The 232418-nt window shown below is 39.2% G+C and overlaps 1 protein-coding gene and 1 pseudogene across 2 annotated transcripts; both read right to left on the reverse strand.

The window, feature by feature from the left end:
* Window positions 1–26956: 26956 nt before the first annotated feature.
* Window positions 26957–221709, reverse strand: UBE3D (ubiquitin protein ligase E3D). 2 transcript variants are annotated; one of them, XM_044005282.1, is made up of 10 exons: window positions 221532–221709; window positions 216418–216614; window positions 212509–212599; window positions 199155–199380; window positions 174103–174172; window positions 166120–166189; window positions 163130–163238; window positions 160864–161033; window positions 113538–113676; window positions 26957–27622 (listed from the first exon to the last, which is right to left on the reverse strand). In XM_044005282.1, exons 1-10 carry the CDS (start codon window positions 221585–221587, stop codon window positions 27602–27604), a joined length of 1149 nt encoding a protein of 382 aa, XP_043861217.1. In that variant the 5' UTR covers window positions 221588–221709; the 3' UTR covers window positions 26957–27601. The 2 variants fall into 2 exon arrangements, with proteins under 2 accessions (XP_043861217.1, XP_043861216.1); XM_044005281.1 differs by lacking the exon at window positions 26957–27622 and having other exon boundaries at window positions 113433–113676.
* On the reverse strand, window positions 61988–82718 carry LOC122753475 (annotated as a pseudogene).
* Window positions 221710–232418: the final 10709 nt, after the last annotated feature.

Genomic DNA, 232418 nt, shown 5'->3' on the forward strand with positions numbered 1-232418 from the left:
AGACACTTACTAGCTGTGTGACCCTGGGCAAGTCACTTAATGCTGTTTGCCTCAGTTTCCCATCTGGAAAATGAACTGGAGAATAAAATAGCAAACCACTCCAGTTTCTTTGCCAAGAAAACCCCAAAATGGGATTACAAAGAACCAGACATGACTCAAATGACTGAACAACAAAGAGAGAACCAGCATTAACAATTGGGAAGAGAAAGCATTGAGCTGAAAGAAGAACTTCAGCCAAACCTTGAAAAAGATAAGGGTAAGGAAGGAGACAATACATTCTAGACATTGGGTACAGCTTGTACAAATGCAGCTACAGTGGATGAAATGACTAGTTTGGAGGAATAGTATGAAGGGGAGTAATGTGAAACAAATCTGGAAAGATAGATTGGTGTCAGATTGTGAAGGATCTTAAAAATCAGTCTGAGGAGTTTGTGTTTTGTCATTTCAGACTTTTGAGCAAGGCAGTGGCATGGTCAGACCTGGGCACATTTCTAGTTAGCAGGGAAAGAAACAGGTCCTAATGAGAAACTGAATGTGAAAAAGAGAAAGAAGGAATAATCTTTGGGGCAAACTTCTATGGAGAAGACAGAAGGGAATGGGATCCAGGATACATGCAGAAAGATTGCCACATTATGGAGAAGGCCCACCTCTCCCTCAGCGACCCCCTAGAGTAAAGAGAGAGAGAAGGCAAATGAAGATCTAGTGGTATTTTGAGGTGCTGAACAAGAGAGATAAGAGAGCTCAGGACATATTTCCTGAAAGTAGGAGGCGATGTTGTCTGCTGAGAGAGAAGTTGAGGATAATGTTGGAGGCTTAGGTAAGGAGGTGAAGATTTGAAACAACCACTATGAATAGCATACTAAAGAGTCAATCAGGGTGGAACAAAATGATTGTTTTGAGGCAGTGGTAGTCCAGTTGAGATTGAATGACAGAAAGAAAATCATAATGTCACTAAGTGGAAACCATTGAATGACTTTCAAGGGAATCAAAGTAGAAAAGGCTGATGGCGAGGGTAATACAGGGTGATAAGTATGGTATGAATAGTAGTAGGACAAAGAGGAGAGGGATTCAAGGGTGAGACAGTTTACAGTTGATCTGGTTAACTATATGGTTAAGTCTATAAATTTAAGAGAATAAGGCCAGGGTAGGGGTGGTAAATGGGAAAAACAGAGATGGATGGAGTGAGTAACTAGAACTCACAGTAAGGACAAAGAATAAGTTTAGAGCAGAAGACAAGGAAATTTCATAATCCAATGTCATGGAGGTGGTAGAGTTGGGAGTGATGGTGAAAGTTAAGTCATGACCAACTCTGTAGTAACTGATAGTGAAGACGTAGGTCATGGGAGCCAAAAATGTTGATGGAAAGCTGTGCTTGAGATGAATGCATCGGCAAGTATTTTAAAGTCAAGTCACCATGCTTACTCACTTCTGGCTAAACTTAATTGTACCACCTTCTCACCAACAGCCACTTCCCAACCCAGTTTCTATGATTACCAGTTCCCTTTTACATTGTGTCTTCCACTATTAGAACTTAAGTTCTGGGGCAGCTAAGTGGTGCAGTGGATAAAGCACCGGCCCTGGATTCAGGAGGACCTGAGTTCAAATCCAACCTCAGACACTTGACACTTACTAGCTGTGCAACCCTGGGCAAGTCATTTAACTTCAATTGCCTCACCAAAAAAAAAAAGTAAGCTCCTTGAGAATAGAGGCTATCTCTTTTTCTTATATTTGTATCCCTAGTGCTTAACTTCCCATCCATATTTTCCAGTTCCCTTTTATGTTTTGTCTTCCTCTATTAAAAGGTAGACTACATTAGGGAACCTTGTTTTCTTGTATTTGTATGCCCACTGCCTAGCACAGTACCTGTTATTTAATAATTCTATCTGTCTATCTATCTTTCCATCCATCCACCTATACATCTATCCATCCTTTCATCCATCTGTCTATATATCTATCATCCATCTATCATCTATCATCTCTCTATCTCTCTATCTCTCTCTACCTGCCTACCTTTTCATTCATCCATTCATCTATGTATCTATCTATCCATCTATCATCTATCTCAAGTAAAAAGGGAGCAGTACAGATTTTTGTGAGGTACATCTATATTTATCCATTTTTAAATGTGTACATTCTATGAGATCCTCAAATTTTACATCCATATATTCAAAGAAACAGGAGAAACTGCTTTTGACCTTTATTGTTGCCTCTGTCATCTTTGTTCATACACTAATCAACAAATACTTCCTGAAGGACGGAGTTTCTGGTATTTGCCCAGCTCAGAAAAAAAAAAAAACATACATACATCAATGCACTCATAGGGGATCACCCCTTCACTAAAGTAAGCACAAGAGAAGGGAGCAAAATCTTACTAATCTCAAAGAGCTTGACCCTACAAAAGAAAGAACCCAATGAGAACTCATCTTTCAGAAGCAGAGTTACTCATCCTGGTAACCTTGCCAGAAACCTTTCTATAGTTTGTGAACAAATAGTTACACAATGCAAAGAAAGGTGACATTTTCTTATATTGGGGTTGTTATTTACACAAGCAATTGGTTCAATTATTTTGAAAGAATCCAAGCATATGACTAATATTTTGACTAAACTGGACTAATCAGGTTTGTCAAGATGGTCTGGACATTAGATTTCATTGGAGTAAGGCTCTCCTCGTGTGGAAGTTTCCTCCACTGATATAGATAAAATACTTTTCTGAACTTAGAGCCTTAGAACAGTACTTTCTAGACTTTTTGATAGCATATTCCTATCGGTAAAAGATTTTTTATCATAAACCTCTAATATGTGTAGATTTACTTATTTTTTTAATTATGTAAGGTATATGGAGAGTAATGTACTAATAACATACAATAACTTGTCCAATAGGTAGCAATTTTTATAGCTAAATATGAAATAATATTTAATCTTAGAGTCAATATGAAGTCACTGGAATTTATTCTGTAGGGGAGTGACATGTTCATGCTTGTGCTTTAGGGAAATCACTTTGAAACATAGGAATACATGAATTTTTACTTAATATGAGAAGTAGTATCTTTCTAAAACCAAGAACCAACATTATATTTAATGGAGATAAAATAAAGTCTTTTCCAGTAATATCAGGGTAAAATAAGGATGTCCATTATCACCAAGAAAAGCCAGCTACAGCAATAAAATGAGAAAAAAGAAACTGAGGTTAATAATCTTAGACAAAGAACAAATGAAAATATGTTTTTTGCAGATGATATGATGCTTACTTGAAGAACCTTGAAGAGTTAAATAAATAATAATTGAAATATCTGCAAAGTTGTAGAATATAAATTTAATCTAAACAAATTATCAGTATTTCTGTAATTACCAACAAAACCCAGCAAGAAGAGGTAAAAAGAGGAATTCCATTGAAAATAACTAGAGAATACTTGGAAGAATACCTACCAAGATAAATGCAAGAACTATATGAATACAAATATAAAATGCTATTTACTGAAATAAAGACCAACCTGGGGGCAGCTAGGTGGCACAGTGGATAAAGCACTGGCCCTGAATTCAGGAGTACCTGAGTTCAAATCCGGCCTCAGACACTTGACACTTACTAGCTGTGTGACCCTGGGCAAGTCACCTAACCCCTCATTGCCTTGCAAAAAAAAGAAAGAGAGAGAGAGAGAGAGAGAGAGAGAGAGAGAGAGAGAGAGAGAGAGAGAAGGAAGGAAGGAAGGAAGGAAGGAAGGAAGGAAGGAAGGAAGGAAGGAAGGAAGGGAGGAGGGAGGGAGGGAGGGAGGGAGGGAGGGAGGGAGGGAGGGAGGGAGGAAGGAAGGAAAGGAAGGAAGGAAGGAAGGAAGGAAGGAAGGAAGGAAGGAAGGAAGGAAGGAAGGAAGGAAGGAAGGAAGGAAAGAAAGAAAGAAAGAAAGAAAGAAAGAAAGAAAGAAAGAAAGAAAGAAAGAAAGAAAGAAAGAAAGAAAGAAAGAAAGAAAGAAAGAACAACCAAAATAATTGGAAGAAATATTAATTACTCATGAGTAAGCCAACCCAATATGATAAAATGTCAATACTACTTAAATTTATTGATTCAGTGTCAAATTACCTGTCAACTTACCACAGGATTATTTTATAGAGCTAGAAAACATAACAAAATTCATCTAGAGGAACAAAAGATAAAGAATCTCAAGGAAAGTGATAGGAAAAAAAGGAAAGAAGAGGGCCTAGCAATAACAAATCTCAAACAGTAATTCAATGAAACAATTTTATACTGGTTAAAAAAAATAGAGATGCCCATCAGTGGAACAGGTGCAACATACAGAGGGAAAAAATCTTATTAATCTAGAGTTCAAAAGACTTCAACTACTGGTGTAAAGACTCCCAAGTTAACAAAAACTTTATCCCAAATAATAAGATTGGCTTCATCTACCAATTCCATAGCATCTTTACTAGATGTTTCCTATGGCAGAAATAATCTCTTTACTTCTACCTTCTACCTTCTATCACCTTCTATCTGCTACCTACCACCTTCTACCACCTGGGAGCAGCTAGGTGGTGCAGTGGAGAGTAGTGGCTCTGAAGTTGAGAGGATCTGAGTTCAAATCTCAGCTCAAATACTTACTAGCTGTGCGACTTTGGAAAAGTCACTTAACCCCAATTGCCTTTAACATTTCTATCTCCAGTTGTCCCGATAATCTATCTTGCCACTGGACCCAGGTGGCTCTGGAGGAGAGAATAAAGCTGGTGACGTTACACAGGCCTCCCTCACTTAAATCCAATTCAGTGCAACTCATGACATCACCTGATATTATGGTACTCTTTAAGAACAGAAGTACAAACAACAACCTTCTACCCTGTATCTTCTACTTTCTTTTACATTCTACTTTCTATCATCTTCTACCTTCCACCTTCCCTTTAGGCTTCCCTGGCCTCCTTCAAGTCTCAACAAATCCTACCTTCCACCTTTCCCAGTCTCCTACAGTAACACTCTATACCTCCCTTCCCTCTCTACTGTCCAGCCAATGCTTTCCCTATGATATTAGCATCTTTTTGCATTGTAAATATGCATGTGCATATTTGTTTGCATGTTGTATCCTCCATTATGCTGCAGTCACGGAGTCCTTGAGGTCAGGAACTATTTTTTTTTTTTTTGCTTTTTTTGTATCCCCACTCAGTTGTGGGTGGGGGAGGAACATGGTAAGAACTTGATAAATTACCACTAACTGAATGGATGCAGTACTTAGATATAAAATATTATGTCATTAAAAAAAATTAAAAGAACAAGGAAGACATTTTCTGTTAGATCTATGCCTAGGAAAAGAGCTCATGACGAAACAAGAGCTAGAGATCACAGAAGTTAAAATCGACAATCTTGATTGCAAAAAGATTTTGCAAACCAGGGTAGGGCAGCTATATAGTGCAGTGATTAAGTGCCAGGCCTGGAGTCAGGAAGACTCATCTTCCTGGGTTCAAATCACATTCTTTGTCTTTGTAGGTCCAATATCTGTAAAGGCAGCAAAGTCTGGTGAAATGGGAAACTGAGATTGGAGTAAGGAAGATACAAGTTCAAATCCCACTAACACTAGCTGTGTGATCTATGTGCCTCAAGCAAGCAGTGCCCTAGGACTTATCTCGAAGGAAGGAAAAGGAAAGGAAATAATCATTTATTAAGCCCCTACTATGTGTTAAGCACTGTGCTAAGCACTTTACAGATATTATTTCATTTGATTTTGTACAATGATCCTAGGAAGTAGGTACAATTATCTCTATTTACAGTTGATTAAAAAAAAAACAGTTCACTAAAGCAAACTGAGGTTGTGACTTACCCAGGGTAACAGAGCTAGTAAGTATCTAAAGTCAGATTTGAACTCAGGTAGTAATAATATTTATATAATGTTCACTATGTGCTAGGCAGTCAGCTAGGTGGTGCCATAGTGCACAGACCAGAGGGCCTGGAGTCAGGAAGATTCATTTTCCTGAGTTCAAATCTGGCCTCAGACACCATCTAGTTGTGTGACCCTGGATGAGTCACTCAACTTTGTCTCAGTTTCCTCGTTTGTAAAATGAGCTGTAGAAAAAAAAGGCAAACCACTCCAATACCTCTGCCAAGAAAACCCCAAAACAGAGTCACACATGACTCAACAATAACAACGATATGCTAGGCACTGTGCTAAGTGCTTTACAATTATTATTTCATTTGATCCTTGAAGCAACCCTGGGAGGTAGATACAAGTAGAATTTAATTCTGAGGGACTGAACTAGGCAAATCCCAAAGACTCTTCTAGCTCTCAAGTCTGTGCTATTAAGTCAGAATGGTGGTCCACTAGTTACTTAGTAAGACAAGATTGAATTATATATGGATCAGCCTTCCTCACCTATCTCTCATTGGTGGTAAATACTAGAGGTAGTGTCACCTTGGTTCTCCTAGAGGCATAATCTGGGTGTGGGATAATTCAAAGAGTGTTGGATTCAAAGTCAGAAAAATCTGGGTTCGAATCTTGCCTTTGCCTCTCAATACCTGGCAAAATCTTGAACCAGTCACTTAACCTCATCTATAAGATGAAGGGGATAGAAAACCTCAAATATTCCTTCTGAATTTAAGTCTATTATCCTATAGGTGTATCCTGGAATAAAGGGGAAATATTGATTCTACCAGACCTGGAACAAGATTCATTGAGGTTGATGAGCTAGCCCTTAGTCATACCTATATTAATTTCAGGCCAGGGGTCACTTTCACTCACTCTCACTATGAAGATGAACCAGCTAACATAGACCTAAACAATAAAAGGAAATCCAGAGATAACATCCTTTTATGGAGAACTTGGAGTTTGTGGATTTTTCCAACGGTTTTAAAGATAGCAATCACACAACCGGACACTTTGCCTTAGTGTATTGACCTTAGAACATTAACCTTAACATCATGGGAAAAGAGTGAGACAGAGACAGAAAGACAGACACAGAGAGACACAGAGACACAGAGAAAGAGACAGAGAGAGACAGACAGAGGGGGAAAGGGGAGAGAGGGAGGAGAGGGAGAAAAGAGAGGGGGAGGAGGAAAGAAGTGAGGGAGAGACAGAAAGGGAGAGACAAAGAGAAAGAAAGAGACAGAGAGGGAGACAAAAGAAGAGGGAGGAGAGAGGGAGAGAAGTAGGAAAGGAAGGAGAGAGAAGATGAGAATTTCAGGAAATCTAGAAAGGCAATGTCTCACAATTTCTACTTCTTTTTGTTAATGCTTAGTAATGTAGTTTTCCCTTTGTTCCTATGCTTTTGTTGTTGTTTTCCTGGTGAAAAGCCTATTGGCCAACCCTCCTCTGTCCACTCCTGCCATCTTGTTCTGGCAACAGAGCTTGGCCAGAAACTGCTGAAATGTTGCTCTCACCCAGATATGCTTGCCAGAAAGACACAATGCTCTTTGTTAAATGAAGATAAAAGAGTTTAGAAGAGGCAGTCCCTGTTTGCCCAGCACCGGCTCTTAATATGATGTTAGCCATTACTCTAGGTTACCAGAAACAATAGGCTTCATAACCTTCTTTCGCTTTTCACTTATTAGAGAGAGGCTTTGTTTTCAGCTGTTCCTCCTGTCTTGGTACATTTGCTCCAGCGATTTAGTGAAATTAGCATTGCTTTTCCGGCAACCAGAGAGAAGTGTAAATTATTCTCTGCCCTGGTTTTCTTTCTGTGCACACAAAAGCCAGTGCATGCTCTGCCCAAATAAATCAAAGCCAGGCAAAGGGCAAAACTGCTAATCGGAGTACGCAGCCTCCACTAACGAGACAATGAGGTCCTTTCGCTTGTCATTTTCCATATTAGGGATAGATAAAGTGCCACTTTACAGGAGGTGCCCAAGCAGGTCAGGAAAGAGTCATGACAGAGAGCAGACTTATAAACTGGCCCATCCTGCTCAACCACTGTTTTGTTATCAGATAAAAATTGCATTCTCTCCTCCACTTGCACAGTTACACTTAAAATGCTTTTAAAAGAATTTCCAAAGGAAAATAGAGATCTTGAAAATATTTTCACTTGGTTCAGAGCAGGGAGGGAGAACAACAACATTCTCAGCATAATTATAGGAGCCCAGATCTAGAACAGTGAGGGACCTCAGTCTATCTGATCCATCACCCCTCCCCACCTCATATTTTACAGATTTAGAAACTGAGGCCCAGAGGTGGAACAACTTCACCAAGATCTTAATGGTAGCAAGAAGCAAAGCCAGAATTCTAACTCAGGTCTTCTGACTCCAAATCCAGTCTTCTTTCCACTCTACCAAATTTTGGGCTGGATTTTTAAATGGCGCTTAAAGAGAAAAGTATTATAAAGAGGACTTGACCAGGAAGTTGAATTTCCAAGCAATTTCTTCTGTGTGGTCCATAGTTAAGACAGTAAAGTCAATCACATATACAAAATCATAGATATTATAGGTGGCAAAGACTATCAGGCCTGGAGTCAAGAAGACCTGCGTTCATATCTGGCCTCAGACAGCAACTGTGTGACCCTGTACAAGTCACTGGACCCCATTTTGCCTCAGTTTCCTCATGTGGAAAATAGGGATAACAGTAACACCTACCTCCCAGGGTTGTTGTGAAAATCGAATGAGAGATTAATGGTAGAGTATTTAGCACAAAGAAAGCACTATATAAATGTTAGCTACTATTATTATTGTTTATCTCAGCAAAGCTTTAAGTGACTGCTATATTCAGGGCACTGTGTTAGGCACTAGACAACATACAAAATTTGGGTGAAGTACAATTTCTCTCAGGGGTGTTGTGAGGCTTAAATGAGATAATGCATATATGTAAAGCACTTTGTAAACTTTATAGTGTTGTATAAGTGCTAGTTATTATTATTGTTTATTAGCTTATAGCACCAGGCCTCCAGTTTGATGTTAGCTCCATTCCCTGAGCCTTCTACTGCATTCCTGCTGATCTCAAGCAGTATTTATAGAGTATTACAGGAGTATGCCAATAAATGGTAAACAGCAAGGTAGGGGAGGGGATGAGTGGAGAATGTATGCAGTTTAATCTCCATTATTAACATTTTCTTAAATCAAAACTATCGATGAAACAATAAAGCAATGAAGCTTGTGTTCTACATGGGGTGAAAGACTTCAACACAGATAACCACAATCCAACTGACATATATATATATATGTATGTATGTATGCATGACATATATGCATACCTATGTATGTGTGTATATATACTTATATTACTTTAAAGTTTGCAAATTGCTCTCTGTGGTGGCAAAGAATTAGAAATTGAGGCAAGGTCCATGAATTGGGGAATGGCAGAACAAGGTGTGGTATATGAATGTAATGGAATACTATTGTGCTGTAAGAAATGATGAGCAGGCAGATTTCAGAAAAACCTGGAAAGACTTAAGTGGACTGAAGCTGAGTGAAGTGAGAAGAACCAGAAGAACATTGTACCCAGTAACAGCAACATTGTATGATGATCAACTGTGATAGACTTGGCTCTTCTCAGCAGTGCAATGATCCAAGACAGTTCCAAAGAACTTATGATGGAAAATGTTCTCCACATCCAGAAAAAAAAGAACTGTGGGTTCTGAATGCAGATTGAACCATACTGTGTCTACTTTTGTTTTTGTTTTTTCTTTTTTGAGGTTTTTCCCCTTTGTTCTGATTCTTCTTTCACAGCATGACTAATGCAGAAATGTTTGATGTGATTGTACATATATAACCTACATCAGATTGCTTTCTGTCTTGGGGAGGGGGAAGGGAAGGCAGGGAGGGAGAAAAATTTGCAACTAAAAATCTTATGAAAATAAATGTTGAAAACTATCTTTACATGTAAATGGAAAATAATAAAATACTTTTATGATTAAAAAAACTTGCAAATCACCTTATACAAAGAGCCTGGATAGTCATTATCATCACCCCCATTTTACAAAGGGTAAAACAAAGGCTCAGATAGCCAGTTACCCTTGGCCACACAGCTAGGAAGTGTCAGGGGTAGGATTTGAAACCAGGTTTTCATGAATATAGGTCCAGCTTTCTAGTTCCTATGCCACAATATATTATTAGATATAATAATATGTGATACATAAAATAAAATGTTGTAGTTTGAAGGAAGTGGAGCTGGAACAGTTCTTGAAGAATTAGAATGTAAGCTCTTTGAGGGCAGTGACTATTGTTTGCTTTTGTCTTTGTATCCTCGGTGCCTAGCAAAATACCTAGAAAATAAACATTTTATAAATGCATGTTGAATGGAATTGAATGATCTAATTCCACTTTCTAATTTTTCAGCTGAGGAAACTAGCCATTCAATGAGGTCAAGGCAGAATTGTGTTCAAACTTGGGTCTTGTCATTGCATTGCCCTGATAAACTTACACTCTTTTAACATTCAAGGTTTAGGAGTGCATTTTTGTCAAAGCAGAACAAATAAATATGAAACTGGTGTTTTAGCTCATTGTGAAAAATAAAGGAACTAAATCATTACAAAATTGATCTTGAAATGGAAGGGAACAGAACTTTCACAGAGTAAGTCTTCCATAAAAAAGGTTTACCTCACAGCAATATCCTCAGTGAAATCAGATCCCATTGACTAAGCAAAGATGGATGGAGATGTCCTTTTCAGTATTGAACAGACTTGAAAAGGCCAAGAGAATCCAAAGTAACTTTCCCCTAAACTCAAGTCATAAACTTCCAATATTATTAGTTGAGTATTTTTACATAACCTGACTTACAATTCCCAATTTACCAGTAAAGGTGAATGGAATATATATAAACATCGTCTTATAATAGGCTCAAAGTTTAATTACCTTTCTCCCATAAGAACTGATGTTGTTTGTCCTTTGTTTTTGAAGAGGACCAGTGACATCATGGGAGAAGACTTGTGTGTGAATTAGATTTAAGTGAGGCAGAGTTGCACAAAGTCATAAGTCTCACTTTCTTCCAATCATCAAAGTCCAGTGCAAGACAAAAGTTAAGATAACTGGTGATGGCCTCAGGATACAGAGTGACCTTGGCAAACTCTAAGCACTCCACAGTGCCTGCTTCAACCACCTTCATGGTCATTGGAACAAATTGTTCTCATCTACCCATCCTGTGGGGGGAAGTCTTCACAAGTTTGGAGTAGACATCTCCCTAACTCACAAACCAGTTTGAGGCCTATTGGTTACCCTCAACCTAGTTTAACCCTTCTACTGAAATGATTTACCCAGATGTGGCCACTGCACATTTTAAAATTCCTGAAGTACATAACTTTTATTCATCCATTGAATGATTTTATCCCCAAGTTAAGAATGTAAGGCTAAGAGCTAGACTGGGTAGGTGTACCAGGTTGCAATGACTTTAAAGGAAGCGGGACTATGACAAGCTGACTATTATCCCCTGACCCTTTCCCTATTAAATAAAATATGTTGAATCTCAGTCAATAGATTATGAGCTCTTTAAGGGCAAGGATTGTTTTCACCTTTCTTTGTATCTCCTGTGGTCTTAGTATAGAGCCTGGCACATAGTAGGGATTTAATAAAAATTTGTTGACTTGTAAGTACTATCAGGCTGAGTGTTAACCATCTATGCCCAGGCATAAGTAAATAACTTATTTTCTAGAAGTCTGATGGATGATTGGAGGATAGATCTCTACTGGGATAACCATCTAACAGGGAAAAGACTGATACCGTAATAACTGAGACATCTGGTACTTATATTGATCTCTTCCCCACAATGAGTGAATATTGAATCTAACTTCTCCCCCTGAATCTCATAAATTTGGCTGATCCAAAACCTACTCTGAGCCACTTGACATTAAAATTGGCCTTTTATATGTTTGTTCAAAATGAAGGTGGGCTCTTGGAGGATTTAATCATCAACTAAATGCCAGAATTAAATTTCCAATACTTGCCTTTCTTGTCTCCTCATCCCCGCTGTCCATGGACACTAAGGCAGATCAGGAATAAGCACCATGTTCTTGGTCAAATCTCTACAACTATAAGGTAAGCTCTTTGAGGATAGATATAACCCTTAATACATATGTATTCCTGAAACACTAAGCTGATTGCTGAGCTCATAAAATCTCAATCATAAAATTTTAGAGTTGGAAAGAGACTCAGTGGATATCTACTACAATCCATATACTATTCAAAAAAGAAACCACTGAGGCAACAGGGAGACAGTGTGGTCCAGTGGAAAAAGCAATGGCTCTGGAGTCAGAGGACCTGGGTTCTAAACCCACTTCTGATGCTAACTACCTTAGGCAAGGGACTTAACCTCTCTGGGCCTCTTTTCCCATGTGTAAAATAAGGGGGTTGAGGGGGGCAGCTAGGTGGCTCAGTGGATAAAGCACTGGACCTGGATTCAGGAGGACCTGAGTTCAAATCTGGCCTCAGACACTTGACACTTATTAGCTGTGTGACCCTGGGCAAGTCACTTAACCTTCATTGCCCACCCCCCAAATAAATAAGGGGGTTGAGTGAGATGGCTAATGAGGTTCCACCTAGGCCTAGATTTTTTTTATTGTATACTTGGCAAATGGTTATCCAAGTTTTTTCTGGAGCCTTGCAATGAGGGGGCAGTTTCTATCTGCTAAGGGAGCCATGTCACATTTGGACGGCTCCAATTTTGAGACTTTCTCTTGGCATCTAGCTTAAATTGCCTCTTTTCAACTTCCACCTGTTGTTCCTGGTTCTGTTCCCTGGGATTAAGTAGAACAAAACTAATCTCTATTTCATGTGGAAGCCCTTCAAATATGTAAAGGCAGAGGCAACTAGGTGGCACATTGGATAAAGCATCGGCCCTGGATTCAGGAGAACCTGAGTTCAAATCCAGCCTCAGACACTTGACACTTACTAGCTGTGTGACCCTGGGCAAGTCACTTAACCCTCATGCCCCCCCCCCCCAAATTGTAAAGACAGCTATTTTGTTCTCCAAGTCTTCTTTTCTTCAGGCTGAACATTCCTGGTTCTTTCAAACAATTCTACATGGCATGAACTAGAAGCCCTTAACCATTCTGATTAGCCTCCTCCAGACACTCTCCATCTAGTCAATGTCCTTCTTAAACCATGGTTCCCAGAACTGAACATAATACTGCAGATAAGATCTGTCAGGATAAAGTATAGTGAGACTATCATCCCCTTTATCCTTGACGCTATTGTAGGTTTCTCTTTTTTTTTTTTTTTTTTTGCGGGGCAATGGGGGTTAAGTGACTTGCCCAGGGTCACACAGCTAGTAAGTGTTAAGTGTCTGAGGCCAGCTTTGAACTCAGGTACTCCTGAATCCAGGGCTGGTGCTTTAACCTATTGTAGGTTTCTCTTAATGTGACCCAAGTTCATATTGGCTTGCCACGTCACACTGATTACTGATATTGCACTTGCAGCCCACTAAAATTCACAGATCTTTTTTCCAGCAAACTCATCCCAAGTATAAGAATTTATATTTATCCATACTAGACATCAATTACAAGATTCAGATGGATGTTTTAGCTTGTCAGGATTTTGTTGGATCCTGAATCATTCCATGTGTCAGCCATCTCTCCCAGCTTTGTCATCTGCGAATTTGAGAAACATACTGTCTATACCTTTATCCGAGTCATTTGATTAAAAAATATTGTAAATTGGGTATTCATACTTGTTAGTACTGATTCTATTTGGAAATCTTTGAACTGAATTCCCTAGGAGAAAGGGGGGGAAACCCACCATTTAACTATAAATTCTGGGATTTGTAATTGAAAGGGAAAGTATTTCACACTTCTCTGAAAGAGACTGGGACTATCCCGAGCTCTAAGCTGAGGAGTAGACTTGAATAAGCAAAGGGAATTTGAACAAATCAATGGAAGGGGGGAGAGTAGAGGACAGAAGCCAAAGCAACCACAAGGGGTGATCAAAGAAGGAAGAACCTCCAGTGTCCTGTTTTTGTTTGTTTGTTTGTTTGTTTGTTTGTTTTTTAGTGAGGCGATTGGGGTTGACTTGCCCAGGGTCACAGAACTAGTAAGTGTTAAGTGTCTGAGGCCAGATTTGAACTCAGGTACTCCTGACTCCAGGACCAGTGCTCTATCCACTGTGCCACCTAGCTGCCCCCATCCTGTTTTTTGTTTTTTTTAAAAAGGTTATTTGCCTTCAGTTTTCCTCTGATTCCTATTTGCTGGCATATATTTGCATACGATTTTAAGCACCGGCCCTGGATTCAGGAGTACCTGAGTTCAAATCCAGCCTCGGACACTTGACACTTACTAGCTATGTGACCCTGGGCAAGTCTCTTAACCCTCATTGCCCTGCAAAAAAAAAAAAGAAAGAAAGAAAGAAATTCATTAAACTATTTCTAGTTCCTGATTTTTATTTCATGCACAAATCTCAGACTGATCCTAACAGTTTCTTGCTCTGTGTGTGTGTGTGTGTGTGTGTGTGTGTGTGTGTGTGTGTGTGTGTGTGTGTGGTGTGCCCGCACACCCATGCGAACTGGGGGGATATTGCAAATGAAGGATGCTAACAATTATCCTTGTTTTTTCAGGGTTAAAATATGATGGAGGTCTGACCCTTGGTCTAAGATAGTGAGGAATTTAGCCTGACTTCAGGACTGGGCCTATTAGGAGAGGATTCTTACAGTAATGACTTTATGAATAATTTTATTAGTTTCTAAATGGCAGAGGAAGAGAGAAAGTTGATTAACAAGAACCAGGACCAGTTCATCCCTAGAGTAATGGAGTTGTGATTTGAACCACATTCAGATTGCTAGAACATAGGTTCCCTGTTCAAAACAAAGAGTAGGACAGAGACATTGACCAAGCACAGGGTTAGAGTTAGCGAGCACGTGTGTGCGCACGCACACGTGCGCATGTCACACACACACACACACACACACACACACACACACACACTGACATCTGCCAAACCTTGCTGCACAGTGACACCTGCTGGTTACAATATGAAATAGCAGAGGACCAACTACAGAAGCCTATAGCATTCCTCTGGAGAATTCCTGCTAAGTTGTCATTGGACCATTAACCATTAGCAATTATTTTGAGTATTATCTTTCAATCATTTTCTTTTTTCTTTTTTTTTTGTGGGGCAATGAGGGTTAAGTGACTTGCCTAGGGTCACACAGCTAGTGAGTGTCAAGTGTCTGAGGCCAAATTTGAACTCAGGTCCTCCTGAATCCAGGGCCTGTGCATTATCCACTGCACCACCTAGCTGCCCCTCAACCATTTTCAAATATATCAAATTATACCATCACCTGGGTGGCATTATTCTATCTTTTATAAAAGAATAGCATATGAATTTTTATGAAATGCCTTACTAAAATCTAGGTATACTCTATCTACAGCAATCTCCTGGTCTACCAGTTTAGGTTCCCTCCAAAAAAGGAAAGATTAGTATTGCATGATAATGTTTTTGATGAAGCCAAGGTCAACAGGCACAATGAAAGGTTTCCAAACCCCAAACCCCTCCCCTCCCCCCCACACACACAGAGAAAAAAGTTGACCTGTCAGAAAGTAATGAATGTCACACAGAGGAAAAAGGAAATGAAAAGGATGCACACTTGGAGCTAAAAATAAATTTGAGACTTTTGCTGAAGAAGAGGAAGCTGGATTGTCTAAGGAATGAATGGCTTCTTATCATTTAAGGAATGATAATGTAGATCTATAAGTGATGTCAAGTGAGAGGTTATCCAATAAGGATCAGAGAAAGAGTAGTGGTGGTTGATAATTCCCTCCCTGTTCAAAGGTAGCAGGACAGCTTTTTCTCCCCTCGATAATGTATTAGAGAAAGCTATCTTCTCAAATCATGTAACCTCTTAAGACTTGTTGTAATGGATAATTACTACCCGCTTTTGTGATTCTTAAAGACATAAATGACACTTCAATAAGGACCCTAGAAAATATTGCCAGAGATTATGAAGTCTTGGATTAAAAAACAGAAATAAAAGGAGCATGCGTAGTGTTTTTCTCGTTGCTCCCTTTTGAATGCAAAAGAAAAAAAAATCATATTTAGAAAGTGAACATCTGGCTGAGAAAGTGGTATCTAAGGGAAAAAGGTATCTCAGAGAGCCATGCCTTCTCCCCATGAAAAGAAGTCCAAGGACTTCTCTCTTGGTTTCCTTTCCCTAGCACCTAAATAAACTATTAGTTTACTCTAAAAAAAGAAAAGAAAAAGAAAATGGTATCTAAGATTGGGGTTGGGATTTCTGGACCATGATTCAAAATATAGGAATGACAGTCTACTGTCCAGAAAAGAAATGTACCTCACAAAGGTTGCTTAGACTATATTTACTCAGTGGTTTATAAATCTAATAAATACGGATTTACACTAAAAAGCATGAAAGGAGAGGGCTACCAATATATATCCACCAAACTAGATACCAAAGAAAGTAGATATAAGGATGGAAGAAAAATATCAGTCAGAATACCCAGAAATTCTCAGGAGGAAAAAAATGTAAGAAAGAAACTAGTGAGTGAGCTCCCGAACTCATGACATGATTGCTCCAAAAAACATCCAAATAAGGTCATAGGAAAATACCTGGGGCAGCAAAACTCACAGAAGAATGTACTGAAATCATCTTCTAACCAAGAACAGCTTGGAAGGTCAGAAGGAGGGAGCTGCTGTGCTGATACAAGAGTTGGGCCCAACCCCACAGTCACCCTGACACAGATCCAGTCTCAGGAAGGCCTCACCAGAGAAGGAAACCCCCAGAGCCTCTGAATCAGCTGAAGCACCAGTGTTGTCTGGAACTAAGCTCACAGTCTGGTGAGATGGCTGAGCCCTGGGCAGGGGAGAGACTACAGGGGTCTATGCTGGTGCTAAGGCAGAACTTGGATTCTACACCCCTACTGAGAACCAGGTGGTAGGCTCGAGTAGAAGTGGCCCAGGTGGGGGAGGGGCACAGGCTGGTCGGAGCTAAGAACCACAACACACAAACCTGGTTGATTGGCAAGTTGGTCTGGGGTCATCTAGGACCAGGAAACAGGCCGGGTGAGGGAAGAACCTGATTCTCCTTAAATCATACCACCTGGGATTTCTTAAGCTTGGGATACTGCAGCCTGGAAACAGTGCCCCACTTTAAGGAGTTAAAAGTCTAGTTAAAAAAAAAGGCAAGATGAGCCGACAGAGAAAGGTGAAGACCATAGAAAGTTTCTTCAGTAACAAGGAAGACCAAGGGGCACCCTCAGAGGAAGATGTCAACATCAGGGCCCCTATATCTAAAGCTTCCAAGAAAAATACGAATTGGTCTCAGGCCATAAAAAAGATGCTCAAAAAGGACTTTGGAGATAAAATTAGAGAGGTAGAGGAAAAAATGGAAAGAGAAATGAGGGTGATGTAGGAAAGGCATGAGAAAAAAGTCAACAGCTTGAAAAGTCAAATGGAAAAGGAGGTACAAAAGCTCTCTGATGAAAATAATTGCCTAAGAATGAGGATTGAACAAATGGAAGCCAGTGACTTTATGAGAAACCAAGACACAATAAAGCAAATCCAAATGAATAAAAAAATAGAGGGCAATGTGAAATATCTTCTGAGAAAAACTGCCAACCTGGAAAATAGGTCCAGAAGAGATAATTTGAAAATTATTGGTCTACCTGAAAACCATGATCAAGGAAAGAGCTTAGACACCATCTTCCAAGATATTCTCAGGGAAAATTGCCCTGAAATTCTAGAAGAAGAAGCTAAAATAGAAATTGAAAGAATCCACTGATCACCTCCAGAAAGAGATCCCCAAAAGGAAAACTCCTAGAAATATTATAGCCAAATTCCAGAGCTCTCAGGTCAAGGAGAAAATATTTCAAGCTGCCAAAAAGAAAGAATTCAAGTACTGTGGAGCCCCAGTCAGGATAGCACAAGATCTAGCAGCTTCTACATTAAAGGACCAGAGGGCATGGAATATGATATTCCAAAGAGCAAAGGAAATGGGATTACAACCAAGAATCACCTACCCAGCAAAACTCAGCATTATCTTTCAGTGGAAAAAATGGGACTTTAATGAAAAAGAAGACTTTCAGATATTTGTGATGAAAAGACCTGAACTGAATGGCAAATTTGATTTTCAAATACAAGACCTTAGAGAACCATAAAAAAAAAAAATTGGAGCTGGGGGACATACCTGGGGTCGTACAGTGGGTGACTCTCTTGTGTCTGAGGCCAGGTTTTGGCTGGGATCCCCCTGGGTCCAGGGGTGATGATTTGTCCACTGTGTCACTTAGCTAGATGATAACATCTTTAGGGTTAAATTGAGGGGTGAAGGGAATTCATTGGGGGAGGGGGAAGGGCAGAAGCAAAATCCTACATGAAAGTAACAGGAAAAGGCTTATGGAGTGGGGGAAGAGATGGGAGAGGAGCAGGGCAGTAAATGAATTTTACACTCATCAGAAAAGGCTCAAAGATCTTAAACTCATCAGAGCTGCCTCTAGGAGGGACTAACAGACACACCCAACTGGGTGGAGTAATCTATTTAATCTGGGCAGTAAATGAGCCTAACACTCATTAAAATTGGCTCAAAGACCTCAATCTCATTAGAATTGGCTCAAGGAGGGACTAATGTACACACTGAATTGGGTAGAGTAATCTCTATTACCCTGAGGGAAAATAGGAGGGAAAGGGGATAAAGAGAGTCTTTTGCCCCTAAAAGAAGGAAGGGCAGAGTGAGGGAGGGGACAGACAGAAGCAAATCCCTTTTGAAGAGTGATAGGATGAAAGAAGATAGATAATAGAATAAATATCACGGGGAAGGGAATAGGATGGAAGGTAAACAGTTAACAATAATAATCATGAAAAAGAGAAAAGGGGGGAAAATTGTACAAAAAATATTTATAGCAACTCTTGGTGGAGGCTAATAATTGAGAATCAAGGGAATGTCCATCAATTGAGGAATTATGAGAAAAGCTGTGTTATATGATTATAGTGGAATGGTCTTGTGCTACAGGAAATGACAAACAGGATGATCCCCGAAAAACCTTGAAAGACTAATGAACATCAATGTATAGTGAAGTGAGCAGAGCTGAGAGGACATTGTGCATAGTGACAGCAGTATTGCTCAAAGAGCAACTGTGAATGACTTAACTACTCTCAGCAGTGCAATGATCCAAGACAATCCCCCAAGGAACTAATGAGGAAGCTTACTATGCACCCCCATAGAAAAAACTGATAAAAAGAACACTTGTGGATTGTACATATATAACCTGATTGTGATCTTGTGGAGGGGGGAGGAAAGGGAGGGAGGAAGGGAGAAAAATTTGGAACTCTAAATCTTATGAAAATGAATGTTGAAAACTACCCTTACATGCAACTGGAAAATAAAATAAATGTTTGTTGAGAAAAAAAAAAGAAACTAGTAGCAAAAATCCATGGCATCAAATGTATAGGCAAAAAATAAATCCATCCCACTCAAGGAGAGAAATTTGACCTCCTTAGTTTGAACTATCACTAAAAATTGATGGGATGAGATCAATGACAACAATGTGGCTCTGGATTAGTATATTTATTTTAAAAATAGGCAAAAGTGGGGAATGGGATAGCTCTGTATGTGTGGGGTGTGTGTGTGTGTGTGTGTGTGTAGGCTGTCTTCCTTGGTATAGGGATGTCCTGTTTAGGAACCCCATCTATCAGTACGGATCAGCACCTATTCTGAAATCTGTAGTCTTAGAGTTTCTTGGTGCACTGAGAGATTAAGTGACTTATTCAGGGTCACAGAGCCAGTAAATGCTATTTACCATAATATGTTGCCTTTTGTTGTATATTAAGAAGATATACTCAAGAAGAAATCCTGAAGTGAGGAAGCATCTTGTAGGGCATTTGGATGAAGATAAATAAAAGCCATTTTATCATTAGACCAGCTGAACAGAAATAGATGAGGAGTTCAGGAAATAGATCACAAGTGACACAGAATCATGATATAGAAAAAATGGGGGTTGGGGCTTCAATTATCTGGACATATGCTAGAATATTCTTTCTGCTCAAAGCCAAGCAACTAATAACTTTTGACCTGACAGTGATGACTTTATCCTTTAAAAGTTAGAAGAAAACACAAGGGAAAATTCAATTCTGAATCCATTCCTCATTAACTGGAAAGAGCTGGTGACTGGGGTAGAAATAATGAGAACTTTGGGAGAAAGTAACCATTTCCTCCAAGAGTTTGTGATATAAAGGAGAACTGGGCATTGTGTCATGAGCACACTAGACTTTAAAGGGTTAAGAGGAAAAACAGAATCTCATGGAATAAAAATCTACTAGGGAGGGCAGCTAGGTGGCACAGTGGATAGAGCACTGGCCCTGGAGTCAGGAGTACCTGAGTTCAAATGTGGCCTCAGGCACTTAACACTTACTAGCTGTGTGACCCTGGGTAAGTCACTTAACCCCAATTGCCTCACTTAAAAAAAAAAATCTACTAGGGAGACTAAGGCTAGGAGGGATGGGAAACACAATAATAAAATTCTGAAGATACAAAGGGAAACAATTCCAAAGATTAGAAAAGAAAGGAGTTGTCTGAAAAGAACACTACCTAGCATAGAGAATTCACCAACTACTTAGATTTTTAAAAGACATATACAGTACAGAAGATGGAAATAAGCACAGGTAAAGAAAATAAATATCATGGTCTAAGAATAGCGTCAACAATGATAAAAGCTCAATATGGGCTGAGGCTAATGAGGAAAACTAAGAAAAAACAAAAGAGATTTTTCGTTAAATTGGGAAAAAGAGGAGGCTCACAGAAGGCATAGGACCTCCATTCAGCATGGTACTTAATAAATGCTTTTTGATTTATTGATGGGGATGATGACAACAGGGAGAAGGTAAGGCTATTCAATTGTTACTTTGATTCTGTTTTTGTTGCCTTTATACTAAAATGTGCAGAACAAAAATTATAAGTATGGAGCTGATATCTTCTTGGCTCAGATGAACTATATCCTAAAGTAATGGAAGAACAGGTAGGTGTGATTACTACTTCACTGACAGTGATATTCAAATGAGAGCAATATGAGATTGGAGAAGGTAACATCTCCCAATTTTCAAAAAAGAGATAAGAATAGAGACTAAGTTATAGGCCAGGGAACCTGACTTTGGTTCCTGGGCAAATCCTAGAATGAATTATTAAAGTAGTATTATATTGTATTGTATTGTGTTGTGTTGTGTTGTGTTGTACTGTACTGAATTGTATTGTATTGTATTGTATTGTATCATATCATATCATATCATATCATATCATATCATATCATATCATATCATATCATATCATATCATATTATATTGAACATTCAGAAAATGAAACAAGATTGCAAAGAGTATGAATGGAAAATGAATGCTATGACATTATAACGACCAAGCTCAGCACCAGAGATATGAGAAAGCTCCTTCCCCCCACTTCTTTGCAATGGTGTAGGACTGCATAGAATATCAGGATTTTTGTGTTTTTTGGTTTGTTTTTTTTTAATATGCTGCTTCGTTTCCCTGAGCTGTTTAATTTTCCCCCTTTTAATTCTGTTATAAGAAATGGCTCTTGGGGACTGGAGGGAAATGCATTAAGAAATGTAGTGGGACAGCTAGGTGGCACAGTGGCTAAGGCACGGGCCCTGGATTCAGGAGGACCTGAGTTCAAATGTGACCTCAGACGCTTGACACTTACTAGCTGCATGACCCTGGGCAAGTCATTTAACCCTCATTGCCCCATCAAAAACAAAACAAAACAAAACAAAAAAAATAAAGTGTTGGACACAACTAAGAAAATTGAATATCCATTGCTGTATGACCCTGGGCAAGCCACTTAACCCTCAGTGCCTTGCAAAAACAAACAAACAAAAAATACTGGAATCTGGAGAAGTTATCTTCAAATCCCTTCACCTATTCTTTCAGGACAGCTAGGTGGCAAAATGGATAGATTATCAGGCCTGAAGTCAGGATGATCCATCTTCCTGAGTTCAAATCTTGCCTCAGACACTTAGTAGCTGTGTGAACCTGGGCAAATCACTTAATCCTGTATGCCTCAGTTTACTTATCTGTAAAATGAATTGGAGAAGGAAATAGCAAACAACTCCAGTATCTCCACCAAGAAAACCCCAAATGGGATCATGAAGAGTTGGGCACAACTGAAAAACAACAGAACAAAAAAATTCTTTGAAGAGAGAGATCAATCTAAGTTTTGAACCTAGCAGTCCTTTGGCTGTTAATGACTACTGCTTGATTCTAAGGAGTTGAATTGTATAGAATTAAATCATGAAGAGTAAAATATTTAATTCAACTTCCTTCATAGGATGGGCTAGTCAAATGGTTAAAACAATGAGTGGTAGGTAGATAGTTCCAAGTATTCCACTGGTCTTCCTGTGATGTCAGAAGACATTAAAGAAGGTCCCTAGAACAATGGAGGGACCCCCTTTCTGCAATCTATGGGAGGACTTACACGAGTGTTCTACAGGATAGGCAGATAGAGATGAGATACACTCTACATCATTAGAAAGAAAACCCAAACACATAAAATGGCAGACCCCTTTGAGCACTCTTCATTTCACCAAAATCCTCCTTTGATGCTTCTTTAAGTTACTTGGGTTACCCTGGGTTCTTGAAGGTTGTCCCAGGAAGGCAGTATCTCTGGCAAGTCCCACTAAACTAGGAAGGCTTTGGGCATAGGATGCACCATAGGTCTGCTCTCTGAGGGCCAGCTTAGCTAAATTCTCAGCTCATTATTAGGTTGGCCATAAGGTGAGCTTTTGGTTCACAGCAACTCTTGAAAACCCTCAAATAAGATGGGGTGGATGAGTTCCTATGGGGATAAAATTATGGAGCCTTGAAGTGCTTCACTTCAGGGGTAGAAGTACTGCCTTCTTCATTTGAAGGAAACCAGGTTTCTAGTCTGGCTCTCTCACTCAAAATGAGCTTAGACAAATGATTTAGCCACTCTGGCCTTCAGTTTCCTCATCTGTAAAATGAAGGGGTCCAGCTAAATGATTCCTTTCTAAATCTACAATCTTCAGATTCCTCGATCATGAGATCATAGATTTAAAGCTGGAAAAGACCTTAGAAGTCATATAGTCAGGGCAGCTAGGTGACACAGTGGATAGAACACTGGCCCTGGATTCAGGAGGACAGCCAGCCCCAGACACTTGATACTTCCTAGCTGTGTGACCCTTGGCAAGTCACTTAACCCCAATTGCCTCACCAAAAAAAAAAATTTTTTTAAAGTCATGTAGTCAAACTCTTTTTTCTACAGCTGAGGAAACTGAGGCAGATAGGGGTGACATGATTTGACCATGATCCCAGGGATAACTGCATAGCCAGGATTTAAACTTGGGTCCTCTGACTCAAAATCCGGCCCCTAATGCCCCATACCATGCTTGAATTTATATAGTGCTATGAGGTTATAAAGCATACCTGTAACACAACTATCCTAAGGAGAAGAAAGTATAAACCAGTTAAGGGATACTATGGTCTTCCCTACTTAAATCCTATTCTAATTTTGGGGATCTGGCTGTATGACAAACTATTTATCCACTACCTGAAAACCAGCCAATCTAAGTTTAAAAAGATGTTGAGTATAGGTCATTGCTAGATGATTAATTTTCTTAGCTACCACAATTTATGAAACATTGTACTTAGGCATGGAGGGGGAATACGAGTCACATCAGTAGAAGGAGGCCTGTGGTACAGTGAAAAGAGCTGGCTCTCAGTCAAGAAGACATGGGTCACAATCTTGCCCCTGATACGTACTACCTTTATGACCTTTCGTAATCTGCATAACGTATCTGGGCTTCAGTTTCTTTATCTGTAAAACAAGGGGGTTGGACTAGATAGCCTAGTAAGGCAGTCCGTAAGCAGGTAGTAAGCACCTACTGTGCTCAGCACTGGTAATACAGAAAGGTAAGAAGGCAATCCCTCCTCTCCAGGAGCTCATAATTGAATGGGGGAAGACAACAGACAAACAACTATGTATGAACGAGAGATATACGGGATAAACTGAAGACAATCAATTGGAGGGAAGGCACTAGAATTAGGGAGGATAAAGAAATGTGGGTTTCAGCTGAGACCTGAAGACTAGTGGTAGGGACAAGTCAGTAGATGGAGATTCTGGGCATGGGGGACAATCAGGGAAAACAGTCTGGAGATGGAGTATCTCATGTGGAATAGCAAAAAGGCCAGTGTTACAGAGAACAGAACCAGGGCCAATAAAGGGAAGGCAGGATAAGGTGTAAGAAGACTAGAAAGATAAGAAGGGGTCAGGTCATGAACGTCTTTGAATGCTAAAGAGAACTGTTTATTTGATCCTGGACATGACAGGGAACTACTTATGTTAGTTGAATGGGAGGAATGAATTGATGGTGACCTGATCAGATGTATGCTTTAGTAAGATTCATTTGTCAGCTGAGCGGAGAATAGACTGGACTAAGAAGAGACTTGAGACAGAGACACTGACAAAAGGGTTCTTGCAATAGTGCAGGCATGAGGTGATAAGAGCCTGTGCTGGGGTGCTGGCCGAGCCAGAAGAGAAAAGGGGACGCATGCTAGAGATGTTAAGAAAGTAAAATAGACAGAACTTGACAATAGATTGGCAATGGGGAGTAAGAGTAAGGGGGTAAGAGACACTTAGTTTGAGAGCCTAGGTAACTGGAAGGATGATGCTCCACCCTTAACAACAATATAAAAGTTGGGAAGAGGGGAAGGTTTATGGGGTAAGATAATGAGTTCAGATTTGGACATGTTGAGTTTAAAATGGGACATCCAGTTGAAGATGTCCAATAAGTGGTTGGAGATATGAGACCAAAGACCAGCAGAAAGGTTAGGACTGGATAAGTCAATGTGAGAATTATCAGCATAGAGATAATCATTGACTCCAGGAGAGACAATGAGACCAGCTGGTGAAACAGTATAGATGGAGAAGAAGGTCCAATATAGAGCCCTGGGGGACATCCACCTTTAGTGGGTGTGACCTGGATGAAGATACAGGAAAGGAGACTGAGGAATGGCCAATCAGAAAGGTTGGGGGGCAGCTAGGTGGCGCAGGGGGCAGCTAGGTGGTGCAGTGGATAGAGTACTGGCCCTGGATTCAGGAGTACCTGAGTTCAAATCCAGCCTCAGACACTTAACACTTACTAGCTGTGTGACCCTGGGCAAGTCACTTAACCCCAATTGCCTCACCTAAAAAAAAAAAAAAAGAAAGAAAGGTTGGAAAAGAATCAGAGAACTGTTATGGAAACTTAGGGAGTGGGGCAGCTAAGTAGTGCAGTGGATAGACTGCCAACCATGGAATCCATTAGACCCATTTTTGTGTTAGACCCATCTTTCAAATCCAGCTTTAGACACTTACCAGCTGTGTGACCCTAGGCAAGTCACTTAACTCTTTCTGCCTTGGCTCCTCATCTGTAAAATGAGATGGAAAAGGGAATGGCAAACTACTTCAATATCTTTGCCAAGAAAACCCCAAATGGGGTCACGAAAAGTAGGACACAACTGAAATGACTCAGCAACAACAAAGAGAATGAAAGCAAAAGTAGTAGAAACATAGATCATAAAGAGTCTTTGCAAGGTCCTTAACCATGAAAGACAGAAGAGATATGAGACCACAGCTAGTGGATATGGATGGTTCAAGTGAGAGTTTTTGAGGATGGTACTTAATAATAACAAGAATAGCTAGCATTTATATAGTACCTACTATGCCAGGCACTGTGCTAAGTGCTTAACAATTATTATTTCATTTGATCTTCACAACAACCCTAAGAGGTAGATGCTATTACTATTTCCATTTTATAGTTGAGGAAACAGACAGGTAAATGACTTGCCCAAGGTCACACAGCTGGTGAGAGTTTTAGGCCAGATTTAAACTCAGCTCTTCCTGACTCTAGTCAGCGCTCTATCCACTGACCTACCTAGTTACCTCTCAAGGCAGTAGGGAATCAGCCAGTAGACAAGGAGAGGGTGAAGCTAAGTGAGAGCAGAGGTGGTAGAGGAGCCAATCTGCTGGAGAAGATGGGATAGGATGGGTTGGGATCACTTGTGCATGTAGAGGAGTTCTTGGCAAGAAGAGCCACCTCATCATGAAAAACAAAGATGAAAGAAAGTGACATGAAGCATTGGGAAGTTATGATGAGATGAGGAGAGGAGAAAAGGGAGCTCTTGGCAAATATCCTCAATATGTTCAATAAAATTTAAGGCAAAGCTCTCGGGAGGTTTAAAGAGGGAAAAAAATGTGTGAGTTACAAGAGTGGCGAGTGGGATAGTGAGTTAATTAGGGAGATGGAAAAGGATTGCCTTGCCATATTGTGGTAAATTCTAGATCTAGGATCCATATGGATGAATTTACGCATCCTAGAGAATTGAAATAAGATCCTGTCACTTGCCCTGGAACACTCGAATAACAATTATTTTTATATAGGAAGAAGGATGAAACACAAACATATGAATATATTGGGTCATTTGGACCACGCTGTTGCTAGAGGCAACAGGAGGCAACACTTCAGCTAATATCATTAAGTGGTTCAACAAAAACGTGTTGTTGAGAGAACCAACATTTCCAGGGGCAGTTAGTTCCATAATAATAGAAAATGAGTAGGGCCACACAGGACTGTCCTGGAACAAAAGTTAAAGGACCGGGGAAAAGAAACAGGGGCTGATCTTGTCACAACATTGCTGTGGCTTTTGTAGACTTTAGTTATAAGGTTTTAACAAGAGTATGGTGAAATTACAGGAGTATGGATGTGTGATTTGTTTTGCTCAATTACTCAAGTATAGTTATTCTTCAGTTATACTTAAATATTTACAATTATTGCATAAAACATAATTATTGCTCGGTAATGCTGAGAGAAGAGAGTTTCAATGTATGGAGAAAGTGAGTAGTAACAGATGTAAAAATAAAAAAGGAAGAAAAGCAGGTGATAAACCTTTTTAAAAATACACAGAGAGGGTAAATTTTTTTCCTACTTCATTCCTGTGTTAAATTGAAAATTCATTTTAAAAACCAAACTGTACATAACAGAAGTTAACAGTTTCCTATATGATCCTTGTTTTTATTCTTCATTGCATATCATAATTTTTTTTAAAAATATTTTTAAATTAAGGCAGTAGGGGTAACATTATAAAGGTTATTGCAATAATACAAAAAAAGTAATATAGGAAGGAAACAAACAGGTTAGACATCATGAAAAATGGCTTAATAAAACAGTTTATTTTTTAATCTGATGGTGATAGCTAGAAATAATCTATTTTCTTTTTTCCTTTCAAAACAAGACTACATCTAAGATGCTCTTTAGAAGTTCACTTCTCAGGAATTGTGGCACTCAGCACCCCCGATTGATGTTCTCACTGGCTGTCTCTTAAGCTTCCATACAGGACAGATGGGTCCCCATTAGCTAATATCCCAGCAACCAGCCCTGTTCCTTCCAGGTGGTGCTGACGCAGCACAGAGCCAAACGTCCTTCTTTCTCTGCAGGGGTTAGGGAGGTCACTTCTGTATCCATCTCCTACTTCTGACAACCCACAATTGTGAGTTTCTTCAGAGCCTCGGCATTTCAAAGGGCCCGACTGAGAACTATTCCCATGGGAGGCATATTGCCAAATGCAAACAAATATACAAAAAGAATTAAATGGGATGCTCTCCTTTGGTAGCTTAGCCTCTTTCTTCAAAATAGCCGCCTGCCACAGAGACACCTGGCCCCTTTGAAATGCATTATGTTGGAAAGTTGTTGTGCAGAGAGGGGAATGCCCAGGCTCCAACAATCACATCTTCAAAAAGGCCACCTGTAAAAGATAGAAACAAACCACAAAGTGTTTTACTTTTAAATTTGACAATGTTTGAATGAATGTTCAATAAGAGTCAGCTCCATCTGGTCAGCAAGGGTACACACTAATCTAAAGAAGAATAAAAAAAAAAACCCTACAATTTCAGCTCAGCTAAATATTGCAGTTTTACAGTAGCATCCAATTAGGTAGAGCTAATTAATGAACCATGAAATAATTAAAATGATTAATACATCCTTTAACGAAAAGATGGAGTTTTTATTGCTGTTAAAATTGTGCTCCCACAAAATCAAATTTTTCTACTGACTCATATGATTCTTCTGAATCTTTTGGAAATATCCAGAGCTGTAGAAATGCACAAGGCAATTTCTGGCCCTCCTCACCAGTAAATTATATCCACCTAACTCAGGTCACCCTAATGTTTTTAATCATGTTTATTGTGCTTGTCAACAAGAACATCTTAAAATCAAGTGTTTATTAAATTTTTATTTCATTTAAGGTCTCTACAGAGGGCCATTTTCAAGCTACTTAACAAGGATCAGGTAGGATACTTTCTGAATTTCTAATGGTGTTAACAACCTGCCATAGCGCAGAAACAGAATTGTAAATATAATCTATTCAGCCACACAGATTTATGGGAAAACATGAATTAGGTTGTAAATCCAGATAAGGCTGGAACCTGGAACTATGGCTATAGGAAACTTACAGTGAGGAAACTACTTTTACCAATTCAGGCCAGTGCCTTCTTTACAAAATACAGCAGTAGAGAGCTGCCTAGAACACTGAGAGGTTAAGTTACTTGCCCAGGGTCACACAGCCAATATGTATTGAGACAGGACTTAAATCTAGGCCTTCCTGACTCCAAGGTTATCTCTTTAACCATGATGCCATGCTGTAAATTCAGAAAGTATGTCAATGAAATAGATACAGAAATGTGGATTTAAGGCATGGATCAATCAACCAACCAATAAAGAAGCATTCATTAAGTGCCTAGTACATGCCAGACATTGTGCCAAGCATACAGGATCCAAAGGCAAAAAATGAAACAATGAGTAAATAGTCCTTGCTCTCAAGGAGCATACGTTCTATTGAAAGGGACAACTTATATGTAGAAAGAATATCAAATAGTTATATAAAAGTAATTAGGGAAAGCAAGTACTAGAATTAGGGCAATCAGGAAAGGCATGGTGTAAAAGGTGGAGCCTGAGCTGCATCCTAAAGAAAGAGAGAGATTATATTAAGGAAAGGTGATGAAGGAGTACATTCTAGGCATGGCAAACAACCAGACATGTACGATGTGGGGGGAGGTGGGGAAAGAAACAATTCTATTGGTGAAGAAATTTAGAAAACCTATTAGAGTCAAAAATAAACTCAGGAGGGGGCAACTAGGTGGCACAGTGGATAAAGCACTGGCCCTGGATTCAGGAGGGCCTGAGTTCAAATCTGGCCTCAGACACTTGACACTTACTAGCTGTGTGACCCTGAGCAAGTCACTTAACCCTCACTGTCCCTCAAATAACAGAAAAAAAAAAACAGTAAAAAGAAACTCAGGAAAAAGTGACAGCTGTCAGCTCAGCTCTATCCCAGTTGGTAAATCAATAAGCACTTATTAAGGGATTCATTATGTGTGATGACCTGTGCTAAGGATATAAAGAAAAGCAAAAACAGTCCCTACCCTCAAGGAGCTTACATTCTAATAATATAAGACAACAGGAAAACAACCTGCTATTAGCAATGGGTTGTTGTTGTTTGTCCTTTATTCTGGAAGAGGACCATGACATCAGGAGGTGATGTCATGACTTCCAGTGAACTGGATTTAAATGAGCAAAGGCTGTCCAAAGTTACCACCCTCACTCTTTCCTTGGGGGCCATCTGGGTCAAGCAGCAAGATATACACTAGGACCACTGGAGATGGCCCCAGTCTTGTCCAGGGTCACAGAGCTAGTAAGTGTCAAGTGTCTGAGGCCTGATTTGAACCCAGGTTCTTCTGAGTCTAGGGCCAGTGCTCTATCCACTGCACCACTTAGCTGCCCCTACTAGGGGTGGTAGAGAACTGGGCAAGGCATCTAGCAGGAAGGAGAGATTTCGATTAAATCTTGAAGAAAGCCAGGGAATCCAGGAGGAAGAGAAGAGGAAGAAGTGCATTCCATGTTACAAAAATTTCTAAATCCGACGAAGGAAAGAAACAACAAAGTCTCCAAGCTAAAGAAAATAGGATTATTGAGAGAGGGCTGGTCTCACAATAAAGCCGGTCATAAGCAGGGGTAGGTCCTGAGAGACCCTGAACTTGGGTCTCACCAGGGTTTTATACCCTCACAGGGCTTTCAAATTCTAGACAAACTTCTTCTCAAACTTTTAATCATTGGTTGATCAGCTAAAATTTGCTTTCTAGCTACTAGCTTTGCCAGTAGTGGGGAATACCATGATCTGTAAACTGTGATGTAATAGATGTTAGCTAGAAGCTACTCAGGATTGCTAATCAGAATCACAATCTACCAACTAGAATTATTAGACACCAAATGCTGAGGTGGAGAGGATGATGTATAGAAGCAACAGATGATGGCTAGGGATAATTTCTAGCAAGACTTAATGATCATACAGCCTTGCTAATCGTCCAACATTGAGATTAGCTCTTTTATTCACTTAATCTACAAATAAAATAGAATAAAATATCTAAATATAGTAAGTCATAATTTTCAGTTGATATACTGATTATTATCATAATTAAATCTCTTATAACTAAGGGGTGGGGAAAATCTCACTCACATCCAGACATGGTAGCAAGCTACTGAAAAGGCAAAGAATCAGAAAGTGGAGTATTGTGGCCGAGGGCCAGCAAGCAAGAAGGTCAGTGACACTGGATGGTAGAATGCACAGAAGGGAATAAGGTAAAAAAAAATGGGAAAGGTAGGAAGGGGACAGGTTATGAAGGATTTTAAAAGTGGGGGGGGGCAGCTAGGTGGCGCAGTGGATAAAGCACCGGCCCTGGATTCAGGAGTACCTGAGTTCAAATCTGGCCTCAGACACTTAACACTTACTAGCTGTGTGACCCTGGGCAAGTCACTTAACCCCAATTGCCTTACCAAAAAAAAAAAAGCCAGGGGGATTATATTTGATCATGGAGGTAATAGGGAGTCAAAGAAAGTTATAGAGTAATAGAATGACAGTTGAACCTGTGGCAGCTAAGAGGAAGATGCACTGGAATGGGGGAAACCAACCAGCTGGCTGTTATAATAGTCCCAGTGTGATGAGGGATGACTATACCAGGGTGCTGGCAGGGTCAGAGAAGAAAAGACTGCTTATACAAAAGATGATACTAAGGTAAAAATCAATAGGACATGGGGCAGCTAGGTGGCGCAGTGGATAGAGCACCGGCCCTGGAGTCAGGAGTACCTGAGTTCAAATCCGGCCTCAGACACTTAACACTTACTAGCTGTGTGACCCTGGGCAAGTTACTCAACCCCAATTGCCTCACTTAAAAAAAAAAATCAATAGGACTCTTCAACAGAATAGATATGGGGGACTGAGAGAGAGTGAAGAGTCTAGGATGACACCCAGGGAAGGAGTCTGGGTGACTGGGAAGATGGTGGTGCTCTAGACAACTTTTTAAAAAAGGGACATTTTAGTTGGTTGTTGTTCAGTTGTGTCTGACTCTATGACCCCATTTAGGGTTTTCTTGGCAAAGATACTGGAGTGGTTGGCCATTTCCTTCTCTAGCTCATTTTACAGATGAGGAAACTGAGGCAAACAGGGTTAAGTGGCTTGCCCAGGGTCACACAACTAGTAAGAGTCTGACTCAGGTCTTCCTGACTCCAGGCCTAGCATTCTATCCACTATGTTACCTAGATGCCCAAACAGCTTTTTTTTTTTTTTTGGGGGGGGGCCGCAGGAGGAGGAAGAAGAGGGCCAGGAAGATAATGAGTTCTGTTTTGGACATGTTGAATATAAGATATCCAAGAGATAGCTGGTGACACAAAATGAACAAGAAATAGTATCTGCATAGAGATGACTAAATCCATGGAAGCAGCTAAGATCACCAAGTAGAATATGGAGATACCCACTGTAAGTGGCATAACTTGGATAAAGATTCTTTTTTTCTATTCTTTAAAAGTTTTATTACTATTTGCCTTATAAACATTTATAGATCACTCCCACTTTATGAGAGGTCTGTTTTTAACAAAGTAAAATAGTTAAGTAAAAGTAAGACTAATAATATAACAATCTTCTCTGAAAGGGCACATAACTTTTCAACACTCCCATTTCTCCCTCTCTCTCTCTAACATGCACAAACACAGACACACACGTTAACAGGATTTAAATTAACAGGAATGTATTTTCTCTGTCTTCTACCACCCCACCTCATTTTTTAAAAAAAGGAAAAGGAAAAAACAAAATTTCTTGTAACAAATATTCATAGCTGAGTGAAACAAATTCCTCAATGAATAGAAGATGACATATCCATCAATCTGTATCTTAAATCCATGACCTCACTGTAATGGATAGCATGTTTTGTCACCAATCCTCTGGAATCATGAACGGCCAGTACATAGATTAGGGTTTTTACAGTTTTTACAGTTGTTTGGTTTTTAGTGTTATTGTCATTGGATAAATTGTTTTCTTGTTCTGTCCATTTAATTTGTCCATTTATAAAAGTTCTCAAAATTGTTCATTTTAATAATATGGATGTTATAGATAGAAATTGTTCTTCTGGTTCTGTTTATTTCATGCTGCATTAATTCATCTAAGTCTTTCAATGTCTTTTCAAAACCATCTATTTCTTCATATTTTTCTATACAATAGTTCTCTATCACCTTGATATAATTTGTTTATCTATTCCTCAGTTTATGTACTTCCTGGTTTTGCCACCATGAACAGAGCTGTGATGTATGTATGTATGTATATAGACACAAAAGACCTTTTGCTCTTTCTTTTCTCTCTTCTGCTAGGTCAAAGGGCACACAGTGTTAATAACTTTTTGTACATAATTTCAAATTGTTTTCCAGAATAGCCATTCACAGGCTCACCCAAAATGCATCAATGTGCTTGTTTCCTTATAGCCTCCCCATCATTGAGCATTTCCCTTTTTTGTCATTTTTTTCCACTTTGGTGGTTATATGGTTAAATACCCTAGAAAACACAGGAATAATTTCCTTAAAATGATAAATACTACGTTTCAAAAAACAAGAGTTATCATTATTGATAATGGAGATAAATTAGATTCCTTTCTAACAAACTCAGGGGTGAAATAGAGATGTCCATTGTTACCACTTGTGTTTGTACTAGAAATAGTACTAGAAATGATGGCCATATAGCAAAAAACAAGAAGGAAATTGAAAGAATAACCATGAGCAGAGAGTGAACTAAAAATTAATTGAAACAATAATTTTAGCAAAACTTTCAGGACATAAAATAAATGATCAACATTTCTGAATAATACCAGTAAAACTCAGTCGGAAGGGATAAAAAAAAATCCACTTAAAATGATTACAGAATGTATAAAATACTTGGGATCCTTTAACCTCAAAAGGGGAACAGCAATACCTATAATACTTACCTCAAAGGATTTCTGTGAAAGACAGTCTCTTGTAAATTGTAAAATGCTATATAAATGTGAGCTCTTAGTGTTGCTGTTATTGTCAGGATTTTAGTACTGTTATAGCATTAAGGTCAGTTTTCCTTTGGGAATTTCTATAATTCTGGGGTGGAATTCTGGTGGAGGTGGAAGGATATACTCACAAGTAGGGAGAAGGAAAATCATGTAGCACTTGAGCTGAGCCTTAAAAGAAGCCAGAGATTCAGGAGGTAGAGGCGAGGCAGGAAGGAGAGCATTTCAAGCATGGAGTTCATAGCTCCCAAGGAATGCAGAAAATCATTACATTACAGAAGAATAACACCTTACACTGATATCATGCTTTGAAATTGCCTGAGTATTTCTTACCTAATTTGAGTCTTATAGCCACTTTGAGGAAGGGAGAGAGAAAAAAGCAGGAGGGAGGGAGGAAAAGAGGGAGGGAGGGAGGGAGGGAAGGAAGGAAGGAAGGAAGGGAGGGAGGGAGGGAGGGAGGGAGGGAGGGAGGGAGGGAGGGAGGAGGAGGAAGGAAGGAAGGAAGGAAGGAAGGAAGGAAGGAAGGAAGGAAGGAAGGAAGGAAGGAAGGAAGGAAGGAAGGAAGGAAGGAAGGAAGGAAGGAAGGAAGGAAGGAAGGAAGGAAGGAAGGAAGGAAGGGAGGAAGGGAGGAAAGGAGGAAGGAAGGGAGGAAAGGAGGGAGGGAGGAAGGGAGGGAGGGAAGGAGGGAGGGAGGGAGGGAGGAAGGGAGGAAGGGAGGGAGGGAGGGAGGGAGGGAGGGAGGGAGGGAGGGAGGGAGGAAGGAAGGAAGGAAGGAAGGAAGGAAGGAAGGAAGGAAGGAAGGAAGGAAGGAAGGAAGGAAGGAAGGAAGGAAGGAAGGAAGGAAGGAAGGAAGGAAGGAAGGAAGGGAAGGAGGGAGGGAGGGAGGGAGGAAGGAAGGAAGGAAGGAAGGAAGGAAGGAAGGAAGGAAGGAAGGAAGGAAGGAAGGAAGGAAGGAAGGAAGGAAGGAAGGAAGGGAAGGAGGGAGGAAGGAAGGGAGGAAGAAAAGAAGGATGGAAAAGAGGATGGATGGATGGATGGAGAGATGGAAGGATGGAAGGATGGATGGAAGGAAGGAATCCGCAAATGGGAGCTGAAAAGGGAGAGGTGCTAGGGGGATATAATAGAATTTCTATTTCTAAGAGAAAAGTTAGACAAAGCAGATAATGGTCTAGGAAGTGAGGGATCTTTGGTGTCAGTGTGTGACCTACCATGAGAACTTTTTTTTTCTTTTTAACAGACCTTGCTGTGAGCTCGACCCTAGAGGTGAATATAGCCAGTCTCCATTCCAAAGCTGCAATAGGTTGGCTGTGATTTAATTACATAACTATGATAAGAAGGAAAAAAGAATGCAGGCCCCAGAAAGAACTCATTGAAAAGTTTGTCCTAATAAGTCTTTTCTCGCTTCTAATTTCTATGATTCAGCAATCCCAGTACATTGTGTATGTGTGTATGTTATTTTAGGACATAATAACAAGAGACTGTAATCATCCCTGAGAACAGGTAACCATCTATCGCATTTGGGTTTCTTTTATTTAAAACACTAGGAGTTAACACATTTTAAATGCTGATTTTGTATTCTCTAGCTCTTACCCATGACAGGAAAAATTGCCTTCCCTGACTGCCATTTATTTTAAGGAAGGATAATTTGATTTTGTTCCACTGCACTGAGAAAAATCTCTGCATTTCATCTTTCCAGTTTTACCCTCAAAAGTAAATGTTTCAAGGCACTTGAAAATGTAAGAATATGGCTGTAGATTTTCAGGCTCTGTTGCTGCTGAAATATATGGTCGCCAAGGTTTGCAGAGACTTCACATGAAGCAACCCTGGCATGGCAGCTGAAGGGCCAAAGTGAATAGTCAGAAATATCTGAGTTCTGATTCCCCCTCAGATACCACATGACCTTGGGTAAGTCATTCTTTCAGCCTCTCTGGGCCTCAGTTTCTTAATCTGTGCCGTAGGAATAATGGCACCACCCACTAGATAACACTGTTTGTGAGGATCAGATGAGACAGTATGTGTGTATATGTGTGTGTGTATATATACCTATACCTACACCTACATACACACATACATACACACACATGTGTCAAGTGGCGGCTGGTAAACCTTAAGGCACTATATAAGACAAGCTCTATTAGGATTATTCTTGTTTCTTCCCATCTAATAATCAGGGGAGTTCAGATAGAAACAGTCTGCCCTGGGGTACAGGTGGATAATAGGTGGATAACTGCTCTTTATAACTGAATGGAAATGATGAGATGTGGAACTCAACCTCTATAGGTTCCCAGAAAGCATATTCAGGACAAACCCAGAAGCAGAAAAGACAAGAAGGATATGTACAGAATGAGCTGCATCTCATTCCTACGTTGTTTTGATTTAAGCTAGGTCTATATTTTGAGACCTTTTCAGTTCTGCACAGTCCAAAGGTTATTATTAAACATCTATTATAACTATTAGAATCAGCATCATATTATTCTTTTGTTTGTTTGTTTTTGGTGAGGCAATTGGGGTTAAGTGACTTGCCCAGGGTCACACAGCTAGTAAGTGCCAAGTGTCTGAGGCCGGATTTGAACTTAGGTCCTTCTAACTCCAGGGCCAGTACTCTATCCACTGTGCCACCTAGCTGCCCCAGCATCATATTATTCTTATCACTTTAATGGGATAAGAACAGACCTGAGATTGGTTATCTGTCCAACATTTTTAATGTTCTATGGACTGGGGGACAGCTAGGTGGCACAGTGGATAAAGCACCGGCCTTGGATTCAGGAGGACTGGAGTTCAAATCCAGACTCAGACACTTGACACTTACTAGTTGTGTGACCCTGGGCAAGTCACTTACCCCTCATTGCCCCACAAAAACAACAACAACAACAACAAAAATGTTCTATGGACTGTTTAGGGGACAGTTAGGTGATCCAGTGGATAGAGTGCTGTGCCTAGAGTCAGGAAGATTCATCTTCCTGAGTTCAAATCTGGCCTCAGGCACTTCCTAGCTGTGCAACCTTGGACAAGTCACTTAAATCTGTTGGCCTCAGTTCCTCATCTGTAAAATAAACCAGAGAAAACAAAACATTCCAAAATCTGTGCCAAGAAAATCCCAAATGGGATCACAAAGAATTGAACATGACTGAAAAACAACTTAACAACAGTAATGGACTATTTGCATAGATGAATAAAATAACTGCTTTTTGTGAATTACTAATTCTGTGAATTGCTAAAAAGAATAACTAATAATAATTATCAGCATTTATGTGCTGCTTTAAAACAGGGCTTTTTATTATTGATTTTTATGTATAATCAATGTATATACTTTGGGGGGGGGGGCATTGAGGGTTAAGTGACTTGCCCAGGGTCACACAGCTAAGAAGTGTCATGTGTCTGAGGTTGGATTTGAACTCAGGTCCTCCTGAATGCAGGGCTGGTGCCTTATCCACTGCACCACCTAGCTTCCCCAAAACAGGGCTTTTTAAACTTTTTCTACTCTTGATCCCTTTTATATATATATATATATACATATATAAAACCTTTTACTGCTGCCAAATTTTTCATGGACCCCCCTATATTCAGCCTACAGTTTAAGAAGCTTTGCTTTAAAGTTCTGCAAAGTGCTGTGATTTCATTTGATCCTCACAATAACTTTATTTATTTATTTAGTATCTGCATTTTACGGATGAGGAAACTGAATATAAGAGAAGTTAAATGACTTGCCCAGGGTCCCACAGTTAGTAAGTCTCTAAGGTACTGAGTCTAAGTCCAATGGGTTGCACACTACCCCAAAGTTGACTAAATGTAAAGTATCCAGCTTAAATCATCATTAAAAGCAGCCCTCTTCCAACAAAGCATATAAAGATAATAATAGCAATAATGGTGATGATGGTGTTGATATGTTCGGACCTAATATTCTACAAAATGCTTTATTTTTTTTACCTTCTCTCATTTGGCATACAATAATAAGCTGATAGATGGTTGAACTAAAAGCTAGGCTTAGAAAATTCCAGTACGTATGTTCAACATTTGAAATACCCTGAAAATCCTTTAATATCAGTAGTCATAAACTTGCATGATTAACTTCTACTTAATAATCTTTTGAAATTTCAATAGAAAGAACTACTTTGCTGCCAAAGTTGACTGCACCAGATAACATTAGCATCTTCTGCAAAGGCACAGAAACACCTCAATATGTGCTATGCAAACCAGATAAAATTATAATGCATTGGAAAAATATGAGTTTCATAAGTATCAAGAGTGGGTGGAAAGGGCGTTTTAGAGATAAACAGCAAACCTGCTTTATAATGGCATTATGTACTTAACATCTTTTTTTAAAAAACTACCACACTGTGATATTTATATTCATCTATTGAAGGCAATTCCAAATTATGTATGAAGATTGATCTGACTTGGAATCAGATTGCCTTTTTCTAAGAAAAAAACCGCAGTGCCCCTGCCTGAAAAGTCAGTTGGGCTGCCAAGATTTCACATCCAAAACAGTCCTCTCTGTTTTGTCTTTTTTAAAAATAACTTTGTAGGTGTCAGCTATGGAATGAATGCTGTGACAATATTGGTATTTAAAAGTATTGGAAGCAGAGTGAAAGAGAAACCTGAGGGATGGCATAGTACGGTCTAAAGAGTGTTAGACTTGGAGACAGGAGAGACAAATCCCACCCTTGACACTTAATTGTGTGATGAAGGGAAGTAATTTAATCTTTTGGAGCCTCTGTTTTCACATCTGTTAAACAGGGACAATAATACCTGTACTGGGGGCAGCTAGGTGGCGGGGGGGCAGCTAGGTGGCGCAGTGGATAAAGCACCGGCCCTGGATTCAGGAGTACCTGAGTTCAAATCCAGCCTCAGACACTTACTAGCTGTGTGACCCTGGGCAAGTCACTTAACCCCCATTGCCCTGCAAAAATTAAAATAATAATAATAATAATAATAATAATACCTGTACTTCAAAATTCTAGTCCCCCAGTTCCAGAGAGGAAAGGCAAGGCATAGTGAACAGAAGGCCATCTTCAGAGTGATGAGACCCTGAGTTCAAATCCTGTCAGGGACAGGGAGTGACTGTAAAGCTGGGTAAGTCATTTAAACTCTCAATGCCCTGAGGAAAACAGGCACTAATCTATGTTGGAGTTTCCCCATTGAGATTTCTGGGGTTTTTTGCTAATGAAATCACATGCCTGGTCTTGCCCAAAGAACTGTATACTTCACAGAATAGTAGTGAGGACCAAGAGAGAGAATGTATGTAAAGTGCTTTGGTGCTATAAAAAATATCAGATATTTTCATTACTATCACAAAAACTGTCAATTTAATTCAACAAGCATTTATTAAGTGATTTATGTGTGTCTGACACTGTGCTAGGCACTAGTATTTGAAGACAAAATCAAACCAGGTTCTTGCATTTATTATCTCCTTATTCTTGGTAGAAATATTAGGGGCCTAACTATAGAATAAAGCACATGCGTATACAACACAGTCACTGTGTTAATTCTGTTTAACTATACTTTGTTATGAGAGAATTCCACTGGGGTGGAGGGGTTCAAGAGGAGGAACACTTGAAAATAACAGTGATGAAAAAAAAATTACCCAAAATTACATGGAATGCAAAGGCAGAGAGGCACAAGATGGGAATGATGAGTAAGACAGTCTGGCAGAAACAAGAGTGTGTAAATTGGACTAAAATATAAGAAGTCAACTTCTGGCCAAGATGGTTGCCTGAATGAAAGGCAGATCATCAAGCTCCCATAAACCTATTCCAGTAAAGCCTTGAAGTTCATACCAGACCTATTAATGATTAAAAAAAAAAATCTGATGAGCAACCATAGTAAATTATTTCTTCCACCCTAGAACTACACAAAAAGTCAGCCAGTAGTCCAAAATCAATAGGAAAGGGAGTTTTATTTGTCAATAAAATGAGTACTGATTGATGCTGAGGTTTCCCATTGTGAACAGATGTGGCCAGCAATACATGTAGCCTGCAAGGCTCTGTTGTCCAGAGACATACCCCAACAAAGCTACAGGGTGACCAAAAATTCCTCAGGGCAGTCAGAGAGCAACAGGATGAGGACCTTGGAAGCCCCAGGAAGCAAGAGATGATGGCGACTAGCTGGCTCAGATCAGGACATCCCAGGCCCAGAGGCACTAAGTTATTAACTCTTAAAGACAGGAATGAGTAAGTGTAACAACTCAAAGCAGAGAATAAAAGGGGGGAAAAAAATGGATTTTTCACAAGGGCTACATAGGAATACTTAAAAGAAATTATGCTATATAAAAAAAAGAAAGAATTGCTGTAGTATTTTTCAAAATGCACAGAAGAGAATAGGACATTCAGAAGGAACACAAATGGGACAGTTTTGAAAGTAACATAGAATTAATTAAATAACCAAAAAACCCACTAAAAAGTATGAAATGAAAATTCATGGTTTCATATAGAATGTTCTTTTTTGTTTTCTGCTGTGTATATGAAAATAATTTTGGAGTGTTTAATGTTAGAATAAATTTTTAAGTGTCATTTAGCATTCATCATACTTTAAAAAATCAAACCATGACATAGAAACTCATGATTTCATATAGAGTCCTATTTTGTTTTTTCTTTTGCTATATATGTGAAAATGTTCTTTTTTGGTGATTAAGTTCATCATAAAGCAATAAACTTTCCAAAGCAAAAAAGGACTAATGCATGGTAAAAGAGCAAATATGCATATACAATGACAATGATGTAAATGAAAAAGCACTATGAGGTAGCCAGACTCAACACAATATCCAATCCTGGTTTGGAGTACAGTTAACAGAACACATCTCCCTCCTTTTCATGGATGGAAGGAAGGGAGGGAGAGTTATAACGTGACACACATTGTTAGCTGCAATAGTTTCGTCACGTTTCTTTGCTAGAAGGGAGGGTTTAATGTGTGGGGTTGTGGGTCTATGGTGGTTTAGATAAGGAAATGACTACATGTGAAAAAGAATTAAAAGTCATAAATAAAAATGAAAGAAGTCTGCAAAGTACATGGGATCAAGCATGCACATAGAGTAAGGAGTTTATATTTTATCCTAAAGTCAATAGGGGACCTCCTCCACTTTTGGTGGGGCTCTCTCCTCTTGTGTCACAAAGCAGAGACCCTCCTCCACAAGGAATTCCATTCATTAGTGGAAGATATGTTGGACTCGGGAGTTAGAACATGCTAGGACCACCAGACTTGGCTTCTAATTCCAAATGTGACACCTACTAGCTGTATGACCCCGGGCAAATCACTTCTCATCTCGAAGCTGGAGTTTCTCATCTTAATCACGGGCTGTTGTAAGGAAAGCACCCTGCAAAACTCAAGACATTATAGAAACAGGAGTTATGAAAGGCCTTTTATTCTGTTGAGAAGAGATCGAATACTTCCTGTGGCTAGGGAAGGAAAAAATAGTTTACTAGGCCATCATGAGCCCACTATCCTTGGCTTCCTTCAAATCCATACTAAAATCCCACCCTCTGCAAGAAGTCCTTTCTGATCCCCCTTAATGCTAGTGCCTTTCCTCTGTTAATTATCTCTAACTTATCCTGTAAATATCTTGTCTGTACATAGTTGTTTACATGTTCTCCCATTATACTGTGAGCTCCTTGAGGGCAAATTCCTAGTCTTTATGTAAATTCCCAGTGTTTAGCATAGTGCCTAGCACAGAATAGGCACTTAATAACTGTTTCTTGACTGATTAAGGAGTAATATCTGATGTTGTTATCATTATTATAACATTTGTAGGGGGAAGGCAGTAGACTCTAATATAGTATAGGCTACTGGAGGCAGTTTGTACCCAATAAAGATGGCTAGTCTATGGAAAATTACTACCTATAAAAGGAAAGGACAAGGAAAGGGATAAAAGGAGACAACTGAGGTGGGATATTCTGCTAAGAAAAATAGGAAAAAATATGAATACCATAAAGACGATGAGAAGCAGCTCTCTGGAGTGTTGACTGCCCTCCCTCTCCTTCCAATTCTGAGAAAAAAAGTGGCCTAAAGGAACATCAAATATTCACCCCTAATGGAATATATAGTTTTACCATGAATTCTAGGGGAGATTAAGAGAAAGTAGAGAAAAAAATAAGGGGGGGGGGACAGGAGGCAGGGAGGGAGGAAGAGAGGGAGGGAGGGAGGGAGGGAGGGAGGGAGGGAGGAAGGAAGGAAGGAAGGAAGGAAGGAAGGAAGGAAGGAAGGAAGGAAGGAAGGAAGGAAGGAAGGAAGGAAGGAAGGAAGGAAGGAAGGAAGGAAGGAAGGAAGGAAGGAAGGAAGGAAGGAAGGAAGGAAGGAAGAATGAAGGAGAGAGAGGAGAGTAAAAGAGAAAAGAAAGGAAGGAGGGAGGGAGGGAGGGAGGGAGGGAGGGAGGGAAGATAGGTTAAATGTTATTGACAGGAGGCTATGGCTATAATCTATCCCATCTATGAAGAGAAAGTTGCTGGATGCTATATGAGGAAGACCTAGGTTCATATTCCATTTTTGACACTGATCAGCTGTGTGATCCCATGTAAATGAATATAGGTAAGTCATCTAATGTCACTCTAATTCTGGCTCCTCATCTGTAAGTCTTCAAGGAAAGGCTAGAGGACCACTTTTTGGGGGTACCTTCCTCAGGCAAGGGAGGCCTTGATCAAAAGATCATAGATTTAGCGCTAGAATGGAATTTAGAGGCCGTCTAGTCCAGTCTCTATCATTTTACAGATAAGTAAACTAAGGCCCAGAGATGTGTAGTGACTTGCCCACAATCATACAGGTAATAAGTAAAAGAACTAACATTTGAACTCAGGTCCTCTGGCTTCATATTCAGTCGGTCAGTAAACAAGCATTTATTAAACACTTATTATACCCCAGGCATTATGGGAGACAAAGAGAAGTTAAAACAGAGTGGCGCAGTGGATAAAAGCACCGGCCCTGGAGTCAGGAGTACCTGAGTTCAAATGCGGTCTCAGACACTTAACACTTACTAGCTGTGTGACCCTGGGCAAGTCACTTGGCCCCAATTGCCTCACTAAAAACAAACAAACAAACAAACAAACAAAAAAACAACAGAGTCCAGCCCTCTTTATGCAGTATGACATGATATTGATGAGACCCTTCCCAAAATGGAAATGTTGTGATTCTAAGATAATGATACCTATGGAGTTCCTCGTACTTCATCGGGTTATTGTGAAGCTTAAATTAGTTCATTTATGTAAAGGAATATTAGTTATTACTCTAATTTCATTTTATCTGTCTTCCTGATTTCCTATAAGCTATGTTTTGCATGCTTTTTGTGTTTGTTTAGCTGTTTTCAATTGTGTCTGACTTTTTTGTGACCTCATTTGGAGTGTCCTTGGCAAAGATACTGGAATGGTTTGCCATTTCCTTCTCTTTTTCTTTTTTTCTTTTCTTTTTGTTTTGTTTTGTTTTTTTTGCCGTTTCCTTCTCCAGCTCATTTGACAGATGAGAAAACTGAGGCAAACAAGGTGAAATGACTTGCTCAGGGTCACACAGCCAGTAGCTCTTGTCAGAGGCCAGATTTTGAATTCAGGAAGATTAATCTTCCTGACTCCAGGCCCAGCACTTTAACTACTGCATCACTAGTTGCCCTAAGATGTATGCTAATTTACACAAAAAGCATAATTTTTTTAAACTTTTTTGTCTTCTCCCTGGGACATAGTCCAGGTAAATGTAGCTGTAAGAGCCAAGCTAGTTATGTCAGTCACTGTGTGTGGAACACATATGATGCTTGGGGGAGGGGAAAATACAATGGAACTGGGTATCTTCTGACAGCCTGCTTAGGAAGAGATAGCATATACATAAGGCAGGTTCACAGACATGAATGGAAATAATTCTTGAACATATTCTCACCATCCATCTTTCCCAGCAATGCTAGTTTTTAAATTAAATTTTCCAAGCTTTCATACCCACAAGATCAAAGACTTATATGGTGGTAAGTTTGGAAGGAGCAGGAATACCTCAAAATATATTGCCTTTTAGATAAAACTTGCTTGCATGGGAATACTCTTATAAAACAAGAACGGATGGTGAAAATTACAGTGTAAGATTTAATATATTCCAGAACAAAGTCTATATCACCACTTATGACTCAAGAGATTCTTTTAATTTAGTATTTTTTAGGCACATGTGGAGCTTTTGCTTAAGATAGAACAGTAATAAACATATAAGAAATACCTCTCTTCTCTTGGATTATCTTGTATGTTATTTCTAAAGTAGCTATTTGCTTCTTTACTAGTGGTATGCTTCTGCCTAAGCAAAGTTTAGAAGGAAATTATCAAGACAGGCACTAATGGATATGGGGTTGGGAGTGGGGGTGGGGGGGAATGTTCTGGCATAGCTACATCATCAGATAAATTAAATCTTTTTATTTCTTTGGAAAGATGCATTTCGCATAGAAAAAGTTATAATAAATGGTTTGGGGAAGGCATTTAGCATTTGATTTGGTAACTCTAAAAATGTAGTTTTATATAGCTACATTTTTACTTAAGTCTTTTGCTCAGGAGCACACATACAGGAAAAAATGGAAATTCAGAAGTTACTTTTTAAAGACTTGAGCAGAGGTATAAATTCCAGGGTCAATGGAATAATGTAAGAGATAGGAGTCCCACTAGGGCACAAGGCAGTTTTCTGATATTTTGGTTGATTTTTCTTGCCAATAGCCTCATTATCAAACTCTAATTTGGGGTGCTTGACAGAAAAGCAACCAAGAGCAAAACCTGCTTCAACTAGGTAAAATAGTTTCTGAACTTGTGTCATAAAATAGAATAGTAGTTTTCAAGGTAGAAGCTGAGGGTCTGTACTCAAAAAGGAAAGGGAAAAGCTGGTTTTGGAAGTATACCCCTGGTTAGGAGTGCTTAGATGGGATCTGCATTTCTGAACCACTCCTTAAGAGAGCAGACCTAATGAGGACTAGTAAAAAATACATTTGCCGGAAATTTTAAAGATTTGGTCATGGGAGTTTTTAAGCTAAAAATGGAGAGAAAAGGAGAAAACAACACACACACACACATACACAAATCAGATGCTAGAGTATCAGATAATAGCATATAAAACGTAGGAAGAAGAAAATTCATGAAAAGGACTAACAATTCATGGGAGACAATCTGAGAAGAGGGACAGTGATATCACTTGTGGTCTCCTATGTTCAAATGCAAATAGAGGGTAAACTAGAAATCTTATGCAAGAACATAAACTCAACCTCATAGATATTCATTGAGACCTGATGAGATGTTAACACATGACTGGAACAAGACTGGGAGAGGGTATATCTTATTCAAAAGTAATAAATTATATATATATGTGTGTGTGTGTGTGTGTGTGTATATATATATATATATATATAACCTATGTCAGATTACCTGCTGTCTAGGGGAGGGGGGAGGGAGAAAAATCTGAAATTGGAAAGCTTGTATAAACAAAAGTTGAGAACTATCTTTACATGTAACAGGAAAAAAAATGAAATACTTTATTAATTAAAAAAAAAGAATTATTTTCTACAGGGACCTTGTATACTTCCTTTTCCATTTGGCTAAATCTGTTTTTAGGGAGTTGTTTTCCTCAGTAAATTTTTGTATTTCCTTTAAAAAAAAATAATAAATTCACTGAAAAGGGGGAGGCAGACTATAATTATATATCAAAAGCAGAGAGATAATCCATGAACCTGAAGAAAGATGCACAGTGGACAGCATTCATATGAGAATCAATCAAAAAAGAAAAGTGATATGGTCAGAGTATACTATAGCCCACCAGGCCAAAAAAAAGAAATGGATGATAACTAAACAAATTGGTCACAAATCTGGCACAATGACAAGATATGGTATGGATCAGGGACTTCATGTGTCTGTATATCTGCTGGTATTTTCTCTTCTGAAAGCAGAAAAGGAATTGTTTCTCTTCGTCCTGAGAGCTTAGCACAGAGCTGGGTCACAGGAAGCAATTGATAAATGCTTATTGATCACTGATTGATTAAATGATCTAAGACGTAGTGACCACGGAATTAACTTTAGAGCAGCTGAAACGTGTGGGAGGTTAGCCTGGAGAAAAGAGGACATATCGTTGAAATGCTTGAGACTATAACTTTTTAAAGAATTCAGAGAAAGGGCAGATAATGCCCTAGGTTGATCTCAGGAAGATCTGGGTTCAAATCTTGCCTTAAACAGTGACTATGTGATGCTAGGAATAACTCCCTTAATCTTCCTAAGCCTCAAGTTCCTCATCTATAAAATTATAGGGTTATATTTGATGACCTCTATGGTCCTTCCCAGCTCTAAATCTATGCCTTTATTATCTGAAGGCTATTTTATTGAAGAAAGATGGCATGTGGGAAAGATGACACTGAATTTTAATTCAATGCAACAAACATTTCTCCAGTACCTATTCAGTGAAAGGCACTAGTATTAATGATGGCGGTGGAGGAAGAGTAGACTACAGGGTTTCAGCACAAAAAAAAAAAAAAAAAAACCCTCTGTCACAACCTGAACTGTCCAAAAGTGAAACGGGCTTTTTCTGGAGTTAGTGAGAGGCCAGATATGAGAGATCATCAAAAGAGAGGCCATATAAACAATTTCCAGGAATAAAGTAGAGAAGACTCCTATCCAGGTAGAAATCAGATGAGAAGAGCACAGAGGTCTTGCCAACTAAGCTTCTGTAAAGGGTGGTAGAGCTCTCGGAAAATGTTAAGTACATAATAGCATGCTAACTCTAGTGATTCAGAGGCCACTGCAATTTAACCAAGGAAGAACAGAACTCTTTGAAGTAAGAAGAATGACACAAGGCATACAGCCAACGTGTGACTCACCACCCTCTTTCAGGAAGAAATGCAGGGAAGGTCACAGCTGTCTTCAAAATCTGAACTGGATAAATTTATCTCAGATGTCAGTTGCCTCACTTTTTGCTGGTAGATGTCCAGCGAGCTAAGTTTTGGTTTTTTTTAAATGTAATCCTTGAAACTCCAGAAATCACAAATGGCATTGCCTACTGAAAAGTATCACACTAACTTTTCAACTATAGCTCACTCCCACTCGAAGGAAAGCAAGGAAGTTAGATCAATAGAGAATAGGACCCGCAAAAAAAAAAGAAAAAAAAAAGAAAATAGGAGCTTAGGAATCTAGTGTTACCTAAAACACAGGCTGACTGACCCGGGTACATCCTAGTTGGAATCTTAGCCAAGTATAACTCTCATTTTCAATGTAAAATCTGACTCAGGGAAAATTAAGCCCCCATTAGAGAAGTAGATTCCCGCCCCCCTCCCCAAGACAAATCAGGCATTGTGAAGGTAAATGAACAATGAAATTGAATCTTCTAATTCTAATAACTGTCCAGAAGGCTCTTAATAAAATATTGTGCTCCCAGGAAATATGAAGAGCAGGTGTCTGCCTTTCTCTCCTAAAACTAATCTCAGGGGCAGCTAGATGGCGCAGTGGTTAAAGTGCTGGCCCTGGATTCAGGAGTACCTGAGTTCAAATCCGGCCTCAAGTGTTGGTTTTGGAATCAGGAAGACCTGGATTTGAATCCTGCCTAACATAATTACTAGCTTTGTGACCCTGCACAAGCCATTTAACCTCTCAGCCTCAGTTTCCTCATGTGTAAAAAGAGGGTAACAGGTGTGAACTGTTTTTTCCAAACCTTAAAGTGCTAACAGGCATTAATGGCCCCATTAATGTGTCTTGAGGGAAGGGCCTATTTCTGCCTTCCTTTGCAAACCTAGCCCGCACAAGATTAAATTAAGCACAACGCCAAACATAGAGTCAGGAAGACTCATCTTCCTGAGTTCAAATTTGGCCTCAAATACTAGCTGGGTGACCCTAGGCAAGTCACTTTACCCTGTTTGCCTCAGTTTCCTCATATGTCAAATGAGCTAGAGATGGAAATGGCAAACTACTCCAGTATCTCCACCAAGAAATGGGGTCACAAGTTAGACATGCCTGAAAATACTTGTTGACTGGCTGAATAACAGTATCTGCTACACATAAGTACTTAATAAACTATTAATAAATTAATAATTGTTAGCTGGGTACTTAATTGATCATATAAATCTGACTCTATTTAGGCTTCTAAAAGTAAATTACCTGGGTAGTTCAGAGAAGGATAAAGGCAGGGTGATTCAAGAACTAATCCTACAAAAGGCAACTCTGAAAAATAACAAAGTGCCTCCCAATTCAAATGAACCAAGATATACTGAGTACCAGCTCTGTAGAAAGCTCTCCACAAAAGTCCCTCAGTGACTAACTTCCTACCCTGATACCCCTTGGTCACAAGGAATGAATGAAGGAATGATGAATGATAAAGTATTTAAGTGCTTTCTTTGGTCCAGGCTAAAATGCTCAGGATACAAATACAACCAACCAAGGTAGTTCTGCCCCACAAGGAAATTTCATTCTAATGGAAAACCACATAACCCCGAGGTGGGGCAGCAGATAGAGTGCTGGGCCTGGAGTGAGGAAGACTCATCTTCACTTAGGCCTCAGACACTCAGTAGCTATGTGACCCTGGCCAAGTCACTTCACCCTATTTCCTTCAGTTTTCTCATCTGTAAAATGAACTGAAGAAGGAAATGGCCAACCACTCCAGTATCTCTGCCAAGAAAACCCCAAATGGAGTCACAAAAAGTCAGACACAACTGAAATGACTGAACAACAATGGGAACAACAGTAGCAAGTTCAAGAAATGAGATGGAGATTATGCAGGCTCCTTCTGGGCAAGATAAGGAGAGAGCCCAGGGACTCAGGGGTATAGAATGCAGGGGTTCTATAGGAAGGGGTTGAGGAGACTTTGGGTTCTAGAATCAATACAAGCAGAACTCGAGGTTTTGAAGGTCCTACCAAGCTGAAGAGAAACACATATCTTGATAATAAAAAAACTGAACAAGGTAAGTGCACAAAGAAGGCACTAAGTGCTATGTGAGGTCTAAAGGAGGATTATTTCTGATTAGGAGATCAAAGAAAGCAGAGCTTTGACGGCTGAGGAGAAATTCAACAAAACAGGGATGGGGGCAGCTAGATGGCGCAGTGGATAGAGCACCGGCCCTGGAGTCAGGAGTACCTGAGTTCAAATCCGATCTCAGACACTTAACACTTACTAGCTGTGTGACCCTGGGCAAGTCACTTAACCCCAATTGCCTCACTAAAAAAAATAAATAAAATAAAATAAAAAAATAAAAAAATAAAAAACAGGGATGGGGAGAAGAAATTTTGGGCAAAAGAAATAATGTAAGTAGAGGCTTAGAGTACAGAAAAGTGTGCTGCATCCTCATCTCCTTTCTTCACCACCAAATTCCCCACCTAAACCAGGTACTCTGCCCTGGGATCACCTGGCTCTAATAGGTGAGCCCATGCTCTGCTTTATCTGTCTAGAGAGCAGGCCTCCTTCCACTTCCCTTCCATTTCAACACCATGCCACTGTAGGAATTCAGCCTTCCTCCCCCTTTCCAGCTCCCCTTCAAGTGTTGTCTTAATACCTCTCAAGATCTCAGATGTTGGTATTTGTTTTGTGTTTTGGCAGCCAGACCACATCAAGGACCCCTCTTAAACTTGCAGTCCACTAAGACCCCTCAGATCTTTTTCAGTCTAGCTACTGAGAGTGTTCTTTGAAAGTACAAATTATTATATTTGCTTGTATTTGTATCCCTAGTACCTAGCACAGTTCTTGGCACTTAAAAAAATCCTTTATCTAGCATTAACTACAATGGCTCCTCATCTTAGCCTAGAGAGATTACAGATCATTTAGTTCAACCCTCCTAATTTTACAAATGGTAAAACTGAGGCCCAGAGAAGTTAAACAGTTGGCCCAAGGCTGAAAAATTAATAAATATCAGATCTGGCTCTTCCGACTCCACATCCGCCACAGCCTTTCCAAGACTCTCGTTCGGTGTTAGTTTTGGGCATTTTCATTTGTATGAAGGTTCTATTTGACATTCCCTGTGACCCTACTGACTACCTGCATTTAGACCTGTGTTTGAGTTTTCAGATACTAGGGTTAATAACAATAATGGCTAGCATTTCTAGAACCCTTTAAATTAAATTCTTTACAAATATTACTCAGTCTATCCTCACAACAATCCCAGGAGGCAGGAGCTATTATTATCCCTATTTTACAGTTCAGGAAACTAAGGCAGATAGCAGTTAAGTTATTATATTCCCATGATGACAAAGCTAGTAAGTGCCTGAAGTAGGATTCAAACTCAGGTCTTCCTGACTCCAATTCCCACACTCTAACTCCACTTAACCTTGGCTGTTGAGCCAAGGAAACTGGCAAGTTAGTTTTTTAACAACTGGTAAAGCAGCTGGTTACAGTAAGAAGAACTACAACTGTCTTCACAATACATTTTGAGCAATGTAGGGTTGGATGCTCCAAGGACATAGAGTTCTCATTCGAAATAGTCCACTTAACACCATCCTTTGCTGCATATCTCTATGGAATGAGTAATGCAGAAAGGACTGTCACACCCTTTACTTGCCCATATTACCCATCATAAGAAATGCTCTAATTTAAACCCAATAAGAAACACTTCCTTCACATGTTCCTGTACTGTCTTTCTTAGTCTCATCTGTGGATGCCTTATCTGAATCAGTGGTGCCTAGTGGCACTCCTATTAGTTACCAGAGAAGATTACTAGCCCTGTATAACTACAAAGCTATTTGTTTTCTACAGCTAATTCCTACTAAAAAAAAAAAAAAAAGTTCGGAAATAAACATCATTGGTAAAAATATTGACAAGGACAAGTACAGATACCCATGAGAACCAGGGAGTTCTCAAGGCTGATCAGAATCCATTAACCAACTCTGTAAATAGCTGTTCAGTTGGTGTTGAAGTCACACAACTATGACATCATTCCAGCCATATTGTTCCATCTTATCCATAAAGATATTGTAAGAAATCAGGGGAGCAGCATGGTACATGGAAAGTGTGCCGGGTTTGCAGCCAGAGGCAATCTATGTTCTAATTATGGCTCTGTCACTTATTACCTGTATGAGCCTGGGCAAGCCACTTTAACATTTTATCATTTCTTTAATCAATGACTTTCATAAAAGCTGAGATATCATGTCCATCAAATTTTCAGGTGAGAAGCCTAGAAGCTGGATGATAGAGTTAGGATCCTAAAAAGATCAAGCCAGAAGACTGGAGTGAAACTAGTAAGATGAAATGAAGTACGGATTGATGTGAAATGTTATACTTGGAAACCAAAAAAGTCAACAAGTACAAAATAGGGGAGGCATGGCTATACAGAAAAAGATCTGGGGGTTCTTGGTAGACTGCAAGTTTAAGAGCAGTAATTGACATGGTGTGGCTGCCAAAACACAAACCAAATACCAACACCTGAGATCTTGAGAGGAGTTAAGAGGTATAGCTTCCAGAAATAAGGAGATGATAGTAAAACTGCACCCTGCTTTGATCAGATCTCCTCTGGAGTACTGATTGTGTCCAGTTCTCTAGGTATCCCAGTTTATGGATATTGAGAATCTGGAAAATGTCTAGAGTGGAACAAACAGTGAAGGCCCTTGATTTATATCACATGATGATCGGTTGAATAAACTAGGGATGCTTTACCCTGAAGAAGAGAAGACTCAAGGAGAATATGCTGACTACATTCAAGTATTTAAAGCACTGTCATGTGGGAGAGGTCTTACGCTTGTTCTGTGTGGCCCCAGAACCAACAGTAATGGGTAGAAGAGCTAAAGAGGCAAAGTTACGTTCCTGAGGTTGGGGGGGGGGGCAGTGACAGGGGGAGGAAGAAAGAAAGAAAAGCTCTTAACAATTGGAGCTGTCCAAAGATGGAAATCTTCAAGCAGAGGCTGGACAACCACTTGTCAGGTGTGTTAAAGTGGTGATCCTCATTGGGTATGGTTTGGACAAGATGACTGTCCAGATCCATTTTAATTCTCAAATTCTTTGATTGCTTGAGTCTCAGTTTCCTAATCTGAAAAATATGGAGACTGACTTAGATGATCTCTAAGGTCCCTCCTGGGGACAGTTAGATGGATAGAGTGAATGGGCCTGGAGTCAGAAAGACATGAGTTCAAATCCAGCCTCAGATACTTATTTGCTGTGTGATCTTGGGAAAGTCACTTAACCTCTGTGTGACTTAACTTACTGTAGAAGGATATGGCAAACCATATCTTTGCCAAGAAAACACCATGGATAGTATGGTCCATGAGGTCATGAAGAGTTACTCACAACTGAACAATAAGATTCCTTCAACCTATAAATTTAGGATCCAATATCATTACCTTGATCTATAACCATGAGAAGAATGCAGAGGCAAGTAACAATAGGAAAACATGAACTTGCTCACTGGAGGAGGTGAAATGATTCTTTCCTAGGGCATATCTCACTGTCTTCTTCAACACTCTATACCTTCAGCTTGGGCTGGGATTCAGGCTCTAAGGAGCCAGCCTAAAAGTGCCAGCTTACTTCTGGCCTCAGACTGATTAGAGATATCTGCCTTCCCCCTCAACCAATTTTGGACATAGAAAGTATTTAGACTCCAGGCTGTTCAACGGATGAGTCATTCTCACTCATTTTCTCCCACTCTTTGCCTAACTTTTTAAAGCAGCCATTCCCTCAGCTGCAAAGGCTGGAAATCCAAACAACTATGGGGGATCCCCTGGCTCAGTTAGTCAACAAGCATTTATTAGGCACTTATTATGTGTCAGGAACTGGCCTAAGCATTGGGAATGGGAGGAGGAAGAAGTAGGAAAAAAGGGAAGGGAAGGGAAGGGAAGGGAAGGGAAGGGAAGGGAAGGGAAGGGAAGGGAAGGGAAGGGAAGGGAAGGGAAGGGAAGGGAAGGGAAGGGAAGGGAAGGGAAGGGAAGGGAAGGGAAGGGAAGGGAAGGGAAGGGAAGGGAAGGGAAGGGAAGGGAAGGGAAGGGAAGGGAAGGGAAGGGAAGGGAAGGGAAGGGAAGGGAAGGGAAGGGAAGGGAAGGGAAGGGAAGGAAGGGAAGGGAAGGGAAGGGAAGGGAAGGGAAGGGAAGGGAAGGGAAGGGAAGGGAAGGGAAGGGAAGGGAAGGGAAGGGAAGGGAAGGGAAGGGAAGGGAAGGGAAGGGAAGGGAAGGGAAGGGAAGGGAAGGGAAGGGAAGGGAAGGGAAGGGAAGGGAAGGGAAGGGAAGGGAAGGGAAGGGAAGGGAAGGGAAGGGAAGGGAAGGGAAGGGAAGGGAAGGGAAGGGAATCATTCTATGCCTCCAAGGACCAAATATTCTAATGAACTCCCTAACTTTTGTGCACTGCGTCTGCAGCCTACAGAAGTAATTTTGGGTTTACCTATCTACGTGTTAGAAGCAGAGATAAAGGTCAAATCCGAAACCCTTTACAGAGAAAGACCCTAAGGGAATGACAACAGTCCATCCTCAAGTTTGATACGAATCCAATAGGGGTGGGTTGGAGATAAAGTCACATTCTATGTCCTCTCTGTCATCTTAATATTAAACCCTGGTCAAAGGCTTCTCCATTATACTTTTCATCCTAAAGGGGGAAATGTTTTAGTCCAAACCATTTATTTTATAGATGAGGAAACTGAAAATTTAAGTGCTTATCTCCACAATCAATTCATGATAAAGCCAGAACTAAAACTCAGGCCTCTCTTCCCCTCTGTACCATGCTGTCACCTATCAGCTACTTGGTACTGTGGATATAAAGCTAGACTTAGAATCAAGAAGACAGGAAGATCTGAGTTTGAATCCTGCCTCAAACTTTTTTTTTGGTCACTCAAGGAAAGTCACATAAGCTCTTCCTTATCCATAAAATGGGGATAATAATAACATCCATGAACCACAGGGGCTATTGGAAGGATCAAATAAAATAACATATGCAAAACACTTGGTAAACTTTGAAGTGCTGTATAAAATGTTAGATATAATTATTATATGGAGGTAGCTTCAAGTTAACAGCCATAGGATCTCGGGAGGAAATAACCAGCCCGTGTCTTTTTTTTTTTTTTTAATGTTTTTATTTTATTTTATTTTTGAGGCAATTGGGGTTAAGTGACTTGCCCAGGGTCACACAGCTAGTTAAGTGTTAAGTGTCTGAGGCCGGATTTGAACTCAGGTCCTCCTGAATCCAGGGCCGGTGCTCTATCCACTGTGCTACCTAGCTGCCCCAGCCCGTGTCTTACACAAACATTTTAGTGAAAAAATATTTCATTGGCCTTGTGATATTATCACCAAGGCACCATTCCCACCTAGTGGCGGCTTACCCTAATTGCAAGCAAAACAATTCAGGGGAATAAAATATCCCTGATTGCAGGGATAGTGAACTTATAAAAGTAACTGCGTGAAATTTCACCCAAGCAAATTCAGCTGCTGCAAGTGTGTCCTTTGCCTCCAAATTCAGCTGGTTTTGATAGACAGGTTGTAGAGAGGCAGCCAGAAGAATGGTGTCCAAGATCAGGAAGCTGATGTGACATTCCTGATGTACATTTTTGTTTGTTTGTTTGTTTTGTGGGGCAATGGGGGTTAAGTGACTTGCCCAGGGTCACACAGCTAGTAATTGTCAAGTGTCTGAGGTCACATTTGAACTCAGGTCCTCCTGACTCCAGGGTAGGTGCTTTATCAACTGTACCACCTAGCTGCCCCACTCCCCTTACTTTTTACTCTGAGTCTGACCACAAAGGTTTGGCTATCACATACATGACAAGGACACAGATTTAAATCTGGCCTCAGACACTTAATACTTACTAGCTGTGTGACCCTGGGCAAGTCACTTAACCCCAATTGCCTCACCAAAAAAAAAAAAAAAATCCCAAATAACTTCAACTGTGCTTCTCATGCTGTGACAGCAAGGCCCTTAAACAGAGGAGGTCTGGATGCTATGAAGTGCCACAGTGTCCTTGTCATGTATGTGAAAAAGTATTCCTTCTTCAACCTACTCATCAGGAAAGATGGGGAGGAACCCACATTCATTCTAGAACACTGGAGCAAGAGCAGGACCTGGGCTCAAAGCCAGAAGATTGGGGAAAAGCAGAGAGGAGGCCTGCTCTAGTGGATTTGGGGGTCCTGGGAGGCTTTGGCAAGGTCACAACAGGACGTTCTGATGGGTTCTAAATGGAATGTCAGAGTATGGTCAGACACCAACGACGCCAAGATCATTGACTGAATCCCAGGTCTTGCCATTGGATTTCGATGACTCAGGAAGAGAGAGTGAGGCTAGCAACTTTGTGCAACTCTACCTCACTTAAATCCAATTTGTGAACAAGTCAAGACATCACCCATCATCTACTATTTTACCCCACCATCACGATGTCATTGGTCCTCTTCAAAAATGAAGGAAGAATAACCAACCAATCAACTCAACAAATGATCTGTCAGCCTTTGTCTCAAGATCTCTAGTGAGAGGAAATGCACTACCTCCTGAAGCAGTCCATTCGACAATCTGAGCAGGCCCAAAGTAGAATGGGCTTCCCAGTAGCTCCTCTGCTCTAGAGAGAGGTCTTCTAAGAAAGGTAGGATGACCACTCACTGGTATGCTGTAGGAATTCCTAGACAGCTACAGCTTAGACTAGATGCCATCTGAGCTCTCATCTAGCACTTGGGATTCTGTAAGGGTGATTCTAACAAGGTCTATCGATCATAAATTTAGAGCTGGAAGAGACCTTAGAGGTGATCAAATCCAACTCCTTCATTTTACAGATGAGGAAACTGAGGCACAGAGAGATTAAATGTCTTGTCCACAGCCAAATAGCTACTTAGCGTATGACATTTCAGTTGTTCCACACAAGAAAAATTATGTTCTATGGCTATAAATGTAGAGCAAGGTTTAAAATTAAGGTACACGGTATTGTGAGATTGGAAACTAGAGGTTTAGGTAAAAACATTCCATTAAAACGTAAGCTCTTTGAAAGCAAGAACTTTGTCTTCTTGTTCCCTGCACCTAGCATAGCACAATGTTAGGCATATTTGTCATTCATTTGCTTCAGTCATGTCCAACTCTTTGTGACCCCATTTGGAATTTTCCTGACAAAGATACTGGAATGGTTTGTCTTTTCCATCTCCAGCTCATTTGACATATTAAGAACCTAAGGCGGGCAGCTAGGTGGCACAGTGGATAGAGCACCAGCCCTGGAGTCAGGAGTACCTGGGTTCAAATCCGGCCTCAGACACTTAACACTTACTAGCTGTGTGACCCTGGGCAAGTCACTTAACCCCAACTGCCTCACTAAAAAAAAAAAAAAAAAAAGAAAAGAAAAAAAAAAAAAGAACCTAAGGCAAACAGGGTGAAGGGACTACTTGCCCAGGGTCATACAGCTAGTAAGTGTGTGAGGCCAGATTTGAACTCAGGTAGGTCTTGTAGACTCCAGGTTGAGTGCTCTATCCACTATTCCACCTAACTGCCCTTATCAGGCACACAACAGGCAATTTGTATCTCCAGTGCCTAGGGACAGCTAGGTAGTGCAGTGAATAGAATGCAGATCGCGAGTCAGGCAGCCCTGACTTCAAATCCAGCCTCAGACTATTAGTTTTGTGACACAGAGCAAATCACTTATCCTGCTTGTCTTAGTTTCCTCATTTGTAAAATGGGGATAACAGTAGCACCTACCACTCAGGGTTGTTGCGAGGATCAAATAACTGTAAAGCATTTAGCACTGTGCATGGCACATAGCTAACTCTATATAAATGTTAGCTATTATTGTTGGTAGCATAGTGCCTGGCATCTAGTAGGCACTTAATAAATGCCTGTTAATTAACAGATTTATTGGTGTAAAACCATGACTGCTATTTGAGAAAGTATCTGGCCTCTCAATGTGGCTTCAACAATGTCATACTCACATACAGAGGTTAGGATTTTGTCACTAGAAAGTGACCATAAAGACAACCCCAAACTGAGGGGATGAGCCTCACTCTTGAGCACGGGATAACTTACTATGCTCCGGGCCTTTACCAGAAAGCCTTTTTGTTAGTTTCACGCAAAAGTTACGCCCTCCCCAACTAAACCAAATACACATCAAAATAGCAACTAGCTAACAGTCTTGAGGATTAAGTATCCAGAACACTTTAGAAAAGGGTGGAATTGGATATAAACAAGGCCTAAAATTATAAATCCATAATCATTAGACTATTGTACTGTGAATTCTTCTGGTGACTGGGGCATGAAGTACTTGGGGATGACCTGTGTCCAATTAAATTTTCCTGGGAAACAACAGAGTGATCAAGGCCAGCAATCTGTGCTGCAAACTGCCGGCCTATGACTCTCAAGGGAAGCCCCTGGTTAGACCTGGTTCTTCCCCAAAAGGAACTGAAGCTACACAGGACATCATTCATACTCTGTAATTAAGCTCCTTGGCATCATACATTAATAGACAGAGACAGTCTTTTTACATTGGTAAGGCAGGTAGCTGCTTCTATGGTATAATTTGAAAGGATACCACTATGTCTCATCTGCATCTCTCCCCACCATGCCTCCAATTTTTCTCCCAAATGACTGTCAGTGTATCAGAAACTCATTCCCTTGATTATGGTAGTTCTCTAGGAGTCTTCTTTAAAAAAAAAAAAAAGTAAGGATAGGCTAGCATGCTAAGCTATTACCAAGATAAGTCAATAATCATTTTTAATTATAATTATTTATAAGGTGGCTAGGTGGTGCAATGTAGAGTGCTAGGCCTGGAGTCAGGAAGACTCATATTCCAGACACTTACAAGCTGTGTGACCCTTAGAGCAAGTCACTTAACCCAATTTGCCTCAGTTTCCTCTTCTGTAAACTGAGCTGGAGAAGGAAGTGGCAAACCACTCTAGTATCTGCCAATAAGACCCCAAATGGGGACACAAAGAGTCAGATGTGACTAAAACACCTGAGCAACACCACCACCACAATGTGCCAGGGCAGTGTACTAAGTGCTAGGAATACAAATAAAATCCAAAAGAGAGTTCCAGCTCTTAAAGAGGATGACAACAAGCAAATAATTCTGTAAATACAGAATAATCAGCAGAGGGAAGGTACTAGCATTAAGGTGGGTCTGGACAGTTGCCTATACAAGGTGGTATTTTCCCTGGGACTTCATTAACAAGAATGTGGTGAATAGAGAGAGCTGGTTCAAGAACCAGAAAGACCTGGGTTTGAGGCCCACCGATGACACACACTGGCTTTGTGACCTTGCACTAGTCATTCTCAATGCCCAAGGAAACTTTCTAAGACTATTTCACAGAATGTGCTAATGTGCATTTCCTCACCTGGGAGTTCCCCATAATAATGAAATCACATGTCTGGGCCTTATTCTGTTTTATCCTTTCCCAGTCATTAACACATTAGGATTCTTTCGTTTACCATGGATTAGCAATTCAGTCACAGAATCACAGAATTTGAGAGGTGGAAGGGAACTGGAATCTAGTCCATACCCAGTGGAATCCTCACTAACAGAACCAAGAAGTAATTGTCCTCACTCCATTTGAAGGCCCTGAAGAAGAAGGAACCAGCCGCCTCTTGAAGCTGCCAGTTCCACTTCCAGACAACTCTAATTGTTAGGAAACTGGTGCTGGTTCCCTTCACATCAAGCTTGATTTTTTTTCTCTGTGCCTTTGCACCTGGTTCTACCCTCTGAGGCCAAACAGAACAAACCAAAAGACCACCTTTTAAATACTCAGCAGAAGCTACCCCGTGCCCGTGCCCTACGAATCTTCTCTTGTCTATGATAAACACTGGCTCCTTCAACCAAGAGTCATGTGGCACCAATTCGAGTGGCTGCCCTCCTCTAGACACTCCACAGCTCATCAATGTCGTGGGTAGTGGTCTATGAAAATGACTGCAAATGGGCTAGATATAGTAAGACTTCATCTTTCAGGAAGGCCTGGAAGGAAGTGATGGGCTCTCTGTGTTCTCCCCTAGTCACACCACAACTGGAGTATTGTGTTCAGTTCTGATTGTTCCAGTTTTAGGCACGACATTGATGAGCTGTGATATATGGAGTAAGATGTTGTTCTGAACCTAATTTCTACCAAATTTTAGTTCTCTCAGGTGTTCTTGTTAAAACAGAATTCTTCCCCAAATAATTTATGTTCTCCAGTTTTTTAAACACTGGGTTACTGAGTTTGATTGTTTCTATTTTTTCCTTATTTAGCCTGTTTGTTCTGTTTTGTTTTTGTTTTTGTTTTTTAGTGAGGCAACTGGGGTTAAGTGACTTGCCCAGGGTCACACAGCTAGTAAGTGTTAAGTGTCTGAGGCCAGATTTGAACTCAGGTACTCCTGACTCCAGGGCTGGTGCTCTATCCACTGCGCCACCTAGCTGCCCCTAGCCTGTTCTGTTTTTAAACAGTACCAAATATTTTGGATTATTACTTTCTAATATAATTTGAGATTGGAAAGTATCATTCCCCTTTTATTTCTACTTTTAAAAAAAAAGTTATTTTCCCTTGAAATTTTGTTCCTTCATAATTAGGTGCGAAGTATATTGGAGAATGGCTAAATAAGTTTGCCTGGTACATAAATAACATGGAAAATTATTGATCCCTAAAATGATAGATATTAAGAAGATACAGAGGGGGCAGTTAGGTGGTGCAGTGGATAAAGCGCTGGCCCTGGATTCAGAGGACCTGAGTTCAAATCTGGTCTCAGGCACTTGACACTTACTAGCTCTGTGACCCTGGGCAAGTCACTTAACCCTCATTGCCCCAGGGGGAAAAAAGAAGAAGAAGATACAGGTAATTTATGCAAAAGTGAAGTAAAGGGGGGCAGCTAGGTGGCGCAGTGGATAGAGCATTGGTCCTGGAGTCAGGAGGACCTGAGTTCAAACCCAGCCTCAGACACTTAACAATTACTAGCTGTGTGACCCTATGTAAGTCACTTAACCCCAATTGCCTCACCAAAAAAACCAAACCAAAACAAAAAATCAGTGAAGTAAAGAAAACCAGGACAAAAATAAATACAATAACAATGTAAACACATGTATCCAAAAAAAGGAAACAAAGTGCTACATAAATAAGACCAAGTTAGGCTCTGGAGAAGAGATGGAAAACTCTCTCCTCTTCCATCTTTGCAAAGGTGAGGAATTATGGGTATGACTTTAATATGTTGGTTAGTTTTGTTAAACTGCTTCTTTTATTGATTTAAAAAACTGTCACAAGGGATGACTCACTGAACAAGAAAAAACAGGAAAAAGACATTTAGAAATGAAAGGCATATAAAAATGGGGAGGGGGGAAAATCAATTATAAAAGCATTATCATGCCAGCCTAACTTTGTTTCTTTTCTTTTTTTTTTTTTTAATTTTACAGGACTAATAAACCAGTAGGTCAGGGAAGTGCTATAAATATTGGTCACCTATATTTTAGCAAAGCATCTGATAAAATATCTCATACTGTTCTTATGGAAAAGATGTTGAGATATGAATAGGACAATAACACAGTAAGATGGATTCAGAGCTGGTTTGATGTCTGGATTCCTAGAGCAGTTGTTAACTCAATAATACATGGTAAGCACAATATCAAAGGCAAAAACTGAAACTGAACACTGTAATTATAACAAGTAACTTTGGTCCCAGGGATTTTTTTTTTAATGCACTCTCCCCCCCACACACACACCTTATTTATAGAAGGAGGAAAGAAACAAGTGTTTATTAAGTACCTACTATGTACCTCTTTGATCCTTACAATAACCCTGGGGGGTAGATGCTATCATTATCCCCATTATACAGTTGAGGAAACTGAAGCTTCCAGAAGCTAAGTGACTTCTCCAGGGTAAAAAAGTTAGCAAGTATCTGAGGCCAGTTTTGAACTCAGAACTTCCTGACTCCAAGCACAATACTCTTACCTACTGCACCACCTAACTGACTCTTAAAGGTATAGTACATTGCATATATATCTGTCAAATGAAAGTTTATCATGGATTAGCATTTCAGTCATCTGGTAATGTTCAAGGAGAGGACAGAGAAATTATAAAGTTTTAATGGGACAGGGTAAGAGATCTATTATTCCAGTAAATTATAGCCAAAGAACAAAACCTGAATTAATTTGTGTTCCTGTTGGGAGTAGAGAAGAATTGGGAGGGGGTTGAAATAAACACAATATATTTTAAATATATACACACAATTTTACCCATTTTGGAAGAATAACAAAAGTCTTAGGGGAAAAAAATAAAGATTTTTATTTTGAATGTTCCCAACTTATTGAGGGGAGAAGGCGAAGGTGAGATCCATTCTAGCTTTACAAGGCAAGGAATGGGCAATGGAAAGAATGACCCGAAGCAAAGGGAATTTGGGGAGGCCATATTGGAGATGCTGTGGCAGACTTGCAGTGACTCCCTACAAAGTCAAAAGGCCTTTGGGTAGGGTTATTAGCCTCTGTTGATTCTGGTGTGTTTTGCCCTCAAGCCTACCTTAGCAATGTCAGTATAATAATGCTATTATATGTGGAATATGTAGAAATATATATACATATACACATGTATATATGCATATGAACACACATACACATATATACATTTATTTTATATGTGTGTGTATATGTATATATATATATAAAAATAGAACACCCCAGGTGAAAGGGCAGGTCAGTACTTCCCAAATTTTTGTTTGTTTGGGGTTTTTTTCCTCCATGAACATCTATAACTTTGTTAAGGCATAGAGAGGGAGGGAATGGGATGGAGAGGGGAGTAGGAGGAGCAGTGGTTCCACCTTACTCCTGTTAAGTGATCCTTCCATTTTCAATTAAATGCCTACCACAAGAAAAGCATATGCTAAGCATGAGTGGAAAACAATGATCAATAACTTATAACCATTAAGCTCCAGGAGCTTATGAGCTATGTGTAGCCCTGCCTCCCTACCACATTAATAGTATATATCTATATCTATTGTCTATCACAGGTATGCATATAATATTAGTAATAACAATAGCTAGCATTTATACAACATCTTTCTTTTGCAAAGTGCTTTAATTCATCTTATCTTAACAACAACCTTGAGAGATGGGTGTTAACATTATCCCCATTTTACAGATAAGGAAGCTGAGGAAGACTTCATCTAAATGATTTGCCTAGAATCACACAGCTAATAAATCTCTGAAACTCAGTTTGTGTGTGTGGTTTTTTTTTCCCAAGCTCTCTTCTTAAGTCTTTTTATTAGATACATTGTCACTGGCAACACAGCCAACAAAATGACTCCAAAGGAGACTCAAATGTCAACCATCACAGAGTAAATGCAAAAGGAGTGCCCCCCAAGGAACAGAAGCCTTTGAAAGAGGAGACATTGGGTTTCTATACAAGTACCACATTAAAATGGGATTTCATATGATAGAATGCCCTATGATCAATGCATTTTTCTGGGTGGGGAAATGAGGGTTAAGTGACTTGCCCAGGGTTACAGAGCTAGTAAGTGTCAAGTATCTGAGGCCAGATTTGAACTCAGGTCCCCCCTGAATCCAGGGCCAGTGCTTTATCCACTGTGCCACCTAGCTGCCCCTAAATCAATGCATTTTTTAAAACATTTCAGATTCTGGCTCTCAAGAAGTTAATAACAAGGTCCACCTCCTATTTTCAGGTTAACTCTGTTCTGTAATATGACTGTTGTCCTTGGAAGTTTAAGAAATGGGGGTTCTGGAAGGTGGAAAAGGAGAAATGCTACAAACTGACTCAATTTTTCTCCCCTCTCTCAAAAGTAGAACCCCTCTGAGTTGAGTATTTGTGATGTGACCTACGTGAAGTATAGTCTTTTCATGAATCATGAGTTTATGCAGTGATTTGTATTGGGCTCTCTAGTACAGAACTGCAGCACTTTCTGGGAATACCTTAGTCCTTGAGCCAGGCAGAGCCAGACACAAAATAAGCACACTATCCCTCTGAGCTTTCTTATTTCACCTATAGCAGGCTGGCTTGCACATGCTCCATCTTATTCAGGAAGCTACAAAACTGAGGTAGGGTTAATTTTATATATATGCTTTCTGTATGATTTCCTTTTTTAACCAGGAACCTCAATTGTAAAAAACCAAACAAACCAACAAAAAAGACTCTCCCAATTTCTACAGTTCTCTGCTCCCTGGTACCATTCCAAATCTTCATTCTATATCTATAAGCTGATTAATCATCAATGTCTGTCTTACTGACCACCACGCAAGAGACTTCTGCTCCCAATTCTCAGAAAAATAAGTGGCTTTCTTTTCACTGAGACCCAGAGTAATGAAATCTGCTCTGACCTGCTCTGCAATCATATTCTTCCTCAAGAAACCACTTGGCACTAGAAGACTCCTTACCATAATCTTTAAGGGCCCAAAGTTGAACTGATGCAAAATTAGGCAGTTTTTAGCCAGGAATGTTTCAACCTCTTTGGGTTGAACTAAGAAGTAGAAAATCACTTTAGTCGGCACTGAAAACTGCTTGAACTCTTAGAATCCTAGGTTTTCTTCAAGATTCAACTCTAAAATCACCTTCTGTGAAGGTCCAATTTGAACTCAGGTCTTCCTGAATCAAGGTCCAGATCTTTGTCCTCTATGCCCCCTGGTTGCCCCACATAGATACACATACATATCTTCTTCTCATTAATCTCCAGCATTATCACCTAGGTGGCACCATGGTGCACAGAGTTCTAGGTCTGGAGTCAAGAAGACTCATGTTCCTGAGTTCAAATATGGCCTCAAACATTTACTAGCTATGTGACCCTGAACAAGTCACTTAACACGTTTTTCTTCAGTATCCTCATCTGTAAAATGAGCTGGAGAAAGGAAATGGCAAACCACTTTGGTGTCTTTGCCAAGAAAACCCGAAGAGCCAGCCATGACTGAAAATGAATGAACACAAAGAGTTTAGTTCGCAGCTCTAGCACTAACTTAGCAGTATGATTTGGGGCAAGAAATTCAATTGTAAAATCAGGGCAGTTGCACTAGATCAGGGGTTCTCAAGCTGGGATCCATGAACTTATAAAAAGTATTCTGATAATTTAAAAATATTTTCAATATTTAATATTTGTATTAACTGGCTTTCTTTGTAATTCTCTGTGTCTTATTTTATGCATTTAAAAACATCATTCTGAGAAAGGGTCTTGAAATTTCCCCAGAATGCCAAAAGATCTGGTCTGTGACACTAGAAAAGATTAAGAACCCCTGGGATAGATGATCTTGAAGCTCCCTCCTGTTCTAACTCCTACAATACTAGGATTTCTGCTTTCCAGCCATGTCAGAAACTGGCCAATGAGAATGAGGCAATTAGGCTGTCCCAGCATATATACCTTAGTAAGTCAAAGTGATTTCTTAACTATTAACTTTTTTAAAAAATAGTACCCTAAACTTTCCCCAGATGAGCCTTTTTGTCTTCTAGAGACAGGGAGATAAAGCCAAGAGATAAATCCTGAAGCAGCAGCTCAGTATGTCCTTTTCTTTTCTACTGGAGTTCAAAGGAAAAAAGCTAAAATCTGCTACCAGCAAATAAGGATGGGAAAAGTGATCTTTTCAGTGAGCAAACTTTTTTAATCAGGTAAGAACAATTCTCTGTTAGTAAGGGGAAAACAAAAAGGGGGAGAGAGAAGTGTCTGCTTCAGAATAAAGGTCCAAGAAACTCCCCTGGGCATGGAATGATACAGGTGACTCATACTGCCTTGTGTTGTGACAACCAATTCTTGCTGCTAATGCGCACATCTCACCATGGCAGGAGGAGGATGCAGGGCTACATGTTGTTAGGAGGCTGTGGGGGTTCCAAGTCGCCTCAAAAAGAATCGAAGTGGTTTTGTACCCTTGTCGAGTTAATTAGGTAGAGTTATTTCTGGTCTCTCTGGGGGAAAACACTCTATAGGCTTCGTAGTGTTTTTGGAAATGAGAAGAAAACAAAAGAACCTATTTGCCTAACCTTTTTATCATTCAGAACCAAATTTCTTCATGAGACAAAGACATTTGTCTCTGAGAAATGTAGTTATGTCAAGGGAGAAAATAAAAGTTATTTGGAATAAAAATGTTTTTTAAAAAAATTTAAATACCATGCTCTTCTTTCTAAAAATCATTCTGTCCCTATCCTTTTCTCTTAGAATTCAACTTTAGTTTACTATGTTTTAATTTTGCCCTAGAAGTTTAACCTTGGCTTCAGGGTAGCATTCAAACAACCACTTCAAAAAAAAAAAAAACAAAAAGAAAAACAGGGATGAGTCTGATGAAGTGGGTATGGAACACAGTATACTAGGGAAAGGAAAACGGAAAGACTCATTCTTGTCTTACAGCACACAACAACAGTCACTGAACACTAGCTGGAGAATATCCCCACCTTGGCTCCTCTGATCCATGGAGGAGGGGGACTGGCCCAGCCACAGGTTTAGCTAGCATAGAACCAGGCATTTACTCTTTACCCCTTTTCCCTCAGTTACTCTGGCAGGCAATAGCAAGCCAGCAACTATATCCCTAATATAGAAATAAAAATTGCACCAAGGTAGTGGTAGTGGTGATAATAGTACCAGTAGTAGTGGTGGTGGTAGAAGAAGAAGGTGAAGGAGATGGTATTATTTATATATCATTTTAAGTTTGCAAAATGCTTTATTTGATCCTCAAAACAACCCTATAAGTTATATGCCATTATTATCCCCATTTTATACAAAAGGAAACTGAGGCTGAGAGAGCTTAAATGATTTGCACAGCTAATAAGTACCTGAGGCAAGATTCAAACTCAACAAAATGACTAATTACATAATTGTACATGTGTGACCTATATCTGATTGCTTACCACTTCAGGGAGGGGGAAGGGGAAGGAAGGAAGGAGGGATAAAATATGGAACTCAAAATTTCAAATAAATAAGTATTTACTGAGGGAAAAAAGACTCAAATTCAGGACTTCCTAACCCCAAGTCCAACACTCTATCCACTGGACCACCTTATTGCAAAGCAGAAACCTGCTAACAAATTTAGGGTGGTTTTTTTTTATTTAAAAAAATACATATTTATTAATAACTTTTGATTTTATTTCATCTACATTTCTATTTCCTTCTCCCTGTCTCATAACACATATAATGTTTTTTAAAAAGAAAAAACTAGCAAAACCACCCAATACATTCAAAAAATGTGAAATCTTCCACACCTGTGGCCTCCTACCTCTGCCGAGGAGCCAGTGGGGAATGGGGGAAGGAATGTTTTCTCATGTCTTCTTTAGGGTAGTGCTTATTCTTTGTAATTTCATGATATTCACTTCTCTGTTGTTTTGTAGTAGTTCTCTCCATTTACATGCCTGTTAGTCACTATGAATGCTGTTTCTTGGTTCTACTTACTTTACCCTGCAACAGTTCATATAAATCTTCCCATGATGCTCTGCATTCATCATTTTTATCATTTCTTACAGCACACTAATATTCATTACATTCATGTACCACAATTTACTTAAGCATTTCACAATCAATGGGTATCCACTTTAACTTTACTAACTAGGAAGTTGGACAAAAACAAGTAAATTCCCTCTGTAATGATCTCTAATTTACTCTGTATCTACCTGATTTGTACATAGTTATTTGCACGTTGTCTCCCCCAATAGACTGTGAGATCCCTGAAAGTGGAGGGTGTCTTTTTAACTTTCTTTTTGTCCCAGGGCTTAGCACAGTGCCTGACACATAGTAGATGCCTAATAAATGTGTTGCCTCAACTTGTAACACATTAATTTAATTGAATTAATTCAACATTTCTTCCTTTTGGGGAATTTGAGCCACCATCATATCATACCACAGTGGGGAGAGATCACAAATCTAGAGTTGGAAGGGACATCAGAGGTCATTTTCTAGATGAGGAAATTGTGGCCCACAGAGGTGTCTTCCTCAAGGTCACAAAGACAGAGTCTTCCACATAGACAGAGCCTTTCTACAAATGGCTTGTGGTCCACTTCTAACATTTACTGGCTTGTCCAGAAGCAAAATGTCTCAGCTGAACCTTGAGTTGCCCTTTTAAGGAGGCTCTGCATTGATAGCACCTAAGAGATATGGCTGTTATTAGTCTATTGTGAAAATTCACCAGAGAACGAAAAACTATTTCCTCCTTCCATACTCCCTGCTACTCTCCAAACCAGCCATGAACTTTTTTCTAGCAGTTGTTGTTGAGTCATTTTTCAGTCACTTCCAACTCTTCATAAACCCCTTTGGGATTTTGTTGGCAAAGATAATGACATGGTTTGCCATTTCCTTCTCCAGCTCATTTTACAGATGAAGAAACTGAGGCAAACAGGGTTAAGTGACTTGCCCAGGGTCCCACAGCTAGGAAGTACCTGAGGCCAGATTTGAACTCTGGAAGATGAGTCCAGGCCCAGCACTCTATCCACTGTGCCACCTAGCTGCCCATGAAAATTCTTCCATATGTCTAAATCATAGCTATGCTGTTAAGTTCATTTTTTCTTGTTCTTTTCACTACCATTCTTTTTCATTTATAATGGGACAAACTAGAAACCTCAGTCCCCCAAAATATTATTGCTATTACATCAAGCATTGGATAAATATCTACTTCTCTCCCTTAACCTCGAACTTGTATTCCTGCCTCTCCCCTTTAAGTAGCTTCTCTAGGACTTCAGGACTAAGAGCAATGAAGCCCATTAGTGAAACTCTATTTAGAAACTCAGCAACACCAGACTGTGCAGTTGTACCTTTGGGAAAACATCTGCTACACAGTAGGGTGTGTGTTTGTAGAGGTTGGGGGGAGAGAGGGGATGGTGGAGATTTAATGCATTCTACCAACTTGTAAAAGATTTTTTTAAATGGTCATTTAAAATTTTAAATGGCATTTTAAAAACAGTAGTAAAATGGTACTGAGGTTTAGGAATGGCATACAGTACACATTAAAATAGGCTATCTAGTTATGGACTAATGCAAATGAGACACTTTTTGAGACATGGCCAATATGGGAATTTTGCTTGTTGTTGTTTTGCTTGACTATGCTCATATGTTAGAAGTGCAGCTAGGTGGCGCAGTGGATAAAGCACTGGCCCTGGATTCAGGAGGGCCTGAGGTCAAATCCGACCTCAGACACTTGACACTTACTAACTGTGTGACCCTGGGCAAGTCACTTAACCCTTATTGCCCTACCCCTCCCCCCAAAAAAGTGGTTTGTTTTGGTTTTTAAATTGTGTGTGTGTGTGTGTGTGTGTGAGAGAGAGACAGAGAGACAGAGACAGAGAGACAGAGACAGAGACAGAGAGAACAGGGAATGGAAAAATATTAATACTTGATCATTGAAAAAAATAGAATGTAATTAAAAAAAAGAAATCTATTACCTAGGAAGAAGTAACTCAACACTTTATCAATATGGTATAAAGAACAGAATCCTGGCAATAGAGTCAGAAGGGCCGATTTCTTAGTCCTTGCTTAGACACCCATCAGCTATATGAATCTAAGCAAAGCATTTAAACTCTCTGTCCTTCAGTTTCCTCATATGTAAAATAAGGAGTAGAATCCTTATGTGATGTTCTTCATGGGGTCACCCTGTTTGTATATGTAAATATAAACGTGTGTTTGTGTATATGTGTATGTATGAATGTAAAATTTCCTATATTCTCCTCTAGCATATAAAGTCCTTTAAAACCTAGTTCTAACCCACTTTTCCAACATTTGATGCACTTCTTGCTCCAAACAAAATGTCCTTCTTGCTGCTTCTCTCTCCATTATCCCATCTCCTCACCCTTACACTGGCTGTCCCCCAATCCTAGAATGCATGTTCTCTTCACTTCCACTTCCTATAATCCTTAGTTTCTTTCAAAGCTCAAGTCAAGTATTACCTTATACAAGAAGTGTGATTGGGATCATACTGCTAGTGTCCTTCCCCTCAAATAACACTCTCAACAGACAGGCAGGCAGGCAGAGATATGAACATACACACACACACACACACACACACACACACACACGTGTCATCACCCATAATAGAGTGTAAACTACATGACAATGGGTACTGTTTCTTTTTTTCTCTTTACATCTCCAATCAATCAATAAGCATTGATTAAGTGCCTCTTATGGTCCAGGCACTTTGCTAAAGCACTAGGAATATAAAGAGGCAAAAGACTGTGCCATCTCTCAAGGAGCTCACAATATAATGGGGGAGACAACAAGCAAGCAAATATATACCCCCCAAAAGGTATATACAGGATAAACAGTAAATAATTAACAGAGGGATGGCACTAGAATGAAAAAAAAAGTTGGCAAGGGGTTTTTGTAGAAGGGGTTTTAGCTGGGACTTAACAGAAGCCAGTAGGGGACAGAGAAAATGTCCAGAGCCTAGAGATGTCTTGTTTGTGAAACAGTCAGGAAGCCTGTATCACTGGATGAAAAAAGTACACATTGGAGAGTAAGGTATAAGGAGACAGGAAAGGTAGGGGGCGGGGTTGGTTTGATCCCAAACAGAAGATTTTGTATTTGATCCTGGAGGTGATAGGGAGCCTGACATTTATTGAGTAAAAGGGTGACATGGTCAAATCAGTGCCTAGCAGTGTCTAGCACATGGTACTGTAAATAAATATCATGGTCCCATTTTACAGATGAAGAAACTAAGGTTCCAGAGAGATTAAGCAATGGACTGGCCCATGTTTCCACAGGAAGCAGCTCAGTCAAAACTCAAACCAGTTTCTTCAGACTCCAACTTTGGCACCATAGTATATTATGTTACTTTGGTTACACCAGGCTAGAAGATGGTCTGATCTCTAATACCTTTATTCCCAGAGTTCAGGGGGAAAGTTCTACTTTGATCTCCCATTACCTCTCAGTGTACAAAGTATGGAGTCTTTCTCACTCATGTGCTTGTTTCACTCTGCATAATCCGTTACAGCAAAAAGCTCCTGTCACAAGAAGACAGGAGTCAAGAGGGTGGATCCCCAGAGCCACAGACATCTCAGAGCCCTTCAAAATCCAACACAGCTTTTTCTAACCTACGTTTTTCTGGTGCAGAGTATGTTTGGGTGACAAAGCACGACCCATGAGTTCCAGTAATTTCTTTTTTTTTTTTTAAGGATTTATTGGTACCTTTTTTTTTCAGCACTATGTTCACTTTCCAATAAATCATCCCTCCCTGCCAGAACTTTCCCTCATAACATTACACATTTCTAGTCCTTCCACTCTTGGTAGAGATTGTGTTTCATCATGTGCCCACTAGAACCAAGACTGGTTGCTACATTTAAACTGAATTCATAGGCTTATAGTGCCATTTTCATTTATATTATTGGAGTCGTTGTATATATTTTTCTTTGGATTCTATTTCTTTGCTCTGCATCATTTTATAGAAATCTTCCATATTTTTTTTCTGAATTCCTAATACTGGTCATTTCTTAAGGCTCAATAATATTGCCTTTATACTCATATACCACAACTTGTTCAGTCATCCCCCAATCACGGGCACCCAATTTATTTCTTGGTTTTTGCTACAGTGGGCTGCTATAAATATTTTTGGTATATGAGACTTTTCTTTTTCAATTTGCCTATTAAGTGGAATCAGTCAAATGATATCCAATCTATCCAATCTATGTATCAAATAATATCCAATCAACAAGCATTTATTAAGAACAACTGTGTGTCAGGTAATGTGATAATCATTAGATCAACAAATATGAACAATTTACTAACTAATCCCAAATAACTTCAAATTGTTTTCCAGAAAAACTGGACCAAGTTCCAATTCCACCAACAAAATGTGTGCCTGACTTCCCACAGCTCCTCCAACAATGCATATTTTATTTGTGACTCTTATTTCTATGGAAAAGGACCTAAGTGAAATAATGTTGGGAAAAAAAATCACAAAATTACAGACAGGTCCCAATAACAATTTTCAAACTCAAATATTAGTTGATAAAGGGCCTTCCAGGGATCTAGCATTAACACACAAGAGTCAAAAAGAGTGGCAGCAAGTACAATACAGTAAGAAAAACACCCAGAAGAGTAACACCACTGAGGCACAGTTTGGGTCTGATGAAGGCCATGGCTCACTTACATTCTTCAATTGTATCCCTCCATGTATGTCGCATGTCATCCTGGTTTGTTTAACTCAGAAAAATCTAATCCCACAAGATCACCTATAATTAGAGAGCAATGATGCACACTTGGAAGACAAATATAGACCCCCGCAGAGGTGATGCATCAGCAGTCTGAAAATAATTAATGCTTATCCCAGTAATGTCACCTACACCAAGAGACTTGGGAACAGTTTACTACAGCCATAATGTCACAGAAGGATGGCAAAATCATTTTTCACATCCATAGAAGTAGGTCACAGCAAGAACATTTGGCAAAAAAAAAAAAATCAGAAGCACAAATGGATTTTGTGACACTATCTATTCATTTATCACTGTGGTGTTAAGACTTGATCATTGACTCATTTGGTGCTCCCTACTCATCCTTCTCTCTGTATGATGACACCCACAGTCTGAACGTAGGAGATGGCCGAAAAGTAAATTATCTCGTGGCTTATAAACCACAGTCCATCTGAAAGAATACAAAATAGAAGGAAAAAAAGCTCTATTTCCAAATTCCAATAATGCAAGACTTTGAGATAACAATGGTGAATAAATAGCTGACATTTACAGAACACATTAAACTTTTCATAAGAGTCAGCATGGCCTAGTGGCAGAGAGCTGGTCTCAGACCTGGGTTCTAGTCTTGCCTCTGACCCACGCTTGGTATTCACTCTGGGTACTAAGTCTCTCAGTGCCCCAGGCAATTCTGTAGTTCTAGAAGTTACAGAGAAAGCTCTGATCTGCATTGGTAGAGAGAGTTTTCTCTTGGAGGAATTCCCTATATGAATGAAATTCTAGAACCGGGTTCTTTCCCCGCTCCCTCCAGTTTGCAAAGCAATTAACATAGTAATTACCACATTTTTTCCTTCATAATAACCCAATTAAGGTAAATGCTACAGCTGTTATCACCCCAATTTTACAGATGGGGACAGATGTTTAGTTTTTTTTTTGGGGGGGGGGGTTGCTTTTTTTTTTTAAACCATATACTTGATGTGACCCTGGGCAAGTCACTTAACCCCAATTGCCTCACAAAAAAACAAAACAAAACAAAACAAAACCCCATATACTTGAAATGTTCTCTCTCCTTATAGTTCTTCCTTTAAGATGAAGTTCAGATACTATCTTCTACATGCAACTTTTCCTGGGCCCCACAACTGCAAGTATGCTAGTTTCCATTCACATTATTCCCCCCAAATACTTGGTATGTATGTGTATATATTTATGTTTATATTTATTTGTATATAAACTTGTCTCTGCCATTAGAATATAAGCTCCCTGCAAGCAGGAATAGTTTCATTTTATGCATTTGTATGCACAATCCCTGAAACACAGTAGGTATTTCATAAATATTTGTTGAATTGGTAACTATGTTTACTTAGTGCTGCTAGAATAAACTGTTACAGTTTTGGTTTGGTTATGCCCAGTGCCTACCACAGTGCCTGGCACACAGCAGGTATATAATAAATGCTTCTCAACAGAACAAGCTCTTTGAGGGCAGAGATCATGTCCTCTATCTCCTGGAGCACCAACTGTATGCTTGCACAGTTGCTTTTGCATTGAACAGCTGTTAGGTATTTTTTTACTGAGCTGAATTCATATTAGTAATAATCTAACTTTTAAACAATCTGCAGAATAAAGAAAAAGTCCATAAAAAATTTTTCTTCCTTTTCCTTCCTCTTCTTTCTCCTTCTTCCCCTCCTCCTCCTCCTTCACAAAACTATTCTTTTCCCAATCCATTTCTCCAATTAATGCTCTAACTCTGAAAACCCAGATGCTTGGATTCATTAGAGAAACCATCTCCTTTCCTTGAGACAGGCAAAATGTCTCCAAGAAATGATGTTTCTAGTGTAACTCCCTGTTCTCATTGCCCTACATTTTTTTTTTCTTCTTTGCTCTGACATTCTGATAAGGGCTAGAATCCATTCTTCAGTTTCCAGACCCAAGTTATTCACCCTCCACCTCCTCAACTGTGTTCAGAAGATTTCCACCCTCCTACCATTTTTTTCCCCTTAAACTACCCCCCTTTTATTCTATCTAGCTTTCACATTCAAGGTTTATGTCTCACTGTTTGGCAACCATTTTTCACCCTGCACCTCGATGCCTAGTTAAGGTGCTACAAAAATGCAGTGGTTTTTTTTTTAAAAAAGGATTTTCTGTGTCTACTTTATTATCTTTATTCCTTGTAGTGTCATTAATGACCTTCAGGCTCCGTCAGCCCTGCTGGGCTCTTCCCTTCCACATTCATTCTTATTTTCTATTTTTCCTTTTCCACTCAAGTACCGAAGGACAATTGTACAACAGGTAAATTGTTATGCCATTGCACTGGTTCTCCTGGGACAGCCAAAATGGTTAACACGTGCTCATACATGCACACGCATACATACATACACACACACACACATACACACACACACACACACACACACACACACACACACACACACACACATAAGGCCTTGTCACAAAGCAGGTAAAATGATGATGATATAAAATTAGCCTTTTTCCTATGAAGAAAACATAATGTTTCACCTGTAACTTCACAAAAGGATTCAGCAATTAGGACACAAAGTATCTTATCAGGGATGTCAAAACCAGAGTTATAGGCAGGGGAGAAGGAATATTGTATCTCTTGAGTGTTGAGACATTGAAGCCATACTCTTCTGAAATGCTTCGGTTTTCTTATTCCATTTGCTACATCAGTTCACTGAAATGCTCAAGGAGAGACTTTTGAAAAACTTAAACTGTATGTACAAATAATAACCCCTCCACAAAATTAAACTTAGAATCACAGACTTTCAGACCTGTAAGCAAGCTTGCAGATCATATAGCCCAAATCCCCCACCCCACCCCCCATTTTAGAGGTAAAGAAACTGTATCTGAGCCACTTGACAGAAAGCATGCTGCTAATTAATATAAGGGCCTGGACTAGAACTCAAACCTTGACTGCTTGTCCAGCCAATCAATAAGCATTTACTAAGCACTTGCTAAGTGCCAGATATTGTGTCCATTGGTTTTGTAATAGCTCATGTTGTCTCTTTTTGGATTTAAAGTGTAGAAGTAATACTCAAAAACTGACTTTCTTCATTCCAGCTATCCTAACACCTACTCATGCCATAGATTTCCAAGAGAGTACCAATTTCTTTTTTTTTGTTTTTGGCAGGGCAATGAGGGGTAAGTGACTTGCCCAAGGTCACACAGCTAGCAAGTGTCAAGTGTCTAAGGCCAGATTTGAACCCAGGTCCTCCTGAATCCTGGGCTGATGTTTTATCCACTTCGCACCTAGAGTACCAATTTCAATAAAATAAAGTGTTCTTTTACTAAGACTGCAAAAATAAGAATATCCTTCATGAGACCATGTGTTCTGAGTTTGAAAAATATGGCCATCAAACCTACAACCTTGGTCGAGTCATAAGCTAATTTAAAAAAAACAGTTTCATTGGTATCTTTTGGGTTTTTTACATTTTTCATGCCCAAATAAATTGCAGTTTTCCCCCAGCCACCCACCAGAGGAAAGAATAAAAAAAAGTAAACAAAACGTAGTCCAATCAATACATCAACAGATGTACTAGGCACGAGGTATACAAGTTCCAGAAAAAGAAATAATTCCTATTCTCAAGAAGCTTATATTTTAATGAGGAAGGGAGCAAGGTGGGGTCATTATAATTGTACAGCATTCAATTTTTGGTTTTGTTCGTTCCATTTACATTGTAGGAGTCACTATGCATATCATTTTCTGGATCCGCTTACTTATTTTGGTGTTAGTTCATAAAAGTCTTCCCATTGTAGCCCAGGGTTTGGGGGGGGGTGTTATATGCAAAATGTGAATGAATATATGCTCTTTGAGGGAACAGATTTTGCATTCCCAGTCCCTACAAGGCCTGGCTCATAGTAGGTACTCAATAAATACTGGTTGGATTTGGCTGCATTGGTTGAAGCTAAGATTGGTGGAAAAGCAAAGATGCAGGAACACTAAAATGAAACCCACTATAAGAGCTTATTCACTGGACAACCATGGGATATAACACCACTGGATCTTATCTTTCCTAATAGCAACCAAACCAAATTAATAGAAGTGAAGGTATTAGATCATTTGTTTCTCAAACTAGGGGTGACAGGTGAATTCTAAGAAAGCACTGAGATTCACCATTAAGAGATGTTCGGGTTTTTTCATTATTAACTCCTTTCTGATCAGTCCTTATCATCTGCTGCCCTTCTTTTCTTTTTTATATTTAACATTTAATTTTTTCTCAATTATGTAAAAACAAAAATTTTAACATTCCTTCTTTTAAAAATTTGAGTTCGGGGGCAGCTAGGTGGTACAGTGGATAAAGCACTGGTCTTGGATTCAGGAGTATCTGAGTTCAAATCCAGCCTCAGACCCTGGGCAAGTCACTTAACCCCCATTGCCCTACAAAAAAACAAAACAAAAAAACAAAAACAAAATAAAATTTTGAGTTCCAAATGCTCTTCCTTCCTCCCTACTTCTCCCCTCATCCTTGAGAAGGTGAGCAATTTGATATAGATTATATACATGTAGTCATGCAAAACATTTCTGTTAGCCATGTTGCAAGAGAAAATTCAGACATAAAAACCAAGAATAATAAAGGAAAAAAGTATGCTCCAATCTGCATCAGATGCCATCAGTTCTTTCTCTGAAAGCGGAGAGCATTTTTCATGATAAATCTATCAGAATTATTTTGGATCATTGAATTCCTGAGAATAGCTAAGTCATTCACAATTATCATACAATATTGCTGTTACTGTGTACAGTGCTCTCCTGGTTCTGCTCATTTCACTTTGTATCAGTTCACATAAGTCTTCCCAGGTTTTTTTGAAACCACCACCCCCCCAGTAATTTTTTTAATAACACAATAGCATCCCATCACAATCATATACTACAGCTTGTTTAGCCATTTCCTAATTTTGATGGGCATCCCCTCAATTACAAATTTTTTGCCACATATAGGTCCTTTTCCTACCTGTCTTTTCTAAAGTGAATGTCAAACCATATCATTCACCTCCTTACCTTCCCACTGCCATTAGGATCAAATACAAATTATTGTATTTGGTATTGAAAGCTCTTCAACAACTGTCTCTAGCCTAGTCTGTCTTTTAAAACATAACCACAGGGGGCAGTTAGGTGGCGCAGTGGATGGAGCACCGGTCCTGGAGTCAGGAATACCTGAGTTCAAATCCGGCCTCAGACACTGAACACTTACTAGCTGTGTGACCCTGGGCAAATCACTTAACCCCAATTGCCTCACTAAAAAAAAAACAAAACATAACCACACATTGCCTTCATGCACTCTATAGTCCAGCCAAACTGGCCTAAACTAACATCCCATTTCCTTTGTATGGCCTGTCCCCAGTGCCTGGCATGCATTCCCTTCTCACTGACTGTCACCTCTTAGAATCCCTAACCTCCTTTGAGGCTCAGGTCAAATGAAATCATACATGAGGTCTTTCCCGATCATCCCAGCTGCTAATTCCTTCCCCCTAAAATCACCCTGTATTTATTTTGTATCTATTATGTATCAATAAGTACATATATATTATATTCTCTGATAGAATGAATGTAAGCTCCTTGAGGCCAAGGATTGCTTCTTTTTTTTTTCTTTGAATCTCTAGCATCTAGAACAGAGCCTGGTAGTTAATAAATGCTAGTTGATTAATTGGTTGATTTTTAGTTGTACCCTGGTATACCCCATCTCAATAATGCTGTCCATTCATATGCCCTCTCCTTTCTATTAGGACCTCACCCTATATCTCCTTCTTAAGATTATGGAAACATAGATTTGAAGCTAGAAAGGAGCTCAGAGTGGGCAGCTAGGTGGCACAGTGGATAGAGCACCCGCCCTGGAGTCAGGAGTACCTGAGTTCAAATCTGGCCTCAGACACTTAACACTTACTAGCTGTGTGACCCTGGGAAAGTCACTTAACCCCAATTGCCTCACTAAAATTAAAAAAAAAAAAAAAAGGAACTCAGAGATGTCATTTTGTCTAGTCTCCTCATTCACAGATGAGAAAACTGAGGCCCAAGGAGGTTGAAGTCATTTACCCAAGCTAACAGTGGTAGTAAGTGGCCAATTTGGGATTTGAGTTTGGGTCTTCTGACTGCAAATCCAAAAGTCTCTTCCAATTACCACACTGTCTTTTTTCTTTCCTCCATAGTCCTGAGGTGAATTTGGATCATTTTTGCTATGTACTGGGTTGAGGGTGGGAAAGAAAGGTGTTACAGATACTTTTGAAATGCCAGAAATTCTGTCATTTTTAAAGGGGAGCATAGGAATATGGGGAATGTAAAGGGATATAATAAAGTTGTTCCCCCAATATGAAAAACTGACAACAACCAACCTAAACTGAATTGAATCCCCTCTCTTAATCTATAGCACAATAACTTGACCCTCATCATACAAAATCTAAAATATCTATACAGCAGCCTTAGAAAAAGACATTCAGTCACGAGTGGCATTAATGGATGAGTGGGCAAGTTACAAGTTATATTGGTCAAGTAGAAAATAATATCGATTTCACTTATTCCCTGCAATTCAGTTTAGTTTGTAATGCATTTATTTTTGTTGTTGTTTAGTCGTTTTTGTTCATGTCCAAGGCTTCATAACCCCTTTGGGGGTTTTCTTGGTAAAGATACTGGAGTGGTTTGCCATTTCCTTCTCTAGTTCATTTTACAGGTAAGTAAACTGAATTAAACTGGGTTAAGTGACTTGCCTAGGGTCACATAGCTAATGTCTGAGGTCAGATTTTAACTCAGATTTTCTGATTCCAGGCCTCACCTTCCATCCACTGTGCCATGTAGTGGTCCCTATTTAAGATAGAAAAATTTTAAAGCACTTTCTTAGCCACTATTAAATGTCCTGTTTTAGACATTATGAAACCAAAACTATAAAGAATATGGTCTCTGCCTTGAGGTAGCTGAAATCTAGTTGTGAAATACGATTACTCATTTTGGCTTTTAATAGTAATCCTGAGGCAGGATTTGAACAATGATCTTCTTAGCTCCAAGTCCAAGACTATCTACTACGCCAAGCTGCTTCTCATCACATGATGCCTTTTAATGCTGCTTTCTAAGCTCCACACCTGCTCTCCCTAATGAGATTATAAATTCCCTAAAGATAGAGACCAAGCCTTATTCTACACCTGTGTTCTCAATAGAATCTCTACTTCAGTCTTGGGTCTGTGAGTGGTGATGAATGCATACATGTGTGTTTGTATGCAGAACTAAGTTTTTATATGATTGCATATTAATTGAATTAAAAGCATAGGGGCAGCTAGATGGTGCAGTGGATAAAGCACCAGCCCTGGATTCAGGAGTACCTGAGTTCAAATCCGGTCTCAGACACTTAACACTTACTAGCTGTGTGACCCTGGGCAAGTCACTTAACACCAATTGCCTCACCAAAAAAAAAAAAAAAAGAAAGAAAAAAAAGCATAAAACAAGTAGGCAATAATTCTAAGACAATAAGTCTATGATAGATTTTATATATGAATATATTTAATATATTGTTAACAATATAATATATAATAATATACAATATATAATACCAAATGATATATTTAACATATAAATATATACATATATATATAAAATCTGAAGAAAGCTTAAAACAATAAAAGCATTTACATATGCTTTAAGTTTTGCAAAGGGGAAAGAAATAAACATTTATTTGAGCACTTACTAAGTGCCAGGCATTGTACTATGCACTTTACAGATATTATCTCAATTTTGATACAAGAATTCTATAAGGTGGATGCTATTACTATGACTTTTATACAGATGAATAAACAGAGGCAGATAGTTTAAGTGACTTGCCTAGGGTTACACAGCTGCTAAGTGTCGTAGGTGCTTTCCATATGTTATTTCTTAGGATCATAATAGAAAGCTCAAGCCAGAAAGACATAAACTTGTTGTAGCCTGGTCATTTTTGAGAATTTTCTTCTTTTAACAAATCTGCTATTATTTGTATACATTTAACCTTCAGGACCCCAATGAAGTACATCTATCTAGACTTGAGTTTCTCAACAGAAATCTGTAAGAGTGATTACTCACCAAACTATTCCTGCTAGCTGCTTCTAATGTTATAACTGCTCTTTGTGATCTCTTATAATCCACTTTTACCATATTATTGCTCTAGGTTAATGCAACACAAACAACATTATTTAGGCTTGTGTCTTCCGGGCATGAAGTCTTACTTCTGGGTAAAAATGACCAAATATATTGCTTTCTACACTTTATTGCTTTTTTTTTTTGGCTAGTTCTCATTTTTGCCCCATCCCAAGTTATATATAACATTTCATAAAACTTAAAATTTCTAGCTTCTAAAAATACAATCAATTCTCAACTGTCTGAGCTAAGTAAGGGGGTGGGAGGGAGCAATGAAGCATTTGCAAAGAAAATGCAAAATGGTGGTAATGCACCTGGGGCCCTCTTGGTTGCCACAGCAGCACACAAATCATTGGGGCAAAGAGATTAAAGGAGGGGTATAGCATGAACTTGAAAAGGTAAATTCCAGGAAGCATCTGGGGGGTGGAAGGGTGTGAACTCAAGCATTCCAACTGCCCCTCTTTGACAGTCTCTTTATACTATGCCACTGAGAAATAATGAATCTGGGGGCATGTCAATAGGATCCCTTTGTCTGTGAAATAAAAAACCATGTCGCCACAAAAAAGACATAGACTCTCAAGTTTAGTAGACATCGGTAGCCATCTAGTCTAATTCATACGTGAGTAAGAAGCCCCTATGTACCTAACAAGTGGTCTCTCAGTCTTTGAAGATCTCCAATGAATTGTTGCTGAGTTTAAATCTAGCCTCAGGGGGCAGCTTGCCTCAGTTTCCTTATCTGTAAAACGAGCTGGAGAATGAAATGGTGAAGCACTCCAGTATCTTTACCAAGAAAACCCCAAGAGTTGGACACAACTGAAAAACAACTATGTACAAACAAGATATATAGAGGATAAATTTGAGAAAACCTCAGCAAGAAGGCGCTAAAGTTGAGGGCTACTGAGAAAGGCTTCTTAAAGAGGACAGGACTCAAACTGAGACTTGAAAATAGCCAGAGAATACTAGCTGTGTGACCCTGGGCAAGTCACTTAACCCCCATTGCCCCGCAAAAAAAAAAAAAAAAAAAAGAAAGAAAATAGCCAGAGAAGTTGGAGGGAGGGAGGGAAGGAAGGAGAGAGAGGGAGAGAGAAACAAAGAAACAAAGAGTACACATTTAATAAAGAAACACAATGACACAGCATTACGAAAAATACCATTTTGGTTATGAAATACAGAAAACCTATAAAATTCAGAATTGACTTTCCTGAGAGGATCTTCTTATAATCTTTTATTTTTTATACTATATTTACCCTGACAACTCCCTCAGTGATGAAATCATAGATGTTTCAAAGTAGCCAAGTAATGCAAATACTCCAATACTCTGATTTCACTAATGTGGGTACTTCAGTCCTCTAACCTTTCATAGACTTTTTTAAAATGAATTACAAAGATCGAAAAATGTATCACCTGCCTGTCCATCTCCACCCTAGACTGGTTTTCAGGGAGACATGAAGTCTCTTGCTGGAGTCATGCCATAATTAAATCTTGGCAGAATCATCCAGGGCTTGAAGTCGGATGGAAAAAACCTTTGAGAACCTGGATTCACCTCCATGCCAAGGTGAGGTATCAGAAGATGACTGAGATGAAGACCCTTTATCACTAACTATGACTCATTTGCTGGCAGAGAAAGCTTGGCCTCAGAGGGACCCAGCTGAAATCCTGCAGAGAGATGAAACAACATTAAGATGGATCCATGATTCCCTAGATTCAGGAGTTCCCTCCAAGAATGTACATCCCTGCCCATCCTGAGTGATTTTTGTCTTTGCTCTCTCAAAATTTCCCGACAGAAGGTCCACCTAAAATGCTTCCTTACTTTCTCCTGGCATCAAGCAGGTAAGCAAGTAAAGCATTCTGGAGGAGCACCTATCCTCTCTCTTTTGTGCCGTGTATATAACTAATCCATCTTCTTTTCCTACCATACAGTTCCTTGATGAAGTCCTTTATTACTTACTGATCTTCCCCTTTGTTGGATATGTTATAGCCTGCTCACACCAACCATGCACTTCTCCATCCTTAAGGTTCAGCTTCTGAATATACATGTCATGGGCTAGCCCACCTGAAAATCCTGCAGTGAATGGAATGCTAAGGATTTTTACTTTGTTTTCCTAGATTTCAGAGTCCCAAGTCAAACAAAGAATTTTGTGTGGGAGTCAAACAGGCAAATAAGCACACAGGTTTAGGGGGGAAATCTAGGCTAAACAGCACCTGGTAAAATCTTGGCAATACTGTGATACAAAAATCCTTGCAGATAGCATCTGGGTCCATTTCAAGCGTCACCTTTAAATAGGAAAAACAGCTACCAATGGAAAATATCCCCAGGACACTCATAAGGATTGTGCGCTTGTGATTAATCTAGCTCAGTGCTTGTAACCGCTCTATAAAAAGAAGCTAAGCATGCATTTACTGTGGGGTATGGCAGTGGAAAAGGTAATTCTTAAATGGGAAGTTGGCACATCACATTTGAGTATATTCAGCAGCTCCCTGATGCCAGCCAGCCTCATTTATTTATCTATTATTTACTTGCTTATTTATTTAGTTTTAAATAATGTTGATTGCTACATTTGAGAGGGTACCATTTCTTCCATCTCCTTGGCTAGTCTCGCTTTCTTTTTGCAGACAGGATGGGGACTCAAATGGGCACCACCAATATTAAAGGTAAGCTTCAACCTACTGAGTCAGGAAGGCAGGCCAAGGTGACTCTAAAAGATATAAGATTTGTGGGAGAAGGGGCAGGCACATGAAAAAAGAGAAAAGCTCTAGCGTTCTCTTCACACATTCCTCATCTTTTTCACAGGATACAAAATCAAACAATGAGTTTGAAATGAAATGGAAAGATAAATTCCTTTAAAGAAATGTCCTTTCCTTCTTTTTCCTGAGCTAATCAACAGAGATCACAGAAGTTATACCAGAAGAGAAAACAAAACAAACAAAAAACAAACACTTGAATTATTTTTAAACACTTCCACTAGTATAAACAGTAATGAAAGGGGCAGGGGAAGGAAATAGGCCATTTTTTTAATGAAAGGATAGATTTATATTTTCTTTTCCATTATCTCTTTTCATCCTTGAACAAAGGATACCCATTTACACTTTCCACATAAAAAGAAAGAAGAAATTACACCCTGTACAGCTTCCTGAATCATGGACATTATCTAACCAAGCCTTGCATCTTCACAGTGAATTGGCCATATGGCATGCATTTTTAAATACCCAGCTTACAGATGGGAAAGCAAAGGCACTGGAGATGCTAAGAAATAAATATACCAATGTGACACAATGGCAGAGCTGTAGAAGAGTACTAAAGAACATTCCAGATCATCTGCTGGGTTTTGTCTGGATAATTAAATTATCCTACTGAAACTGACAGAGATAGGGACTAGAACTGCTTTCCTTGATATAAAGACCTCTTAGTGAGGAAACCATACCAATGCAGGTAAGCACTTTCTCTGCTATTTATAGCATTCAGAGGTTAAGGAATTTGCCCAGGATCACACAGTTAGTATGTGAAAAAAGGTTAGGACTTAACCTACTTTGTGGGCAGTTAGGTGGCGCAGAGAATAAAGCACCAGCCATGGATTCAGGAGGACCTGAGTTCAAATCCGGCCTTAGACACTTAATACTTACTAGCTATGTGACCCTGGGCAAGTCACTTAACCCTCATTGCCGGAACGAAGGAAGGAAGGAAGGAAGGAAGGAAGGAAGGAAGGAAGGAAGGAAGGAAGGAAGGAAGGAAGGAAGGAAGGAAGGAAGGAAGGAAGGAAGGAAGGAAGGAAGGAAGGAAGGAAGGAAGCTTAATCTACATCTTACTGGCTTCACAACCTGCTCTCTACCCACTATGGCTTGCTCCCTCTCATCCTGCAATCTATAGTTCAGGAAATGCATTTATAGTCCAGAGAATCATGAAACAAAAAATGGTAGTCCAAAGTTGTCCAAGCAAGATGGTGGTACAGATGACTGAAGGAGGTTTTCTGATGACTGCTTGAAAGAGATGATCACAAGTACATCAAGCTCTATGAGAGAAGGGACTATTTTATTCTAGCACATGGCAGGCACTCAGTCAATGCTTGATGACTGCCTGATTGACCCAGATATATCACTACTGCATATATAACCCAAGAGGTCAAAGACAGAAAGAAGGTAATCATGTATAACTAAATATTTATAGCAGAACTCTTTGTGGTAGCAAGAAAGTAGAAGCAAGGTTGAGTGTTCATCAACTAAGGAATGAATTAATAAAATGAGGTGTTGGTTGGTTGTTGTCCTTCTTTCTTGAAGAGGACCAAAATGACATCACTATGTTGGGGTCAAGGTACAATGTGTCCAACTGTGACTGATCAGACCAATACGAATTCGGAAGGCTCTACCACATGTTGGACATGAATTGTCCATGTGAACATTCAGAGTGGAGATGTCTCTAAATCTGTGAATCTCACCTTTCTTTTGAGACACTGTAATTCCGCTTTGCTCACAGAATACAGCACCTTCTTTGATGTGGGCACTCCATGCTGAGTGGTCCTTTCCTAGAGTCTCCCATGTCATGCAATCAATTCCAAAGTTCCAAAAATTAAAAAAAATTTTTAATTCCAAAATGAAGCATAGTAATAGAGGGCAGTGTATTTGGAATGGCGAAGACTTGGGTTCAAATCCCACCTCATATACTTACTAGGTGTGTGACCCTGAGCAAGTCATTTAACCTCTGGGGGGGGGGTAGCTAAGTGGTGCAGTGGATAAAGCACTGGCCCTAGATTCAGGAGGACCTCAGTTCAAATCTGGCCTCAGACACTTACTAGCTGTGTGACCTTGGGCAAGTCACACAACCCTCATTGCCCCACCAAAAAACAAACAAACAAACAAAAAAACTCAGATGCCCTAAAACCTAAAACAAAATGCCGACATAACCTCTCTGTTGCTTCAGTTTCTTCATCAGTAAAATGAAGGGGTTATGTTCAGTAGCTTTCAAGGTTGCTTCCATCTCTAAATCTACACTCCTACAATCCTATGAGTGTAGGTGGCAGCAAAAAAGGTAACTCTTAAAAAGGAAGTTGGCACATCGTATTTGAGTGTATTTAGCAGCTCCCTGATGCTTTACTTGCTTACTTTATTTACTTGCTTACTGATTTATTTCTAAGTAATGTTGACTGCTATATTTGAGTGGTACAAGAAATGATAGATATGATGAATTCAGAGAAACACGAGAAGATTTATATGAACTGATGCAAGGGAAAGTAAGAACAATGACCAAAATAATATAAAGGGCAGGAGGAACCACTGAAAATCATTAGAACTCAAGACAATCTTTACCCAACAGGGCTGATGATAAAATATACTTCCTTGTTCTCAGTACTCAGAGGTGGTGGATTAGTGCATATGCTGTCAGAAATGGCCAATGGGACTATTGTTTTTTTAATTTTTATTTTTTTGGTGAGGCAATTGGGGTTAAGTGACTTGCCCAGGGTCACACAGCTAGTAAATGTCATAATGACATAAATAATGACATAAATGCCTTTAAATATTATTGTTGTTGTTAACCCATAGTCACCAGGCCTTCAGTCTAATTATGATTTCATTTCTTTAACTTTTCATTGTGGTCCTATTGAGTCTCCTGCCAAGCTGAAGCAGTGTTTATATATAAATATATAGATATGCTGGTAAATGTTTAACCGGGGGTGGGGGAGAGAGGGAAGATGATGGAATGTATGTACATATACTTTTTTTTTTTTTGCGGGGCAATGGGGGTTAAGTGACTTGCCCAGGGTCACACAGTAAGTGTCAAGTGTCTGAGGCTGGATTTGAACTCAGGTCCTCCTGAATCCAGGGCCGGTGCTTAATCCACTGCACCACCTAGCCGCCCCCTGTACATATACTTTTAAATTTAATCTGCATTTTTAACATTTTTAGAAATTTAGACAATGAACAAAACAATAAATCAAGCCCTGGCTTGTAGCATTGAGGTGTAAATACACTGAAAATTTAACAATCAACTTTATAGCTGGCTCAGACATACACACACTTAGAAATCATATAGTTCAACTCCCTCATTTTAAAATAAGGAAACCAAGAATCATAAAGATAAAGAAAGTGATCTGCCCAAGGTCTGATTATTGTTGTTGAGTCATTTCAGTTATGTCTGACTTTTTGTGACCCTATTTGGGGTTTTCTAGGCAAAGATGCTGAAGCAGCTTGCCACTTCCTTCTGTATTTTACAGATGAAGAAACTGAGGCCAACAGGGTGGAGTGACTTGCCTGGGGTCACAGAGAAAGTGTATTTGAACTCCAGTGTTCCTGACTCCAGGCCTGGCATTCTATTCACAGTCCCATAGGCAGACATCATAAAGCCCAGACTTTAAGGGAGGCCTTTTGGAAGTTCTTTCTATATCATGATGCCTCAAAAAGGTGAGTTTTGTGATGTTTTCAAGCAGCCTCACACTACAGAGATCATGGATCCATTGATGCATTAAACTATAAAAATTTCAACACAATGTTGGTCATTTCAACTCTGCTGGAACCTAGGCAGCACTGTGAATAAAGTGCTAGGCCTGGATTCAGGAAGACCTGAGTTTAAAATCAGGCTCAGATACTTACTATCTATGTGACCTTGGGCAAATCACTTAACCTGTTTGCCTCAGTTTCCTCAACTGTAAGTTGGGGCTGATAATAATAGTACCCAACTCCCAGGGTTATTGTAAGAACCAAATGAGATAATATTTATAAAAGTGCATGGCACAATGCCTGGCACATGGAAGGCCTTAAATAAATTCTTGTTCCCTTCCCCCATTCTCCTTGGAAGCAATTATGAAGTCACAAAGAACCAAACTCTTGCTTTTCTCTTAAGAGAAAACAGTACCATAAGTCACATTTACAAAGTTCTTTACAATTTACATAACACTTTCCTCACACAACAAGCCCGTGAAGTTGGCCATTAGCCACAGTAAACAGAGAAAAAAGAAAAAGAAAAAAGATGGCTAAAGGCTAACTGATTTGCCCACATTCATATGACTAATTAGGGGACAGGAGTGAGGCTCAGAACCAGTTCTTCTCCCTCCAAGTCCAGCGTATATTTCCACTATAATACGTGATCTTTTCATAGAAAAAGGATGGGTAGTTCATTCAGGGTGAAAGAGTATAAAAATGAAAGCTCCCCCAGGGAAAATATTGGAGGGGAAAGCATCTAGATATTCATGCTATTCTACCTCCTCCCTCTTCATATATGGTACCCCCAGCGGCCATGTTAAATCATCTTCCATGGAAATAGATTTAGTATTAGAGGACATAGGATTGAAATCTGGGTCTTCCACTAGGGAACTTTGGGAAAGTAACTTTCTCTTTCTAGGCCTCAGTTTCCTCACCTATAAAATGAGTAGATTGGACTAAATGACCCCTTAAGGATCAGTTGTTGTTAGTAGTTTTTCAGTCATGTCCAACTCTTCAGGATTCCATTTTGGGGTTTTCTTGGCAAAGATACTAGAGTGGTGTGCCATTTTCTCCAGCACATTTTACAGATGAGGAAACTGAGACAAACAGGGGTAAGTGACAGGGTCACACAGCTAATAAGTGTCTATAGCCATATTCGAACTCAGAAAGATGAGTCTTCCTGATTCCCAGCCCAGTGCTCTATCTACTGTGCCACCTAGCTGCCCTTCTTACAGATCATACCAGCTCAAAATCTATGATCTCACGTGTAAATCATGTAAGTACATTCCTAAGATAACATCTCTTCTTTTTATCATCACCATCTCCTATTGGACATTTTGAACTAGCTTTTCTCATATACTTCAAAATCCACACGTCTAAAACTGAACTCATTATCTCTTCCCTGTTCTACCCGCCTCTGATTTTTCTGTTTCACGTAACATCACCCTTCAAGTTCCTCAGGTTTTCAACTTCGGTCTTATTTTCAACTCTTCATTCTCCATCATCACTCCCATCCAATCAGTTGCTAGCTCTTGTCAAAACCACCTTCATGGCATCTTGCATGTCTTGTCTCTACTCATACAAACACCAGCCCAGTTCAAGCCTTTATCATTTCCTGCCTAGACTATCACAAAGACCTCCTAATTGGACTCCCTGCCTCTCTTCCCTCTCTGATCTATCCTTTACACAGCTGCCAAAATGATTTTTGTATAGTAGAAGTTTGACCATGTTATTCCCCTACTCAAGAAACTCCAGCAGGTAGGTACCCCATTACTTCCAGAATCAAATTGAAATGCCAATATTTGGCTTGTAAAGCACTTTCCAGCCTGGCTTATACATGACTCCCCTTCGTGAATTTTAAGTCAAATCCAATTAGCTTTCTTGCTATTCATGACTCTCCATAAGAAATTATTATTAATAACCAATATCTTGGGGAGGGAGCTTCCCTAGCTTCTTCCAAAGCCTTGACTCTTAGAAATAAGACTGACTTCTTGCAATAAGATTGCATTGAATCTCTTTATCTTAGTCAGATCCATGCCAAGCTTGCAAGGAATCTAGGCTGGAGAAGCTCATTGTGCTCTACTCAAGCTTGGGTAGAGACAGATCTTTTTGTCTAAATATAGAAGGTCTCTTCTCCAGGGAGGGGTCAATATACATTCTTTGAACTGATAGCCCAAGGCTGGGGGTGTTCTGGTATCGCCCTTCATTTTAATATAGCCTACCTCCAAATTACGTCAACCAATTAGATTTGATTGCTGTCTGATGAACCACCTACTGTTTCAAGGATATATAAGCTGTGAACCCCATGTCATGATTGTCTTTGGTCTGAGAGAAACAACCACTGACCTTTCTTTTATTAATAACCTGATGGCTTTATTAATAAAAATTATTAAATTACCCAGAAACTCTGTCTCCCCAATTTTTAATCATCACACTCTCTATCTCCCATCTCCTTGCCTTTAGAGAGACTGTCCCATGTTCGGAATACCCTCCTTCATCTCTTCCACCTCTCAGAAGTATTAGTTTCTTTCAAAGCTTATCACTTATTTACATGAGTTTTTTCATGATATGCTTGTGCCATTCTCCCTAAAATTATCCCTTTTTTTGTGGGTATACATACATATATGTAAATATCTGAGTATATATAACAATATTACTCAAGAAACTATATATTTAGCAGCTTAGTATTATTATCAGGTTTTAAACCCGACTTGTGAGTAATGTAATCCCAGGCCTCAGGTCCTTCTGATTGTTGTTTTCTGAATTCTGTCCAGAATCTTCAGTTTCATGTGCAATCATCTTTTTTATTGTACTATGTTATGAAAATACATATTTCAGGGGCAGCTAAGTGGTGCAGTAGATAGAGCACTGGCCCTGGAGTCAGGAGGACCCGAGTTCAAATCTAGCCTCAGACACTTAACACTTACTAGCTGTGTGACCCTGGGCAAGTCACTTAAGCCCAATTGCCTCACCAAAAAAGTAAAACAAAAAGAAAATACATATTTCAGAAGTTGAAAATCAATAAAATTTTAAAAGAAACTATAGAACATGATATATACAATATGATATATCCATATGTGTATGTATATGTGCATATATATACACACATACATATGCTTGTAAATGTGTGTATATATTATCTTTTCTGAAGGAATATAAGCTCCCAAAAGACAGGGGTACTTTTATATCTGTCTTTGTATCTCTAGTAATTAACAGTACCTGGCAAGCAATAAATAGTTAAGGAATACTTGTTGATGAACTGAAGACATTAAGTGAAAAAATAAGAAGGTGCTTAGCCTGATGATGTGAAATACAACCAAGTATAAAGTTTGTTGGACCAGGGCCCTTATACCTTCTCCTTTGCTGCTACTCTGCTTATTGGGGGAAATAAAGGAAGCCACAAGAGGAAGAAAAACAGAATTTTGAAAGAGAAACTATTTTTAAAAACAGTAAATAAGTGAATAAAAAAGACTCATCTCTCACTCTAAGTGGGAAAACAGCACTGTTATCATCAAATGTGGCTAGCTACAAGAAGTTGGCAAAACAACATTCCCTACTCAATTCAGACTCATGTAATTATCAAGATTCAACTGGAAAAAAATACACACAGGGGCAGCTAGGTGGTGCAGTGGATAGAGCACCGGCCCTAGAATCAGGAGTACCTGAGTTCAAATCCGGCCTCAGACACTGAACACTTACTAGCTGTGTGACCCTGGGCAAGTCACTTAACCCCAATTGCCTCACCTAAAAACACACACACACACACACACACACACACACACACACACACACACACACAGAACTAGTGAGTGTCTACGGCCAAATTTGAACTCATGAATTAGAGTCTTCCTGACTCCAGGCCTGGCACTCTATCCATTATGCCACCTAGCTGCCCTTATTCTATCCCAGGAGAGCTCTAATTGTCAAGAAGTGGGATACTGCTGTTCTTAGGCAGAGCAGGATTGGGGGTGGGGTGGGGAAGGGAACAAGCATTTAATTTATTAAGTGCCTACTATGTGCCCTATATTAAACGCTTTATGAATATCTCATTTGAGATCATAACAGTAGTTATACAACAAAAAGATTAAAAGCACTTGGGCAGTGATTGGATAAGCACTATCATGGGCTGTGTAAGTTTAAATAATTATTACTAGAAATTAGAGTTTGCTAAATGAAAAATTATACCATAGAAATTAGCCTGGTAAAATGTCTCTCAGAGAAACCTTGGAGTCAACTAAACCCTTTGAATAGACAAAGTATCCTTATTAAATATTTATGTCCTGTGAGAGCCTGCGGCCAAATGTACAAATTTAAATTTAAGCTTTATAACATTCTCTGTTGGACGACATCCCCACAAGATATAATCAAATTCACACGGATATGCCAGCCTCAGCATACCTGGTATTTTAAAATAGGAAAAATGAAGAAAAAAAGTCTTCATTTCCATTCTCAAAAGGAAACTTGCATGTACAAAACTCCATATAAAGGAGGGGAGGGAGAGGATAGAAAGTTCTTTAGGGGTCACTGATCAAATTCTCTTTCAGAAAAGAAAACTTAAAACAATGAGCACTACACATCTTGTAGGACCATAACCTTTTATGGATGTTTATGAAATAACAATCACTAGCATTCCTGTGGTCTTTCTTAGGCATTGTACATATATTATGTCTTTTGATTCTCACAATAACCCCGGTGAGGTGGGTGGTACTATGATTATCCCCTTTTTTAGAAGAGGAAACTGAGGCACACGGAGGCTAAATTATTTTGCCCAGAGTCACACAAGGGAAGGGAACAAGCATTTACTAAGCACCTGGTATGTGCCAGGCACTGAGCTAAGTGTTTTTCAAATATATATATTATCTCATTTGACCCTCACAACAATCCTAGAAGATAAGTGCTTTTATTATCCCTATTTTATAGTTGAGGAAACTATGGCAAACAAAGACTTGGAACTCACCCAAGGTCATACAGCTTAGTGTCTGGGGCAGGATTCAACTTAGTTCTTCCTGACTCCTAGAATTCTAGGCTTCTATCCACCACCCAACCTGGCTACCTAAATAAGATCATGAGGGTTTAAGGATGCTGCCTAGAACATGGAAACTCTTAAAAATACGGTTCTAATACATCCTGATTTCTGCAATCAGTTCTATATCCCAAATTGCCACTTCATCATGAAAAATTTACGACTGCCACTGGTAAGGTTATTAAAAATCCTTAACACCTGTTTTTAGGCAGGTCCAACCACCTGACACTAGCCCTTTAGCATCCTAGAAAGTTCAAATCATTTACCACATCTTCTTCAAATGTTAAAAAATAAATGCATTCAGTAACAACTTTATTTTAAAGAAGCACACAGAAGTTTCTAAATGTAAGCTCTCATCCTGCTTCCAATTATTTTGATTCTCTAGGAGAAGGTTGGAGTACAAATAGAACAAGGACCAGATTTGTAATCAAAGGTCCTCAGTCCAACACTGTATGACCTTGAGCCAATCACTTCACCCCGCTGAGTCTCAGTTTCCTCATCTTTCCAATGTGGATAACAATATTAGTTAAACCACCTTCTTTACAGGTCTGGAAGCAATAAATCATTATATAAATGGCAGCTCTCATTACTGATATCATCATCTTCCAATTATGCATAAAGACATCCTTTTCCTCCTCTAACTGAATACTAGATAAAAGGATCTATGGAACACAGTCAATGCTCTGACAGGAGATTTTCCTGGAAAAGGAATTATAAATTGAGAATGATATAAATTGGATCTAAATAAACAATAGTTAAAATAGTGGGATGACATTACTGATGGAGGGACGGATGCCCACTAAAAATTTATGCATACATGTATATTTATTTGTATGTGTGTACACATGTGTGTACGTGTGTGTATAGGTAGGCAGAGAGACGAACTACAGGGGATAAAGTGTCTGGGCTAGAATCATGAAGCCTCATCTTCCTGAGCTCAAATCTGACCTCAGGCACTAGCTGTGTGACCCTGGGCAAGTCACTTAGCCCTATCTACCTTAGTTTCCTCATTTGTACCATGAGTTAGAGAAGAAAATGGCAAACCACTCCAGTATCTTTGCCAAGACAACCCCAAATGGGGTCACGAAGAGTTGAACATGACTAAAAAAAGGACTAAACAATAACAATAAAATACATACATACCTATATGTATATATTTACATATATAAAACCAGAAACATTACACTGAATCTAATATAAAGAATTACTGGGGCAGCTAGATGGCGCAGTGGATAGAGCACCAGCCCTGGAGTCAGGAGTACCTGAGTTCAAATCTGGCCTCAGACACTTAACACTTACTAGCTGTGTGGCCCTGGGCAAGTCACTTAACCCCAATTGCCTCACTTTAAAAAAAAAAAAAAAGAATTACTAAGGTCTCTGTCCAGCTCAGAAAATCTCTGGTCTCTCTGATTTTTCTAAAGCTGTGTAGTATATGATAGAATGCTTTTTGGAGTATATAAAGATCATACAATATAAAACAGTAACAAGTCACATATAGCTACATGTAATGGTATACGGAACAATTTCTTGCTTTACTTCTCATAAGTAGGAGTAGAAATAGTCTGGATCTGTGATTTCATTGGTATGAGGAAGTCCCAGGTGAGAAAACAGCAATGCAGGCTGGTACCTCCTCATCAATTTGCAGTGTCACAACCTCATATGGGGTTGCATAACTGAATGTGGGGGTTGTGAAAAATTTGCAACACTAAAAGGTGATGTATAACTATTTTATATATCTATATACCCAGGTAGTATAAAAATTTCTCAAGAGAAAAAGGGGACATGAGTGGAAAAAGTTGAAGAAGCCCTGGCCTAGAGCACCTAGAGGTTAAGTGACTTGCCCAGGGTCACAGTCAGCACGGGTCAGAAGTCAGACTTGAACCCAGGTATTCCTGACTTTGAGATCAGTTTTCTATCAACCACGCCACCGTGCCTCATGTTTCTCATGATTCCAACTTAATTTGGGGGAGAGAGGGAGGAGAAGACCTGGGATTTCATTGGTGTAGGGAATTCTGGCAACTCAACAACCTCACTGGGCCTCAGTTTCCACATTTGTCAAATGTGGGGCTTGGTTTAGATGACCTCAAGTTTCTTCCATCTCTAAATTTTATGAATTCATCTGTACTTTATAGTCTCTATCTACTATATTACACTGCCTGTCCACCTTAGCTTTTACTATAACCCTTCTTAATTCTAGTACCCTCCCTCTGTTAATTATTTCCTATTTATTCTGTATATAGCTTGTCTGTACATAATTGTATGCTTATCATCTCCCCCCACTGGACTGTGAGCTCCTTTAGGCCAGGGATTATCTTTTTCTTCTTTTTGTAGCCCCAGCACTTAGCACAGTGTCTGGCACATAGTAGGCACCTTAAAAGGTTTTCTTGGCTGACCTCTAAATCAGAAAATGAGGGCAAGGATCATTTAGATTTTGTCTTTGTATCCCCTATACATAGCACAGAACCTCAGACAAAGGTGAGAGGTTAGTTGAAATGCAGAGGACACAGCATTCAGAAAGTTTCTTTGGAAGGATTTTGGACAGATATCTTTAGGGAGATTTCAAGCTCTTTTGTGCTACTAGTGTAATTTGGTGTAATGGGAAGAACAGAGGAATTAAAGTGGAAAAAAAAAAGAGAGGTAGGTTTCCTTCTCACTTCATTTTTTTTTTTTTGTGGGGCAATGAGGGTTAAGTGACTTGCTCAGGGTCACACAGCTAGTAAGTGTCAAGTGTCTGAGGCAGGATTTGAACTCAAGTCCTTCTGAATCCAGGGCTGGTGCTTTATCCACTGCACCACCTAGCTGCCCCACCTCCCCTTCTCACTTCTGAAACATGTCACATGTCTCAATTTCCTGCTCTGTAAAATGGGGAAAAAATTATCTGTAAAATACTACTCTGTGAGGATTTTATGAGAATAAAATAAGATAATGTGTGAAAAGCACTTTAAAAACTTTAAAGTGCTACATAAAAATCTTTAAATTCTTCTATAATGTAGATGATGTTGATAATTTGTTCCAAAGATACCTGCTTTGTTGTCCTCTTTTTCTGACTGTACATTTCTCTGTATAAACATAGAGGAAGGAAGGGAGGGAGGGAGGGAGAAAGGAAGAGAAGAAGGGAGGGAGGGAAGAAAGGAAGACAGGGAGGGAGGAAAGGAAAAGGAAGGAAAAAAGGAATTAAGGAAAAGAGGACAGGAGGAAGGGAAGGAGGGGAAGAAGAAAAAGGGGAAGGGAAAGGAAAGGGGGCAGCTAGGTGGCACAATGGATAAAGCACCAGCCCTGGATTCAGGAGGACCTGAGTTCAAATCCAGCCTTAGACACTTGACACTTACTAGCTGTGTGACCCTGAGCAAGTCACTTTAACCCTCATTTCCCCACAAAAAAGAAAGAAAGAAAGAAAGGAAAGGAAAAGGAGAAGGGGAAGGGATTTATAAATATAATCTCATATAATCTCATTTGATCCCCACAACAACCTTGGGAGGTAGGGGCTATTATTATCCTCATTTTATAATTCAAGAAATTGAGGCTGTTAAGGCTATGTGACAGCTAGTCTGTCTGAGGTAGGATTTGAACTTAAGTCTTCCTGACTCCCAGCCCAGGGGTTCTATCTACTTCCACACCAAAAGAGAAAGTATATTTACTCCATAGTAAAAGTAAGTCCTGGAACCTAGGTGTTCATCTAGGTGAACTCACCTTCCTCAGTTCAAATCTAGCCTCGAACACTTATTAGATGTATGACCCTGGGTAAGCCACTGAACCCTGTTTGCCTCCATTTTCTGATCTGTAAAATAAACTGTAGAAGGAAATGGCAAGCATCTTTGCCAAGAAAACCCTAAATGGAGTCATGAAAAGTCCGACACAACTGAAAAAAGACTCAACAAAAAGTACTTTCTTTCACCTTGTACCCTGATGTTATATAAGTTGATTAGACCAGACCTTGGCCCTGATTAATATTTTTCTGAGGGGGAGGGATATTTCATTAATGTATCCCCTTTGTTTAAGGATTTCTTTTCCAATTGTAAGCTTGGATGGTGAGGGAGCACAATCTTTTGATCCTGTGGGGTTGGGAGCAGATTACAAACTCAATCAATCAACAAATGTATTAAGCACCTACTACGTGCCAGGCACCGTGCTAGGAACACAAACACAAAAAATTTAACTGTTCCTGCTCCAAGGAGGCTATACTTTTTCAGGGGAGATATGTAAATAGATATAGGCAACAAAACATACGAATATTCAAAATATACATTAAATATAAGGTAATTTGGGGGAGGAGGTACTAGTAGCTGGGGGGAGGCTGTGACAACAGGGGATCAAGAAAAGCCTCGAGGGGCAGCTAGGTGGCAGAGTTGATAGGTCCTACTGACTCCAGGGCCGGTGCTCTAAGTTCAAATCCAGCCTCAGACACTTGACGCTAACTAGCCGTGTGACCTAGGCAAGTCACTTAACCCCAATTGCCTCACCCCCCCCCAAAAAAAAAAAGCCTCAGCTAGAGACTTTTAAAGGAAACTAAGGATTCTGAGGCAGAGGGAAGAAGGAAGTACAAACCAGGCAAGGAGAACAGACAGTACAAGGGTATAGACATTGGAAATGGACTGTTGTATGTGTGAACAACAGCAAAAGAACTGGCCCAGCTGGACCATAGGGCACATGAAGGGAAGCAATACATAAGGTAAGCCGGGGCCACATTATGAATGTTTTAAATGCCAAGTAGAGATGCTTATATTTGACCTTACAGGTAACAGGGAGCCACTAAAGTTTATTGAGTATGGGAGTAACTTGGTCAGTCAAAATTAAAAGCATTTATTAAGTATCTGTGTGCCAAGCACTCTGATAGATACAAAGGTAACAAGGACAAAGATGCAAACAATCCCTACTTTAAGGAGAATACATATTCAGCAGTTTGGGAAAATCACTTTGGCAACTATGTGGAGGATGAGTTAGAAGAGGGGAGAGACTTAAGTTTGGGAAGTCAATTAGGCTGAGATAAATTCAGGACCCTTAGATCATGGACAATATTTAGATAGACAGACAGACAAAGATGGATGAATGGAGAAGAGATGGACAAAAATATCTGACAGCAGGGAAAGTTGTCCAGCCTCCAAGAGCTAATAACCTATTATTTTATTCTAATTGGATTTGTGTGGAAGATGGTGTCATTCTTTAAAGAGGAATACCTAAGAACCCCTACCCCAAACGCCCCACACAATTTCCCCACAACATTTTCTATCTTCCTTCCCCTTCTTCCTTCCTTTCCTTTTCCTTCCTTCCCTTCCCTTTCTTCCTTCCTTCCTTCCTTGCATTCTTTCTTTCCTTCCTTCTTTCCTCCCTCCCTCCCTCCCTTCCTTCCTGCCAGCTAGCAGTTGGATCACAGGTGAAAGAGAATGACTAAGACTAAAGTGGAGGCAGGTTGCAAACTGACAGATCAATACTGTGGAGGTCAGCAGCAAAACAGCAGCAAAGGCCAGTGCCTACTGAGTTCATTCATCAATCGGAGTTGGTTTTCCCTCAACCACTGACTGAATAAGTCGCTCTTTGGAACTACCATTCTTGGGGCTAGCCAGAGACTCCTTCTCCTTTGTCTCCCTCCTTCCACTCTAACCCCATGACTCATAGTTACTATTTTGGTCTATAGGAGACTTATAGCATCATGTTATTTAGTGACAATTTACTAGCTGTAAAAGAAAATTGGTCTCATTTAAAGGAATCAATCAGCAAGTATTTATTAAGCACCTATTATATGCCTGGCACTGTGAATACAAACCCCCCCACACAAAAATCATCAGATGCCCTCTCTTAGTTGGCTACCCTTTTCTTTGATCTCCTGGTTTTGTTTTGCTCCTGTTTCCCCTGGGGAGGTCTACCTTTGAAACTCGAAGAGCCCCAGAGAGGGGAGACTATGGCTGGGGCTGGGGCTGAAGCTGGGACTGGACCAGGCCCAAATGCAGAGATAAGGAAGAAGGGCTGGCTAAGAGGTCTGACTGAAGCTCGGAGCAGAGGGAGCGATGCTTAGTACAGAGTATGTCAAGGAACAAGACTGATGTGAGTTCATTTACCTGCGAGGCCTGCAGTAAGTGGCTGAGCCCAGCAGATGCAAATCACCTTAAGTGGAGAATTGACTGCATTATTATTTACTACATCGCTAAGGCAACAAAAACAAAAAAACAAAAACAAAAGCAAACATAATGGGCAAAACACTATTAGTTGGCTTTGCAGGACCACTAAAGTAGAGCCTTCGCAAGCTGGTAATGATGCTATCCTTCATCTTCATGGAACTAAAGTAATCAACTAGGGAAAGCCAAAGAAAGTCAATCTGTTGTACCCCAAGCAAATCCATGGTTCTGGCCCAGAAGAGAGTTTGCATGGGACAGTAGATAGGGCACCTGATTGGGAGTCTGGAGGCCCTGGTTTCTTGTTTTTTTGTCTTTTTTTTTTTTTGGTTTTTTTGGAGGGGCAATGAGGGTTAAGTGACTTGCCCAGGGTCTGAGGCTGGATTTGAACTCAGGTACTCCTGAATCGAGGACCAGTGCTTTATCCACTGTGCCACCTAGCTGCCCCAAGGCCCTGGTTTCTAATGATGCTTCAGATATTTATTAACTATAGAATGCTGAACTGATCAGTGTGCCTCAGTTTCCTCATTTGTGAAATGAGGGGAGTAGATCTGCTGGCCTCTAAGGCCCCTTCTAGCTCTAGATCTCTGAATCTATCCATGTAGTAAGCCTGGAAATTAAAAGGCAACAAAACAATATGAATATTTCCAGCAAAACATTACAGGAGCTATGCTTTCATTGAACCCAATTTCCTTTCCATTTCATGCAGCTCTAAAAGCAAAAATAAAACCACAATCCATTTATTTCTAGAAACCACTGTGCTGTTTGTGACCTCAACAGCTAACATCTTGACAGTCGAGTTAAAAAAAGAAATCTTGGGTGTTTCCATGAGGGAACAATATGGGGGAATGTGTTAAGTGGCTCATGGATATTGAATTTTTATGACCACTGAAAACACTGTGTCTACCACATGTTTGGATTCTAAGACAGACATGGATGGCAAAACATGACAGAGATAACTTGATGCCTTAAAACATTTGCCCCCATTAGCTCCCCTGTGCTAAGAATACCTTCAGTTAAAAAGCAGCAGAGGAATGGGGCAGTCATACTACAAAATCTATCTTGAAAGGACACCCACCATGAATCTTTACAACTTTTATAAATGATAAATGGAGGGAGGTTCTAGCTGAGAGTAGTAAATAAAAGAAGGAGCAGAGAGAAAACAGGACTGAGAGACCAGGGTAGTTCTATATAGACCCAAAAGTACTAAGACCCAAAGAATAGCTAATTATTGTAACTAGGTCTGAATTTGGGTTTTACCTTTTCAGATGGGCCATCATCCACATCCTTTGGGTGCCACAAATACTCTACATCAATCAATCTTAAGTTGTTAAAAACTTAACCAGAGGAGGTGGGATTTTTTTCATGAAAATCCATAAACCAATATATCATGATGACAGAAATAGCACACAAAGAAGAAGTGGGAAGAGTTGAGTTCAAATCCATAGCCATTACCCTTGGTCATTCAAATGAACTTTTCCAGACTCAGTTTCTTCATTTGTTAAATGAGAATAAAATCACTAAAGGACAAAACACACAAAAACCCCTTTTGTTACCCTTAGTTTTCCTCCTGTGTCTCAATTCATTTTCAGTTCACAAGGTTGTTATGAAGATCAAATGAGATAATATATGTAAAGCACTCTGCAACACTTTAAGCCTATATAAATGTTAGCTACTGTTATCACCATTAGGTATTAGACATGCAGCTCTGATCAGCTATCACCAGAGTGTTTGACTGTAATCCTCCTTTAGTGTCCTCATTTCTTGCCTCGGCTACTGCTTAGTCATGATTAACTTTGAAAACAACAATGAGAAAGCCATTATGATCATCCATAGAGATTGCCTAAGAAACCTCTCTGGGCCAATACGTAAGCTAAGACTCAGGGAAAGTCTTTGCTAGCACGTGGCCCACCAAACCCCTCAGATTCCCTCACCAACTCTTCAAGGCTTTGAACCTTCCCTCATTTTCCTCAGCTGCAAAATAAGAATAATAAAAGCCTCTATCTCCCAAGGTTGCTGTGAGGATCAAATGAGAGAATATTCTTTAAGCACTTAGTGCAATGGCTGGCACATAGTAGGTGCTTAATAAGTACTTGTTCCCTTCCTTCCTTTCCTTGTCCTGGAATTTTGCTATAGGTTTACCAGAGACTTTGAAGAGTGTGACTCCAGGCCTTGCTCTATCCACTGGACCACCACATTCTGCCTCTAGGCTGAGCACTTTCTCCTCCTTCTGTCAAAATCTATACACTCCCATAACCAAAGCTCTGAACTCCAACTGGAAGAGAATGTTCCACACCCAAGTATGAGGAAATGATAGCAACTTAGATGCTACCCTATCTTCTGTTCAAGTCGATTAGTAATCCATGAAGAAGCAGGGTAGAATGACAATCAGCCTGGGCTGAAGAAGATCTGGGTTTAATTCTCCCACCACTGGCACTTAATTAGGTATATGACTTTTAGGGAAGACGACGATGGCTAAGTCTCAGTATCTTCATCTGCAAAATGGGCATAATATGATCCATACTACTTGACAGAGCTATTGTGAGGTTCTGATGAAATCATGGAGATGAAGGAGATAAGTGAAAAGAATTCCATGAAAAGATGGCTAGATTTCAAGTCAAAAGATCTAGCTTAAAGCCCTAACTCTGCCACTTTATGATGCTGGACAAGTCCCTTAACTCAGTTTCCTCATCTGTAAAATGGGGAGCTTGGATTAGATGGTCCCTGGGCAGGTAAGTGGATAGAGTAGATAGTAGGCCCTACCTTGAGTCAGAAAAACATGAGTTCAAATCAAGCCTCAGACAATAGACGTGTGACCCTGGGCAAGTCACTTAACCCTGTTTGCCTCAGTTTCTTCATCTGTAAAATGAGCTAGAGAAGGAAATGGCAAACCACTCTGGTAACTTTACCAAGAAAACTTCAGATAAGATTACGAAGGGTCTGAAATGACTGAAAAAAAAAAAAATGACTAAACAACAGATATTCCTTTCAGTTCTAAATCTATGAACAATTAAAGAAAATAAAGCTGTAATGCATTATACAAATATGAGACACTTTTATAATTTTTAATCCTTACCAAACTACTAGCTCTTGATAGCTGATATTTCATATTATGCCATCAAAATTTAGAACTGAGCTGATAAGAAGATGAAATTATTTCACCATTGTCCCTCAAAGTTCGATTACCCATGGTCTTCAAATGCCCTTTCCATTCTCTACCTAATTACTCTTTTTGCAGCTACAAGTAATCCTGGGGAAGAGATGCAGGACCATTATTACTTCTTACCTTATCTCTTATTTGAAGGTTGGTTTTATTCCTAAGAGGTTGCTTTCTACACTAAGCAAGAGAAGCTCTCTTTATTATCTCAAACATGATAAGTCCTTCTTTTCCCCAAAAAGAAGCAATAGAAAGCTCTCCTTTACAAATAAAAGACCTCTAGCTGTGTGACCCTGGGCAAGTCATTTGACCCTCATTGCCCCACCAAAAAAAAAAAAAAAAAAAAGACCTCAAGTTGGAACCTGGACTTGGACTAAACACATTCAAATCTGCATTCAATTTGCATAAGGTGGGGGCAGCTAGATGGCGCAGTGGTTAAAGCACCGGCCCTGGATTCAGGAGTACCTGAGTTCAAATCCAACCTCAGACACTTGACACTTACTAGCTGTGTGACCCTGGGCAAGTCACTTAACCCCCATTGCCTAAAACAAACAAACAAACAAACAAAACAATTTGCATAAGGTTATCTCTTACTTTGTAGCCCCAGGCAATAAAAGATGCTCAATTTCTTTTTCTTTTTTTTTGACTTTTTGGGGAAGCACACATATTATAGAAACAGGTATCAACATTTAGACAACCTGAATGAAATCTTATAACCTATTAGGCTGGTGTGGTCATCCAGAAATATTAAAAAAGATTGAGAAGCTAAAAGTAAACCAAAAAGGGTACAGAAAGAAGATTGAGGTGGTAGAGAATAAGGCATCGTGAAGTAAGGATTGTTGTTTGTCCTTCATTTTACCAAGAGGACCATGACATCAGGGTGATATCATGACTTGCACTGAATTGGATTTAAGTAAGGCAGGGCTGTGCAAAGTTGCCAGTCTCACTCCCTCCTCCAGAGCCATGTGGGTCCAGCGGCAAGAAATAGATCAGGACAACTGGAGATGGCCCATGCTCAGAAGGAGATCTTGGCCTTTTCCAGGAGCTCAGGTCTTTGCCCGGTCTCAGTTGGCCTGAGGCAACATCCATTCAGTGATTTAGGCTGGTAAAAAAAATGAGGCGAAGGAAGGAAGGAAGGAAGGGAGGGAGGGAGGGAGGGAGGGAGGGAGGGAGGAAGGAAGGAAGGAAGGAAGGAAGGAAGGAAGGAAGGAAGGAAGGAAGGAAGGAAGGAAGGAAGGAAGGAAGGAAGGAAGGAAGGAAGGAAGGAAGGAAGGAAGGAAGGAAGGAAGGAAGGAAGGAAACCTGGGAGAATGAGACCTTCAGAGTTTCTGGCCAAAACAGAAACAATCGCTATTTATACTCTGAGCCATTAAGAGGCCAAAAAAGGGCCAAATGAGGCTTGAGCTGGCATCTGTTGTTGGCCAATCAATGAGAACCAGAGTAATTTGGTTTTAAGGGTTAGTCCTTAAAAGAAATCTAGCCTGTAAAGCCCAAGAAATCTTGTGAGGATTCAGCAATCAAAACTTATATTCCTTTGGGCAGAGCACCCTATGATTCTCTATATGGATAGAGAGAGAGGAGAGAAGGAAGGATTATAGGAAAAACAAAACACCTTTATATTCCCCCTCTCCTGGTCCCCATTCCTAGCTCTGGGTTTGTTTACTGCAACTTTCTCTTCCAGCTTTAGCCCCCAGTCCATGGCCAAAAGGAACAAGAGGATCAGAAACTCTGGGGCAGCTAGGTGGCTCAGTGGATAAAGCACCGGCCCTGGATTCGGGAGGACCTGAGTTCAAATCTAACTTTGCACACTTGACACTTACTAGCTGTGTGACCCTGGGCGAGTCACTTAACCCTCATTGCCACGTTTAAAAAAAATAAGAAAAAGAAAAAAGAACAGAAGCTCCAATTAACCGGTCCTATAGCACCTCTCAAATTCTCCAAGATCTCTCCAGGATCACTGAAAAGTAGCAACATCCACCAATTCTTCCAGGATCTTCATACTGTAAGCCTAGATCTGTTAACTAGAACTCAACAAGGGCAGGTGGGAGGCAGTGTGTTACAGTAGAAAGAATAGCTCTAGAACCTAAGGTTTTGTTGTTCAGTTGTATCTGATTCTTTGTAATCCCATTTGGGGTTTTCTTGGAAAAGATACTGGAGTATCTTTCCTTCATTTCCTTCTCCAGTTCATTTTATGGATGAGAAAACTGAGGCAAACAGGTTTAAGTGACTTGCCTAAGGTAACACAGCTAGTAAGTGTCTGAGGCCAAATTTGAACTCAGGAAGATGAGTCTCCTTGACACCAAGTCCAGTACTCCATCCACTAGACACCTAGCTGCACCTGGATTCAAATCCTGCTTCTGATGGTTATTACCTTTCTGGCTTTGGGCAAGTCTCTTAACTTCCCTGGGCCTCAAGTTTCCTCACCTGTTAAATCAGGGGGTTGGTGACCTCTAAAGTCTTAGGTCTACATCTAAAATTCTAAGACATTCTTTTAATATCTTGAGAACCAACTCCCTATTAGCCATTCTTGTTCTCTCTTTTCTAATATTAACTTTTTGATAAAGAAACAGAAGCAGCAAATTAAGAGTTGAGTAGTTCTTAGAAATCTTATAAAAACAAATGTTGAAAACTATCTCTACATGTAACTAGAAAATAATAAAATACTTTTATGATTAACAAAATAAAATAAAATGTTACCCATCAAAAAAAAAAAAGCTGAGTAGTTCTAACTCTGAGATACCACATATCAAACTAGCTAACATGAAAAGAAAAATGATAATGCTGGAGGGGATATGGAAAAATTGGGATCCTAATCCAATGTTGATGGATTTATAAACTGGTTCCACCATTCTGGAGAACTATTTGAAATTATGCCCAAAGGGCTATAAAACTGTGCATACCCCTTTACTCAGCAATACCACTACTAGGTCTGTATCCCGGAAATTAAAAAAAAAAAAGTAAAAGAACATTTGTACAAAAAATGTTTACAGAAGCTCTTTTTGTGATGGCAAAGAATTAGAAATTGAAGAGATGCCCATCAACTGGGGAATGGCTGAATAAGGCACTTCGTTTTGGATAACAGATTTAGAAGGAGTGTGAAAAGGAGAAAGAGAGGAAAGATTTACTCTCTGTATCCCAAAGAGATCAAAGAAAAAAAAATAGCAGTTCATTCTGTGGTGGAAAAGAACTAGAAAGTGACAGGATGCCCATCAAATCAGATATGATTGAACAAGTTTTGTTATATAACTGTGATGCAATATTATTGTGCTTTAAGAAATGATGAGCAGGATGGTGTCAGAGAAACCTTGGAAGACTTACATGAACTGATGCAACGTGAAGTGAGCAGAACCAGAACACTGTACAGTAACAGCAATATTGTTTCAATGATCAACTGTAAAAGACTGAGCTATTCTGATCAAGACAAATGATCTAAGACAATTCCAAAGGACCCATGATTAAAAATGCTATCCACCTCCAGAGAGAAAACTAATGAACTCTGAGTACAAACTGACACATACTTTTTTTACTTTATTTTTCTTGGGTTTGTGTCTGCTTTTTCAACATGTCCAATATAAAATATGTTTTGCATGACTTCATATGTATAATTGATATTATATTGCTTGCCTCCTCAAGAAGTACGGAAGGGGCAGGAGGGAAGGAGAAAATTTGGAAAATTTATTTTAAAAAATGAATGGTCAGAGAAAGCTTTTGACAAAATACAACACCCATTCCTAATAAAAATACTAGAGAGTTTAGGAATAGGTGGAGCTTTCCTTAAAATAATAAACAGTATCTACCTAAAACCATCAGCAAGTATTATATGCAATGGAGATAAATTAGAGGCCCTCCCAATAAGATCAGGGGTAAAACAGGGATGTCCATTATCACCCCTATTATTTAATATTGTGGAGTATAGATTCTGAATGAACCATACTATTTCTTTTGTTTTTGGTGCTGTTGTTTTTTCTATCTTGAGGTTTTTCATCATTGCTCTGATTTTTCTCTTATAACATGACTAATGCAGAAATAGGATTAATGTTATTATGTGTGTGTGTGTATATATATATATATATAAAAAACACCTATATCATATATATATAACCTACATATGCTGTCTAGGGGAGGGGGGAGGGAGGGAGAAAAATCTGAAATTGGAAAGCTTATATAAACAAAAGTTGAGAACTATCTTTACATGTAACGGGAAAAAAATAAAATACTTTATTAATTTTTTAAAAATAAATATGTAAAAAAGTTTAAAAAATGAATGTTAAAAAAATTTTAAGTAATTGGGAAAAAATTTAATAAAATAAAAAATATTTTTAAAAAAGAGTTGAGTAGTTCTGCCCTCTTTCCTTATTTAGTTATTGTCATTCTACCTGTGGCAAAAGGAAAATCTACCATGGTCCCCTACCATGTGGAGAGGGTAGTTCTTTTCCATAAAAAATAATTAAAACTGGGGCAGCTAGATGGCGCAGTGGATAGAGCACCGGCCCTGGATTCAGGAGGACCTGAGTTCAAATTCGGCCTCAGACACTTAACACTTACTGTATGACCCTGGGCAAGTCATTTAATCCCAACTGCCTCACCAAAAAAAAAAAAAGTAATTAGAACTAATTATCTCAGGGGACTGAATGCCAGGTAAATGATAAAGCATCCTGGTAACTGAAGCACAAAGAAGTCTGGACACAATGAACTTCAGCTGCTCCCTCAGTCAGATCAACTTGGGCAACACAGTGGGAGGGCAGCTGTGCTCAACTGAATGAAGGTTGTATCCTTGTTGAATATTTTCTCCTTGCTCTGAATTTTTTTTCCCTTGCTACAGCTAAGTAAACTTCCTTCCAGGACAAATATTGACAATATTTGTATATTGGTAATGCATAAAACTTAATTGATGAATATTCCACCAACATCTCATTTCATCCCAGTCTCAAAACCATCTGAAACCCGACCAAGTGAGGTCAAGTCTGGCCTCCCCTTCCTCCCACACTGTGAGCACCAGCCTTATCCCTTCTTTCATCCTCTCCTCTTTTCTCCCATACAGCTAATAACAAAATAAAACAAATAAAAAACTTTTCATTGTCCTTAGCTTTCTTCCTGTGCCAATGCTCATTCTAAGCTTTAGCAAACCTGACACTGTTTTAACAGGAACCTGACACATTTTTATATTCATCCCATTCACTAACCTTGTTGCCATCTTCTGTACCTGTTTTTCAAAAGCATGATAAGCTGATGAATTCCCTGAACATTCGCATTGGTCTCTTTAGAAAATGCTCCCTTTTCCTCTTCCCCAGAGCTCCTTTTCTTTATGTTTTCCAAATGTCATTCTTGTGAACTATCCATCTCTCCTCAGCTGCCTCTCCCCTATAGAACTTTAGGTCTTGGTCCTCATCTATCCTTTCTCTGAACAAAGCATACCATAGAAGAAATGCAGATTATATGGTGGTGAACTCAGTCAAAGGAAGCTGCCCTGTGGATAATCATGTATGTAGGAAACAAAAACAAAAAATGGCTTTCATTTCACTTTCCTCGTTTGTAAAAGGAGGGGGCCAGAGAGATGATTTCTAGATTTCTACAATCTCTTTTTTTTTTTTTTTAAGGCAATGGGGGTTAAGTGACTTGCCCAGGATCACACAGCTAGTAAGTGTCAAGTGTCTGAGGCCACATTTGAACTCAGGTCCTCCTGAATCCAGGGCCGGTGCTTTAACCACTGCGCCATCTAGCTGCCCCTCTACAATCTCTTTTAATGGTTGCACTTATGATTTATGCCAGGCTCTCTGAGTCTGCATAATTTTCTACATCCTCTTCAGAGAATAGAGGAGAAAAATGGAACTAGAGATGCAGGGTTATACTGGCCTGTGTGGCAGGGCTTCCAGCCACAAGCATTTTGTCTGATAGAGGACAGAGAATGAAGAGAGAACTATGTAAGACTCCAAGGAAAACTACTTATTTGGCAAAAATATAAACATCTGGATTCTAAAACTGGATATTATCCTTTTCATACCCAAACTGTCCAAGACTGGAATAAGCCCTTGAAACCCTTATTGAAGAAAGGAATTTAACATGACGAGACCCAGCCATAATAGAAAGCCATTTGGAACTATATCCTAAAAGTCATTAAAGTGTGCAAACTACTTGACCCAGCAATATCACTACTAGGCTTATATCTCTAATAGAGATTAAAGAAAGAGTAAAAGGACCCATATGTACAAACTACAGGTTAATATATGGCAGCTTCAATTAGACGGTGGGCATAGGTGTGGCTAGTGAAAAATGCTGGAAAACATGGTTTTGCATTAGGAAAGCAAAAAGGCCAGACTCTTGTTGATTAGCCACACTCTGTCAGAAATACTTTTTTTTATTAAAAGTGTACCAAGAGGGGCAGCTAGGTGGTGCAGTGGATAGAGAACTGGCCTTGGATTCAGGAGGACCTGAGTTCAAATTCCAGCTCAGACACTTGACACTTACTAGCTGTGTGACCCTGGGCAAGTCACTTAACCCCTCACAAAAAAAAAAAAAGTGTACCAAGACATTGCCAGTGTCAAGCAATGAACAGCACAAAAAATAAAACTGACTCAGAATCAGCAATATCTGTAGCTTCAGGGAAAAGTGACCATCCAGACTCTACCAAATATAAATAAAGGAAATCCATGCTGGAGGTGATGCAATGACTTGTCCAAGGTCACATGGGGAGTAAGTTGTAGAGCCAGGATCTGAATCTAGGTCCTCAAAAACAAAATCTAGTACTCTGTGTCTCAATTGCAGCATGCTGTTTTCCTTTGGAGAAGCCCATACACAATGGAAGCTGACTAATCATAGAATCATAAGTCCGGAACTGAAAGGGACCTCAGAAGTCATCAGATCCAACCTCCTCATTTTAAAGATAAGAAAACTGAGTCCAGAGAGGCAGTGACTTGCCTAAGGTCACAATGGTAAGGTAGAATTTGAATCCAGGTCCTCTGACTGAAAATCTAGCACTCTTTCCACTACAGTACTTTATTCTCCTTTGGAGGATTCCTTACACTCTGGGTGGCACCATGAATCTAAATGTGATCAGAAACAGCAGAAACTTGAAAGGTTTCTTAATCTGAGTGGCCCAGATCATGGAATACTCGATTCCTACATTGTTATTGCAAAGAAGTTTCCAAGGAAGGTTCCTGTTGGGCGCTGTCAGCGGGAGTTAAGCCACGAGTTAGGAGAAGGGATATTACACAGATGGAGCAACCTACTAATGGACCTCTTTGCCATGCTAATACCAAATTACAAAATGCACAATTGAGAGTTTCAATTTAAAGAGCAATGGAAACAGATGCCCTTAAAGAGAAAACAAAACAAAAATCTGTGCCTGAGATCCCTCAGAGCTCTTCTCCCAGTTCTGCATGTTCTCAAGGCCAAAAATGGTGGCTAGCCCTACTGCACCATTTTTACCAAGATGGCCTTAAGTTAGGGGTGCAAAATGAGTCTGTGATTCCATCCATGTAGGGTACTCCTAAATGAGTCCCTCCATCAATGAGGGTCAGCACTTTCTCAGCAAAATATCAATCTTAAAGAGTTTCCTGGGACACTAAGAGGTTAAATCACTTGCCCCAGATTACATAGCCCAGTTGGTGACATTTTAAAAGTTCAAAAGACACAGTTTCTGGGTAATTAATTATTTTATTAATAATGCTAACACAGAGGGCAGCTAGGTGGTGCAGTGGATAAAGCACCAGTCCTGGATTCAGGAGGACCTGAGTTCAAATCCGACCTTAGACACTTGACACTTACTAGCTGTGTGACCCAGGGCAAGTCACTTAACCCTCATTGCCCTGCAAAAATAATAATAATAATAATGTTAGCAAAAAAGGGATGGTCATTTGGCTCTCTCTCCCTCACAGACCTAGACGAATCATGACATAAGTTCACAGTTTATGTGCCCTTGGAAGAGTAGGTATTCCTGAGAGTGGCAATAAACTCTGATTGGTTAACAATTAATGAGAATGAATATTATAATGAGAAGTGGACCTATTCTAATGAGAGGCTAGGCACTGTGACTATGATCATGTAAATTAATTCCAAATCACCCCCAGTCTCAAATCTAGACAAAGGATCTATATCCCCAAGCCTGAGTATAACACAGTGGGCCTGAATTTCACCTTAGATTAAATTCCCTGTAAGGTTGGGTGGGATAGCAATACCTACATTGAGGAGAATGTTTGTCCCATCTACTAATATCAGTCCTGTGCTTCAAAGGCTGAGCCTTGAAATTAGGACTTTAGAAAAAGGGGGAAAACTCTGGGTCTCCCCAAATTGTTGGTTATTAATAATCATTTCTCTCACCAGTTAATAATGAAGGTGAGGCTTGGATCCAGTTTTTTTCTGACTCCTGTGCTAGGTTTGTACTCACTATACCATACTGCCTCTCTCTAGCTAAAGTTAAAATGTTAAATATTGAAGACTTGTATAACTCTGACTCCAAAAAATTATAAAACCAAAACCACCCTTCCTTTTGGGCTTTGTCAGCAATGTCAACAGATCCAACAGAAGCAACATTCAAATTGGAAGAAACCTAGAATAATCAGCTTTGCAGAAAAAGAAACATTCCTCACTGGTATTAGCCAGAGAACTGGAGATGTAGAAATGGTATACAAATCAAGTTTTTTTTCTTCTGGTCCCACTGAAACAACAGTCTTTACAAATGCTGTTCATTATTATTAACACCAAGCACTGTGCTAAGTGCTTTACAATTATTGTCTCATTTAATCCTCAACCCTGGAAAGTAGCTTATAATCATTATCCCCATTTTATAGATGAGGAAACTGAGGCTAACAGGGATTAAATGACTTACCCAAGATCACACAGCTAGTAAGTGTCTCTGAGGTCACATTGGAACTCGGGCCTTCCTTACTGATGTGACCTATGAAAAACCCTATAAATTTCTAAAATTTAGTAACACTTTCTCATTCAAGTTACAAACAATAAAGAATTATTCAGAAAATGAATGAGAGAGACAACTCTGATACATGCAAAGAGACATTCTCTCTTTTCTTTTATCCTTTATCTAGAATGAAAAGTGACCTGGCACTTTCTCTAATAAAGATGCCTCCCACCCTCCACCTTAACCAAAGAGGGACAAAATGCCTTGGGCAGGAACTACCAGAGAGCTTCTGTGAAGGTCTGCAGCAGTACCTTACAAACCATGAAACAATCTGCATATGATATGATTTGGCAAATGGACTGAAATGAGAGTACATACATACACTCTCTATCATGCTGTTCTTTCTTGAATAAAATAGCCATTTCTGCAATTACTCACTAGGCAGCACTAAGAGCTTCTTTGATTAAAGGTGGTAAGCGGATGCACCATTACCCAGGCTTAACAAGCAGAGTTTTTATTCACAAACATTTAGATGACAATAAGTTGAGATTAATGCAAGCATTAAATTCTATGTTTGGCAAAATCTTTAGGATTTATATGAATTGATCCAAAAGAACAACAATGTAAATGACAAGATCACTAAGTGCCCCACTCTTCATGACCCCATCTGTGGTATTCTTATCAAAGATACTGGAGTGGTTTGCCATTTCCTTCTCCTGCTAATTTTACAGATAAGGAAATTGAGGCAAACAAAGTAAAGTGACTTGCTCAGAGCCTGAGGCTGGATTTGAACTCAGGTCTTTCTGACTCCAGGCTGTGTGCTCTATCCACTGGGCCACCTGTCTACCCAATAAAAGAAAGCTAAACTTCCCAAACTGTACCTGGAAAACCAGAGAAATACTAGATAACAAATCCCTTTTTAACAGCAGAGAGGTGGGGAACTACTAGGGAAGAACACCATCTAGTAGGATCAACATATGAGATGTGTTTGCTCAATTGTTTTTCTTGATCACAAGAAAGGATTTAATCTAAGAGGAGTAAGAGAGTTTTTCTTTTTCCTTAAGAAATGACTACAGGGGACAGCTAGGTGGCACAGTGGATAAAGCACTAGCCCTGTATTCAGGAGGACCTGAGTTCAAATCTGGCCTAAGACACTTGACACTAGCTGTATGACCCTGGGCAAGTCACTTAACCCTCATTTCCCTAGGGGGAAAAAAAAGAAAAGAAGAAAAGAGAGAGAGCGAGAGTGAGCGAGAGCGAGAGAGAGCGAGAGAGAGAGGACTACAAAAGAATGCTGAAAGGCATCAATAAAACCATTTTTTAAAAGAAAATAACTTTAAAGAGGACAAATCCTCTTCTACATCTCAAGGGAAACAAATGAAGCAACCCTCCTTGGTTAATTCTTCATTCCCTTAACATCAATCAGAAAGCATTTATAAGGGGCAGCTAGGTGGCATAGTGGATAAAGCACTGGCCCTGGATTCAGAAGGACCTGAGTTCAAATCCAGCCTTAGACATTTGACACTTACTAGCTGTGTGATCCTGGGCAAGTCACTTAACCCCAATTGCCTCACTAAAAAATAAAAAAATTTAAAAAAAGATAAGACAAAAAGCATTTATAAAAAGTACCTACTACTCCATGTCAAGCACCACAACAGCTCCTGAGCATACAAATAAAAGAGCAGTCAGGCGACACAGTGGATAGAGCACCAGCCCTGGAGTCTGGAGCACCTGAATTCAAATCTGGCTTAGTTGCTGGCACATTTACTGGATGTGTGACCCTGGGCAAGTCATTTAACCCTGTTTTCATGAGTCTCATCTGTAAAATGAGCTGGAAAAGGAAATGGCAGATTACTCTAGTATCTCTACCAAGAAAACCCCAAAATGGGGTCACAATGAGTAGGACACTACTGAACGACAAAAGTACAAATAAAAAGAATAAAAATAAATACTACTCTCAAGAGGTTCATATTATAATTGTAACTCAAGAGACATTTATAAGTATATATAGAATAAATGTATTATAAATTTGCTTTGTTTTTAACTTGTTTCCTACGTGCCTGTCAATTTGTATTTATTAAATGCCTACTATATACTATGAACTATGCCAAATGCTGGGGATACAAAGAAAGAAAAAGACAGTCCCTGCTCTTTAGGCACTCATATTCTAAGGTTTTTTTGTTTGTTTGTTTGTTTGTTTGTTTTGGTGGGGCAATGAGGGTTAAGTGACTTGCCTAGGGTCACACAGCTAGCTGGTAAGTGTCAAGTGTCTAAGGCCAGATTTGAACTCAGGTCCTCCTGCATCCAGGGCCCGTGCTTTATCCACTGCACTACCTAGCTGCCCCAGGTACTCATATTCTAAAGGAGATTCTGATATATAAACAATATATATTCAGGTTATATTATAGATAATCTCAGGGGGAAGACTATAAGATTAAGGAGTACTAAAAAGGTGAGAGACCTAAGGACACATAGCTTCAATTTCTTCTGTAAAATACCAGACATAGTTATTGTTTAAAAGAGTAAGGGCTAAATTTGTACTGGAGGTGAGAGGGAAGGAAGGAAGGGGAAAAGGAGGTTAAGAAGAGGAAAAAAGATTTGTAAGAGTGGCTGTCAGGAATCTGTTAGGGAGTCAAAAATGAAATTAGGAAAAGGATCAACTGATGCAAAAAGGCCCCTGTGGAATTATCATGAATTTGTAGTGAAGCCAGTTGGTATGCTTTTGTTACTTACTCCCAGTGGGTAGAATCAGGAAGGAAGAAAGAAGACAGTGAGTATTGGGGAAAAAGGGGGTAACAAAGCAGAATTTCATGGCAAATTAGCAACAATTAACTGAGCCAGATGGCAGCAAACATGGAATGAGGAATAGGTTGGAAGATAGAGGAATTAGAGGAGGGGAATACCCAAGGAAGGGTATTCAAGGGTGCTGAAAACAGAGGTAGTGGGGGAAAAGACAATCTTTGACTACATCATGGTTTTGTCCAGGATCACTCTTAACTGTGCATGAAAATTGGCCACCCATTTCTATTCTAGGAATTCTGTTCAGGACAAAGGAAAAAAAAGGCTGGAGGGGCAGCTAGGTGGCGCAGTGGATAAAGCACTGGCCCTGGATTCAGGATGACCTGAGTTCAAATCCGACCTCTGACATTTGACACTTACTAGCTGGGTGACCCTGGGCAAGTCACTTAACCCCCATTGCCCTGCCCCCCCCCCAAAAAAATAGGCTGGAAACTCTCAACATGAAAGACAGATGCTCAAGACAACTGCCCATGGCTTTCCCTTGAAGACTGCAAAAGGAACTAAGGTGGTGGGAAATGCTTAATGCTAGGGGGCCCTCACTCAGAGGGCCCTTTGGTAATGGTAGTGGTGGTGGTGGTAGTAGTAACAATGATAATAACAACAGTAGTAACAAAAGGTAGTAATAATAATACTTCAAGTGCTTTACAGGGGTAGTGACACCAATACAAATAAAAAGGAGGAAAAAAAGAGTTTCAATGAATTAGAAAGGGACACAGAAAAGAAGGGTAGTATTAGATCTAGCATGTTAAATTTGATATAAAAAACCCTATTTCAGATATAAAATCCCCCTTTTTATTTCTCTCCAGGTATTAAAATGTTCACATTTGTTGATATGTATTAAGTTTATAATACAATTAAAAACAACAACAAAATACTTTATGTACATTAATTTCACTGAGCCTCACAACTACCCTGTAAAAAAGTGCTTTTACTATCTCCATTTCATAGGTTAAATGATTTGTCCAAGGTAACAGAGTTCTTCAGCATGTGAGGCAAGATTTGAACCTATATTCTAAATGTCTATAAGTCCAACACGTTGTACACTACCCTATGGTACTTTTTTTTTAAGTAATAAACATTTTTATTTATAGTTTTGGGTTCCAATTCTTATCCCTCATTCCCTCCCTCTGCTCCCCCTTCCCTGAGGTCATAAGCAATCAGATAGAGACTATACATGTACAATTAAGTAAAACATTACCATATTAGTCATTTTTTATAAGAAAATTTGAATAACAGAAAAAAAGATGAAACAAAGGGAAAGATAGCATGCTTCAGTCTGTGTTCCATCAACATCAGTTCTTTCTTTGGAAGTGGATAGTATGTTTTGTCAATAGTCCTTTTGGAATTGTTTTGGATCATTGTATTGTTGAGAAGAGTTAAGTCTTTTATAGTTCTTCATCAAACATTATTACTGTCTCTATGCACAATGTTCTCTTGGTTCTGCTCACTTCACTTCGCATCAGTTCATGAAAGTCTTTCCAGGCCTTTCTGAAATCATCCTTCTTGTCATTTCTTTTTTTTTTTTTTTTTTTTTTTTTTTTTGCGGGGGAATGGGGGTTAAGTGACTTGCCCAGGGTCACACAGCTAGTAAGTGTTAAGTGTCTGAGGCCGGATTTGAACTCAGGTACGCCTGAATCCAGGGCCGGTGCTTTAACCACTGCGCCATCTAGCTGCCCCCTTGTCATTTCTTATAGCACAATAATATTCCATCACCATCATATACCATAGTTTGTTTAGCTATTCCCCAATTGATGGACATTCCCTTGATTTCCAATTCTAAGCCACCACAAAAAGAACTGCTATAAATACTTTTGTACAAATAGGTCTTTTTCTCTTTTGAGAAATGTCTTTGGGATATAAACCTGGCAGAGATATTGCTGGATCAAAGGGTATGCACAGTTCTATAGCTCTTTGGGCCTAGTTCCAAATTGCTCTCCAGAATGGTTGGATCTTTTAAGAACTCCACCAACAGTGGATTAGCGTCCCAGGTTTCTCACATCCCCTCCTATATCCAATATTTTCTGTTTTTGTTATATTTACCACTCTGATTGGCGTGAAGTGATACCTCAGAGTTGTTTTAATTTGCATTTCTCTGATCAATAGTGATCTAGAGCATTTTTTCATATGATTATAGATAGCCGTGATTTCTTTGTCTGAAAACTTCTTGTTCATATCATTTGATCATTTATCAATTGGGGAATAACTTGTATTTTTATAAAATTGACTCTGTTCTCTATATATTTGAGAAATGAGGCCTTTATCAGAGATACCTGTTTCAAAAATTCTTTCCTACTTTTCTGCTTCCCTTGTAATCTTGGTTATATTAATTTTGTTTGTGCAAAAACTTCTTAATTTTATATAATCAAAATGATCTATTTTACATTTTGTTCTACTCTCTATATCTTCTTTGGTAACAAATTCTTCCTCTGCTCATAAATCTGACAGATTCCATACTCTTTTAATTGGCTTATGGTATCATCCTATGGTGTTTTGCAAGTACACATGGGCGAGAGAATGAGCCTAGCTATGAATCTAGCCATAACCCTTTCATAGTAATCTACCAAATAATAACAACAACAATACTTCAATATCTTTACAGAGGTAGTGACGCTAATACAAAAAAAAAAAAAAGGGAAAAAAAAGAAAGGAGTAAGGGGGCATCTAGGTGGCAAAGTGGATAAAGCACCAGCTCTGGATTCAGGAGGACCTGAGTTCAAATTCTACCTCAGATACTTGACACTTACTAGCTGTGTGACCCTGGGCAAGTCACTTAACCCTCATTTCCCCACCAAAAAAAAAAGGAAAGAAAAAAGCATCAATGAATCATTTAAAAAACAGAACAGAGTAGAAGGAAGTTCACAAAAGAACACAGAAAATACACATGCACAAATGAACACACACACACACACACACATACATACATACATACATGCCCAAATCATTCTCCCCATTAACACACACACAAAAACAAAAAACCAAATATATTATTGGTAAGACAGTTTCTTACATGAAAGGAGTTCATATATTGAAGCGAAGGTGGCAGAGAATCATTACTCCTTGATAATATCAATAGCAGCTCCAAGCAGGTTTTCGAAGGCAGGACAAGGGAATGAACTCCAATATCATTTTCCCATGAACTGGCAAGCCTGGAACACACCAAAATGCACATTTTCATGACTGCTTTTTGATTAGGGAAACTCACAATCTAATAGGCAAGAAGAAAAGGGTCAAAGCTAAATAAGTGTCAAAATCTTCAAAGAAAGGGAAGAACTCAATGGTAAGCTGAAAAAAAAAAATCCATAGACATGAGTACAATGGAGGAAACAGCTGTCCAAGGCACACTCCCTGTACTGCTAGTAGAGGACAAGGTTTAAGCAATTTTTTCCAAGTCATCAGTTCGTTTTCAAAAGCATATGAAGTGTGACTATAAAGTAATATGAGTGATTCTATGTGCTGCTGGTGGAAATAGCCTCATTACTTCTAGTTACACTTCACATATGTGACACAGAGAGAAAGAAACCAGGCTAAAGTCTAAGCAGGTAATACCTACCCCCAAATTTCATTTATTAGAGTAATATTTACTCTATATTGTCAAGGATCATATTTACTCAATATTGTCTTCACAACCAGTACCTACCCTATAGCTCCCTCTTCACTACTCCCCTAAATTCTAAAATAAAAATATAAGATTTTCTTCCTTCCTTCCTTCCTTCCTTCCTTCCTTCCTTCCTTCCTTCCACCTCTGGGCTGCTCTTGTGGCTTTAATATAAGGGTTCTTAACTAGAAGTCTATGTGGGGGCAGCTAGGTGGCACAGTGGACAAAGCACTGGCCCTGGATTCAAGAAGACCTGAGTTCAAATCCGGCCTCAGACATTTGACACTTACTACCTCTGTGACCCTGGGCAAGTCACATAATCCTCAATACCCCACCAAACAACAAAAAAAGAAAGAAAAAAGGGAAAAAAAACTTAAAACAAAAGAAAAAAAAAGAGACAGCTAGGTGTCGCAGTGGATAGAGAACTGGCCCTGGAGTCAGGAGGACCTGAGTTCAAATCTGGCCTCAGACACTTTACACATACTAGCTGTGTGACCCTGGACAAGTCACTTAACCCCAACTGCCTCACCAAAAAAAAAGTAATAATAAGCCTATGAACTGTATTTCATTTTTTTTGTGTGGATAACTGTATTTCAATAGGGTTATTTTCTATTCTAATCCACAGGCAGCTAAGTGATACAATGAATAGAGACAGCTGGACCTAAACTCAGGAAGAACTGAGTTCAAGTCTTGCCTTAGATTTTTACTACCTATATAACCTAGGGCAAGTAATTTGACCTGCATCATTTTAATCAATTTAATCTGCATCGTTTTTCTCCTATGAAAAATAGGGATAAAAATAGCACCTATATCTCAGGGTTGTTGGAAGGTTAAAATGAGAATAATTAGAAAGTGTTTCACAAGTATCAAAGTGACATATAAATGCTATTTATTATTATGATTAAATCTGAGTATTTTTATATTATTCACTTAAAACCATTATTCCAAGGCAGGGTCCATAGGTGTCACCAGATTCCCAAATGGGTCCATGGCACAAAAGAGGTTAAGAACTCCTGACCTAAAGAGATTTTTGAAGGACTTTTTTTGCGTGTTTCTCTATGTTTGGGTTTTTTGTTTGTTTTTGGCTTTTTTAAAAAGTTCACATTGCAATAAAAACATAGCTGGGGGGTGGTCTGCTGTGCACTTGTTACTTGGAAAGAATCTTCTCTCTGAGACTGAAAATAAAATCTTTACTGAATGATAGAATTCTGGACAAGAGGAATGAAGTGGCTTGAATGCTTTTCCCACAACAGTTTAAATAGAATAGAAAAATACAATCCTTTTGCATTTAAATGATGATCACCATAATCTGAAACTGTGATGAGAACCTCTAATCATCATTGACCTGATAGCTAAAAATCAATTAAACTTAATTTTGGCAGATGACTGCTGATACTAATAAATAAGAAAGAAAGGAAGGGAGGAGGAGAATTCTTTAGAAAATTTTACTGCATAAACCTCCTTTGTCCGCATCTAAGGGTGATGGCAAAAGAAATATGTAGAAGGAGGTATCTTCAGCAAACTTCATTTCCCACAGTACCTGGGCCAGAAATGATAAAATAACACAGCTTGAAAAGCAAGAACACACGGGCTGAGAGAATGGCAGAGGTAAAACATGGATCGGTGTTTGGGGGAATGCAGAAGAGACTTGGGACAAGGCTCATGGCATCCTGAGGCAAACCAGGACCCACTACACCCTGTGCACTCCCCTCTCAGATGATGTACAAAGTGATATGCCTCTTGCTATGTTAAGGATTTATGGGGACTAAGGGGGAATTCAATTATGCTTCTCCTGAAGGTATAGCAGATTTATATCTTTGTCTAAGGGTATAGAGAATATTTCACTGCTTGATTCATTTCTTGTTATTTTCCACATCATGTCTAACTTAATTAAATGTTTTTACAACTGGATTTATATGTTTCAGGCAAGTCTGGCAATAAAATGACACATTAGTTGGGGGCTTAGGCCATGATTGAAATAATTATCACCCCAAAACAGTTATTTTAAGATTGGAGGATCTAAGTGGGGTCCTATATATGCAAGTAAATTTCAATTACAACAACCAGTATGGTATAAAAATCACTGCTACATCCTGTAGCAGACACAAAAACTGAAAAGAGGCACGGTCCTTCCCTTTGGATGGCTTACAATATAGTGGCCCCCTCCCTCTTCCCCCAATATAGCAAGTCACTATAATACAGAATGAATGTGTTGATATACTTACTTCCTGTGTGTGGGTGTGTGTTGTTCAATAGGCTCTCAAGGATTTTACACTGTCTGCAGTTATTTTAAGTTGAATTCTCTATTTCTTCCTACTGGGTTTTGTTCAAATCACTCTGGCTTTCATTGAACGGCCAATAATAAGCCCCAGCCCCAGCCTCTGTTGCTCATAGTTGGGGCTCTGATGGCTTAGAGTGAGTGCAAATAGCAATTATTTTCTGTTCTGGTCAGAAACTCTGAGGGTCCCTCCCAGATTGATACTTTTGTGATTCTGAACTGGGCCATCTTTTGTCTCAATTCTTACCTAGCCTTTAGTCACTGAATGAGCCTTGCCACAGACAAACTAAGACCTTAATTTAAAAAGGCCAAAGTCATCTACTGCATCCTGGGCCATCACCTAACAGAGGCACCAGAGGGGAAAAAAGGCCATTTCCAATTTGGGAGGGGAAAGTGTAAAAAACAAGAAGTTTAATGAATTTGCTAATAGCTGCTGCATGTTTATGTTTAGTCTTGAGCTGTGATATGAGCCTTCTGTTCTGGAGTTTGGGGGGGTTTTTTGGATGCTATAAATTCTTTTGTACACTTTCCACTATAACTTAAAAATAACAACACTGAAAAGTGGGATAAGAAAGGTGGGAAGGAAAAATCAAACAGCACTTTTTAAAACAGGTGGTGTTAATGGTAGAAGGAGAATGATGTAGAAGAGAAAGGTGAGATTGAAAGGCAAGTACTTAACTTCTCTCTCCATGAATAGAGATCTGGGGGGGTTCAAGGTAAAGGAAAGGCTATTTTAAAAATAGCTGCGCTTAAATTCTTTTTCAGTGGGGCTTAACAGAAATAGCCCTAGAGTTGGGAATCAAAAGACCTAGGTGTGAGTTGCTGACCTGACACTTATTCATTGTAATCTTGGGTAAGTCAGGCCTCAGTTTTCATCTATAAAATGAGAGGGTTGGACTAGTTAATGACCAAGCTCCCTGCCAGTTCTAACTTCCAGAGTTCTATTTTCTTTATATTTCATGGCTTCCTTTTTCTCAAACTTTAAATACTAGTCAATCATTAGCTTATTAGCATAAATCCCAGAAGCTTTTTACACTCCTATGATAAGCTTTCTTTCTTTTTTTATTCAATTTTATTTTATTTTCATTTCCAAATTTTCTCCTTCCCTGACCCCTCCTGCATCCATCGAGAAAGCAAGGAATACAAAACTCATTACAAATATGAAGTCATACAAAACAAATTTACACATTAGCTATGTCCCCTTAAAAAAATAAGCTTCCACGTACACTCTGAAGGCTTTCTTTTTCAAATAGATTTTTATTGATATCTTTTGTTTTTACAATACCTAGATTTTCCCCTATATCCTTCCCCTTGTCTTTCCCAGAGAACTATCCTTTATAACTAAAGTTTTTATGAGAGGGAAAAATTCAGTAAAACCAATCAATATATCAAAAAAGTACAAAATTATATGCAATGTTTCATACCTATGGACCCCAACCAAAGGGACAGAAGTGTCTTCACATATCTCTTCCTTGGGATCAAGCCTACTCTTTGTAATGTCATCATATTAAGTTTTTCTTATTTTATGGTAGTTGTTCTTCATATTTACATCATTGGAGTCACTGTGCATATTATTTTCCTGGCTCTTGTTTACTCTGATTTTAATCAATTCATGTAAATCTTTCCATGCTTCTCTGTATTAATCATACTTGTTGTTTCCTACAACAGAGTAACAGTCCATTACATTCATGTGCCACAGTGTTTTTAGCCAGTTCCCAATGAATGAGCATCACCTTTGTCCCGATTAGCTTTCTACCATATTCCCCAAATCTCTTTTCAAAGCTACCATTCAAGATATGAGGAGATGGAGGCCATTTGTTATTGTTAGAACCTTTTTTCTCCCAAATGCTATTCCTCTAATCCCATCAACATTTCCCATTTTCTCCTCCTGGCTCTGGTATTAGGGGGAGGGAGAGGGAGAAGGTGGCTTACCTTCACCAAAACTAATCTCTATTTTTGCCCTGGATTTCTCTAAGCAATTTGATCTTTGGACTTTCTCTCTCCTCCCATCTCTCCCCTCCTTTCTCCTCTATTCTCCCCCTCCATGATGACTATTTCTTGATAGTCTATAGACAGATGTTGTCTTGTTTATGTGTATAGTTGCTACAATGCAACTTAGCCTGAATGACATTTAGCATCAGTATCCTAAAATTTTACAAGATGGAAATGTTTCTACAAGAAGTTAATAAAAATGAATTATGAGAGTAGAGCTAAGCCTGACTGGGAAGGTAGTATCACTAGTGAAGTTGAAATAACAGAATGCTTGGAAAATTGCTGAAAGGTCAACCTTCACTGATAAATACAGGCATCTTAGCATTTTGCAAAGCACTGAAAAAGGAGTGAAAAGACCTGGGTTCTAGTTGGAGCTCTGTCACTGACTAGTCATATGATTTGGAACAAGTCATTTAACCTCCCTAAACCCAGTTCTCTCACGTGGGATAGTGGAAGAGAACTCCTTCTCAGCCTATCACACCGGCTGTTTCTTAGAAACACAGGCTTATAAAGCTGAAGGCAGTCCTCAAGTCCAATGCCATCATTTCTAATGAGGTAACTCAGGCTCAGGGAGATGAAGAGAACTGTGCATTATCACTCAGCTGGTTGGTGCCATAGCTAGGATAGGAAACTAGATTTCCTGACTCCCACTTCTTTCCACTACATCATGCTACCATTGTTATGAGACTCAGATGAAGATCAGATGAGTGTAATTGTTTTGAAAATCATAAAACGACATAGAAATGTAAGGTGGTCCTTGGAGTCAGAACTAGGTTTGAGTTACTGCACTAGAACTTACTTGTTGTGATGCTGGACAAACACCTTTATCCATATGTTTACAATGGATGTTTACATTCATTGTTTACAATGAAGACAACTATATTATTAAAATTAAAAATAACAACATAATAAGAGGAGGCTGCTTCAGTCTTAGTAAGATGGGCTGTCTGAGTGACAGCCCATCAGACTATAACCTCCTTCAGGGCAAGAATTGTTTCTCAATTTATCTTATACATAGTAGGCATTTAAATGCTTGCTGAATGAATAAATGTCTTATTCTAAAAGGCATACAGTTGCAAAATTCATTAAAATTCATAAAAAATTCATTTAGGTGCCTACAATGTGAAAGGCGCTGAATCTGTACAACATTTCTTTGGGAAGCTCTCCAAGTCTATAAATAGCAGATAAAATGCTGAGCAATACTGATATAGGGAATGCTCAGATAAAGAAATTCTTTCTACCAATATTGGTCAGCATTTTATCTGCTATTTATTGACTTAGAGATTTCCTAATACACAAAGATTTTAAGTGACATCCAGAGTCACCTGACCTATATGTGTGAGAAGTGAGACTTGAACCCAGGTCTTTCTGGTTTCAAGGCCAACTCTTAATCCATCATACTGTCTCTGCAGCATATTTTAACTGAGCATATTTTAAAATAAATTATGTTTTGTGACTCTCATGCATGTTATGGACCAGTGATGTATCTCTGCTATGCATTCCCACTGCCCCATGCTCATCTGGGCTGTGAATAACACAAACTCTGCTAATGACCCTAACACTTATGAAAACCTAGGGGGAAGATCCAAAGTATCTTCTAGAATGATCTATATGGAAAAATAATGAGAGACTGCTAGAGTTGAATCACTACCTTTTTTGAGAGGAAAAAAGGAAAGTGTTATAAAAGGAGGAAAGAGCCAAACATTGCTTAAGACCTGTTTCAATGATTTTCAAGTCTTAAAATGAAAATACTCTTAGATGAGACCAGTATTCAAAGATCAAAATATAGACAAAGGACCACTGTTTTACACCACTTCTTAAAAGTTATCAATCTCTATCTATTCTGATGCCTCATAATGGTATAGAGGTGACCCTGAACTGCTGTACTAAGGTCTTCATTAATAAAGCAAAATTTGGGTGGGCTCTCCCAAAATGAAAAGTCTTCTAATATGGGCCCAGAAATGGACAGTATTGTATTAAGAAATAGCTTTGCTAAGTATAGAGGTTCACCATCAGAAGACTAGCCACCACGTGATGAAGGTTTTTGGAGACAGCAACTCATTAAACATATAAAATAGTCTTCAGTCCTATGTGGTCCACTTCTGCTCTTGCAATGATGGAGCAGCAGACAAGGGTGGCAGAAAGTACCAAGCATCATGCAGGTTTTATTCTGCCAATTAATATTAATGTGGGTGTTGATACTTTCAATATGCCATCCCTATCCAGCAATCAAGGGATTGATGCAAACTGGAGAAACTGAGCCATATCCATATTGGCATTCTCATTATAAATGAAACCAAGTCAGCTAAATGAAAGACCAACTCCCAGGCTCTTGTTAGAGATATTAATAACAGAGTTTGTAGGATTGGTTTCGCTACACATGGTAAAGTAAACAAACAAAATTTTATGGAATGCTTGGTCAACTTGCCCTTCCTCTCTTCAAGATAAAAATAAGCAAACGGGCTACCAAGAAGAAAATTACAGTTTACATGATAAGTGAGAAAAATTCTAAGAAAGAAGGATCTGATAGATCCTTCCAATTAAGTTTGCCTATACTTTAGGACACTGTAACTTCAATAAGAAGGTTAGCACAAGAGAGTACAATAAAAACTATGCTGCAAAACTGAGGACTTAAAGTGGTTAAAGGTATATAAAGCAGATAGAGGCCTCCATTCTATATTTCTTTAAGATTTAAGATTCTAGAAATACTTTCTTTAAAAAAAAAAAAGAAAAAGAAAAATTTGTAACTGCTGGACATGAGGAGTACCAACCATCACTATAAAAACTAAATCAAACCTATTTTAACAATTAGAATAGTTATAGACAGTGGTTATTCCAGAATTGTTTGCTTTTAGACCATGGGCTGGTTAGAGAGGTGGTCAAAGTTTGCTACCTAATACTTGTACGATCTTGGACAACTGCCTAACCAATCTGAACTTCATTTTCTTCATCTATTAAAATAAGGACAAAATGACCTGTGAGGTTGCTTCCGGTTCTAAATCAATGAACTCAATTAATAAACATGATATTAGAATCTATTCTCATTAAGAATAATAATACCACCATCTCATTTAGCCTCTACTACCTCTGTACCCACTATCCTATCTTTAGAGGCAGTTAAGTGGTACAGCGGATAGAGTACTGGACCTGAAGTCAGGAAGGTCTGAGTTCAAATCCAGCCTCAGATACATACTAGCTGAATGATTCTAGGCAAATCACTTAAACTCTGTTTGCCTCAGTTTCCCCAACTGTAAAATGGGAATAATAACAGCACCTACCTTTGAGGATCAAATGAGATAATATTTGTAAAAGTCACTTAGTAAAAAGCCTGGCACATACTAGGAACTTAATAAAGGCTGATTCCTGTCCCTTTCACTTCCCTATATGAAAAATGGATAAATGGCCACTTAAGAAGATGAAGTGAAGCAGAGTGACTAGAAATACTCACAGACAGAAGGAACTCTGTGCTGGTCACTGTTTTAAGGCTATTCAGATTGCTTCTCAAGATCTCCAATACAAAAAGAATCCAAGAGAATGGAAAACAATAATGGATGGTGCTTCTAGATAAAAGGAGACTAAATAGACATTGACAACTATATATTCACACAGTACTGGCTTTCTCATCCTTCAAGATCCAGTTTAAATCCTACTACTTTTTCCATGAGGGTATCAAGGTGGTACAGTGGATAGAGCATCAGGCCTGGATTCAGGAAGTTGTTTTTCAGTTGTTTTCAGTCGTGTCTAACTCTTCATGACCCCCTTCTGAGGTATTTTACAAAGATATTAGAGTGATCTGCCATTTCCTTCTCTGGCTAATTTTACAGATGAGGAAACTGAGGCAAATTGGGTTAAGTGACTTGCCCAGGGTCACGTAGATAGGAAGTATCTGAGGCTGGATTTGAACTCAGGAAGGTGAGTTTTCTACTATAGGTCTGGCACTCTATCAACTGTACCACCTGGCTGCCCGAGTCAGGAAAACCTGAGCTCAAACCCTGATTGCCTCAGTTTCCTCATCTGTAAAATGAGATGGAGAAGGAAATGGCAAACCACTTCAGTATCTCTGTCAACAAGATCCCAAAAGGAGTCAAGAAGAATCCGACATGTCTGAAAATGACTAAACAACTTTCTCCATAAAGCTCTGCCCAATGCCTCTAAATGAAAGCAATAGCTCCCTCCTATGAACTCTGATGGCACTTTGCAAGGCATGTGTCATATCCTATTTAGTATTACATTTATTTGTAAACACACTTTATTTCACCCAAAATACTCTAAGCTCCTTCTGTAAGGGTAGGAGTCATGCATTCTGTATCACTGCAGCCCATCCAGCCTATCATAATTGCCTTTCATAGAACAATAATAATAATAATAATTCTTGTAACATAATAATTGACATATGCAGTTCCTTAAGGTTTACAAAGAACTTCACATACATCATCTCCTGTATGCCTCATAACACCCTATGAAGTAGGAACTCTAAGTATTATTGGCATCATTTTACAGATGAAGAAACAGAAGCTGAGAAGAGATCTGGTAACTTGCCTACAATCACACAGCCAGTAAGAATCAGGACTAGCCGGGGCAGCCAGGTGGCGTAGTGGATAAAGCACTGGCCCTAGATTCAGGAGAACCTGAGTTCAAATCTGGGCTCAGACACTCGACACTTACTAGCTGTGTGACCCTGGGCAAGTCCCTTAACTGCCCCACAAAAAAATAAAATAAAAAAGGATCAGGAACAGGATTTGATGCTTGCCTTCTCATGGCAGGGGGGAGTGGGGGGAGAAAGAGAAGGAGGGAGAGAATTTGGAACTCAAAATTTTTTAAAATGAATGTTAAAGATTGTTTTTACATGTAATTAGGGAAACAATAAGGTACTAAAAACATTCGTTAAATAAATGTTTGTGTTTTGTTTTTTTTAAAAAAAAGGAATAGGGGCAGCTAGGTGGCACAGTAGATAGAGCACCGGCCCTGGAGTCAGGAGTACCTGGGTTCAAATCCGGCCTCAGACACTCAACACTTACTAGCTGTGTGACCCTGGGCAAGTCCCTTAACTGCCCCACAAAAAAATAAAATAAAAAAGGATCAGGAACAGGATTTGATGCTTGCCTTCTCATGGCAGGGGGGAGTGGGGGGAGAAAGAGAAGGAGGGAGAGAATTTGGAACTCAAAATTTTTTAAAATGAATGTTAAAGATTGTTTTTACATGTAATTAGGGAAACAATAAGGTACTAAAAACATTCGTTAAATAAATGTTTGTGTTTTGTTTTTTTTTAAAAAAAGGAATAGGGGCAGCTAGGTGGCACAGTAGATAGAGCACCGGCCCTGGAGTCAGGAGTACCTGGGTTCAAATCCGGCCTCAGACACTCAACACTTACTAGCTGTGTGACCCTGGGCAAGTCACTTAACCCCAATTGCCTCACTAAAAAATAAATAAATAAATAAACAGTCTACCTTTAAAAAAAAAAAGGAATAGGATCTGAATCCAGGACTTCCCATTTCTGAGCCCAGTATTCTACCTACTGTGTAAGAGGGCACAACACTTGCTGAATATGAATAAATCAATGAATGAATGAATAAGGGAAGAAAGTAAGCAAGCTCAATGTATATAGGTGGAGGGAGGTAAAGAGAAGTATTCTTTAATGACTCTGGAGTCTCAGAAAATATAGCTATGATACTACACATTTAAGAATTAATTCCTGCCTGACAAAGTTTTATGTTTTAAATTTAAAGATTTTACACAAGTAATTTTTAAAATTTAATTTCAAAGTTAAAATGAGTCAAGCTCTTAAATTTAATATAAAATTTGAATATAAATGTTTTTATGTGCTCAAACCATTAAAAAAGGTTTACTGACCTTGACTAAGAATCAACATCTATTTAAAAAAAAAAACCTACTATTTCATATAGTGATTTTGGCCAAGAAATAAAAACAAACCAAAAAATTCTCCTACCCAGAATTCTCAATACAACCAATAGCCACAGTGCCTTATTGAAGATAAGTTATAGTAACTTAATTCCATTGAAATTACATTAAATTTAAATTAAAGGAATTGATCTTCAAGTGGTAGGGCTTATCATAAAAGTACAACCATAATTTAATATACTGAAGTGGTACCTGAACACTACTCTAATGGATGCTCTGCTGAATTTCATCAATAAGTAGCAGTTAGGACTCCATAAAATTCAGGTTAGCTGACTGTATAAAAGCATGCTTTTTATAGCTAGCTATTAGGTATGCTAGGAAAAGTTAAGTGGAATTTGAAACACAGTAGATTTCAAACCATATCTCAATAATGGCCATTTTTTAAACAAATTAGCAAAGCTAAATTAATCACTCAATTTCTGCCTGTAAATGAAGAGTGATCTATCAACAAGCCTGTTAAGTGGCATGTTATATTCCTTAAGAAAATTTTTCTTTAAAAGGAGAAAAAAAATGAAACCTCTGAAGAATATTTAAATCAGGAGATGGCAAAGTATGGCCTTTGGATGGTACTTTACTGATCCCCCTATTTAAAGTCATCCATTGAATTGGTGGGATTTTTAGAGAGAAAATTGAACTCTCATACAAAGTGAGATTAGTATCCTTTAGCAATGGCTTTCAGACTTCCCATGTATAGATCATTTTGACAAAGCAATGATAAGGCAACGATTGGGAATGATCAAGAATGAATGGGTGAGGGGGCAGCTAGGTGGTTCAGTGGATAAAGCACTGGTCCTGGATTCAGGAGGACCTGAGTTCAAATCCAGCCTCAGACACATGACACTTACTAGCTGTGTGACCCTGGGCAAGTCACTTAACCCCCACTGCCCCACCAAAAAAAAAAAAAAAAAAACCCAAACACAACAACAACAACAAAGAATGAATGGGTGGGAAAAGTGATTTGGTAACTAGTAAGACATCAGTGAGGTGAGATCACATTTTTGTGAAATATGAGTATTGCTGGCATCAGAACATACAGATGCTGTCTTATAATAAAATATTAACAGTATAAGATCCCAGCCCATAGAAATGATCATCACAGACCATCAGGGAACGCTACATAGTAATAACTCTCTTAAGGACAGGGATGAAGAATGCATACTATTTGATTACAATAATAATAGCTAGCATTTATATGGCACTTTAAGATTTGCAAAGTGCTTTAGAAATATTTTCTCCTTTTATCCTCACAAGAAAACCAGAAATGTAGATGTTATCATCCCCATTTTTACAGATGAGGACACTGAGGCAGACAGGTTAAGTGACTTGCCCAGGATCACATAGCTAGTAAGTGCATAACACAGGATTTAAACTTGGGTTGTCCTGACCCCAGGGGCATAGAGCTCTGTGTGCTTGCCTTATTTCACTGCCTCTGCTTAAAGACAGGAAATGGACCCCCATATATGAGGAACAGAAAGAAATTCAGTTGAATGGTCCAAACATTCCATAAAATAATTTGCAACTATTCAAAGAGAGTGACCAAAATGTCCATACCCAGAGATTCCATTATTAGGTATATAACCTCCTCAGCCCTCCACCCACCCAAAAGCACCACCCATATACACAAAAATACAACAGCACTTTTTCTCCTACTACACCTGACTCTCTGGACTTTTCTACCTCCATTCCATCAACCTTTTCCCCCGGAGATGCCTCCATCCCTGTAACCCCCTCCTCTGTTTGGTGAGTTCTTGTGTAGGACCACCATTTCAGAAAGTACTGAGACTATACTATCCATGCTTCCTTCTCTCCCAGCTCTGCTACTGACTCTCTAGACTTTTCCACTTTGCCCTTGTGTAAATATCCTTCCCCCTCCCCTCTATGCTTTCCAGCTGTTATTATCTATTATCTTTCCCCATTCAAATGTAAGCTCCTAGAGAATAAGGACTAGTTTACATGTTGTTGGGTTTTTTTTACCTTATTTGTTATTTCTAGATCTTCACATAGTGGCTGGCAAAGAATAAATACTTAACAAACCCCTGCACTGTTTCTCTACCTACCTAGGTACCAAAGAACTGGAGAAGAGATAGATAACCATTAATTGAGGGATATTACTAAACAAATTATGGTATGTGGATATAATTGAATATTACTGCGCTAGAAGAGCATGATGAGTACATATAAGCATGGGAAGACCGAGATGAACTGCTGGAAAGTGAAGTAAGTAGAACCAGGAAAACAATGTACATAGGGCTAACATCAATGGATGTGGAAAGAAGGAAAACAAGGAAATAACTGAAATCAAATGCCACAAAATTATAATGATGAAACTTGCTCCCAAAGGAGAGCTAGAAGAGAGCATAGAGATTATATACTACAACCCTATCCTTTTACAGATGAGGAAATCAAGACTAAGAAAGGCAAAATGACTTGTTCAAAGTCACATTACTAACTAGTGCTAACTAGCACCCAATCTTGGACTAAAACACAGTTCTCACAGTATACTAGACATGGGAAGGACCCAGAGGTTCAACATGTTCTAATCTAATGTGTGTGTGTGTTTGTGTGTACATGCATTTTACCTGACCATGCTATCTCCCCTTTTTATTCCAACTGACCTGGTACCTCATAGATTCAACTGAACTGAATAATCATTTCCATAGCACCTATTACATGCCACCTTTGCATCCTGTATAATTCTTGTACTTCACAACTTCACTCTGGCCTCATTAGACTCATATTTCATGATACAGCAAAACTGAATTTCTTCCTGTTCCTCAAATATGGGGGTCCATCTCCTGTCTTTAAGCAGAGGCACTGAAGTAAGGAACGTACGCAGACCTCTATGCCCCTGGGGTCAGGACAAACCAAGTTTAAATCCTGTGTTATGTACTTACTAGCTGTGTGATCCTGGGAAAGTCACTTAACCTGTCTGCCTCAGTCTCCTCATCTGTAAAAATGGGGATGATAACATCTACATTTCTGGTTTTCTTGTGAGGATAAAAGGAGAAAATATTTCTAAACCACTTTGCAAATCTTAAAGTTCTATATAAGTGCTAGCTATTATTATTGTAATCAAATAGTATGCATTCTTCATCCCTGTCCTTTTTTCCCCTGACTGCCAATCCCAATGAAGAGTCCCACCAGTTTTCTGGGTCTTAAAGAAATCAGCGCATTATCTGCAAACAGAAGTATATGGAGGACTCCCTTCCATAGGCAATCTCTTCTGTCTATATTTTGCTCGGGATATCTTCCACATCAATGCTGAACAATGCCTTGCTTAATATCAACAACTAGAGGACTCTCGAACAAAGGGATTGCCTGAGTTGTATGCATCAGGGAATGCTGTATGATCTTAAGAGTATGCACAACACACTCCTTATTTTCAAATGTTCTGTAATCAACAAGAAATATGGCAGGATTTCATATTCTCTATGCCTGTAAAACAATTGTACCTGACTGTAAAGATATGGTCTGCTGAAGAAAATGATCTGTGAAATCATTCTTATTCCCTTTTTATATTTTCATCAAGGCTACTGTCAATACAACCACATACCACCGTCTTCAGGATACTATAGAGATAATGTAATGCAATATATTCCCATAAGAAATATGAAGATTCAGAGAAACAGAGAAGCTTGTAAGCACTTATGTACATCATCAAATATTTGTAAAACAGTTAGCAATCCTGTGTAGATGACTTCCAACTCTTTACTTCCATTCCTAATCTCTTTCTTGAATTCCATCCTTATTATTAATATTCTATTATTATTACTGAATTCCATTACTATACTAACAATTTCTTTCTGCACATGTCCAACTAGATGTACTATAGGCATCTCAAACTCAAAATGTCCAGAAAAATTCATTTTTCCAAAACCTATCCCTCCTCCAAAATTCCACATCTCTTTTGACGACATCACTGACTTTTCAGTTATTCAGGTTCACAGACACTCTTGTAATAACCCTTCACTCTTCTTCAAGCCCAAAATAAACACATGCTAAATTCTGTTGACTCTACTTATCTCCATAACATCTTTCACATTCTTCTCTTGCTCTCCCCCAATCTGGCTCCCACCTACTTTTTAGTCCTATTTCCTACCACTACCCTAAATACACCTTCTGTCACTAAACCCAATTGAGTTAGGTCATCATAGCACCATAAGTAATTCTACTTAAAGTTTGCCATCTTCTGTGATACTCTGAAAATAAGCTTTTACTTTAAACCTCTAGTGCCCCTTATTACCCTGCCTCTCCACTTGGCAAGGTGATAAAAATGGATTTGTTTCTTAGTTCTCTTGGCCTCCTTGAAGTGAGTGTTATATATTGGTTATGTATAAGTTTCTCTTAAAAGTACAACCAGATTGAATAGCTTTATTTTTATGTTTCTCAGAGTCAATAACATATCTAAAATAGACTGGGTTAAAACTGTTGTAACAACACACAGAATCTTGTTCTTGTCTAATTTGGTGTTAATTTTGACCTTTGCTATAACTGGTCAATGCTGCCTGAGCAAAGTGGTAGATCTGTCACATGACATCAATGGGGGGGGTGGAGGTGTTTGTCTGTTAAGGTAGTATTTACTTCATTTGAAGGAGAAATTGTTCAATGCTCACCATGACAAAAGCTGAGATCTAGGTATTTGGAAATTACAAGTTTTTCTACCTCCAATATTGGTTCTGGGAATAGGCCATAGCCCCAAATTCCCTGCAGCTCATCTTCCTCCAAAGAAAAAGGAAATTTCTGAGGTGAGTAGAAAGGAAAGCCCCCTTCTGAACTTATACTACCCTTTCCTCTACCTCCCTATACCACCCCCTTTGCCCTCAATCAAGCCACTTCAGGTATCCAACTCAGATTTAACTTCAGGACTGAAGAATAAACCAAGTACTCTCCTGCTCATCCCAATTTCTCCCTGACTTTTTTTTTTTTTTACCAATGCCTGAAATGCTTTTCAGTTGAGTACCATCCCTTTGACTCCATAGTTAGAGATAAAAGGCTTTTTAAAAAATACCTGCTTGAGAAAAAAGCCAACTAAAATGTATTCACATCAAACTACACTCAAACATACATGAATGATATGAGACTCTATCTTCCTTAATCAACGAATACGCATTTATTAAGTCTCTTTGTGCTTTTCAGTGCTATTAATACAAATACCAAAAATGAGACCATGAAGACCCTACTCAAGGAGCTTACTCAAATTAGGGAAGAGTTATGAGAATAATATTACTGAAAAGGAAGAGGACACAAAGGGAATCTTGATGACACAAGATCCTGTGGCCTGGTTTAACTTCACCTAGATAGGAACAAGCAGATGCTCAGTAGGAAAAGTGTGTGTGTGTATTTTTTTTTAAATCACAACAGGATCGTGGGATTGTAATTTTATAGTTGGAAGGGGCCTTGGAAGCCATATGGTCCAACCCTACCACTATATAGATTAAATAACCGAAGTCCACTGAAGTGAACAGTGACTTGCCCAGGATAATACCCATACATACTACATTGCAGATCAAGGACTGGAATGTAGATACCACGACTTTAAGTTAGACTTCAGATATAATGATTTTTTTCCTACCGTACCACACATTACACAGATTTAATACAATCTTTTTAAACCCCATAAGACAGACTTTGTCATAAAGGAGCTTTGCTACCAAATAATTCATTCATTAAGGTATCGCTGTATTTACTCACATTTATTCTACTCCCACCACTTTTTTATTAGAAGATATTTTACCACTAAAGGGAGAAGGGGAATTATGGTCAAATTTCTCCAAGCTCGAAGATGCTATAACCAAGAACATAATTTTCCTTTTGAAGGCTTAATAGGGTCATTCAAGCTTTTTAGACTGCTCCAGAAACAAAAGGGGGAAGCCAGAAGAGGATGCTTTATTTTCTCATCACCACTGAGAGGCTGAAGGGGAGGATTTTCAAAGGAAGAAAATGCCCGAGTAAATAAAGTACTACCATCCTTTTCACTCTCTCACAGGGATGTGTGAAAGATTCATAAGACCCTCTCTAGAAAGCATTATGGGCCTGAGGGCAACAAGTGCTACTAAAAACAAGGAATCATTTATTATTGGAATGATTAGGACAGAAGACAGTGTAATGCTAAAAAGTAGCTTAATAGGAGAAAACCAAATTGAGCTCCTTTCAGCCTAGCCCTGAGCTAAGACACATTGGATGAACCTGGAAATCTGAAGGGAGAACTGCAGCAAAAGGAGAAGCCAGCTCTCATTTAACTCTTAGTTTTCCTTGCTGTCTTTCAATCGCTATTTGATTCAATGGCCAATCCCTCGTTCTCATGTTACACTTTGTCCTCTATCAGTTAAAGTGAACTCTGAAAGGTCCTTAAATCCAGCTGTGGGGGAGAAAAAAGAGCCCCTATGACCTGGCTGGATTAGTTAAAAGTCTAGTGGTTTCCTGCCAGGTAAAGAAACACAGGCCACTGTCACTTATCCAAGGGCTAATTATCTAGTTTGGAGACTGTAAAAACTTCTTCCTTTTCATTCCTGCTACTTGCTCCTGGCCCATTTCATTCCTCATTAGCACCTCCATCATTAAGTAGGGAAAAGAGAGAGAAAAGTCAAGTTATCAGTCTAACTTTAATATTTGTTAGCTGTTTGTGTAATATACATTTTTAAAATCTCCTCCCATTAAAAAAAAAAAAAGGCCACACAGTAAAAAGAACTTTGACATTAGCTGTGGTTAGTTAGCATTTATCAACTTTTTTACTTTAAAAAAATTAGCAGGATAATTTAAATTTTAGAAACATTAACTTGAAACTCTCTCTAAATCATATGGAGAGGCTTCTTGCTGTTTGAAGCTCGTTCTCAAAAACCAATGAATGCACAAGGGTAATGTCTTGACTTTTGGGTGAATTGGATTTAAGTGAGGCAGACCTGCAGAAAGTTCCCAGACTCACTTTTCTCCTCCAGAGTAATCGAAGTCCAGTGGCAGGACAAAAGTCAAGACTATTGGATGGCCTGGGATACTATGGGTTACCTTGGCCTTTCTAAATTAAGGTCTTTTGTACTTCAAGAATGCAATAAAGGCCTGAGACCTGCCGACACCGCATGCACAGATACTAGAGGAAGTGAGAGCCAGCAGCACAACCCCAAATAATATTGATCCAAACAAGTGCCCATCATCACATAGAAGAGAGCAGCATTCAGAGTTTGGATTTAAGAACAGGCACTGATTCATGGCAGAGCATGAGACTCTTTTTTTTTTATATATTTTTTTTGTTATTAGTGAGGCAATTGGGGTTAAGTGACTTGCCCAGGGTCACACAGCTACTAAGTGTTAAGTGTCTGAAGTCGGATTTGAACTCAGGTACTCCTGACTCCAGGGCCAGTGCTCTATCTACTGCGCCACCTAGCTGCCCCCAGAGCATGAGACTCTTAATCTGAGGGTCATGGATTCAAACCCCACATTGAGTGATGTGTATGGAGAGGCAGCAGCAAAGCAGAATGGAGAAACAGCTGATCTAGTTAGGAAAACCTGGGTTCAAATCCTCCCTTTGACAGAGAATGGATGTACCACACTGGTCAAGTCCATTAAACTCTCAGTGCTTCCAGGTCACTCTAAGATTAGGAGATGTTCATCTCTATTAGCAGAAGTTCCTCACCATGACTACAATATGCTAATAAAATCACAAGTCTGGCTTTTAAAAGTATTTTTTTAAATGTTTGATATAACATTATCATATATGAGTTTTATAAATAGTAAAACTGACCGAATTATCTCAAGCTCATTAGGGGGCTAGTATCCTCAGTACCTAGCATAAGGGTTTGAAGAAAAAATAGGGAGGACCTGGCTAATCATCCCTATATAGTATTAATTATAAACGTCAAGGCTAATAGGAAATCTTTCAAATGATGTAGTTGCAGATGAAAGCTACATCAATGAATTGGTGAAAGCCACATAAACAAAAACCGCAGTATTAGAGTACAGAGTAGCTAAGTGGTGAAGTGGATGCAGCACCAGGCCTAGAGTCAGGAGTTCAAATCCAGCCTCAGATAGCTATGTGACCCTGGGCAAGTCACTTAACCTTATTTGCCTCGGTTTCCACATCTGCAAAATGGAGCTGGAGAAGAAAATGGCAAACCACTCCAGCATTTCTTGCCAAGAAAACCCCAAATTGGGAGGGTCATGAAGAGTCAGATATGACTAATTGACTATACAAGTTGGAGTGTAGAAGACTTGTGTTAAAATCTTGCTTTTAATGCATATTAGTTGTGTGACTACTAGCAAATCAGTACCTCCAGCAATTCTCAAAGACTAGAAATGACAGGGGAGCGGTCTATCAAAGGGCAGTTTCTATACATAGAGTACCCTACATGGATGAAATCACAAGTTCAGACTCACCCCAAACAAATAAGACCAGTGATTATCAAGGAGCATTTTTTTTTAATTTTTGTTTTGTTGGCTTGTTGTTAGCAGCTGATATCTGCTGCAAGTATAAAAATATTTTCTTTTTTTGACTAATTCATTCTATGTAAAAAAAACTGAGAATGAAAAGCAGGAAGAATTCCCTTTCTCCTCTAGCCTATGAATAAACAGAAAGAAGATGATGGTTGAATACCTATTTTAAATTTCTCATGATATCCCAGATAAAGCAACTTTAAATTCACACATAAAATTAATCAAATATACATGTGCTTTAAAAAAAAAAAGAAACCATTGTTAAAAATTACATTTTATTAATAAAATATCCAGGCTAGGGGCAGCTAGGTGGCGCAGTGGATAAAGCACTGGCCTTGGATTCAGGAGTACCTGAGTTCAAATCCAGCCTCGGACACTTGACACTTACTAGCTGTGTGACCCTGGGCAAGTCACTTAACCCCCATTGCCTCGCAAAAAAAAAAAAAAATATCCAGGCTACATAAAATTGCTGATTTAGTTAAACTCCACAATATTTATTTATTAAATGCCTCCTTGACAGAGACTGTGTGGGGCTCTGATGATACAAAGGCAAAAATGAAGCAATTCCTGCTTCAAAGAAATCACATTTCATCTGAGAAATATAACATGGATAGAAATAAGGGGTGGGGGGAGTATATACAAAGTAATTTCAAAAGGGAAAGAGGGCTAACAACTTAGGGGGGATGGGGAAGAAAGATCAGGGAAAAAAAAAAGCTTCACACAGCAGGGAGGACAAGTGATTTGAAGCAAGCTGGCAATTCTATGAGGCAGAGGTAACCAGGGTGGGGCATTCTAGACATGGAAAACCATTCTGTGAAAACACAGAGGCAGGAAAAGGAATGTCATTGCTAGGAACAGCCATCAGGCCAGTTTAACTAGCAGGCAAATTATGGGAAAGGAGTTGAAATAAAGTTGGAAAGATCAGCAAGAGTCAGCTCGTGAAGAGCTTTGAATGCCAAACTGAGAACTTTATCGTTTTCCCATGGAGCCTTTTTTTGTGTATTACAGATTCTTTTGGGAGTCTGATGAAACCTATGGATGGACCCCTTCTCCGAATCATGTTCTTAAAGGCAGGAAATGCAGAGGATTTCAAAGGGAACCAATTATATTCAAATATAGTTATCATTTTTAAGTTCACGGACCCAAAGAACCCATATCCTAGGGGCAACTGAAGATTTTTAGAATGAGGGTGACATGGTGTTCTTTAGATTTGTGTTTTTGGAATATGAATTTGGAGGTTATGTGCAAAATTGATTAGAGAAGGGAGACACTAGAGGCAAGAAGACCAATTAGGAGGCTTACATAAAAGCATTGAATCTCTTTTGGCAATGTTTCTAAAGTAATACAGAGTGATAAAAATATCTTCCAATTATGAGAGTAATTTTCCCTTTAATACTGAACGAACATGTATTAACTGTCCACAGTATACAGAACCCAGTGCCAATGTGCTGGCAAGATTACAGTAAAAAAACAAGATGTCAGTTCCTACCCTCCAGGACTTTAGAACCTAATTCAACTGCAGACAGTTCCCCTCCTAATAACTTTATAAATTATCTGTTTCCTTTATCTTTGGTAAATAAAATAACTATATTATCTAATCCATTCTTTCATGTAGCTGTAAAATTTATTTGAGAAGAAAACACCAAATTATTGCCTTAAAATGTAGTATGTGGAGCTGGGGGGAGGCAGAGATGGGGAGAAAGACTGAACTTAACGTCCAATCTTAGAATCAAAGAAGAAATGAGGGAATGTTCCTCCTCCTCCCAATCCTCCTCTTTTTTTTTTTTTTGGTGGGGCAAAGAGGGTTAAGTGACTTGCCCAGGGTCACACAGGTAGTAAGTGTCAAGTGTCTTGAGGCCGGATTTGAACTCAGGTCCTCCTGAATCCAGGGCGAGTACTTTATCCACTGCCCAATGTGCCATCTAGCTGACCCCAACTCCTTTCTTTCTTAGGAAACTAGGGGTGTGGAACAGTGAATATGGCATCAGAGTTTGCAATCACATTGGTTATTGATTGACAAAGAAAGGCTCAGAAGTTAAAGGAAGAGTGGAGAGAAACACAAGACAGAACAGGTATATCTAGGAATGACAATAATTTTAAAACAAAAGAAATCAATAATTTTTTTCAATTGCAGTGTGTTTGCAAATCAAAAAAACTTTGAGGCTTCACCTCACACCCAGAAAACTGACAAAAGATAACGAAAGCCCAAAAGAGTCAATGTTGGAGGTGCTACAGAAAACACAAGCATACTGATACACAGTTGGTGGAGTTGTGAATTGCTTCTGACCATTTCCATTTCTTATGGAAAGCAATTTGAAATTATGCTAAAAACAGAGACAAAAATCTTCATAATTTTTTTTGGCCCAGAGGTTTCACTACTAGGTATGGCATACTCTAAGGAGGTCAAAGGCAAAAAGGAATATATACCAAAATATTCACTGCAGCACTTTTCTATTTTAAAAGACCTGAAAACAAAGGAGGTGCCCATCAAATGTGAAATGGCTAAGCAAATTGTGAAATGTGAGGATAACAGTACATTATGAAGACACAGGAATGACAAATATGAAGAATTCAGAGAAGTATAAAAGACTGATGTGAACTGATAAAAACTAAACAGTAGCAGGAGGAAAACATTACATAGAATAACTACAATCATGCATGCAAACAAACAAAACAAAAACAAAGTGAGCACTGTGTAACTATAATGACCAAGCATGACCCAGGAAAAGAGTTAAAGAAACGGACTCCCTCCTTTTGGTAGAAAGGAGGTAGGGAATTATGGGTGCAGAATTTTGACTAAATTGTCAGACACAGTTAATGGGTTGATTGGTTTTCTGATATGCTTTGCCCCCTCCCTTTTAAAAATTTTTCCCAATTACATGTAAAAACAATTTTTAAGATTCATTTTTCAAAATTTTGAGTTCCAAATTCTTTTCCTCCTTCCTTCCCCTCCTCCTTCTTTGACAGGGCAAACAATTTGATATAAACTATACATGTGCAATCATGCGAAACATTTTCACCTTAAACATGTTGCAGAAGAAAACAGACAAAAAAAAGTTCAAAAAAAAAGTATGCTTAGATCTGCATTCAGACTTTGTCAATTCTTTCTCTGGAGGTAGATAGCAGAATTTCCCCCTCTCTTTAAAACCTTAGTTACAAGGCATGGCTAATGAGTAGGGAAGCAGGATAGATATGTTATGGGCCCAGGGCACCCCAGAAGTTCTCTGGGGCACATCAAAGAACCTTCTCCTAGAGAAACTAAACCAGAGGACAGACACACCTAGAAAGATAAGTGGAACCAGATCAGACTGAGCTAGCTCTGGGACCCCCACCCTTCATTCTAGTCTCCTTCAACCATGGGGCAATAAGATTAGGTGTGGCTGCTTCTTTTATGTCCTGAGGAGATGGCTTGAGAGATCTACAGCCACCCCTCACCCAGTTCCTCCAGCCACCACCAGTGGGGAATGGTCCTCCATCACTAAGGGAACTTTCCAAAGTAAGATGGTCACCCCCATCAGTCCTCTATAAAAGTACCTGCCTGTCTCCTGCTCAAGGAGATTGATATCTCAGAGCCACTCTTTCTGTGCCATGCCTTTTTCTCCCCATGAGAAATCTAAGGATTTCTTTCATGGTTTCTTTTCCCTTCCCCTGCTACTAAATAAATTACTATCTTATTCTAACTGCATTTGTGTGCAAGAGGTTGTAATTCTTTAAAGAGGAATTCCTAAGGACCCCAAACCCCATACCCCATTTTCCCCATGACAGATATATTCAGAATTGAATATATTATAAAAACAAAGAGCATCAATGAATTGTTTTAAAGGTGAAATTTACATTTTGAATTGTAATACACAGACACACAAAGACAGCCAGACACACACACACACACACACATTGAAAGGCTTTGTTTATTTAGTTTTGCTGTTGATGACTTCACTAATACAGGGAACTGTCAGATAGGAAACTCAATCTACCAATACAGATCAGTAACTTGTCTTTAACTTACAGCCTTGGAGGTGCCTGTGGCACTGAGTGAAAGGTTAAGTGATTGGCCCAGAGTGGCACCGTCAATATGTATCAGAAGCAGGACTTAAACACAGGCTTTGCTGACTTAGAAATCAATTCCCTATTGATGACAACCAGGTTGCTTCCCAAGCTTTTATCAAATCAAATTTCATTTTTTTAGAATCTTTCTCCCCTTGGCTTCCCACCCACCAGAAAGCAAGTTAATTTAACGAGAGGTTTAAATTAATCTAATTCAGATCAAATTCACCTGCCTGGCTGTCCGTGGAGAACAGGAAATAGCAAAGTAGATCATCCTGGGGGGCATATTCAAAGATTATAACCTTGAAATTCAACATCTCCAGTACCACCATCAATCAAGTCATTTCAGATATTAAAAATGTGTTGGCCTCAAATTGAGAGTACTCAATAATTGCTGATGAATACAAATCACTGACTGCTTAAGATTTCTATGATTTCAGCAGAGATCATGCAGTCTATTCCAGTCTAAGAAACAGATTTACAAGTCTAAATAGAACTAATCAGACATTATTTTAAAATGCCAAGACCGATGGCTTTCTTATTGTCTCATACTCTATGTCGGCAAGATGGCTTCAAGTTTTTCCAATGAAGTAGGAACCACGGAAAAATCTATTATTTTTGCTCACATACTTTCTTTAAAAAGAACTAAGAACTTGAAGGGTCAGTGCCACTATCCTCAATGACATAAAAGTTCCATAGACGATTTTATTCTTCACACCCTCTACAGCCATTCCGTCTTGCACTCTGACCACATTCGATCCCGCAACCTAAGCAAAGTCATTTTAAGTCTAATCAAACCAAACAGCTGTTTTAACAGTTGGGTTGCTATGAAATTATAATATTCTATTCTTGACAGTGCCTAGCAACTCAACTGTTAAACAGCTGCTCTACTCTACAAGTTAAAACCAATCCCAAATACAGTCTGCATCCCCATTTGCAGCTGCTTTGAGATTCTTTCAGAATAGAAGTTTCCAAACTAGAAACTTTGCCATTCTTGTTCATTCACTGCACCTGTTTAAATTTTTAATCCTAGTTTCACTTCAGCCCAGAACCTTCATTCTCTGCTCATTTTCTCCTCCACACTCCAAAAACAGACCCTCTTCATAAGGTTGCTCCCCAACCAATGTTTTTCAGCCATAATATTATTAATAAATTATAATCAAAGACCAACATAAAGTTGGTGTTTGGCCAGTTACCCTCATATATCTAAACCATTGCTCTTAAGGAACCAATTGCCCTATTTGCCCCTAACAAGGGTTTTTATGGATCTAGTAAACGGCTTTGGCCAAGGTCTGCCAGTACTTTAAACATAAGTGATTCTTTGCTACCTCCCCCAAGAATAGGCACTGTGGGCTTTTCTTCCTCATTATTTTGCTGTCTGCTGCCTAGGAAGTAGCTTTCCTGTCCTTGTGAGAAACACAATCTACTGTTGAGATAGCTATAGTTTTCCATTTAGGGAAAACACTTTCCAGTGAATGTCTTTTATGACAAATACATTTGCTAACTTTTGAGAAAAGAATCTTTGCCCTTCCCAAATTGCTTCCCAGTAGGTTTCTCTCTTTTTTTTTTTTCAAGTCCTCAGGAAAAGCCTTCAAAATTGTGCCCCATCACCATGATATCACTCAGATGTGCCTATTTGTCCAATTCTCCACAACCCTCCTGATGGGAACAGCTACTAAGTGCCAAGCCCTTTAAAGACACCATACCTGGAAATCTTTACAACTAACCAAGATGAATCACATCTGACAGCCTCAAGGTCCAGCAGAAGACTTTGCCACTGACTGTAACACTTGCCTTTTGCCCCCTTAATGGTCTCACTTCTAGAGACTGTCGAGCACTATAGATTTCTCAGAACTCTGGCTGGCAGGGTAAGTGGGAGAGCAGATTTACTACTGGATGCAAGACTCATCAAGCCGGGACATACAGACAAGTGAGCACAACTTCTGGCTATGGCTCAAGCTCCTTGGCTAGATGATGCACTAAGTGAAACTGGTACATTAATCTCCAGAATGACCTCTTTCCCAAGCTAGGGCTAGCAGCAGGGATGAGTGAGAGACTGAGCTACTTCTGAAAGGGGAGAGAGATTATAAATGAAAAGAGTGAATCATACTGCATACAGAAAGTGATGGAGTGAAGTCCGAAAGCCAAGTCAGTGGGTCTCCCTCAGAGACCCCAAGAAAGTTTCATGGGGCTTTTCTGGAGAGAGGTTAGGATAGGTCCAGGGCTGGAAATCTCTTTATTAAACAAATTCCATATCAGAGAACCCTATACATTATAAGTTACTGGCTACTAAGCTTTTCTTAATTAGAGACCTTTTTTTGTTGTTTTTTTAAAGAAGACTTTTAAAATAAATCACCTGCTACCAGTGAAATACCTTTACCATAATGACAAATGTTAAAGGTGCGGCTCTTCAAACGCCTTCCCCACCAAACTTTTTTTAATTTCATTTTTGCATCAGTCTCTAAAACTAGATCCATCCCTCTCGCTTACTGTATTGTTAGAATGAGTTTTGCTTTACAGAGCTAAACATAGAAAAGTTTTCATTTTTAATAAGGGCTCAGATAAATAATCCTAAATCCCAAAGGGCCTCGTTAAAGCAGCCTCATAAAAGTTTTACACTTGCATATGAGTTTGGAAAAAAAAAATGTCTACCTAGCAGTTTGAGCTCCTGCTGACTTCTATTGCCTTGGGGAAGTTATTGTTGAAATTCATGTGTCTAGCTATTTGAAATGATTTAAAACAGCCTGTTATGATAAATCATGGGGAAGCGTGCCAAATGAAAGACAGTATTCAAAAAAAATCTCATTTTAAATACACAAAACACATACGTACACACAAGAACACAAAGCACACATCCATATGTACTAAGGTTCTAATACATTGTTCTGGTAAGAACATATTTTATGCCCATAGGGCTATTTTAGCCAGTGTGCAAATACATAAAGTTATTTCTAATTGTATTCCCTTTCCCCCTTCCTCTTCAAGAAGTTTCTTTATCCATTCCTTCATTTTTTTTAACCCCACCCAGAGAATTCATATCCTGGTAGGAAGGGAAGAGGAGCAGACAGTATTGATATGAAAAAGTGATAAGATCCACAGCTCTCACAGAATGAGAACATGGGAACCACAGAGCTATGGGACAACATTACTGAGTCACTGCATCCCAGGGAAAACACTTTAATCCCAAATCTTATACAGTATATTGAAGAGGCAAGTGAATGATGTGATAGTGATCATGGACCCCAATCTACTGATAAAGGGACACTTAAAGAAGGTGCAAAGAAAATGATTTAACATTTTGATAAGCTAAACCACCCAAAAGAAAAGGCTTTTCAAACCCTGAAGTACTAAAGAAATGTGAATTCCATTGACTGAATTAGGGGTACAAAGGCTTATTTCAACAGTGTGAAGAATTCCTAGTATGGCAAATCTCTCATCAATGCAGATCAAAAATTCATTTTCTTCTGAAGAAGGGCAACTTTTGTGACCCAGCTCTGAGTACTCTGCCCATGGTCAAGCAGCTACTAAGTGTCTGAGGCAGGGCTTGAACTTGGGTCTTCCTGACTATAAAGGCCAGCCCCCAATCCCGTACATCGTGGTGCCTCTCATATAGCTACATTCCAATAGTTATTCTCATAATTTACCATTAAGCCAGTGACATTTTCCTCCTTGTACAAAAGCATTACATTTCAACTTGGTAGCTTATTTAGTTCCCAGACCAAAGTTCCCAAGACCAAAAACTATATTGATTATATAGAGTAAGGGGGCAGCTAGGTGGCACAGTAGATAAAGCACCAGTCCTGGATTCGGGAGGATCTGAGTTCAAATCTGGCCTCAGACATTTGACACTTACTAGCTGTGTGACCCTGGGCAAGTCACTTAACCCTCATTGCCCCAGGCAAAACAAACAAAAAAGACACTAGAAGATCATATAGAGTAAGTCTCTAATTTAAATAAAGACCTCTGAATAAATAAGGTTAAGTCAATTCCGTGGGGTTCATAGATACCAAGGTGGAAGAGAACTTAGACATCATCTAGTAAAACCCCTTCATTTTACAGAGAAGGAAACTGAGGCTCAGAAAGGCACAGCAGCTTGCCTAAGGTCAAACAAGTAGTAAATAGTGGAGGCAGGTTTCAAACCCAGATCTCGAGTATCCAAGTGCTATACTCTTTCCTCTGCATCATACCATCTCAAATATCCTCAGCAGGAAATCAAAATCTCAGAATATATTTTCCTCATAGAAATAATTTTATAAATGGAAATTTAGTAAGGTTGAAATTGTTATTGGTATGATCCTTCAATCCCATTATGAACTGGATGGACCTTTGGGGTTAGCCTGGGAATTCGACCATCATTTACAACAGAGTTCTTAGGGGCAGATGTGTTCTCAGTTCCAAATATCTGCTTTATAAGCAAAAATTTTTGAATGCAACCTGATAGAGCAAATTGAGAATGGTCTGTCCTGTTTGTGTCCCAGAGTTATGTTTAAAATAATTTAAATCTATACAAGGCATAGAAGCATGTCTTTACTTTAATTTTAAACATTTCATGAAATGGTTTAAATAAGCAGAAAAGACTACTTTTGATTGCTGATGTCCTCATCATGAGTGGAGACTTAGCAAGTCTTGTGGAGATCCTTGCTGAGGGAAAAGAAGACTTGATATTTTTCCTTTCATTCCTTTCTTGAAACACACATTGTTATAAATTGAGTGCAGGAGGGGATGATAAGCTAAGCCACAATCAATTGTGGCTCTCCTTATATTCTCAAAATTATTTAAGTAATTATTAAGTAAAACCCTTCAGTCTGATTAGAGTTGTTGGCCAATCAAAGCCTTTGGTGAGACTAGGCTCCCAGTGTGAGGAGAAAGCTATGAAAAATGCAAATACCCTTTCACTTACTCTGAAGCAGTAATCAAGAGAGAAACTCTTGGACAATTAACTTTGGAAATAGAATCTGCTAATTGTTCTTTCCTGCTGGGGACATTAGCCTGTGTTCAGTAGATGAGGTATACAGAGATCTTAGTCTTGAGGCAGAGTATTTACATAGCCATTTACAGTAAATTGCAATATTATAAGGAACTCCATGTAGCACACACCCATGTCTGTACACCAGTTTTTCTTGGAGGTCTGCGTCTGAACTTATTGTGATAACTTATTGTGAAAGAGGTGGGAATCAAAAAGCTCAGCTTCAAATCCTAATGCTACCATTAAATTAGTTGTCTGACTTTGGACAAGGCACAACTCCTCTGCTCCATCCCCCTCCCCAATTTTCTTATGTTATGGTGAAAGAGTTGGGCCTAAATGAGTAAGTACCTTTCCATCTCTAAAGTTCTCCATTTCTGTGAAACCAGAGAGGTCTGGACTTCAAAAGATGTAATAGATTGAATTTTTAAAGCTTCCTCATGTCAGGACAAAGTGATCATATTAGATAATTAACAGATAACAAGAAAAAAAAATGAATTAAAAGTGAAATCCTAGAATTGTGCCTTGAGCCAAATAATGTTCATATTTGAGCAATTAGTGGTTTTCAGGGTCAACTATGCATATCCTACTATACTGAACAGTGCAAGGAATTTTTTAAAAAGGTCTTGCCTTCAATGGGCTTTTTTTTAAAGAATGAAATTTTCTAATAGAGAGGATCATGGAAGGAAATAGTATGCATGAGGCACCTTGAGCACTCAGAGATATCAAAAAAGTAGAAAATGGACATGAGTCAAAGTTCTCCATTGCTGAAGCACAGGCTTATGGATGCTGAATGAGAAAGGGTTGACCTAACATCAGGCTCTTGAATCCCTTTGATCTAAATCCAATTCAAGAAATTTGTAGTGTGCTTCCCACAGAGCCTGGCACATAGTAAGCACTTAATAAATGCCTTAATGATTGATTGGTTATTGAGTACCTGATGAATATAAGGCAATGCACTAAGGGCTGCATGATGATGTAATGGAGAGAGAGGTGGCCTTCAGGTCAGCAAGACCTTAGTTCTAATCCCACATCTGACTGTTTTGACTTTGGGCAAGTCATTCAGTCTCTCTGAACCTCAGTTTCTTCATCTATAAAGAGATTTTATTCCTATATATGTATATACAAACATAAATACATATATGGTTATATTTCTATAGACACACACACACATACACATATATGTTTAGTCATCTCAGTAATGTCCAATTTTTCATGACCCTATTTGGGGTTTTGCCATTTCCTTCTCCAGCTCATTTTACAGGTGAGGCACTGAGGCAAACAGGGTTAAATGACTTGCCCAGGGTCACAGAGCTAGTAGGTTTTCTGAGCCAGATTTGAACTCAGGAAAATTGAGGTCATCCTGACTCCGAGCCCAGCACACTATCCATATGCCAGCTAGCTGTAGATGCATAGATGTATGGATATAGATATGGAGAAAGAGGGGAGTTATATCACCACAAGCTATTATTACAAAGTTTAGTAAATTAAATCTAAAAATCCCACTTGTTACGGTACCTGTAGTTAACATCCTTTAGCCCAAGACTTTTTAGTCACTTAGGAGCTTCAAGAGTAAAGGCTGATATACTTCCACATGTATAGAACCAGCTGCTCAGTTATTTGTACTGTACTTATCTAAGATGACAGTTATCAAAAGTATACTTCAGTTAATGCGTCTAGCCAGAGACAAATGCTAACCTTTTCTATGTAAGTTGCAGCAGATAAGTAACTTTTCTGAAAGAGAGTTCCCTCATGAGATACGTAAAAAAAAATCCTAACAATGCATAAAAATTGCTATTTTGCATTTCTAGTGAGAATGTCCCATACTGTCGAACTATCCACCATTTATGCATGCTTAGATCTTTCTTCCCACAGGGTTACATTATTTATAAATCTGTCAGTCGGGGCAGCTAGGTGGTGCAGTGGATAGAGCACTGGCCCAGGAGCCAGGAGGAACTGAGTTCAAATACAGCCTCAGACGTTTAACACTAACTGTGTGACCCTGGGCAAGTCACTTAACCCCAACTGCCTCACCAAAAACAAAAAAAAACAAATCTGTCAGTCCTAGGTGAGGCAATGAGAGAGTGAAATGGGCACAGAAACAAGAGTCGGGAAAACCTGGGTTCTGGTACCAACATTAGAGACTAGATACTAGTCAAGTTCATTTAAGTTCTTGGGATGTCAATTTCCCATTTATAGATGAGATGATCCCTAAGATTCCTTCCTGGCTTTAAAATTATATGATCCTTTCAAAATTCCTATCTACCAGTTGGTATTAACCCAGCCATTTTTCATTATGGATATGCTAGACCCACCATTTTACAGGTTACTCTGATCCCATTTTCCCAACAAGAAACACAGACTACATATAGCTTGGTTGGTAAAATGATCAAATCAGATGGTCACTGTGACAAAGAAAAATGATTTTAAAAAAATGAGGTCTACAAGTTTTGCCTAATCTACAAATGAGGGGGTTTCAACTCTAGGACCTTTGAGGTCCTGTAACGATTGGAATGATGCCACCTGCTGGAGACTTACTGTAGAAGAGTTCCGCCCATGAAGCGAAGGTCTTGAGGGCAAGACCAGGAGTCTTTTCTTTGGCGTCAGGAAGTGACGCGGGGCTAGTGGGAGGGAGGAAGGAAGGGACGGCGCTCGGTCCTCGCTCTCTTTCCTTTGGACTCTGGTGGAGAGCGGAGCTAGAAATGTTCTCTCCCTTTACTAGATAGGAATCTAGGCCTTTCTCTCTCTCTTACCAATTTCTTGTTTTCCTTAATAAATGCTTAAAAGCCTAACCTCTTGCCTAAAGCTATAATTTATTGGCGACTAGCTAGAATTTTAGCCCTTAACAGTCCCTTCCAGCTCCACAGCTATGAAACCAGGAAATTGGTTTTCAATCAAGTAACTTGTAGATCACTCAATGTTCAAATGACTATGACAATAATGGGATTTCAACCCCAAATAGCATAAGCAGTATACATGACCTGAGTCTTAAAGGAAGTGATTTTTACGGGCATGAGTTCCCTCACCATCTCACAAACCATCTTGTCCATTTCATTCTTCATTTGCCTTCTTTTTTTTTTTTAGTGAGGCAATTGGGGTTTAAGTGACTTGCCCAGGGTCACACAGCTAGTTAAGTGTTAAGTGTCTGAGGCCGGATTGACTTAGGTACTCCTGACTCCAGGGCTGGTGCTCTATCCACTGCAAGCTGCCCCATTCATTTGCTTCTTTACCAAACCAAAAGCCTACTAATCCATAAAGACCAGTTCAACACCCATTTGGCACATCACTACCAATAAATATTCATCAGGAGCCTATTGTGTGCTTCCCCAATTCCCATTCAATTTCTGTAAGAGTTGATCATTCTCTCTTTTAAATTTCAGTCAACAGCAAGCCTTTGTTAAGTACCTACCACGTGCTGGGCACTATGCTAAGCACTTAGGATTATGAAGAAAGGTAAAATACAGTTTCTTGCTCTCCAGCATCTTTCTAATGGGGAGACAACATAAACATCAGATATATACAAATTCAGATGGAGATAATCAAGAGAGGGAAAGCATTAAGGGGGGAATTGGAAAAGGCTTCTTGGAGAAGATATGATTTTAGCTGAGCCTTAAAGGAAGTCTGGAAAATAAGGAGGCAGAGATGAGGAAGAAGAGTGTACTAGCATGAGGGACAGCAAGTGAAAAAGCCCAGAGCCTGTACCAACAACTCGGCACTTAATTATAAAGTTTCTGATGGTACATCATGTCTAGTCTTTCCAACTAGCTGGCAGATTCCATGAAGGCAGAGAGCATTTCACTGCCTCTCCCATGATGCCCAATATACTGTAGCCTCAATAAATATTTGCTGATTAATTGACATGCTGAGTTAGTCAATGGCATAGCTATTAAACCCTACAACAACCCTCTGAATTTCATTACAAGCCACCTCTTTGGGGATATCTGAACACTCTGTGCTTATTTGACTGTTTGTACAAGTGAATTCTGCAAGTTGACAGCGAGAACAAGAATGGAGCCCAATTCAACATTCTCCTTCCTCAGGAGCAAATCACCTTCCAAAACATTTTAGCAAAGACAGGCTTTATCACAACAGCAAAATTCACGGAACTCCCATTTATACGGTGAGATTAGAGTTCAGGCTCTACTATGTGTTGTGGTTTCTGAAGTACAGTAACTCCAAGCTCATTACGACTTATGAAACCATGGCAGCCTCACCAATAAAAATGACAATTTAGGTCTAAGCTACAGAATGGGTTTCCAAGCTTAGTTGTCCTCCCCTTAAATATTTCCTGAATTACCAGGCTTTTGGAATTTTCCCCAAAGATGTCACATCCAGGTTCTGCTTATCTTTAAGCCTGCCAAGAACACAACCTCAGGAGGTACAGCTGCAGGGCATAATCAATATGGAGTAGAGAATGAGATACACAAATCCCATCACCATTAATTAGTGTCACATGCAAAAAAGCCCCATGTGCATCAGCAAAAGATTAAGTCTTTCTATAACAAAGAGAACTGTTGTAAATTTTTCATGTTGATATTTTTCTTTCCTTTATTTAAAATTTTAGGTGTATGTGTATAGATTTATACAACATTTCAAGTCATAGCTGGAAAGGATCTTTGAGTTCCCTGAGTCTAATTCATTTATATATAAGGAAACTGAAGGTCAAAGAGGAAAGTGACTTTTCCAGGGTCATGCAGTTACTGAATGTCTGAGACAGGATTTAAACCCAGGTCTTCCTGATTCCACATCCAGCCAGCATACTATCCACTCCACCACTTACATTACATTAGTCTTCAGCTTGGACTTTCAGACCAAACTATCATCACTACTTTAACCAGATTAATTTATGTTTAGACTGTCTCCATTAGATTTGTTTAAATTCTTTTTTTTTTTTTAAGTGAGGCAATTGGGGTTAAGTGACTTGCCCAGGGTCACACAGCTAGTAAGTGTCAAGTGTCTGAGGGCCGAATTTGAACTCAGGTACTCCTAACTCCAGGGGCCGTGCTTTATCCACTGCGCCACCTAGCCGTGCCTTGTTTAAATTCTTAAGGGGAAGTGAAGATGATCCTAGGAGAAGCCAAAACTTACCAAAGGGATAAGGGTGACTAAAAGTATGGCTCCTTGTGTTTGCATTGGTTGTCTCTTTGACTCTTCTGTCAACAAGGAGGTAACATTTGTTCATTTCCAAAGGGTAAATGCTCACAAGGAAAATTTAAGGATCAACTCTCACTAGCCAGTTTGAGTTCTAGCACACTCGTGACTTCGGTGACCAAGTCTGCATATCATAGAAGTACAATAACAACAATAGTCTCCTAACCTAGTTGTCTATATGTATCCTTTGCGAAAGAACACCTACAGTAATCTAGGATGCTTATGGCAAATATACCAAAGGAACAAGCTTCTATCAATGGTAGCTACATATACTTGAGAATGTTCTATATACAAAGTATATAACCTTGGATCCAAATTCGCATGGTCAAACAAGAGTTGCAGTAGGATAAGAATGTATGAATGGGGGGCGGCTAGGTGGCGCAGTGGATAAAGCACCAGCCCTGAATTCAGGAGGACCTGAGTTCAAATCCGGCCTCAGATACTTGGCACTTACTAGCTGTGTGACCCTTGGCAAGTCACTTAACCCTCATTGCTCCACAAAAAAATTTTTTAAGTGCTAATCGTTTTTCTCTTCTTCCTTTTCTCTCTTTTTAAAAAAATTCTTTGTTATAAAGGATGGCTCTCTGGATGGGGGAAGAGTGGAGTATAGGGATAAATCCTGTTGATATAAAAACAAAAGACATAAATAAAATATATTAAATATAATAGCTCTTTGGTAGCATCTGACATTACAATTAACACCAGCCTCAATGATATGACTACTTGTGTAATTTTCTCCAGCTTTCAAAAGTGATTCAAATACCTACACTACTCTTCTAGCCATCTGGACAAGAGTCCTCTTCCATATAACATTCAAAGAATTTGGCTATCTCCATTGTACACCAACGAATGTTTGTCTTCACGGTTCATTTGTCAACCTAAGGCTCTAGTATAAAAGTGGAATTAACCAGCAACACTGCAACTGCTTTTTATTGCAGACATGAAGTTAATGCTACAGCTGACTAGAGAAATTAGTAACTTTCTTCCTTTATACTCATTTTTTTCTCCACTAAAAGGTGAGAGTCTACTCTTACATGTAAGGGGTGATTTTAAAAAACCAACCATATGGGCAAATCAAGAAAGAAGAAAAAAGGACACATACTCCACTGAGTACTAAAACTCCAGTAAGAGTTTCCAGACAGCAGCCTTATAGAAAACTTATCAGTTGTTAACTGCTTTCACAGAAATTTTTGAGTTTTTAATGACATTTTCAGAGATTTTACAGTTAAGAATAACTAAAAACTAAGTATATCCTCCCTACCAAATCAGTCCCTGTCCTCCCCAGTTCTGCATGATCATTAGTGCTATCTGGAGTACCAATGAATTTGGACTTTAAGTTAGGAAGACAGGAAGTTCAAATCCAGCCTCAGGCACTTATTATAGGTGCAACTCTGGGCAAGTCACTTAACCTCTGTTTGCTTCAATTTCTTCAACTTTCTAGCTCCTAGTCTTGTTACAAATGAGAATCAAATGAGATATCTGTAAAGTGCTTAACACAGTGCCTAGCACTTAATAAATGTGTTTCTTTCCCTTCTTCTTTCCTTCTTTCCTCCTTCCCTCACCAATGACTACCAAATTCTGCTCTACACTGCAAACTTTTCTAAAAGTGTTATTGTCTTGATCTAGACCCGAGGTGTTAATTTGAGAACCTGCAATGTAGAAACTCCCTCCATCTACACAGATCAGCAGTTTAGCAAGCTCATCTGTAACTCAAGCCTTTGAGAGTTGCTCTGGGGGCACCAAGCTAGTAGGTGTCCAAAGTAGGACCTGAATAGAGGCTTTCTCCATCCACCACAAACACTGCTTTTCATGCATATATTAGTAACTTAATAATGCTCATATGAAGTATAATACACATGCCTGATGAGTGAATTCTCTCCCAGGGGAACTGTTTCCTTTGGACAATTTACACGGATTAATATTAATACCTGAAATTAGCTCAGGAAAAGCCTGTGAGGAAACAGGATGACATTTTGTATACACATTCTCCCACCCCTCCTTTCCTCACAGGTCATGACGACATTCATCTCTAACTTCTCATGGGAAGAAAGAACACAGAACCTACTCTAAAAAGCAATCCCAAGAAATTTATATCTCTTGAGATAAAGTCTGCTTTCACACTAGATCCCCGAAGAAAAGGTACACATTTTTATCAGGAGTATGGTATTGCTTTCTCTATCTTCTTTGATCATTAGAGCTCTAGTGCACTATGGCTACAAAGAGACATTTACAATTAAAATGGATTTGGGTTTGGACCCCCATGCTGCAGTCAACTCAAAGGAGTTATTTTTCCAATTACATTCAAAGGAGTTATGTGCTCAACTTGCTTAATGATGAAGAATGTTCCCCAGAAACACAATCCAGAATTTGGATAGATGAGCCTTACTGGATGACAAGGTGCTATGAGATGAATGAGTATAAAGTGGCATCCAAAGAATCATTACATTTCCCATAGGTGTCTGGCTACCTTCCCATGTTGTTAGATTAATTTCCATTCAACAGACTCCCATTTGAAGAAACTGAGACATGAGACTCTTGAATAAGATGATATTTAACAATGTTAAAGGGTTCATAATAGTACTGCAAACATTGCCTTTTAAGAGGGTGATCAAAATACAGAATTATTCTAAGTCATTGTAGGGATTTTTTGAAAGAAGAATCAGTTTTTCATGGTGTTTTCAGGTCTTCCAAATTTTCATAATAAAGTGGCAGAATGCTGAACTAGGAAAAACAAAACACTAAACTGGAAACCAAAATACCTGAGGTTCTAGTCTCAGCCCCACCACTTACTAAATGTATAACTTTAGGGCTCTTCGGTTTCCCCAATTGCAAAATGAAATCAATGAATTAGGTAAATTTCCCAGAATCCCTTCCAGCTCTAAGATGCTAAAGTTCTATTCCAGAGTCGAAATTTGACAGATGAACTTAAGTTTAAGTCAGTCCTCAAGGATGCTCCTATTCAGAAGCCATTTCCCCCTTTACATAAAAATAACAGTGTCCATGATTGGCACATGCATTTGTACTAACAATCACTCTGCTATATAAGATTATTTACCTGATTACTCATCTGTGTCTAAGAAATAAAAACCTTAGACTCCTAGAGTGTCAGAGTTGGAAGAGATATCAGAAAGAATCACTATTAACTCCCAGGCTTTACAAATGGAAAAGTGAGACCTAGGGAAGTTAAATGACTTACTTGCTCATGGCTATCCAGGCAGTTAGTAGCAACACCAAGCCAGCATTAATGATTCCTATTCCTAGGAATCCTTCTTCCAAGTACAGTGGCTGACTCAGAGCAAGTACATAAGAAATACTTTGTCTATCTTTATCAATGTATCTATACCACACTTCCTCTGTCCTACTTAATTAAAGTACTCTTATGAGTTGGAGACATTCAAGAATTACTGTACTAGGGCCATAATATTAAATCATTTTTTAAAAGTAATTTGTACTATTTTAAAATCATACAAAGTCATTAAGTAAATACCTCTAGTCTTAAATATTCTATTTTAAATGAGCACAAGTAATATATTGCTATGTTTTATTACTTTATAACTCAAAAGGATAAAGTCCTTTAAATCCCCTTGAAAGAAACTTAACGATATTCTTTTATCCAAATTTCTCTCTAAAATCTGTCTGGAAAAGATTATCTTTGTCATTGCAGGTACAGAGTCTCAGAAATAAGCAATTCAATCAGTTAAAAACAACCCCCCAAAAAAGGTATAGGGTAATGAAGCTTCACAAATCAATACTAACAATTGTTTAATTTGTCCTAACAGTTTAGTCATTTGTTTCTTCAAAGTTCTACCAGGGTATTTTTCCAACAGAAGCTTGCAGGGGGGTGGGGGTGGGGGGAAAAACTGTAAGGTACATAAATTTCACTTGGCAGCAATGAGAATGAGCTTGGATAAGGGGTTTAAACTCCAAAACAAATAGCTGTTTATGTGTTCTTTCATCTGTTTTACTGTTTTAAATGTCACTAGGAAATCATCAAGGTAAAGAAGACAAAAAAATTTGAAGTACAATACTCATGAGAGTCAGCTGACATAAGGAAAATTCATATCATATAAAGGACTTTTGTTACAGTTTATCCAAAGGACACTTTCTTCATCTCTAGAAGCACGTAATAGAATCCTGCTTTGAATAATGCACTATTGCTACAATAAATGCTAGAATTAGAAAATTAAAGTAACTGACAAAACCCTTGGGTTAAGCTTATAAGCTCCTGTGATTTTTTTTTAAAGGTTAGCCTTAAATATAATAATTCTTTTTGGGGTGAGAGGTACTCTGAGGAAAGAGAGGATCTAAACCTATGATTTCATCAAGTCTAGGGCAATCCCAGTGAGGAAGCTCCCTCCAGCGATATAGATCTTCAATCAAAGTATTAGAAAGTTGTCTGGACAATTCCAAAGGATTCATGATGGAAAATGCTAACTGATGGAAAAAGAATGGAAATAGTTTGAATGCAGATGGAAGAATACTATTTTCACTTTATTTTTTTCCCATGATTTTCTCCTTTTGGTATGTTTTATCTCTCATGACATGACTAATATGGAAATATGTTTTTACATGACTGCACATATATAATAACCTATATGAAATTGATTATCATTTGGGGGGAGGGAGAAAAACTTGGAACTCAATTTTTTAAAAAATTAACATTGGGGGCAGTCAGGTGGCAGAGTGGATAAAGCACCGGCCCTGGATTTAGGAGGACCTGAGTTCAAATCTAGCCTCAGACACTTGACACTTACTCGCTGTGTGACCCTGGGCAAGTCACTTAACCCCCAATGCCCCACAAAAAAAATTAAATTTAATTAAATTTAAAAAGATCAATTTGAAAAAAATTAACGTTAAAAATTGTCTTTTAAAAAATTGTCTTTACATGTAATTGGAAAAAAATTAAATATTATTTTTAAAAAACATTGTCTGGAGCCCTTAGAGGTTAAGTGACTTGTCTAGGCCCACAAAGCAAATATGTATCACAATCAGAACTTGAACCCAAGTCAGCCTGGCTCCAAGAGCCACTCTTTATCCCCTATATCATGCTGCCACTCATCAATAAATAATTTCAAATATTTAAAATCGGAAAGAACCTCAGAGGACATCTAATTCAAACTCTTCATTTTACAAATGAGGAAACTAAGACCAAAGAGGCTTATACAATGTACAAAAGTGGCAGAGCCAAGGGGAATCTAGGTGATCTAGCTCCAAACCCACCACTCTTTTTCTACTGAATGTCTCTCAAGGGAAAAAAATGAAGAAACTTTCATGTCTAAGGTAAACACATTACTCAAACAGGCACTATTTGTTTTCAGATAAAATTCTTAAAGTAAAATTTAATTTCTATCTTTCAAATAAAAATCAGCTTTAATGGTACACACAGTCTCATCCCCTAAAAACGAATCATGGTTATGTATATAGTACATCAATATATCTATTACACACATTTCAATGGGTCTGTTAAAATTTCTAACTCAACGAAGTTGAGTTGTGTTAAGGGCTAAAATTCTAGCTAGTCTGTCTAAAATATCTAATGAGTGGTCGCCAATAAATTATAAGCTTCAGCAAGAGTTAGGCTTTTAAGCATTTATTAAGGAAAACAAGAATTTGGTAAAGAGAGAGAGAAAGGCCTAGATTCCTATCTATTAAAGGGAGAGCACATTTCTAGCTCCGCTCTCCACCAGAGTCCAAAGGAAAGAGAGCGAGACTGAGCACCAGTCTCTTCCTTCCTCCTCCCACTAGCCCGCGTCACTTCGCTTCATGGGCGGAACTCTTCTACAGTAAGTTTCCAGCAGGTGGCGTCATTCCAATCATTACAGTTGAAACAAAGTTTCTAACTCTGTCAACTAAGAAAATGCCAACACTTTTTAAAATAACATAACTTTAAGAATGTTTAAAAAAAAAAAGAATGTTTGGTTCCTTACTTAATCTGAAAAGTAGAAATGTCCAATACATTAATATATACAATGGAGAAAGACTAGTCTGGAAGGTAGACTCATCTCCTTTGCAGGTCTTGGCTTTCAGCTATGTACACATTCAACCTGCTCTTCTCACAAAAAGACAAAAAGCTTTTTCCATCTAGTCTCTAATAAACAAATAGTTGGTTAAAGTTACATTGCTCCTTTCAAAATTCAGGTCCTTCAATCCAGTAATATTATAGTTAACAGACTGTATATTATTTGAAAGTACTAAAAACCTATTATAAGCGCTTATATAGTAATACATATGGTACATTATACACAATTAATATATTAATTTAATTAATTCCTCCATGTCTAGAATGCAATTTATTACACTAAGGTGGTTTGTAAAACTACAAATACACCCACAAAAAAATGCATTTCAAAATGTTGTATCAACATCCAACAGGCCAGGGAAAATCTATGACTTCTGCTCTACTTAAATGGTAAAGTCTTTAAATCTTTTAAAAATTTGATTTTGATCACTGACTGAAATTATGGAATTAAAGGCATTTGGATTTATACTTCCCCCAACTCTAATTAAATAATCTCTCTCAGTCAGAAAAATCTTAATACCAAAAAAGCTGCACTTTGGGCAAATTGTATAAGAGTATTTTATGAATTTATATTTTGAAGCCATTTATGTCCCAAATTTGATCTACATTAGTGATATTACTGAAAAAAGTATAAGAAATAATTAAATCACACAAGATCTGATCACACATAAAAAACTATTAGTATTTTCATGATGGCAGAAAATGCAGATATATATGTAGTAATCATACTGTATCACATTTTTTTTCCTTTTTTGGGGGGGTGGGGCAATGAGGGTTAAGTGACTTGCCCAGAGTCACACAGCTAATAAGTGTCAAGTGTTTGAGGTCAAATTTGAACTCAGGTCCTCCTGAAGCCAGGACCAGTGCTTTATCCACTACACCACCTAGCTGCCCCCTGGTTTTTTTTTTCCTTTCTAGAAAGCATTACCTAAATTTTCTATATTTAAATGTCACTGCAGAACCATTTTTAAATTTTAATTAAATTTTAAATTTATTATTTTTTTAATTTAGTTAATTAAAATTTGACTTAAAATTTTTGTTAAATTTTACTGTATGTTTGGGGGGGGGGGGTCACACACAAAAAACCTTTTATAATGATTATTTCTCAGAAAAACAATGACCCAAGACCCGTGGCAGAAACATTCATATATTACAACATATATTTACATACATTACATTTACAAGGCAAAAAGATTCAAATCTACTTAGTTCGCAATTTTTTTCCCCTAAGTTGGGCTAACATTAATGGTGTTGAATATCACCTTTCAGGATCTTTCCCCCTCAATGCCTTATAGACTTTAGTAGAAAATGGTGCTATTAAAAAGCATGATTATAGCTTTTATTTTGGTTCTTAATTCAAACTCCCCAGAATGTTAAAATCAGATGTTTCCTTAGGGGAAAAAATACCCAACAAATTACAGAGTTGGGGCTTATCTAACTTAAGCAATAAAAAAAAAATCTTCACTCTCCAAAATAGAATAAATAGTCTCATTTTTCTAAGTTCCTGTTTCTGTAAAAAATTACAGAACAAGGTGTTAGATGTTTATAAAATCCCTCTCTAGGATTTAATAAAAATGCATCTATTTCACATGTTTATTTAAAGTAGAGAGGAAAAGATAACATTAAACATTTACATTGTACCTCATCATTTATCCTGTTTGTTCTAAGAAATTCTTCATTTGGAATCATGGATAGTTTGGTTCACATCATAATAACATTCTCTATCACATTTTCTATCCCAAAGGCAGGACAATTCCCAGAAAAGGAATAGCAATAGGACCCTGGAAAAAGACTCAAATTGTTTCTGTTATTGTCATTAAGGGACACAGAAAGATTCTGAAATACTGATAGAATGGAAGAGACATGATGATGAAATTTAAATTATATAAGTGTAAAGTACAGGAAGAAAAACTGTCATTTTAAATGAGTAGAAAACTAGATTTTAATATAAAGATTAATAAATGTGTCACTGGATCTGTGATCCATCCATATGGTTATTCCTTCCAACATTTCAGATCCTGACCCATTCGTGTAGTCTCATCCAATTTGACTCCTTCCTGTCCATGTCCTCCCCTAAACATTCCACAGAGGGGTTCCGCCCAAGGCATTAGATGCCTTCCCTTAAGTCTCTTGGCAATGGAGTCAAAAGGTTGTCCATCAGTTATACCTCATTCTTGCCATAAGAGTAGCCCATCTTAAATTACTCAGGATTAGCACATTCTGAATTTTAAAGGGTCTTTGAACAGCAAAATATTCATAGCAACACTTTTTGTAGTAGCAAAGGATTAAAAACAAAGTGAGTGACACTTGACTAGTAAGAGGCTAAATAAACTTTGTTATAAGAATGTCATGGGATATTACAGTGCCGTGAGAAATGACAACCGTGAAGAATTCAGGGAAATGGGGAAAGACTTGCATGAACTGACGCAGAAAGAAATAGGAATAGCCAGGGGAATGATATACAGCTACAACAAGAGCATAAATGACTAAATGGAAGTAAAACTCTTAAGTATGTGGAAAACCAATCATGGTCCTATAGAATAGATAATGAAACATACTTCCATTCTGTCAGACTGTCACTAGATCAATTTCTTTTTTATGTGGGAGGGTAAAGTTCTTGCTAGAGGGAAATCTTAGTTAAAAATAACTGTGATGAGGGCAGCTAGATGGCGCAGTGGATAAAGCACCAGCCCTGGATTCAGGAGAACCTGAGTTCAAACCTGGCCTCAGACACTTGACACTTACTAGCTGTGTGACCCTGGGCAAGTCACTTTACTCTCATTGCCCTGCCCAAAAAAAAAGAAAGAAAGAAAAATAACTGTGATGTAAAAACAAAAGGTATCAATAGAATTTTGTTTTTTAAAAAAGAGGGTCTTTAAGGAAAAAGATCATTTTTGTTGCTATTGTTCCGTAGCTCAGTCATGTCCAAATCTTCATAAAATTCTATTAATGAATAACACCAAACTACTACTGTATGTCCTGAAGAAGTTTAAAATATGCCAACACAACGACGAAGACAAAACAACTAAAACAAAGCAAAAAATGTACAGATCACAAAAATTAAAGGAGACTGAAGAAATAGAATGAAGGAAGAAAACATTTATGTACTTTTTGTTGTTTAATCTAATTAAAATTCAATTCTGGCTTCCCAGACCAAAAAACAAAAACCACTCAGAATATATCTAAGAAGACCAAAGCTGAATTGTTGTTGGTTTTGAGTATGAAAGAACTCAGTTATGGGAAGTCAGGGGAAGTTTGGAATGTTGGGTAATATTTAGGGCAAGGAAAATTGGAAAGAAGTAAACTGTAGCAATTTTATAGTAGTAAAGAGAGTAGCAATGTATTTGTTCCTCTTTTAACTTCTATTTATCTTAGGCAATTCCCTAGGACTTCTCTAGTAACCTATGTGCTATTTATTAGAGATTTGTACTGCTGGAGGCAGTTTCCACATTGGGAGTTTCCCAGACCCCTGAAATCATAGCTCTTTTCCTTTTTTTCCCAATGACAAAAGTTGTAACCCCAGCAAAAGCTCAAGAGTTAGACCACGCTAGAATTCCCCCCTTAGGCTCAAACTGAAAAGGAACATTAGAAGTCAATGCTATGGTTTATGACCAAACACGAGATAGAGAATATTATGAAATGCAAAATGGATGATTTTGATTACATTAAATTAAAAAGGCTGTGTACAAACAGAAGCAATGCATCCAAAATTAGAAGGTAGACAGAAAGCTGGGAAACAATTTTTATGGCCTGATAAAGGCCTTATTTCTAAAATATATAGGGAACTAAATCAAATTTATAAGAATCCAAGTCATTCCCCAATTGAGAAATGGTCAAAGGATATGAACAGGCAGTTTTCTGATGAAGAAATCAAAGCTATCTATTCCCATATGAAAAAATGCTCTAAGTCACTATTGATTAGAGAAATGCAAATTAAAACAACTCTGAGGTACCACCTGACACCTATCAGATTGGCTAAAATGACAAAAAAAGGAAAATAATAAATGTTGGAGAAGCTGTGGAAAAATTGGAACACTAATGCATTGTTGGTGGAGCTGTGAACTGATCCAGCCATTCTGGACAACAATTTGGAATTATGCCCAAAGGGCTATAAACCTGTGCATACCCTTTGACCCAGCAATACCACTTTCGGGTCTTTTCCCCAAAGAGATCATGGAAAAGGACCCACATGTACAAAAATAATTATAGCTGTTCTTTTTGTGGTGGCAAAGAATTGGAAGTTATGGGGATGCCCATCAGTTGGGGAATGGCTGGACAAGTTGTGGTATATGAATGTAATGGAATACTATTGTGCTATAAGAAATGATGAGCAGGAGGAGTTCAGAGAAACCTGGAGGGTCTTGCATGGGCTGATGCTGAGTGAGATGAGTAGAACCAGGAGAACATTGTGCACAGTATCATCAACATTGTATGTTGATAAACTGTGATAGACTAGATTCTTCTCACCAATCCAATGGTACAAGAAAGTTCTAAAGGACTCATGAAGAAAAAGGCTCTCCAAACCCAGAAAAAAAAAGAAACTGTGGAATATGGATGCTGATTGGACCATACTATCTCTTTTGGTTTTTGGTGCTGGTGTTTTTCTTTTTTGAGGTTTTTCCTTCTTGCTCTGATTCTTCTTGTATAACATGACTAACACAGAAATATGTTTAATATTATATATCAGATTACGTACTGTCTAGGGGAGGGGAGCAGGGAGGGGAGGGAGGGAGAAAAAATTTGAAATTGGAAATCTTATCTAAACAAAGGTTGAAAACTTAAATAAATATTTTTTTTAAAAAAAGAAGTCAATGCTATGAACCAAGAAATCATTGTACACAGTATCAACGACATTGCGTGTTGATCAACTGTGACAGACTTGATTCTTCTCAGCAATACAATGGTCCAAGATAGTTTCAAAGGACTCATGATGGAAAATGCTCTCCAAATACAGAAAAAAAAAAAGAACTGTGGAATCTAGATGCTGATCAAACCGTACTATTTCTATTGCTTTTTGTTGTTGTTCTTCTTTTTTGAGGTTTTTCCTTTTTGCTCTGATTCTTCTCTCATAACATGACTAATGCAGATATGTTTAATGTGATTGTACATATATAATCTATATCAGATTACTTGCTGTCTTGGGGAGGGGGGGAGGGAAAGGAGGGAGGGAGAAAAACTTGAAACTAGAAATATTATAAAAACAAATGTTGAAAACTATCTCTAAATGTAACTGGAAAATAATAAAATATTTATATTGAAAGAAAAAAAAGAAGTCAATGCTATTTACATTCAAAAGAAGATTAAACAGTCCACAAAATGTTTACTCAGGGCAGAAAACTGCCAAAGTACAAGGTGGGTTTTATTAAAAGGTATTCCAGTCAAGTCTTACTCCATTTAGAAACCATCTTATGAACAATTTTTTTAAAGCTACCAAATAGAGGCAGCTAGGTGGTACAGTGGATAAAGCACCCACCCTGGATTCAGGAGGACCTGAGTTCAAATCCAGTCTCAGACACTTGACACTTACTAGCTGTGTGACCCTGGGCAAGTCACTGAACCCTCACTGCCCTGCTTTAAAAAAAAAAGCTACCAAATAAATCAGAAAAATCAACAAACAAAAGAGATGAAAGAAAAACCCCAGTAATGCAAGCTTTTCTCTAAGTGAAAGACCCCTAGTTCTTTCAACTGATCTTCATATGACATCGTTTAACATCATGGCATCCCTCCTCGAATTTTGTTCTTGTTGTTGAGTTGTTTTAGGCATATCTGACTCTCTGTGACCCCATTTGGGGTTTTCTTCTCAAAGATACTGGAGCGGTTTACCATGTCCTTCACCAGCTCATTTTACAGATGAGGAAACTGAGGCAAACAGAGTTAAATGACTTGCCCAGGGTCACACAGCTAATAAATGTTTGAAACCAAACAAATATATCTGACTCCAGGCTGTGCCACTTATATCACACCTTTAAAGCTATGGTCAAGAATCTGGCTAAGATTGAAGTTAAGCTCCCTGATACCATTCTCTTCCTATATTTGCAAATTAAAACATTTGCCCTTCTCTGCTTCCCCATTAGGGCAGCTACATGGCTCAATGGACAGAGTGCCAGGCCTGGACTCAAGAAGATATGAGTTCAAATCCTGCCTCAGGCACCAGCTCTGTGACCCTGGGCAAGTCACTTCACCGTGTTTGCCTCAGTTTCCTCATCTGTCAAATGAGCTGGAGAAGTAAATGGCAAATCATTCCAGTGTCTTTGCCAAGCAGACCCCAAAAGAGGTCACAAAGAATTGGACATGACTGAAATGAGTCAACAACAAGAACAATAACACTTCCTCATTATCTCTCTTATTCTCTACAACCTTTCAAAGTATCACTGAAAATGGTACAATCGCATCCACCCATTCTTTCTGTAACTGAGGGTTGAGTTTATCTAAGCTAAATGACTTGAATTCATCAAATACAACCAGGTGTTTCTCTTACTATCTTATCTCCTTATTTATCTTTCATATTAGTTGCTATTGGCCATTTTTTCCCTGTCCTTTCCAGTCCAAGAGTCATGGTCTGGCAGAGAAAGCAGCTACAAAGTAAGAAGTAAGGAGCATTGTGGTCAGTTATCATCCCATCTACCCAAAGCAGTATCTCTTATTTAATCCTTTTTCCCCCCAATATATCTTTAAAAAAAAAAACCAACAACAACAACAACAAAAAAAAACTTTTCGTTGCCTTTATTTTTCTCATCGGCTTCAATTCATTAGGAGTTAAAACTCCCAATATGATCCTTACAGTACACTACTCTGACAGAATAAGTGTAATAAGATGAGATAAATGGATGAATTGCCTAGAGCCCTTTGGAAGAAGGGATATATAAGGAAGAAGCGTGATAATCCCCCCATTACCGCTCCATAAATTATCTTTTTTTCCTAAGACAGTTTCTTGCACCTACAACACTTTCCGTTTTCAAAAAGCCTATGGGGACAGAAAAACATTAAAGAATTTCATTGTTTAATACTCTGACAACTTTTTGTCCTTTCTTTTCTATTCTTTTGGAATGACTGAATTTCCACATAGTATTAATGATGTCAACATCATTTTTATCTGTTGCATGTGCTCCACAGTCTAAGCCTGGAGCCCTTTCTTCTTAAGAACATTTATAAGGAATATAATGTTGAACTAAAGTCCATTTGAGAATAGAGGCATATTATAAACTAGGGTAGTTCTGACAATGATGAAATCCCAATTTACATAGGGAGGCTGTGGTGCATAGAGCTGAGATAGCTATAAAAAATCTTCAAAAAGTGGTGGGGAGAGGAAGCTTTTTAAAAAAATAATAATGAGAATGATCATTTGTTTTAACTTAATTAAAAATATGTGTATTTTAAGGGCAGCTAGGCAGTGCAGTGGATAAAGCACTGGGCCTGGAATCAGGAAGACTCATTTTCCTGAGTTCAAATCTGGTCTCAGACACTTATTAGCTATGGGACCCTGGGCGTCACTTCACCCTGTTTGCCTCAATTTCCTCATCTGTAAAAAGAGCTGGAAGGGGCAGCTAAGGTGGCACAGTGGATGGAGCACCGGCCTTGGATTCAAGAGGACCTGAGTTCAAATCCGGCCTCAGACACTTAACACTTACTAGCTGTGTGACCCTGGGCAAGTCACTTAACCCCAATTGCCTCAAAAATAAAATAAAAACATTAAAAAAAAAAACGTAAACTTTCTCCCCTAAATCTTGAAAATTTGGAATTTAACAGTAAGTTCTCAGGTTTTCAAAAGAGGAAAAAGGACAAAAAACTCATTAAATATTTTTATTTAGCTAAATATAATAATCCCAATTTCCTATGGGACTCATTATTGAAATACTGAAATAGTAATTCCTTGATCTACAAGCATGCAAACAGAAACCAAAGGATAATGTGAGAAGAGAACATAATTAAACAAAGAACTGCAACTTACTCATTGTTTCTATTTTTGATGCACGGATGGTAAAGGACCTTCACAGCATTCCAGATGCCTATGGAGTTGGAATCCAACCTCTCCATGCCTTCAAATAATGAGAATGCTTGGATGCTCTCTGAATTTCCCAGAGATTCAGTCAGTAAACTGTCAGAATTTAAAAGCCACACCTATAGATAAGGAAGGAAAGGGAAAAAAAAAAAAAACCATGAAAACTGAAATCCACAGCTATAATGATTCTCCTTATCCTGTTCTTAAACCTGAAAGCAACCAACCAATCAATCAATTAACAAGCACAAATTAAATGCCTACTATGAGCATGTCTCAGGGAATGGAGAAAGTGAGAGAAGACAGAATAGCTGGTGGGTGGAGCAGTGAGAACATACACACAATTTGCTGATTAAACTCCCAGTATAATATGGGCAGGGTTCATGGGGATGAATGATGAAAGTTGATGGACAGATCAACTCCATCTCCTATCTGCATCCTTTGTACTGGTTTTCCAATGCTCTCCCTCTTCCCCCTACTTCTTAGATAATAAATAATGCCTGGCTTCTTTCAAGACTCAACCAGTTTTATCTTCTGCAGGACGCCTGGTCCATTCTGTCCTGCTGCTAGGGTCTTCCCCTATAACACTATTGTCCATCTATTCTCTGTGTATTTCATATCTAGCTCTTTGTTTATATTTTATCTCCCCCATTAGAACGCAAGCTCCTTTACGGGCAGGGGCTTTTAAAAAATTTTTCTTTGTAACCTCAATGTTTAGCACCTTGAATATAGTAAGCAGGTACAGAATGGAACATTTATGTGTAAATGTATGTATATGTCTGTATATGTCTATATTATATATATGTATATACACACACACACACGTGCATGTGTGTGTCTGCGCATGTGTGCATATGTTTATGTGTGTATGTGTGTGCCTGTGTGTATGTGCATGTATGTGTGGGTACGTATGTGGACATGATCAGTGATGGAATTTGTTTCACTTGACTATGAATATTTGTTACAAGATATTCTTTGTCTTTTTTTCCCAATAAAGGAGGGAGAGAAAATAGATTTGTTTTAAAAAGTAAAATTTAATTTTAAAAAATGCTTGCTGGTTGATTGACAAGTAGTAGGTCTTTAAGAAATCTAACAAAAATAAATCAAAGCTCTGATTTCACAGTTTGTAAGATTTCCTTGAAGACTGCTTCAAGTCAGGTTTTCAAGAATTTCACAGAAAGGCCTTTTGGAAGTTTGGAAGCTGTGTCCTAATGGTAGTTCAAAGGTGATGTGGGGACGCTCTACCCTGGGCTGCTGAACAGCACCCCAGGATCAGAATTCTCTTTGCAGGACTGTCAGGGCTCAGCAAAACTTAATCCATATATCTCAGGGATACCCACAGAGTAAGATACTGTTCAACTACTGAGCCTTTCCAATTCAATGTAGGCAAAGGAAAGGTACTATCTAGGAAAGAAGGAAGGAAAAAGTATTTATTAAGCATCCACTAAGTGGCAGGTACTATGTTAAGCTCTTTACAAATATTATCTTATTTGTTCCTCAGAACCACTCTGGGAGATAGGTGCTATTAACATCCCCTTTTTACAGTTGAGAAAACTGAGGCAGACTGAGTATATGACTTGCCCAAGGTAACACAGCCAGGAAGTGTCCTAAAGTCAAATTTGAACCCAGGTCTTCTTGACTCCAGAACCAATGCTCTATCCACTATACTATTATACCACCTCAGAGGTTACTCTGTGAGGATCCATCAACATGACAAGTCAAATAGGAATGTTCAGTAAAAGCTCATAATCTGTGATAAAAACATGTCTTCCATGGACAATTTTTTACAAAAGACTATAGCTCTACTCAATGCAATAAACATCTATTGTGTGCCTATTTTAAATACAAAACAAAAGTGATGGGCCCTGGGTGAGGGCAGAGAAAGGGAGGGGGATGCTAGAACAAGCAAGACAAGGTCTCAGTCCTCAAGGAGCTTACAATCTGAGAGAAATGTGAAATGCAAGTCAAATAACTAAAAATTATAACTTATTTTAATGTTATATTTTTACATCATCTTCATTTTCCAATATTTCCCTCTCTTCTGCCACACAAAGAGCCATGTCTTATAAGAAAAGCGAGATAAAAAAAATCAGTTGAGTAAAATTGAACAATACATCAATCAATTCTGGCATTATATACAGGATACCTCACCCATACTCCCCCACCTTGGCAAAGAAGGGAGGGAGGGCCCACCCTCATAGAAGAGAGAGCTTCTTACCAAGATGTAGGTTTTTCCATCATGTCCTTGAACAGTGAATCTAAATGTGCTTCTAGTAGAGGACAATTCCACAAGACACTGAGCAATAACACTCTGTACAAACTGAGACCTGTTTGAACAGAAATCAATTTTCACAATGTGTTTCTCATAATAACTGTAACTGGCAAGATGAGCCAAAAATACCCACAGGGTGCCTGAAAGTCAGAGACATCTGGATGCCATACTTTTCTGCATACTGCTGGTTTTCTCACAATCTGGAGCAGATGTGGATTTAATACATTTTAATGTGGTAACACGTTTGCTTTCTTCTCCCAATTTTTACCATGACCCATTCCTCAGTCCTCTATGCATAGGAACCCAAGCACTTTCTGCTAATTGAAAATTAAAGAAAATGTCCCAGTAGACAAAGCCAAAAGAACAGCTCTACTAGTGGGCAATTTGGAACTTTGAAGTGCCAAAGGAAAGTGAGAAAAGGATTGTACTTTACCATCTACATAGCTGAGAGGCAGTGTGACAAACAGGAGAGGTGGTTGTACCTGAAGTCAGGAAGACCTTAGTTTAAATCTGGCCTCCTCACTTAGGAACTGAGTGAACATGAGCAAGTCACCTAAACTTGCTGAGCCTCAGTTTCCTCATCTGTAAAACGAGAATGAAAATGCCTGCTGGACCTACCTGAAATATTAAAGCATTGTAACAGTCATTATTTGTGTTATTATTGTTGTTGTTACGGTATAGGCTTTCTTTATGTTTACACAGAATCTGAATGCTGAGGTGAAGATATTTACAGCCTAATATACTCAAGGCTGAATATGCTCAGCTTACCATAGATTCAGACACCAAGAAGCCCAAGACATAGAAATATTAGAGTAAATTAGACTATGAGAACAAAAAGACTTGAAAGTTAGGCCCTTCCAGGATGCAGGGGAAGTATTGTTTTGCCATAATGGATCCTCTGATGATATATAAACAGAAGGAACCACTGTGAAGCTAATCTATAACATGTCTTGAATTTTAAATAACCCATGGTTAATTACTAAGAATGCAAGGGGAAACAGGCTCCAAGTTCCTGGAGAGCAGAAACTGTGTTGTATGTTTCTTTTGTGACATGCAAAAAGGCATCAAGGTATAGTGGAATTAGGGAAAAGAGAGCCAGACTTGAATCAGGAAGACATAGGTCCCACCTTTGATACTAACTCAAGGCAAGTCTCCAAACTCTTTGTCCTCAAGCAATTCTCTAAGATTATAAGTACAGACAGAGTCTGTAATGAGCTGATCTATAATGGTGAAGGGGCTTTCCTCACTGGAAATGTCCTATACCAATGAAAATACAGGTCTAGACCCTCCTAAAATAAATCCCCCAGCATCCTTGGCATCTAAAAAGAATAAAGGATGCCTGTAGGAAAACCTATGATTAGGGGAAAAAATATGGGACAGCCATATAGCAAGAGATAACTGATGGAAAGTCTTTGTGCTCTTTCAGTAGCCACCCAACATCAAGAGAACACAAGAAAGAAGTCTAGCATGTTGGGCAGATCACCTTTGGCAAATTTGTGAAAGGACATGGATGGCCTGGCATGGTAGCAGCACTCACAGCTGGCAAGGCTGAGGTAGGTGGAGTGCTTGAGTATGGGAGTTCTGAGCTGCAAGAAGGCAAAAGCCAATAGGTACCCACACTAAATCTAGTACCAATACGGTGAACCCCAAGAGCAGGGTAGAGCTACCAGGATGCCTCAAAAAGAGCCAGATTAGAAAAATGGAGCAAGTTAAAGCATCCATGCCAATGAGAATTGGGATTAGGCCCATGAGAGGATGTGGCACTTCTAGCATAGGTGAGAAAGGAGGATCTAGTCTCATTTAAAAAAAAAAATACATGGATAAGAATTGTAAAGGATGGACAGGAATGGATGGGTGATGATCTGGCACAGGGAAGAAAGTAAAGTCAGTTCTGCTATCTTTCTTACAAAAACTCAAATTTGTTCCAATGCAATTGGATATATGAGGTAATATCGTGAGCATAATATCAATTTCAATTTGCATATGCACAGAAAACATCACCATTTCAGTAACTCTTAAGCTGCAACCCTTCTAATGCCCACTTCCACAGGCAAACTTCAGGTCTCCTTCAAGGTAAATTAGGGGCAGAGGGTAGGTCCACATACTTCCCTCCATTCCTCCTATAACCATCTGCCATGGCAGCCTATAGCCATAGACATGACTATTTATTGGAGTATTTATGTATTTCTTAATTATTTAACTTATATAAAACTGGATTATTTCTATTTCTTGGAGTATTTATATATTTCTTAATTATTTAACATATATAAAATTGTGCTACCATTGTTATTAGGTTTCTTTCTTTTCTTTATGTGTCATTGACAAAGTTTCTGAGTGTTATGCCCTTAACCCTATTTTTTTTACCATAAGCCCCATGGCTTTTATCAAGCAATTTTGCATAACAAGGTGTTTGAAGAACTCATGTCTTGTCATGGAAAAACTGACTGCACTCACACGAATGAGATCATAGATTCATTGGAATAATGGCCTGCCTAGCACAATGCTATCCATAAAATAGGCTCTAGATACCTTTTCTTTCACTGGGAGACTGTAACACATTCAAAGAGCACTTCAATTGATCAGAAGACCTGGGTTCTAATTCTAGTATCATCTTACTAAGCGTGTGACCTTCAGTAAGTCACCACATCTCTCAGCCTCCATTTCCTAATTTGTTATAAAACCAGCCCTATCCAGCTTCACCAGCTAGTTGGAAGGACCAAATAGGGTATGAAATAGTTTTGAAAATTGCAAAATGCTCTATAAATGTAAGGCACTGTTATTAATTCAATGCTGCAAAAAAGTATGAATAAATCTGGATCCACACATTTTTGTCTATTATATTATGTAACCAAAACAAATTCCAGGATAGAATAAATTCTCTCCATACTCCTTGCATCATTTGAGACTAGAAAAGAAACTCAATTTGCGATTTGTACCTTGGTATCATGTCAAAATCTCTCCCAGATGGCTGGATAATTATCTCTGTGATATAAAACTTTGTGGTCCCTAAAACAGGAAGAAGAAAATTTAAGAGGAAGCAATTCCCACAATAATACTAAAACATAAAACTTTCATTTCATACAACCCAGAACCAAATCGTGACATTTGCAAGTTAAATATGTAAAGCCCTAATGAACTAACAGTACAATGAATCTTTTCAGAATTCCTGAGTCAAGACTTGTGGTCAGTTTTCTATGGGGCTTCAGTGGAAAATGGATAGGATTTGTAGTGGAGGACCTGGGTTTGAATTCTCTCTCTGCTGCTGACTACCTGTTTGATGTTAGGGAAGTTGACTTGCCTCAAATCTTCATCTGTAAAAATTAGTTTGGATTATACGGCCTCTGAGATCCTGTCTAACCCTAAATCTATGATCATATAATTCTATGGAACCATTCTGACATAACAGGTACACAGTGTAATGGATGCAGCTAGGGATCCTACATGGAAAAATAAAGTCTGCTATTTAAAGAGCTGTATTCATAGATACATTGTCCCTAAGGATCTCAGATTTCATTCCTGTGGAAATGCTCTCCTCTTCTCCCATGAAGATAACAAACTACTGCAGGCCCAAAGAATTAGAGACAGCTATATGGATAGAACACTGGACTTGGGAGTCAGCAGGAGCTGAATTCAAATCTTGCCTCAGATGCTCATTGTGTAACCCCAGGAAAGTCACTTAACCATCTCAATTTCAACATCTGTGATATTAGGGAGCTGGACACAATGGCCTATAAAATTCCTTCCATCTCCAAATCTATGATCCCACGAATTTGTCACCTCCTAGGCAATCTTCTGGTAATAAGCCTTCCTAATTAATTAAACTGGTCATCTAAGAATAGATACATGTCCCTTACCAGCCCACATCTGAAGCTTTCCATCAGAGTAAAACCTCTCAAGAGTTTATGCTCCAGGCAGCTAGGTGGCACAGTGGATAAAGCACCAGCCCTGGATTCAGGAGGACCTGAGTTCAAATCCGTCCTCAGACACTTGACACTTACTAGCTGTGTGACTGTGGGCAAGTCACTTAACCCTCATTGCCCCTCCAAAAAAAAAAACGTTTATGCTCCCATCATCAGTATACTTGAATACTTCAATAACTGGAAGCAAATTGTCCTTTGTCTCTTTTTTGTATCTCCAGTGCTTGGCACAGTGCCTGGCACAGAGTAGATGATAGATAAATGTTTACTGATTTATTGAAATGGATCTATGAGGGGCAGGTAGGTAGCGCAGTGGATAGAGCACCGGCCCTGGAGTCAGGAGTACCTGAGTTCAAATCCGGACCCAGACACTTGACACTTACTAGCTGTGTGACCCTGGGCAAGTAACTTAACCCCCATTGCTCTCCTCTTCTCCCAACTTAAATGAGCCAGAAATATGCCACAGCAGCTTAAAAATAATAATGCAATCTAGGATGCCTTAATAAAAGTACAGGGCCAAGGGAAATATTAAGTATTGACTGCTTCCCTGGTCAGGCAACAACAACTTAAAGTCTTACATAAAATTATGGATATCACTCTTCTTTTTTTTTTTGGGTGGGGGGGGGAGCAGAGGCTGAGGCAATTGGGGTTAAGTGACTTGCTCAGGGTCACACAGCTAGTAATTGTTAAGTGTCTGAGGCCGGATTTGAACTCAGGTCATCCTGAATCCAGGGCTGGTGCTTTATCCACTGCACCACCTAACTGCCCCATGGATATCACTCTTTAAGAGGTATGTTGACAAAAGACCTCTAAAAAGGAAGTCTTGGGGCAGCTAGGTGGCACAGTGGATAGAGCACCGGCCCTGGATTCAGGACGACCTGAGTTCAAATCCAGCCCCAGACACTTAACACGTACTAGCTGTGTGACCCTGGGCAAGTCACTTAACCCCAATTGCCTCACACACACACCCCCCCAAAAAAAAGAAGTCTTTGGGAGACTTAAAGGAGGTCAGAGGGAAAGGTCATAATAACTGTCTCCAAGTATTTAAAAGACTATCATAAATAAATAATTTTTTTAAAAAAGAGACTATCATGCAGTTTGTGCTGCTTCATTAGCCAGAGCTGGGACAAATAGGTAGAAGTTGCAGGGAGGTAGATTTCCATTGAACATAAAGAAAAACTGGAGCTGTCCAGCACGAGGATGGGTGAGCTTCCCTTCCATGGGATTGTTAAGGAGGAAGACATGTGACCATCCGTAACCAAGGATGCTAAAGAAGGGACTTGAGTACTGGGAAGGAGGATTCCTTGGATGTCCTCTAAGGTCCCTTCAAACTCTGAGGCTGTGATTCTGCAGAGATGGCAGTCAGGCTGCCACAAGCAGACACAATGGCAGTGGGCAAGGAGCTGCTGACATTCTATTATTTATTTGCGGGGGCAATGGGGGTTAAGTGACTTGCCCAGGGCCATACAGCTAGTAAGTGTCAAGTGTCTGAGGCCAGATTTGAACTCAGGTATTCCTGAATCCAGGGCTGGTGCTCTATCCACTGCACCACCTAGCTGCCCCCAAAATGCTGACATTCTAACAAGGTAAGAGAGAATGGTGGAACTGCCCAGGATGATAACAAATGATCTTTCTGATGTCATCCTCAACTCTTAACTCTCTCACCCTGCCTCTCTGTATCTAATCAGTTAAGTCCTATCTTTTCTACCTTAATAATACCTCTTGCATTCTCCCTCCACCCCATTCTTTCCTCTGACATTGCCACCACCCTGGTGCATGCCTCCCTCACTGCATCCTGCCTGCAACCACTGCAATAACCTGAAGGTTGGCGTCTCTCGTTACTACAGTTCATCCTCCACTCAGTTGTCAAACTGACCTTCCTAAAGCACAGGCCTGACCGTGCCACCCTCCAGCTTCCACAGGTTCCTAGTAACTCTAGGATCAAATATAAAAACCTTTATTTGGCTTCTAAAGCCCTTTATCATCAGGCCCCTTCCTGCCTTTACAATTTTCTAACACCTCATTTCCCTTCAGGGACACCGGCTTCCTTGCTGTTCTTCAGACATGCCACTCTACCTCCCAACTCCAAACATTTTCACTGTCTGTCCCCCATTCCTGAGACACTTTCCCTCCTCATCTCCATTGGCTGGCTTCCCTGGCCTCCTCCAGGTCTCAGCTGAAGTCCTACCTCCTTGAACAAGGCTTCCCCAGTCCTCCTTACTCTTAGTACCTTCCTTCTGATATTCTCTCCAATTTTTTCATACACACACACACACACACACACACACACTTATATGTGTATATCTTGCTTGCACAGAGCTGTTTGCTTGTTGTCTCCTCTATTAGACTGTAAGCTCCTTGGGAGCAGGAGATGGGGGGGTTGTCTGTTTTGTTTTGATTTTGTTCTTAACACATTTAAAAATGTTTTGTTTCTGCAGTGCTTACACTAGAACACTGTAGGTGCTTAATAAATACTTGTTGATTGATATCCCTATACCATGAAGAAAAGTTTAACTTGCATTCATACATAGTGCATGATGGAGTATGAGCCACTCGGAATTAGAAAAAACTGGGTTCAAGTTCTACTTCTGACATACTCTGGTTGTGTAAGCATAGATAAAAGGAATTAACCTTCCAATGTTCCAGAGAATTCTCTAAGACTCTAAGTTATAGTACATTTATTAATCTGCACTGGTAGAGGGACTCTCCTTACCATAAATTCCCTATATCAGGGACAGACAGATAGGGACAAAAAATAAAAAGACTCTTTTAAGTACAAGTTTCATAAAGTGGGTTTGATTGCGGTTTTTTTGTTTGTTTTTTGTTTTGGGGGGGTTGGTAAAGTTAAGAAAGTTTTGCTGCGGGCAGGGAAAAATTTCAGTAATTGGAAAAATTCACTTAGGGTGCAGACTCTATGACCTGACAATACTGGATAAATGAGGCATTAACTGTAGCATTCATTAATACTCATTCAGAACAAGTCATCATTAATCCTAAGCAAGTGGTTCAGTAACTATTTTCAAGATTACTGCCATATTCAGGAGAAAATACTTCTGCCTTTATGCATAACTGAAGCTGAGTTTCATTTAAACTCAAACTTTTCATAATTAATGATATTAAAAGCTATTATTCATCACACCCAGTGTGAGCGCAGCATGTTATAGCTCTCTAGAAGATGTTTTAAAAGCACACACTGAAATAATGACATTCATTTCAATTATCAGAATTTTCATTACTAGACTTCAAAATGGTTTAACAAATCTTAAATGAAATGCAATTAACACTGGAACAACAAATGAGGGACATAGAGCAGAATTTGTTTAGGTTTCTTCAATTGCATAATGTCCCATTAAAAAACTATACATAAAATTGAACCAGGGCAGTTCAGAAAAACTATTTTGTCAACCAGGGATGGGGAAAATAAGGGAGAGAGGTTATAAGGATCATGGGATGACAGGTCTAGAAGTAGAAGGGGCCACCTAGTTCAAATTTTCTCTCTCTTTTTTTTTTTTTTATAAAGAGGAAACTGAGGCCCACAGTGGTAAAATGACTTGCCTTTGATCATATAAGCAATATGTATCAAGGGTAAGATTTGAACCCAGTCCTCTGGGACTGAGAGCCAAAGCTCTTTCCACCTTTAAACTGAGTGACCTTTGACAATTCACTATCTGGAGCATAAATCTCTTTCATGGTTATGAGAATAGAAGTTCCTCAGTGTTAAAAAAAAAAAAAAAGCAATGGCCAACTTGCATATTACAGAGGAGTTGCTTCATCATCTAAATGTGACTTGCTGCTAACTGCTAAGAAGAAGTGGAAAGGATAGATTTTGCTTTCTTAAATGCCACCTACGATCAAAGAAGACAGAAAAGAAAAAGATGAAGACAAGAAGGAAAAAGGAAATGGAAATGGAAAAGAAAAGGAAGAGAAGGAAAAGTTAGAGAAGGAGAAGAAAGTGGAAAAGATACTATGCTCTCTACTGCCACTTGTTGCTGCAAAGGAAATGAGAAGAGGAGACAGAAGATATTTATCTGCAAAACCACCTGTTACTGCTGAGAGATGGAGAAGAATCCTGCCAAAGGAACAGAGCTGAAGAGGCTTTGGCTAATCCTGTAATAAAGGTCACTACCTTTTCCCAAAAGAACCTAACATTATATCAGCTGAAGGCATGAAGCTAGAAGTGCCAAATATTAAAGTTGCCGCTGATAAGCGAGCCCAGCTGAGGAGAGGAAACACTTAGAAGTGGAGCATCAAAGAAGCGGCCAAGCAAATCGACTCATCCAATTGAGTCCTGTGTCTAGTGAGGTGTTAGCCTGGCACAGAGTGGATCAATTCAACTTATCCGGAGAAGCATTTGCTGACACAGAAGCAACACTTGACCAAGGAATTCTCACAGACAATTCCTGAAACTGAATAGGAAAGAAGATACTGAAGTATATCAATATCCCCAAAGAGTATATTGAATTATATAATTCCAGAGTTGTGAGTTGCCATGGCACACATATTCCAAACATGTGTGCAATATTACCCTGGGACTTAAAGTGCACACCCACTCTCTTCAAAGACACTATGTGCAATGGTGGAAGATTTATGTATAGAATGTTATATAAATATCTTGTCTGTTTTGCATTTTTAGTAAAGGTTTTAATTAATGTTACCTGAGAATTAGTGCCTGATTTATTAGTGGAAAGTACACCAGTGGGGGACTCATGGGCTACAGTGTTAATGAGAACAGTCACCCAAAAGCGTTACACCTAAGACTCTGAAAGTAAGGAGATGTAATAGCCCCCTTTCCCACCAATGTGAAGGTAAGTTAAAGGGAAAGTAACCAGAGAGAGAAAGACTGAGAGTTAGAGAGTAGCAGGGGGTTGGAGGCGTTGGAGAGGGGGAGTATAGAATAAGAGAAGGAAGCAAGAGAACTACAGACTATATTGTTATAGATTGGATCAATACAGGTAAACATTTGCTACATACTATATATGCTGGAATATTTTCTAATCCTTCCATACATGGTACCAGGTTGTTAATGTTTTCTCAAAAGAATGTAAATTTTTGCATCCCCAGTAACAGAGGCACAGAGTTGATACTCGATAGATGTGGAAATGGAAGGAATAAGGAGTTATAGATAACAAGGCTCTCTCTAAAACTGAATCCTATATCCTAGAGGTTCTTTGTCTCTTCAAAGAGCATAGAGGGAATGAAAGATCACTGGTGTAAGGAATTTCTTGGGAGAAGTTCTCTACCTCTACTGACATAGATGAGCAAATGCTCTTTGACTTAACATTTCTGAGAGCTGCCTAGGGCACTAAGAACTTAATCGACTTTCTCAGTGATCCTGTCAGTGACAGGATCTGAATATTGGAATTCCTCATTCTAAGGCCAGCTCTCTGTCAACCTTATGGTGCTTCCTCTCTGAAAGGGGTCCTTTTCCATACTTCTGAATACTAAAAATATCCTATGGTACATTTCCAAAGGTCAAATTTTAAAACACACACACACACACACACACACACACACAATAAAAGTAGCTAAGGGGACACAGTAGATAGAATACTGGGCCTGTAGTCAAAAAGACCTGATGTTGGGGCAGCTAGGTGGTGCAGTGGATAGAGCACCAGCCCTGGAGTCAGGAGTACCTGAGTTCAAATCCAGCCTCAGACACTTGACACTTACTAGCTGTGTGACCCTGGGCAAGTCACTTAACCCCAACTGCCTCCCAAAAAAAATTTTTTTTTAATGTATCACAAAAAGACCTGATGTTAAATCCAGCCCCAGGCACTCACGAGCTGTGTAACCCTAACCTTAAGCAAGTCACTCAAACCTCCATCTGCCTCAGTTTTCTCAAATGGGGAAAATAATAGCACCTACCTCCCAGGGCTATTGTGAGGATTAAATGAGATAATATTTGTAAAGTGCTTAGCACAGTGCTTTACATATACTAGGCATTATATAAATGCTTATTCTTTTCCCTAACTCCTCTACCACCAATTTCTGAGACACTGTTACACTATATACAAAACTGTTAATAGGGTTGTAGTGTGTTGAACAAACTTATTTCTATAACACATATAAATCTTTCTTCACAGAATCTCAGATTTGGGAGGGATCATCTAGTCCAATTCATATTTGAAGAGGAATCTTCTCTATAACCTCTCCAGTAAGTAGTCATTCAGTCTTTGTTTGAAGACCTTCAGTGAAGAGATAACCACTGCCCCGCTGTGGCTGCCCATCAACTCCTACAAAGTTCTAATCTTTCTTAAGTTTTTTTCCTTATATAGGGCTTAGATCTACCTCTTTGCATCTTCTACCCATTGCTTCTAGTTCTGCCCTCTGAGGCCATGAAGAAACAGTTCCTCTTCCATATAATTCACTTCCAAATTCTTCATCATAACCTCATTCCCACATCCTCTCTTCTCCAGGCTAACTATTCCCAGTTCCTTCAATAAATCTTCACATGGCATCATCTCTAACTCTCTCTCCATCCTACCTGTCCTCTGGTTGTCTTCTAAGTTATCCAGGTTCTAAGCTGTGATGTCCAGAAAGCAACACAATCCTCCAGGTATAGTAGGACCACGTCCTCAGACTATTGTATGCTTTGTTCTGGACACTCTGACTTTCTTTTTTTTGTTGTTGTTTTTGTTTTTTGTTGTTGTTGAGGCAACTGGGGTTAAGTGACTTGCCCAGGGTCACACAGCTAGTAAGTGTTAAGTGTCTGAGACCGGATTTGAACTCAGGTACTCCTGACTCCAGGGCTGGTGTTCTATCTACTGTGCCACCTAGCTGCCCCTCTTTTTGTTTTTGTTTTTGTTTTCTTTCTTTTTTTTTTCACTCTGACTTTCTTAATGCTACCTAAGATGGTAGCCAAAAAAATTGGTGCAAAGTCACTTAGTTCATATGATGCTTGCAGTCCACTAAAACCTTCAGATCTTTTTCCCCTCATTTTCCCCTAAAATAAATTTTTGCAAATAAGGCAAACCATTTTGGGATTTACTATGAAATTCTTACCTGATGATCCAGTTTCTCCCAGCATTGCTTTGCAACGTTTGCAAATTATCTTGGTATTTGCCTTTGGTTTCTGTGGAACAGGAAAAAAAATGTCATTTAAATGTCATTCAGCTTTTCCGTAAAGGAATGTATAATTTTAACCTATTCTCCAGAGTACTGATTGAACTTTATGCTTCTATCTACCCTTCAAATACTGAGATTGCTTTGGATATGTATATAAAATTTGCATACAGATATCACTTTTTTTCCCCCACATCAAGCATAACATTCCAAAGACTCATCAATATATGGATTGACTTCCCTCAACCTAACCTTTCATAGATAACTCCCAACACTGCCATCATTCTGAACAATAAATAGTACCTTACATCTGGACACTTGATGGTTTTCAAAGAATCCCCATATACAATCTGTCACTTGATCTTCACATAAACTCTGTGAAGTTGTCAAGACTTGTTTTATTGTTCCCACCCTCTTCTGGATGGTCATGTAAGCTCATAAGGTTTGATTCCTTCCAACCCTGATGTGCCTATTATGAGGCACACAAGAGACTAGAAGTCTGACCTAGAGTACAGTGTTCCTTACACAATACCACACTGCCTTTAATATAAGCTGCTTATTACTTGAAACAGCCCATTTTGATAGATGTTCATTCAACTTTGTTGTTCAGTCATTTTAGTTGTGTCTGACTCTTCATGACCCCATTTGTGGTTTTCTTGGCAAAGATACTAGAGTTGTTTGCCATTTCTTTCTCCAGTTCATTTTACAGAAGAAACTAACGCAAACAGGGTTAAATGACTTGCCCAGGGTCACTCAATCTGAGGCTGGATTTGAATTCAAATCTCCCTGACTCTAAGCCTGGCACTCTATCCACTGTACAACCTAGCTGCCTTATTTAAATTTACCCTAGTATTCTTCCAGATAAACATTTGCACCCAGTGTTTCTACATATTGCTAGTGTACAGGGATGAGTATCCTAAAATAAATCCTAAAAGTATGCTTAATTATTATTTTTTAATATCAATAATACATTTTTAGAAGAAGCCATCTTCTGCTATTGGACTATTAACTTAAAGAACAAGATGTTGAACAAAATTAGTTACAAGAGCCAGAAGGCTCTCTTCACATCTACAACACAAAAACATTAATGACTTAATGAACTTGACACAGAAGGGTTGAGTGGTAACTGAAAGTGGGGAGAGGTGAAGCAGCCCTGCCACTTGTGGTTGGTGGTGAAGCCCAACTGAAAACCAATGGATGAGTCTGTATTGGTCCAGGTGAGAAAAGCTGTAATGACTGGTATATAGGAAAACATCTGCCAGTCTAGCATCAACGTAAAAGAAGCCACATGACAGAGTCAGAAAAAAATGGGAAGACTTGTATCAATTGATACATAGTGAAATAAGCAGAACCAACTGAACATGTTATGCAGTCAAAACAATAAAGGAAAAAAGCTTTGAAAGACTTCAGAGCTCTGATCAAAGCAAACAGCCAATCGTGACTTCACAAGACTGATGAAAATGCAAAGAGGCTAGAGAGCTAAATTGAGACAAACATTTTCACATGTGGCCAAAGCACTGACTTGTTTTTCTTGACTAGGAAAAGGAATAAGCATTTGTTAAGAGCTTTCTATGAGCCATGCACTGTGCTTTTACAAATATTACCTCATTTGAGCTTGACAACAACCCTATTGAGGCAGGTGCTATTTTTATCCCCATTTTACAGTTGAGGAAACTGAGGCAGACAAGGGTTAAGTGACTTGCCCAGGGTTATAGATAGCTACTAAGTATCTGAGGCTGAATTTGAACTCAGATCTTTATGACTCCAGAGCCAGTACTCTATCCTCTGTACCATGTGGCTACATATATTTAACTGTTATAAGGAAGAGCTTTTGGGAAGTAAGAAGTGAGATGGGACTTGTTAGCTAGGAATAGAGATGCAAAAAAAAAAAAAAAAAAAGGAAAAAAGTATCAATAAACATATAGAGAAGAAAACAAAAAGATTAGACAGGGATACAAACAAAGCACATTTGTTACTATCCAATAAATCTAATGTTTACTTTTTTAAAAATTTATAAATTGAAAAGTTCACATATACAATTCTTTCATTCTTTGTACATTGAACTGTTTGTTAATGATTGTTAAAGGGACAGCTAGGTAGGGCAGTGGATAAAGCACCGGCTATGATTCAGGAGGACCTGAGTTCAAATCTGGCCTCATACACTTGACACTTACTAACTGTGTGACCCTGGGAAAGTCACTTAACCCTCACTGCCCCACAAAAAAAAGAAAGAAAGAAAGAAAAAAGAAAAGGATTGTTAAAAAAAAAAACTGAGAAAACCTCATCTAGGTTCCTATTAACATCTCATCCTAGAGCATGACAGTAGTGTTCAACATTAATACTGAATGTTATTCCTCAAGGTATCTTGGTGTATGTTTGTATTTAACAGATTGGTAGATTCCTGAGACCTGATCAAACAAAAACCAGAAAACCTAAGAAATTTTGAGTAGGAATTAACTGAGAACCCTCACATGAACAGATATCTGAAGCAAAAAACAGGTAAGAAAGAGCTGCTAATGAGCAACATCCATTCAAAGGATACCTTTTTTGAACACTTCAAAATTCATAGACTCATAGATTTAGAATCTGAGAGACCTTAGAAAACATTTGGGGCAGTTAAATGGAACAGTGGATAGAGTGCCAGGCCTGGAGTCAGGAAGACTCATCTTCCTGAGTTCAAATCTGGCCTCAGACATTTACCAGTTTTGTGACCTTGGACAAATCACTTCACAATATTTGCCTCAGTTTTTTTCATCTGTAAAATGAGTTAGAAAAGTAAAGTGCAAACCACCCCAGTATCTCTGCCAAGAAAACCCCAAATGCAGTCACAAAGTGGAACACAACTGAAAAACGACTAAATAATATCATAAAACATCTTAAACAATCCTCTTATTTTAAAATAAGAAAAAGAATACAAGAGGTGAAATTACTATTTCAAGATCACAATGCTATTATTAAGTAGCAGAGTCAGCATTAGAACCTAGATCATAGCTCCAATCCAGTGCTCTTTACACAACAACCTAAAGTTCAGGTCTGACCATATGTGGTAGGAACAATATCCTAACCCTAGGCCAGTCATGAAACCTACTTATGCTTCAGTTACCTAGGTCTATAAAATGGGCACACTATTACCTGCCTTGACTACCTCATAATGTTTATATGAGAATCAAGAGAATGTATATGGTGATTCACTGAAAACCATAAAGCTCTGTATGCATATAAGGTATTATTTATTGCTCAGACTGATAGCAGGGTTGGGAGTTATCTATGAAAGATCAGGTTGCAAGTTAGGCTAATCTTTCCTTAAAAAGTATTGAGACCTGGGGCAGCTACATGGCGCAGTGGATAGAACACCGGCCCTGGAGTCAGGAATACCTGAGTTCAAATCCGGCCTCAGACACTTAACATTTACTAGCTGTGTGACCCTGGGCAAGTCACTTAACCCCAATTGCCTCACTAAAAAAAAAAAAAAAGTATTGAGACCATCCTTGAGACTTGGTTGGCTCAGGAAATTCAAGGTTCAGGCTGTTGAGATCATTTCCTGCTCACATGAATACAAAGCAGCCAAAAGGGGCTCCAGGTCCTTTCTCTGATTCTTGGTGGTGGATCAGACAAGGAGCTTCATTCAGCTGGAGGCATCCTCAATACCCAACCTCATTGAATATCCTTCTCCCACTATGGCTAAGTAAACCTCTTTTTTGTTAACTGTTGAATGACCTACGAAGCATCTCATTTTGTTCTCATATCAAAACTAAACTATCAAGGGGACTGGTCTGAGTCAGGCTCTGGCCCAGAACACCATATCACACACATCCCCTACTAAATAAACTCTAATCATTCCCTATTACTTCTAGAATCAAATATAAATTCTTGTTTGGCATTTAACATTCTTTACAACTTCACCCCTACCTACCTTTCCAGTCTTCTTATACATTATTCCCCTCATGAAATCTATGGTCTGACCATTGTGGTCTACTTGCAGCATCCATCTTTTTTTTTCTTTTTCTTTTTTTTTGTGAGGCAATCAGGCTTAAGTGACTTGCTCAGGGTCACACAGCTAGTAAGAGTCTAAGGCTGGGGCAGCTAGGTGGTGCACTGGATAGAGCACTGGCCCTGGAGTCAGGAGGACCTGTTCAAATCTGGCCTCAGACACTTAACACTTACTAGCTGTGTGACCCTAGGCACAATTGCCTCACCCACAAAAATAGTCTGAGGCTACCCCTGCAGCATCCATCTCTGTGCCTCTTCATTGGCAAGCTCCCATGACTAGAATGCTCTCACTTCTCATCCCCATCTCTTAGAAACCCAACAGTCTTTCAAGATTCAGCTCAAATGCCACCTTCTACCTAGCCTCTAGGCTCAGTCCCTTCCTTTGCGCAGGTTTATATATATATATATATATATATATATATATATATATATATACATACATACATACATACATATATATATGTATGTGTGTATGTATATATATATATTCTATATGTGTGTCTTATATACTTATTTTATATACATATACATATATTTTATATACATATACTTATATACTTATTTTATATACATATTGTCTCTCTGACTCAAATGTAAGCGACTTGAAGGCAAGGACAATTCTTGCTTCGTCTTTGTATCCCCAGAGCTTACCAGTGAAACATGGCAAGCCATTAATAAATGCTTATTGATTGATTATCAGTAACAGCACATTTATTATGAGTGGGACCCAAAGACCTGAAAATGTAATGAAGAACATGAAATCTAACATATATGGAAGTCCAGAAGATTGATCTAGGGACTTGAAAGATTTGTGCTGTCTCTGCATTTCTGTGGAAGAAAACAGACAACTTTGTCTGTGTCAAGAGAACACTGGTCTCTTTGTTACAGGGGAAGAAGTGGAGTTTGGAACATGGGGATAAATGATCCAAGAAGGCAATGAGAAACAATGTCTTCAGGAGGTAGAAGGGAAGGAAAAGAAGTACTGATAGGCTGGTGAAAAGAAGAATGTTACACAAAGGAGAGAGGGAAAGAGAAGAGACTGAACTACTGGAGTTATTACAAAATAGGTAGAAAGTACTTAAAATAAACTGCAGATTTGGACCTTCTGAGAAACAAGTGATTTACCAAACTCCATAGGGAAGATTCAAAAGACAGCTAGGTGATGCAGAGGACATGGAAATCAGAAAGACCAAAGTATGAACCCTGCTTCAGACTCTGACTAGCGTTACAACCCTGGACAGGTCACTTAATAGACTTTCTGGGGGGCAGCTAGGTGGCGCAGTGGCTAAAGCACTGGCCTTGGATTCAAGAGGACCTGAGTTCAAATCCAGTCTCAGACATTTGACACTTAACTAGCTGTGTGACCCTGGGCAAGTCACTTAACCCTCATTGTCCTGCAAAAAAAAAAAAATTAGTCTTTCTGCCTCAGTTTCTTCATCTGTAAAGAGCACCTACCTCAAAGGGTTGTTATGATGATCAAATGAAATAAACAATGTAAATAACTTTACAAAACTTAAAACACTACCTATGTGTGTGTGCTATTATTATTAATCGATAAACATTTATTAAGCAACTACTATGTATCAGCACAGTGTTAAGCTCTGGTGATACAAAAAGAAGCAAAACACAGTTCCTGCCTTCAAGGAGCTCACCATCTAACAGTGTAAACAACATGCAAACAAATAGATACAAAGCAAGCTATGTTCCAGATAAATAGGAAATAATTAACAAGAGGAAGGCACTGGAATTAAGGCGGGGGTGGGGAGTGGGAAGGCTTCCTGTAGAAAATGGGATTTTAACGGAGACTTAAGGGAAGCCAGGGAGGTCAGCTGATGGAGCAGAAGAGGGACAGCATTCCAGACGTAATATTATTACTGTAACAGAGAATTGACAAGGGCTAGAACATGGCAACCAATTCATTACTGGCTGGCTTGAGAAAAAAGAAATTAATCGTGGAGATTTGGTGGCTAAGGAGATAGAAGGTGATCATACAAATACCCGGCACAGCCAATCCAGTGGTAGACTGTGTTCTGGGGAAATATATGTGGGACATGATGAAGATACGGCTGAGACATACCAACCCTGAAGACTGTTCTTCAGTTGTGGTGATTCAAGTGAAGACTAATGACATACTACCAGAAGAAACCTGCAGAGAATCTCAAAGGATTTTGTGGTCCTAGGCATAAAAGTGAAGATGCTAAGGACACAAGTAGTGTTTTCATCATACTTTCTAACTGAAGCGTGAGAGATCAGAAGGGAAAGGCATGTAACAAGCCTGTTCACATCACAACCCTCTGGGGGCTAGAACCGCCAGTATCTTCTTGGCAAGGATCCACAGATGCCTAACAAACCCCACAGAATAAAAATATAATTTTGCTACAGAGAGAGATTTAATGATATTAAGAGAGATGTAATAATATCAAGTATATGAACTATGGGGGAATATTCTTACCTCAATAACCAATATACAAATCCACTATAACTTAAAACTCATCATGGGGCAGCTAGGTGGCACAGTGGATAAAGCACCGGCCTTGCATTCAGGAGCTCCTGAGTTCAAATCTGAACTCAGACACTTGACACTTACTAGCTGTGTGACCCTGGGCAAGTCACTTGACCCCAATTGCCTCACTGAAAAAAAAAAAAACTTATGAGAGGTTCTGGATAAGATGGCTGCCTGAACTGACACAGACAGATCAGCTCCCCGCCCCCATCCCCAAGACTTATTCCAACAAAAAACTAAAAATCACACAAGGTTAAATAAATGATTAAGAACTCCAATGGAAAACTATACAAAGTAAGTGGCAGAACTACACAAGTCAACCAGAAGCCTATGGCAACTAGAAAGGAGGCCATCAGCAAAGCCAGAGCCAGTGCAGACAAACAGGTCAACAACCTCTCAGATGGCCCAGAGGTAGGCCAGGCACACCTACAGCCTACAAAAATCTGCGTCCCCCTGTTTGGACCCACTGAGTGTAGAGCAGGCCCAAAGGCTCCAGTTTTTTAACTGGAGAGGACTTTAAGAAAGGAACTCAGCAGTTTTTCTCTTCATTTCCCACCAGCTATACTGCTTTTTGACTTCTTTGAAACTCTCCATCATGCCTTGGCATCAGATACCTTTCTCCTCACCAGTTTTCAGTTTCTTTTTTGACACGGTCTTCCCCTACTGGCAGCTAGGTGGAGCAGTGGATAGAGCACTGGGCTTGGAATCAGGAAGACCCATCTGCATGAGTTCAAATCTGGTCCCAGACACTTACTAGCTGTGTGACCCTACATAAGTCACTTAACCCTGTTTGCTTCAGTTTCTTCATTTGTAAAATGAGATGGAGAAGGAATATGGTAAACCACTCTAGAATCTTTGCCAAGAAAAGCCCAAAGATGGAGTCACAAAGAGTCTGACACAACTTAACAACTTCCCCTATTAGATTGTAAGCTCCTGGAGGGCAGAGACAGTATTTTTATTTGTATTTATATCCCCAACACTTAGCACATTGCCTAGATCATAGTAGGCATTTGATAAATGTTAACTGACAATGACAAAGATCCAATTCAGGAACTACGGCAAGAGAGATAAGTAAATATCAACCTTGTGCAAATCACAGTATCTCTAGGTTCCCATTTCCTCATCTATAAAATGAAGGAGTTGGAATTCATAACCAAAGTTCCCTCTTAATATCCCTTAATGAAATCGATTCAGTATATGAATATTTGAAACATTCTTAATAACAAATTTATGTTCCTATGTAAAGGGATTTAAGCTGAAATGAAAGGGGAGGGAGGAAATACCAAGGTGCACATACCAAACCAGACCCCAGGCATAATACATTTGACAGAGAAAAAAGAAAGTGCCAGAGGGAACTAATGAAAAGAGCAAAAATAATACTATTAGCCTCAGTTATTCATATACCAAAGCACAAAATATAGGAAATGAACAAAGTGAAATTGATACTTTGACCACAGGTGGTATGCCACTTGTGATAAGAACATGGCAAAGGAAGGGCATGCTTTTAAGACAGAATGGGGTAGGATGAAAGAACACAGGACTTAGAAATCAAAAAATTTGGATTCCAGACTTAGCTGCGTCATTCACTAGTTACGTGACCATGGGGAAAGCCGCTTAAATTCTAAGCCTCATTTGTAGAATAGATATAATATTCAAAAAAATCAAAGGAAGAAAAAAAAGATCCATATGTATAAAAACATGTACATAGCCAGTTTTTCTGGTAGTGGAAAAGAACGGAAAATTTGAGGGCGCCCAACAACTAGGGACCATCCGATCAAATTATGGTATAAGAATGTCATAGAATATTACAATACCTTAAGAAATCAGGTCAATGAGCATTTATTAAGTGCCAAGCATTGTACTAAGCACTAGGGATTCAAAGAAAGGCCAAAAAAAAAAAAAAAGACTCTACACATCCTTCAAGGCTCAGCTCAAATGCCACCTCCTCCATGAAGTTTTCCTTGATCCTTCAACTCCTTAATGGGCCTCAAAGCACTCAAAATCCTCTTACATAAACATCATGGCATAACAGGCAGAGACAGGAAGACCTGGATTGAAGTCCTACCTCTGACTCATAATGGCTGTGTGACTGCATTGGTGGAGTGTGTTCCCTCATCCAGGGAACCAATTAAATCACAAGCCCAGTCCCCATCCCTATTCACTAACATTTTAATTTTTCTACTTATCATTATACATGTCATATCACCTCCAGCAGATGATAAACTCCAAAAAAAAAAAAAAGAGAATGTCTAAGTTTATATTTCTCCCAATACCTGGCATGATGTCTTGCAAACAGAATTCCCTTAAATAAGTGTTTTCATGAATGTAAACCAAGGAAATGAAACCATAGATTGGCCGGATTCTATAAGAACATTAGGAGGAGCAGCTAGGTGGCACAGTGGATAAGGCACTGGCCCTGAATTCAGGAGTACCTAAGCTCAAATCCGGCCTCAGACACTTGACACTTACTAGTTGTGTGACCCTGAGCAAGTCACTTAACCCCTCATTGCCTTGCAAATATATATATATATTGTTCTTTCGGAGGGAGGGAGGGGAGGGAGGGAGAAAAATTTGAAACTGGAAATCTTATATAAACAAATATTGAAAACTATTTCTACATGTAACTTTTGTTTTAAAAAATTAAATACATAAATTCTTAAAAAAAATTTTAAATAAAAAATAAAAATCAATGTGGAAAAAAAAAAGACCGTTAGAAAGGTTAAAGGCCAGAATGAGTCAACACCTTTTAAGACAACAAAAAGGTTGTCATTGTTTTAATTTATTATTTTAAAGTTATCACTGGGCCAAGAAGAAAAAGGGAGAAAAGCTCTGCTCTAAGTAAAAGAGAAAGCAGAAAATAACTCCATTTCTATTTTGCTTTCACCTTCCTTGTCAAAAAGAATGATCTTCAGCATGAAAGGAGGGGGAATAAAAATGGTTATGAGGGAAGAGAAAACCAAGATGAGTGAAGAGATAGTAAGAGGGAACCTACCTACTCTAAATGAGTTCAAGTCACTCGGGCCCAATGAATTACATGCCAAGATGCGTACTTAAAAGTACTTGCAGCTGAGGCTACCAAAGTACCAGCTGTGTTCTTGGAAAAAGAGTGGAGAATTAAAGTGCTATAGGACTAGAAATGGGCAAGCACTGTCCTAATTTTCCAAAAAAAGGAGGAAGAAGGTAAACTGTGAAAATTAGTGAGTTTTATATCTATACCTAGCAAAATTCTAGAACAGATTGTTAAATGGATGAATTTGTGAGCACTTGGAAAGAAAAACAGTGATCACCACAAGCTAACAGAGGCTCATTAAGAACAAATGATGGGGGGCAGCTAGGTGGCTCAGTGGATAGAGCACCGGCCCTGGAGTCAGGAGTAACCGAGTTCAAATGCAACCTCAGACACTTAACACTTACTAGCTGTGTGACCCTGGGCAAGTCACTTAACCCCAATTGCCTCACTTAAAAAAAAAAAAGAACAAATGATGGGGCAACTAGGTGGCACAGTAGATAAAGCACCGGCCCTGGATTCAGGAAGACCCGAGCTCAAATCTGACTTCAGACACTTGATACTTACTAGCTGTGTGACCCTGGGCAAGTCACTTAACCCCAACTGCATCACCCAAAAAAAAAAAAAAAGAACAAATCATGTCAGACTAACCTCATTTTCTTTTTTGACATGGTTACCAGACTATTAGGACAGAGGGACACTATATACAGAATATCTAGATTATCTTTGCAGCATGTGACAAAGTGCCTAAGTGACATCCTTGTGAACAGGACTAGAGTGATGGGAACCAGACAAATGGTAAGTTAGGTGGATTCATAACTGGTTGAAAGAACAAACAAAAACAGTATTAATTAAAGGATAGACAGCAATGAGCAGGTCTTTAGGGGAGTGTACCAGGGATCTATCCCTATCTGTTCAAAATTTTCATCATTAAGTTGGATTAAGATAGATAAAGGTTTTAGCAGGTAGAAGGATGACAGAGTGAGGGAAGGATATATTACATGCTACCTGAAAGAATTTTCCTAGATTTGAGTCATCATTTCAGTCTAACAAGAGATTTAATAGGAATAAATATCTAGTTTTGCATCGCTTCAATAAACTATATCATCACAATTCACTCCTTCCAATGGCTCAGATCACAACTCAATTCATATCTTTGTATCTTGTGCAACTTTTGTCTATGTCTTCCCATAAATCTTCCACAGGAGTTCCAATCAATGCACTAGGGACCCTTTTCTACTTCTTTTGGCATTGCACAGATCATGGAATATGAGGGATGTCCATTGGTTAGCCATGTATTTCACTACTCCTACATTTGTAGTCATATCTCTGTGATAACGTACTTCGTATCACTTCTGGGTAATTCTTCATTGGTAGTATCTTTTCACTCATTCATGATCAGTGTCTTTCTATCACCCTTTTGAAGACACTAAACTTAAGGTCTTTGATTGACCAGCTCTAAGGGCAGTACGTCAATTACCTATCATGGTCTGGCCAATAAGTATTACTCATCCACTTGATTTTCCCTGTCAGGATAGTTAGGCTGAATGCTTTTCATTTCACTAAGGAGGCAGTACAATGTAACAGAGCTCACAGGAATCATTACAATGTCATCTCCAAATAGGAGGTACATCTGGAGGAACTCATCATCTATAGTGACTCTCTCTTCCATTTGGACTCTGTCTTTCACAATGGTGGCAAATACCACTATTAAGCATGTCTCCTTGTTTTATTCTTTGTTTGAAGACAATAATGAGAGGTCAATTAAATCAAGTTATGCCTGTTGTTACAACTCTGAAGAAATCTTGTGAGAGTTTAATATATTAAGGCAGTATTTTACTCTTATCAAGTCAATTTTTTTAAATTGTCAACAATGATCACAGTGGGATTTGGTATCCTCAACAGCAGAGGAATTAAGAGTTAGGTCTGCAATATTCCCCAGTGAATCCAACCAGTTTAAAATGTAATTGAGAAATACAAAATAAATAAAAATGCAATAGGATATAAATAATATTAATATATGGTTTATTAAGTCAATATGCAGCCTGCAGAGATCCTTATGTAGTAAGGTTTGGTGACCTCTTTCTATCTGAGTTTAACACCACTGCCCTATAACCTTTTAGCCAAATATGTAAATGTAAAGATGTAATCCATCATATAATAACATTTTCAAAAACCTATTTGTTCATAGCTTTGTCAAGGATATCCTAAATATACATGTAAGACTTCTCATAAGGAATTTGTAGAGCTAGGGAAATAGGCATATGCTTCAGTAGTCATTGATACTTTCTCAGTCACTTCTTTTTGGTAATAAAATTTGGTAATAAAAATTCTGCAATTAGGCTTAAAAAACTCATCTGCATAAGTATAAGAAATTGACTGTTCTTTGGCAAAATAAATACTGAAGGTGAAGTTTAAATATTTTGGCCACATAAAAACAAGACAAGACTTACTAGAAAAGACTCTGATGCTGGGAAAGATTGAAGGCAAAAGGAAAAGGGGATGGCAGAGGAAGAGACGGATAGAGAGTCATGGAAGCAACAAACATGAACTTGGACAAACTTCAGGAAAGTAGAGGACAGAAAAGCCTGCTATGGTCCACAGGGTCATAAAGAGTCAGAAATGACTGACTGAACAACAACAAATAAGTACTGGATGGGCAGAAAATGACTAGGTTTTTCATGTGAAAAAGACAGGGCTGGGGGGTTTAGGTAAGAACAAGTTTAATGAGTCAACTATAACCTGCCTGCCAAAATAAACAAGTACAGCACCCAAAAGGGAGATAATAGTTCTCTGTTCCAGTCAGATGCCTTCAGTTCTGACACCCATTATGCCAAAAAGAGGGTGGTCAGGATGACAAGAGGTCCTAAAACCATGACAGAGAACAATCAGCAGACAAAAGTTGTGATGTTTAGCTTAGAAAAACAAGAGAGGGGGTAGCTAGATGGCCCAGTGGTAAAGCACCGGCCCTGGATTCAGGAGTACCTGAGTTCAAATCCGGCCTCAGACACTTGACACTTCCTAGCTGTGTGACCCTGGGCAAGTCACTTAACCCTCATTGCCCTGCAAAAAAAAAAGAAAGAAAGAAAAAAAAGAAAAACAAGAGAGAGATGATATATATCACCAAATAATTTGAAGAACTATCTTGCTGAAAAGGGATCAAGCTTATTTTGCATAATTTCAAAGGGGAAACTTATCACCATTTGGAGAAACCTATAAGGAAGACATATAGTTCAATATAAGGAAAAATTTTTCAACAGTTGATGTGTCCTAAAAATGAAATGGGATGCTTCATGAGGTAATGAATTCCTCATCACTAAAAATGTTCAACTTGAGGCTGGATATTTGAGAACAGCTAGGTGGCATCTTGGATAGAGTACCAGGTCTGAAGTCAGGAAGACCCATCTTCCTGAATACAAATCCAGCCTCAGACACTTACTAGCTATGTGACCTTAGGCAAGTTACTTTACCCTGTCTGCCTCCGTTTCCTCATCAGCTAGAGAAAAAAAATGGCAAAGCACTCCAGTATCTTTCCCAAGAAAACCCCAAATGGGGTCATGAAGAGTTGGACACAACTGAAAAATAACTGAACAGAAATCACCACCAATTTATAGAAATCCATGCATCAAGCAGGGGGGTGGGTTTAGATGAGCAAAGGTCTAAAGATTTAAAGCTGGAAATGACCTTAGAAGTCATCTATTACTTGCCTTCTCAATGAGGGGGCAGGGTAAGGAAGGAGAGAATTTGTAACTAAAATTTTTTTTAAATGAATGTTAAAAATTGTAACATGTAACTGGAGGAAAAATAAAATACTAAAGAAAAAAAGAAAAAAAAGTCATCAAATCCAATTGCCTCTTCACACAGATGAAGACACTGAGGCTGAGAGTCACAATGCTCCTTATAATATATCAATATACAATGTAAAAAGGCTCAATCCAAAGGAATTTATAACAAGATATAGCATCTTATTAATAATAAAAGGGTATTATTAGAATACAAGATATTAGACCAGAGTAAAGTCCTTAACTTTCTTCCTTGCCACTTTGTCTCCAACCCTGGATTACTCCCATCATTTTCCACTGCCAGGACCCTACACTTTCTACTGCTGAAGGGTGCTAGAAGTCACAGAAGGGGCTAAACAGGTACAAAGCAGATGTGTTATCTAATGTTGACTGGATCCTCACTGTAGCAATGCAATCTTTTTATTTCTCCTTAAATGATCCTCTATCACCACCCCCACAACAGCCTTTCCAAACAATCCCATCTCAAGCCTCCCACACCACCCTCAATTCATTGGATGACCCACTCTCATACTTTACTGAGAAGTCATATTATACAGTGAAAAGAACACTGGCACTATAGTCAAAGGACCCGGGTTCAAATCCCACCTCTGCCACTTACTATACCTGCTATGTCCCTGGCTAAATCACTTAATCTCATAGGTCTTAATTTTCACATCTATAAGATGAGTGGTTTGGAGTAGACAGTCTGAGGGCTCTTCAACCTCTAGATCTATGACAATGAAAAATGAAGTCATTTTCCACGAGGTCCATAATCTCCTTGACTCTCAAAAACCCTTGGCATCATTCCCTCATTTTCTATTCCTTCACTATAGTCACTAATGTGGCCCTTATCTTCACCAAGGCCAACCATTCTATTGTATCCATAAATGCATCTCCCTGCTATCTATTATAGGCTATTTCCCTTCTCTCTCTAATATATAATGATATATGTGACATTATATATTAAGTATAACACATAACATGGCATATTAAAAATATAATATCTTATATCATGATGGTATAATATAATGTGCTTTATATTCTATATTGCACATGTCATATATTCATATAACACCACATAATATATAGTAACATAATATAAATAATAAGCATCCATTCTCTCTCTAATCTTCAATCTCTCCAGTTTGTTTCCTACTGCCCACAAACATGCCCGTATCTCCCCTGTTTTTAAAAACCCTTCACTTGGCCCTACCATCCCTTCAAGCCATCAGTCTATATATCACCTCCCTGTCACTGCCAAACTATCACAAAAGATGCTTCCTCTGTCACTTACTTCCTAACCCCTTGATATCTGGCTTCCTATCAACTTTAACCCCTCTCTCCAAAGGTACTAGTAATCTCTTAAATGCCGACTCTGATGTCCTTTTCTCAATCTAACCCCAAGCAGAATTTGACACTGTCGGCCAGCCTCTCATGCTGGATCCTCTTCCCTAGGTTTTCATGACATTACCACTTGCCTCTATGAACATTCCTTTTCAAGTATCCTTTGCAGAATCATCATCTAGGTCTTACTCCCCAGCTGTGGGCATACCCTAAGGCTCTGTTTTGTCCCAGGCCTTCTCTTACTTGGTGATCTTGTCAGCAACCACGGATTCATTCAATTATCATTTTTACACAGCTGACTCCCATATCTATGTAACCAGGCCTACTCTCTCATTACCTTCAGCACTACATCACTGACTGCCCCTGGCCATTTCAAACTGGAGGTCCCATAAAAATCTCCCTCAGCATATCCAAAACAGAACTCATTATCATTCTTCCTCCCCTTGAAAAACCAACTCTGTTCTGAATGTCCCTATTTCTTTCCATGTGTTATCACATTTCATCCTCATAATAACCCTGTGAGGCAGGTGCTATTATATTCCCATTTTACAGATGAGGGAAACAGAGGGTGAGAGAGGTGAAAGGCTTTGTTCAGGGTCACAGAGCTAGTAAGTGTCTAAGGCAGGATTCAAATTCAGATCTTCCCAACTCCAAGCTAACATTCTATTCCACTGCACCACCCAGCTGCGTAAGTAAATTTACCATGGTCACACAGCCACTATGTATAAGAAGCAGAATCTGAACCAGGTCTTCCTGACTCTGAAGCACCTAACAGATGGCCCACTGAGTAGAGTCCTAAACCTGGAAATCAGGAAGACCTGAGTTCAAATCTATGTCAAACACTTTAACTGCTGTGTGACCCTGGGGAAATCACTTAACTTCATTCCATCTTAATTTCCTCATCTACAGAATGGAGATAATAATAGCACTTCCTATAATGAAATTATATTTGTAAAGTGTTTTGCAAACCTTAAAGCACTATATATGTCATCATCACCATCATCATCATCATTATTACACCACACTGAGTATCTGTTAAACAGTAACCTGAGGGGCAGCTAGGTGGCGCAGTGGATAAAGCACCGACCCTGGATTCAGGAGGACCTGAGTTCAAATCCGGCCTCAGACACTTAACACTTACTAGCTGTGTGACCCTGGGCAAGTCACTTAACCCCAAGTGGCTCACACACACACACACACACACACACACAAAAATAGTAACCTGGAAATAAATGCTTCAATGAACCATATTCTTTTAAGGAACTCCCAAAGTAAATCTCTGAACACATCAAAGTACTCTTTGATAATACAACTAATCCTTCCCCATCTGCCCTTTGGGTCATGGTTGCAGAGAGGCTTTCCTAACAGCCCCTAAGACCGCCTCTCTTGGGGAAACCAAACACCACTGGAGAACCAGATCAGACCAGCATCAAACACCAGACAGAAAAGCTCAGCATAGCAGACTCATGATATAAACTTTGGGAACCTGAATGAAGAGGGGCATCAAAGAGACTGGAGTTCTAAGTTCTCTGAGATCTATAGCTACTTAGAGTGATCAGCCCCAGCCAATCACTGAAGCTCACAGGCTGGCCAAGGCAAGTGATCCCATGCAGATTGGAACAAGTACCTACAGCTGATCTGGGGTAAAATAAGGACATCTGTCCTGGGTCCAGACATGAAGGCACAGAGAATTAGAGAGGGAATCTCTTTGCAGGAACTAGGCATACCCTGATGTTTCTTCAGAAAAGATTTGTAATAGTATTATATCTCTTTCAGTGGGGCACAAGCCTGTATAAAGATAAAGATCCCAATAAGTATGAATTTATGCTAACCACACAACCTTACCCCCAGATTTGCCTACCAGAGACTGAAAATTTCATTAATAAAATCTGATCTAAAATCATGGTGTTACACTAGCAATCCTGGACAGAAAAGAACCTTATTTATTCAAAGCAAGAAGTTCACCAAAGCTAAGTCCTACATATTTTCTGGATAAAGAAAATGTGTTTAATTTAGTGAAAGAGAAGGGGAAATGCCACAGGTAGCTTTTCTTTATGGCTGTCCAGGGATGGTAAGAAGTAGATGGAACACCTCACAAGCAGTCATGCTGCTTGGACAAGGCAATAAGCAAAAGGCAATTCAGGCATTGGACCAATATATAATTGGGTCAGTGTTTCACTTTTTTTTTTCCATAAAAATATGCTATTATTTTCCAGTTACATGTAGAGATAGTTTTCAACATTTGTTTTTATAAGGTTTCTAGTTTCAAATTTTTCTCCCTCCCTCCCCTCCCTTCTTTCTCCCTCCCCAAGACCACAAGTAATCTGAGATTATTACTTATATTTTTAAAAATCATATGTAGGTATATAACCTAAGTAACCAAGGGGCAGCTAGGTGGCACAGTGGATAAAGCACCAGCCCTGGATTTAGAAGGACCTGAGTTCAAATCTGCCCTCAGACACTTGACACTTACTAGCTGTGTGACCCTGGGCAAGTCACTTAACCCAGGGCCGGTGCTTTATCCACTGCACCACCTAGCTGCCCTCATAATTTTTAAATCTTTAAAAATTAAAATCAGCAAAACTGATCAATACATGAAAAAAAAATTGATAATACAATGCAATGTTTCACATTCACCAGACCCTCCCAAACCCAACTCCCAGGTTCTCTTCCCCTCCTCCCCCCACCTCTGCAAAGAGGTGAAATGAAGTATCTTCTCAAAACTTATTAGTCTTACTTTACTTTTTTCTTAATTTGTTTTCCTTTTTATTAAATTTCCCTATTATTTTGCAGATGAGGACACTAAGGCCCCAAGAAATTAAATGACTTGCCTAGAGTCTCACAGTAAGTATCTGTAATAGGGCTTAAACCCAGGTCTTCCAGATGCCAAGGTTTACGATTTTTTTTTTCCCCAATCATAATCACTGTCAAAGAACGCTTCTCTTTTAATGAAGTCACGAATACATTTTGTATAGGGATAAACCACTGTATGTCTTTATCTGACTATAAAATCTCATAACTTAAACTGCAAATAACCAAACCAAATCAATGTCTCATCCCTGTCCCTTATCAAGGAAAGGGATAACAAAATGACTGCTTTAGTTATGTTTACTTGTAACGGGATCATGTAAATTCAACGTGTTTGATTTCATTTGCTCTCACTGAGGTGGAATAAAGCCACTCCTGTGTCTGGAAAGACTGTGTCTACATGAATATTTATGAATCTTCCAGAAGGTCAAGGTCCCCTCTCTGCTGTCCTTGTACAAGACGCAGAGCCTTGTCCTATTTTTGGTGACTGCCACCATAATCGAGAGGGGGAAAAGAGGATTGATTCAAGCATAAGGAAAAGCATGAATGGGCACCTCTTTAGAATAAGAAGTAAGACCATCTGCATTAAGCAGACAGAGGGACTAAAGGAATTAAGAAATTGAGGCCTTCTGGTGCCTTGGTCAGAGACATGTTAATAAAAAGGTTCTTACAGATTGCAATTATGTTTAAAGAGAAACAGTCCTTCCAAACTTCTCTTTCTTGACCTACAACTTTAAGAAAATCCTAAAGCAAGCTGCATAAGGAGGCAACTGAACATTCTGGGAACTTTCTGGAGCCAACCTCTGAGAATGACACTTTTGCAGGGACTAATTAAATCAATATATCTGAGAGGAAACGCTGCTGGGAGGGTTCTGCACACAAAGGTGGATTACCTTCCTGTCTTCATTTTTATTTTCCTTTGTTCTGTTTCAGCTCCGTTTCAGACCCTTGATAGTGTCTCGCCGAGAAAATGTTTCCCAAGAGACACCATTAGGATGCTATGTCACCATGTGACATTTCAAACTACCACTATATGGCTAAACGAGGTGAGATGAGAAATAGGTTTTCAATAGCAGAGAACTGCCTCCTTCCCCTAGGAACTGCAAGATCAGTGTTTAAGCATGTCCCTCCTAAATTTATGTAACTATTTTGGTCACAAGCACCATCTTACAACAGTTACACTATGTAATTAGAAGAGAAACTTCCGATCTAGGCAGGCTTCAAAACTTCAAGAATGGCATTGCCGATATTGGTTTGTCGTGCTAGGAGTTTCCAATATTCTGCTTGCTGTGATGAAAGATCATGCCTAAATGTAGGCTTTTTACTTTAATGGTATGGCAGGGGCGGGCTTTAAAATCAATGGGAAACTAAGGCAGTGACATCCCATCGTTTCTGAAGACACACAAATAAAGTATGGCTCTCACAAATGGGTTGCTTCCATTCCAAAAGCTTCCTTATATGTTGACTTCTTAGAACTCAGGGGTGAAGGGGGAACATTTCCCCACAGGAACAAGGTTATAAATGGGGGGTTGGGTTCTCTGATTAGCCCCCAAAAGCCCAAATTGTGGCTGGAATGCTTGAGTCCTGAGCTCTGAAACTAATGAGTTATGTGGTATAAGGAAGGAATGGAAATAAGACAGGGTTAGGGGGAAACAGTAGGAAAAGGGTATTTTTAAATGCCCTTTAAAAATATCATCATCACATCTTAAGGTTTGCAAAGTACTTATCCTCATAACAGCCATTGGAGTAGGTGATATTATTGTCCCCATTTTTAGAGATATAGAACTTGACAGAAACCAGGGTCACATTAGGTAGTATCAAAGGCAGGACAGAACTCAGGGCTTCCACAATTGACATGGTAACCCCAAGCTTGCATGGGAAAGTCAATCAGCCCTCAACACTCGGCTCGGCACAAAATAAACATTTAAAGAATGCTTGTTAACTGACTCTTCACTGAGACATCTAAGCTGTTCCTCCTTTGCTGAGCAAAGCTATAGTCCTAGGTAAAAACTTGAAATGTACAAAGGCTGTCCAACGTCCTTTTCTATATACCTTTCCTACCACTGATTTTCCCTTTTCCACACTCAAACTTGTCCTACTTTCCAAATGCTCCTCAACCACCTGCCCTCCCAATCTCCCCCAAACTCCAGGATCTTTGAAAATAGGGTGACTTTTCAATTCCACAAATGAATAGAAATACAAAGTAAACAGAACCAGAAAAACGATTTATACAAATGACAATGTAAATCAAAAGAACAATAAGCCTCACCTTCCTTCCTCCAAAACCAACTATGACACTAAACACGTTTTAACAGTAGTGACTAAGCTTTACCCTAAAGAAATGATGAGAAAATGTACCTCTACCTTTCCTCTTCAAAGATGGGGGTCTACAGGTATAAAATACTATCAGACCTAACAGAGGTGTTGATTAGTTTTGCTGACTTGTTTTTGTTTATTTTTTTTTTCCTCTCTAGCCCCTGTGTCAAGGGATGGCTCACTGGGCAGGAGAAAGAAGAAATCTGGAAATGAAGTCATCAACTGAAATATCAAAAATTATTTTTAAAAGAAAACCATTAGGGGCAGCTAGGTGGCGCAGTGGATAGAGCACTGGCCCTGAAGTCAGGAGTATCTGAGTTCAAATCCGGCCTCAGACACTTAACACTTACTAGCTGTGTGACCCTGGGCAAGTCACTTAACCCCAATTGCCTCACTAAAAAAAAAAAAAAAGAAGAAGAAAACCTTTGGAAATCCCAATGAATCTCCAATTGAAAAAATCAAGGCAGAATGAGGGGTAAGAGGAGGGAGTTACATTTAGGAAGGGGGGTTAACACACAAATAACCTAATCCTGCCTGGGTCAGATCCCCTCTGTCACTGCTGCTTTTCACAGCTTGCTCCCTTATTCAACTTCTGAACTCACTGAGTCTCTAAATGTTCCCAAGGTTCTTCCCAAGACCTCCCAGGGCAGTGACATGAGAGCTCTGGAAGTTCAGGGGGACAGGAAAAGGGTCAGTTATTATAAGTCTCCAACTGTCTGTTTTTTTTTTCTTTTTTTAAATAGGGCACTTGACACAACGGCTCAAACAACCCTTCCCCTACTACCTTAACACCAAACCCCCACCCCCAACCAGCACAATAAAGATATCTGAATGATTATTAATTTAAAACCCAATGACAATAATGAAAAGGTAAAGAATTTGAAACAACCTCCAAGTTATTGTCAATAGCCTTGGGCTGAATCCTAACCTTTATCTTTTACCAATACAAGCTACTCAAGTGTCATCGCTGATAATGTATTCTATCTGGGAAAAGGGATTTAGGCTCAAAATGATGGATGAGGTACCTACATAATTCTCACTGATAACAATTTGATGGATACTCTCAAAGAAATCCCTTATTCTGAAATCTCTTTCTACACATAAAGAGATTTCATAAACCTATTTACTAAGTAAGATGTGGGCCCAACTCCAGCACATTATCTCCTCAACCTATTTATCTGCCTCATTATACATTATTGACCTTTCTGTGCTCTAGGGTCCTCCCCCAATTGCTCCTCTTATTGCTCCTCACTCACAACACTCTATCTCCCATTTCTCTACCTTTGCAATGGCTCCCCCCACCCTTACCAGGAATGTACCTCCTCCTCCCCACTGTCTGGCTGGATACCTGACTTCCTTCAAAAGGCTACCTTGTATGGGGGCAGCTAAGTGGCACAGTGGATAAAGCACCGGCCCTGAATTCAGGAGGATCTGAATTCAAATCCAGTCTCAGACACTTGACACTTACTAGCTGTATGACCCTGGGCAAGTCACTTAACCCTTGTTGCCCTACCAAAATTAATTAATTAATTAATTGATGGATGGATGGATGGATAGATAAAACAAATGAATGAATAAATAAATAAGTAAATAAAAACTACCTTGTATTCTGTATTGATTCTGCTATAGGTTCATTTCATCTCTCCTGATAGAATATCCCTGAGGTCAAAGAACTGTTCAATTTGAGGGTTAGGGTCCCCAGCACCTAGCATAGTGCTTGGTACATATCAGGGATTTGATAATTGTTCATTGACTGATATTTGTTCAACATTAATGTAAGTCCTTATTTTTAAAAAAATTACAGTCAAAAAAAATTTTTATTTTTATTGACAACTATGCTTTAGAACTTGGAATAAATTTTAGCAACAGTTCAGAGCTGTCATTTTACTCATATCAATAACAGTTTGGTTTTGTGGAATGGCAGAAGGCTACCGTGTAGTCTTGAATTGGAGTCAACAAGAGACAACAGGCATTTATTAAGTGCCTATTATGTGTCAGGCACTGTGCTAAGTACTGAGAATACAAAGAAAGGAAAAAAAAATTCCTTATTCTCAAGGAACTCACAGTCTAATTTGGAGTCAGAGCACCTGGGTTCAGATCCCAACTTTGCCATTTATTACCTGTGGGTCCTGGGAAAGTCACTGCACCCATGTCAGGGCTTCAGTTTCTTCACCTGTAAAATGAGGGTATTGAACTAGATAATCTTTAAGGTCCTTTTCAAACTTTCTATGATTTCTTTTTTGTGTGTGTGTGAGGCAATTGGGGTTAAGTGACTTGCCCAGGGTCACACAGCTAGTAAGTGTCAAGTGTCTGAGGTTGGATTTGAACTCAGCTCCTCCTGAATCCGGGGCCGGAGCTCTATCCACTGTGCCACCTAGCTGCCCCTCTATGATTTCTTAAGTGTCAATCCAATGGCACTGATTACTCTTTAAAATCAAATCAGCTACTTCTTCCCAGGGAGAGGAGGAAGCTACCCTCCTTTTTATCCCTAAAGAACTTCAAGCAAGAACCAACTTAGCCTGAAACGGTCCAGAAATGAATGTGTTTTTTTTAAATAGGATTTTGCATTTTAGAGCCTTCTATTTTGGGATTTCCTTTGCTTATTCCTTAAGTGGCATCTGTCTTTATCACATCAGAAGTCTAGACTTTGGGCAGACAGAGGAAATTACCCAAGCCTACTCATAAACTATATATCCTAGAGCAACTAAACACTACCTTAATTTAAATCAGACCATGAGGGCAAAATGTAACACACACCTGGACAACTGACTGGTGTGAGAAAATGAGAAAGCATGACTTTCTGTGGTTTGAAAAACAGAACATGGATTGCAGACTTGGAACGGACCCCAGCGGCCATCCAGTCTAACCTGTACCTGAAAAGGAATCCCCTCTATAACATATTGCAAAGTTATTATTTATCAGTGTGTGGCCACTGTCAGTGGCAGGGAACTCACCACTACCTTTTGGATAGGTCTAATTATTAGGAAATTTTCCCTCATATTAAGGTCTAAATTTGTCTCTTTGCAAATTCATTCCTTCTCTAGGAAGTTTTGTTTTTGTTTGTGGATTTGTTGTTTTGGTTTTTTTAGGGGAAAGTAAAACAGGTTATTTAGCACTTGCTTGACAGATGCAAACTGCTACCAGCTTGAATCAGAATGTGATTCAGGGATCGGTTTTTGGAAACACTAATATTTAATCCTATGCTAAAGTTTCAAAAAAACCAAACAACTAAACCTGATTTTTCAAGTACAGGAAACTCCTGTTTGGATTTGAAGAGACCACAAATTAAGTCACAGGACCATAGGATCACCGATTTAGAGCTAGAAGTTACCTTAGAGACCATTCAGAATCACTCCCTCGGGGGCAGCTAGGTGGCGCAGTGGATAAAGCACCGGCCCTGGATTCAGGAGTACCTGAGTTCAAATCCGGCCTCAGACACTTGACACTTACTAGCTGTGTGACCCTGGGCAAGTTACTTAACCCTCATTGCCCAGCAAAAACAAAACAAAAAAAAGAACCACTTCCTCATTTTACAGATAAGGAATATGAGGCAAAAGGAGTTTACATGACTTGTCCAGAGTGACACATATAGTGTCACTGCTAGGCAGCTAGACAGAATGGTGGATAGAGAACTAGATCTGGGGGGCAGCAAGGTGGCTCAGTGGATAAAGCACTGGCCCTGGATTCAGGAGGACACCTGAGTTCAAATCTGGCCTCAGATACTTGATATTTACTAGCTGGATGACTCTGGGCAAGTCACTTAAAGCTCATTGTCCTCCCCCCAAAAAAAAAAATCCAGCCTCAGACAGGTACCATCAGTGTAACTCCGGGCAATTCACTTAACCTCTGTCTTGGTTTCCTTTTCTGTAAAAGGGAGATAATAATAGCACCTACCTACCAAGGTTGTTGTTATTGAGGATCTAATGAGGTACCATTTGTAAAGCACTTTGCAAACCTTAAAGCAACTATACAAATGTTATCTCTTAGTATTAACTAAAGTCCTTTCTTCATGCTGGTCATGATGCTCCCCAGCTTGATCACTGTCCTTCCTAAAACATGGTCCTCCAAATTGAATATAATACTCTAGTCTTCTTACACATTCTTCTCCACAAACTCCCCAGCCCAGCCATCCTGGTCTACTTGCTCTCCTTCACTCATGATATTCCACCTCCCAGGGGTTATTCTCTACTCCTGCAATGTTCTCCCTCCTCATCCTCATCTTTACCTCTTAGAAATCCCTGGTTTCCTCTGACACTCAGCTAAAAAGCCATCTCCTGTAGGATTCCTATCCCATTCCCCACAGATACTATAGCCTTCCCTTCAAAGATGAAATGACATCAACTCTGTATGAATCTACACACAATTTATATGTGTGTGTCTATATATAGACACACATACAAATATGCATATTGCATACAAATAATTTATATGTGCATATATTATGCATGAATGTCCATGTACACATAAGCATGTTACATATAATTTCATATACATATGTATATATGTATATGCATCTGTACATACATGCTTATTGTATATATGCTTATATACACACATATAATGTGCATACACCCATGCAATACATATATACATATATGCACATACACTGTACTATATAGACATATATATAACTATTGTTATGTTATATATGAAAATATTATATTAATATTATGTATAATATTATATAATATAAAAACATATTTATATTATGTGTGAATATGTGTGTAAAATGTCTCCCCCACCAGAATGTAAGCTCACTGAAGGCAGGAACTATTTTTTTTGCTTCTTCATATTCTCAGCCCTCAGTAGAATGCCTGGCACATGTGAAACACTCAGTAAATGCTTGTTGATTAAATGCTATTGTCTGATGGCCAAAGTCCAGTGAGACCATTGACTCTTGGTTCCTGGGTTGCACACCTCCCTAATGCAGCCTGCATTATTTGGCCCACATCACATAGCAGAGTCACAGAGAGTACTCCGGTCTATGCCTATCCATTAGGACAGATGACATTTGCTTTTGCTATCTCTTCCTCTTCCTCCTACCTCCAAAGCAGTTTTAGCTTTTAAAGACCATATATGCATTCTGTAGCATTTAAACACAGCCTAAAAGAACAAAGGCAGCTGAAAATAAAGGATTTCACTTAATAGGACAATCTCAGTAACAAGCCTTGAATTAAGGTTGGAGAAGCTAGTGTCAAAGGCAACATCTAACTTAGCATTTATTTTTGAGACAAGAATTTACCGATTCCAAATGGCTCTCTGAAGGCTGGTGAGTCTTTGCTTGGGCTATTTCAGGTCCTGGTACACATGAGTCACTTAAATTCACCAGCAAGTAAGTGTCTCCAGTGAAACAATCGTTCTCTCCAGGATGTAGTGGCTTATTAGCAAAGGGATCTGGGTGGCAACACCAATCTTCAACTAAGGCATTCCAGTTTCCACTTGGCAGAGGGAGGACTCTGAGGAGCTTCCTAGTTAAAAGAGAAAAATGTTCAGAATGTCCCCACCATCCCCCACATCTCAACAGGGGGCATTAAGGGCTAGATCCACCTCACTTCGTTTTTTAAACCTGCATTCTGTATTAAATCTCTTTTTCAAGCAACATCCGCTGCTGTTTCTTTCTACTCTTTTTTTTTTCCATAGTGTGTCTAGGCAAAATTGCTGGGGAAAAAAAATCAGAGCTCTATCATATTAAAATGATACTTCTTAGAAATAGCCTATTTTGGGGGGCATGTAGGTGGTGCAGATATAGCACTGGCCCTGGATTCAGGAGGACCTGAGTTCCAATCCTGCCTCAAACACTTGACACTTACTAGCTGTATGACCCTGGGCAAGTCACTTAACCCTCATTGCCCCACACAAAAAAAAAAAAAGGAAAAGGAAAAAAAATATCCTATTTCCAGGTGCTATCCTCTCTTTCTGGTCTACTATGTTTACAGAAATAATTTAGTGATTAAGTTCAGAATAAAAAGAAATTTAAAAAAGAAAACACATGTTGCTACACAAAAGGGTTTTCCTATCTGCTTTCTTTTAAAATTATTTTTCTAAGCACACATAGGAATTGAGGGCTGTAGTGCTATTTTATTTTTATAAGCATTTATTATTTCTCCATCCTATTTCCCACTTCCCAATTAAATAATAAAAGAAAAAGAAAATCCTCAGAATAAATACATATAATCCAGCAAAACAAATTCCCACATTAGCCATGTCCAAAAACATATATTATTCTGTATCGTAAGTCTCTGGCAGTAAGTGGACAGCATGTTTCATCTTCAGTCCTCTGGACTCGTGGTTTATCACTGGGGACAGGAGCATTCAACACTGCTTCAGAAAGGGATTTTTGAGGTTCACTTCTACTCCCTTGTCCCAATGGCAATTCCTAAGGAGTTTAGCATTTGGCCAGCAGAACGCTGTGGTAGATTGAATCTCAGTAACAAAGCAGTACCTCTTCCAGGCCCCACAAGAAATGAGAAGATGGTTTGGTCACTGGCCTAGCAGAGAAAAATACAGAAGTGGTCTCCATTCCTTCTTCACTCACATCACATGTAAATGAAATCAGCAAAATTTCCCTTTCTACTACATCTCTATAGTCGGCTCCCCAAATAAAGTAAGTTTCTTGAGGGTAAGTTCTGTTTCATTTTTGTCTTTGTCTAGTGCCTAGCACAGTCATCAATTTAGAAATGTTTGCTGAAATGGATGATTTTGATTACATTAAATTTAAAAAATTTTGTACAAACAGAAGCAATGCATCCAAAATTAGAAGGGAGGCAGAAAGCTGGGAAACAATTTTTGTGGCCAGTACTTCTGATAAAGGCCTCATCTCTAAAATATATAGGGAACTAAATCAAATTTATAAGAATCTAAGTCATTCCCCAATTGAGAAATGGTCAAAGGATATGAACAAGCACTTTTCTGATGAAGAAACCAAAGCTATCTATTCCCATATGAAAAAATGCTCTAAATCTCTAATTATTAGAGAGATGCAAATTAAAACAACTCTGAGGTACCACCTGACACCTATCAGATCAGCTAAAATTACAAAAAAGGAAAATAATAAATGTTGGAGAAGCTGTGGGAAAATTGGAACACTAATGCATTGTTGGTGGAGCTGTGAACTGATCCAACCATTCTGGAGAGCAATTTGGAATTATGCCCAAAGGGCGATAAAGCAGTGCATACCCTTTGACCCAGAAATACCACTTTTGGGTCTTTTTCCCAAAGAAATCATGGAAGGGGGAAAGCGACCCACATGTACAAAAATATTTATAGCTGCTCTTTATGTGGTGGCAAGGAATTGGAAGTTGAGGGGGTGCCCATCAATTGGGGAATGGCTGGACAAGTTGTGGTATATGAATACAATGGAATACTATTGTGCTGTAAGAAATGATGAGCAGGAGGAGTTCAGAGAAACCTGGAGGGTCTTGCGTGAGCTAATGATGAGTGAGATGAGCAGAACCAGAAGAACATTGTACACAGTATCATCAACATTGAGTGTTGATCTACTGTGATGGACTATATTCTTCTCACCAATGCAATGGTATAGAAGAGATCCAGGGAACTCATAATAGAAGAGGATCTCCAAATCCAAGAAAAAAAAAAAAAGAACTGTGGAGTATAGATACTGATTGAACCATACTATTTCTTTTGGTTTTGGTGCTGTGGTTTTTTTCTATTTTGAGGTTTTTCATCAGTGCTCTGATTTTTTCTCTTATAACATGACTAATGCAGAAATAGGATTAATGTTATTATGTGTATATATATATCCTATATCAGATTACCTGCTGTCTAGGGGAGGGGGGGAGGGAGGGGTGGGAGGGAGAAAAATCTGAAATTATAAAGCTTGTATAAACAAAAGATGAGAACTATCTTTACATGTAATGGAAAAAATAAAATACTTTATTAATTAAAAAAAATTGTTTGCTGAAAATACATTGGTCCTTTGGGAACAGGAACCAAAAATCACACCTTCTACAATCCAAATTCTGTTTCAAATCTGACTGCATTGGCTTCACTATGGGAATTCTCCCCGCCTCCACACCCACCCACTAAAAAGGAAAAAAACAGTTTCAAATGAGAGAATCATGTTGTGATAGCAAAACAAAGCTATTGCCTTAATAGAGGCATAACAATACCCATCTTTTCTGAGGCCTGGCTAGAGATGAGGGACAGGAAGGGATGGAGATTTTGGAGTCCACAATATTTAGAAGGTGACATTGAGAATCTTGCCAAGAAAGCTAATTAGACAGCACTATAGCTTCCCCTGACAAACATGAAAAAGGAAATGATATCCATCTAAGCAAATACTTGTTAACTGAGAGAGGCAGTCATAAACAATAACATATATACTTAAAGGGTACGTCCTAAAGGATGGATACAGCCTTCAAATAAAAGAGGAGATAAGCACTTCAATTCACACACGCACAAAAAAAATGAATTAATTCCCTATTGTGAGCTGAGCCCTGGGGATAAAAAGATAAGAACAATACTCCAGCAGAAAAGTCAATACATAGACAGGTAAATATAATAAGAGGTGCACTGAGTAAAAGTGGCAAAGGAAAAATCAGACAATGCTCAAGGAAAATTTTGGGGTAAGAACACCAATTGCCAGGGACCAAGAAAGGCTTCTTAGAGCCTTTAACAGCTGAGCCAAGGATGGAGGGAAATTAAAAATTCTAAAAGTCAAGGATGAGAATGCATTTCAGACAAAAGCTGCAGCTTACATGAATACCTGGTATTCATGCCATTCATGTATTTTGGAAATAATCAGTAGTCCTATTTGGCAGGATGACAGAATACCTGAAGGGAACTAATGTAAAAGTAGTGCCAAATTGTGGAGAGCCCTAAATGTTGGGCTAAAGAGTTCATATTTTCTCTTAGGGGCAACAGGGAGGTACTGCAGGTTCTTCAGCAGGCAAGTGGCATGCCTTAGAAATATTATTTTGATAGTTGGTTGGATAATGGATTGTAAAGGAGAGAGAATGGAAGCAGGGAAATTAGCTGGAAAGCTATTATAATAGTTCAGGAGAGAGGTGTTAAGGGCCTGAACTAAAAGGATGGCAGTGTGAGTAAAGACTAGGGGATGGATATAGGAGGCCTTATGAAGTTAAAATTAACAAGATTTGACAACTGATTAGCTAGCTATAGATGTAGCCAGCTGGTAAAGTGGATAGAGCACTGGGCCTGGAGTGAGAAAGACCTGAGTTCAAATCTAGCCTTAGACACTTCCTGGTTGTATGACCCTGGCCAAGTCACTTAACTTCAATTTGCCAGTTTCTTCAACAGTAAAAATAAGGATAATAACACCTACTTTAATAGGGTTGTTTTGTTATAGAAAATGCTTATTCCCCTTCTCTACAGGAAAGAGGATGAAGAAGAAAGAAAAGTCAAAGATGATTCCAAAGTTTTTTTTAATCTTGGTTATTTTGATGAATCTTTTTCTTTATTATAAGGGAAGGCTTGTAAGTGTCAAGTGTCTAAGGCTGGATTTGAATTCAGGTCCTCCTGAATCCAGGGCTGGTGCTTTATCCACGGCACCACCTAGCTGCCCCAGGGAAGGCTTTATTATAAGGGGGTCAAGGAGAAATATAGTGAGAGTGAGGGTGATATAAAAACAAAAGATTAATATATATATTTTTAAAGTATATTTTAAACCCTGAAAAGCTTTCTATTATTTTTTAAACTCCATTTAGTTATAGAATTTACTTCCCGGGGGCAGCTCGGTGGCGCAGTAGATAGAGCACCAGCCCTGGAGTCAGGAGGACCTGAGTTCAAATCCTACCTCAGACACTTAACACTTACCAGCTGTGTGACCCTGGGCAAGTCACTTAACCCCAATTGCCTCACTTTAAGGAAAAAAAAAAAAGAATTTACTTCCCTTGAGAGCTTTAAAAAAGAAAGTGTATAACTATTCATTTGGGTGGCTTTTAGATGGAAACCTGCCAGGAATGGACTAATCTTAGGATCCTAAAACAAGCAATATAGTTGAATTTCAGGTGCATTTTTTAATTACTGACCAAGTTTCACTTGGGTTACAGTTTTGAAAATTCATGAAGATGCTATAGGGATGAATTACTTCAGTATTACTGAGGAGTAAGCCATGTTCCAATTGAGAGAAATTACCCTATTTGGACTCTTCTCAGAGCCCTAAAGACAGAGTGAGTCTAGTTTCAAGCCCCACCACTTCATTGCTCAAGCTTCCCAGTAGGGAGCTGCCCAAAACACAAGGCTCTGAGGAGCCAAGGCCCCTGGGCTTTAGGCCTGAGCAGGGCCTGGAATGGGGCCTGTACTTTGTGGGAGCTGAGCTAAGATGGGAGTTCACCTTGAGGCGCCCGAGGTGATTCCCACGTGACCCTGGTGTTGAAACCCCAACTTGAGTTCTGTTTCTTGACAAGTTATGTATGTTTATGTGTGTTAACAGCACTGTTCTAGTGAGGAATGGGGACATTCTTGTCTAGATTAAGGTTAAGGCCTAGTGTCACAATCTGATTGGTTATTAATGGGACAGTCTGATTGGTTGACTGATACAATCTGATTGGTCCTTACAGTTACCACATATGGGAGGGTGGTACTATATGCTGTGATTGGTTGTTTTTGTAATGCTGTATGTAAATGAAAACTGTAATGTAATTGGTCCAGAGGGACCCTTGGTGGGTATAAATAACAGTGTGGGACGTACACTCTCTGGCATGTTCAGAAGAGTGCCCATCTTCGAAGATGTATAAAGATGCCTTCTACCACACTCTGCTGCCTGCTTGGATTCTTTGAGCTGTGAGCTGCTAATAACACTTGAGCTGCACAACACTATTCAAGCTATTAGCTTTGTTTCCAATACAATCAATCAACAAGCATTTATTAAGCGCCTACTATGTGCTAGGTGTTAAGAATATTTTTAAAAAATAAAATAAAATAATCCAAAGTCACAAGAACCTTATATTCTAATGAGAAGACAACAGAAATATATATAAGCAACTACAGAATAAATATAAAGAAAATAAATACAAATATATACAAGGTATTTACATACAGGGTAATTTGGGAGACATGGTAGTTTGGTATCAATTGGGCAGATCAGAAAAGGCTTCATGCTTAAAATACCATAAGCAAGGTGAGGAAATGAAATGACTGTTAACTTTTTTTGTGTGTGTGGTAAGGCAATTTGGGTTAAGTGACTTGCCCAGGGTCACACAACTAGTAGGTGTCAAGTCAGAGGCTGGATTTGAACTCAAGTCCTTCTGACTCCAAGGCCAGTGCTTTATCCACTGTGCCACCTACCTGCCCCAATCTTTAAAGTTAACCATAAATCACTTGCACCTCCTCCTGATCCCCCACAGCAACCCACAGTGATAAGGAAAAAGGACTTCCCCACACTGGGTAGGGTCTACATTTCCAGTTTTTAAAATGATATCCAGGGGCAGCTAGATGGCGCAGTGGATAAAGCACTGGTCCTGGATTCAGGAGGACCTGAGTTCAAATCCAGCCTCATACACTTGACATTTACTAGCTGTGTGAACGTTGGGCAAGTCACTTAACCCCAACTGCCTAACCAAAAAAAAAAAAAACCATGTAAGCGGAAAAAAAATAAAATACTATTAAGTAAAAATTAAAAATATTTTTTTTAATTTAGTAATATCAGTTATTTTTCAGTCATGTCCAACGTTTCATGACCTCTTCTTGGCAAAGATAATGGAATGGCTTGCCATTTCCTTCTCCAGCTCATTTTACAGATGAGGAAACTGAGGCAAACAGGGTTAATTGACTTGCCCAGGGTCACATAGGTATTAAAAGCCTGAGGTAGATTTGAACTCTGGAAGATAAGGCTTCATGACTCCAAACTAGGCACTTTAATCCAGTGCACCACCTAGCTGCCCTTAAAGTAATAGCATCCATATCAAATTCCATTAAAGTAAGATCTTAAAGGAGGTACTCATTTCTAGGCTTTATTGTGATCTCAAGCCCAACAAAACACAGCAAAACTTCCATAATTCAGGCTGATTTTGGAAGAATCTGTCTGAGTTAATTTTTTTAAAAAGGCAAAAAAAAACCCTCTTAGTTTAAATAAAAATAATGAAGGAAATTACACTTGCTCAGAGAAGTTGTGTTGTAGTAGAAAGAGCACTGATCTTCCAATTAGGAGAGAGTTGGGTTCAAATTCTACCTTTGACCCTTACTGGACATATAAATCTAGGGAAGTCATTTATCCTTTCTGTGCCTCAGTTTAAAAATCTAAAAAATTAAGGTAAAAATATCTATAGTACTTACCTCACAGGGTTTCTATAAGGATCATATGTAAGTATAGGGTGTCCCAAAAGTCTTAATGTAGTTTTAAACTATTAAAGTTTAGTATCCTAAGACTTTTGGGACACATTGTATGTATAGCACAATATGAACCTTAAAGTGTTATATACTCCAGAAGTGGGGCTGGGTGGTGCAGTGGACAGAATGCCTGGCATAGAGTCAGGAAGACTCATCTTCCTGAGTTCAAATCTAGCCTCGGACATTTACTAGCCATGTGACACTGGGAAAGCAACATCACCCTGTTTGCCTCAGTTTCCTCATCTGTCAAATGAGCTGGAGAAGGAAATAGCAAAACACTCCAGTATCTTTGCCAAGAAAACCCCAAATGAGGTCAGGAAGAATCAAACATGACTCAACAACAACAATTACTACAAAATGCAGTAAATTAATGCCTAAGATTGCACTGATAAGTCCTTTAACCTTTCTGAGCCTCAGTTTCTTTATCTACAAAAAAAACTCTACCTTTGTGTAGATCAAAGGAGGTAATATAAGAGAAGCAATTTGCAACCTGTAAAGTGCTCTATAGATGTGTTATTATTGCCAGAAATAACCTTATTCCTTTGGGTTCCCCCAGAATCACAGAATCTCAGAGTCAGAAGAGGTCTCAGAGGTCATCTCATCCTAGTTCTCCCCGATGCATTTTCAAAGTCTGTCTTGGATTACACATGTTCCCATCAATATTATCTTCTCAATTATAATAGAGGAGTATTGTAGAATTCAGAGCTAGAAGTTACTTTAAAAGTCAGCTAGGTGGCGCAGTGAATCAAGCACTGGCCTTAGATTCAGGAGGACCTGAGTTCAAATCCAACCTCAGACACTTGACACTTACTAGCTGTGTGACCCTGGGCAAATTTAACCCTCGTTGCCCTGCAAAACAAAGCAAAACAAGCCTCCCCCCCAAAAAAGTCACTGAGTCCACCTTTCATTTTACAAATTAAGAGACTGGGGTTTTCTCAATGTAATTAATGTCAATTAATAAACCAAGGTTTTCTTAAGTTCTTTAAGTTAACTGAAGTTAACTTACAAAGGTTAAGTAACTTGCTATAAGGCTCCATAAAGACCAAGGCAATGAATAAACAAAAAAGTATTTTTTAAGCTGAAGCTATGTGGCAAGCACTCTGGGAATATGAATACAAAAGATGGATAATAAAACAATATTTCAATTATCTCGAAGTCCCTTGTTGGCATTCTAACCTACAGAACCAAGAAGGGAGGAAGTTAGGATCAGGAAGGGCGAAAGCCCAAATAAATAGATAAATAAACAAAGCCCAAGTTCCTTGATCTTAGAGAGGGCTTGTGACCTTGTCTTAGGACCTCACTCATAGCCTATTTACTTTAAGACAAGGTGGAACAGTACTAGCCTAGAGAAGATTATGCTCTTTTTTTTTTAGAAATAAATTGTTGTTGATATATTTTGTTTTTAATATTACCTAAACTTCTCTTCTTTAGCCCTCCCCCTTTCAGAGAGCTGTCCTTTATAACAGAATTTTTGTTAAAAAAAAAAAAAAGAGGGGCAGCTAGTTGGCACAGTGGATAAAGCACCAGCCCTGGATTCAGGAGTTCCTGAGTTCGAATCCGGCCTCAGACACTTGACACTTACTAGCTGTGTGACCTTGGGCAAGTCACTTAAGCCCCACTGCCCTGCAAAAAAAAAGAAAAAGAAAAAGAAAAAAAGAAAATGCAGATGAAGAGAAAAGAAAAAAAACACAAAATGATCAATATATTTTTTAAAATTTGATATTCCACATTCACAGACACACAGCCTGCCAACTTGGAAAGAAAGAGAAAGAAGGTGTGAGAAACTTGCGTTCTAATTGAGGAAAACAACACATACAGAGTTTTGGTCAGGGAATCACACAGATGGTGAGTTGATTCATAGGGTGGTCAATTGATACGCCCTTTCCAGATGCGAAGGTAGTTTTGATTTGATTACACTACTCAGAAGAGGATTTGGAAAAGGAAATAGGAAAGGGAACAAGGAGGGAAGATGGCAAGATGGCCCAAGGTGCTCAGCAATGCAAATCTTTCAGCCCCACCACCGGAGTTCTAAAATTGAATAGATTAAGTAACCTCAGGGCTGGGAGACAATGTCTTAAAATAATTGCCATAATAAAAATATAACTACTGGTATTTGTATAGGGCTCAGGAGCAGAGCTTTGGAACAGAAATGAATGTCAGAATCCATCTAATCCAACCCTCTCATTTTCTAGACGAGGAACCCACAGAGGTTAAGTGCCTTTACCTATGGTCACACAGGTAACAGGAGGCTTTACAGTTTTCAACATACTTTCATATATATTATCTCATTTGATCCTCACAAAGGTCCTGTAAGGTAGAATCATTAACTTGATTTTACTAATTAAGAAATTAAATGGCATGTCTAAGATCACACAATTTGAAAAACCCAAGCTTTCTGGATTCTTGGTTCTGCAATGCTCTTTCGCCATGCTCCTCTGCATCCCAACATCACACAGAATCTAAGACAACACCCAGAATATGGATCGGTATAGTGCATTCCATTTGAAGTCAAGAAGACCCGGGTTCAGATCCAGTCTCATACACTTCCTAGCTGGCTTGGTCACTTAATTCTCTGAGCCTGTTTTGTCATAATGTTTTGTATAATGAGGATAATAATAGCATCTACCTCCAGGATTGTTGTGAGGACCAAATGGGATAACATATGTAAAGAACTTAATAAACTTTAAAGTGCTATATAAATTCAAGCTATTATTATAGCACTCAAAGAAGAATGCATGCAATTGGCAATATTACATGCAATTGCCTGCCAAAGGCTTGAAAACAGGTGGCTCTCAAAGTAGGTTAAACATTGCTCCCTGCAATTTTAATTACATCATTTACTTAGCAAGACTTTTTCCTTTGTAATGAAAAAAACAAACAAACAACTCAGCCATTAATCTGGACTTGTTCAAATGAGAGTGTGACTTCCCAATCAATGGGGTGCAAATAAGTAAGGTTTGAGGGCAGTACTTCCCAGCAAAAAGAACCCTAAGGTAAGGCAGTCCTGACTGTAGAGCTGCCATAAGCAAATCTCCTTTGAAAGACCTCCTTAATAAGCACAGATGTTGGGTTTTCCTCTCCTACCCCTAACATCTCTCTCCTCCTTGGGCAGGAAGCTTAAGTAGAAAGCCATTGGGTTATTTAATATAGTCAGTAAACACAAAACCCATGTAAACACAAATCCACACATCCTGGGGAAAGCATCTGTAATGGCGGGGCGGGGAGGTGAAGAACCGCAGGGTGATAGTGAAGAACCGCAGGGTGATAAAGCCTTAGAGACATTCACCTGAACACAAACTAATTACTGTAAGCACTTAATGACAATGACCTCTGTAACAAAAGCCAGCAGAATCTCAATACAGCAGGTGTAACATAGGCAGGCCTAACTGAGGCAAACACTAAATAAACCATACTGTTTACTTCCTAGGAGAGGGGGGAAAAGGAGTGGGAGAGGGAGAGAGAGAAAGGGATAGAGACTGGGAGAGACACAGAGAGAAAGAGAGATGGGGGGGAGGAGAAAAAGAGGGAGAAAACAAGGGAGAAAAGAATGGAGAGGGGTAGGGAGAAAAAGAGGGAGGTAGAAAGAAAGAAAAAAAGAGAGGAGAGAGGGAGGGAGAAAATGAGAGAGAAAGGGAGGGAAAGGAGGAGGGAAAGAAGGAGAAAGAGAGGGAAAGAGGTAAGGAGGGAGAAAACGGGGAGAGAAAGAGAGAAAGAAAAGGACAGAGACACAGACAGAGAAAGCAAGCCAGGAAAGAATTAGACAGCATCAGAGCTATCAGGGCTAGCAGCTGTATTTGGGTAACACACCAACCAGCCTAACAGCAGGTATGAAAGCTAGGTAAGCTCCTCGAAGAAGAATGTTTTAATGAACTCAACCTGAGAAAGGAAACCTCCAATCATCAGGTAGCACACAAGACTAAGTACAACAAAACTTACACTGAACAGAGGGAAGCTCTCATTCTCACAGATATATGGGGACCTAGAATCCTAAGGAGGCTTGTCATAATGGCCACAGACTGGACAGTCACAGTCTCAAATTAAACGTAATTAGTCAAGACTCTAAAGCTGGAGATAATTGATCATTTTCCATCACCTGCCACCACTCATTTTTTGCCAACTTCTCCCCTTCCCCCAAGGTACTAGCTCATCTCTACCTTTCAGAATTAAAGCTGAGAGCGGGTACCACCTCCTACAAGAGGCCATCTCTGATCTCTGCCAGCTGTTGCTATTCTCAAATTATCTTGTCTTTATTCATGGGTACCTGTTGTGTCTAGCCCCCAACACAGAAGAACAGACTCCTTTAGGGCAGAAATTGTTTCATTTTTCTTGGGTTCTTGGATTTTCTATGCAAAGTATAATGCCTTACTTTTGCACCTAGAGTGCTTGCTCTCTTTTTTCATAGATTTTAATGAACCCCAATTCTCATCACAGCTTTGTCAACCATTCATTTGGTGGATAATAAAACAATATTTCAATTATCTTGAAGTCCCTTGTTGGCATTCTAACCTACAGAACCAAGAAGGGAGGAAGTTAGGACCAGGAAGTAAGGGGGAAAGCCCAAATAAATAGATAAATAAACAAAGCCCAAGTTCCTTGATCTTAGAGAGGGCTTGTGAACTTGATTCTTAGGACCTCACTCATAGCCTATTTACTTTAAGACAGTATTTTTTTTTATCCAGGAGAGACAATTTGAGAATCATAAGACAGTATTTTAATGAAAACGTTTGAATGTAAGATTAGAAGCAGCAAATCAGAAGGGAGTAAAAAAAAGGGAGGGCACCACTACAGTTCTCCAGGAGGACCAAGAAGTCAAAAATGGACCCAGATGACCATGGATCCGTTTGTTAGAAGGGTGAAAAGCAGTGTTCAACTGTGAAAGCACAACATAAAAACCAATGGTCATGGGGCAACTAGGTGGCGCAGTGGATAGAGTACCAGCCCTGGATTCAGGAGGACCCGAATTCAAATCCGGCCTCAGACACTTGATATGTACTAGCTGTGTGACCCTGAGCAAGTCACAACTCCAACTGCCTCACCAAAAAAAAACAATGGTCATTATGGTTTCATTCTGCATCAGGTCTTCCCAGCTTTGAATAATGTATACAATAGCAGCAACATCATGAAGCAAACTCTCAAAGTCATCAAGAACCCTGATCTATGAAATGACCAAGCATGATTTCAAAGGAATGAAGATGAAGCACACACCCTGCCTCCAGAAACAGAGGTGACAGACTTGAAATGGACAATGAATCATATATTTTTGGATGTGATCAATGCAGGCATTTCCTCTGCCTTATTCTCAATGTCTGTCACAAGGGTTTCTGTTTTTGTTTTTCCAAATGGAACACAGAGAAGATGAGAGGGGGGGCAAAAAAATGCTTGCTAATAAAAAAAACATTAACTTCAAAAAATACTAATGGTCATAATGATGATCCAAAATCATTAAGAAAAGTCTAAATAGGGGCAGCTGGGTGGTGCAGTGGATAAAGCACTGGCCTTGCATTCAGGAGCTCCTGAATTCAAATCTGAACTCAGACACTTGACACTTACTAGCTGTGTGACCCTGGGCAAGTCACTTAACCCTCATTGCCCGGAAAAAAAAGTCTGAGTAAGCATAATAGCAGCTCACTTTTCTATAGCCCTGTGAAGTTTACAAAGCACCTCCCCTTCAGAAAGGACCTTATGAAGTAGGTGGTACAGGAGGTCTTGTTATGTTTTGGATATGGATGAAGAAATGGTGGCTAAGCCACAAAATGACTTAGTTGGGATCATATAACTAGTGAGTACCAGGTCCTGGGATTGAGAGTCAGATGTCTTGACTTCAAATCTAGTGCTATTTCTACCACATCATGCTGTCTTCTCAAGCAGACTTTGTTTAAGGTGGCAAGGAAGTGAATAATTTTCCAGCCATCTGCCTGGAAAATCCATTTCTGTGGAACACTACACTTCCTCGATGATGCCGGGTACGTAAAGAAGAGCTGTTGTATCTTTAGAGACAGATAGATGCTGCCTAGGAGTTCTGAACACATCCTCTGCTCTGAAGGTCTGCAATAATCCACAAAAGCCAATACCATTTCTCCAGCTCATCACAAGAGAAACATTTGACCACTCTGTTGTGACTGCAGGAAGGGGCTTCTGATTGGCCCTGTCTAAATCTGACCACAGTGGCATGCTCATGTTAAAGCGGTCACATGCTGGTCCTGCAGTAGAACCATGGGAAGATGTGAGGGATCACGGAGTGAGCCAACAATCCCCAGCATCCACAGCCCTCAGCAAGCACCACTTACCTTTCTTTGATGATGATTTCACCACAAGTCTGGCAATAAAACACGTAGCACTTTGGGGCTTGCAGGCTTTCGTTCAAAGTGGAAACCAGTTCTGAAGGAATGAAAGGAAAGAGTAAATCATCTTGGCTTTGGGAGGTAGATTCTAGCATCCACGTAGTACAGAGGAAAGCACGATGAACTCAGAGGGGTGAGCCACAGGACAGGAGTTCAAAGATTGACTGTGCCACTTATGCTCTGTATGTTTTGTTGTTGTTGTTTGGTCATTTCACTCGTGTCCAATTCTTTGTGACCCCATTTGGGGTTTTCTTGGCAAAGATATTGGGGTGGTTTACAATTTCTTTCTCTAGCTCATTTTGTAGATGAGAAAACTTAGGGAAACAGGGTTAAATAATTTACCCAGAGTCAAAGAGCTACTAAGTGTCTGAGACAGGATTTGTACCGAGGAAGACGAGTCTTCATGTCTCCAGGTCCAGATTAGTAAATCCTTGAACCCTGTCTGCCTTAGTTTCCTCATCTCTAAAATGAGCGGGAGAAGGAAATGGCAAACCACTCCAATATCTTTGCAAAGAAAATCCCAAATGGGATCATGAAGAGTCAGGAACGACTGAAGAACAAGTGAATACCTAAATATTGACCTTTTTAGGGAGTAGCTAGGTAGCGCAGTGGATAGAGCGCCAGCCCTGGATTCAGGAGGTCCTGAGTTCAAATCCAGCCTCAGACACTTGACACTTACTAGCTGTGTGACCTTGGGCAAGTCACTTAACCCTTGTTGCCTCACCAAAAAAAAGAAAAATGACCTTTTTCTTTTCTTTTTTATTTTTGCAGGGCAATGAGAGTTATGTGACTTGCCTAGGGTCACACAGCTAGTAAGTGTCAAGTGTCTGAGGCCAAATTTGAACTCAGGTCCTCCTGAATCCAAGGCTGGTGCTTTATCTACTGTGACACCTAGCTGTCCCTATATTGACCTTCTTTTAAGGCAATCAAGGGTGACTTGCCTAGGGTCACACAGCTAGTAAGCATGTAAAGTCATATCTGAACTCAGGCCCTCCTGACTCCAGGGCCGATGCTCTATATCCACTGTGCCACATCCCTGGAATTCTGCCTTATAAAACCACACATTAATATTATCCACGTTCTATTGTATTTTTATTTATTTTGCTAAATATTTTCCAATGACATTTTAATCTGGTTCAGGAGCACTGGGGGGGGGGTGTCATGGGCCACAAGTGTGACACCTCTACATTACACATTTGAACAGCTCTAACTAGACATTGATTAAATTTGTCGCTATGCAAATTCTACAGATTACTACTGCTGCTGCCCTCGGGAGCCAGGCAGAACATGTTGAATCACTCTTCCACCATAATAGCCCTTGATACACAGCTCTCTTCTTCTTTCACCTCTCTTCCTACCCCATAGGAGAAGACCCTCCCCACTAGATATTATCTTCTCCAAATTGAACCGCCCTTGAAACAATCTTTATAAACCATGGACCCAAGTTATCCTGGTTGCCTTCCTTTAAATGCTTATCAGCTTATCAATGTCCTTTCTGAAATATAGTATCCAGAACCAAACATCAGACTCCAATGTGGCTTCATCAGGACAGGATGTTAGATTTCCCTCAATGCAGCCTGTCTCATTTGGCCCACATCACATATCTTGCAAATATGCAGGTCCCCACATAGCCTAGAGCCAGTGTTTCTCCTTTCCTCTCCTGTCTTCTCTAGCAGACCTAAATCAATGTGGCCAGACCAGCAGATCTGTATCATTTCTGAGGTGATTTATTAAAAAAAAAAAATCACATCCATTTTAATTAAGCTCCACAGCATTCAAAGGAAGCTTTGGTTTACTCTAGAATATCATTTATTGACAATAAGAAAAATATCATTATATTTATCATGTGCCTGAGGATAGAATGGCCAGCTCCTGGTGAGTGTTCTCTCTCAGAAGCAGGAATCAATTCTGGTGAAAATTTCAGTGATCTGTATTATTTTTGCCAAGCCACTTCCAAGGTTATCTCAAAGCAGTCAGTCCATTTTCTTAATTTCGGGTTCTCAGTTATCAGCAACAGAACAAAGGACAAGAGCACAACTGTTTATTTAAGTTCTCTAGAGAAATAACCTTCTTCTTGGGGCAGTTAGGTGGCATAGTGGATAAAGCGCCAGCCCTGGATTCAGGACGACCTGAATTCAAATCTGGCCTCAGACACTTGACACTTTCTAGCTGTGTGACCTGGGCAAATCACTTAACAACCGTTGCCCACAAAAAAAAAAAAGAAAAAGAAATTACCCTCTTCTCTATCCTTCCCCCCTTCTCCTCCCCAGACCATTAGAATGCAGCAATTTAGTTTATATTACTCCTTTTTTCCTGGAACTTCTTACAAAGTGAATGAGTTGTTTCAGATACAACAGATAATGGTACAAAATTTAATAAAATGGGACACAGAAGAGGGATTTGCAATCTGCACCAGAATTGGGAGTGCCCACACAGATGAAAGCATTTAAGTAACTTCGGACTGAAGGAAGTCTAGTTTCATTTTTCTCTCAAGAGAAATAAGTTTATAAATGACAAAGACAGCAATACAGGCTAAGTGATGAAGGAAACAAACACTGTTACTGAGCTCCAAGCAGCTAGAAGGGACCAAAGTGGGCTGTTCAAAATATGTGCTATAAAGAGCTGTCCAAGACCAAAAAGTCAATTTGCAGTATAGCAGTACCCTCTGCTGGTGAAAAAAGAGAAAACTCCTACTTTGTCCTTTGGGGGAGGTGGGGTGCAGAGGGGAGAATCTCCTTTCCCCAACAAAAAAAGGTGCCTAAGGACAGGCCTGATGCCTATGTTTGACATTAATATGTAATTTATTATTCTTTCACTACAGGTGAAATTCCACTTTCAGGAAACAACATTTGAGTGATGGTAGCAACTAATTATAATAAAAGCAGTATAGTATTTACTTCAAAACATAATCTTAACAATAATCAGATTCTAAAAGCCACCAATCGATAGGTATGACATAGTGGAAAAAACACAAGGCTTGGAGCCAGTTAGACCTGAGTTCAAATCCTGCCTCAGATGGCTGTATCACTTTAGGCAATTTACTTAATCTTTCTGAGCCTCAGTTTCCTTATCTGTGAAACAAGAGGGTGGGCTAGATGGCATCTAGGGTCTCTTCTAGCTTTAAATCTAGGATTCAATGATTTGATCTGTGGTCTATTCAAATCCAAACAGAGATTTCCTATACTTGAAAACTCAGGTTTTTTTTAAACTTTAAAATTGATCAGGAGGACCTGAGTTCAAATTCAGCCTCAGATACTTGACACTAGCTGTGTGACCCTGGGCAAGTCCCTTAACCCCCATTGTCCTGCAAAACAAACAAAAAAAAACCCAAAACAACAAAAAAAGAAACTTTAGAATAGGGTTAAATATCAATGCTTCAAAAATACAGCTCATAAGACATATCTTGATTCAAGCTGATAGCATTATGCATCTAACAAGTCATTACTAAAGGAATTTGTACTAGCATCTCCAGAACTTTTCCCAGTTTGGGTCAGTCTCCCCAGGGCTCACCTAGAAACCTTTTGCCTATTGGTAGGAAATGGAACTATTAGTGCCTCACCAGCCTGTTTATGGCCTCGAGACAACATCTGGGAGTTTCTGTTCGTCCCTATTCTGGAGAGCATTTCCCTCCTTTGAGACCAGCCCTGTGGCCCTTCACAACTACCTTTGGCGTCATCCTATCTGCTTGGTCAATCCATTCCAAAGAACCAAATATATTTTTCTCAGAATAAATAATCACATGTTTTGAAAGTTACCTTCCAAAAGTAAAAGTTTAACTTTTCAGGCTAGATACGATCTATGATTTATGATGAGGAAGTCAATACCATGACCGTAATCAGTGTTCATTTTACTCACTCTTGTTTGAGTCGGCCTGAACGAGGAGTCTCATATGGATCCCATCTCCAGGCACATACTGCAGGCCACGAAGGGAAGAAGGGACAAGCCTGACCTCTGGTGGAAAGTTGATTTCTCTGCATTCTTCAAGAGTTTTCATCTTCAGTACTGAGGGAGTTATAGAAACATCCATGGGCAAGCTTCCTTGTTTTGGTTCTCTGTTGATTGCAAAATAAAATTTATTTTTCCCATTAACAAAACTTTAAGAATACTGGTTAAGGGGCAGCTAGGTGGTGGCACAGTGGATAGAGCACCGGCCCTGAATTCAGGAGGACCTGAGTTCAAATCTGGCCTCAGACACTTGACGCTTATAGCTGTGTGACCCTGGGCAAGTCACTTAACCCCAATTGCCTCAGGAAAAAAAAATGCTGGTTAAGCAAATCTAACATTAGGTGCAGCTAAACCAATTATAAAGTACCAAATCATATCATGCTTCAGTATTTGCAGAGATCTATAATCTTATCAGTGTGGCTACTCCCTACAATGGTCCATACATATCTTTACATCTTGTCCAACTCTTGTCCATGCCTCCAGTAAATGCTCTAAGAAAACTGTCCCATGAGTTTCCTTCTATCTTTAATTCAACTATGTCTCCAATCCCTATAGTATCTTCTATTCTCATAACAAAGAAAGCCTATTGGGGCAGCTAGGTGGCGCAGTGGATAGAGCACCAGCCTGGAGTCAGGAGGACCTGAGTTCAAATCTGGCCTCAGACACTTGACACTTACTAGCTGTGTGACCCTGGGCAAGTCACTTAACCCCAATTGCCTCACCAAAAAAAACCAAAAAAAACAAAGAAAGCCTATAATATAGGTCTTATTCATATATAGGGCAGCTAGGTGGTGCAGTGAATAGTGTCTGGGATCTGGAAGATTCGAGTTCAAATGCGGCCTCAGACACTTACTAGCTGTGTGACCCTGGGCAAGTCACTTCACCCTGTTTGCCTCAGTTTCCTCATCTGTAAAATGAGCTGGAAAAGGAAATGGCAAACCACTCCAGGGTCTCTGCCAAGAATACTCCAAATGGGCTCAAGAAGACTAGGGCATGACTGAAACAATTGAACAACTGACACCAACATTATATTTGTTTTTGTTTTTCACTGGACCTGTAATTTCATTGATATAAGGAACTCCCAGTTGAGGCAACTATATCAACCAAAACAGATGTGTACTTGCTCGGCAACTTGTATTCAAGAGTTGCCTGGGGCACTCAGGGCTTAAATGACATGATCACAGTTGAGACTGGCTCTCTATCCACTATAATGCCTATTGTCTATAATGACATATAGTAATAAAGGGAGTTTAATTCAACAATCATTTATTAAGTATCTGTGTTTCATCATAGGGACACAGACTCTGTTTTCAAGGAGCTCTCAGTCTGATAGAGGGGAAGGATGAATATACAAATAATGCTGATACAAGAAGAATGAGATAAGTGGAAAGGAGAGACCTAGGCAAAACACAGAGATTTTTGGAAGGGAGAGATCACTTTCACTGGCAAGGAATGGAAGAAGGCTGTGTCTAGGTAGCGGCAGGACAATTGCAATTCTATTTTATTTAGAATAATTTGGGTAATTTATTATGTAATATTTTAATAAAATCATTTTGAATATGCAATAGCAAAAGGCTTCGGAAAATTTCACAAGTTTAATGTCATTTTTGTGAGTCAACTTAAATATATGTGGGACACAGGATGATAGATCTAGAGACAGAAGGCATTTCGGAGGTCATCTTGTCCAACAATATTATTTTGGTTTGGTTTTTTGTTTTGTTTTGGTTTGGTTTTTTAGTAAGGCAATTGGGGTTAAGTGACTTGCCTAGGGTCACACAGCTAGTAAGTGTTAAGTGGCTGAGGCTGGATTTGAACTCAGGTACTCCTGAATCCAGGGCCAGCGCTCTATCCACTGCGCCATCTAGCTGCCCCCAACAATATTATTTTATAGAGGAAAATAGGGCCAAAAGAATTGAGTAGTTAGCATGTAAATGGCAGAATCAAGACTTGCATCTAGGTTGTCTGATGCAAATGCTTAAAAGGGGAAGGATGATTTTAACAACTTAGATCAAATCTGTTTGGATTTGGTTTCTACCCCTCACATGTAGTAGAATTTCTGAGATAAATTCCGAAATACAAATTCACAAAGTCATTATTATGTATCTACTTTCTATTCTCTAATTTTGGGCAAATTAAGTACTTTGGGCAAAAAGAATGTAACTAACAACTTTTTACATCATTGTTGCTGAATTGTTTCAGTTGTGTCAGTTGTATCCAACTCCCGGTGATCCCATTTGAGGTTTTCTTGGCAAAGTACACTGGAATGATTTGCCATTTCCTTCTCCAACCCATTTTATAGATGAAATAATTGAGACAAACAGGGTTAAAGTGACTTGCCCAGGGTCACACAGCCATTAAGTGTCTGACACCACAGTTGAACTCAGGTCCATCAGACTCCAGGGCCAGCTCTTTATCCACTGTAGCACCCAGCTGCCTCCTTTTATGGGGAAGATATAGATCCAGTTAATAACTTAGCTGTATCACCCAATCAAATCCAGAAACAAAAATGACAAAATGACAGAGTATCCTAACCTAGAAAACATCTTAATCCAACTGCCTGATTTTATGAATGAGAAAATTACTTAGGGGAATAAACTGCAATCTGTCAAACCTTGCAGTTTCATAGTAGGAATCTCACTGGATTTGCTGTTTTAAAATCCAAGCTTTGATACTATCTTAATGGTCATGGACAATCAATCCATTGTCTTCCCTAGGCCTCACTTTCCTTATCTGTAAAATTAGGAATTTGGACTAGATATCTCTAAATTATTTTCCAATCCTAATAATGTCTATAAATAATATGTCTAGGGGGCAGCTAGGTGGTGCAGTGGATAAAGCACTGGCTCTGGATTCAGGAGGACCCAAGTTCAAATCCTGCCTCAGACACTTGATACTTACTAGCTGTGTGACCCTGGGCAAGTCACTTATCCCTCACTGCCCTGCAAGAAAAAATAATAAATAATTATAATAATATGTCTAGGGCAAAAACCCAGGCTTATGAAGTAGGAAAAAACTCACGAAAGTCTGTGACTTTTCTTAAATGTCCTGCAATCCTCATAATATGCACCATATAATAGAAGGTTAGAACTGGAGAAATCTTTAAGATAATCCAACCCTTTGAATTTCTAAATGAGGAAAATGAGACCCAGAAAAGTTAAATGACTTGCCCAAAATCACATACCTGGCTTTAGCAGGTTCAAGTTAAGTTGTCTGGTGATCACCATTCAGCTAGCATACATCAGATTTCTTGGCATTGTTTCATTACCATTTTTTTATTTCTGGATTATTTCAGACTTGCATTGATACAAAATATTTTAATTATCCTGTATCCATAGCAATTAACACAACTTCAATTAGTAAACTAGGAATGTTCTTTTCCAATTTTGACACCCACTGGTTCACTTTTTTTTTTTTTTGGCAGGACAATGAGGGTTAAGTAACTTGCCCAGGGTCACACAGCTAGTAAGTGTCAAGTGTCTGAGTTCAAATTTGAACTCAGGTCCTCCTGAATCCAGGGGCAGTGCTTTATCCACTGTGTCACCTAGCTGCCCCTACACTGGTTCACTTTTATACAAAACTAGTTTGGGGAAAATCTAACCAAGCAAATTTAGCCAAGGGGTATTTAAGAGTAAAACAAGTAGAAGAAAAATATAAAAAATCTGTAAAGATTTTATTTTTAAAAAACTGTTTTTAACTATTAAGTACAATATAGCCACCACAGTTGGACTCCAACATGAATCCCAGAGGAGGGGAGAAAGAGAAATGTCATTAAAGGCGTCAAAAATGGGAAAAGCATCTGGCTCAGATCAAGTATACAGAGAGGAGATCCAATCAGGCAGGTACACAAAAGGGAAAGTTGAATTTGGAGTCAGGGGACCTTGAGTCATACTATCTTTACTCTTAGCACATACTATGCGTGAAGCCAAGGGCAAATCATTTCCTGGGTCTCTACCTATTTCCTGATCTAGAAAATAAGAAGGTCAAAGAAGTGTCAAGGTCTCATCCACTTCTTTGGGGGGGGTTTTGTTTTTTGCGCGGGGCAATGAGGGTTAAGTGACTTGTCCAGGGTCACAAACCTAGTAAGTGTCAAGTGTATGAGGCCGGATTTTGAACTCAGGTTCTCCTGAATCCAGGGCCGGTGCTTTATTCACTTAGCCACCTAGCTGCCCCCTCTCATCCACTTCTAAACTGGTTCTAATGTGACTTGCCCTTGGGCGAGGAAAAACAACGGTGAAGGGATACAAACACGCCCGGAGACTAATCCCACTCCCTCCATTCAAAGGTCCCTTTGGAAAAGCACTCGCGGATAAATAGCTTAGCAACTCATAGGTCAATAAAACATTGACTAGGCACAGAATATCTTTCAGACAAGTTTCACTTTTTTGTTTTAAACAAAGGCTAGTTATCTCTTCGCAGACTAAGTGACACAATCAAGTCAGGATGACCGTGTGATATACAGCAGCTAATTTTGTAAATATTCTAGAGGTTCGCGTGAAAACCTATGTCCTCCACTAGAACTAAATTCAAAGGAGGATGGAGAACTGGGGCTGACCAAGAGGAAGGGCTTGTAAATTTCAGATGACAGAGATGAGAACAGGGAGGAAGGAGACAGGGAGGGGAAAAAGAGGAAGGGAGAGGCGAGAGGTAAGGTGGCCGGGCTCCCGGAGTTTCCCCTAGCCCCAATGACGTCAGAAACAATCGCTCCCTTGCACCTGCGGCTTCACCCTCCAGGGGCGCCAGCGAGTAAAGCGTGCTACAGAGCTCCCCAGAACCAGTGGAACAGACGGTCTATTGGCTCATGGGCCACGCATCAGGTCCCTCCCTCAGCTCGTCATATTACCCAAATCGGTAGCTTTTCTCTGCCCAGTTACTGCTGCAATCTAGGGGTGGAATGGGATGCCCTGATCGGAGATCCAGGGTGCCAAGTCCGTAGATAAAACTTCCCACCCCCCTCGTGGGCACCCACCCCCTTACCAAGCCCGGCCACTGAAAGCCTAGGGACTGAGGCGTGAGTAGCTTTGTACCGGATAATCAGCAGTGCGTTCTGCAGCCGCCTCCTAATCTCCAGGAAAACGTCCATTGCCTGCGTCCTTTCTTCCTGCGGGGCAATGAACTGGGTGTGGATGGAAAGAGTTGGGAAGTAGGTAGGGGTGCAGCTCTAGAGAGCCTTAGGAGGCCGCGAATAGCTCAGCGCCGCCAACCCTCATGTGTACAGGAGTAGGAGGAGCCCACCGAACGCTCCGCCCTATACCCGGCAGTTTCTAGCACCTCGAGCTGAGGCTGCTCACTGCAGCCTGGACTGGAGACTGCGCCGCCTAGTTTGGGGAAGAGAGCAGGGTTAGGGGAATGAGCATCCAAGGAATGGGGCGGAGCTGTGAAAACGGATAGGTTGAGAAGGGGTAAGCTAAGAGTGTGTTGGTCCTTCCTCTGACACCTTCATGTGCAATTCCTTTGTTTTGGGGGTTTGGTTTTTTTTACATGTAAGGGTAGTTTTCAACATTCATTTTCACAAGATTTAGAGTTCCAAATTTTTCTCCCTCCCTCCCTTTCCTCCCCCCTCCACAAGATCGCAATCAGGTTATATATGTACAATCCACAAGTGTTCTTTTTTCCAATTCTTTCTATGGGGGTGCATAGTATGCTTCCTCATTAGTTCCTTGGGATTGTCTTGGATCCTTGCATTGCTGAGAGTAGTTGTCATTCACAATTGCACATTAAACAATACCGCTGTCACTATGCACAGTCTCCCAGCTCTACTCACTTCACTATACATCCATGTTCATTAGTCTTTCCAGGTTTTTCAGGGATCGTCCTGTTTGTCATTTCCAGTAGCACAAGACCATTCCACGACAATCATATAGCACAACTTTTTCCCATCATTCCTCATTTGACAGACATTCCCTTGATTCTCAATTCTTAGCCTCCACCAAGAGTTGCTATAAATATTTTTGTACCATTTTTCCCCCTTTTCTCTTTTTTATGATTACTATTGTTAACTGTTTCCCTTTCATCCTATTCCATTCCCCAGGATATTTATTCTATTATCCATCTTTTTTCATCCTATCACTCTTCAAAAGGGATTTGCTTCTGTCTGTCCCCTCCCCCACTCTGCCCTTCCTTCTTTTGCCCCTCTCTCTTTATCCCCTTCCCCTCCTATTTTCCTGCAGGGTTAAAGAGATTACTCCACCCAATAGAGTGTGTACATTATTCCCTCCTAGAGCCAATTCTGACCAGTGTTAGGCTCATTTACTGCCCAGATTGAATAGATTACTCCACCCAGTTGGGTGTGTCTGTTAGTCCCTCTTTGAGGCAGCTCTGATGAGTTTAAGGTCTTTGAGCCTTTTCTGATGAGTGTAAAATTCATTTACTGCCCTGCTCCTCTCCCATCTCTTCCCCCACTCCATAAGCCTTTTCCTGTTTCTTTCATGTAGGATTTCACCTCTGCCTTTCCCCCTCCCCCAATGAATTCCTTTCACCCCTCAATTTAACCCTAAAGATGTCATCACCTACCTAAGTGACACAGTGGACAAAGCATCACCCCTGGACCCAGGGGGATCCCAGCCAAAACCTGGCCTCAGATACAAGACAGTCACCCACTGTATGACCCCAGGTGTGTCCCCCAGCTCCAATTTTTTATGGTTCTCTAGGGTCTTGTATTTGAAAGTCAAATTTGCCAGTCAGTTCAGGTCTTTTCATCACAAATATCTGAAAGTCTTCTTTTTCATTAAAGTCCCATTTTTTCTGCTGAAAGATTAAGCTGAGTTTTGCTGGGTAGGTGATTCCTGGTTGTAATCCCATTTCCTTTGCCCTTTGGAATATCATATTCCATGCCCTCCGGTCCTTTAATGTAGAAGCTGCTAGATCTTGTGCTATCCTGACTGGGGCTCCACAGTACTTGAATTCTTTCTTTTTGGTAGCTTGCAATATTTTCTCCTTGACCCAAGAGCTCTGAAATTTGGCTATAATATTCCTAGGAGTTTTCCTTTTGGGATCTCTTTCTGGAGGTGATTGGTGGATTCTTTCAATTTCTATTTTAGCTTCTTCTTCTAGAATTTCAGGGCAATTTTCCCTGAGAATATCTTGGAAGATGGTGTCTCAACTCTTTCCTTGATCATGGTTTTCAGGTAGACCAATAATTTTCAAATTATCTCTCCTGGACCTATTTTCCAGGTCAGCAGTTTTTCCCAGAAGATATTTCACATCGCCCTCTATTTTTTTATTCATTTGGATTTGCTTTATTGTGTCTTGGTTTCTCATAAAGTCACTGGCTTCCATTTGTTCAATCCTCATTCTTAGGCAATTATTTTCATCAGAGAGCTTTTGTACCTCCTTTTCCATTTGGCCAATTTGACTTTTCAAGCTGTTGACTTTTTTCTCATGTCTTTCCTGCATCTCCCTCATTTCTCTTTCCATTTTTTCCTCTACCTCTCTAACTTTATCTTCAAAGTCCTTTTTGAGCACCTCTATGGCCTGAGACCAATTCATATTTTTCTTGGAAGCTTTAGATATAGGGGCCCTGACGTTGACATCTTCCTCTGAGGGTGTACCTTGTTCTTCCTTGTCACTAAAGAAACTTTCTATGGTCCTCACCTTTCTCTGTATGCTCATCTTGCCTTTCTTTTTTTTTTTTTTTTTTAGTGAGGCAATTGGGGTTAAGTGACTTGCCTGTGGTCACACAGCTAGTAAGTATCAAGTGTCTGAGGTCAGATTTGAACTGAGGTCCTCCTGAATCCAGGACTGGTGCTTTATCCACTGAGCCACCTAGCTGCCCCCTAGGCAAGCTTCTTAGTCACAGTTTCTTCATCTGTAAAATTATTTGGTGGCCACTTCGGGTCCCTTCCTGTTCTAAATCTATGATCCTATGAGGCCCAGGAAAGAATTTTGAGTGGGATCAAACAGCTGACAAATTGGAAGATCCAGGATTTGTAAATAATGTTTTCTCCCAGGGAAAATTACTTTAATATATGTGTTTGTTTAATATGAGTTAATAATAACATATTTAATATGAAACTTTGTGGTTGATCATTTCCTCTCAGCACCATGTGAGAATATTCTTATCCCTGTTTTACAGATAAGGAAACTAAAGTTTACTAGAGGTTAAATGACTTTCCCAAGGTAATAATATTAGTAAGGGTCTGAGCCAGGATTTCATCCTTCAACTTTAACCACTCTTTCCTCTATTTTACACTATCTCTCACTGATTTGGTGATCACAGGAGTTGCTTGCCTATTTCAACCCCCCTTATTTAACAGGTGTACAGAGGCCTCAGAGACATTAAGAGACTGCCCCAGTTCAACAACTAATTTAGGGGCAAGGCTGGGATTAAAATTTCAGGCTTCCTTACTGTTGGACAAATCACTTAATCTTCTGGGGCACCAAAGATAAGAAGAGAAGCATTGAATAGAGGGGAAAATTATCAAATTTGCTATCCAAAATGTAGGAATTATATTATTATATAATAATACATTATATATCTATATACATATATATATAATGTATTATTATATATATTTTGGTCATATATATATGACCAAAAATTATTCACCATTGAATAGTAAAAGGATAGGTACAGTTCTCAAAAGAAAAATTACAAACTAGTAGCAAATGTATTAAAGTGTTCCAAATCACAAATAATATGACAAATACAAATCAAAATAACTCTGAGGTTTAGAATCATACTCTGCAAATTGGCAAAGATGATGAAATATAGGAATAACCAATATTGGAGGGGTTGTACAGACTAGTGCATGGTTACTAGAGCTGTGAATTATTACAACAATTTGGGGAAAGTAATTTGGAATTATGCAAATAAAGTAACTAAAAGTTCATCCCCTTGACCCAGAGATTCCAGTACTAGGTTTACACCCCAATGAGGCTATTGAAAGTGAAGAAAAGGGGCAGCTAGGTGGCGCAGTGGATAGAGCACCGGCCCTGGAGTCAGGAGGACCTGAGTTCAAATCTGGCCTCAGACACTTGATACTTACTAGCTGTGTGACCCTGGGCAAGTCACTTAACCCCAATTGCCTCACTAAAAAACAAAAAAAAAAACAACACACACACACACAAAAAAAAAAGAAAGTGAAGAAAATCCCCACAGAACACCAAAAAGCTTTTATAGAAAATTAATGGAGTGTTCACTTGAAAACTGGAAATTTTCTGTTTGGGGTGGGGTGGGATAGGTAAAGCTTGGATACTTGTCATATTCCTGAGAGTCAGGGGGATTTTTTTTTCTTAATAGAATTTTATTTTCCAAAATATATGTAAAAACAAATTTTAACATCGATTTTTTAAAACTTTGTGTTCCAACTTCTCTTCCTCCCTCCATTCCCACCTCCCCCCCAAACACACACAAGAACTCAAGCAATTCAAAATAAGTTATACATGAGTAGTCATGGAAAACATTCCCACATTAGCTAGGTTGTGAGAGAAAATAGTCAATTTTTTTTTAAATGATTGTACTGACCTTTGGGGTTATCTCTGTCTCCTAGCTCCAGTCAGGAAGTAGCCCTGCCTAATTGACTTTCCTGCTATAGAATTTTATTTCCTTACTTCTTAGTCTGTCCTAGTTGGTCAATCTCAACTTTAATAGTCTCTCGATTCCTCAAAATGTTTGTCCTGTTATCTGGTCATCTTTGGTTTTGCTTCTCACAGAAGAAACTTCTGATTTATCCTAACTAAGCTCCAAGTAAGCACAAACTAGGGTGAAGCAAGGAAACTGCAATCCAGGGCCACCAGGTAGAACCAGGGTACAGGAGTTCACAAGATGGGTAGAGGTAAGACAGAGAATCTTAGCCTGGAGTAGCAGTTTACATAAATTGTTTTGCTTAACAACCAAAAGCCTATAGAGGGCAGCTAGGTGGCTCAGTGGATAAAGCGCTGGCCCTGATTCAGGAGGACCTAAGTTCAAATCCAACCTCAGACACTTGACACTTACTAGCTGTGTGACCCTGGGCAAGTCACTTAACCCTCATTGCCTCACCAAAAAAAAAAAAAGCCTATAGAGAAAGCTGGGGAAGCCTTGGTAAAGGTGTTATCTGGTGAGAACAGGCCTCTTCTTTCCCTTTTTAAATCGGTTTTGATACTTCTCTTTTAACTGCTTTCAATTGCCCTCAAGCAATTCAAAATCCTAAAATTGGGCTAGGTTAGCTGCATTCAACTGGGGTTAGGTTATTCAACTACTGACCCAAAAGCTATTCCCTACTGGTCCAGCCTATTTACCCCTTAAAAGTCCTTGGAAGCCTTGTCTTAAGGTAAGAACAAGAGCCTGGAGGTGAAGAGAAAATCCTAAACTGGAGTGTGTTGGTAACAGTCTATCAACTGGCTTTCTGAAAAGAAAAGTACTAGGGGGCAGCTAGGTGGCACAGTGGAGTCACTTAACCCCCATAGCCCTGCCCCCCGCCCCCCCAAAAAAGTACTAAGGACATTTTAAAGTTTAATTTGCATTATTAATATTTTCTCCATCACTTTCTTAAGTTTAGAAATCAATAAAATGATAAATCAAGCCCTGATTTGTAGTGTTTGCTGATTTTCCAAGTAAATGTTCAGACTGAAAATTTTAACAATAGGCTCTCTATGAGCTGGTTCTCATAAACCTGTGCCTACAAGTGAAGATTATGAAGAAGATGGTAGGGTAAACAAAGGTAATAATTGTATAAAGCATAGATGTTCATTGAAATGTAAGATATAATTCTTAAAATTCACCATAAATTTTTGTTTTCGTTTTTTGTCTTTTTGACAGGGCAATGAGGGTTAAGTGACTTGCCCAGGGTCACACAGCTAGTAAGTGTCAAGTGTCTGAGGTTGCATTTGAACTCAGGTCCTCCTGAATCCAGGGCCAGTGCTCTTTCCACTGTGCCACCTAGCTGCCCCCCATAAATTTTTAAAAATTCCTACTTATACCTCACAATCAGCTATAATCAGTGATGGGTACTGAATGAGCACCTTCTTAAAAGGGGAAAACAGGAAGTTTAAGTGATTAGAGGTTCAGAGATAAGAGCTGGAAGGGGCCTTAAAGGTCATCTGAGGTCCAAAAAATTGTGACTTGTTTAGGATCACATAAGGAATAAATGGCAGAATCTGAATTGGAAACCAGGTCCTCTGGTTTCAGATCCAGTTCTCTTCCATTTTACCCTAGTAGGTCTGAGTAGAACGACAGCAGAACAAGATTTGTGGTTCCTAATTCAGTCTATGCTACTTTGCGTTCTCTATCAACATTTATCCAAAGCAAGGTGTCTGTTATGGGGCACTTAGTTGGCAAAGGGACAAGAAGACCTGGGGTCAGATCCTACCTTAAAAATACTTTTTAGCTGTGTGACCCTTGGCAAGTCTTAAATGCTGTGTGCCTCTGTTTCCCCATCTATAAATAGGGATAATAATAATTCCTCCTTCCCAGTTGTTTTTTGGGGGGGCAAATAATGTTTGTAAAATGTTTTGTAAACCTTAAACCTCTGGATAAATGGTAGCTATTATTATTAACCGCAAAATAGCAAGGGCTCATTTGGAATTATGAAAAGTGATTTTTCTTTTTTTCTTTTTTTGATTGTTTTTGTTTGTTTTGCAGGGCAGTGAGGGTTAAGTGACTTGCCCAGGGTCACACAGCTAGTAAGTGTCAAGTGTCTGAGGTCGAATTTGAACTCAGGTCCTCCTGAATTTAGGGCTGGGACTTTATCCACTGTACCACCTAGCTTCCCCCAAAAGCAATTTTTCTAATGTCTAAATGACCCTAGACTCAGTTGTGGTTGTTTATCCTTCATTCTCGAAGAGGACTATGACATAGGATGACACAGGGTGATGTGATGACTTGCAGTGGATTTAAGTGAGGAAGAACTGTACTAAGTCACAAACCTCCCCCTCTCCTCTAGAGCCATCTGGGTCCAGTAACAAAATACATATCAGATGACTAGAGATGGCCCCAGATGTTTAAGGCAACTGGAGTTAAGTGACTTGCCCTGAGTCACACAGCTAGAGCCTGAGGCCAGATTTGAAATGAGGTCCTCCCAACATCGGGGCCAGTGCTCTATCCACTGCACCACCTAGCTGCCCCTAAATGACCCCAGACAAAGCAGGTATGGATATTACTAGCCCCCACATCCTTCTGAGATGTAAATTAATTTTGCCTGGCTAAAAGTTTCTGCCTTCATAATGCAGTAAGGAAATGAAATTGCCTGGGAAACTGCATGGAAAGAACAAATTATAAAGACGGGGGGGGGGGGGGGGGGGGGGGGGGGGCCCCCCGCAGGCAGCTAGGTGGCACAGTGGATAAAGTACCGGCCCTGGATTCAGGAGTACCTGAGTTCAAATCCGGCCTTGGACACTTGACACTTACTAGCTGTGTGACCAGGGCAAGTCACTTAACCCCCAATGCCCTGCAAAAACAAAAACAATCGACAAAAAAGAAAGGTGGCCCTAAAATCAATGGTAGGTTTGCATCCCTGTATAAATGAGTCTACCTAGAGGAGTTATTAATACACATTATTATAAACACAGATGGCCGCTACTTTTTAAGTTATAAATAGTTGAGGAAATAATATCTTTTATATGAAACACTAACAGTAAGAAAACAAAATAATATAAAACAATAGTATGAGTACTCTGAAAATGGAATTTTTGTAATTAAAATGGGTTAAGTTTAGGAACTGTTGCTGATTCTGATATAATTGTCTTCATTTCAGGGTACTCTTTAGTCAAATATTAAAAAACATTGATCTGGGGCATTTTCCTAAGACCAAGCACATTCTATTAGACTTTTACTTTTAATAGTTTGGAGTTTGGGAAGGGTTTTGGGTTTTTGTGGGGGGTTTTGTTGCTGGTTTTTTTACAATTTGCCCTAAAATGAAGATTGAGATGCTACAAAGCTCTCATCCCGCTTTTTGTCAGACTTCTGCATTCAACGTAGAAAACTAAAAGTCTGGCTCACAGACATATTTCCAGGACAGTGAGCTGCCTTTTGACCTCTCAAAAATTCATCTTATTGCACAATGATGTTTAAACATGCCTCACCATAGTTTTCCCACACCTCCTATCTCCAATATTGTTGAACACTTATATTTGGACAAGGCATCAATATTAAAAAATGCTTAAATAGCTCTAATACTTCAAGAAAGTTGTGACTTCATCGATGTAAGTACTCCTTCTGTTTGGGGGGATTACGACCTAGATTGGCGGGCTAGCTCAACCAAAGAACTGGAGGCTCATCAGGAATCTTGTGTGAGATTTAGAGCACTACCAACCATATGACTTGGAAACCATGTGACTTTAGCATCCAGAAGTTACCACATGTTAGTTGTGTCAATCAAAGTTATCAGCTGATTAGCTTAGAGCTGTGTGTGTGTGTGTGTGTGTGTGTGTGTGTGTGTGTGTATGGTCCTGTTTCCTGTTTCACAGGAAGGTTCTGGGAGAAGCAGGGGGGGAAGTGAGGGCCTTTCGGTTCCTGAGTTGGACTTTGGCGGGTGAGATGTGAGGCTCTCTTAGATATAGTTAGAGATAGTTAGATTTTTACCTCTCTCTCTCTCCTCACCAACTTCTGATGCACTTTAATAAATACTTAAAAGTCTAAACTCTTGCTAAAGCTTCTAATTTAAGGTGACTACTTATTAGATTTTAGACATCATAGCTAGAATTTTAGGCCCTTACACTTGTAAAATAAAAGTAGATTTATGAGGAGAGGAATATATGGCCAGGGAACAGATCACCTTGGTGATTGTCCCACTGGAGTAAGAGAAGATGGGCTCTTTTCTATCTTTACAAAACAAAGAAAGGGAAGGGAATTACAAGCTAAGCAGAAATGAAAAGACTGGGGCCCTGGATAACCAAGAGGGGATCTGTGATAATGGGGTATCAGTAGGATATACAGCATCCATTCATATCCTGCATATCCTCTTACAGACCTTAATATTGCTTATCAGAATACCAGGGTCATATCCTGTCACACCTCATACCTTAGGTGGGAGAGAGAGAGCTCTTTTTCCCTTGGTCTTGGGGGTTGGGCTCTTTAGGTTTCCTGGGGTTCCACTGCATTCCCACAACACCTCCAGTGGGCAAATCACAATCCCTTCTTCCTTAATTAGCTTTTTGGAGGATGATGTGTTTATTCTTTAATAACTTTGTCTTTGGACTTCCGGGTCATTTAACCAACAGGATGATATTGCCTAGTCAGGCATTTTCTCCAGTCCTCATAAACTCTCAAAAACTTCCCAAAATATTTATTATGTGCAAGAAGGTTAGCAATTGCAGCTCTTTCTGCAGGGCAAGAAGCCAAAAGACCATACAAAATAGCAACCTGGTAAATCAACAGCAGAGAAGGCTAATCCCTAATGTGCTCACTCAGCACCCTACCCTATTCCCCTGAGCCCACCAAGATCTCGCAAGGGACCCAACCTAATCCTCCAGTCTGTGCTCTGGGAACCATTCAACAATTTCCTTGCTGTAGCTGCTTTAGCCTGTCAGCTCTGCCCTTGCTCAATTCTGATCTGAATCTCAATTGAAGAACTTAACATTAGGTAAGTTTTATTTGGGGCTTTTGGTGTAAAGGGTGGACCTGAAGCACTTCAAAGGCCTTTGTTTGGAACTTTTGAAATCTCCCCACTAAGGTAGACCTTGGACATGCTGGTGAAGGGAGAAACTAAAAGACATCTTCTCTACTGAGTAGGTTTCAGAAGTCCCAAACAAAGGGACCTTTTTTTTTTTTGGTGAGGCAATTGGGGTTAAGTGACTTGCCTAGGGTCACACAGCTAGTAAGTGTTAAGTGTCTGAGGCCAAATTTGAACTCAGGTCCTCCTGACTCCAGGGCCAGTGCTCTATCCACTGCGCCACCTAACTGCCCCTCAAAGGGACCTTTTAATGGCATTAAGCTGGTTAGTGAATTCTTCTGATATCTTACTCCTGTTAACCTGGAAATTAAGGAAACAATCAATATAGGAGAAATAAGGTCTTTAATAGGGGCAGAGGAACTATAGCTCTTGGTATCGCAAAGCTCAGAAGCTAGGAATACCCAAAGATGGGAACCAAGGATAGGGTTTTTATGGGGTAACAGAACAAAAGGGAACCAAAAAATTGCTCCAGAGTCACAGTACAACTACTTAATGTAAATGAACCTTTAACAAAAGAAACTGAGCCTGAATTAAGTATAGACTTTACTAACTCTAAAAACAAACTACTTAAAGTAGGTGGACCCTTTTTACATAATAACATAAAGTCCTGGGAGTTTGGCAGGGATAATTTTGCCTTGGGGGAAGGTCCATAAGTAGATCAAGAGTCTGGAATTGACAAAAGATTGGTTAGCTCCAGGCAATTCACCTGCCTGGGTAGGGGGGACTGGGTGGGGAATCAGTTCTCTGTAAATTTTGTAGTTATCACTCCAAAAGTCTCACACAAAGGTATCTCTTGGCACATTCTTTTTTTTGGGGGGGGGGGAGACAATGAGGGTTAAATGACTTGCCCAGGGTCACACAGCTAGTAAGAGTCAAGTGTCTGAGTCTGGATTTGAATTCAGGTCCTCCTGAATCCAGGGCAGGTGCTTTATCCACTGTGCCACCTAGCTACCCCTCTTGGTACATTCTTGAATTAATTAGAGAATTCCCACACTCATATATTATAAAGGAATATGTAAAGAATCTTTGATTTCCTCAGTGTAGAAACTCCCTCCAGGAAGAGAGATGTGCTGAACTTGGAAATCACAAGTCCCTGACCTCCAAGAGCTCACAATCCATCTTATCCCTTAACATCTACTAGTGACCCAGGCCTCCTGCCTGTTCCACAAACAAAACGCACCATCTTTCAGCTCAGCGCATTTTTTCTGATTTTCACCCAAACCTAGAATAATCCTCTTCCTCTCTGAATTCCAGAGTTCCCTGGCTTCAAGTTCCAACTAAAATCCCATCTCCTGCAGAAAACCTTGCCCAGCCCCTCTTAAT

Source organism: Dromiciops gliroides, chromosome 4 (genome assembly GCF_019393635.1).
Source record: "Dromiciops gliroides isolate mDroGli1 chromosome 4, mDroGli1.pri, whole genome shotgun sequence".
In the NCBI taxonomy this organism is placed as follows: domain Eukaryota; kingdom Metazoa; phylum Chordata; class Mammalia; order Microbiotheria; family Microbiotheriidae; genus Dromiciops; species Dromiciops gliroides.

Bases quoted from the DNA above. Each gene is read 5' to 3' on its own strand.
- UBE3D (XM_044005281.1), bottom strand. From the start codon at position 221,587: ATGGACGTTTTCCTGGAGATTAGGAGGCGGCTGCAGAACGCACTGCTG. The intron at 163,239-166,119 runs GTACAAATCGCA...CTGTTCAAACAG, and splicing joins GATTTTGACATGATACCAAG to GTCTCAGTTTGTACAGAGTG. The intron at 113,677-160,863 runs GTAAGTTGCAGT...GGTGTGTTCCAG, and splicing joins ATCAAAAATAGAAACAATGA to GCTTGCCAGTTCATGGGAAA.